This window comes from Muscardinus avellanarius (assembly GCF_963383645.1).
Source record: "Muscardinus avellanarius genome assembly, chromosome: 11".
Lineage (NCBI taxonomy): Eukaryota > Metazoa > Chordata > Mammalia > Rodentia > Gliridae > Muscardinus > Muscardinus avellanarius.
This window is the reverse complement of record NC_137797.1, coordinates 81,413,092-81,701,449: the sequence shown is the minus strand read 5'-3', so window position 1 is coordinate 81,701,449 and position 288,358 is coordinate 81,413,092. Positions and strand designations below refer to the sequence as shown.

The window sequence follows — 288,358 nt, the reverse complement described above, 5'->3', positions numbered from 1 at the left end:
ATTTAAGCTGTTATTTATTTTATTTTCAATTGACTACGGAACAAATATACATTCTTACTTTGGATTTCTAAAGGAAATATAAAAAGAGTTCTCTGAAGAGGTTTTAGGTACATTATTAAAAATTACTATAAGAATTGGGTCACACGAAAGAGCATGCAGAGGAGGGGGGCTCTCGCTGGTGTCATCGCCTCTAGTCTAGGTAAGCTGGGGCCAGCGCCGAGGACGTCTTGTTGTCAGGTGCTAAGCCGGACATAGATTTTTACTGTGTCCCCACACCCAAATATTAAAAAGCAAGTTCACAAGGTAAAAAAAATTATAAGAACAATATGAAATAAGAAACAATTGTCTGAAATACTTGCACTTTAAAAAACCACAAAGCAATGTTGCTTAATATTGGCAATATTTTTTTACTTGATTCTTTTTCATTTAGATACTTTAAATAATGGTGTGTGTGTGTGTGTGTGTGTGTGTGTGTGTGTGTGTGTGTTACTGGAGATTGAGCTCAGAGGCCTTCTACCTCTGAGCTACACCCCAAGTTATATTTAATTTCTTTTTTTTTACTTTTATTTTTTGTGATACTGAGATTCTACCTCTGAGCTACACCCTCATATCTTTGTAATTCTCCTCGTGTCTTTTATATGTGTATATATTGTCATCCCAAATTAAGGATAAGCTTTCCAGTCAAATGTGGTGCAGAGTCAGGGTCCATACTTATTTAGTTCTTTTACCTTAATCATGACCCAGACTATGCAAAGTCAGACATTGCTTTCTCAAAGATTGTTAAATTACAAATAAATTTTGTCTGGTATCAAAACAAATGTTACTTTCTAATGGAAGAGATAACCCCAATGAATAATGTCTTATTGCTCTGAAAGATATTAATCAGTGTTTGAATAATCTCTGGAATTCTGGAATTTTTTTAGCATTTTTTCTTCCACTGACTTATATATACTATTTTCTACTTTCATTCTTTGAGCTTTTACTATTCTCTGTCCTCTCGGGAAACAAATATTTTCAACATATGCTCACTGTACATTTGTATGAGAGTCTTGTTTTTAACTTTTGAATATTCGTACTTTGATTAAAAACAAAAGTCTAGTGTTAAATATAAATTACAAGAGGCTATTATTTTGGATTAAGCTCCTGTACTGGGCCCTCATAGATTAAGCTAAAAATCAAAATGGAGTCACTCACACTGGATTTCATATCACCAAACTGAAACTAAGCTGTTTATCTGACCTTTTGAGAAATAAGGATTAGAGAGATAACAGCTAAATTTCCCAAACAGGCCAGTTCCAATTGGCATGATAAGGAAGTTCCTTCTGCCTTAATCCTCATATAAAAAAGGTAGCCTGAAGTAACCTGATGTTAGCCAATCAATTATTGTTCTATCCTTTGGTCTCCCTGTCCCCATTTTACAAGAAAAGTGAATTGAAAATGACTACTCTGATTTTTGTTCTTTGTTCCTGTTAACTTCAGTCTTTTCTGCAAAATTATTCTCTTCTGCTCAGCCTATCTGAATCCATCTCCTATTTTGTGAATTTCCAGAACAGAAAAAAAAGTAATAAAGATCATTAAAATAAATTGTTGTCATTCGAACATTAGAAATAATATATATTGTTGTGAAGCCCAAACCATGCCCTAAGCAAACTTAATCTATGATATAACTCATATAATATATACAGTTACATTTAAAAAATTAGACTGCTGTAATGATGGCAATTAAAAATGTTTGGGAATTTTAGTTTTAATTTTTTTAATTTTTTTATTTTTTGCGGTACCAGGGATGGAACCCAGGGGCATTGTACCTCCGATATACACCCACTTGAAGACAGGTAGGTTTGATTAAAGGATGAGAAGCAAGTATATGGAAGGAGGTATTTATGGTTATCTGTTCTGATAGGACATTTTACTTGTGCTTTAGAGACTTGATCTCATTGGTTCTTTTCTCTTAGGTGTATTGAATACATTTAATTTATTCTTACACTTTTATTGGTGCACTGTAATTACACATCATACTGAGGTATAGAGTGATAATATAAATGCACACAGCACTTGGTGTGTTTCCCTCCGGATCCCAGCCTTTTCCCTCCCCTTCCCTGGACATATTTTTGAGATCGATATTGATAATTACATATAAGTACATAGTATTATTTAAGCTTTATTATGTTTCTATTCCCCATAGGCCCTCTCCATTACTCCACTGGAGTCTCTACTTCTTTATCTGAAATCTTTTTTGTTACCCAATTTCTCTTTGATTTCCCCATATGAGAGAAAACATATAACCATTTGCTTTCCGAGACTGGCTAATCCCAGTATAATATTCCCAAGTTTCATCTATTTTCCTGCAAATGACATAATTTTGTTCTTTATGCTGAGTAAAGTATGCTGGAGAAAAAATAGCCTTTTAAACAAATCCTGTTGAGAAAACTGGGTATCCATTTGTAGAAGCATGGAATTAAACCTCAACCACTCCCCTTGCACAAGAGTCAACTCAAGATGGGTCAAAAATCTAGAAATTAAACCAGAAACTGCAATTACTAAAAAGAGGACACAGGACCAAAGCCTTAACATAGAGACACTAGGTGAAATGTGTGCAACAAGACCCTGAAATCTCAGGAAGTTAAAATGAGAATAAATGGGTTGTCATTAAATTAAAAAGCTTCGGTGCAGCAAAGGGGTCCACCAGTGGTTTTTTGTTGTCCACACTTAACCTCAGAGTTTCTCGTGTTTCTTTTCTTGACTTGAGTGAATCTCCAGGGCCACATCTTTCAGTTACAGGCAGTGTCATAAATATTAACCAAACATTACAAGGCAGGTAGTCTTATTAACACATTTGCTTTACAAAAAAGGAAACTGTGGTATAAAAAGTTAAGCAACTCACTCACATCAACAAACTCGTAATGGAGAAGCAAACAGTGAACTCATGCTGGCAGAATCTACCCAGTCCCTTCACCTAGGACAGAGCCTACTGTCAATGCTGATTTGCAAACAGAGCTTGCTTATCCTGGGCCCCCACAAGGGAAAAATTGAGATCCACGAGCCTCAGACAAGTAGTTTACAAAGTCTAAGTAAGTTACTTAGCATTGCTTTGAATTATTTTGTTAGTTCACAATAAAAGAGAAAGGCTAAGGCATAGAGAGTGAGTTGATTTTGGTGATAATTAAGCAAAATCTGGTTGAGGGGAAATTCTCCAGATAGCAAAATTGTTAACAATGATGAGTTTGCATATTCAAACGTTGCCTCTGACATGTGCTGTAAGAAAGGTAGAGGAAAATGTTAAGCATAAAGATTAGGCTTAGGGGAAGAATAATATTGGAAAAGCACCTTTCTTTAGGTAGATGTGGGTGGATATAGGTGATGTACCTAACCCAGCACAGCTGTTATTGTTCAGAGAAATTTGGAAAACTAGGATTTAGAACACTGGATGTGTCTAAGTAAGTCATTTACATCTTTGCACAACTATATCACTATGTTAAAGTGTATGTGTTTTGATGAAGGGTATTGCTGACGATAAAGCCCTAATGTATATAAAATAGGTAGTTTCCAAATTACTTATTGCATAAAGTATTTTATTTTGTAAGTGATCAGTAGGACTTTAGTAGTATCCATGATCTGCCAAGTCTATAATTATAGGTCAGAAGAAAGAAAAGTATAGATTTCCGATTCAAGAAAACAAATTTAGCTGGATGTGGTGGTACACATCTATAATCTCAGTACCTGGGAGATTAAGACAGGAGGATCATAGGTTTGAGACTAGCCTCAGCACATTAGCAATACTCTGAGCAACCTAGTGAGACCTTGTTTCAAAAACCAAAAAATAAAAATGGGCAGGGATATAACTCAGAGGTAGAATGCTCCTGGGTTCAATCCCCAGTATCACACACAATAAATAAATACATAATAAATAAATAAATAAATAGATAAATTTCAGTTATAATTCATTTACAGTTTTTTTTTTTTTTCTGATTGATATGTTGAAGTATTCTCAGAAAAAGCATGCTAGAGTATTTAGGAGCAAATTGTTATGATATTTTCAATTTATTTCCAAAAGTTAAAATATGTGTGTGTGTAGGCCAGGCATGGTGGCGCACGCTTATAATCCCTGCGCTTGGGAGGCTGAGACAGGAGGATCGCACGGGTTCGAACCAGCCTCAGCTACTTAGTGAGGCTCTCAGCAACTTAGTGAGACCCTGTTTCCAAATAAAATATAAAAAAAGGTCTGGGAGTATAGCCCGGAGGTAGAAAGCCTCTGTGTTTCACACCCAGTACCACACACACACAAAAGTGTGTGTGTGTGTGTGTGTGTGTGTGTGTGTGTGTGTATGTGTGCGTGCTCCCTCATAAAAAAAGAGAGGAAGAGAAAGAATACACAAATATGGCAACATGTTATCAACTGTTTACTGTAGCGAAGGGTACACAAGTGTGCTTGGATATTTTAATACAAATGAAAAAAGAAAAAGTAAAATGAGTAGAAGGTTACTTGGGTTTTAGATTATACTTTATATTCAGAAATGTAGTATTGGGTGTTATTTTTACTAAAGTTTGTAAATACTGAGGATTAAACTCAGCACCTTAACACTAAGCTATATGTCCCTAGCCCTTTAAAAAAATTTTTTTTAAAAAATGTTTTGTGCTAAATTGCCAAGGCTGGCCTCTAACTTGCTATTTTCCTGCCTGAGTAGTTGGGATTTTAAGTGAGCATAACCATAATCAGAAACTGATATTTTAAATGTTTAAAAACTGTTTATTTTAAATTCTATAATTTTGTCTTGGTTTTAAACATTTTTTATTTCAAAACTAATCCTGAAGGGTCTTTATTTATTTATTTTTGGGTCTGGAGATGGAACCCAGGGGCATTCTACTTCCGAGCTACACCCCCAGGTCTATTTTTTTATTCTTTATTTTGAAATAGGGTCTCACTAAGTTGTGGAAGGCCTCACTAAGAAGCTGAGGCTGTCCGCGAACTGCGATCCTCTGGTCTCAGCCTCCCGAATGTTGGGATTACAAGCGTGCGCCACCATGCCCTGCTGTCTTCATTTTTAAGGTGGGTAAAAGAAAGGTTCAAATGGATTTGTTTGCCCTTGGTAACATGCATCTGTAAGTATTAGAGCTGTGATTTGTGTCTAAGAGTGTCAGAATCCAATCTTTGCTCTTAAGAAATTTCATTTGCAGATAGATGAGCAGATGGTCTTTTGGAGGAGAGTCGTTTATATCTATTGAAATCTATTAAAATCTCCTGAGGCAGTGTGGTGGTTCACACCTATAATCCCAGTACTTGGGAGGCTGACAAAGGAGAATTGTAGGTTTGAGGCTAGCCTCAGAAATTTAGTGAGACACTTAGCAATCTTTCATGACACTGTTTCAAACAAACAAACAAACAAACAAACAAACAAACAAACAAAGCAAGCTGGGGGTGTAGCTCAGCGGTAGAATGCCCTTGAGTTCAATTCCCAGCACCCTATACTCTTTTGCCAAATGAAAAAAAAAAAAATCTAGTTCTACTGCTTTTATCCATATAGCAAAGTTATAAAAACAAAGTTATCAACATTTGAATGCTTATCTAAAAATCTAATGTGGGTCCATCACCTTTTTTTTAATTGGCTTATCAGAAGCAAAAGTGACACAATCAACTGCTTGTTGATAGTACTATTTCAAAATACATTGGAATTTGCCTGCTTTTTCAAGTATCCTGTCTCAACCTCCCAAGTCCTGGGATTACAAGCATGGGCCACCATGCTGGGTTGAAATTTTCTACTTTGAAGTACACATATTTCTATCATTAAGTGGCACCTTTTGTTCTGGTAGGGAAAAGCATCAATAATTCACTCAGCAAATATTTATTGTGCACTTAGTAAGTTCTTATCATGTATGTGTTTTATTGAAAATTCTATTGCAATCTTAACCACATTTTTTTTTTTTTTACATACTGGAGATTGAACCCAGGGGCATTCTATCTTCAAGCTACACTCCCAGCCCTATTTTTAATTCTTTATTTTGAAACAGGGTCTCACAAAGTTGCAGAGGGCTCGCTAAGCAGTTGAGGCTGGCCACAACTGTGATCCTCCTGACTCAGCCTCCCAAGTCCTGGGATTATAAACATGGGCCACCATGCCAGGCTTCTTAACCATATTTTGCTCCTATTAAAGACAGTAACATTACATGATTTTTTTTTTCCTATCACAATTTATACTTTTTGGACACTAGCAAAAACTTTTATGGGACTATAGTTATCTGGTGGACTATTTTTAACATAACCACCTACTTAAGAACTCCAAAGTAAACATGTAAGAGTGTATGTGTACAGTTTAAGAACATTCACAATCAACACTCTTCAAAGTTATAGATAAAGCTTTCAGGATATTTTCAAATGAAGAGTGTTTTTGATCTTGGGCTGATTTCATGGGAAAGAACAGATGAGATGATCTTAGGGCTACCTCCAGCATGTGTGCTTAGACACATTTCAATGTCCTAGTTGCCTAAAGTACAGGGTATTCTTAAGTAAGGATAAAATTTTCACCTGAGAAACTAAGTTTCATTGGGATATTATGTTTTGGCAAATATTTTTGTTTTAGAAAAGTGCATATGTGGGCATCACAAAAGAATACTGATGGGGAAGCTTAAAGAGTGAAAGGATCCTTTGATGTGTGTCCAGTTAAAAATCAGGCAGTTTTCTTCTTAACATCTTGCTCTGTTATTGGGGTCATCACTAATCATTAAGAACACATACAGGGGTGGATGCATCATCAAAATGGATTGCTTCTGGTCAGATAGTGGGGACTTCCTTGGTATCTAGACTGTTAAATTTTAGGTTGTCCCTGATTCTCATTATCTCCCACCTCAGAGAGCAGTGATAAAAGCATTTGATTCTTTATGACTTCCTCTTTCAGAGTGATAAAAAACCAGCACTTGGGAGGCTGAAACAGGAAGATAGCATATTTGAAGCAGCCTCAGCAACTTAGGGAGAACCTGTTTCCAAATAAAAAATAAAATTGGTCTGGGAGTGTAGCTTGGAGGTAGAATGCCCCTGGGTTTAATTTCCAGCACCACCAGAAAGACTCGCACACAAAATCAACAAACAAACCCCAAACCTAAGCACCGTGGCTGTGGTAAAGGCATAGTTACTCCTCTTTTTACTTTAGTGTAAATTTTTTACCCATGGTCTGAACTTAGTATCACCAAATGCGAATGAGTTGAATAGGCCTGAAAGGATCATTTATCAGGGGTGGTACAATATGAGGCCCCTTCAGAGAGTTGGAGGAGAGGTTGGATAGAGAAATCAGGCCAGATGTCAGGCCTGCAATGACCAGCTCTGGGTCTCAATTCCCTAATTTTTCTTAAACAATGGATTGAATTAGAATGATCTCTTAGTTCCTGTAGATTAGTGATGTCCTATCAAATTTGTTCCCTCACATTTGAGAACTTAGTGATCCGGTGACCGAGTCTGTATGTGTTCTGTCTACATCTGCCATCTTAGAAATTTTGACTTCATCTTTCCAACTAAACAATCATAGGTATTCCCTCATACAGAAGTTACTACCCATCCTATTTATGGGTCCCTAGACCCTTTCCAGATTTGTTGTAATTTTTAAAGCTTCTTGACCAGATCTCTTCACTGCCTCAGAGACAAGGCGCACGATAGTGAAACGACAGGAATGCCCGTTTCATAACTTGCTTCCTTCCTTAAAGATGACTGGCATTTTACAGAGATTTTTGACCAAGTAACAACCTACACTGAGTTTTTGTGGGCTAAGCTAATGAGGCTCCTGTCTTTGCTGAGGGATGAGATACAGTCATTGTCTTAATAGAATCTGGAGTATTTTTTTAGCTTAGTAAGCTATGCTGCTGTTGTCCCTCCCTTACCCACCACTTTAAGGCTTGGCTCCTTGCCCAAACCATAGATACTATTCTGCTACCTCTTTGGCTCCAGAACATTCTCAAACAGAAAGCAGAGGGAAGAGAACTCCTTCCTCAAAGTAAATAATGCCTTTTCATATCACTTCCTTCCCCATGCACTGGAACGTAAGCCTCAGCAGGGTCTTGAGAGGGGCTGGGACACAATATGGATGGTGGCCCCAGTGTAAGCACTGGATCTTGCACAGATGCTAGATCAGTGAATTGTGCCTGTGGTTCTGGGATGGGATTGGGGATTTTGTGTGGGTGGCTTTGATCCAGCTACATCAGACTCACGAATCACAGATGACCCCTGTCCCTGTGACATCATGTGGATATTATAGAGTTAAAAACTGTTCACACTGGAGAGTAGCAGGGAGCACACCTGTATTTAAGGTGCCACCTGTAAAGCCAATCTTGTGCCACCCTGATGTGTTTTCTACAGTTGCCCAAGCATTCTGTGGTCATATTCTTTGTAACTCTTTCCTCTATTCCTCTTTCAACATCTTTCTGTAAGGTCAGTAGAAAAATAAGAATCAGTTTTTTTTTTTTTTTTTTTTACTTTTATTTTTTTTCTTTTTATTTATTTTTTTTTAATTTTATTTTATTGGTGCACTGTATTCATACATCATAGTGGGATACAAACTTTTGTAGACATACATGCACACATCGCCCAGTCAGCCCCCACCCAATCCCCACCCCATTCTATCCCCATCCCTCCCTCCCATGCTTGGCTTAGTGGTTGACATCTAGTATTATAGCAATTTATCCAAAATTAAAAATGATAATCTCACATAACAGTTTCATTTGTCTGATACCAAGCATTTGATGACTTAAAGATAACATTTCAATATTTCTTTTTGCTTTCTTTCTTACCAGAGAATATTTTTTTCTTTTTTTTAGGTGAAACTATCATATATTTATTTTTCAGAAAAAAATCTATCCTGATATGGAATATGGACTCTAGATACCCAAAACAATCTTGAAGCAAAAACAAAGCTAGAAGATGTATATTTTCTGATTTCAAACCATATAAAGCTACAATAATTGAAACAGTGTAGTACTGTTCTAAAGGCAGATATATAGACCATTGGAGTTAAATACAAGCCTAGAGCTAACTTCTTCCCTATATTGTCAAGTTATTTTTGACAAGGTTTCCACGAAGATTTGGTGGTGGAAATAATAATCTTTTAACTAAATATTGTTGAAAAATAATAATTACATGGAAAAGAATAAAATTGGACCCTTACCTAATCCCACATACAAGTATTAACTCAAACTAGATAAAAGACCTAAATATAAATCTTAAGACTATAAACTTTTAGGAGAAAATCTGGGTCATAAAACCTCACAACATTGAAATTGGCAGTGATTTCTTGGATATGATTTCAATGGCACAGGCAACAGAAGAATATACAAACTCCCTAAAAAATAAAAGAAAATATTGTATATCCAAAGACAATGTAAACAGAGTTAAAAGTTACTAATAGAATTGGATAAAATATTTCCAAATGCTATATCTGAAGGTATATTAATATCCCAACTAGAAATCCTAAAAATTAACAACAATAAAGGCAAACAATACAATTTAGAGATAGGTAAAAGACTAACATAAATAATGAATCTCCACAGATAACCAATCTTAGTTGTCTGTTGGATGGAAACTCTTGTTTCTCTGGTTCTGGTGAGTGTTACCTCTTTCTTCTTTGTAGTTAATCTCTTTGATTATTTTCTCTAGCGCTGGTTTTGAAGACATAAATTCCTTCAGTTTCTGTTTGTCATGGAAGCTTCTTATTTCTCCATCTAATTTGATAGAAAGTTTTGCTGGATAGGAAATTTTTGGCTGGAAGTTGTTTTCTTTCAGAGTTTGGAATATGTTACTCCAAGCCCTTCTGGCTCTCATGACTTGGTTTGGGAAGTCTGGAGTGATTCTAATTGGTTTGCCTCTGAATGTCACTTGGCCCTTTGTTTTTGTTGCCTTTAAGATTCTCTGCTTGGCTTCCACATTGGTCATTTTGACAATTATATGGCGTGGGGATCCTCTTCTCGGATCCTGTCTAAAGGGAGTTCTATAAGTTTCCTGGATCTGTGTATCAACCTCTTGCTCTATATTTGGAAAATTTTCTGCTATTACTTCCTTGAAGAGATTGTTGATCCCTTTGGTATCACTTTCTTTTCCCTCCTCTATTCCAATTATTCTTAGGTTAGCTCTCTTAAGATGGGCCCATATTTCTTCAATGTCAGATTCCTGCTGTTGGATATCTTTTTCTAGATTAGAAACTATGCATTCATTTTTGGATTGCTCATCTTCTAAGAGCGAGATTCTGTTCTCCATGTGGTCTAATCGGTTGTTTGTGCTTTGAATTGAGGCCTTTACTTCATTAATTGCATCCTTTATCTCTTTTTGGCTCTCTCTGAGTTCTTTTCGAAGCACCTCTATTATTTCTACAGTTATTTTCCTGATTTGATCTTCTAGAAATCTCTGATTTTCTGTTTTATCAGGTTCTGATGTTGTGGGGTTGTGCACATTCATTACTCCAGTGTTATTCCTCTTTCCCATGATTTAGGAAGTTTGTGCCTTCTCTGGGTTCTTCCCTTGGGTCACTATGGCTTCACTTAAGGTGCTCTGGATCTCGAGTCTGTATTATCTCAGACCCTACTACTCCTTTACTGGGTTGTATCACAGAGTCTCCGACCCAGGGAGTCGATAGAGGCTGCTTTAAACTATGGGGGGTGCCAGGTTGCACGCTCTCCTATGGTGTGATATCTCTGCCACCACCACTCCCTCACTGGGTCAAGTCCCAGGAGGCACAATACTGGGATTTCTCCTCTGTGGCCCGCAATTTGACTCACTGTTCTTGAGTACGTAGATGTAGTTGTACTGGACTCGGTGAATTCACTGCTGCTGCCGCCGCCAGTGGCAATATGGCGCCTCTGCCACGCCCTCGGCCATGAGGCTGGCGTATTTTTTCTTCTCTGGTTTTGATTTCCACTCTGAATCCCTGCAGCGTGTGCTGAGCTCAGCCACTGGGAGCTTTAAATGCTGTCTGCGCCGAAAGTTCCCGCCTGGCTGTTCCGCAGCGGCTCACCTGGCTTGCTGTAGCCGTCCGATGAGTTCGCCGCTGCCGCCGGCAGTATGGCGCTGCTGCCGCGTCCTCGGGCGCGTGTGTCTCCTCTGTGGCCCTGAGCTCTGTTCTCAGTCCGCTTTCTCTCTGGAGCCTGGTGGTTTTTTTGTTTTTCTGGTGATGGTGTTTTCTGGCTATGAAAGGCGCTCTTTTTGTGGTAATGGAGATTGGTTGTTAGCGGGACTCTTAAGCCCCGCTTTTCTCAGTCGCCATCTTCCCGGAAGTCTCCTATTTTATCAAGAATCAGTTTTTTTTTTATCTATTTTATATCCTTAAAGATAGCTCTTTTTGATTAAGCAGGACAGAGAAGAATGCTCAAGATAAAAATGCTCAAATCAGTTGGCCCATATTCAGCAAAAATAATTTGGAAAAGAGTCTACATTGCTTTGAAGCTTATTTAAAATTTAATTTAATAAACATTTATTGATCCCTGAATATATTTCAAACACTTTTCTGTTTGAACAGGTCAATATTCTTTATGGGGAATTTACCAATTAGCAAGAAATACAAATAAGCTGGGCGTGGTGGCACGTGCTTGTAATCTCAGTACTTGAGAGACAGGAGGATCACAGGTTCACAGCCAGCCTCAGCTACTTAGTGAGGCCCTCTGTAACTTAGCGATATCCTGTTTCAAAATAAAAGAATAAAAAAATAGGGCTGGGTGAGTAGCTAAGAGACAGAATGCCCTTGGGTTCAATCCTTAGTGCCACACACACAAAAAGTATAAATGGCAAGTAAGTAATGAATTATATATAAGAAAGAAATGAGCTTTAAGAATGCAAGATACAGCCGGGTGTGGTGGCGCATGCTTGTAATCCCCACGCTTGGGAGGCAGAGGCAGGTTCGAAGCCAGGTTCGAAGTGCAGGTTTGAAGCCAGCCACGCTGGCTTAAGAGACTCTGTTTCCAAACTTAAAAAAAAAAAAAAAAAAAAAAAAAAAAGGTCTGGAGTGTAGCCCAGAGGTAGATGGGTTTCCCAGTACTACCACCAAAAAAAAAAAAAAAAAAAAAAAAAAGAAGAATGCAAGATACACAGAAAACGAATTTTGAGGGTGTCTGTAACAATGGAGAACTCCTGCAGCCAGGCACTTTATGAACTTTCATGATGGTTTCATATTAGTTTAAGAGCGCTGATATAACAAAATACCACTGGCTGGGTAGCATAGACAACAGAAGTTTATTGTCTTAGAGTTCTGAGAGCTGGAAGGTTAATAAAAAGTTTTGCATATGGGATTGGTGGCGCATGCCTGTAATCCCAGTACTTGGGAGGCTGAGACAGGAGGATTATATGTTAGAGATCAGTCTCAGCAATTTAGGAAGGCCTTGTTTCAAAATAAAAAATAAAAGGGCTGGAGATATAGTTCAGTGGTAGAATACCCCTGGTTCAACCCCCAGTGTAAAAACAAAAACAAAAAAGGCGTTGCTTCATCAGTTCAAATAAAGTTATGTGCCACCATATCTGTTCATCTAGTTTATTTATTTATTTATTTATTTATTTATTTATTTATTTTAGGGTACTGAGGATTTAACTCAGGGGAAATATACCTCTGAGCTACATCCCTGGCCCTGTTTTATTTTTATTTGGAAATAGAGTTTTGTTAAGGTTTTGAAAGTCTTCCTGAGTTGTTGAGGTTGGCTTCAAACTTGAGATTCTTCTGTCTCAGACTCCCAAGTACTGAGATTACAGGCATGTGCCAACACATCTATCTACCTAGCATTTTTAGATGTGCTTTTATGTGTGTGACAATATCAAGGAAATACTAAGATTTTATAAATTCTGAAAGAGTAGCTATTATACATCCAGCAGGAATATATCAAAATTCTTTGTACATCAGGAATGGAAGCCATGCAGCTTGAAGAAACTCTCCTAGTAATTCTGAGAAGCCCTTTTACCGCCTCCATTTTTTCTTCTCCATTAAAACTGGAAATCATTGATATAAGCAAGAAGGAAAAAGTTTCAAAAATAACCCCTAGAGAATATAAATCTTTGAGATTTAGTAAATATGATGAAATTACAAAATAGAATCCTCGAGAGAATTGGAGAAACATTGGAAAAGAGTGGAATCCTACACATGGAACATACAGAATGTTTCAAGGAAGAAAGAATAGTTAATAGTAAATACTATAGATTGGTAAATTATATCAATATGATTATAATTTTCAATGCTGAGAAAATGCCAGATGTGTTATACATGCTATCTCATTTGATGTCTGAAGAACTGCATGAAGTAAAACTGAGGATTAGAGATGGTAATAAGTTGCTTTAACAAAAATTTAGGTCTGTCTGATTCTAAAGCCCAATGCTTAATAAGACTTAAAGAAGACAGGTAGCAGGGGACATCTGAAGCTTAACTGTGATAAAAACAGATTGAATCTGAGAGGTAAAATGAAGTCCAGTTTATGCTTTATTTTGTTTATAAAAATAGTACAATATTTTTTGTACCAAGTATTAAACCCAGAGGCATTCTACCTCCAAGCTATACTCCTTGTTTGTTTGTTTATTTATTTATTTATTTATTTATTTATTTATTTATTTATTTGTTACATGAATAGGGTCTCACTAAGTTGCTGAGGCTGGCCTTGAAGCTGTGATCTTCATGTGTTAGCCTCATAAGTACTGGAATTATAGTTGTGTGCCTCCATGCCCAATTAACAAAGTACAGTTTTGTACTGGGACTGCAATCATGTTTTTTTTTTTTTTTTTTTTATCCAGAGGGCACCTATTAGAATCTCAGACTGCCCATTAGCTACATGTTACTTAATGTTATGGTAAGTTTTTCTTTATTTTTTGGTCCTTTGGGTTGAGCTCAGGGCCTCAAAGATGCTAAGCACATATTCTACCACTGAGCTGTAACCCCAGCTCCTTAGAATGTGCATCCTATAGGACACTGATGAGAACAAAAAGGGGAGCCGATGTATGGAAAGTACTAAGTATTGGTTATTATTGTAAAAGTTAATATGCTTAGAGAATGGGAGAAGTGAAGAAGAAAACAATACAAGAAAGAAAATGAATTTTCTTGTGCTTTTGTCCATGCCTTTCAGCTAAAAACCACCAAGGACTGGGAATTTTGGATTTATCACTTTTGATGGCAAAGGAGAATGCAAACCATGAAACACTAAGAAATGCTTCAGTAAGAAGCTGTTCCAAAATAATGATCATAGAGCCAGGTGTGGTGGTTTATGCCTGGAATCACAGTACTTGGGAGGCCGAGACAGGAGGATTGCAGATGCAAGGTTAACATCAGCAACTTAATGAAACCCTCAGCAGTGTAATGAGACTGATCCTGTTTAAAAATAAAAAATAAAGAGGGCTGAGGGTGTAGCTGAGAGGTAAAATGCCCTGGGTACAATCTCCAGTAACACACACACACACACACACACACACACCACCACCACCACCACCACCACCACCACCACCACCAACACACACACTCATTATAGAATTTGCTTGTATTAGGTGATTTGGGGGAACATCTGAAGAATGTGGTCTTTGGTCTTTCTTTGGATTGGATATTAGTAGGCAGCAGAAGTAATTCTATATTTACTTCTAAAAAGACTTTATCTAGGGAAAAAGGAAGATTCAGGGCAATAACACACTTTGTTAAGAAGCAGCAATCATTCCCATGAACTAGAATGAGGAATATTTTGTCATTTTTGTGGGTTGAATGATATTTATGTTTTTATCTGTTTTCAAACATGATTACAGAGTGGTCTTATTTTTGTCTTGAACCATCACATTTGCAATCTTATGTTAATGTTCTATGAGATGTGAAATTCAGCAGAACACCAGGATCAGCTGTGAGTGCTGGGCCACCTCCTAACTTCACCAAGGCCTAGTTATTTTACTCTTGAATTTGGCTTTTCCCCTTAATGGAGCTCTTAATACACAGTTCTTGATTCTCACTAATAACTATTGACATAATGCAGTGCACACAAAACATTCTCCAGGATATATCATACCTTAGGTCACAAAACAAATCTTAAAACAGATTAAATACTTTTTTCCAACCACAGTGTTATGCAACTAGATGTCAATAAGAATAAGAAAACTGAAAGCTTCCCAAATATATGGAAATTAAACCACATACTTCTGAACAACCAATAGTCAAAGTAAAAATCAAAAGAAATTTAAAAAATTTGAGACAAATGAAAATTAAAATACAATATGTCATAACTAATGGGATCAGTAAAAGCAGTTCTAAAAATTCATGATAATAAAGATCTACACAAAGAAAAGAGAAATGTCTCAGGTAGACAATCTGACTTCACAACTCATGCAACTAGAACAAACCAACTATGGCAAAAGATAGTAGAGCAAAGAAAATATCAAAGATTAGAGCAGAAATAATAAATGACAGACTAGAAAAAAATAGAAAGAAAGTATTGATATCAAGAGTTTTGAATGTCTCCAAAAAGATAAAATTTCAAATCTTTAGCTGGCCACAAAACAAAACCAAATCCAAACAAACAAATGAAAAACAAAGAGAGAAGTTTCAAAAAATAAAATCAGAAATGAAAGCTGAGACATTATAAAACCACAGAAATATAAAAGCTTGTATGAGACTACTATGAATATTTATACACTAAGAAATTGGATAACCTAGTAGAAGGGATAAATAAATTCCTAGAAACAAATGACCTATCAATACTTAATCATGAGCAAATAAAAAATTTAAATAGATTAATAAAAAATAAAGTGATTTAAACGGTAATCAGATATTTCTTATTAAATAAAAGCTCAGGGCCTGATAGTTTTACTGGTGAATTCTGCTGAACATTTAAGGAGGGTTTAATACCAATCCTCAAGTTTACCCAAAAATTGAAGAGGAAGAAATTTCTAAACTTATTTCATGAGGCCAACTTTCCTGATACCAGAGTCAGACAAGGACTTTACAAAAAAAGAAAATTATTGTGCAAATCCCTGATTTATGAAAAAATCTTCAATAAGATATCATCAAACTGAATGCAACAGCATATTAAAAAGATCATATACCATGATTCACTGTAATTTATTCCTGGTATGCAAATACACAAATCAGTATATGTAATATACTACATTAACAGAATAAAGGACAAATATCACATGATCATATTAATAAATACAGAAAAGTAATTTTATTTGTTTATTTTTATTGCTAAATTGTTTATTTTCCCTTAATATTTTCCTAATTTTAAAGACAGATTAGATAGTAGCCAAGAAAGGTGGCACATATTGGTAATCCTGGTACTTAGGAGGCTGAGACAGGAGGATCACATGTTTGCGCCCAGCCTCAGCTACTTGGTGAGGCCCGCTCCAACTTTATTTTTAAAATAAAAAATAGCCGGGCATGGTGGCACACGTTTGTAATGCCCGTGCTTGGGAGGCGGAGACAGGAGGATCACGCTGGTTCGAAGCCAGCTGTGCTGGCTTAAGAGACCCTATTTCCAAATAAAAATATAAAATTGGTCTGGGAGTGTAGCCTGGAGATAGAAGTGTTTCCAGGAATCCCATAAATAAATAAATAAATAAATAAATAAATAAATAAATAAATTAATACAAAATAGGACTGGGGGGCATTACTCAGAGGTATATTGGTCCAGGGTTTAATCACCAATAACACACACACACACACACACACACACACACGACAGATTAGGTGCCCTGGCTATAGAAAAGAAAAGATTGTGAGCCCTAGAAAGGGATAAGACCTCTGGGCACCCCAAAGATAATTTCTACTCTTCAAAAAAGTCATCTTATAAAGCCAACATCTTTTTTTTAAATAAACTTTTATTGGTGCATTGTAGTCATACTTCTTAATAGGATAAAAAAGACTTGAGATATACATGCACACATCACCCAATCAGCCCTTACCCAATCCCTAACTCCTCCTCTCCCCCTCCCTCCTTCCCATGCTTGGTTTCTTAATTAACTTTGATATGTTTGTTTAAGTACATCATTTGCTTTAAAGATTTTCTCTCTTCCTCTCTCCCATCCCCTCAGATAGGTCACTTTAATTGCTCCTCTATAGGATCTCTTCTTAAAGTTATTTTGACAAGGTTTCTAAGAGCATTTGGTGAAGGAAATAATAATCTTTTCTCTAAATATTGTTGAAAAATAACAATTACATGAAAAGGCATAAAATTGGACCTTTACATAACACCATATACAAATATTAACTCAAAATAGATCGCGGTTTGTGGACAGCCTCAGCTACTTAGTGAGGCCCTACACAACTTAATGAGACCCTGACTCAAAGTAAAGAATAAAAAATAGGGCAGGGTGTGTAGCTTGGGCGTTGATTGCCCTTGGGTTCCATCCCTAGACCTGCAAAAAATAAAATAAAGGATGAAATAGGTCTGGGGAGGTAGCTTGGAGGTAGAATGCCCTTGGGTTCAATCCCAAGAACAACATATATACACACACAGACACACACACAGACACACACACATACACACACACATACACACACACACACACACACACACGCACACACACACACACACAGAATTTAAGAGTTGGGGATATAGCTTAGTGGTAAAACACTTGCCATATGTGCCCAAGACCTTGGGTTCAATCCCCAGCAGCATCTCAATAAATTTAAAATCTTAGGGACTCTGGGAAGATGGTGACCAAGAAAAGCAGTGTTTACGAGTCCTGCTAAAACTCGATCTCTCTTGCCACAAAATCAGTGCTTTTCATAGCCAGAAAACACCATCAGCAGAGAAATAAACAATGTAAACACAAGGGACAGAGAAAAAAAAGGCTGGAAAAACAACAGGAGACCAGAAATCAAGCACGCAATGTGGCAGCGGAGCGGCGCCGGCGCCATCTTCCCTCACAGCACCAGGCTCCAGAGAGGAAAGGTAAACAAGGAGTTGAAGTGAGCAGCTGCGGATCATTCGGGTGTAATTAAGCAGTTCTTTCAGTGCAACGAACGTCTAAAACTCCCAGGGGCCAAGCTCATCACGCCTTCCAGGGATTCAGAATGGAGCTCAAAACCAGAAAAGAAATACACCAGCCTCAAGCTGAGGGCATGGCAGCAGCGCCATATTGCCAGCAGTGACAGCGAGTTCACCACACCACGCCACAGCTCCAGATCTGCGCGCACAATAACCGTGAGTAAAATTGTGGTTTCTAAAGGAGAAATCTCTGTACTGCACTCCCAGGGACTTGCGCAGCTTTGATAATCTCCTTGGTTCGGATATTTTGCAGTCCAACCCAGTGAAAGAGTAACAGTGGCAGGGATACCACACCTTAGCCGCAGCTCCCTGTGAGAAAATGCCCAGCCCAGCACCCCCATGGTCTCATGCAGCCTCAATTAACTTCCTGGGTCTGAGACTTTATGATACAACCCAGTAAAGGAGTAGTGGTGGTTGAGATTACCACAGACTCAAGATACAGAGCACCCTAAGTGAAGTCGTCATGATCCAGGGAAAGCACAAACTTCTGAAATCATGGGAAAGAGAAACAACAATTGAGCAATGAATGCCCACAACCCCATATTGTCAGAACCTGATAACACAGAAATTCAGAGATCTCCAGAAGATCAAATCAGGAATATAACTGTAGAAATAATACAGGACTTTCGATAAGAATTTAGAGAGTCTAAAAGACATAAATGATGCAATCATTGAGGTAAAGGCCTCAATTCAAAGTATAAACAATTGATTAGACCACATGGAGAATAGAATCTCACTCCTAGGAGATTACTCCAAAAACAAATGCATAATTTCTAACTTAGAAAAAAAATCAGATAGCAGGAATCTGACATTGAAGAAATATGGGCCCATTTTAAGAGAGCTAACCTGGGAAAAGAAGGTGAAACCAAAAGGATCAATAATATCTTCAAAGAAATAATAGGAGAAAATTTTCCAAACATAGAGCAAGAGGTCGATAACACACAGGTCCAGGAAACTTATAGAACTCCCTTTGGACAGGAAAAGGTTCCCCATTCCACATAATTGTCAAAATGACCAATGTGGAAGCCAAGGAGAGAATCTTAAAGGAAACAAAAACAAAAGGCCAAGTGACATTCAGAGGCAAACCAATTAGAATCACTCCAGACTTCCCAAACAAAGTCATGAAAGCCAGAAGGGTTTGGAGTAACATATTCCAAACTCTGAAAGAAGACAATTTCCAGCCAAAAATTTCCTACCCACTTGGCTTAAGAGACCCTGTTTCCAGACAAAAATATAAAAATAGGTCTGGGAGTGTAGCCCGGAGTTAGAAGGGCTTCCAGGAACCCCAGTACCACCCAAAAAAAAAAAAAAAAAAAAAAAAATTCCTACCCGGCAAAACTATCTTTCAAATTAGATGGGGAAATAAGAAGTTTCCATGACAAACAGAAACTGAAGGAATTTATGTCTTCAAAACCAGCGCTAGAGAAAATACTCAAAGAGATTAACTACAAAGATGAAATAGGTAATATACACCATAACCAGAGAAACAAGATTTCCCATCCAGCAGACAACTAAGCAAAGAAGAATATATTCATGTATTTATAGGTCAAAATCTTTGGAGATTCATTATTTATTTCTGTCTTTTACCTATTTCTAAATTGTATTTCTATATTGTATTGTTTGCTTTTATTGTTGCTAATTTTTAGGATCTCTATTTGTAATATTAATATACCTTCAGATATAGCATTTGGAAATATTCTATCCCATTCTATCAGTAACTTTTAACTCTGTTTACATTGTCTTTGGATGTACAATATTTTTTATTTTTTAATGAAGTTTGTTTATTCTTTTTTGCCAGTGCCTTTGAAATCATATTCAAGAAATCACTGCCAATTTCATTGTTGTGAAGTGTTATGACCCAGGTTTTCTTCTAAAAGTTTATAGTCTTAAAATTTACATTTAGGTTTCTTATCTATTTTGAGTTAATATTTGTATATCGTGTTATGTAAGGGTCCAATTTGATTCTTTTTCATGTAATTATTACTTTTCAACAATATTTAGTGAAAAGATTATTATTTCCTTCACCAAATGTTCTTGGAAACTTTGTCAAAAATAACTTGACCATATATGGAAGAATTTATTTCTAGGATTTTTATTTTACTCCACTGGTTTATATATCTGCCTTTATAGCAGTACTACACTGTTTTGATTATTGTTGCTTTATAAGGTTTGAAATAACAAAATGTACATCTTCTAGCTTTGTTCTTATTTGCAAACCATATATATGATAAGGAATTCTAGCAACTCAATAATAAGATAGTAAAAAACCCAATATAAAAATAAGCAAAGGATCTGAATAGACATTTCTCAAAAGGAGACAAAAGAAATATTTAATGGACTTGTGAAAAATGTTCAATGTCATTCATTATTAGAGAAATGCAACTAAAACCACATCACACTTGTTACAATGGCTGTTTTATTTATTTATTTATTTATTTATTTATTTATTTATTTAATATATGTATTTTTATTGGTGCATTGTAGTCATACATCACAATGGAATACAAGACTTTTGAGGATATACAAGCACACATCATCCAATTAGCCCTTATCCAATCCCCATCCTATCCCCTCCCCCTCCCTTGATCCCATGTTGGATTGGTGATTAACTTTGATACATTTTTTTACATACATTATGAGTTTTAAAGAGATTCCATCTTCCCCCATCCCATCCCCTCTTATTGGTCACCTTAACTGCTCCTCTATAGGGCCCTTTCTTCAACTAGATCTCCTCCTATTACCTATTTCTTTCTAGTTTTTGCATATTAGGGAAAGCATCTGTTTTTTTTTTTTAAATTTTTGTGTGATATTTCTCTGTGTATGCCGCATTGCAAGTTCCGATCCCACTCTTGTCGGCCCTGGCACTGGCCTGGCCAAATGGCAGACTCTGATCCCAGCCTTGCTGGCTCCAGCACCGGCCTTTCCTCATGGCAGGCTTTGATCCTGGCCTCACTGGCCCCGGCACCGGCGTTGCCTCATGGCAGGCTCTGATCCTGGCCTCGCTGGCCTCAGCACAGGCCTTGCCTCATGGCAGGCTCCGATCCTGGCCTTGGTGGCCCCGGCACCAGCTTCACCCCTTGGCAGGCTCTGGTCCCAGCCTCGGTGGCCCCAGAAACAGCCTTGCCTCAAGGCAGGCTCCGATCCCAGCCTCAGTGGCCCCAGCATTGACCTCATCCCTCAGCAGGCTCTGATCCCGGCCTCGGAGGCCCCAGCACCAGCCTTGCCTCACGACGGGCCCCAATCCTGTCCAGGCTGGCCCCAGCACTGGCCGCACCCCTCAGCAGGCTCTGATCCTGGCCTCACTGGCCCCAGCACCGGCCTAACCCCTCAGCAGGCTCTGATCCCAGCTTCAGAGGCCCTTGCACTGGCCTTGCCTCACACAGTCTTCGTTCCCAGCCTTGCTGGCCCCAGCACTGGCTTCACCCCTCGACAGGCTTCGATCCGAGCACCTTCTTCACACAGCATGTTGTCCAAAGTTCCTGAGCGTGCACGGTGGTGTCGTTCTGCCTCAGGTTATTTCTTTAAAAGATCCAGGTGTGTTGCATCAGATCTCTGCCTCTCCTAAGTACTGGCTGCTGCCATTGCCGCTGCCTCCACCATCTCAGTTCTTTCCCAAACTCTTTCCCCACACTGCATGTTGTCCAGTATTCCTGAGCATGTGTGACGGTATTCCACCTTTGGGGCAATTTCTTCAGAAGATCAGGGTGGGTTGGATCATATCTCTGCCTCTCCCAAATACAAGGCTCCATCGCCACCACAGCCGCCACTGCCAACACCGCCTTCCTCCTAGGTCTCCGCTGAGCTCCCTCCTTACAGATGATGTCCAGGATTCTTAAACATGTAAGGAAGAAGCAGTCCCCCTGCACCAGAAAATTTTCCAAAAGTTCCAGGTCAGTTGGTATGTTTTGTCTGCATCTCCAGAATCCTGGCTGCCACCATGGCCATCTTGAACCCTCTCCAATATTTTTCTTTTCTTTTATGTTTTTCCTTTTTTCTTTTCCTTTTCCTTTTCCTTTTTTTTTTTTTTTAATAAGAGAAGACAATATGTGTGGTTTGAAGAGGTTGTGGGATCAGGCACTCGGTAGCAATGGATTTTTTTCTCCCTTCCAAGAGCAGAGTCCCACAGCCTCACCGTGCAGAGCACACCATGGCCCGGTGCAGCACAGCAGCACTGAGTTCCTCAGTACCCGCAGCTCGGCCTCCTGCTTGGTACCGGGCCTTCTGGGGAGCGGGCTGGGCTGCCTGCCCCCTGCCCAGTACCGGCCCTTCCTGGGAGTGGGCCGGGCTGCCCCTAAATCTTCCTTTTATTTAAAAATTATTATCAAAACTTTCAAACATATAATAAATCCAATATACCAATAACTCCAAATTAATAATTGTCAAACTTTTGCCTTGTGTTCTTCATCTATGCCTTTTTTCTCTTTTCTTTCCTTGTATGGGAACATTTTAAAGTAAATAATAGACAAGTTATCCCATTCCCATGTATAAATGTCTAAATTTATAGATAATTCATTACACAGTATGTTCTTTCCATTTTGAAAAGGAAAGGATGATTTTAGGAAATACTGCTTCTAAGCTGCTTAAACTCTATTCTTGGTGAAGAAGGTCAGCTTAAACAATTCTAAAAGTTGTATTATGGCTTAAAGAATTTTATTAGTCATTTTTATATTGTTTCTCATTTCTAAGTGAGTCACCAGCTTAAAAATATTCTTCCCTGACACTTATTATAGAGTAACCATTGAATCACTCCTTTTTGTATTTATGTTCAAATCACAAGCAGAAAATAAGACTTCTAGAGCTGAATATAATTTGTGAACAGCTTGCTTTTCTTCTGAATGAGAAACAGGAGAAAAGACAGTTTTAAATAGCTTTTGGCTCACCACAGGAAGTGTAGGGCATAAAGTTAATTGCATAAAATATGACACATATTTAGAAAAAGGAAGTAAACAAAAAAGAGAGCCAATGAACTATTATAGTATTTTAACTTGAAGGATCTATAGTTTTCTCCCAGAAATTTCTTTTACTTTTAAAATTTTGTTTTAATTTTAATGAATAAAATCATAAAAAGATAAAAAATCTTCCACAATTGCCCATACCTGGAGATGTATTATCAATTTCAATGTTTTAGAGTTAGATAGATACTGATAAGATATAAATAACACTGTTTTAAAACTTTAAAGTCATGTTGTACAGTATTAAATATACTATTCTAATTTATAATGTGATATTGGCTCATAATTTATAAATTTTATAAATGTTAGGACTTCTTTCTAGTTTTATCTGCTTTTGCTAACAGTATCATGTATAGTGTTTTTCAAAACTAGCTTTATGGAGATATAATTCATATGTCACACAATTCACCCATTTATTGTTCAATTTAATGGTGTTTTAGTAAGACTGAAATCACAGTCAATCTTAGAACATTTTCCTCACCTCAAAAAACCATTGTACCATTTATGTATCATCCCCTTATCCATCTGTTTTATTTTCAACTACTTTCTACTAGGTCTTTATGATCAGCTTCTTTTGTTTAGCATAACGTTTTCAAGGATCAACTATAGTGTGACCTACCTCTGAACGTCATTTCTCTTTATGGCCTAATAATATCCCACTGCATGGATATTCAGCATTTTGTTTATTCATTCATCAGTGATAATATATATACAATGTTTGATGACATATGGCTTTACCTTTATAGTTTTGCATTTCCATTACGAGTTATTACTTGATATTAAAGTTTTAAAGGTGAAATTACTCAAATAAAGAGTATGGGTTCCTTCAAGGCTTTCCAAACAAATTATTAAGTATTCTCAATTTTATAGAAATAATTAATATTGCCATTGCTGGTTCAGTTTGCATTTTTTACTTACTTAGGAGCATACACAATTTTTTATGGTTTTCAGGTAATTTGCTGTCTGTTGATCTTATATCCTACCCATAATTTCCAAAAGAATGGTAAGTAACCATAGTTGTCTGTTTCTTTAGACGGTGAAGTCTGTTCCAGTTAACAAATCATAAAATTCTGAGTTGTTTTAGAGCAGCATTCATGCTTCTTTTTCTGAGGGTTGGGTCTTCAGTATCTGTCACCACATCTAAATCAAGAGAGCCACCCACCAGCAGCTCATTTCACCAAACAAGTTTGTCGAAGTGAGTAAGATGCAAAGCTTTCCCTCCTCACTACGATCCTTGTTACAAACTTAGTTTTTAAAATAATGATCACTATTGCTTCCTAATTATAAGAACAGAAATTACTAGTACTGGTTAGTTTCTAGAGTACTATTCCCACTAAAAATATAGATAATTTGTACTGTTTTGGGAAAATTTTTAATAGCAGAAATTTATGTCAATAAAAATAAATCTATTAAGTGACTATTCATTCTAATATGCATGTTAATTGTTCTTTTTTCAGAAATAAAATTGATACTAATAAAGGGGTAAAGAATTTAAGACCGGGAGTGGTGGTGCACGCTTGTAATTCCCACGCTTGGGAGGCGGAGACAGGAGGATCGTGCAGGTTCAAAGCCAGCCGTGCTGGCTTAAGAGACCCTGTTTCCAAGTAAAAAAGTATAAAATAGGTCTGGGAGTGTAGCCCGGAGGTAGAAGGGCTTCCAGAAACCCCAGTACCACACACACACAAAAAGATATAAATTCTTGCTTGCTTGCTTTTCTTTTCTTTTTTTTCTTTTTCTTTTTCTTTTTCTTTTTTTCTTTTCTTTTTTTTTTTTTTTTTTTTTTTTTTTTTTGGTGGTAATGGGGGTGGAACCCAGAGGCTTTCTACCTCCAGGCTGTACTCCCAGACCAAGTTCTTATATTTTATTTGGAACAGGGTCTCACTAAGTTGTTGAGAGCCTCATAAGTAGCTGAGGCTGGCTTTGACCTGTGCAATCTTCCTGTCTTAGCTTCCCAAGCATGGGGATTACAAGCGTGTGCCACCACTCCCGGCTGGATTTACATCTTTCTTTAAAAAATAATTTTGTGGTACTAGAGATTGAACCTAGGGGCATTTTACTCCTAAGTTACATCTCCAGTCCTATTTTATTTTTTATTTTAGAATAGGATCTTGCTAAGCTGCTGAGAGAGAGCCTCACTAAATTGCTGAGGTTGGCTATAAACTTGAGATCCTCCTATCTCAGCCTCCCAAGTACTGGGATTATAGATGTGTGCCACCATACTTGACTAAATTTTATGTGTCAATCAAGTGACAGAGATATATACATGTTAGTTTTTTGGGGGACTATTCCGGGTTTAATAAATAACAATATCAGCAAGAATCACTTTATACATAGTTTTGGACATTGTGCCAGACATTTTACCCATGTTACTTTTTGCTGTTACTAATTTCATAAAAGGACTCTGATAAATAAATTTGAGATTTTGAAGTATATTTTGATTGGCATCATGAGATCCATCTTTGTTTAAGCACCATCAAATGACTCATGATCTCTCGGGCAAATGATAATTTCCAAGTCTATTTTAGACAATTGTGGTATAGATGAGAACAGTGCTAGTATCTATTTCCAGTCTCTTTTGCTGTGTCCTTAATCTCAGATAGGTTGTTTGTTGGTTTTGGTTTAATCTTAACCTCTACATTTTCCTTTAGCTAAAAAAGAGAATGTTCTTTTTAAATAAAACTCCAATATGAATATTGTTCTAATATTATTTCCATTCAGCACTGATTTCCAGTAACTCTCACTGCACGATCTCTTTTCTTAATTTTCTATAACTCACTGACTTCTAGGTACTTTGTCCAGCATTTTAAAGATCATGACTTTGTCAGAATGAGAGATCCCCCTTCCCGTTTTTTTTATTGCTATCCAGGTGTTGCTCATAATGGCATACTTTCCTCAAACTATTGCTTTATTTTATTTTATATTTTAATTTTGTGGTACTGGGGATGGAACCCAGAAGCCTCCTACCTCTGGGTTATACTCCTAGACCTATTTTATATTTTATTTGAAAAAAGGGTCTCACTAAGCTGCTGAGAGCCTCACTAAGTAGCTGAGGCTGGCTTTGAACCTGGGCAATCCCCCTGTCTCAGCCTCCCAAGTACTGGGATTACAAGTATGTGCCACAATGTCTGGCTTCGCTTTATTTTTCTTTCTTTTTGTGGCATTGGAGATTAAACTCAGAGACATTCTACCTCTGAGCTATACCTCCAGTACAGTTTTATATTTTATTTGGAAATGATCTCACTAAGTTGCAGAGGGCCTTGCTAAGCTTCTGAGGATAGCTTTGAACCTGGGTTCCTCCTGTCTCAGCCTCTCAAGTACTGAGCTACAAGCATAAGCTACCACACCTGGCTAAATCCTTGTTTTAAATGGGTCTTCCACTTGAAAATCCACAGGGAAGCCATGAGTCATCATGGATTCAAGTGTTGCTTCTTCTGTGTTATGTGGCAAACTGCAACATTAAATGTTCAGTCTTATCTCCTGTCCTGGAAGATGGCCAAGATGGTTCCTGCCTGATATAATCGAAACCAAAGACTGGCCAAGTTCCATCAGCAACCCCAGCAAAACTGCAACTTTTCTGGCTTTGGAGGACTATGGATTGGAGTGCGCAGAATATCCTCAACCATTCAGGTTACTCACACAGACTGCCATGCTCCTCGGTAGAAGGCCATACCATGTGGTAGTGGATATGATACACCCCTGTATAGTATCATATGTCATGAGGACCTGGGGTGCAGCACCACTGGACATTACAGAACAGGGAAAATATGGCCCCAGGAAACTCTTTAGCAATGCACAACATGGACCCCAAATAGAATCCACCCAAGCCAAAAAAGTTCAAATACAACAAAGGATTAGATAAATAATTAAGCTAAATTTACATAAACCACAGTACCTTATAAATGAATTTTACTTTCTAGATGGCCATAATATTTTTGTGTAGGTAGACTCTTTTTTTCAATTTCCTTCATGCTGCTGAAAAGTACAAAAATTGTTTGTGATCTTTTTGAATCCATTCTTCATTCCCAAATATTTGTAACTTTATATTTTAAGTTATAGTTCTATTGCACATTATTCATATAGTGTTCAGCTGAATAAAAATGGTTTGTATATTCAGTGACCTTGAACATGGAGTGCATTCCCTGGAAACTTTCAGCTTTTGAGATAGAAAATTTTAACTTTTAGTAAGGCTACAGTCCTAGAATTTGAACTACTGACTACAAAGTTAATATTTAAGCTATCTTTAATTTTACAAATGCTGATAGTATGGTGGAAAGAAGACTTAAAATATGGTTCCCTTAGGTTTTCTCCTATTGTTGAGCCCCAGTTGCTTAGGCCTGGGCAGTTTTGGGTTGGTTGTAGGTGTTCTGCCTAGATTAGAAAAGCAATTGATCTGTTTGTTTTTTCAATGTAGGCTCATTTTCAGAACCAAAATATTAAAAGCTAATGAAACTTAAATTAAAAGGAGAAGTAAGTTTCCCCTTCCTGATTCTACATAGAAGCAGACCTAATCTGTGGCAACTATGAGGATGTTTGATATTTCGACAAAGGAAGCAAATTCCTTCCAGGTGCAACTAGGAAGGTGGGGCTCTGGGGAGGGGTTTCTCTGAAGTAGCTTCAGATTCCTGAGTCGCTGTAAAGTTCAGGAGCAGAAGTGGGCAGAAATCCCAGGGTTGGACAAAGAGCAGGACCAGAAGGACAGTGGAGCCCTGTTAGCTATTTTCTGGATCTTACCTAATCCTCCTTGTTTTTCTGTGATTTGAGGGAAGTATCCAGCCCCCAAATAACAAAGATTGACTCTCCCACTATCCTGGTAGAACACTAGCTTGAGTTAGAATTCAGTTGACTTATAGAAAATAAATGTAGTGGTAATGTTTGCACAATTGAGTGTGTCACCTGAAATTTGATCCTGCTGCTAAGACTTTTGTTAGTGTAAAAAAAAAAAGAAAAGAAAAAGAAAAAACTAAAAGCCTGTTAGTGCTTTTGTAATGAGCTCATTTATTTAACAAATATTTCTTGAAGGAATTTTAAGTGCCAGGCATTAAGGATAAAATGGTGACCAAGACAGATATACCAAAGCTAGCAGCCTAGTTGCAGGATAAAAAGCAAACAGGGCACTAAATACAGTATTCTAAGAATGATGATGTTAGATAAGTGAATTAGGGGGCATACAAGAGACATTTAACTCAGAGTAAGACAAGAGAATATTTCTGTAAGAAACTGCCTAAAGAGAAGAGAGTGTACACAAAGAGCTGAAGGTTAAGACTTGCACATTAAGTTAAGGTGGGGAGTGGTGAGAAATAAGTCTAGAAAGGTCATGAAAGTCCAGGCCACTGATGCCCTTGAAAACAATGTAAAGGGACTTGGCTTTTAAGTGATTGCTCAAACTTCCATATCTAGTACAAATGTACAAATGTTCACTGGGTTTCTAAAGAGGTTATTTATTTATTTTTGTTTTTGGTGGTGATACTGAGAATTGAATAGAGGTATATTCTATCGTTGGACTACATCCCAGGACCATTTATTTGTTTGTTTCTTTGTTTGTTTATTTATTTATTTATTTAGAAAGAGGGTCTTTCTAAATTGCCAAGGGCCTTGCTTAAGTTGCCAAGGCTGGCCTGGTACCTGCAATCCTTCTGTTTCAGCCTCCCAAGTACTAAGATTACATCTTCTGTTGCATTTGGCAAACATATTGACTAAAGCAATTTTAAAGAACATTTAAAGCTATTTAAAGAACTTTTTCTGGTTCGTAGCTCTGTTTCTTTCAGAGCTGTGCTATGAGGTAAGCAGTGAGAGTATTTTTTTTTTTTTTTTTTTTTTTTGGTGGTACTAGGGGTGAAACCCAGATGCTTTCTACCTCGGGCTATACTCCCAGACCCATATATATATATATATATATATATATATATATATATATATATATATATATATTTATTTATTTTGGAAACAGGGTCTCACTAAGTTGCTGAGAGCCTCACTAAGTAGCTGAGGCTGGCTTCGAACCCATGCAATCCTCCTGTCTCAGCCTCCCAAGCGCAGAGATCACAAGCGTGCGCCACCACGCCCGGCAGTGAGAGTATTTTTATGAGTTGCAAATATTTTTATCCAGAAGAGAGCAGTTCCTTACCTAACCCCACCTGGAAACCCCTCCCCACCTTGCAGGACTCACTTAGCTTTCTTTTGCTTCCTTTATTGCAGTGTCAAACATCCCCACTGCAGTAGCTCAGGTCCACTTCTGTGTGAAATAAGGAAGGGGAGACTTACTTCTACTTTCAATTTAGGTTCATATTATTCACATTTAATAATTTGGTTCCAAAAGTGAGCCTGTACTAAAAACTAACTATATCCTCTTCTTTTTTTTCTAAATTAGGTGAGAGATTTAGAACTCACCCAGAGCTACTACACACATTTAGGCAACTAGGAGCTCAAGAGGAAGAGACATTAAGTACTCTGAAAGTGAATATCTGACATGGCCATATTAAAGCAATCTTTTGCTCTATCATCAGCATTTGGAAAATTAAAGACAGCTTAAACATTGACGTTTTAGTCACTAGTTCAAATGCAAGAAGTCTTACCAGTACTAGATATTTTCATTTTCAAGGTCCATCCTCCATTCACCCAAATTTGTTATCTATGTGAACTAAGGGTCAACCCTGAACATGCGGGAGTGAGAAAGACTCTGCTATCATGGAATCTATAAAACAATGAATGAAACTCAAGAAAAATTAGTTCCTACCTGGTAGCTACTACTGTGTCTAGTAGGCAGAGTACCTTAGGGTGCACGTGCCTGATGTATCCTGGGGATCCAAGGCATGTTTAGAAGAACTCAGGGACCTGATGTTGGCTGGTGCAGGGCTGACTTCTCCAGAGGCCCTTTGCGGCTATGACTCTATGAGGATCTTCAGGCTGGTATGGCCAAAACTAAACAATTCAAATTTAGTTGTCAGGTTTTAGAATGAGTTCTCTCCTTATGGTGCCTCAAAGTCTTGAGTAAAAGAGACTCATGTCTGAGTTATAATATGCTCTTAGTCAAGACAAGTCCCAGCAATGGCTACTGTTATGACCCATTCCCCAGAACTGCTACTAGGAACAGGGAGGCTTCTCCCTGTCTCTGCAGTGATGACTTTACAAGGTCCAGTCTTTTTTAGTGAGAATTGTCTCCAAATTACAAGGTTATGGGTATATAACCTAGCTCTATCACTTACTAATGATAAAAAACCCTGAAAATATAGGATTAATAGTTGCCTCTTACAGAGGTTGAAACTAATATAAATTATAGTTATATGTTTCTTAACAACAGGGATATGTTTTGAGAAATTTGTCACTGGCCATTTTGTCCTTGTGTGAGCATCAGAATACAGAGAATAATGTGTTTTCCCAGACCTAGATGGTATAGCCTACTATACACCTAGGGGTATTGTAGAACCTCTTGCTGAGGCTACAAACCTGTATAGCACATTACTCTACTGAATACTGTAGCAATTGCAGCACAATGACAAGTATTTTTGCACATAAACATATCTAAAAATAGAAAAGGCACAGGAAATGCAGTATAAATGATGAAAAATGGTGTTTCTGTTTTGGGCACTTAACACAAATAGAGCTTGTAGGGCTGGAAGTTTCTCTGGGTGAATCAGAGACTGAATGGGGAATGAGTGTGAAGGTCAAGGCATTGTTAGTTAGGCACATTGCTGCTGTCGATTTTATAAACATTATACACTTGGGCTACAGTAAATATATATTTTTTCTTCCTTTAATAATATATTAATCTTAGCTTACTGTCACTTTTGACCTTCTAATTTTTAAATGCTTTTCAATATTTTTGACTCTTTTATAATATTACTTAAGTTAAGGCACACATTGCATTACTGTACAAAAGTATTTTCCTTGTATATCATTATTCTCTAGAATTTTTCTACTTTAAAAATTTTTTGTTCATTCTTTATTTTCAAACTATTTTGTTAAAAACTAAAAAACGGTCTGGAGGTATAGCTCAGTGGTATAGTACACACTTAGCATGTATGAGGCCCTAGGTTCAATCACTAGCACCCTAAAAACCTTATGAAATTAAGATGCAAGCTGGATGTGTTGGGACATGCCTGTAATTCCAGTACTTGAGAGACTAAGACAGGAGAATCACAAGTTTAAGGAGAAACTCAGAAACTTAGTGAGATTCTCAGCAACCTAGAAAGACCCTGTTTCAAAAAAAGACAAAACAAAATAAAAAACATAAAAGGGCTGGGGTGTAACTTGGAGGTAAAATGCCTATAGGTTTAATACCCAGTCAAACACACACACACACACACACACACACACACACACACACACACACACACATTAAGCTACAAACATACACTTTAGCCTAGATCTATACAAGTTCAGAGTCATCAGTATCTTTCACCTGCACATCTTATCTTATTCAGGGTCAGTGACACACTTGGAACTCTTGTCTCCAGTAACAACAATGCCTTCTTCTGGAACACCTCCTGACAGATCTGCCTGAGGCTTTTTTATAGTTGACTTAAAAAAAAAAACAGGAGACTATTCTAGACTAATGATGAACAGTATTATATACTAAATACATAAACAGTACCACAGTTGTATATTACCATTTTTCAATATTATGTATTATAATTATATTTGGTATACTTTTATATACCTGGCAGCACAGTAGATTTGTTTACATCAGCATCACCAGAGACATGTGAATAATATGTTCCAATGGCTAAGATGTCACCAGGTGATAGGAATTTTTCTGCCTTATTACAATCTTATAGGACTATCCATTGTATATGTGGTCTGACATTAACTAAAATGTCACTATGTAGCGCATGCCTGAATACCTGCAAAAGTTTTGCATGAAGTAGGGCTCATATGTGCTCAGTAAGTGTTGTCTTCCTTTATTTTCAATGCAGTCATCTAAACAGTGGCAAGAAATCCTTGCTGTTCTACAAAATGATTGCTGAAGTCTGGGGGGAAATCGTTTAAAGCATTCCCTAGGGTGTTTCTGTAATATCCTTGAGCTAGAAGTACAAAGAAATTTCACAGACCAGAGAAGCATGGTCTCTCTCATGGCTAATTCTACACTTGCCAGCTGTGTTTTCTCTTTCTCTTTCTTCTTCCTGCTATAGCAAACATACAGATATCCAGATCTCAGCCTTTTAAAGAATTTTTACTTCTCTTTGAGATTGTTTATAGATGACAGAGAGAGAGAGAGAGAGAGAGAGAGAGAGAGAGAGAGAGAGATGCATAGCAATAAAAAGGTTTAGCTTTCATAGCCAGCAGAATTTCTGATATCTCTTTCTACTTTGTTTCTCTTATTCTTGCCAGAGCTTGATTTACAATGATTCTCTTTGACTTGCTTCTTAAATTTTTTTCACCTTGAATCTAGAGACATCACTGTAATATTTCTAAAGGTGTTTTACACACACACACACACACACACACACACACACGCACATATATTTGGTACTGGGGTTCCTGGTAACCCTTCTACCTCTGGGGTACACTCCCAGACCTATTTTATATATTTTTTATTTGGAAACAGGGTCTCTTAAGCCAGCAAGGCAGGCTTCGAACCAGCGTGATCCTCCTGTTTCCGCCTCCCAAGTGCATGGATTACAAGCGTGCGCCACCATGCCCGGCAAGGATTAATATATTTTGATGATAAGTTTTCCCTCGATGTTTATATCATTTAATTATTTTTACATTTTTTACCATAGAGATTTGTCTTTCATGTGCAATATTTGTACTGCTCTATTGGATAAATACATCTTCCATCAATTTTTGCTGTTTATTCTTTAGAAAAATGAAGGTAATAATTTTGTGATGTATTATCCATCTTTAAGATGTTTTTACTTTTCAATTTTTAAGCAGCACAACTTCCTTTTTAAAAGGTTCTTCAGCATTATAATATTTTTTGCTATAGTAAACATAACACAGGATATTTTGATTAACTTGTCAAGGTTTCAATAACTCCTGCCACGGAGATTGCTGGAGAGCACAAATCTTTACATATCACTATTTTCTGTGAAACTGCAGTAGCCATCTTGCTATTCTTAGGTAAATCCCAAAACCCCTAAAGTGAACTACCAGTCCCTTCACAAATGTGGCCATGGCACCTGACCTGACTTTACCCTCCCACTTCTCTTGCAGTGACCCTGAATTTCAGTTATCAGATCTGCCTTCCAGATCAGATTTTTTTTGTGTGTGTGTGTGTGTGTGTGTGGGTCTGGGGATGGAACCCAGAGGCATTTGACCTCTGAGCTACACGCCCTGCCCAATTTTTTATTCTTTATTTTGAAACAGGGTCTCACTGAGTTGCGGAGGGCCTCACTAAGTAGCTGATGTTGTCCGTGAACAGCCTCCCAAATGCTGGGATTACAAGCATGCGCCAACATGCCCGGCCAGATCAAATTTTATTATGCTAGTGGCACTGTTGTTCATAGTTAGGCCCTCAGCTGTGATCTTTTGAGAGTTGCCTGTATATCTTGTGATGGACCCATATGGACTTACGAAGACCTGATCTCAGGGCCAGCTCAGCTCGACTCAGAACAGCTGCCAAGGGCCCCCTCACCTTAAGGGCTGCCAGTGGGCTTGGCAGAGGCCTCTCCTGAGATTGCCTCGCACACAGCCCGGCTTTCCTCTCTTCTCAGTTTTATTTCTCTTTCTTTCCTTCAGTCTATCTCATAGAGTAATCAATTCAACAACCGAAACAGTATATTCTTAATAAACCTCCTGCATACTAATCCCTGTCTCAAAATCTGCCTCCTGAGCAACTTGCCACAACTCTCTGGTTTGCATTTCTGATTCTAGCTTTACTAAATATTGCTGTTTTTAGGATGTCTGCCTTTCTCTTTTGCACCTTCAGGACTGTATCAGAAACATAGGTAGGAAGAGGCCCTTTTCTCATTTTACTTTCCTATTTGTTTATTTACATATGTATGTAAGTATGTATGTATGTATGTATGATATATATATTTATTAATTATGGTACTTGAGATTGAACCCAGGATCCTTCTACTACTGAGCTATTCCCACAACCCTTTTATTTTTGTTTATTTTTTGTAATTTTTTTCAATACTTGAGAATGAATCCAGGGTACTCTACTTCTGAGCTATATTGCCAGCTCTTTTTAAAAATTAAAAAAAAATTGGAACAGGGTCCTGCTAAGTTGTTGAAGATAAAAATAAATTGCAGAGTCTGGCCTGTAATCTGCGATTCTCCTGTCTGAGCTTCCCAAATCCTGTGGTTAGAGTCTTGCATAATGACATCTCACTATTACTTTCCTTTTTAGATAAAATAAATAAATAAATAAATAAAAGGTCTCATTTTATGTATTCTTATAGTAACCTGTACTTACTCTATTTTAATACTTTTTATTAGCAATATTACAAATTGTTAACTCTTGCATTCTTAGTGCCTAGTACATAAAATATTTTCAAAAACAATTATGAAGTTCATGAATTCACTCATCTTAGTAATAGGGTAGCTTTGCCAGAGGGTCCAAAATCCAATGGTCAACATATGCTCTCATGCTGTCTTTTTCTACTCAAATTAGTCTTAATAATGATTTTTGCTTGGTGATCATTACTCAAATTTGCCTGTTTCCATAGTTGAACATCCTGCAGATACATTTGCTTTTCTTATATATTAATGTATTTATTAATTAAATATAGTATTGTCAACCTGGGTACACTTGTCTCTTTTAAAAGTGATTTCAATGTATTATTTTTGATCTTATTTAATTTGGTTGATTTTCTTATTCAATTTTTCCCAAATTCTTGTGGAGGTTGGGAGCTTTCTTCTGTAGTTGTCATGTTCTAACATTAAAAGCGTGCCCTGTGCCGGGTGTGGTGGCCCACTCTTGTAATCTCAGCATTTGGGAGGCAGAGACTGGAGGATTGCGGTTCGAGAACAGCCTCAGCCACTTAACTAGGCCTTTTGCAACTCACTGAGACCCTGTTTCAAAATAAAGAATAAAAAATAGGGCTGGGGGTGTAGCTTGGAGGTCGAATGCCCTGGGCTCCATCCCCAGTGCTGAAAAAAAAAAAAAAGAAACAAAGAAAGAAAAAGAAACAGAAGAACAAAAAGAGCATGCACTGTGGTAGGGGGCCATCGCAACATTTTCCTCTTTTGAGTCAATGCTCCTTTTTGTTGTGCAATAAAACAAATATATTTTGCATCTGCAGGTGCAACTTAAGATTTATTTATTTATGTATTTATTTTTTGAGAAACTGGGGATTGAAAGCCTGGCTGTTTGTATATTTTAAATCAGGGTCATAAGCCAGGCATGGTGTTACACACTTATAATCTCAGAACTAGGGAGGCTTAGACAGGAGGATTGCAGGTTAGCCAGCTCTCAGCAACTTGTGAGGCCCCCTGCAACTTAGTGAGACCCTGTTTCAAAATCAAATGTAAAAATAGTACTGGGAATATAAATTGGAGGTAGAATGCCCCTGGGTTCAATTCCCAGTACCAAAAAAGAAAAATAAATCAGGATCACTGCTCATATTTGAGAAGAAACAGTCATTTGGATGAAAAGGTGACACTAAAATATTTCAAAAAGGTGAAACTACAATGTGGAAGTAATAATAAATTCAGAAAAACTCTTATTAAAAATTCTTGAAATGTGAAAAATAGCACCTCATTAATATTTAATATTCCAAGTAAAGACTAACTCTACTTGTGAAGCCCTTGACCATCCCCGTTCGCTGCTCAGTGGGTATGCTACAGCTGGGCTTCAGAGCTCACCCCTTCTCGGAAATGTTCTCACTAATAGCACCTCTGTTGCCCAACCTAAGGGCACTTTCAGTCCTTCCAGCTCCTGGCCTTGCTGGTAAACACTTCCCCTGTAAGTACTTGCCCTCATTCTTTCCCTCTCCTCCACCCTGGTATTGTACCTCCTGAGCCTCCTCTTCTTTATTTACTCCTGGGTCTCCAACTTCTTTCCTTTATATGTATAGTAATTCTGTCAATAGGACTTCCCAAGCATTGTAGAAGATAGCAATTAGTGTTATAATATTTCATATTTGTTTGAATATCTGTATCGCTAGACTGTAAGCTACTTCAGGTTAGAAATTGGGTCTTTAGGGGCCTCCAATATGCAGAGCAGAGTCTACACTGAATAGATACACAGTAGTTGTTGACCTAATACCTGAAGGCCTTGGGAGAGCTTGTTTTTATAGTCCAAATTTATCTTCTTATTAATCTAAAAAGTACTCTAAACTAAGTAATAAAAATTTAAATATTCCAGAAAGATGTATGTATTCCATGTAGGTTTAATCAAAATCATGCACTTATGATGGTAGAAAACACATCTGAGTTATCCATAAACTCTAGTACCAATGGCAAAAGATGACTGATTATACATGTATTCATTTGGAAAGTAAGCATTGTTATGTGCCTTTCATTTATAAAAACATTTGATAGGGTTACAAAACTAAGTTGTAAAGATATTTAATTAGATTTAGTACTTTTAATATTGCATTCTAATTGTAAAATACAGTGAGATTCAAAGTGAAACATTCACATATGCACACAGCACTTGGCGTATTTCCCTCTGCATCCCCCTCATTCATGTGTTAATGAGACTGGTACTAATACCTTTATACATGGACATAACATTATTTGAACTGTGTCATTTCTCAAGCCTCCTTTTACCCCTCCTACCTCCCTCTCAATCCCTTTCCACTATTCTACTGACTTTTAAACGCCAATATTTTTCATAAAAGAAACTTCATGTTTCTTATATTCCTATAAAGGAATATAATGAATATTTTCATCATATTCTTTTTTGTGCTGGGAATTGGACCCAGGGATATTCTATCTCTGAGCTACAACACTATCCCTATTTTATTTTATTTTTTTTATTTAAAAAATTTCTCACTAGGTTGATGAGGGTCTCATTTAGTTGCTGAGGCTGGCCTTAAACCTGTGGTCCTCTTGTCTCAACCTCCCAAATACCGGGATTACAGGTGCATGATACTAAGCCTGACTTTATTCTTATTCTTAAATTTTTTTTTTACCAGAAGAGATTAAATACCATGACTAAGAATTTTATTTTATTTAATCTAAGAAATATCTTTTGATCATCTATACTATGTCCACTAACATAAAAAAATGACCTATTTGCCGGGCGTGGTGGCGCACGCTTGTAATCCCCGCGCTTGGGAGGCGGAGACAGGAGGATCACGCTGGTTCGGAGCCAGCCGTGCTGGCTTAAGAGACCCTGTTTCCAAATAAAATAGGTCTGGGAGTGTAGCCCGTGGGAGTGTATCCCTGAGGTAGAAGGGCTTCCAGGAACCCCAGTACCACCACCAAAAAAAAAAAAAAAAAAAAAAAAGACCTATTTTGGGTGAAATAAACATTGAATTGATTTTAGTTTGTTTTTCTATGACACTCTTAACATTCATAAACACTTAAACATTTTAAAACTAATATTGACATGCAGTTTCTTTTTTTCTTTCTTTTTTTTGCCATATTGGGGATGGAACCCAGGAGCATTCTACCTCTGAACTATACCCCCAGTCCCATTTTTTAATTTTGAAACAGGGTCTCACTGAGTTGCAAAGGGTCTCACTAAGTAGCTGAGGCTGTCTGTGATCCTCCTGACTCAGGCTCCCAAATGCTGGGATTACAGGCATGCACTACCATGCCAAGCTGACAAAGAATTTGGAGTCTTCTTTCCCAAGGAAACCATGCGTGAAGACAGCAGGTACTCTGCTGCTCGGGTCTCAGCATAACTCATATTTGACTTTAATAAGAAATTATTTCAGCTGACATGAGGAGAATAACATACCTCAAGTGCAGCTACAATTTTTGCCTCTAGTTCCTAGTTCAGAAACCAGAACAGAGTTGCTTTGAGTATATAAAAGGCATAGGTGATAAAACGTAAGTGTAAGTTTGGTGATTAGATGGCTTCTCCCTGGTTTAATAAATCTCACCTAAGAACAGCAAAATGATGGGAAAAGATGGAGCATTGAGGACGTGGGGTTCATGGCCCAGTTCTGCCTCTTGGTTCTGACTCCAGGGAGGTCATGTTCCTCTGATCTTCCACTTCCATTCATTTATTTATTCATCCAAGGAAATATTTATGGAATGGCTACTCTGTGCCAGGGACCATTTTGGAGAATGGGTATGGAATAAAATCCAAAGTGTCTTCATGGAGATTATAGTCATCAGTGAAGAATTTTTAAGAATACAGGTCTAGTGCTTGGGTGGTGGTTGTTATTATTATTATTAATTTATTTTTGTGGTACTGGGGATTGAACCCAGGGACATTCTACCCCTGAGCCACAACTCTGGCCCTATTTTTTAATTTTTAATTTTGAAATAGGTTCTTGGTAAGTTGCTAAGGGTCTTACTAAGTAGCTGAGGCTGGTGTTGAACCTGTGATCCTCCTGTTATAACCTTCCAAATATTGGAATTACAAATGGGAACCACAATGTCCTGCTAGACCTTTGAACTATATCCCATCTCCATTGGATCTGTGGAATTCAATTTAGATTTTTCTGAGCTATATAAAGTGTTTTACCTTATATTTATTAGTGTGGTATGTAGTTAAAGTCATACTCTTTGAATAAGTTGTCTATTATTAAAAAGTAAAATATCAATTTTATAATTTTCTTTACATTATTTGTGTGGTGCTGGAGATTCAGCCCAGAGCATTTCACATGCTGGGTAAATGCTCTACCACTGAACTACACCCCCAGCCCTACCTTATTTTTTTAGTATGATATAACTCATGTTTGTTATGGAAAACTTAAAAATATAGAAAAGTATAAATACCATGAAATTACATCTAATTTTAGTACCCTGGGTACTAAATAATAATAAGACCTTATTTCAAAATAAAAAATTGAAAGGACTCAGAATGTAGCTCAATAGTAGAAAACACTTGATTATTTTTTATTATGAGATAAATTGGAAATACAGCATATAGACAATAGAGAGTATAGATTATATATATAATCTATATATATATTATATATTATATATATTATGTATATATATATAAAATGAATGAATATATATATCATGAGTGACCAATGATAAACTTTAGAAAAAATGTTACAGATAAAATTGTAGCCTCCGGTATATTCTTCCTAGATGATTTCTATTTTCATCTCATCATGGGTAACTACAAACTAGAATTGGGTTATGCTAGAATTCATGAATAACTTTTATAGTTTTACCATACCTATATGTATTCCTAAAGTATATGCAACCTTGCGTATATTATAGCATTGGAGTATTGATATTATACTGTCTATAACTCATTATAACTTTTTTTGTGTGGTACTGAGATTGAACCCAAAGTCATTCTACTCTGAGCTACACCTCTAGCACCATTTTTATTTTTTATTTCAACACAGGGTCTTGTTAAGTTCCTGAGGATATTCCTGTGTTGCTGAGTCTTGCTTTGAACTTGCTATCCTCCTTTCTTAGCTTTCCAAGTACTAGGATTATAGGTGTGCACCACCATATATGGCTTCATTATAACTTTTTAAAAGCCTAGTTTTATATATTTTTACTATTGAGTTGTATTGGTGCATAGAGCTCTAGTTCAATAATTTTGATATGTTTCTTTTATGAGTATGCAATATAAGTGTTGAAAGATATTCAAATTGTTTGTATTTTTATTATACGAAAAAATACTGCATTAACTAAACATTATTTTACAAGTCTTCTTTTGCAATGATTCTCTAAAGAATCTTCTTACAGCAAAATTACCAGGTCATATAATTGCTGTATCTTCAGCTTTACTAGATATTGCCATATCACTCTCCAGAGTGCTTTATTCTGATTTCTACTCCCACCAGTACTGTAGAAGTAGTATTCTAGTTGCTTCATACTTCAGCCAATAATTAGTATCATCAAATTTTAACTTTGGGGTTAATTTGAGGGACATGAAATAGATCTTACATTGACTTTCTATTTCTTTGATTAAAAGAGGAGTTGAGACTCTTTTGATAGGCTTAATAGGTTTATTGGTATTTCTCCTTCTATAAATTGTCTTTTATATCTTTTCCTCATATGGAAACTATGTTCTTTTCCTATGATTTATGATAGCTCTTTTTTTTTTTTTTGCAGTACTGAGGATGGAACCCAGGGGCATTCTACCTCTGAGCTATATCCCAGCCCTATTATTTATTATTTATTTTGAAACAGGGTCTCAATGAGTTACAGAGTCTCACTAAGTAGCTGAGGTTGTTCTCAAACCATGATCCTCCTATCTCAGCCTTACAAATGCTGGGATTACAAGCATGTGCCACCACGCTGAGCATGATGGCTCTTTTTACAAATTCTCCTTATTAATATTTTTTTCATTTTGGTAGTGACACTGAGAATCGAACCCAAGAGCATTCTATTTTTGACCCACTTCCTCAGCCCTATTTTTTTTTTTTTAATTTTGAAATAGTGTCTTGCTAAGTTACCACCCACTGGCCTCAAACCTGTGATCCTCTCATCTTAGCTCCTAAGTATAGGAATTTCAGTCATGTACCAATGTGCCTGGCTCCTTTTTAATAATCTCTTATTGGTTATGTGCATTGCAAAATATTCTTCCAATTTGTGGTCATCTTTTAATTTTGTTGATAAATTATTTTGTATACTTAATTTTAGCTTTTAAAGTCTCTGAATATGACAATCATTTTCCTTAAGAACTATGATTTTTATGTCTTGTCTTTCCTTAACTTGAGGTAAAAAAAGCTTCATTTGTCATATGAAATGTTTAATCCATGTGGAATTTATTTTTAAACATGGTGTATGGTAGAGTATGATGTGATGCTTTTTCTACAACTAGTGGTCTCAGATTCATTCATCAGATTGTCTTTTATCTTCCCACTGAGACACAATGCAACACCTCTCATATATCATTCCTATACATATAAGAATACATTTCTGGGATCTCTAGTCTTTCATTGGTTATTTTGTTATGTCAATAACATGCTGCATAATTTCTATAGTTTCATAATAAAACAATGCCTCATATGTTGTACAAGTTGTGTCCTGTTGAAGGACACCAGGATGAAGAAATGGGTGGAGTCTGAAAGCCAAACCCTGACATGAGGCTATGTCTGCCTGGAAGGAAGGGCACACTTTTCTGATTCATAGGAAGCCACTGTCAACTGGATGAACTAACTTCCACAGCTGTATCCCCTCTCCTCCCCAGTGGCAGTTTTTCTTTTTGGGGGAATTGATACATACACAATAGTACAGGCCCTGAGTCAAGGTCTATTGAGCAATTCTCTCACCTTGTCTTTCTTCAAAAGTGCTTGGGCTGTTCTAGGCCCTTTGGTACATGCTAATATTGCTGAGAATTTTATTAGTGTAAATTTCTTTTATTATTTGTGGAGCACTGGCATCTTTGAAAATTTTTCTACTAATTATTATGGCTTATTTATTTATTTATTTTTGGTGGTACTGGGGTTCCTGGAAACCCTTCTACCTCCGGGCTACACTCCCAGACCTACCAGACCTATTTTATATTTTATTTGGAAACAGGGTCTCTTAAGCCAGTGAGACTGGCTTCGAACCTGTGCGATCCTCCTGTCTCCGCCTCCCAAGCGTGGGGATTACAAGCATGTGCCACCACTCCCGGCTGGCATATTAATTTATTTATGCCTTTTTAATGACTTTTAACATAGTTTGGTAATTTCTTGATGTGGGTTTTGAAAATATTTTGTTATATTTAGACTCAAGTTTTCTCATCCTTTTTGTTATTGCACATGCGTACACAGACTTATACAAATGTACATAATTACATTCATACACAAATTATACTTTATAACTGTCTCACTTACTGTTTGTTCTAAGAGGTTTTGATTAAAACCGTAATTCATTTTTCTCATGGCATATCTGTAGAGTGTCCCTCATCCCACCTTAGGAATTTTCAGGAATATTTAAATTAAGGCTAATTTTTTTTTTGTCATTTGTATTCTGACTCTCAATATCTAGTTTGCCATTTGCTTATTGTTTTGATTGATTTATTTTTCCTTCATTTTATGAAATTACATATGTCAATCTTCTGTGGTTCCTTTCTTTTTTATGTTTCCTCATACCAAGATTAACTAATTATTAATCTATGTTTTCTTCTTAAAGTTATTTGCATTTAACTTTTCAATCCATCTGGTATTTGCTTTGGTGTTTGCTGTAATTAGTAATGTCAGTTTTACTTTTTTCTTCCCAGGAAGTTAGCCAAATGTTTTTTCTTCCCAGGAAGTTACCCAAATGTTCCAATTATTCACCACTGCATATGGTCTTGATCTTGTATTTGTGCCTATAGCCTCTCATTCTTGTTGACTATGTGAAAAGTTACAAACCTTGGGATTTTAGTCAATCAATCCAACAGTTTTGAAAGCTCAGAGAGGATACTTTGCCTTACCTTTGCAGGGATTCATGAGAGAATGTTGCCAACAGGGAATTCATATCTCCACATTGCCTACTCTCAGTCTCATCATATAGACAATAAATATAGAGTAGGCACTAGATGCATATAATGGTTTGGATTTAGGATGGCTCTCTAGTGCTCATGGAAACAATGTAGCAATGTTAGAAGCAGGGCTGGTTGGTAAGGCGGTTCCTGGGGGTGTGTAGCCTTGGGTATTTTATCAGGTTCTCTCCTCCCCTTGCTTTCTCTCTTGCTTCTGGTCTCCATGATGTGAGGTGAAGCTTTGATGCTTCCTTTTTCTGCTTTCATCTGTCACACCCTGAGATTTGTGGTCTTTTGCTTCATATGGCTTGAACTCAAATCCTCGAGGAAACTGTGAGCAAAAAAAAAAAAAAAAAAAATCTTCCTTTCTTTGAGTGGCATGGTCAGTCATTTAGCATATATCAGTAAGAATGCTGTTTGAAACAGAAATTATTACCAGAGAAGTGGGGTTGGTGCTATCTCTAAGTCTGATTATATGTTTTGTGAGTCTTTGGAACTGTTTTGTTAGAGGAAATTGGAAGGCCCAGAAAGGCTGATGGTAGAGACTGTGTTGAGGACATTTTGAAAGGCAAAGAGGACTCTCTAGGAAAATGGAGTAGAGGCCACACATTCTACATCCTGGAAAATAATTTATTAGTATTTTACCTGTGCCCTGAAACTTTGTTTGAAGCTGAATTTAAAGATGATGGACTGGTTAAACAGCAGAGGGAATCTCAAAACAGCAACATATCCAAACTGCATTATGGATATTGATGTCTATGTTCAGTGAAGTGAATACTGAATTGTGGGAGTGGAAAGCAAAGCACAAAGACTTTATAGATGTGCAGTTTGGTCAGAATGACATATGCAAAGCTGGGGCTCAGAAAGATAGTGCTGTAAAAGAAAGTGAGTGGCTGGAGTTGGCCCAATGACTTATTAGACATGAAGAACACTATGTGGCAAGCAGTTCAGGGTCAAGTGCTGAACCAAGGGATAGAGCCCAGCTGCAGGGACTGATGAGGGTGTGATTCCTTTCTTGCTGGTGGTCAGTCTCTGTGCTCACATGCTAGCTTTGCTGGAAAAAAAGGGATCATGCTCCCCGAAATTTCAAAGAAAAACCTGGGAAGCCAAGAAAGGGAGGCAGAGTAGGCCATTTGGGCCTGCAAGTAGGCCCAAATGGGGCAATTTGTGAAGCTGTGAGGGTAAAGTCAAGGTTATAAGACCCCCCCATTCTTCAGTAATTTCAAAATGCCAGAAGCATGGAATGACTGCAAGGAAAGGCTGTAAGCTGCCAGCCCTGGGGCAGGCGAGTATACTGCCTTTTGCAACCAACCAGGCTACGGGGGCGGGGCTGCCAAGGCCCTGGAGATGGCTCTCATCTCCATGTCTCCATGCCAGAAATGGAGCTGCAGGATCAAATATTTGCCCTGCCAGATTTCGAGACTGTTTTGGTCCTCCTTTTTGGAATGCAAATGTTTACTCTGTGGCTTGGTACATTGGATGTATATAATTTGCCTTTTGATTTCTTTTACAGGGGCTCACAGCCAAGAGTTCACCTTAAGTCTCAGAGGAGACTTTGGACGTTAGGACTTTTTTTTTTGTCGCTATACTGGGGAAGAAATGCAGGGGCATTCTACCTGTACACTACACCCTCAGCCCTATTTTATTTATTCTTTATTTTGAAACAGGGTCTCACAGAGTTGCAAAGGGCCTCACTAAGTAGCTGAGGCTGTCTGCAAGTGGTGAGCCTCTGTCTCAGCCTCCTGAATGCTGGGATTACCAGTATGCAAGACCATGCACGACTCAGATGTTAGGACTTTTAAGTGAGGCTGGAGCTATTGACTGTGAGACTTCTTGGGGATGCACTAATTGCACTTTACATTGTGAAGTGACCCTGAGGTTTAGGTGCCAGAGGCAGAGTGTGCTGGCTTGGATTTAGAATATTCCTGTCACGGAAACAAGGTAGCAATGGTGGTAGTGGAGCTTGGTTGCTGAGGAGGGGTTCCTGGGGGTGTGTGGACTTGGGCATTACAGCAGGTTCTCTCCTTCTCTGCCTTCTTTTGCTTCCAGCCTCCATGATGTGAGTGGAAGCCTTGAGGGCTCCTGTTCTCGACTTCCTGCTGCCATGCCTGAGGTTTGTGGTCTCTTACTATTACCGTTTTGAGCAAAGATGTTACGAGTTTTGGAAACTGACCCCAGGGACTCCTGTTAGGCTCCCGGACACAATTTCCCTCAAAACACACAAAAATAAAATAAGCACGGGTTCTTGCCCTGAGCTTAGTATAGATATGCAAAAGCCCAGACTCTTGCTGGAGATTTAAAGAAGTTTATTAAAAAGATAGAAATACAGAAGACAGTTACAGCCTCATGTTACCCCAGGGTAACATGAAGGGGTGTTTCAAACAAAATCACCGAAATACAAAGTACGGAACAGACTTTATACATAATATCCTCCATCTTGTTTCACATAATTCTGACATAGTAAAACTCCCTGTAAAGCTCCTCCCCTTACTTTCCCACCAAGGTGTCTCCTTTCACGAAGGTCACCCCCGCTCCTCCCATCCTAGCTAGATTATTCAATTATGTAAACCTGTCTGTAGAATGAGGATAAGGAAGTCCTAGTTCCCCTCTTCTATAGGCTTGCTAATTATCTTTAACTAGGTTAATTTACATTGGAATATTTGCCTGCTTCTTGGCAGAAACCAAGTCCTTTCACAGATCTGCCCCTCACCCAATTTTTGAAATATATTTATTAATAATCAGAGCTTTCTCAAATCTTCCTAGGCCATTCTCAGTACTGGTACACTTACCTCACATGGACTGAACAGAAAATGCCAAAGGAATCTGTAAGCAAATAAATCTTCCTCCGCTATGATGCATGGTCAGTCGTGTAGAACACCGCAGTGAGAATACTGAGTCAATGGGTGAATGAACTGAGGACATTAGGAGACACTGTTTTAGTTAGATTTATTTTTCTTTGGAAGAGAGATTTCAATTTCTTTCAAGGTGGTGACCTAGTAGACTGGGAAGGTAGTAACTGACAGAGGAATGGGAAGGCAGGTGCCACAGGGAGAATTTAGAAATGGTTGAGATAGGCTCATGCATTGTGCAGTGGTGCAGCCAGCTTACTCTGGCTGCTGCCTGTTGGGCGCAGAGCTTGCCTGCCGGCCTGCAGCCTAAGTGCAGCCCCTGTGCCTGGCCGGGTCAGCTGGGGTCAACCAGATACTGCACATTAGACCTGCTCTGCCATTGGTGTAAATTCGTGTAAATTCACAAATAGTGGGAATCAGGAATTTTGCACAGAAAGCTTTGGGAGATGTTGTTTACTGAAGTTAAGACAAAATTGAAAAAGCAAGATGAGTTTGGTGCTTTGGAAAGTGTGAAAGCTGCCAGTAAAGTCTATTCTCTCTAGGGAGAAGTAACTGAAATTAATGAAGTACTTGCAGAGAATCCAGGGCTGGTCAACACATCTTGCTATGCAGGTGCTTGGCTTATACAGATGATGCTGAGTGACCCTTCAGGACTAGATGCACTCATGGTGAAGAATCCTAGGAGAAATAGGTAAGTGCTATGAGGAGTGAAAGTGGCCCCCAAATAAACCAGTGTGAACTGAAAGAAAAAAAGAAAAGAAAGGGTCGACATACAGGTTTAGTAGCCAGAAGCTGAAGAACATCCAGAAACCACTTAGAAAATGATATTCTGTAGGTTTGATACAGATCATAAAGTTGAAAAGGTTTTATTTTATTTTAGAGGTTCTGGGAATTGAAGCTAGGGGGCATTCTACCTCTGAACTCTATTCCCAGTTCTGTTTTATCTTTTATTTTGAAACAGGGTTTCACTAAGCTACTTCATGTTGATCTCATACCTGTGATCCTCCTGCCTCAGCCTCCCAGACAGATTTTTACATTATGGAAAGTTACAGACAGAAAGAATAGTACAATAAAGCACAAGAATTCATTATTAGCTTCAACAATTGCCAGCTCACAAGTTGTCATTTCCATCTCTAATTCCACTTATTTCACCCTTTGCCCCATGTGGGATTACTTTGAAGCACTTTTTAATTATTCTCTCATTTCAACTATAAATATTTTAGTGTGTATCATAAAAGATATAAAAACCCTTTGCAACAGCAAGCATAGTCAGAGTATCTAGGCTGAGTTTGAATTTATATTGCTGACAAAGCTCATTCTGAGTAAAGGGAATGCGAAGAATCCTCAGCGTGGTGTAAGGAGCTCTGCCTGGGTTAGGTCCTGGCTCTCATCTTCCCACCTGTGCGACTGCAGCCAAGCTTATCAACACCAAATCTGTTTCCCCAGTAATAAAAGAAATATTCACAGTAGCAGTCTTATCCACTTCAGAATAGTTATCGGGAGAGGTTAAGGGATGTGCTGGTGCGGTGGGGACATCTAAAAGCAGAAGGTCTTACTTCCAGGGGAATCCTCTCCTCTGTAAATGACCTTGAGGGCAGATCATCTGAAGGTTGGAGATCATCTTTGGTTAAGTGTTGCCCACAGAGTTCTTCCTGGGGTTTCTTGAGCACAATACTTATGCCCTGGCCCCAGCAGTGCTGGGGATGAACCCAGGGCCTCCCACATAAAGGGCGAGCGCTGTGCGGCTGAGCTGAGCTACACCCCTGCTGCCCGCCCTTTGTTTTCTTAGCGTTAGCCATCTAGACAACCGTGCTGACAAATAGTTCCGAGTGCCAAGACAGCCGCGCTGAGGACGGCTTTCCCATCCTGTCTTTCTCTTGGTTCTCAGCGCCCAGAACTTGCTACTTTCCCGTGTGGTGTGTTCCACTTCCCAGTATCCTGCCTAGCACACACTCAAGATTTTTCAAAAGTGAATTTTGTGCCCTTCTGGCACCCAGAGCTTCAGATAACTAATATGGAGAAAAGCATTTTATTTATTCCAGGACACACGCCACACAATTGCAGAGAAGAATGAACTGGGCTAATTCTGGTCGCCAAAGTCCCATTCTTTGGAGGAAATTACTCATCTCCCCATAGGGCGCCTGCGAAGAGAGTGTTTTCTTAAAAGGGGCCTGCTGGGCGGTGTCCTCCATTCCCAACGCCCTGATTTCTATTCTTAGATCTGGAGATAGGCGGCTTTCGCTTTTCCTCGGGTGGATTGGCCCTCGGGTGGGGCTGGGCGGACGGGACAGCGCCCTCGCAGCGGCGGCCGGGGCCGGGCGGGCGGGTCCTGGCCGCGGGCCCTCGGGCCTGGCCGCGGCGGGCGGAGCCGCAGCCTTCGGTAAACAGCGGTGGGAGCCGGCAGGCAGCTCGGCTCCCCGGGGCGGCGGGCGCCGCGCGGCCAGTGGGTGTGGGGCAGCGGCCACCATGGCCAGTGGCAGCCGGCAGGGCTGGGAGGACGAGGAAACTCTGAAGAAGTTGATAGTCAGGCTGAACAATGTCCAGGAAGGAAAACAGATAGAAACGCTGGTCCAAATCCTCGAAGATATGCTGGTGTTCACGTACTGCGAGAACGGTAATCATTTGCAAGGAAAATGCCTTTTTTTTTTTTTTTTTTGCGAGTTTGGGGATGGGACCCAGGGGCATTCGACCTCCGAGCTACAACCCCTGCCCTGTTTTTTATTCTTTATTTTGAATCCGGGCCTCACTGAGTAGCTGAGGCTGTCCTTTGATTCCTTCCTCTTCCCATCTTTGCAAACTTTCTCCCTTGCCCTGTGGAGCTGCTCTAAGCCGAATTCTTTAAGAAGCCCAAGAGTCCGGACTCCTTTCACAGGGCAGAAAGGCGCTGAGCATTCCCGAAGGATCTTGCACCAGTCTCTGGCGTTTCTCCCCTCTTCAGACTTTTTATTAAAGAGATGCTGAGGATCCTGACTTTGAATCTTCTCCCCACCCACTTCTTTTCCAGCCTCCAAGTTATTTGAAGGCAAAAATTTCCACGTGCCTCTGTTGATCGTCTTGGACTCCTACATTAGGGTCGCCAGTGTCCAGCAGGTAAAAGCTGTTCTCACTTCGCCCTTTCCCCCTTCTAGTTGGGAGATTTTTTTTTTCTTTCTTGTCAGTGTTATGTACCTGGGGTTCTTGGTCATTTCTGAGATTTGGCCTGATAATCCGCTGACAGCGACTTTAAGATGGGAACGGTGTCAAATCATTAGCCAGCGTTAACAGAACACAAGGGTCCATTCCGTGTTCCCTGTCTTTCAGAGGTAACTTTATAAAACAGAATGACAGACTGTGGATGGTGAGAGGAACAGCATAAAAATAGGCTGGGGATTAATTGTGTTATTGGCAAGATGAGTTCATTAGTGTTTGATCCAACTATTCTAAGAACATTCCCTGTGTTCAGCATGTCCTAGATATGACACCATTGTGAATAACTTAGAAAAGGGGGATGGTTAGCAGTAATAAGATGCAATTAAGTAACTGGCAAGCTCTCCTAGATTTCAGCTCACTTTTTTCTTTAATTTGAAGGCAGACTTCTAGCCTTCAGTTGTAGTACACACTAAGGAAAGCTGTGTCCTAAGAGTCCCCTGCATTGAAGTTCACACTCTGCAACCTCTGTTATGTAAAATGAATGTAAAAGTGTGACTTTTTAATGTGCATGATGTACATTCACTGACATATCAAAGTCACTAAGCCAAAGATGAGAAAGAGGGAGGGGAGGGATTGGGGCAGAAATTGGGGAAGGGCTAAATGAGTGAGTGGGCATGTGTGGAGTACAAGGGTACCATCTGTGCTCCACTAAGATGTATGATTCTAATGCACTAATAAATAATTAAAGTTAAAAAATTTGTATAATAGAGAATTGGGAAATATGTTAAATACCTTGGCTATATTAAAAAAAAAAAGCAGCCCTAAAATGGTAATTACGGATGATTTACAGTCAAGACAAAACTATTGCCTAAGGTGATAACTTCCTTTGAAGCATTTTGAGATTTGGGGAACTGAAATCAGTTTTGTCATCTGCATACTAAGTCATGCAGGGAGAGACTTGAGTTTTGAACTCCATGGAGGTGTGGTCAGGAAGCCTGTGTTTTTAAATGTTCACTTGAGAGGTTAAACAAATGTAAGAATTATCTCGTGCTTTAAATTGGTGTCTATGTTTCTATTTTTGTGCTGTCTCTGTATGTTGCTCTGTCTAGGCAAATTATGTATTTAGCTTCTTTGATTAAAACATTTATATCTGGAATAAATATTTGCATTTATTTTTCCATAACTGTGAAATATTTTCCATCTATTGGTTTTCTTCTTTCTTTCTTTCTTTCTTTCTTTCTTTCTTTCTTTATTTATTTATTTATTTTTATTTTTATTTATTGGTGGTACTGGGGGTCCTGGAAGCCCTTCTACCTCCGGGCTACACTCCCAGACCTATTTTTACATTTTACATTTTTTTTTAATTTGGAAACAGGGTCTCCTAAGCCAGCGGGTGCAGCTGGCTTCGAACCTGCGCGATCCTCCTGTCTCTGCCTCCCAAGCGCGCGCCACCACGCCCAGCCTGACTATTGGTTTTCAGGTTGCAGTCAGACAAAACCAAGAAAAGTTGGAGACATGATGAAGACATTGTTCTTTTAGTACTTAAAGTCCATATTCTGTCCGTGAGATATGAGTCCCTTTTGGGCACTGGCCTATCATGCTTGCAGCTCTTCACCGGTATCACTCTTACCTGCCTCTGCTGTGTGCTCAGAATGCCCAATTCTAGCTGCCTTCTCTCGTTTCCGGCCTTTGTACTTGGTAGAGTCACACTGCTTGGTACCACGTAGGACCCCATGTAAGCTTTGGCCTTCAGAGTCCAGAGCAGATAGGTTAGACTTGAGAACATACTACACCCCTTTTTCTTTTGTGCTTGAGTTTCCTGCTAGGGAATTAACCCAGGGCCTTCCACATGCTAAGCAGGCATTTTCTCTTTGAGCTATACTCCCAGCCCCCCTAATTCTTAATATTAGAAACTGCCAATTCTAGGTATAGTTGTCTGGAGAAGTTATAAATGTTAACAAAAATCCTTGTCTAGAAAGGACCAGAAGCCAAAGATAGGGGAAATATGGTTATCTTTTGATTTGTAATTGAACGGAATAGAATTATTACTTTCAGTCTCATATGTGTGTTTGTTTGCAAAGGGCATTGTGTATTGCATTATTTGATTCTCACGGGAGCCTCCCTTCCCTCTCAGAAATTGTACTGGCTATTTTACCCCCATAGTGGCTCTGTGAGAGTAAATAGTCCCTTAGAGATCACAGAGCTTGTGACAGAGCCAGGACTCAAGTCTTCTCACAATTTCAGGATCTTTCCATCAAACAGTTCCTTAGCTGCTGAATTCACAAGCTTTTTGCATAAGCAAGAAGCTAGTACCATGGTTCAGTACAAAAACTGTGGCCATTCATTTAAATTACTATTGGTTATATTCAAGAGATGTAGAAAGGGGTCGCCACTGATATTTTAATACTTCATTTGAAAGTGTTTTTTTGATTTATTTAATCGTTGTAATATTCGTGTAATTGGTATAGGTAGCCTTTAATGCTTTTTATTTTAAAATCCCTGGATGTGCCAAATTAATGTTCTATTCATTAATATTTTGATGAAAATAAGGAGTTAAGGTAAATTACTTTTCAGAAATGAATATTAAAGTTCTTTCCAAAAATCATTTAGCATAATATTTTAGACTCTGAATTTTTATTTTTTATTATTTATTTATTTATTTATTTATTTATTTTTTTGGTGGTACTGGGGTTCCTGGAAGCCCTTCTACCTCCGGGCTACACTCCCAGACCTATTTTATATTTCTGAAACAGGGTCTCTTAAGCCAGCGTGGCTGGCTTCGAACCAGCGCGATCCTCCTGTCTCCGCCTCCCAGGCGCGGGGATTACAAGCGTGCGCCACCACGCCCGGCTTGAATTTTTATTTTTAAGGTTTTTATATATTTTATTTATGTTTCTATGTAATTGACCCTCTTTAGAGAATTGGTGGTTAAACTAACTGCTGTATACTTTTTTCTTTTTGCCAGTCATTTTCTCTCTGCTTCTCTGTTTTACTTTTTTTTAATCCACAAGTTTCAATCTTTGAAAGAGGAGAGCAAAATAAATGAAAATGACTAAAATTTTCTTAAACCCCTTGACTCTTTCCTATTGTGCAATAATTAAATGCTTGAGTTTCTCGAGTGAGTCTGATAAAGTAAAACTACCAATTTAATTGTGTTGTACGTTTTACAGGTTGGGAACCTTCTCCCTTTGAAAGATAAGCTTTTAATTGAATAGATTAATGGATCAATTGTTACCTCTGCTTTGCTGCCATAGATTCTATTTAATCATAGAAGCTCTTCTTAGTGACTGCAAACTCAGTTGCTTGAATCTTTTTGCAAAATGATTAATGATGCTGCAGCTTTACCAATCCCTAAAAAACAGGTTTTCTCCTTGAGTCAGACACACAGGTACAGACCTGAATATAGCAACCTGTGTGATTCCCCTCCCCCCCCCACTGGAAGCTCTCCAGAACTTTATATAATATACATATATGTATTTTTCTTAAATATTGGGGAAAAGTCTCTGTGTTTTATGAGAACTTAAAAATAGCCAGTTTCTATGACAGCTGGATTGTCAATGTCTGTTCAGCTTAGGTGGAGGAGGATGTCCTACTTAAATATAGGTAAAAATAGCTGCTGGGAATTTCGCTGCCTTTTAAAGCAATTCAAAATGACATAAAAAGGAGTATGGCAAAGTAAAGCAATTCGTGCTTAATCTGGAAAATAGTACTTTAAAGAGATTTTGCATTAAATAATAGTGTAAGATAGTATTATAAAGAGATCTTGCAGATTTTTATCTCTGTGTTTACTCTTATAAGCACATAATAAATTTGTGTCACTATCCCTTATGGAAGGCATGTGAATTTCGAACTTTGTCATTCAGTTGTTTGTATCACTGAGCTCCACTCATGCAACCAGGTCAGTCTCCTCCCCTGTTACAGTCTTCTTAACATTAAATGTTAACATTAAATGTATTAAATACCCACTCTCCTTGTGGCTTGTCAGTTCCTGAAGATTCTTCTGAAATCGGCCTCAAGTCCTACCTTTTCATATTACATACCTCTTTGAATAGTTTTAGTGTGTACTGAGTTACTTTCAGGACTCATATTATATTGGTATTTATCATGCATCTTACTTAGGAATGTTTTCATTGATTTTAGATACTACATTTATATGTCTATTTTGGTTTTTTTTTGGTTTCTTTCCTGCCCATAACAAGTATAGTTCTCATAGTATGTGTATATATATATGTTTGTCATAACATAATTGAAAGAATTGAAGTTATTTTAGCCGGATGTGGTGGCACATTGCTTGTAACTCCATTATTTCAGAGACTGAGACAGGAGTATCAAAGGATCATGGCCAGCCTCAGCTACGTAGTGAGGTTCTTTGTAACTTAGTGAGACCCTGCTTCAAAATAAAGGCTAAAATTAGGACTGTGGGTGTAGCTCAGAGAAAGAATGCCCCGGGGTTCAATTCCCAGTTCCACCACACACACACAAAAGAATTGAAGCTATTTTATTTATTTATTTATTTATTTATTTATTTATTTTTGGTGCTACTGGGGTGGAACTCAGGGCCCTTCTACCTCCGGGCTATACTCCCAGACCTATTTTATATTTTATTTGGAAACAAGGTCTCGTTAAGTTGCTGAGAGCCTCACTAAGTAGCTGAGGCTGTCTTTGAACCTGCGCGATCCTCCTGTCTCAGCCTCCCAAGTACGGGGATTACAAGCTTGCGCCACCACACCCAGCTCAAAGCTATTTTAAACTTCTAGAGGAACATACAGTAAGAAGAGCACATCTTTAATCCAAGTACGTGGGAAGCTGAAATACTGAAAAAGGAGATTGCAGGTTTGAGAATAGCCTCAACAATATAGTGAGACCCTTTCAACCAACCTAGTGAGATCCTGTTTCAAAATAAAAAATGAAAAGGGCTGGGGTGTATGTAGCTCAGAGGCAGAATTTCCCTGGTTTCAATCCACCACACACACACAAACACACAAATAATAATCTTTTGTTTGGATTAGAACCTCATTTTACCCTCCCCCCAAAGGTAAAGAAAAACTTACTCAAGTTGTTATTACATGTAATTGGACTGACGAAAGATGTATTGGAAGTGTGTCAGTAAGTTCATATTTTTGTAGTCAAGTATCCTTGGGACATTTGTGATCTCTAGACCTCATCAGTTCAGAGTTGAACATTTTAGAAAAACACAAGGGGACAACTGAGGAATTTTACTTCCTCTCTCTGTTTGAGTGACCTTTCTTATCTTCCTGTAATGGATATAAATTAAATCATAGGCCATGTCCTTTCTTTTGGCACTCCTATTCTATCCCCATTACTTGAGGAACAGTCCTTTTTGATAATTTATACTTTTACCATTAAGATCTCCAATTTTACTTAATTGTCCATTCCAAGTCACATTTCCCCCAATAATTAAAAACCCCAATATTTGGAAGAGATTCCATCCAGTAGATATGTGCTAAAAAAGTTATACGTTGGGCATGATGGCACATGCCTATAATCCCAGCACTTGAGAAGCTGAGACAGGAGGATCATAGGTTCAAGGCAGCCTCAGCCAGTTACTGAGACACTTAGCAACTTAGGGAGACTCTTTCAAAGTAAAAAAAAATTAAGAAGTGGGCTGGGGATGTATCTTGGGAGTAGAATGCCCTTGAGTTCCATCTAAGTTTCTCCCCTACATCCCCCAAAATGCAACGATGTGATAACAGTCATTCTTGCATTTAATAATCTTAGTATGTACTTCAAAACTAATTTTTGCAGTTTATTTTGTTTTTTTTTTTTTGGTAGACAATAGGCATTTTCTTATTTTCTTCATCATTCAGAAATGCTTTTTTCTGCCATCCTCATATGACTTTTGTAGTAATAGGTTGTGTTTGTTTTGGAGTATTTTAAGGAATTAAGTAATTATTTAAAAATGATATCACTTCTACTAAGAATAAAGAGATTCATGTTTGATTGAGTATATTCCATTAGCATCTTTAAAACAATGTGAATATTTGCCTTTCTTGCTTTTAGGTGGGTTGGTCACTTCTATGCAAATTAATAGAAGTCTGTCCAGATACAATGCAAAGCTTAATGGGACCCCAGGATATTGGAAATGACTGGGAAGTCCTTGGTGTTCATCAGTAAGTAAGATAGATGTACATATGTGTATATGTGAAAAGAACCCACCTGCATCGAATATTTATCTATACCTATGATAGCCTTTTTCTTAAAATTTTATATTTGCAGCTTAAGTCCATTTTGGTAAAATTCTTCAAAATATAAAGATCGTTTTTCTCAAATCAATGATTTACATGGATAGAAACCTTCAAACTCAGAAGTTTGAATTAGAAAGCGAATTCAAACCACATTGGCAGTAACATGTCAAGTGATATTACCTTAATAGTATCCTACAAAAATATAATGTATGAATTGTAGATCTTTGATGGGTACTTAAAAATTCAAACCAAGAAGAATTTTTATTTTTAATAATGGAACTGATACAAAGTATTAGTTCTTTAAAAATATGGGAACTAAAAATTTAGTTCTCTAAGTAGTAATTTGAAAGTTTATGGTTTATTGTCTTTAAGTGGTATATTTATATATTTATTCATGCACAAATATTTAGTGAGTTTAGGCTATGACTTTCAAAATGATAAACAAGGGAAAAATAGTTTTCAACACATCTGCAGCTAAATCTTGGTTAGCTATTTTACCAGCCATGTTTCTGTAGTTTTCAGCATAATGACTTTTTAAATGACATCATGTCCTAGGCTATGATTAATTGAAAAAGAATTTTCTGAAGAAAATTTTGCTCTAGGAAAATTATTTAATAACTTAGTTTCTTGAAATTTAAAAAGTATCATCTACATGAACTTTGAGTTTTCTCTACACATAAAACTACTTTTTTTTTTTTTTACAACAGAGAAGGCAATCAATAATAGATTTGCTTCCAATGGTCTATTTCTTAAGAAAAATATAATTTAAACACAACTAAATTTGACACCTTTGTATTAATCAGTACCCATATTAGACAAATTAGGACTATATGTTTGTTCATAGATGACTATATCATATATATAAGTACTAAGATGTGGGTATAACCATTCTTGCATTTAATAGTTTTGGAATACCCTCTAAAATTACATATAAGCAATTAGTACTTACACATTGTTCCATTTTTTACCTATATACTTCTGTTTTTCAATTTCTACCACATCAAGGGTGTGTTTTGAAAAAAGCATGTTTACAATTAATCTATGTTGTCATCTTCAAATTCTCTTCTAAATTCCTGTGAATTAGTTCTATAGCATTTAATGAAGAATTACCCCAAATATACTGTAATTAGTAATTATGTCTTCAAGTGTCCCTTGGTTATTTCCAAGAATTATTTCCAATATCCCAAAGTTTGCCCAATCTTTAACCTCAGGGGATGTTGAAAAACTCATCTAGTTTGTATTCCAGTACAGACAGTCTGTTCAAGTTAAACTACATAGGTGTAGGAAATATTATTTATTTATTCACTCACTCATGTGTTCATTCATTTGTCCACTCACCTTCTGTTCATCAAGTATTTATTAAGCTCCTACTGTATGTCAGAAGTAATGCAATTGGGAACAAGATAGATGCATTCCTCTCTATGGTAGAGCCATATTAGGTCCTTCCTGCAAAAAATATTGTAAAGCATATTTTCCTATACTCAAGGACTTTTTAAAACCAAAGACCTACAGCTATTACTTTTGTAGCATTACAGAAAGAATAGTGGAAATGGAAGAGGAAGAGATGGGGTGGTGCAGCAGAAGAGTTGACAGAGAATGGAAGGAAAGGATCTCTCAGCTCCCCAGAATGCCAACTGGAGATCCTGGACATAGTGTGACAGAGTTCTTGAATTTAGACGAAGCTCTGGATGCCACTAGTTTGGGCTTCACCCAACAATGTCAAGCCAAATAAAACTGGGTAGGAATAGACTAAAAATTATTCTTAAGCCGGGCATGGTGGCACACGCTTGTAATCCCAGTACTTGGGAGGGTGAGGCAGGAGGATCACAGGATCACAGCCAGCCTCAGCAACTTAGTGAGATTCTTTGCAACTTAGTGAGACCCTGTTTCAAAATAAAAAGTAAAATTCAGTTGGAGTATAATCAGAGGCACAACACACCTGGATTCAATCCCCCGTATCACTGAAAAAAATGTAGGTGAGTAAATTAAAAAGTCATGTATTAATAAACAAACCTCTGACTATAACATTTCATTCTTATCTGATTTGTCTTTAACTCTAGACTGATTCTCAAAATGCTAACAGTGCATAATGCCAGTGTGAACCTGTCAATAGTTGGGCTGAAAGCCTTAGATCTTCTCCTAACTTCAGGTAAGGTACTTATATACTCTTAATATAGACTCAATTAAATATTTGGAGCAATTTATTAAATGTGTTTACTATTTTTTAGGATTGGCACATAATATAATGGAAATATCAGTGCTTTCAAAAATTCTTGTGTGTTTTGTTCTCTTTCTTCATCTCTTTTCTTTACATATTTGTCTTTCAAAAATCTCATTCAGAGCCTTGATTTTAAACATTACCTTATATATTATTCGCAAGTCTTTATTCCTAGCCCTGGTTTTGCTTTCCTAATCTGCTCCCAAACTTCACATTTCTACTAGCTTGTCTTTGCCAGTGTTAGATCTTTCTCCATTTATCTTTTTTATGTTGCTATTGTGGTACAAGGGTTGAAACCAAGATCTGACACATACACTCTACCACTGAGCAATGTTGCCAGCCCTTTAATTAATTTATTTTGAGACAGGGTCTCACTAAGTTGCCCAGTCGGGCCTTCAATTTGTGATCCTCTGCCTCAGCCTTCCAGATAGCTGGAATTATAGGCGTCACTGTGTTACTGTGTCAAGTTCTCTCTCTCTCTCTCTCTCTCTCTCTCTCTCTCTCTCTCTCTCTCTCTCTCTCTCTCTCTTTCTCTCTTGTGTGTGTGTGTGTGTTTCTATAATATATGTTCTAGAGTATGATATAATAGCAATGTTTAAAATATATGTAGCATTACATCTTCAGTACTTGCTAGATGTCAGGTGTCACATTTTTCAAATTTAATCTTCACCCTCCCATAGGTATTTTATCTTAGTTTTCTAGGTGAAAAACTCTCAAACCCTGAGAGGTTGTCTTATCCACTAAGAAGTAGAACCAGGATCTTATTTTACCTGTCAAGATCTTTGCCTTGGGAAACTTCTCCATGGAGGATAATGGCACTAGACAAAGAGTTTTTTTTTCTTTTAACAATTTTTTTATTGAACATAAATAGTATACATTTAAACTATATTTGGTGCCATCTCCCCCCCGCCCCCATTTTCCCTTCCCCCCTCCCACCAATGGTTGTCCAGCTTAACCATGTCTTATTCATAATTTTACACATGTTCAGGTGTAGACCCTCATTAATCAAGATCAGCCTTCCTTCTCTCCTATCTTTCCATTCAAACTTAGCTAGTATTTCCCCTCTAATATCTGGAGTCCCACTGGTATCCTTTGTGTTTCCTAGTTTGGGCATATTAGAGGAAACATATATATCTTCTCCTTCTGTGCTTGGCTGATCTCACTTAACATAATGTTCTCCAGGGCTTTCCATCTTCTTGCAAATGATATAATTTTGTTCTTCTTTATGGCTGAATAGAATTCCATTGTGTGTATTTCCCACAGTTTTGCTATACATTCATCTGTTGATGGTGATCTGGGTTGGTTCCATATTTTGGCTATTACAAATTGTGCTGCTATGAACATAGGTATGCATATGTTGCTATATTTCTCTGAATTCAACCCCTTTGGAAAGATACCCAGGAGTGGTATAGCTGGATCATATGGTGGATCTATTCCCACCTTTCTTAGGAATCTCTACACAGATCTCCATAGTGGTTGAACTAGTTTGCATTCCCACCAACAGTGTAAAAGAGTTCCTCTTTCCCCACATCCTCGCCAGCATTTGTTGTTGTTTGATTTATTTATGCTTGCCACTCTGACTGGGGTTAGATGGAATCTCAGTGTAGTTTTGATTTGCATCTCCCTGATGGCCAGTGATGAAGAACATCTTTTCATGTATCTATTGGCCCTTTGTATCTCTTCTTTTGTGAAGTGTCTTTTTAGTTCATTTGCCCATTTCTTGATTGAGTTGTTTGTTTTGCTAGTGTAGAGTCTTTTGAGCTCTTTAAGACAAAGAGTTTTGACATGGTGCAGTTGTTGTGGTCAGTGATAGGCAAGGCACTTGTGGTCATCTAGAGTGGGGAAGAAAGACTGCTAATAGAATACCTAATTTTGATGGACAGAAGGCAGTTTTGCTCAGTGTAGGGAAAGGTAGTTTAGCTCAATAGAACTCTGAGTATAAAGTAGTAGAAGCCTGAGAGGACAGCAAGGGAGGCTGGACATGTGGGTGGGGAAACCCAAATTCCCTCATCAGCCCTGCCAATGAAGAACTTGTAAGAGAGAAAAGAAGGGAGAAAGAGGGTGAAGACCAGAATAAGAAGGTAGAGAGACACAGAGAAAACCAGAATATCCTCATCTTTTCACGACAGCCTTCTATTAAAATATTTAATGGAATGTAATAACTAGTTTTAACCATGATTTATTTTAAATCCTCATCCTTGGTGGATGAGGAGATTGTGGAGATTGATGGAAAGGGGAAGGTTTGTGAATCTGAAAAAATCCCAACATTGGAATATAGAGAAGTCAGTGACATGCAGCGAGGTAGGGGGTTTGACAGGTGTTCAGGTGTTCTGAAAGATTACTTAATTTAATTTCTTTTTGGCACTTACTATTTTTGGGCACTTAATATTATCCTGGGTACTGGAGAATTCTAAGACGGTACATAATTTCTATGCTATGGAAGTTCAGAGTCCAGCACTGATTACGAATATAACACTTTCATTGGTGGAAGTATTGTGTCTGCATTTTTCTTCCCTTTTTTTGTGGTACTGGAAAATTGAACCCAGAGTTATTCTACCTTAGAGTTATACCCCCAGTTTGATTTTATTTCTTTTTTTTTTGTGGTACTGGGGTTCCTGGAAGCCCTTCTACCTCCGGGCTAAACTCCCAGACCTATTTTTACATTTTTATTTGGAAACAGGGTCTCCTAAGCCAGCCCGCGCGGCTGGCTTCGAACCTGTGCGATCCTCCTGTCTCTGCCTCCCAAGCGCGGGGATTACAAGCGTGCGCCACCACGCCCGGCAGGTTTTATTTCTTATTTTGAAAGCAGATTTTGCTAGGTTGATGAGCATCTCACTACTTGCTAAGGCTGTCCTGGAGCCTGCAATCCTCATGTCTCTGCCTCCCAAGTGCTGATTAGAGGTAAGCACCACCACGGCAACTTGCATTTTTCAATATCATAGCTAATAGCTATATGTGACTAGCAAACATTTGAAATATGAGGAACTGAATCTTAATTCTATATAATTTTTATTCACTTAAATTTATGTTTAAGTAGACATATGTGATTAATGGCTACTGAATTGAACAGCATAGACAGATAAAATAATTTAGAGTAATAATTGAAATTTAATTGAGAAAAGTGCTATGAACAGAGATATGAAGGAAACCAGGACAAAGCAGAGAGGAGCTAAACTCTGTAGTAGGAGTTACGAGCATGGATGTGACCTGCCTAAATTTTTACCCAGTTTCGCCTTTTAACTGTTGGACCTTGGTAGGTAACCTTCCTGTATATCAGTTTTCTGATCTCTGAAGTGGGGATTTCACCTGGTTCATGGGGTTCCAGTGGTTATTAAATGTGCTACAGTGAAACACTTCAACCAGTGACTGAAACATTTGTGCTTATAAGAGTTTTTACTACTACTACTCTTATCTCAGAGTATTATTTTTATTTACAGGTGTTATCTATTGAATCATGGCAGCAAGAGTATGTTTACTACAGAAAAGAGTAGGAGTGTCCCATGCAGCTATTGCAAGTGTAAAGGGATATTTTAAACACGTGAGAGATGAGCAACAAGTTTAGAATATTGGAGTTGAGACACGATGTGGAAGGACATGGTGCAGATGGGCTCCATGCAGTCAGTTTTGTGAAGGATTTTGTTTATCATACTATGTGGTAAAAGATGGCCACAGAAGACTTCATCAAGGGACTTACAGGGTCACAGATGTGTTTTAGATATATAATGCTGGGAGGAGCATGATGATGCACGTGTATAATCTCAGTACTTGGGAGGCTGAGACAGGACGATTACAGGTTTGCTTTCAGCCTCAACAACTTAGGCCCTCTGCAACTTAGTGAGACCCTGTTTCCAAATAAAAAATAAAATACTGCTGGAGGTGTAGCTCAGAGGAATGCCCCTGGGTTCCATCCTTAGTATCATCAAACACACACACACACACACACACACACACACACACACACACACACACACACACTCCCAGGAGCATATGCCCTTAGAGATTGGGGCCAAGTAGAGAAAATCAGCAAATGTTGATGCTTTCTAGGTGAGATATGATGAGGTCCTGAACATAACAGGAATAGACAGGCCTCTTTAAAAAATGTATAAGGCTTTTAGGAGATAATACTTGAAACGATTCATGATAGTTGGCTCATTGATTAGAGAGAGAATGAGAAGAAAGAATGGAGATGGAGGATGGAAGATGACTTGGTAGTTTCTCCCTTGGTAACTACTGGGTGATGGTATCACTGATGAAGATAGTGAATAGGAGTAGGCTATGTTTTGGGTTCACATGGACTATCCAGAAGATGTTGTTTAAGAGGCAGTTAGAGCTGAGGGTATAGCAGTGCAAGCCTGTCATTCCAGAGATTTGAGAGGCTGAAGCAGGAGGTTCCTTCGTTCAAGGTCAGCCTGGGCAACTTAGTAAGACCCGATCTTAAGATAAAAGTTAAAAAAGGCTGTGAGTAGCCTGGGTGGTGGCACAGTCCTGTAATCCCAGTACATGGAAAACTGAAACAGAAGGATTACTGGTTCAAGGCCAGTTCAGCAACCTAGCAAGACATGTTTCAAAATAGAAAACAAAAGGGGCTGGCGTCTAGCATGGAGGTAGAAGGCCTGCCTCTGGGTTCAATTCTCAGTAAACCACCCCCCCAAAAGGGAAGCAGATAGAAATATTCTTCAGGGGTTTCAGTAAGAAGTCTGTTTAATATGTATTTATACATAAAATTAACATTCTTTTTTTTATTTTACTGGCGCACTGTAGTCTCACATCATAATGTGAATCATGTTGACAATGGCATATATTCACACAATACTTGGTGCCCTCCCATATCCCCCATCCACACTTCTCCTTTTTCCTCCCTCCCAATACTGAGTGTCCAGGTTAACAATGTTATATTCATATATTCACATGTATACACATATTCGAATGTGGCTTTTCCATTGATTAACTTCAGCTTTCCTCCTCCCCTACCTACCTCCTCCTTTCTGGCTTTGCTGAGGTTTCCCCTTCATTATCTGGAATTCTTTTGGTATCCCTAATACTCCCTAGCTTTTTGAAACAGGGTCTCACTGAGTTGCAAAGGGCCTCACTAAGTAGCTGAGTCTGTCCCCGAACCGCAGTCCTCCTGTCTCAGCCTCCCGAATGCTGAGATTACAAGCATGAACCACCATGCCCGGCTTAGCTTGAGTATATTAGAGAAAACATGACTCTTCTCTTTTTGTTCTTGGCTAATCTCACTTAACATAATATTCTCCATGTCTTTTCATCTTCTTGTGAATGACATGATTTTGTTTTCTTAACATTATGATTGTCTTGCAAATGACATGATTTTGCTCTTCTTAACTGAACTGGGGACTTATCTCATTTACAACGGCCCTACCTACCAAGGTATGTCTAACATTTGGGACAATAAATAGCCTATCCAAAGTAAACCATTCATAGTCCTCATACAAAATTAACACAACTATTAAAGCAGCTGTTTACTTAGGACATATTCTTTTATTCAAAATAGGTAAAATCACTTTGCTGATACTGGATGAAGAAAGTGATATTTTCTTGTTAATATTTGATGCCATGCACACATTTTCAGCCAGTGATGAAGTCCAGAAACTTGGATGCAAAGCTTTACATGTGCTGTTTGAAAGAGGTATTTAAAAATGCCAAATTATTTATTGTGAAACATGCATAAGAAAAAGGGCTTATAATGGTAAAAGTAGGATATAATTATTATAAGAAAAAGGTATATGAAATCATGCTATTTATTAGGGTGATTCAGAAATATCACTTGTTTCTATGGAGTGAGTTTCAGTCATTGACTTTGAGTCATGCAATTATATAAACTTTCTTCCCTGGCTTAGGAAGGCATAATCTTCACTTTGAAAACTGGTTTGTGTGGGTGGTAACAAAGAAAAAAATAAGACTGTGAAGCCAAGGATAGGTTAAATTTGAGCTATGTTGAGTCATCACCTGAGTGAGCTCTTAGAAACTGATAATTGGTGGTACAGGCCTGTAGCCCCAGTACTTAGAAGGCTGAGACAAGAAGATGGAAGGTTCACAGCCAGCCTCAGCAACTGAGTGAGGCCTTCTGCAACTTACCTTGTTTCAAAATAAAAAATAAGCCGGTTGTGGTGGCGCACACTTGTAATCTCAGCATTTGAGAGGCAGAGACAGGAGGATCGCGGTTCGCGGACAGCCTCAGCTACTACTTAGTGAGGCTCTTTGCAACTCAGTGAGTCCCTGTTTCAAAATAAAAAATAAAATATAGGGCTGGGGGTGTAGCTCAGAGGTAGAATGCCCCTGGGTTCCATCCCCAGTACTGCAAAAATAAAATAAAATAAAAAATAATACTGAGGGTATAGCTTATGAGTAGAACAAACAAAAACCAAGAGGTTCACAATGTGTCTCTTAGGATACAGACTAATTAGTATTTCATAACAGCACACTGAGAATGATAACAGAGGTCTTCACATAGTTTCAGAGTTGGTTGGAACCTTTGTTCACTCCTTGGTGAGGAAGTGGGTCAAGGCAGTGAGCACCTTGCCTGAGAGCAGCCACACAACTAGGTACAGTGCAATTCAGTTATTATTGTCTTCTGAGAGTCCCTTTTGGATCATTATGAGAATTAACTGTGTTAAGGGTTTGGATAAGAGTGATTTATGAAGGATCTCTTGTCATTATCAGCTTGCAACTCTCTATTTACGGCAGCTACAGAAACAGGATAGAGTACTTGATACTGCTGAATTCCCTGTCTTATTCTGTAAGTTACTTTCAGTAGCTTATGGGTAATTATAATGTAATAAAGAAAAAAGATAAGGAAATAGATAAAGCGAAAATGATAAGGAAATAGATAAAGTGAAAAAGGGTAAGTTTATGATTTACTTCAGGTCTGGTGTATTTGTAAAGAGGCTGGCCAGAAATTAGTCTCTTTGCTTCTTATCGGGCAATGAAAAAACGATAGATGTTGATTACAATTTTGTTGAGATTAAAGTTAATTCATTACTCAGGAGAAGCAATCTGTCTCATGGGAGACCTGTGAGAATCCTTTCTTGGGTTTCCCTGGATGGGAGGATAAAGTCTACAAATATTACAAGGATACAAAGTGTATTTCAGTGAAAGTGACTCTGTCAAGGATCAGAACAGCATGAGCCTGGGACTCAGCTCTTCTATGAACCTGCTTAGTGGAGGAGTTCACTGTGAGTGAGGAATAAGACTTCTGTCTTCTAAGCTATCTTCTGTAAATGTTATATCTTGCAACTAAGCTTTTGATAAGAATCGGCTGGATAAAGCTTGAGGTCCTGTTGTCTTGCACAGCCTGTATTCTTCACTGTTGCAGATTAGGAACACATTTTTATTCATGGATTAAGGGCATCTTCACTCTCACCAGTGTTGTGAGGCCCATCCAGAGAACATGGAAAGGGAGCAGGGGATGTTAAAAAAATAATAAAGAATCTTACTCAATAGAAGATATTGCCAAGAGTATTATGATTAAAAATGTAGAGAAGAAAAATTTATAATTTTGCATAGAGTATTAATTTCCCCAAAGTCAATTTAGCTAATAAAATTAATTAAAAACAGTTAATTTTCAAAAATTGAAAACATGCTATAAAGACTACTCTGAAATGATACCTCATAATTATGAAAAAAATCTAACCAACTTCACATTGTTATGTGGACACAGCATAAAGTTGAAAAAAATGATACTGATTAGAAAGAATGTTAAAGTTTCTAATATTTTTGTTGGTATTATTCTCAAGTTAAAACAAACCAAATTTTTATACAGAGTTCTGAGGTTCTGACTTAATAAAAATTTTCCAAATAAAACTCATTGACTTGATCAAGTGACTGTAGCTATGAAAATTAGAGATGACAATTTTTTGATCTCTGATGGAAAACCATTAAGACAGAACATTTTGAAGTTTAATTACTTGTCATTTGCTAAAGTTTGTATCGTTTAAATTGACTGCATTGCAGCTAGTTGAGCTGCCTTTGAGCAGTTTACCATTAACCTATCACTTTTAAGTATTATAAAATATTCATTCCCAGTAGGCCATCTTTATTAGCAGTGGTTGATACCAATAAGTCTCCCAAGTAAAATTATAAGTATTTTTAGTTTTCTGGGAGCAGTTTGTTGTCTAGCACTAATGTATTTCAAAACCTGATGTAACTAAAATAGGTCAAAACAAAATTGTTAGAATGCCAATAATTATTTTTCTATTACACAATTATTTTAAAATAATTAATATTTTAAATATTAAAATCTGTTCTTATAGGACACATTTTTACTTATGTAAAATGTACATTATGTCTCATAACTATCATGAATATATTTTTGAGTAATTGTCTTTTTTTTTAAGTTTATTTGTTATTTTTGTCCTTCATTTTTAGTTTCTGAGGAACATTTGACAGAATTTGTTGAAAACAAAGACTATATGATATTGTTGAGCGCATTAAAAAATTTTAAGGATGAAGAGGAAATTGTGCTTCATGTACTGCACTGCTTACATTCCCTAGCAATTCCATGTAAGTAGGCGATATTCATGCTTTAATTTTTGCATGTGAAAATTACAATATATCATTTCTGAATGTTTTGAAAATATTTTTGTGAGAGACTTGTGGATGCTAAATTTATTCATTTACTTATTCATTTAATTCATTTATGTGAGAGACTTGTAGATGCTAAACTTATTCACTTACTCATTTAATTCATTTGTTGAATTTATTTTGCTAAATTTATTCGTTTACTTAATTTACATTTATTGAGGCCATACTGTAGCTAGCTCTGGGCTTGGTCCTGCAGAAAGAAAGAGTGGAAAACACAAACATATTCCTTGTCTTTTTAGCGTCCATGGTACAATAGGGGATTCAGGTAAGAGAATGATGAGACTTTGTATACAGGGAGGTGTGAGGTGAGGTGGGGATGTAGGCCAAGTGTTTAGGCAGTGGGAATTGTGCATGTACAGGTGTGGGAACAAGAGGGAGGAAGGACAGGGCATTCAAGAATATAATAGTAGCTCAATGAACTGTGGGCTCGTGAGTGTGCTTGCGCGCATGTGAGAGGAAAAGGAAGCGCATTCTCACTGGTCTGCTGGAGTCTGCTGGCAGCAGAGGAAGGACTTGTAAGTCAGTGAATGAGGCTGCAGGGACTTGTAAGTCAGTGAATGAGGCTGCAGGGATGGAGTGAAGTTAAGAAGCGCCAAAAAGCTACAAGGAGCTTGAACTTCATGAAGATTATTGGTTAGCATTTTAATGGTGTTCTTAAATCTAGCCACTTCTTTCATACAAAAAGTATGTTTAAGAAGACATTACTTTTCTGTGTATGCTACCAATGATTGATAATGCTCTAAAATGTGTTCAGATTCTTTTTTGTTTTTACGTGTACAGTAACATTTCAGATTTTTTTTCCTGTGATAGTTTGTATAGGATGTACTTCTGTATTTATATTGTAATATTTTTACACATGTGAAGTTTTAACGATTAAACAAGTTAAATAATGTGAAGAATATAGAATAGTACTTGCCTTGTAATATATATTCTAAAAACATTAATAGCATTATAATGCAGTATTTATTTTACGTGTATGTCATATAATTATAGATAATAGTATTACATGGCTTCAGATATGGAATCAGTATGGTGGCGTGGGACTTCGCTGCTGCAGGGTCAAAACCCAGAGCCCTTGTGAAAGAATGCCATTTCTTTGTGATGTTTATAAAATCACAATGAGTTTTATAACCACAGGAAATTAAACACTTGAAAATGGATGAGGCTGGATAATAACAACAGAGAATTGCCCTGCTTTTACGTTTATCCCAGTTATCACTGCCAGCAAACGCAATATATTCTCATTGTCCCTTCCCTGGGCTATATTTATTTTATATTTTGGGCTGGCTGCTTTTGGAGTTCATTGTTTTCCACCCACATCTGACATAACTCCCATGAAAATGTGCTGATTCATAATGCAAAGGTCAAAGAAAGCAGATAAAAATGAAGAAATCAAGAGTTTTAAACATTCATTTTAAAAGAAAGACTTTTTTCTTTCAATCTTAAATCTTGTCTTTTTCTTGAGAGACAGAGTGGATAATTGTTTTAAAAGGCCATTTCTTTTTGGTATTTTTTAAAATTCTTTTTTATTAAAAAATTTATATTTTAAAATACAATTTAGACATTAAAATATTTTGGGGAAAATGGTTGGCTAGTTTTAGCAGTACCAGAAAAAAATGTTTTGAATACAGTTTTATTTCTTTTTTAAAGAATAGTTAATATTTAATTCACAGTTATAGATGTTTGCCCATGTAGGTTTATAACTAAATCTTTTTACTGATTAAATGTCTTCCCCAGTGGATTCTTTATTCCCTTTCTGTCCCTTAGTCATCTGTATTAATGTCAATCCTCTTTTCTCCCCCAGCCCTGCCTCTCCTGTCTACAGTGGAGGCTTCAGGAAGCTTGGTTTTACTGCTCTTACAGACTATTGTTATGGAATGGAGAAAATAGATATGTAGCTGCTATTAGAAATTCTACTATGTCACATAATCTTAACTTTCTTTGTATGGTGTGAGGAAAATAAACAAAGCAAAAGTTATTATTCAATGGCCTTATTAGGAAATAAACCTTCAAAATAATGTTTGAAAACATATGGCCATATTCAGACTAATATAAAAACCTGACCCCACATTGTATATTTTAAAAATATTTTAGACAAGATAAAGCACTTTCCCTTTAATACCAAAATGAGTCATATTCCATTGTATTAACAATAAATAGCATAATGGGTTTTTGTTTGTTTGTTTTTTTGTTTTTTGGTGGTACTGGGGTTCCTGGAAGCCCTTCTACCTTCAGGATATACTCGCAGACGTATTTTATATATATTTTAAATTTGGAAACAGGGTCTCTTAAACCAGTGCGGCTGGCTTTGAACCTGCGGGATCTTCCTGTCTCCACCTCCCAAGCTCAGGGATTACAAGCGTGCGCCACCACGCCCGGCTAGCATAATGTTTTTATAGCTATTTGACAGAATAGGATATTTATTGGAAATGTAGGCCAGGCTTGGTGGCGCAAGCTTGTAATCCCAGCGCTTGGGAGGCTGAGACATGAGGATTGCACAGGTTCGAAGCCAGCCTCAGCTACTTAGTGAGGCTCTCAGCAACTTAGTGAGACCCTGCTCCAAATAAAATATAAAATAGGTCTGGGAGTATAGCCCGGAGGTAAAAAGCCCCTGGGTTCCGCACCCAGTACACACACACACACACACACACACACACACACACACACAAAAAAAAAAAAATTGTAAATGTAGCCATTATTCTGACATATATTTTAATCTTTATATGATGCATATTTGAAACTAGAAAATTATTACCTTACTGTTAATTATGATATCTTTAAATCTAGGCAATAACGTTGAAGTCCTCATGAGTGGCAATGTCAGGTGTTACAATATTGTGGTAGAAGCCATGAAAGCATTCCCTATCAATGAAAAAATTCAAGAAGTGAGCTGCTGCTTGCTCCATAGGCTTACATTAGGTGAGTTATGATTCCTAATTTATTATCAGAATTCATATGATATGAGTACATACAGCATATATGTATTGAATGTGGATGAGTAAGTAGTATATTGATGAGAATTGATGGAATTATTATAAAGTAGCAAATTGTTACACAATGCTGAAATGGGATTTTTAAAATAGTGGCAAAAATAGATATGCAAAATGTAAAAGGAGTCTTAATCTTTTATTTTGGAGAAGTAATTCTATAGGATTGTTTTATTATTAAGACTGTATTTAAAATAAAATTATGTAACAGTGGATACTTACAAAATAGTAAGAATAATTTATGTAAAAATTGTGAAACATAATATTCTTTGGTTCAATCCATTTTCTTGGAACTGACATAATTTTATTGTTCCTTATGGCTGAGAAAAATTCCTCTCTGTGTGTGTGTGTGTGTGTGTGTGTGTGTGTGTGTGTGTGTGTGTATGTGTGTTTGTATCACATATATATTTATATACATATCACATTTTTATTATCCATTTATCTGTTGCTTGACATATAGGCTCATTCCATAATTTGGATATTGTGAATTGTGTTGCCATAAACACTCTAGTGTTCTGACTTTAATTCTTTTGGTAGGATACCAAGGAGTAATATAGCTGGATCATATGGTGGTTCCATTTCTAGTCTTTTGAGGAACCTCCATATGATCTCCAGAGTAGTTGTACTAATTTGCAGTCCCACCAACTAGAGGTTACACTAAGGGAAACTATCAACCACAGAAAGTCAGGGATTGAATGTTTTCTTTCACATGGGGAAGCCAGAGAGAAAATAGGAAACAAAAGGAACTTTAGATAGTTGAGAAAAGTGCCCAGTAGAATAGAGGAAAGGAGGAGGGGAGGAAGATGTGGAAGTGAAAGGGAAGAACTGATGAAAGGAATAGTTTAGATTATGCTGTGGCCATGTATGAAGTGACCACTACCAATCTAGCTGTTATGTGTGGAGAGGGCTGGGTAGCAGGGTGGCCTCTGAAGGGGAATCATGCCAAGACATGTGTTCATATTTATTTGTATGACTTTGAACCTCACTAGGTTATATAATTACAATGCTCCAATAAAAGTATAAAAAATAAAGCCAAAAGTAAAGAACCCAGTGCTCGATTTAAGTATTATTACATTACCATGTCTGAAAAGCTCCTTCTTGTTTTGTTTTCTTTATAAAGGTTAACACTCTCCTGAAGTTTATATTTATCAATTTTTTGCTTTCTAAATTTGGTTTTACTACATTTACATGTTTTCCTGAGAAAAATTGTGTTTTTGATGTTCTTGTGTATATAATCATGTATATTGTCTTCTGCAACTTTAAAAACTATATATGATGTTCATAACAATCACAGGCATTTTTCATGTAAATGTATATAATATTCTAATATGTACCTATATCATTCTATATGTTACTATATCTATTTTTCTACCCATGGATATTTGGATTCTTTCTTGTTTTAAACTTGCTTACTAATCTGTGCTATTATGAAAATATAAGGGTCAAACATTTTTTCAAATATTTCTTTGCTGTTTGTGCTTCCTGCATTGTGAAGTGCTTGATCTCTCTTTTATCTATTTTTCTGTAACATGGTCTTTTAAAAATGAATTCTTAGATCCTGGATAATATTTTGGTGGCTAGTTATATTGAAAGTATCTTTTCTTAAGTATTGCCTGTCTTTTCATCATCTTTGTAGTAGCTTTTGTAGCATAGTTAAATTTAATTTTTTGTGTATTTCATTTAAAAAATACTTTCTTTCTCTAAAGTAATAAATACATCCTTTTTTTTCCCTAAACCTTTTTTCATTAAAGTATTAAAATGATGTAATTGTTTTTTGTAAAGTTGGAATTCTGTTCTTCATTTTCTGTTTTTTTAATTTAATTTATTTATTTTTAATTTTATTTATATGTGGAACATATTGAAAATGATATAAATTTAGACTGGGTTTGGTGCCCTCCCCCTCCCAACAATAAATGTCTAGGTTAACCATGCTATATTCATACTTTTACACATATTCAGATGTAGCTCTTCCATTAATCAACCCCAGCCTTCTTCCTCTCCTATCCTTCCATTCTAGCTTTGCTGAGGTTTCCCCTCATTATCTGGAGTCCATCTGGTATCTCCAATGCTCACTAGTTTGGTCATATTAGAGAAAACATATGTCTCTTCTCTTTCTGTGCTTGGCTGATCTCACTTAACATAATGTTCTTCAGATCTTTCCATCTTCTTGCGAATGGCATGATTTTGTTCTTCTTTATAGCTTAATAGAATTCCATTGTGTGTATTTTCCATAATTTTGCAATCCATTCATCTGTTGATGGAGACCTGGGTTGGTTCCATATTTTGGCTATTACGAACTGTGCTGCTATGAACATGAGTATGCATGTGTTACTGCAGTTCTCTGATTTCAGCCCTTTGGAAAAATACCCAGGAGTGGTAGAACTGGATCGTATGGTGGATCTGTTCCCAGTTTTCTAAGAAATCTCCACACTGATCTCCATAGCACCTGAACTAGCATAGGAATCAACTCGAGATGGATCAAAGACTTAGACCAGAGACTGTGAAGTTATTAGAGGAGGGCATAGGCTCAACACTCCAACATATAGGCACAGGCAGTAACTTTTTCAACAAGACTTCCAAAACACAGGAAATTAAAGCAAGAATTAACAAGTGGGATGACATCAAACTAAAAGTTTTTTTCTCGTCAGAGGAAATCCCCAAGAATATAAAGAGAGAAAGCCTAAAAAATTGGAGGAGATCTTTACCAGCCACCACTCAGTTAGAGGAATATCCAGAATATACAAAGAGCTCAAAAGACTCTACACTAGCAAAACAAATAACCCAATCAAGAAATGGGCAACTGAACTGAATAGACACTTTACAAAAGAAGAGATACAAATGGTCAACTGATACATGAAAAGATGTTCTAAATCATTAGCCATCAGGGAGATGCATATCAAAACTACATTGAGATTGTCTAACCCCAATTAGAGTGGCAAAGATAAAGAAATAAAATAACAACAAATGCTGGCGAGGATGTGGGGAAAGAGGAACTCTTTTACACTGTTGGTGGGAGTGCAAACTAGTTAAGCTGCTATGGAGATCAGTGTGGAGATTCCTTAGAAAACTGGGAATCGATCCACCATTTAATCCAGCTCAATTTTTGTTTTAATATGGAGAGTTAGTCTCCAACACAGCATGTGTTCTATGTGGTTCATTCTACAGATAGGCTATTTTTATGTCTTTCTGTTCTTACTGTTCTTTTGTTTTGGTTGAAGTTATTTGTCTGAGTCAAAATCATACTGTTAAATCATTATAAGCCATTAAGTTCCGATCTATAAAAGTTAATAGGTCATATTAACAGGCATTCTTCTTTCTAGGGCACATCATGGGGATTTTTTTCTTGGGCCTTTACTATTTTGTATAAATTCTAGAAATAACTTGTTTAGTTCAAAGTTCTAATGGGTGTTTGACTAAAGTTGCTCAAAATACATGGATCGATTTAAGAACTGATGTCCTCACATTAGAATTTCTTCTGTACAGGCAGGTGTTGCATTCAGATCCCTGTGAGTTATTTTTAGTGACATTGATTTCTTTTTGTTGTTACTGTAATGATATCTCTTTTAAAATTATAGTTCGAACTGTCTAGGTGAAGGAATTTAAGTGATTTTTTGGTATATTGATCTTTCCTGATAGCGTATTTGTGATGTTCTTAGGTTGTCTGTGTGCTGGTTTCATAGTCTGGGATAAAGACACAGCCGAATTCTTCTTTCCTGCTCACTAAGTCCTTACTTCCTTTCCTGCCTGCTCACATGACTCAGGTTACCATCACAGTGCTGGAGAGCAGCAGTGATTGTAGATCTCCTTGTCTTGTCTTTATTTTAGAAAGAAAGCTTCTACTATTCTCTCACGTAGAATAATGCCCATTATAAGGTTTATTTTCTATTTTTATTTTTTGGTGCTGGGGCTTGAACCCAGGGTCATTCTGTATATAAGCTACACCCAGACCTTATTTTTAAATTTATTTTTCATTTTCATTAAATTTTTTTTTTGTCTTGGGGATTAGACCAAGGCATTCTACTTCTAAGCTCCCCACTCCCTTTTAAATTTTTTGTTTTGAAGCAAGGTCTCACTAGGTTGCCGAGAGTCTTGCTATGGGCTGAGGCTATCCTTGAACCTCTGAGCCTCCTGTCTTACCCTGCCAAGTACTGGGATTACAGGTATGTGCAACCATGATTGGCTATTTTTTGTATTTTGAATCAGGATAAAGATCTCACTAAGGTGCTGAAATTGGCCTCAAACCAGTGATCCTCCTGTTTCAGCCTCCCAAGTACTGGGAATATAGGTATGTGCCACCTCACTTGGCTAAAATTTATTTTAAAAAATTTTCTTAAACCTTGTTGCCGGGCGTGGTGGCTCATGCTTGTAATCCCCGTACTTGGGACGCTGAGACAGGAGGATCACACAGGTTCAAAGCCAGCCTCAGCTACTTAGTGAGGCTCTCATCAACTTAGTGAGACCCTGTTTCCAAATAAAATATGAAATAGGTCTGGGAGTATAGCTTGGAGGTAGAAAGCCCTTGGGTTCCACCCTCAGTACCAAAAAACAAACAAACAAAAAAATTACACCTTGTCTTGTTTGTTTTGTAACAGATATATTTAATCAAGTTAAGAAATTTCCTTCTGAGTTTGGGGGTATAGTTCAGTGTTAGTGTGTTTAGCATCCAAGAGGCTCTAGGGTCACTCCCTAGTCCCCAAAACTTTAAATAAACTAAATAAATAAACTAAAATAAAAATAATTAAATAAATAGGTGTATTTTCTTCTGTTCCTTCTTTCTCTTTATTTAAATATGTGTGTTTTTAAAATCACAGATGAGCATTGAATTTTATCAAAAACCTAAACAATATATTAAGATAATTTTTTTCTCTTTTTATTTTCACGATATAGAACAAAACTTCTAATATGAAGCTACCTTGTACTCCTGTGATAAATTGTACCTGGTTCTTTATTAAAATAAATTTCTAAATAAATTTTTTAAACAAATTTCTAAAAGTCTCTGTATTTTCAGATCTGCCTGGTAACTTGACTGCCTTGTTTGCTTTTTTCCTCTCTTGCCCTCTTTCTTCTTTTAAAAAATCTTTTATTTCTTTAATCACCAATACACAGTTATTTTGCTTTCCATGTCTGATAACTCCAATATGTGATGTTCTTGACAGTTTGAGCCCACTGCTTCTGTCTTGTAGACTGGTTTCCTTGTATTCTTGTGAGTTTCTCTGTGGTTGAGCTTCATATCTGACTGTCTTGAAGACCTTAATTGCAGATGCTGCTCCAGAGATGTTTGCCTGGATCCAAAGCATAGGACTGATGGGGGAGATATTATGATCTTGGGAAGATCCAGGCTTAATGTCGGAGACTCTGGCGGAGCTGACCTTTCCTGGTCAGAGTAGGAGGCTAGTATGTTGACTGTAGTGCCACAACTCATGGTTTTCCACAGGCTGCTCTGGTTTGTTCACTGCTTTCAGCTCACAGTTCCTGTTTCAACTGTTAAACTCCTCTCTCTGCTTCCCCCCCACCCCATATACCTTGGAGATTTCTTTCATATTTTTGTAAGAAGAATAATGCACTAAAAAGTAAATGGTTGGCCAGGCATGATGGCACACATCTGTAATCTCAATACTTGGGAGACTGAGAGGTTCAAGGCTAGCCTCAGCAATTTAAAGAGGCTCTCAGTAACCTAGTGAGACCGTGGTTCAGAGAAAAAAGTAAAATAGATTTGGGGGTGGAGCTTTCTGGGTTTAATCCCCAGAAGCATACACACTACATATATAAATAGAAAGGTGTGGCAATGTAGCTCAGAGATAAAGAGCCTCTGGGTCAATCCCCAGTGCCCTTCTTCTGCAAAAAAAGAAAGAAAAGAAAAACTCTGTCGTTGTGAATAATAAAGTAAGATAGGTAAGATTATTAACTGTTGGAAAGTGGTTTTGCTGACCTCTTCTTAAAAGGTCACCAGTAATATTTTATGCAAAATTAGGTATATTATAATAGGCATTTGGCTTTTTATCATTAGAACTTTGGGGAAAGGTCATTTATCTGAAAACACCAATTTTCATGATTTTATTATAACAACTTTTGTTTTCACTTCTGGAGTCAAAGTTATGGATAATTTAGAAATTGGGCTTGACATTAGGAAAGTTTCTCCTAGATAGATTTGGTTAAAATGAATTTTTATCTGGGTGTGGTGGCACATGTTTATAATCCCAGTACTTACGAGGCAGACAGGAGGATTGTAGGTTTGAAGATAGCCTCAGCAAGTAGTAAAGTTCTTATTAACCTAGCAAGTCCCTGTTTTAAAATAAAAATAAAATAAGGCTGAGAGTATAGATTGGAGGTAGAATGACACTGGGTTAAATCCCCAGTATCACACACACAGTTGAATTCTGTTTTATATATATGCAATGCTTTAGTTTTATATTTTCTTGGTAAGCATTTATTTAATATTATTATATGAAAAAACTACAAGATATTACAGTATCTTAATATTTGATCAATTCATTTATAGTTTCCAAAGTAGTCATATGTATATGTTGACTGTAGTGTCAAAACTCATGCATTGCATACAGTTAACATATATAATGCACATGTACATACATATGTGTATATATTCACATATATATGTATATAGTCATATATGTATATATGTGTATATATATATATTTTGTTTTGTTTTGTTTTTTGGTGGTACTGGGGGTGGAACCCAGGGGCTTTTCTACCTCCAGGCCATACTCCCAGACCTATTTTATATTTTATTTGGAAACAGGGTCTCACTAAGTTGCTGAGAGCCTCACTCAGTAGCTGAGGCTGCTTTGAACCTGTGCGATCCTCCTGTCTCAGCCTCCCAAGTGCTGGGATTACAAGCGTGCACCACTACGCCTGACAAAGGATATATTTATTATATACATATTATATAATAAAATAATTTTTAGATCAATGTAACAGTACTGGGGAATTGGATATCGCTCTTATGTCTACATTTACAGATGAGGACATGCACTTCAGGGAGTCTTTTTGTCTTATTCAAAACCACGTAGCTAGCAAAGAGTAAAATTAGGCTGAGACTCAGATTTTGTATCTCCTTCTGTGGTTACCAGAGGCTGGTGGTAGGAGGCAGGGAGGGATGGGGAAGGTTGATAAATGATATTAAGTTATGGTTAGATAGGAGTAAGTTCCTGTGTGATATCAGTAGGATGACTATATGTAGTGAGAATGTACGTACATTTCAAAGAGCTATAAAATGATAAATGCTTGAGGAGATAGACATGTTTACCATGATTTAAACATTATATAATGCTACATGTATTGAAACATCACCTGCTTATTTTGAAACACACACTTTATTTTGAAATAGGATCTTCTTAAGTTGCTGAGGGTCTTGCAACATGTACTATTACATGTGCAAATTGAAACTTGACTGTGGAAAGTTATAAAACATAAAAGAGATAGTTGGACATTAATGTACTGCTCTGTTAGATTTAAGAACTTTTGAACTAGCTTAAAAAGTTCTCAGATATCAGCCAGTCTTTACAACTGAAAATAATGATATATGTAATATATATGTAAAATCTTGCCTGCTAAGATAATAAACTAGTGACTGGCTGCTATGTCTACATGTGTGCCACCATGCCCAAACTATAACTTGTTTTGTAAAAGACTGTCAAATGGATCTTCAGATAAGGGCGCTTTTTCCTCTCATTATCCCTTTAGAGATTGTTTCATTTAGCAGCTAAAGGCTGTTATTCCTGTTATTGTTTCAAAAGAAGCTGAAAGTTTTAACTTCTCCTTCATAATTAAAATAAAAACTTAAAAGTCAGTAAATATTTAACATTGTGTCAAATTATGTAACCTCATTATGGATTTAATGCATTTAAGGGTCTAACACAATTCTTCATGTATTTTCAAGTAGATTTTTCTGACTATAAGTAGGGCCAGTCTTACTGGCTTGTGCCCAAAGCCACATGGTTGGTCAATGGTGGCATAGCTGCTGGCAGCGACATGTGGATAACCGTAGGGAGGGTGTCGAAGGACACAACCTGAGTTTAAAAACTTAGTGAAAAATGGAGAAGAATCTTTTCCAAATGATAAGATTCTTGATCAGTAAGGGCTGGGGAATATGTGCTTGCTGAGTAAATGTGGAAAAGGTGAGAACATAGAACAGCGTCATAAAGAAGAGGGAGGATTGAGCTGCCTTTTGATTTTGAGACCACAGACTAACACTTAGTAGGATCATTTCCAATTCTGGCTAGTGTTTCAGAGATCACTGACTTAATTACAGTGAGAAATAAATAGGAGTTTTGTTCTTACCTTTAAAAGGAAGGAGTCCTGGTAAGTGCAAAGAAGCTAAATGGAAGGAAGCATAAATTCTTTCTTCTTGAGGATTTAGATTTTTGGATGTTATGCTAAAATTCTAAGAAGAATGGTTTGAGACTTCTTCCTTGTAGTGAGTAATAGGTGGCAAAGTAAATTATGCTTTTATTTTAAGATTATCATAGACAAGATCAAGTAATGATAAATGTGCCAAGGAGTTTTCTGAGCAGTAATTTTTCAAGTGAAGGTATGTCTTTTAAAAATGAGAAAAATGGTTTTGTATAATTTACAGACATCTTGTTGTTTTTATATGATAAGAGAACAAAGAGCCAAAGGACAAAAAGTTAATATATCAATAACTGGTGTCATTATTTTTGCTCAGCTACTGCCATTGTCCAAGAAAGATAAATGACAGCACGAAGAATATTTTCAGCGCTTTACTTAATCATATTAAGCCATTTTAATGAAAGTAAATGTTTATTTTAATGTCATTAAGGCATGTGTCACTACTTAAATTTATTGGTTTACAAATTTATGTAATAAAAGGCAACACAAGTTCTGTGGATGAGATGTTAGTTCACTTGTTAGCTCAGATGTTCTTAGCTCAAATGATTCTCTTGACTTTTAGATAATTTTTAAAATTTAATCTAAATTTCATTTAAATTTTAGGTAATTTTTTTAATATCCTGGTGTTGAACGAGGTACATGAGTTTGTGGTAAAAGCCGTGCAGCAGTATCCAAACAATGCAGTATTACAAATTTCAGCACTCAGCTGTTTGGCACTCCTCAGTAAGTAACTTCACCAAAAAGGAAGTTTTTGTTTTGTTGTTGTTGCCGTTCTGAGTATTGAATCCAGGGCCTCCTGCGTGGTAGGCAAGTGTTTTACCACTAAGCTATATCCCATGCCCTAAAAAAGAAAGTTATGTGGGTGCATATGAGGTTAACCTTAAAATGAGAGGATCACATGTGCAGAGAAGAAAACCTGAAATGCCCTTTCTGTCCTAATAATACTTTTTCAAGAGAGGTTGCTTTCAAGAGAACTAACAACTCAGCATCCAGTTTATACAGGCTTTTGTTTTACATCCTTGGTTTAGCCTTGTCATACACAGCTAATCTTTTCAAGTAATCCTCCTCTAGTCTATTCGATATTTTTGGTATCTACTTCTTCATTTTATCACTTACATATATGAGCTAGCAGTAATAAAAGGTATGTAATATATTCAAAATTGTTTTAAAATCAACTAAAGTTGCTACTAAAGAACACCTCATTTGTTGGTAACTTTTTTTCATAGAACTGGGGATTGAACCCAGGGGTGTCAACCCATCTCCAACTCACACACCCAGCCCTATTTTATTTTGAAACAGAGTCTTACTAAGTTGCTAAGGGTCTTCTTAGGTGGCTGAGGCTGGTCTCAAACCTGCGATCTTCCTGTCTTAGCCTCCCAAGCACTAGGATTATAGGCATGCCTGGCTCCATAGATAATATTTTAAAATATGAATGTAGAATTGATCATTTGAACTGTTATCAAATTATGTGCATATAAAATATATGCATTATTTTTAATTTTTTTCAAGCTGAGACCATATTTTTAAATCAAGACTTGGAGGAAAAGAATGAGAATCAGGAGAATCAGGAGGATGAGGAAGAAGATAAATTATTTTGGCTGGAAGCCTGTTACAAAGCTTTAACATGGCATAGGAAGAACAAATATGTACAGGTTAGACTTCTATAACTATCACAGCTACTCAAAATTGTGTTTTTTAGTAATTTATTTTGACAAGTTTCTTTTTTCCCTCCCAATCCAGGAGGCCGCATGCTGGGCGCTAAATAATCTCCTTATGTACCAAAACAGTTTACATGAGAAGATTGGAGATGAAGATGGCCAGTCAGTAGTAGATACGAATTTATACTGTAGAACGTGTTAGACATATACATCTGAAATTTAAGCTTTAAGATATGTGTGTGTGAATTTTTGTCATCCATTTATTTATTTTTATACATCATTATGTAGTATATATGCACACAGCACTTGGTGAGCTTCCCCCAGTCTCTCTCCCCAGTCCCTCCCCATACCCATACAGAATATTGGGATTGCTATTGAAAATTTCACAATGTACATAGCATCAGTGAAAGTGCTTCCTTCGCTAATTCCCCCCCTCCCCACCTTTCTGTAGACCCCCTTTATTGCTGCACCGGGGCTTCTCTTCCCTCTGGTGTCCCTGTTACTTCCTAGTTTCCACATGTGAGGGAAAACACATGACCTTTCACTTTCTGTGACTGGCTAATCTCACTTAACATAATATCCTCTGGGTCCATCCATAAATTTTAGTTTCATTTTATCAATACATATAAAATACCTTAACCCTAACTTTCATTGTTAGAAATATTTTTGGTTCAGACATGCATGTCTTGAGAATTGCTGTATACTGGCAGTGGCTGTAAGGTATTTAGATCTCATTGACTTCAATAGTTAGAAAAGGTGTTGTGTTTGAGAATTACTACTGAGTGATTTGAAATCAAGAGTCCTTCAGTAATTTGTGAATCGTGGACAGAGAATCCTTTGGGTTTCTGTCTAGTCAGGTAAAAATGCTATAGTGATTCATCTCAGGTATCGAAGTCACAAACCATGCGTGGTTTTTTTCTAGTGTGGTGATTAACCAGCAGGTTGTCAATACTCAGAATCAGATTGAGTTAGAAACATCCTATGGTCAGTTCCCACTTGGTGTGCTGGCCTGTTTTCTTTTGGGAGCTGTTAGTTCTTGAGGGGGCTTTCAGCTGGAGGCCATGCAAGCCTCAGAAGACCTGACTGTCTTTGTGATGGAGAGAGGAGCTAGGAGCTCCACCACATCTACCCACTCATTTCTCACCCATGTGTTCTGTGGCAACTGCATTCGCCTGTGCTCTTTGCTCTGGGTTTCCTCTAGTTTTAAAGTATGAATGACTTTGGAAACTTCAATAGTAATGCTGTTCTGCATTCCTCATTCTGACAATCTTTTTGCATACTGAGCCACTGCCAATAAGAAGGGAATTAATGACACAGATGCTATTTGATGGAACTTTTCCAGTTTGAAAAGAAACAGTAATTCTTTTGAAAACTATATATTAAACTAGAATCCAAATAATCCTGTTTTGGGTAGTCTTGGTTAAAGCAGATTCATGTTATCTTTATAAATTCGAGTTCATAGCACCTATTCATTAATGTCATAGGAGAACTTGAAAATAAACATATTATTTTAAGAAATATATTTATATTCTGTGCCTCTAAAATCCATTCTTCTTCTTTACAATTTTTAAATTCCTTGTTTCCAGTATCATTGTACATTTTTCCTTCTCGTACCCCCTTTATGTATCTGCTGCCTTTTTTTCTATTGCTTATCAGCTTTGGAAGAAACAATGAAACATTAATTTATTAGTAGTTAATAGATTTGAATCTAAATTTTCAACATAAAATTACATGACTATAATTCATTTTTGGATGTAAAGTGGCATGAAATATTGCTTCATGCCATTATTTATTGCTAGAGTTATTAGACATGTTGAGAATTTGAGAATTATTAATAAGGTTCCCACTGATGTCGGGTTTGACCTTTTGCAAGGCTCCCAGCTCATCGGGAAGTGATGCTGTCGATGCTGATGCACTCTTCCTCAAAAGAAGTTGTCCAGGCCTCTGCAAATGCACTATCGACTCTCTTAGAACAAAATGGTAAGGGGTGTAGCCTACTGTTTAATAAAGGAAAGCACACCTTGTGGTGCATTTTTTAAATAAAAACCATATATTGTGCAAATTTAATTATGTAAATATATATAGTTGATGTTTGGACATGTTGATTTATAGGTAAAGGATACAAAATAAAATAAATATTTTAATGTACATTTTTGGACTTCCACTCACACACATCTATTTCATATTTTTTGCAGCAATTGGATCATATTATAATTTATTTTGTACTGGTGATTGAACCTAGAGGCATTCTCATTAAGTTGCTGAGGCTGTTCTTAAACCTGTGATCCTCCTGTCTCAGTCTTTCTAGTACTTGGAGTATAGGCATGTGTCACAATGCTGGCTATTATTATACTTTTATAACCACTTTTTATATTTTTCTTTTTCATGTTGATATTTTATAGTCTCACATTATCACTTTTTTATGTGTGGTACTGGGGATGGAACTCATAGGTGCTCTACTTCTATGCTATACCTGTAGTGCTATTTTGTTTTTTATTCTGAAATAGAATTTCACTAAATTATTGTGCTCTGGCCTAAAACATGTTGTCTTCCTATCTCAGCCTCCTGAGTACTGGGATTACAGGTGTGTGCCAGTACACCTGGCATATATTATCACTTGTAAAAGATATGTTGTTTTCAATGTATGCCTATAACCTCTTTTATGAACCAGTCTTTTGTTGTTGGACTTGTGTCCAATGGTATGTTTTGAACCTATAGCACACTAAATGCTTGCTTTTTTCATCCCATTTTTTATACATGGTTCCTATTATTTTCTTAAGAAAAGCTTATAGAAATGTAACTGGGTAGAGAGGTATTCACCATTTTAAAATGGTAAAATTGTCCAATATGAAATTTTTATGCTACAGTTTTTTTTTTAAAAATGGTCCTTCACATGTAATTCTTGCAAGTGTATGATATTTCTGCATGGTTAAGGAGAGAAAAATGAGCCAGGTGTCATGGTGCATGCCTGTAATCCCAGTGATTTGGGAGGCAGAGGTAGGAGGATCTCAACTTCAAGGCCAGCCTGGACAACTTATCTGAGACTCTTTCTCAAATAAAAACATAGAAGAAAAGGCTGGGGGTGTAAGTCAGTGGGGAAGTGCACCTGGGTTCAATCCTCAGTACAAATCAAAAAGGAGGAAAATGGCTCATGTACCTTTTGAATGACTCTTCAGGTTCGGGATCATGGTGCATGCTGCTCAGAATCCTGCCTTTGTAAACAGGGAGAATTGCCAGAAAATCTTGGGAGAAAACTCGTAAAGGCTTGGGACTTGGCAGTTCTTTCAGGATATTTTTAGAGGGAGAAAAATAGAGCAAAATACTGAAAGATTAATTTGAGTCGGAGAGCAGGGGAAGTACTAGCTTTTATTGGAACCTGGGAAGAGTGAAAGAAATAAAGAAATCACCTCATGTATATTTCTTTATATTATTAGTTGGGTCAAATCAAGAAAAGAAATCACCTCTCTTTCCTTTTCCTCCTTTCTTACCTCATCTGTCTGATGGTGCTTTAATAAAAGGCTTATTGTAGCTAGGACTCTCAGAGACAGACATGGCTTGCTCTCTGGGTAATGAATCAGAGTAAGAGGGGTAGGAAAGGAAATTGCTATTCTTGAATCTTCCACACTCTACCATGCAGTAAAAGAAGCCTGGGAGGGGTTTTACTCCAGAAAATGAAAACTGCAGTTTGCCGCTTCTGTGTACAGCTTCTTAGAGAGAAGACCAGTCTTTATAAATATGAACAGTGGTATATGGGTGCCATAATTCTTAAACATTGGAAAGTCTCCTTTTTATGTAAACAAAATAGCCACAATTTTGTGAGATTTGGACTGTTTCTTGTTATGGTGTATTGCTCGGTATCTCCACTCTCTCTGCTTCCTTCCTTTGTTCCTGTCTGCCTACCCGGTACCCTGTGCTTGGATACCTTTGTATTGCCCTCAGCCGTCTGCAGTAGGCCACTATTAAGAACGTGAGCAGCTCCTCCTCCAGTTTTCTCAGGCAACTTCTTGATGTGTGCATGTATGCCTCTACCATCTTGTACTCCATTAAGATGTATGACTATAGTGGACCCATAAAATAAAAAGGCCCTTGGGAATGTTGGTGTGCAAGGCTGGTTATGGGTTTTTAGACTAAAAACTAGCTTAGCAACCAAAAGAACTAGGTTTTTGAAACCAGGGAGAGAGTAACATGATAGCTCAAATATCTTGTGTGACATTTTCTGTAATTGATTAAATTAGCAATTATTGTACCTCTACCATGTATTAGATACCTTCTTGGCACTTGGGACATACATATTAAATAGACATCCTATGTTCATGGAGTTTGAACTTTAGTGGGGAAGACAGAGAATAAGGTTAACTAAAATATATGAGCCGGGCATGGTAGAGCATATGTGTAATCCCAGTGTTCATTAGGCTGAAACTGGAGAATCACAGGTTTGAGACCAGCCTCAGCAACTTAGTGAGACTTTCAACAAACTAGCAAAACCTTTTTTCAAAACAAATAATAAAAAGGGTTGGGGGTATAGTCAGAAATAAAACGCACCTGGGTGGTTCAGTTCCTAGTAACACGTGCACGCGTGCGTGCACGCGCGCGCGCGCACACACACACACACACACGACAGAAAAGAAAAGGGAGTAAGGAGGGAGGATTTGATAATGTTAGGAATGAGAGGAGATGGTATGAATGGGCAGCCAATAAAGTGACTTGAATTAAGTCCTGTGGGAAGTTTCATATTCTTTTTTACTTTTCCTTTTAAAGCAGATAATTTTCTGCTAAATGGAATGGATGCAATCTAACAGTATTATGTAGGTGTCTGGTAAAGGAGATAATGTGTACAATGCCCTACAAACTCTTAAATGATGTCATGATGACATTGCTTCTCTCATGCCTAGCTTTAGCAGCTCTGAGTCACAGTTTGTACTGTTTAGGATTGTGGTTCTTAATGTGTGGTCTTTGGACCAGCCCCATTGCCTGGGAACTTGCCACTTCAGAATGTTAAATTACTGTCTTTAATGTTGGAATTGATATTTATATGGCGGCTTTGAGACAGTTGATGCTTACATGATAACTTCAAGTCAATGGACTTGTATTTAATGAATGAAGTTGATTACAAAAGAGGGAATTATGTAATACTGCTGGAAGGTACTTATTTTTTTTACACATAATGTAAAATCAGTTGTTAAGCATATCTGCGTTTATTAAATTTCGGTATTATTTTGTGAAAATAAATTTACCTATTTATTTATTATCGCAGTACTTGGAATGGAACGCAGGGGTGTTCTACCTCTGAGCTACACCCCCAGCCCTATTTTTTATTCTTTGTTTTTTTTTTGTTTTGGTGGTACTGGGGTTCCTGGAAGCCCTTCTACCTCCGGGCTACACTCCCAGACCTATTTTTGCATTTTTATTTGGAAACAGGGTCTCCTAAGCCAGCGTGCGGGGCTAGCTTCGAACCTGCGCGATCCTCCTGTCTCTGCTTCCCAAGCGCGGGGATTACAAGCGTGCGCCACCACGCCCGGCGTTATTCTTTGTTTTGAAACAGGGTTTATTTGAGTTGCAGAGGGCCTCACTAAGTAGCTGAGGCTGGCTGCAGACTGCGATCCTCCTGTCTCAGCCTTCCGCAAATGCTGGGATTATGCTTTATATCAGTGCTTTCTATTTCTTTGTTTATGATGGCTTACTTATTTTTACAAAAGCACTCCTTTTACACAGACTGGGATATAGTGATTACACTGAAATCAGTGTACACTGTGAAAGAATTTTAATTTTAATTTTTGTAGTATGAGAATAGAACCCAGGGGCATTCTACCTCTGAGCTACATCCCAGAGCCCTATTTTTTTTTTTTAATTCCTTATTTTGGAACAGGGTCTCAGTGAGTTGCAAAAGGCCTCACTAAATAGTAGTTGAGGCTGCCCATGAACTGCGATTCTCCTGTCTCAGCCTCCCAAATGCTGTGATTACAAGCGTGTGCCACTACACCTGGAAGAAATTTAAAAATTTTAACAAATTTATTAAATATGTAAAAAGTAAGAATGCTATATGTTTTAAAGAACTAGACAATAATTTTAAAATTGTGAATAAGCTATCAGTTATATATGTTCTTATATATGCCTTCCTAGGAGTTTAAACTATCTTAATATTCTGCATCTATGTGTAAAATTATGAAAGTGTACTTTCATTTCTACCAGTAACCTTAAAATATCTTGCAGTTAATTTCAGAAAAATTCTGTTGTCAAAAGGAATATACCTGAACGTTTTGGAGTTAATGCAGAAGCACCTGCATTCTCCGGAAGTGGCTGAAAGTGGCTGCAGAATGCTAAATCACCTTTTTGAAGGAAGGTAATAGAGATTCATGAACTTGTGTGGAATATATAGCATTTAACCAGATAAACTATTATTATTTTAAGCATCTAAGAATGAAAAGTATGAGTCATTCTAAAACTGTAATTGTTTGTAGTACAATCACATATCACTGATATTATAGACTTACTTTATCTGAACTTTGAGAAGAATGCAGATATTGTAGTTTGTAGAGCTTTGCTGAAGGATTATTATTATTATTATTATTATTATTATTAATTTTTCGGGTCTGGGGATGGAACCAGGGGCATTTGACCTCTGAGCTACACCCCCTGCCCTATTTTTTATTTTTTATTTTGAAACAGGGTCTCACTAAGTTGCGGAGTGCCTCACCAAGTAGCTAAGGCTCTCTGAACTGCCATCCTCAGGTCTCAGCCTCCCGAATGCTGGGATTACAAGCGTGCACCACCACGCCTGGCTGAAGGATTATTTTTGTGATTCACGCTGGGTGTTGACTGTGCTTTTTAAAAAAATAACTATGTAGCATAATTTACATATATATTCAAATTATTATGTAATTTTGAAATATATAAGAGAAAAGGTGGGATGGAGCTCCTAATTTATTGCTTTACCATAACTAATATGTTACTTATGATTATTCCTTCATTTGAATAAGCTTTATCTTGTGTTTCTGCTCTCATTGCTTAGCTATGGGCGCTTTTAGCCATATCTAGATCAAATCCAGCAGTGTTAAGACCATATGCCTGCTTAGTGATACAAGAGAGAGCAAATCTTTTTGAGGCGGATGATGGTAGGGAAAGAACTTTTGGCTTAAAAACCTTGTTTAAAAGACTGAAACTGGCCGGGCATGGTGGCGCACACTTGTAATCCCCGCGCTTGGGAGGTGGAGACAGGAGGATCGCGCAGGTTCAAAGCCAGCCGCGAGCACTGGCTTAAGAGACGCTGTTTCCAAAAATAAAAAGTATAAAAAATAGGTTTGGGAGTGTAGCCCAGAAGTAGAAGGGCTTCCAGGAATCCCAGTACTACAAAAAAACCAAACCAAAACAAAACAAAAAAAACAACCAAACAAACAAACAAAAACTGAAACTGAATTACTTATACAGTATACTTACTTCAGGATATGCTCAGTGCCTTTTTCATTTTATTAAGACCCCAAATGCCAGAGAGCTGTGCTTGGTGTAACACTCCTGTAATTCCAATACTTGGGAGGCCGAATCAGGAAGATCACAGGTTTGAAGCCAACTGCAGCAACTTAATGAGGCTCTCAGCAACTTAATTAAAATAAAATAAAAAAAAGGATTGGGGGTGTATCTTCGGGATAAAATGCCCCTAGACCAATTACCTAGTACCACACACATACACATACACATACATAAAAATGAATAAATAAATTTAAAAACAAATATTCCTTTGAACACTTAATTGAAATTTTATCTTAAATGTTGATCATGCTGGAAATGTGTGAACCTTCATAAACAGGGCAAAAAACTACAAAAGAGGAAATATAATTATGTTTTAGTATTATATGGGTTCTGGGGAAGCCAATTAATGTTTCTGGCTGTTTTCTCATATGTAAAATGTATACCATTCCAATCCTGGTAATTCAAAGCTAACCATATTCATTAGCAATCAGGGAGATGTGAATAAAAACTGCACTGAGACTCCATATAATCCCAATCAGAATGGCAAGCATAAAGAAGTCAAATAACAATAAATGTTGACAAGGATGTGGAGTCATATGACCTCTTCTGCAGTGTTAGTGGGAGTGAAAGCTAGTTTAACCTCTATGGAGATGAGTGTGGAGATGCCTTAGAGAACTAGTAATGGATGCACCATGCAATCTGGCTATACTACCACTGGGTATCTTTCAAAGGGGTTGAAATCAGAGAACTACAGTAATTTATGCATACCCATGTTCATAGCAGCACAATTCAGAACAGCCAAACTATGGAACCAACCTAGGTGTCTATCAACAGATGAATGGATTACAAAATTATGGGAAATACACACAATGGAATTCTACTCAGCAATAAAGAAGAACAAAATTATGTCATTCATAGGAAGATGGAAAGATCTGGAAAACATTATGTTAAGTGAGATTAGCCAAGCACAGAAAGAGAAGAGACATGTTTTCTCTAATATGTTCAAGCTAGGGAGTATTTGGGATATCAGAGAGATTCCAGATAATGAAGAAGACCCTCAGTGGAGCCACTTGGTATTGGGAGGGAGGAAAATGGGGTTGCTGTGTAAGGGGGTACCAAGTACTGTGTGAATGTGTGCCATTGTTAACATGATCTACACTATGATGTGAGAGTATAATGCACCAATAATAAAAAGATGAAAAGCTAATTATATCAATGTGCCATCCCCAAAGCACTATTTACGTGGTGAGACTGAAATGTAAATCAATAATTATATTACAATGTGATACTGCAAAAGCAGGGATGTGTAAAATACACAGTAGTAAAAGCAGAGAAAATCCAGCTGATATTACCAAAAATGGGAACCTCCAGAGGGATGTTTGCAAACTGGGATGTTAAGGTGAAAAAGAAGGAATATATCTCAGTGACCATGGAGTCATGCAAAGTGAGGACTCAGTTCTGATGTTCACCAGCTTCAGTTAACATGGTGTGAGCCAAGCAAAGATGGCTTTATTAAAGTTTATGGTACCTACTGAAATCTGGTCAAGTGACATTTGCTCATCTATTGAAAAAGTAGTGTAAAAACTTTGAAAAAAGCAAAACTTCAATACAAAATAATACTAATTTAGGATACCATCCAAGAAGCCCAATGATGTCAATATGGAAGAAGCAGCTTGATATGAGGTAGCTTGGTATGCCTAGAGGCTGGACAAGTTTGGATATTGGCTTGGTTCTGTCATATTCTAGTTATAAGGCCTTAATCTTAAATCTCTAACCACCAAACTTTTTATCTTGAAAATAGGAACAATAACATCTACTTTTCAGGGGTATTGGCAATGACCCATATGTGTATCAGAAAAAAAGTGCTAGTTTTACGAAACTAAATAAAATAATTCCTTTGTTACCATGAATTCTGCTTCTTTAGGTCAAAATTTAATTAAACAACAACTAAAATTATGTATGGCCATATCACATAGTTTTCTTGTGTAAAATTTATTGATTTTGTTTTCCAGTATTTATTTCAATTTGGTGTTTGTACAGTTGAATTAGACCTTTAAATAAACATGTCAATTTTGTTTCTCCAGTAACACTTCCATGGATACAATGGCAGCAGTGGTCCCCAAAATAATAACAGTTATGAAAAGTCATGAGACATCATTATCTGTGCAGTTGGAAGCCCTTCGAGCTATTTTACATTTTATGGTGCCAGGTAAGTTACAAAACTGTGTGAAGAGATAGCAATTTTTAAATGAAGTTTGGACTTTTTATGAAATACCAACTTTCTGTGCAAAAGTTTGAGGACCAGTTTCCACCAACCAATGTAAATCCTCCTGCTAAAATAAAAGTAAAAATAGAGGATAAAGCCAGGAGTGTTGGTGCACACTTGTAATCCCCGCGCTTGGGAGGTGGAGACAGGAGGATCGCTAAGTTTCGAAGCCAGCTGTGCTGGCTTAAGAGACCCTGTTTCCAAATAAAAATATAAAATAGGCCTGGGAGTGTAGCCCGGAGGTAGAAGGGCTTCCAGGAACCCCAGTACCACCAAAAAAAAAAAAAAAAAAAGAGGATAAATGTGATGTAAAAGAGCCCTTTAACTTGTTAAAAATTTCATCAGAATAGTCCATAATTTATTTACATAACTAACCACAATGTAAGATGTGGAAATTTTTATCCTTGAGGAGGGTGTTCATCTCTGATATTTCTATTTTGTTTCTGCTGCCATCATTCAGGTACACATTGAAGCTATTTTTGTTTCTTTGCCTGAGCTATAAAAGTAGCTAACTTTCATACCTCCTCTCTTGCATTATTTCAATCCTTTTTTTTTTTTTTTTGGTGGTCTGGGGTTCCTGGAAACCCTTCTACCTCTGGGCTACACTCCTAGACCTATTTTTATATTTTTATTTGGAAACAGGGTCTCTTAAGCCAGTGAGGCTGGTTGAACCTGTGCGATCCTCCTGTCTCTGCCTCCCAAGCACAGGGATTACAAGTGTGCGCCACCACGCCCTGCTCAATACTCTTTTTTTTTTTTTTCTTACTATGTGGTTAAGTTAGTTTTCCTCCAATATAAACACACAGCTCAACTCTCTAACCTCACTGGCTTCCACCACCTACATCCTCTCCTTTACCTCCTACTTACATCTATCGTTACCTTATTTGTCCACCAAAGCCCATTTAAAACACCTGATTTTGCATTCTTTAGACACACACTTATTAATTGCCTCTTATGTTCTGAATACTCTGATACTGTTTTGCCTTTAGAAATGAATGAAAGAAAGCACTGTTGTACTATTATAGGAGCTTAGAAGTAGATGAGTGTGTAAGCAGTTAATTATGAGACTGTGAGAATTACTATGGTAGCTGAATGTACAAAGGGCCATGAGGATAAAGATGGAAGTAAAAATAACTTGTTTAGTGGGGCAGGTCAGTCAGTTGAGATTGAGGGGTGAGTGGAGCTGGCCTGGTAGGAAAGATGAGAGGATTTCTCAAAGCAGAAGGGGTATGTGAAGGGAGCAGGAGAACATTGATTGGGCAAGAGTCCATGATGTACTTTAAGAAACATATCAATGCACTAAGCTAAACATGAGGAGTGAGGGGGAGGGAATGGGTGGGAATTGGGTAAGGGCTAAATGGGTGATGAGTGCATGTATGTCTCCACCATCTTGCAATAAAAAAAGAATAAAAAATAGGGCTGGGGGTATAGCTCAGAGATAGAATGCCCCTGGGATCCATCCCCAGTACTACAAATAAATAAGTAAATGAATTAATTAATTTTAAAAAAGAGTGTGGAAGGACAGATGGAGGCCTGGAATGGTGACTGTGGAATGAAGTGATGAGAGTTTGCACTTTTTATGGAAATCAGTTCAAATTAAAGGTGCTCAAAAACTGAAGTTTTGTGAACAAGTGTGTAATTTATAGCCATAGCATCCAAGGATTCCCAAAGTGGGTGGAAGGAATGCTAGAATGAAATATACAATGCAAGGTATGTCATTCCATCTTTTATTAATTCACTTATAAAAGGTAAATTTCCAGGGGGACACTGAGTAAGTTTTTTGAAAACCTCTAAAAGGCTGATTGGCAGAGAAAGAGACCACAGATGTAAGGAGATTGGATTGGAAGTCATTGTTAGTCAAGAGAGACACAATAAAGGGAATAGTAGAAAATAAAAAGATGGATTTGAGATTTAGTTGACATACTTTGTGACTGCTAAATATGAGGCTGGTATTTTTATTTGTTCTGTAATTCCAAAAAGCCTAGGATTTTTTATCAGTATAAAATAAAATCTTTCTAAACCTACCATTTTTTTCTAGTTATGGGGATAACTTATGTTTTTGAGGATAAGCACATACTTCAGAAGAATAAATCTTTTCAAGGACAAAACCTTGTTTTGTTAACTTTTTTAAAAAATTTCCTGGTATTTGAACAAAAACAGCTCTTCAGTTTATATATTTTAAATTGAATCATAGTGTCCCATTCATAAATGATAGTTTATGTGTGTTCATGAAATGATACTCTTCTAGTTCAAAAGCAAGTTTTGAGTATATTTTTAATTTAATTGATCAAAACTCACCCTGATTCTACATTGTTAGTCAATAATTATGTAGAATATTATAAGTTTTCTTGAAGACAGTTACTATATGGTTGTACTAAAAGTATTAAAATATATGTTAATAGACCCATTTGATAAACATTCCATAAGTACCTATCTCTATTAAATAAAGGAGTAGCCATCTACTCCGTGCTACCATATCATAATGCCACGCCACACCATAGTATAGTAGACATAATGTAGCACACTACTGAAGTGTGCTGTGCTGTGCTTTATCATTCTTCATATCAACAAGGAACTACAGTTTTAATACTCTAGTAGTGTTGAGATTGATGATAATTTTGGTTTGAACATGTAAAGTTGAGGTCCTTGATAAGAAGAACACAGGTATGAGGCCAGCCTTAGAAACTTGAATCTCTGTCTGAAAAATAAAAAATTAAAAATAAGACTTAGTGTGTAACTCAGAGGTAGAATAACCCTGGGTTCAATCTTCAGTTATACACACGCATGTGCACATGTGCACACATACACAAACACACACACAAACACACCTACCTGGATACAGATATACTTATTTATTATGATAAATACCATATGCAGATTTTCTTAGTAGCAGAGTTGTGTGTTACTGCACGTTTGCATAATTTCATCTCCAGTTCAGAACAAAATATTGTCATCTAGTGTTATGTTGCTTTAAGTTTTGGTCAATCTAGTACCATTCACTTTCTTTTTCTTTTTATAATAACTTATTAAAAAGATCAAGATGGTCGACTTAATAGAATGATAATAAAACACATTTTTTGTTTTTTTGTGTGTGTATTTGGGCTACTTTCTTTTTTTCTTTATTATTATTATTAATTAATTTTTTTTTGGTGGGATTGGGGTTCCTGGAAGCCCTTCTACCTCTGGGATAAACTCCCAGACCTATTTTATACTTCTTTTTTATTTGGAAACAGGGTCTCTTAAGCCAGCGCGGCTGGCTTCGAACCTGCTAGATCTTCCTGTCTCCGCCTCCCAAGCGCAGAGATGACAAGCGTGCGCCACCATGCCCAGCTTTTATTATTATTTTTTATTATTTAATTTTTATTTTTATGTGAATACTTGAAAATGGCATACATTCAGACTGTGCTTGGTGCCCTCTCCCACCCGCTGCTTCCCCTCCCCCACCCAACAATGAGAGTTCAGGTTAACCATGCTACATTCAAACTTTTACACATATTCAAATGTAGCTCCTCCATTAATCAACCTCAGTCTTATTTGTTTCTTACCCTTCCATTTCAGCCTTGTTGAGGTTTCCCCTCCATTATCTGGAGTCCCTCTAGTATTCCTAATACTCCCTAGTTTGAGCATATTAGAGAAAACATATGTCCCTTCTCTTTCTGTGCTTGGATGATCTCACTTAACATAATGGTCTCCAGATCCTTCCATCTTCTTGCGAATAGCATAATCTTGTTCTTCTTTATAGCTGAGTAGAAGTCCATTGTGTGTATTTCCCATAATGTTGCAATCCATTCATCTGTTGATGGAGACCTAGGTTGGTTCCATATTTTGGCTATTACAAATTGTGCTGCTATGAACATGGGTATGCATATGTTACTGAAGATCTCTCATTTCAACCCCTTTGGAAAGATACCCAGGAGTGGTAGAGCCAGATCATATAGTAGATCTATTCTCAGTTTTCTAAGGAATCTTCATAGCGGCTGAACTAGTTTGCACTCCCACCAACAGTGTAGAGTTCCCCTTTCCCCACATCCTTGCTAGCATTTGTTATACGATTTCTTTATGCTTGCCATTCTCCTATCAAAATACCAATGGCATTCTTCATAGACATAGAAAAATCAGTTATGAATTTTATATGGAGAAAGAAAAGACCCAGAATACCAAAGCAATTCTCAACAATAAGAACCATGCAGGAGGCATCATAATCCCTGACTTCAAATTTTACTATAGAACAACAGTAGTAAAATCAGCATGGTATTGGCACAACAGGCACCCACACCAATAGAACAGATTAGAAGATACAGAAACAAACCCACACACCTATAGTCAGTTGATCTTTGACAAAGGGGCCAAACTCATACCCTGGAGAAAAGACAGCCTTTTCAACAATTGATGCTGGGAGAACTGGCTATCCATTTGTAGAAAGATGGAACTAAATCCTTACCTCTCACCATGCACAGGAATCAACTCGAGATGGATCAAAGACTTAGAAATTAGACCAGAGACTGTGAAGTTATTAGAGGAAGGCATAGGCTCAACACTCTAACATATGGGCACAGGCAGTACTTTCTCAACAAGACCTCCAAAGCGTAGGAAATTAAAGCAAGAATTAACAAGTGGGTTGGCATAAAAAAGTTTTTGCTCATCAAACGAAACCATCAAGAACTTAAAGAGAAACCCTACAGAATGGGAGAAGATCTTTACCAGCCACCACTCTGATAGGGGGCTAATATCCAGAATAAAACACATTTTAATAATATATCATTTTACTTGTTCTTTCTTGATTTGGTTCTAAAGTAAATAATACAAAATTTATCAAGAAATAAGAGGCCAATTGAAAAATGAGAACTATATTTGTTATGACAAATTTCTGGCTTATGACAATAAAGAATTTTGCTCTGCCTAATCAGCATAGTGTGGCAAATTCCCAACAGATGGAAGTAGAGTGTGTTATTACAACAGAAAAAAATGAAGTGCATATTATTCTGCTTTACCACCTAAAAGAGGAATGAGTTTAAAAATAGTAGAAATTTTAAAAACTTGTTGATTTAATGATAATCTGGGCCTCTAAATAAGGACCTTTTTATTTTTCTTGGTAAATATCTTTTGAAAAAAATCCTTGCTGGTTTAGTTTACTGTCTTCACTAGTTGTTCTTGGTTATACTTTATATCACTGCAATTTGTTGTCTTGACTAGATTTGCACTATACTGCCAGTTAATCTACAAATTCTTACATTCTGACACAAATTAACTATGTAATGATTCAATTTCTATTAATAATCTGGCAAATACAAATATGCATATCATTCTTTTATAGTCAATAATTATACATAAAATAGTTTTAAAATATTAGTATAATAAAGGTGTCTATGTTCATTCTTTTTTCTTATAGGTCCTTTATTATTTAATATTTAACCAATTTTAACTTATATCTAGGCATAGAATAAAGTCAGAATCTGAGCCTTTCTTTATCAAAGAATAAGCTTTGACTTTCTAAGTTAAAAAAAAGAAAAATGAGAACTATAAAATGTATTAGTAAAATCAGTAAGGGGTACAGAGGTTGTTTAATCTAGAAAAGAGATAACACAGAGAATATGAAAACTATATTAAAACCTATTATCTTAAAACTAGTGACAATAATCACACCTAACAATATGGAGGACTTAAAAAATAGTAGGCATTATTTGAAATGCCTTATGCATATTAAAACCCACAAAACGTATTATTCTCTTCCTCCTCATTCTTTTTTCCTTCCTTCTCCTTTTCCTTTTGCTTTTCTTCCTCCCCTCATCCTGCTCCCCCTTCTCTGCGTTATGCAGGTGATAAAACTGAGGTATAGAGATACAGGTTACGGGAGCATCATATATAATGGAGTCAGATTTCAACCTATGCACCCTGACTGCATTACGCATAAGTACCTATGAGTGCAGTTCCTTCTGAACAACTGTTCAAACACTGTGCCTGGAACCCTTGAGATCTGGAGGTGATGAGTTTATGGATCCTGCTCTCAAAAGATTTTGCAGTTCATACAACTTGAAGGACCATGATTTGGGAAGGAAATTATATTCATTCTAGGTAGCAGGACCTCAAGTGATATAATGAAGACCAAAGAAGAAAGTTATAGGAAGGTTCAAGGAAGATGTTTATGAGAAACATATGTGGCAAGAAGTGTTTGCTGTTCAGCAGGCCTGCTTTTAGAAGTCACACCCTTTTGTAGTGCAATGGGCAGCCTCAGAAGTTAATGTGATATTAATCACTGGAAATAAGAGCCTTGCTCCTTATCATATAGTTATAGTAAATTTCAGACACTGAATTAATTTTGAGTAAATAATGAAAGTTCCAGGAAGGTGGGAACCTAGGCTACTTTATCATTGTGGTGTTCCCCGCATGAAGCAAAATCCCTAACCTATAGTTGACATTCAGATATTTATTAAGAAAAAGCTATGTGCAGCCCATTTATAATTTGTGTGTGTGTGTGTGTGTGTGTGTGTGTGTGTGTGTGTGTGTGTGTGTTACTAGAGATTAAACCTGGGGCATTCTATCTTCGAGATACACTCTCAGCCCTATTTTATTTCGAAACAGGTCTCACTAAGTTGTTGAGGGTCTCACTAAGTTGCTGAGGCTGTCCTTCAACCTGAGATCCTTCTGTTCCAGCCTCTCAGGTACTGAGATTACAAGCATGCAACCCCATGCCTGGAAGATTAGTTTTATTTATTAATAATTATTTTTATAGTTTTAAATTTGGGAAAGATATCACATTATAATTTTAATGATATGTTATATAATGATTTTATGACTCCCAGTTTTTTTTCCAACAGTTTTGGTATAGTTCAGCTACAATGTAGTTTAATATGGAGTATTTTTCTTTAAATAACAATATTATTATACTGCCTTTAGAATTCTTCTAATTAAATGGCATGGTCTCTACTATCATAGTACTGAAACTCAGATCTTCTTTTCTACACTGTTATTTTGGCTGTTTTTATAAGCTATATTTTACATCTCACATATTTATGTTTAGATACAACATAAATATATGTTGTATCTAAATTACACTTTGCTTTTACACAGCCTATTCCTGCAAAAAAGAAATTGTTAACTACAGAGAATTCTTCCACTATAAGTAACTTCTTGTTATTTTAAATTCAATAACTATTCACATACATTGTATTTATTTTGTGTTCAATGATGAACTATTTTTTAGATTCCCTAAAACTAGATGTTGTTTTTCTGATTAGAAACCACTCGTTGAAAAACATAGCTTATGCATTATAAGTTATGATAATTTTTTTTTTTTTTTTGGTGGTACTGGGGTTCCTGGAAGCCCTTCTACCTCCGGGCTACGCTCCCAGACCTATTTTATATTTTTGAAACAGGGTCTCTTACGCCAGCGCGGCTGGCTTCGAACCTGCGCGATCCTCCTGTCTCTGCCTCCCAAGCGCGGGGATTACAAGCGTGCGCCACCATGCCCGGCCTAATGATAATTTTTAATAAATGGCAATTGTTTGAATGCTTGTGAGAAAAGTGTGGATGTGTGTAATGTATATGAGTTTACTTAATTACTTATTTATTTTTGTATTTAGGCATGCTAGAAGAATCCAGGAATGACTCGCAAAGAAAGCTAAACATAATTAAAAAACACTGTCTCAAGAATGATATTCACAAGCTGGTCCTAGCAGCTTTGAACAGGGTATGTTGAATATAAGTTTTCTGTCTTTATGCTGTTAAATAAAATACTAAATTTGCAAAAGAAAGGGACTTTTTTAGTGTAAGTTGTCTACCCTCTGTGCTAGTAGAAGGTCCTGTGGTTAGTACATAAGATGACACTATACATCGCCTTGTCGAGGCGAGAAGATGTACAGGCTAAGACTGGCTAAGCTAAGTGTACTATTGACTATTGCCTTAAACAAACTTCTTTGGATAGTTACTAACATAAATTCACTCAAGTTTGCTCAATCAGAAAAACAGAGAGCTAGGTATGCAAATGAATTTTGTGAGTGATGTCAAGAATCATGGTTGCTATTTTTGCTTTTATCGTTAGCTGCTGGCCTTTCCTTTATGTTCCCTTAATAAAATCTTCAGCCCACAAAATATACCAGGAAGAACATTAAAAGCTTTTTTGATTCCCTGTGCTTGTTTTCATTACTCTCTCCAGGCATAATCTCTGAAATGGTGTGGTATGCATTGTCTATTACAATTTCTAAAGCATTTGAACATCTCTGTATATTTGTGATATACATTTTAATGCATCAATAAATAAAATATAGAAAAAGTAGAAGAGAGGAATCACATTTGTATTATGCAACAAAAAGACAGTGATGGAATTAAAATAGTTTGGAAGTTTAACATAACATGAATTAGTTCTTTATGGAGATATGAACAAAAATTTAAATAATAACTAGATTTAATGTTTTTATGAAAGAATATAGTATTCAAAGTAATTCTTGGAAATGATTTCTTATGGTTTGGTGAACTTTGATAAATGACATGAACTAATTAGAATAGCCTCCAGAGAGATTGCCTTTAAAAATTCAATTTAAACTTAACTTTATAATGTATTTGTCTATAATATGTGAGTCATTTGTATGCAGACCTTTACATTATTCTCAAATATAGAAGGAAGACATGGTAAAATGGATATAAATTTAACTCTAGAAATATTTATTGAAAATAAGTAAATGAAGGGAATTGGTTAGACCCTAAGAAGACAAAACACCGTGTTTTGTGCTCTGTTGTCATGGATCTTGTAATCTGGAAGAATAACAACCATGCATAAAACCGGTAGTTCTAAAATAGCAATTATGAGCTCTGTTAGCTTTGTTACCATATTTTAGGGACATCAAGGAGGAAGCAGTTACTGTTCTTCATGGCAAGTGTCTGTGAGAAGTAAGAGGTACCAGAAAAGCCTTATGAATAACTCTGACTAGCCACACATCAGTGTGATACAGCAGAAGGAGTCAAGGCCAAAGAGCCCTGTGCCAAAGTGCTGTGATACTTGTTTCTGCCATATCCCAGGAGAAGTGGCTGACAATGATTTTTTTCCTTATGTCAACACCTGAAAATTGACATATAGCATCTCACCGAACAGGAACTGTCATTTTGGTTTGAGAGTTAAGGTCATGGGAAACAGAAGTGATGATGTTCTGTTTTAAGAAGATACCCAATGTAATTTCCCAATCCTTCACTGTGGGGAAAACATGACTCTGAATAATCATTTAGAAATTATTTCTGTAGCTTTGAATTTCTGTGATTGTATGTCTCATTCTGAATAAGGTTTACAAAGCACCAGAAGTTTTAGGTATCAATATTGTAGACATAATGAAACCAGTAAGTCTAAACTTGGAGGAAAGAATTCTGAAAAAAGATAAAACTTGAGACTCAACAAAGCAGAGACTAAGCAACCAAAGTATTTACTAAGGTGAAGCAATACTTGGGCATATAAAATAATTATTAAAATTGAAACTGAAATTATAAATCTCTCTTTAGAACATTGGTATTTTATTCATGCCTGATGTTTCTGGCTTTCCACATATGAAAATTTTCAATCACTGTTCAGTGGAGATCGATTTACACATGTTATTTCTGGGAACAAAGTAGAAAATCAACTCTCAACATTTTGGCTTTGTCTGTGTTTTGTATGCAGTAACACCCCTCTTCTCTTAGGTCAGAGAACCCAGTAAATGAAAATCAATCTGCTGATGAAATGATTACAAATCAAGAGTTTGTGGACTTCACACAAACCTTGATGCAAGCTATTTCTCAGATTAAATATCTAAAACATTTATTTAAGTTGTAACTGATAGGCAGTCAAGGAAAAATAAATATATATTAGTTTATCCTATATATGAATAGATAAAATACTTATAAATGATGTGTGGCCCCTGTATCATTCTCTGAAATACTATAAGGTTAAGTTAAAAAAAAATTCAACATCATATGACTGACTGGTATCCAGAAAAAAGTGCTAAAATAATGAAACAGAAAAAATGTACCTAAGATGCATTTCAAGAAAATGTTCCAGAAAAAAATTGAATGTATAGTGAGAAAGAAGACATTACGTTCAAAGACTAGCATTGAGACCTATCTTAATAAAGTTGCTAGCATATAAGATAAAAATTTCTTTGGACAGCCAGGAAATATGATCAATTTTCATAATTATTACTTAAATGTATGAAAAAATATCCTGGTACAGTGGCACTTGCTTGTAATCCCAGCACTTGAGAGGTTGAGACAGGAGGACTGTAGGTTTGAAGCTAGCCTGGGCCACTTAACAAGACCCTTAGCAACTTAGCAAGACCCTGTTTCAATAAAAAAGGGTAGGGTAGTTTAGAAGCAGAACCCCCCTGGTTTTAATCCCCAGTAACCAAAAATACAAATAGTTTTTTAAGGTAAGAAGAACATGAAGCCTGTCTCATACCTCCACTAAAATATTCAATACTAAAACAAAATGAAATATTTATAAAGGCTTCACGAAGAAAACAAAACCCCAATATTTTATAACCAACCAAACTACTTTCTCAAGAGTTTGAATATAAACCAATAACAATAAGGAAAAATATTCTAAACATTAAAATAATCAGGAAGTGCAACTTATTAGGAATGTTTTAAAGTGCATCCAATAAAAAGCCTCTAACAAAAAGGCTTGAGGTAAACACTGAGTCCATGTAACTGAAGGAGTAAGAAAAAGGAGAATTTAGGAAGTTCAGATGGAAAACTGAATGTAAATACTATATAGTCTGTCACTGCAGAATTAATTTATTTCAAAGAAGTTAGTGGCAAAACAAGTAGAAATAAGTCAAAGTGTGAATACTCTGGCTTTTCTCAGCTGTTAGAGCCAAAGGTCATAAAATAGTTTTAAATCTAACATTTTTCTGAGCCCCTACTATGCACTAGGCATTGTGCTATTTTACATGCAGCAGTTTATAAAATTATAATAATAACCCAAATAAATAACTATTTATTATTATTATTTTTTTTTTGCAGTATTGGAGACTGAATTCAGGGGCATTCTGGGCTACAGCCTTTTTGAAACAGGATCTCACTGAGTTGCATAGGGCCTCACTAAGTAGCTTAAGGCTGTCTGTGAACCTGGATCCTCTTTTCTCAGCCTCTCGAATGCTGGGACTATTTCTATTTTATACATAATTAAACCAAGATATAATGAAAGAAGACATATTACAGGTTATGTTCAAGGTTGTAGTCTATAATAGATGGAAAACCCAGATCCAAATCCAGATATCCTGATTACAGAATCCATACATTAACTATTTGTGCCAGGTGAGGGGTATATGCTTATAATCTAGTGCTGGGGTGCTGTTCTTTTTCAGAATTAAAAAATAAATAATAATAATAATAAATAAAAAATAAAATAAAAGCTAGCTGTGCAGCTTGAAGGTTGAATTCCCTGGGTTCCATCTCCAGCACCACATATAGAAAATGTTATAAAGCTAAAGCCAAGAGCAAACAGTGTTAATTCACAAACTCAAATGAAAGAGAGGATAGAGGAAACAAGAAAATTAAAAAATACTAATTTCATTAAAAAGTGGGCATAGTGTGCCAAAATACTTAAAATGAAATGATAGTACTCATAGAAACTTTGAGATTTCTCCATAGCAGCATATTGAAAATCTCACTTCACTGCTCTAATCTCGATGTAGAATTAGATAATTTGCTATCAGTATAATTGATTTATTTTGTCTCTATGGATGGTCATTGTTATTATTAGGACAATGTAAATTTTATTTACACTATCCTAATAATACTAGAACAATAAAACTAATATATACTTATATATATATATATATATATATATATATATATATATATATATATTCCTATCAAGAGCAAAGATGGGATTTATGAGAGAAAAAGGAGAAAGGAATACAAAATATAATTGTTCAAGGAATAATTAGTTGTCTCTCCTTGGCCAATTTGCCTACTTGGCAATGGCAAGAGGCCACTGTGGGCATTTTCCCCTTGAAGTGGTTGGTTGACTCATTAGAGAAAACATTGATGTTACTTACGGATTGTCTGGGACATAGGTGAAGGATTCTCCTCTTCATGTCTGTAGGTACCTCCATTCCACCGCCAAAGGTTTCACTTGAGAAACACTTGCTATGTAGAAACCAGTAAATTAGCAATCCCTTTTTGAACAGACGAACGAAGAGTAGAACAAATCACTAATTTTAAGATAGCGCATTCTACAAGTGGAGTGAAGTCCATTACAGGCTTGCACTATTCTTACATATATGATGTATAAATACATATTGATTAAAAAAAATTCACTAAGCTGTCAAAAATCTAACGCCTCTTTTAGTTATCATATAGTTCAAGTACTGTCATATGTGATCATATGACACTCTGAATTCTCTTTTTTGTATAGACAAGTAACAGATTTGCTGTTTTAAGTCATTAGTAAACAGTTCAACTGAATCCAAAATTAAAGATTAAGGGGGCCCACTACCGCAAAGATCAATAACTGAATAGAAATTGGTTAGAAGTGAAGACACTGAAGAAAAACATAGGTGCTTTATAAAATTCAGTTTGAGATAATTTTAACACATATGAAAAATAACCCTAGCATGCATTTTGAGTTTAGAATCAGAACTCCCTACATAATTTGTAGGACTTGGTACAAAATGAAAATACAGGACACCTTATTTCAAAGTTATTGAAAAATTCAAGTTATTGACAGCTGATCATCAAACCAAGGGTGGAACGTACTTTAGCCTGCAGCCATTGCTGACCACACAGATGTAGGCCCATGAAACCTGCCTTGCCTGTCAAACAAGAATGATGGTACTATGAATCAAACAGAAATTTGAGAATAACAATATGACATTTTTTGAGAAGTTGGTAACATTTTGACTTTGAACATGTGATTTTAAGATGCTGGTATTAAGCAAAGAGAGGTGTGGGGTCAGGGCTTAAGATCGATTTTACACTGTGCTCTGGATTATCTGCTTAAAGGCCCGTGTTTCTCAGTTCTTTTCATTAATACGTAAAGGTAATAGTGTGACTACACCATAGGTTTCTGTGACAATTAAGAAAGTGAATATATATGAAGTACTTCAAAAGGGGCCTAGCATATAGCAAGTGTTCTTTAGTTTTTGGCATTGTTATGTGGTTATGGCTATTATGGGGTTGGGATGAAGCTGGATCCATGTATGAAATCTCACTCATGAATAGAAGAGTTTTAAGAACAAACTGCACAAAGTTTGGAGCTGGAAAAAGAGACTGTAAAGGAGATGGGCAAATGAATGGTTTTAAAGTCTGAGAATAATTAGGGGAGAATACTCTGTCATAGAAATCAAGGGATGGGAAAGCAGCAATTAAGTTGTTAGTGGGCTTTTTTTGTTGAATGGTTTTAATTCAGGGTAGTTAAGATAGAAGTCTGATTATATGAAATTGAGGGGTAGGAAGAATGTGGAGGCAGTGGGTGTAGACCATTCTATTAGTACATTTAGAAACGAAGGAAAAGCATTAGATTGATGGAAGGGAGATATGATCAAGGGAAATTTTTTCTCCCAGTAACTCCCAGGTATTTCATTTCCAAAGGTAATTTTTTGCACAAGGCCTGACTTGTGGTCATCACTCAGTGTGGATTGCATGAACAGAATCTTCTTATTTTGTTATCAAAACAAACCTGAATTATTAGGATTGTTTTAGAGACCAGGATGTTGAGACAGACACCAGACCATCCCTCCAGTCACATTCCTTCCTTCCTTCCTCAGATTCACAGAATTTAAGCCCATATTTGCTACTCATGGGAAGATGGGAAGATAAAAATAGTACCAAGTTGGGTGTGTTGACGCACACTTGTAATCCCAGCATTTGGGAGGCTGAGGCAGGAGGATCACAGTTCGTGGACAGCCTCAGCTGTCCCTGTTTCAAAATAAAGAATAAAAAACAGGCTAGGGGTATAGCTTGGAGGTAGAATGTCTCTGGCTTTAATCCCCAGTACCCCCCCACCCCACACACACACACCAAGGGAGGCAAGAGTGTCCTGTTAAAATTATAGAGGAAATGGAACAGTAAGGGTGGAGAACAGAGACACAGAATGGGAGACTGATGCTTTTTCCCACGCCCTGTAAAGACGCTGAAGAGAGATGATGGAGAAGCACTGAGGGACGAGACTGTGAAGGATGGAAACATGTCCCTCTAGAGTACAGAGTGAGAAAGGACAGAGGCAGAAGGTATAGGCTGAAGTGGCTACATCAGCTTGAGATCTGGCTTGTGGCTATCTCAGCTCTACCCTTGCCAGTGGTGGAGGGAATAAGGTCTTGGGGATGGATCTGGTATTTGTAGAACTTCATATACATTGAAAGCTAAAATCCTGACAAAGATAGATTGCAATTTTTAAAAAATAAAACTTATAAGGTGGGCAATAACATTGTAGTAGAGGTTTGGAGAGTGTTTTTATGTGGCAAAAGTAGAGATTACCAGTGTAAGGATAAGATAGATGTCACAGTTGTCCAGTTGTCCAAAGAGAAGAGACATGACTGCCCTCAATAATATAATAGACAGAAATTAAGAATACTAATTTGCATGTGGATTACTTGATTCATGTTTTATTAGTCTATAATCAGTTTTGAAACAACTATTAAGATCATTTTTAACAGCAAATATTCTTAAAACCCTTTTGATTTTAGTTCATCGGAAATCCTGGGATTCAGAAATGTGGGTTAAAAGTGATTTCTTCTGTTGCACAATTTCCTGATGCACTAGAAATGTTATCTCTGGAAGGTGCTGTGGACTCGGTGCTTCACACACTACAGATGTGTCCAGATGACCCAGGTTAGTACAGACTGAACTCAGGAATTGAAGGATTTTTATAGGCCATTACATGTTAGTTGGATCCATAGTTATTTTTTCCTACAGCTTTTGAAATTTAAAACAATTCTATTTTTCAATTTTTCTAGAAATTCAGTGCCTGGGATTAAGTCTTATAGGATGCTTGATTACAAAGAAGAATTTAAGCACAGTAACGGGGCACCTGCTGGCAAAAATTCTGGTTTCCAGTTTACAACGATTCAAAGATGTCATTGAAGTACAGATTAAAGTATGTGCATTGTCTGAAAGGAAATTTGAGGACTTGTACAAATTTTACTTTCAGAACAGTTTGTGTAATTGCATTGATAAGGTATTCTAGTTAATTAAAATATCATTTATAAATAGTTTAATTATGGAAGGTGAAGAAAATGGCAATGGTTCTCTAAAGATCTAGTGTGGTGTGATTAAATCTCTAAAATCAGAATGTGTGTTTACTACTTCCCTTTCCCATAAAAATGTGCTAAAGAAATTTCAGTTGGCTGAAGTCTGGGGGGAGGGGGTGGGATTTACTTAGATTTTAGATATATACAAGTTTTCTTTATTCCAAAGCTTTTCAACCTTTGTGTTTTTATTGGAGGCTGCTTATCTCTAGTAATTTTGCCTCTTGGTTATTTTTCTTATAGCCAAAGTATATTGCAAAACATTTCTTATGAAGCAAAATTTAAAGCATGACACATAATAACTCTCATGATAAAGAACCAAAGATAATCTATGCTTAATTCAGGGGAGGCTAAGAAGTAAAGCATCATCTGGGATGGTGGCATACACCTGTAGTCCCAGCTACTTCAGAGGTTGAGGCAGGAAGATTTCTTGATCCCAGGAGTTCAGTGGCGGCCTAGGCAGTATAACAAGACCTTGCCATACTAAGGTGATCTTAAAAAAAGGAGAAAGAGATTACTTGTTTCAGTTTTTTGGTTGTTTGTTTGGTACTGGGGATTAATCCAGGCATACTACCTCTGAGCTACATTCCCAGCACTTTTAATTATTTTAAAACAGGGTTTGCTAAGTTATTGAGGGTTGTACTAAGTTGCTGAGGCTGGCCCAAAACCTGCAGTCCTCCTGTCTCAGCCCCTCAAGTACTAGGACTACAGATGTGTGCCACCATACCTGGCTTGTTTTTGTTTTTTGAGATGTTACTAAAACAAATTGTTTTTGCCTAGGTCATGGTATTTTAGTAATAATAGTTTTTCATCTTTAATAGACCACACTAAATAGTATATTTTCTTCAATATTCAACCAGAAATAAAAATCTCTAGGCTCTAAACCATGCACAGACAGTACTAGTAAATGATATGTCTAAATTGTTTTAAAAAGTATAAGGTGTTGACTAGGAAATTTCTTAGATTACAAACAATAATGCATTGTTTAAATTTTTTTTTAAATAAAGTACCTTGTGCTGAGATGATTAAACCACAGCAGAATAGATTAAAAGCAATCCAACAGGGAAGTTGAGACAGGAGGATTGCAAATTCGAGGACAGAAAATGACTTTGTATAGAAATGGAACTCACAGGGTCTCTGAATTAATTCATCTATACATATATTTTAGTATCCTTATAGTAGCTAGTAGTGATTATTATTATTATTTTTTTTTTGGTGGTACTGGGGTTCCTGGAAGCCCTTCTACCTCGGGGCTACACTCCCAGACCTATTTTTACATTTTCATTTTGGAAACAGGGTCTCCTAAGCCAGCGCACGGCTGGCTTCGAACCTGCGCGATCCTCCTGTCTCTGCCTCCCAAGCGCGGGGATTACAAGCGTGCGCCACCACGCCCGGCGCTAGTAGTGATTATAAACGCACAAGCAGAAGGCTAAGCATGACCTGCTAGCACATTTTCTTTGGCCAATACAGTTTTCAAGTTTTTAAGGAGCCTTCTGCACATTTGATTCACCAGCCTTTCTGTAGGATTTGAGTTTTCAAAAGCCTCTACTCTAGAGGTGAGTAGAGCAAATGTCCATAAATTAAGACTACTTACAAATGTTAATAAGTATTTGTACACACTCGGCATCTTAACCCCTCAGAATAATAATTTTAACAGTTAGACAATTTTGTTAATATGCTACAGTCGAGGTAATAATATATTTAAAAAGTTGAGTTTGCCTTTGATGAATTTACCTCTGCCAAATAACACTAAATCCTAATGTCTTCTCTTTTCTTGATATATCACATGGACATAGAGGAAAATATAAGTTGCTCTTTACAAATTACTTGCTACATGAATGTACAACTCATGGTGGGTATTGTGGCACAGACCTGTCATCCCAGCTCCTCGGGAGACAGAGGCAGGAGGATCACAAGTTCGAGGCCAGACTGGGCAACATAGCAAGATGCTGTATAAATAAACAAATAAATAAGTAAATAAAAGTTAAAAGGGGGTTCAGGGATGTAGCTCAGTGGTAGAGCCTTTGCCTAGCATGTATAAGATCCTGGGTTCAATCTTTAGTACAGGGAGGAAGGAAGGAAAGAAAGAAGGGAGGAAGAAAGAAAGTGAAGGAACACTTCAGCGTGTCTTCAAAACTCCTCTCAAATACACTCAATGTGAATGAAATTGAGCATTATAAATTTACCTCTGAGATAAAAATTTCAGGAGATACCACAAAAATATTGAGAGAACACCGAGCTCTCAGATTTTCAGTCATCATAAAACAAAAGTCACTCAATTGGCCTGTGGTGATCTGTGGCCCTGATGATCAATTTTTTTAAAAAAATCTTGATTAAAATCTGGCTTTCATCATGCATAAACGGCTTCAGACAGGGATCCTTAAAAGCAAAATGTTAGGGTGAGTAAGAGGAACTCTTTTACACTGTTGGTGGGAGTGCAAACTAGTTCAGTCACTATGGAGATCTGTGTGGAGATTCCTAAGAAAGGTGGGAATAGATCCACCATATGATCCAGCTATACCACTCCTGGGTATCTTTCCAAAGGGGTTGAATTCAGAGAAATACAGCAACATATGCATACCTATGTTCATAGCAGCACAATTTGTAATAGCCAAAATATGGAACCAACCCAGATCACCATCAACAGATGAATGGATAGCAAAACTGTGGGAAATACACACAATGGAATTCTATTCAGCCATAAAGAAGAACAAAATTATATCATTTGCAAGAAGATGGAAAGCCCTGGAGAGCATCATGTTAAGTGAGATCAGCCAAGCACAGAAGGAGAAGATACACATGTTTCCTCTAATATGCCCAAACTAGAAAACACAAAGGATACCAGTGGGACTCCAGATATTAGAGGGGAAATACTAGCTAAGTTTTAATGGAAAGATAGGAGAGGAGAAAGGCAGATCTTGATTAATGAGGGTCTACACCTGAACATGGGTAAAATTATAAATAAGACATGGTTAACCTGGACAACCATTGGTGGGAGGGGGGAAGAGAAAACGGGGGCGGGGGGTGGGGGAGAGGGCACCAAATATAGTGTAAATGTATACTATTTATGTTCAATAAAAAATTGTTAAAAAAATGCTTGACAAAATATAATGGCAAAAGTCTTTGGGAAGAGGAAAGTTACTATCCAAAACATGAAACTATTAAAAACCTTTGATTACACTTTGGAAGACAAGACACAGAAGAAACAGTGCCTTAACTATAGTTTCCTTATTCTTATTTCTAGAAACATCCAAGAACACTTATCCAACAACAGTCTTTTTCATGAAACTTCTACCACAAAAGAGACTGAATAAGCATAAATGCCAGGAGACAAAGTTGTAGAACCTCCAAATTTTCTATCCTTAACTACATTACTGACACAGCAGCAGATCAGAATAGAATTGGCTTAGTTACATATCAGTACATTTACCTGAAAATCTCTTTAGTTTGAATAAGTTGGACAATGAAGAAGGCAACTTTGGTCATTTCAGATCTTTTAAGTGTCACTCCTTATAATGCAAATTCTCATGTGAAAATTATAAAAGTGGAACTTCTTTTTGGCAATTTTAAAATATCTTGGAGGTGGTCAGATTATATTGTAAATATATGTAAATACTGTTACCTTTTTACTACAATAAATTTGCATTAATATTAGATATTTGAAAAAAAATAAATAAAATCTGGCTTTCATCATGCATAAACGGCTTCAGACAGGGATCCTTAAAAGCAAAATGTTAGGGTGAGTAAGTCTTTGGCCTGTTTTGCTTGAGGATGGTTCATTCTCTGCATCCCTGGTGTGTTCTTGGTACTGAGAGAGCAAGGAGAATTTGCAGGATTGTTTTAAGTACAAACCCAACCATTATATCTATTTAACTAAATGAACACATTAGGGGTTAAATATCATATGCAAGCTCTCTATCTTATTCATTTGTTTCTTTTGCCCATAAGTTGCTTATGTAGTTAAAATTTTGGGCCTTCCTTTCAGGGATTTCAGACAATTCTGGCCATACTTGATCTGTCAGTGTCTTTTTCCAAGCTGCTGCTGCATCATTCATTCGATGCAGTGATATTCCACCAGATGTCCTCAAGCGTCATGGAGCCAAAAGATCCGCAGGTACGCTGCTTTTCACATGTAGGCTCAATGTGAATTCAGCTGGTGTTAACCTTCATTTTCATTCTTTTTAGTTTTTAAACCTCTGTTGCAAATGCTTTGCAAAACTAGCTGTGGATGCTGAGTTAAAAAGTGAGCTGCTAGAGAGAGCATGTGATTGGAATAATAGTATCATGGTGGAATGCTTGCTTCTGTTGGGAGCTGATGCCAATCAAGGAAAGGAGGCAACTTCCTTAATTTGTCAGGTATGTTCAAGACCTCACCTTTGTCTTTACTTTGTTATTTCACTCTGCTGTAGTGTAGCTCTTCCGTATAGTCCCTTCTTCATAAAAACAAAACAAAGTAAATAGATTTATTAAGATATAACCCTCTAATACTGAAATAAATAATAAATAAATAAATAAATAAATAAAAAGATATAGCCTGATCAAGCTGAGAACAGTGGTGCACATCTATAATCCTAGTACTTGGGAGGACGAGACAGAAGTATCACAGGTTTGAGGCCAGCCTCAGCAACTTAGTGAGAATCTAACAACTTTGTAAGACCCTGTTTCAAAAAAAAAAAAAAAAGGAAATAGGGCTATGGGGTGTAGCTCAGAGGTAAAATGCACTTGGGTTTAATTTCCAGTATTAAAAATAAATAAATAGAGGACTTCCAGGAAGATGGTGACGGAGAAAAAGCAGGACTTATGAGCCCCGATAACAACCAATCTCTATTACCACAAAATCAGCGCCTTTCATAGCCAGAAAACACCATCAGCAGAGAAACAAAGAATGTAAATACAAGGGACAGAGAAAAAGAGGACTGGAAAAATGAGACACCAGAAAGAAACCAGACCACAGTGCTGCTGCTGGAGCCTCGGTGTGGGCACCATCTTCCCTCACAGCACCAGGCCCCAGAGAGGAGGGGAACTCAGAACGGAGCTTAGAGCCAGAGAGGAGATATGCCAGCCTCACGGGCGAGGATGCGGCAGTAGCACCTTACTGCCAACGGCAGCAGCAAGCTCACTGGACGGCACCAGACCAATGCACTCAACAGCCCACCAGGCTCCAGAGAGGAGCGGTGGACAGAGAGCCAAGGTGAACGGCTGCGGATCAGCTGGGTGGAATCCGGCAGATTTCTCGGCACAGGGAGCGTCTAAAGCTCCCAGGGGCTGGCCTCAGCCCACCCAGCAGGGACTCAGAGCAGAGCTCAAAAACAGAGAAGAAATACGCCAGCCTCACATCCGAGGGTGTGACAGTGGTGCCATATTGCCACCGGCGGCAGCAGCAGTGAATTCACTGAGTCCACTACAGCTCCATCAGCGCACTCAAAAACAGTGAGTCAAATTGCGGCCCTTAGAGGAGAAAGCCCAGTACTGCACTCCCAGGGACTTGACCCAGTGGGGGAGTGGCGGTGGCAGAGATATCATACCATAGTCACAACTCCCAGCAGGAGAATGCCCAACCTGGCACCCCCCATGGTCTAAAGTAGCCTCGATTGACTCCCTGGATCTGAGACTTTGTGATACAACCCAGTAAAGGAGTAGTGGGATCTGAGATACCACAGACTCGAGATCCAGAGCACCTTAAGTAAAGTCGTAGTGACCCAGGGAAGAACCGAGAGAAAGCACAAACTTCCGAAATCATGGGAAAGAGTAATAACAATGGAGCAATGAATGCCCACAACCCCACAACATCAGAACCTGATAAAACAGAAATTCAGAGATTTCTAGAAGATCAAATCAGGAAAATAACTGTAGAAATAATAGAGGTGTTTCAAAAAGAATTCAGAGCCAAAAAGAGATAAAGGATGTAATCAATGAAGTAAAGGCCTCAATTCAAAGTATAAACAATCGATTAGACCAAATGGAGAATAGAATCTCACTCCTAGAAGATGATCACTCCAAAAATAAATGCATAGTTTCTAATTTAGAAAAAAAAATCCGACAGCAGGAATCTGACATTGAAGAAATATGGGCCCATTTTAAGAGAGCTAACCTAAGAATAATTGGAATAGAGGCGGGAAAAGAAGGTGAAACCAAAGGGATCAACAATCTCTTCAAGGAAGTAATAGCAGAAAATTTTCCAAACATAGAGCAAGAGGTCGATACGCAGGTCCAGGAAACTTATAGAACTCCCTTTAGACAGGATCGGAGAAGAGGATCCCCATGCCACGTAATTGTCAAAATGACCAATGTGGAAGCCAAGCAGAGAATCTTAAAGGCAACAAAAACAAAGGGCCAAGTGACATTCAGAGGCAAACCATTAGAATTACTCCAGACTTCCCAAACCAAGTCATGAGAGCCAGAAGGGCTTGGAGTAACATATTCCAAACTCTGAAAGAAAACAACTTGCAGCCAAAAATTTCCTACCCAGCAAAACTTTCTATCAAATTACATGGGGAAATAAGAAGCTTCCATGACAAACAGAAACTGAAAGAATTTATGTCTTCAAAACCAGCGCTAGAGAAAATACTCAAAAGAGATTAACTACAAAGAAGAAATAGGTAACACACACCAGAACCAGAGAAACAAGATTTTCCATCCAATAGACAACTAAGATTGGTTATCTTTGGAGATTCATTATGTTAGTACAAACATGTGGTACATACACTCAATGGAATTTTACTCCGTCATAAAGAAGAACAGTTATGTCATTTGTAGGACAATGGATGGAACTAGGGAATGTTTTGGTAAGTGAGATTAGCCATTTTCAGAAAGTCAAGGGCTGTATATTTTCTCACATATGTGAAAGCTAGAAAGGAATTCCAGTTAAATGAGGAAAGAACCCAGTAGAATAATGGAAGAGGGTCGGGGAAAGGAGAAAGGAAGGAGAAAAAGAAGGATTGAGAAAGTAAACAGATCAAATAATGTTATGTTCATATACGATGCTATCACTAGACTCACGTTAGCATGTATGGGGAGGAAGGAGGTAGATAAGAGGTGGAATTTGCAGAGAAATACAAGAGATGCTGTATGCATATATGACTATGTCATTTTGAATATCACTATAATATATAATAACACTATACCAATAATCTAAAAAAGCAAACAAAACAAAGCAAAAAATTTGCACATCACAACCATTCACTTATTTAAAGTAAGCACAGTGGGAGGTGGGCATGGTGGTTTATGCCTATAATCCCCAGTACTTGGGAGGCTGAGACAGGAGGATCACAGGTTGGTAGCCAGCCTCAGCAATTTAATGAGACCCTCTTTCAAAATAAGAAAATCAAATAAAACTCAGGTTATAGCTCAGAGGTAGAAGTCCCTGGATTCAGTCCACAGTACCACAAAATCAATCAACCAAACAAAAACAATAAAGTATACAGTGGGGCTTGGCTAGAAGTGGTGGCATGTGCCTGTAATATACCAGGTACGTGGGAGGCAGCTGCAGGAGGATCTCTTAAGCCCGGGAGTTAGAAGCCAGCCTGGGTAATGAAGAGAGACGTTTTCTTAAATAAAATTAAAGTATACAATCCAGTGTTTTTTAGTTTGTTCACAGAGTTGTGTGACCATGACAGCAATCATTTTTAGAGCATTTCCAGCACCCAGATATGAAACTCTATTGTCCTTACTTGTCATTCCCCATTTTTCTTCTTCCACCACCAACTGTCTTCTCCCATCCACCCACTTGCCTCAGACAAGAACTTATCTCCTTTCTGTATATAGTTGCCTATTCTGGACATTTACTCAGCCCTATTTTATATTCTTATTTAGAAATAGGGTCTTGCTAAGTTGCTTACAGCTTCATTATGTTGCTGAGGCTGGCCTCGGACCTTTTATTCTCATGTCTCAGTCTCCCATGTACTGGGATTACAAGAGGGTACTACCATGCTTAGCTACTGAGTACGGTTCTATTGTATTAATATTTTTCACTCATTTTGTCTGTGACTTTAGCTTATTTGCCTAGAATGTTCTCTTTTGAAGGCCACTACATGTGGCTTTTAGCTTGTGAACCACACATCTTTAGGGTATCATTCAAATAGACATTCCTTGCCACTCGCCACCCCAGAAGTTGTGTTGCATTATATTTTTTCTTTCCTTTTCTCTCTTTTTTCCTGAACCATGCAAACACATATCTGATTTTTCATTTTCTTCAAATTCTACTACAAATTCTTTTTCCTAAATAAAGCTTTCTCCAAATTAAGAGTCCATAAATCCATATAAGTCTTTATGTAAGTCATCTTCTGAAAGTTCTTGACACTTTGTATACAACTCATGTGTATTTTGTGAGTTATGTGAAAATAGAAATTCACAGTGCTCATCTTTGTATCATCCAGGACATCTAATTCATTGTTTTACATATGTATGTAGTCAATAAATACTTATGAAATGCGTTATTTTATTTCAGATTTTTCTTAATTGGATAAATTTTAGAGTTTATAATAGAAGTCAGATAGCACTATGTGAAGTCTAGAAATTTAATAATATTTATAACAGAGCAATTATGTAGTGATTTAATATATTTTATTGAGTAATCAGCAAGCTAAAATGTTTTCTATGTTTTCAAATAACTTATTTTTAAGGCTTACTTTATTTAATTTTGCATTTGCCTATGGATTCAAATCAGTTTGTCAACTGTAAAATTTAGTTAGTACTAATTAATAGTCAACATAAAAACAGAACTTGTAACTTTTCCATGTACCATTATGTTTCAACACTAGTATCAAATAATCAAATTATTCAAATTTACTCAAATTTATTTTAAGCAGGCAGGATTGTAAATTGTTACTTCTGTTATTAAAATTAATTCAGTTATGTTTTAAAATAATTTAATATACTTTCTTTTGCAGTACTGGGAATGGAGCCCAGGGACTTTCTGCCTCCTAGCTATGCCCCAGCATATTTTAAATTTTTTTTTTTTTTGAAACAGAATCTCACAGAGTTGCAAAGGGCCCACTAAGTAGCTGAGGCTGTCCGCGAACTCCGATCCTCCTGTCTCAGCCTTCCAAATGCCGGGATTACAATCATGTGCCACCATGCCCGGCTTAAATAATTTAATATATTTTTGATGATCATCTTTTGTGTGCAGACTGTCATGTTAAAGAACTAAAAAGAAGCTTCCCAAGTTGTGATTAGGGAAACAGTATAAAAGCTGCACTACATTCCTCAGAGGAAATACTTTCTACTCTTCTCTCAGTTTATCCAAAGTTTTCTATATGAAATACTTTATTTATTTATTTTATTTTTTATTGGTTCCTTATAGTCATACATTCTACTGGAGTTCAAGATGGTAGAGCCATCCATGCACACATGACTCATTTAGTCCTTCTCCAATTCCTACCCCATTCCTTCCCCCTTTCTCATTCTCATGTTTGGCTAAGACTTTATTTTATTCTTTTAGACTTCATGCACTTATTTTTTCCTCCTTGTCCCCCTTCTTCTCCTCATCCTCTTCTTCTTCTTTGTGGTACTGGGGATTGAACCCAGAGGCATTCTCCCTCTGAGCTACACTCCCAGCCCTTTTTATTTTTATTTTTTTTTGTTTTGAGACAAGGTCTCACTAGGTTTCTGAGGGTCTTGCCACATTGCAGAGGTTGTCCCCACACCTGTGATATTTCTGTCTCAGTCTTCCAAATACTGGGATTACAAGGATGCACCACCACATCTGGCTTATCTTCCCTTTGTAAAACAAAATCAGAATTCTGGGGCTGTCACTCTGTGGTAAATGCTTACCTAGCATGCATGAGGCCCTAGGTTCCATCCTTGGCACTACGAAACAAACAAAACTTTACATCCATGGATTATGTATTCATTTAAAAAAATTTATCCTAGTTGTCAGAGTCTATGTCTAGAAAATAATAAATATTGGTTAAATATCATGGCCAGATTTATATACTGTTCTTTAGTTTATGCCAATACAGAATAAGGTAATCACAAGCATTTATTCATTTACCAAGAGTTCGAAAAATGAAGGACTATTCAGAGCAAAGATGGAGTTAATCATACTAGACTTTCTGAGAAGTTAAGGCTGTACTCTATATGGCTGGGAGATAAGAACATGGAGGATTAATAATGGGATAAACTGTTTGAGTTGCTGAGGCAGGAAGATTGCAAGTTCCAGCCCCAGCAACTTAGAAAAAAATAAATAAAAGGGCATGGTATGTAGCTCAATGGTAAACCTTCCCTGGGCTCAATCCCCAGAATCAACGGGGGAAAAAAAAAAAAGACAAGAAAAAGGGCACAAAAATACATGGGTAGAGACGTGAAATGCCACTCACCAAATTGTGTAGGGAGAACAAATTGAATAAGGACTCTTTCCCCTCACTCTTATGTGGCAGTATTAAGGCATATATTTGATTTGTTACTCTTCTTTCCTTATTTCAAGGATAAGGTTTTTTTTTTCTTTTTTTTTTTTTCGGTACTGAGGATAGAACATTCTACCTCCAAGTCACACTCCCAGCCCCCCCCCTTTTTTTTCCTTCAGTACTAGGGATGGAACCCAGGGGGCATTCTACCTCTGAGCGACACCCCCAGCCCTATTTTTTTTATTCTTTACTATGAAACAAGATCTCACTGAGTTGTAAGGTCTCACTAAGTAGCTCAAGCTGGCTTCAAACCTGTGCAATCCTCCTGTCTAACCTCCCAAATTCTGGGATTACAAGCATGGGCCACCATGCCGGGGTCTCACTGAGTTTCAAAGGGCCTCACTAATTTGCTGAGGCTGTCCGCGAACTGCAAATTTCCTGTCTCAGCCTCCCAAATGCTGGGATTACAAGCAAGCGCCACCATTCCCGGCCAAGGATAAGTTTTGCTTTACTTATTTTTGTTTTAACCTGAAGTTGAGGTGCAGAGAACAAACCACACCAAAATTATGTTTTACCTGACTCCCAGAAGGGAAGAAATGTAAGTTTTCATTTGATTGCTTTCCTCCCCTTTCTTAATAGGTATGTGAGAAAGAAAGCAGTCCTAAGTTGGTAGAGCTGTTACTGAATAGTGGATCCCGTGAGCAAGATGTGCGGAAAGCGCTGACAATAAGTATTCGTAAAGGCGACAGCCAAATCATCAGCCTGCTCCTCAGAAGGCTCGCCCTTGACCTTGCCAATAACAGCATTTGCCTTGGAGGGTTCTGTATAGGAAAAATTGAACCTTCTTGGCTTGGTCCTTTATTTCCAGATAAGACACCTAATTTAAGGAAACAAACGAGTGAGTATCAACAAGAATATTTTGTACTCTTCTTTCTTTTAGTAGTTTTTGTTTGTTTGTTTATAGTGCTTTAGTGATTTTAGATCCAACCCAGCATCTTACATATGCTAGGCGAGTGCTCTACATTGAGCTGTACACCTTTAACGCCTATATTTATGTTCGTTACGAGATAGTAAATAAGTGTTATAAAATAGGACAAAACAGACCGGTGTAGTGGCGCATGCCAGTAATCCCAGTTCAAGGCTGAGCAGGAGGATCACAGGTTCGAGGCCAGTTTCTTCATCTAAGTGAGACCCTATCTCAAATTAACAAATATGAAGGGCTAGGGTGTATCTCCGTGGTACGTACGGATACATACTTTTCTGACCCATAGCTGTTATGTTTTCTGAAACATATCATTCGGAGTCCATGATAACGACATTCACAGTGCTCACAGGAAGCTGGTACAAGGATGCACAGTAAACATTATTTAGAATAGCAAAAGGTTAGACATAAACCCTAAGTATTTCCCAAGAGAAACGACTCAGATAAGTCACGTTATTTTCATGCATTGGGATGCTTTGCATTTATTAGCAAAAGACACGTAGAAAACCTACATGTCTGGTAGAAAATGCATTATTGTGTGGGGAAGAAAAGGTCACAGAAGAGTATATTAGCATATTAATGTTACTAAAAATTCAGTGGAGAATCATAATCAGTAGTCATAAATATGTGAACATGAAAACACTAAGTCAGGAAAAAGGTTCCGTGGCTGTCCCTGGGAATTTGAGAAATTAATGACACACAATTAGATACCATGTTTTATCACTTTGGTCTCATGCCAACAACCTGCTTACTTCCTGATAGAGAAAACCTGTGGTCCTGGTTCGAGACTTACTATTTACTGTATTCCTCTTGTTCTGTATGAAGCTTTTACTGTTGCAATTTGATTGGTCAGGGCGTATAGCTACAAGTTTATTAGTAGCTGATTTAAGTAAGAAACATTTTAGATTAGTAGCTTTGAAACATTTTTCAGGTACTACTTAACTGAGTCACATATAGTACATATAACATGAGCTATGAACACTAATATTTGAAGAAATCTTTCAGGCTCTATGTAGAACAATGAGGACTCTGCCAACTTAATTATTTCTAGTAGAGTATAATGGAAAATGTAATGAAATTTTGAGGAGAATGTTAACTTTAAAATGCCCCTGGGTTCCATCCCCAGACCTGCACCCCCCAAAAAAATTTCCTGATAGAGTAAAGCACTCAGCAATGTTTTACAAATAACTTTTATCATTTATTTAGCATCTTCTGTGTTCTAGGCATTGTGCTAAATGTGCAATAACTATTCCAGTGAATATTTTCTATAACCCCATTGCTGAAAATGTTGGCATGTTCACATTCTAGATGAGGACATTGATACCCAGGGGACTTATATAACGTGCAAGTGGAATTATACTGTGATTTGATCACAGATCTGTCTGGCTTCAGAGCCCGTGCCCTTTCCTGGATCAAGTTGGTTTCAAAGCGATTCAATTTTCTTATACCAAAATTTCAGTAAAATGCTGATTTTTTAAAATTTAATTTTCCAACTGGTAATTATTCATTATTACTATGTATCATCAATTGACTTAGGAAAGAAGAATAAAAACATCTTAGAAGCATGAGAACATAAAGAAAGTAAGATAGATGTTTGTCTAATTATTGATTTCTAAGTTGCTGGTGTACTTTATTTCTAGATATAGGATCTACGCTAGCAAGAATGGTGCTCAGACATCAGACAAAGAGTGCTGTAGAAGGAGCAGCCACAGGCAGTGATGGGAACTTGTCTGAAGATGTACTTGATAAATTTGATGAGTGGACCTTCATTCCTGATTCTTCTATGGACAGTGTGTTTGGTCAAAGTGATGATCTAGATAGTGAAGGTATTTCTTATAAAACATAGTTCTCTGCATGGTTTACAAACACATTGGTTGAACAGTTTGAACTAAGACTAAAACCTGATTTAATTCATTTGGAATAACTTGAGTAAAAATGTGTTCTGTAGTAGAAACAGTCATGCTTGCTAATTCCAGTCGATGTGATAACATAGTAAGATGTGTCTCTGCTCTTCCAAGGGTCATGTAGACTGACGAGTTAGCAGCAGCCATTATAGTAAAAAAGATGGCTTGTACTGGAGCTATGTTCCAGATTTTGTCATTGATTAGATTTTTTTGTGGCGCTGGCTTAAGAGACCCTGTTTCCAAAAAAATTATATATATATATATATATATATATATATATATATATATATATATTATAGGTCTGGGAGTATAGTAGTCTGGAGGTAGAAGGGCTTCCAGGAACCCCAGTACCACCAAAAAAAAAAAAAAAAATTAAAGAAAGGTATGTAATGTGTCTGAATCATGCTTGATAAATAGAAAGCATTGATTTTTAAAAAAGGCTGTTTTTTAAACTTTTATTATAATTAAGGCCAACCTGGGCATTGTGGTACATGCATGTAATCCCAGTACTTGGGAGGCTGGATAGTAGGGTCACAGGTTCAAGTGAGCCTCAGCAACTTTGCAAGATGCTGTTTCAAAAAAACAAAAACAAACAAACAAACAAAAAAACATAAAAGGGGTAGTGGTGTAGCCTGGAGGCAAAATGTTCCTGGATTCAATCCCCAGTACCACAAACACAAAAATCTAATAATTTTTTTAAACCATATCTTAATGACTTAGTTGGCATTACTTTTAAAAATTGGTGTATCAAGATATATAATGATAGTAGTTATTACTGACATATTCAACACAATGCATTTTGATAAAAATGATGAAGATAATTTTTATTAACATGGTATAATTAAATACTTTAGGTGATATAATAAAGGCATTTAAGAAAGCAGTAAAGTTTTTCAAAATATTAAGCTTCATGTCCAAGTATTTTTATAAATCATTTTTATGGAGATATTACTTATATAAAATAAAAATATATTCTTATAAGAATATATTTTCATGGGCTTTGAAAATAATACCCAAATGTAGTTACCACTACTGTGAGGTTGTGCAACATTTTGGTCATCAAAAGTTATTTTATGTATTTTCACAGAAAATGCCTTTCTGCTCTTGGCCTCTGGCAAAACTTATCTAATTCTGTCACTATAGGTTAAGTTAGCATTCTCTCCAGTTTCATATCAAAGAATCAAATATAAGTATTCTTTTGTCTCTGGCCATTTTACAGAATAGCAAAAGTTACTTCTTTGTTTCAAATTTGTATGTCTTTTTAAAAAAATTATTTCCTTTGTCTTATTGCAGTAGCTAGGACATTCACTACTAGGCACCATTCTTTGTTTTCCAAATATAGAAGGAAGCAGTCTCTCATTAAGCAGTCTCTCATCATGCATGATGAAAGACTTTTCATTAGATACTTTTCATTAGACCAAATTAATGTGTGTTGAGCCTTTTTTCACTAATGGCTGATGGGTATAGGAAAATTCTTTTGGGATTCCTTTGAAATGGTCATACTTCCTGACTTTATTTTCTTAAGGTGTTAAATTATATTGATTGGTTTTTCTTTTCTTTTGTGGTACTAAAGATTAAACCCAGGGGCATTCTACCTTTGAGCTACGCCCCAGCCCTATTTTTTTTTTTAAATTTTAAAACATGGTCTCATAAGTTGTGAAGGGCTGACAAGTAGCTGAGGCTGGCGGTAATTTGCTATCCTCCTGTCTCAGCCTCCCAAGTACTTTTACTCCAAGTATGCACCACCAGTTGATTGATTTTTCTAATTTCAAACCAAATTTGCATTACCAAGGTAATTCCCAGGGTAAATCCTCCTTGGTTATGGCAAATTATCATTTTATGTAGTGTTAGATTTTTTTTCTAAAATTTTGTCAAGGAATTTGCGTCTATGAGGGATATTGATCAATAGCTTTATGCTTTTTTGTATTTATAAAAATAATGCTTATCTCTTGAAAGGAATCGAGAAGTGTTCCCAACTCTACCCTTTTCTGAGAGAGTTTGTGTAGACATGTGTTATTTTCTTCTTTAAAGTCTGGTAAAATTTACCAGTAAAGTCTTCTAGGTGGAAAATTTTAGCAGAGTAAATTCTAAAATATAAATATAATAACTTAAAAAGATTTGTGGGTATTTTGATTTTCTTTTACTTCTTCAGTTGCTTTACAATTTCAGTCTTTAAAGGAGAATGTTCGCGCCGGGCGTGGTGGCGCACACTTGTAATCCCCGCGCTTGGGAGGCGGAGACAGGAGGATCGCGCAGGTTTGAAGCCAGCCGCGCTGGCATAAGAGACCCTGTTTCCAAAAATAAAATAGGTCTGGGAGTGTAGCCCGGAGGTAGAAGGGCTTCCAGGAACACCAGTACCACCAAAAACTAATAATAATAATAATAATAATAATAATAATAATAATAAAGAAGAATGTTCATTTTATGCATTGTTACCAAGTTTATTTGTTTAATGTCATTTATAATAATTCTCTAATATTACTAATATTTTTTGTATCTGTAGTAATTTTTGAGCTTTTATCTTGACATTGGTAACTTGTGCCTATCTCTTCTCCAGTTTTGCTCAAGGTTTAAAGAAGCACTCTTTCTTTCTTTCTTTCTTTCTTTCTTTCTTTCTTTCTCTCTCTCTCTCTCTCTCTCTCTCTCTCTCTCTCTCTCTCTCTCTCTCTCTCTTTCTTTCTTTCTTTCTTTCTTTCTTTCTTGTGGTACTGGGGATGTAACCCTTCTACCTCCGGGCTACATTCCTAGACCTATATTATATTTTATTTGGAAACAGGGTCTCTTAAACCAGTGAAGCTGGCTTGGAACCTGAGTGATCCTCCTGTCTCCGCCTCCCAACCGCAGGGATTACAAGTGTGAGCCACCACTCCCTGCTTGCGCTTTTCTTTTCTTTTTCTTTTTCTTTCTTTCTTTTTTTTTTTTTTTTTTTTTTGAGGTATTGTGAATGGAAGCCAGGGGCATTCTACCTCCAAGTTACACCCCCAGCCCTATTTTTTAGTCTTTTTTTTTTTTTTTTTTTTTGAAAGAGGGTCTTGCCGAGTTGCGAAGGGCCTTGCAAAGTAGCTGAGGCTGTCCGTGAACCACAATCCTCTGGTCTCAGAGGATTAAAATGTCTGATTAAAAGCATGGGCCACCACACCGGGTTTAAGAAGACTGCTTTTGCTTCTTTGATTTTTGTCTATTATTTGTACTTTTCTTTTTCATTGGTTTTTGCTTTCAACTTTATTTTCCTCTCCTTACTTATTTTTATTTTTTCTATAGATTCTTAGTGGAAACTTAGAATATTTATTTTACTTCATCCTCACATTTTTATGTTTTGTTTTCACTCTTTTTTCAAATTTACTTTGTGACTTCTTTGATTCCTGTGCTACTTAGAAGAGTATCATCTATTTTCTAAATATTTGGAAATTTGTTGGATAGTTTCTGTTATTATTTTCAATTTAACTTTTGATAGTCAGATACCCTACTGTGATGATTTCTATATTTTTAATTTTTTTTCTTTGGTGGTACTGGGGTTCCTGGAAGCCCTTCTTCATCCGGGCTACACTTCCAGACCTATTTTATATATTTTTTATTTGGAAACTGTCTCTTAAACCAGCGTGGCTTGCTTCAAACCTGCGCAATCCTCCTGTCTCCACCTCCCAAGCACGGGGATTACAAGTGTGCGCCACCACGCCCGGCTATTTTTACGTTTACTGAAACATACTTTGTGGATTGTTGGATGATCTGTCCTGGTGATATTCCAGGTACAACTGAAATACAAGTTTATTTAGCTGTTGGAAGGACAAATAAATTAGGTCAGAATGTTTGGTAGCATTTTCCAGGTCTTTTATATTGTTATGGTTTGCATTTGAACTCTTCCTCCAAACCTTAGACACTGTAGCAACATTCAGAAGTGAAATAATTGAATCATGAGGGCTCTAACCCCACCAGTGATTTAGCTCTAGAACACTCGCAACCTCAGACTCCATGTTGTTCATCACAGAAACCTATGATGTTCGCTGTGGGCTTATTGTAGATTGCCTTTATGATGTTAAGATATGTTCCTTCTATTCCGATTCTCTGCAGTGCTTTTATCAAATGCTTTTCAGTGTCTATTGGAATGATCATGTGATTTTTGTCTTTGGTTCTGTTTATATGATGAATTACATGGATTGATTTTTGTATGTTGAACCAGCCTTGCATGCGTGGGTTGAACCCTACCTGGTCATGATGTATGATTTTATGTGTTTTTGAAAGCGTATTGCTAGCATTTTGTTTAGCAGTTTTATATCTGAATTCATCAAAGATATAGGCCTGTAGTTTTCCGTCCTTGAACTGTCTTTATTTGTATTTGGTATTATTGTGATGTTGGCTTCATAGAATGTATTTGAGAGAGTTCCATTTTTTTCTATTTCATAAAATAGATTGAGGAGTATTGGCATTACCTCTTCTATAAAGGTTTTATATAATTCACTTGGGAAACCATCTGGTCATGGGCTTTTCTTTGATGATAGGCTCTTTATTGCTGTTTCAATCTCTTTGATTGTTATTGGTTTAAGTGTTCTATATCTTCTTGGCTCAGTTTAGGAAGTTTTTATTTATCTAGAAAGTTTAGAAAGTTGTCAATTTTCTCCAGATATTTTATTTTTTTGGAGTATAGTTTTTCAAAGTAGTTTCTGATAATCCTCTGGATTTCTTTCTTTTTTTTTTTTGGTGGTGGTACTGGGGTTCCTGAAATCCTTCTACCTCTGGGCTATACTCCCAGACCTATATTTTTATGTTTTTATTTGGAAACAGGGTCTCTTAAACCAGTGCAGATGACTTTGAACCTACACGATCTTACAGTCTCCACCTCCCAAGCACAAGGATTACAAGCATGTGCCACCACCCCCCAGCATCCTCTGGATTTCTACACTGTCAATAGTAATATCTCTTGGTACGATCTCTAATCTCTAATATATACTACGTTAACAAACTCATATACTATTCTACCCTATCTGAGACCTTACCCTTTTCCTCTATTTATCCCTTTACTTCCCTCCTTACTCAACCTTCACTGTTGAACAAAACTTGCCCTTGAATTTAGCAGCTGACACCCAAAGACTGAGAGAAGTCTACCAAAAGCAACAGGTACAAACTTACGAAATCATAGAAAAGAGGAGCAACAACAGAGCAATGAGCTCTCACAACCCCAAAATAACAGAACCTGATAACACAGAAATCCAGATATTTCCAGAAGATCAAATCAGGAATGTGACTGTAGAAATAATTCAGGATTTTAGAAAAGAATTTAGAGAGAGTCTGAAAGAAATGAAGGATGCAATCAGTGAAGTAAAGGCATCAATTCAAACTATAAACAATCAAATAGACTACATGGAGAATAGACTCTCGCTCCTAGAAGATGATTACTCCAAAAATGAATGTATAGTTTATAACATAGAAAAAACAATTCGTCAACAGGAATTGGACATTGAAGAAATATGTGCTATTTTAAGAGAGCTAACCTAAGAATTATTGGCATAGAGGAGGAAAAAGAAGGTGAAACCAAAAGGATAAACAATCTCTTCAAAGAAGTAATAGCAGAAAATTTTCCAAACATTGAGCAAGAGGTCGATACACAGGTTCAGGAAACGTATAGAACTCCCTTTAGTCAAGGTCCAAGAAAAGGTTCCCCACATCACATAATAGTCAACATGACCAATGCAGAAGCAAAGGAGCAAATCTTAAAGGCAACAAACACAAAAGGCCAGGTGACATTCAGAGGCAAACCAATTAGAATCACTCCAGACATCACAAACCAAGTCATAAAAGCCAGAAGGGCTTGGAGTAACACATTCCAAACTCTGAAAGAAAACAACTTTCAGCCCAAAATTTCCTACCCAGCAAAACTATCTTTCAAATTAGATGGGGAAATAAGAAGCTTCCATGACAAACAGAAAGTGAAGGAATTTATGTCTTTACAACCAGTACTAGAGAAAATACTCAAAGAGATTAGCTACAAAGAAGAAATAAGTAATTCACACCAGAACCAGAGAAACAAGAACTTCCATCCAGCAGACAAAGCAAAAAAAGAACAAACAGTATTTCAAACTGAAATAAAACCTTAACATGTTAGGAATTAGAAATCATCTCTCAATAATCACACTGAATGTAGATGGCCTCAACTCCCCAATAAAAAGACAGAAATTGGCACAATGGATTAAAAACAGAACCATCTATCTGCTGCTTGCAAGAAACACACCTTACAAGTAAAGAAAGAAGCAAACTTAAGGTAAAGGCCTGGAGCAAGATAGTCCAAGCCAACAGAACTTGAAGACAAGCAGGAGTAACAACTATGATATCAGACAAGTTAGACTTTAAGCCCAACCTTATTAGAAGAGACAAAGAAGGTCATTTTTTTTTTTTTTTTACTGGTAAAAGGAACAATCCAATAAGAGGAAATAACAATAATCAACATCTATGCCCCAAATATAGGTGCAACTACTTTCATTAAACAAACTCTCTGCTACGTTAAACCACACATAAATCCCAATATAATAATACTGGGAAACTTCAACACCCCTATCACACCATTATACTGATCTTCTAGACAAAAGGTCTGTAAAGGTGCCTCAGAACTAAAGAATACCATTAATCAAATGGATCTGTTGGATATATATAGAATATTTTACCCAACTACAGTGGAGTACACATTTTTATCAGCTGCTCACAGAACCTTCTCCAAAATCAATCACATCCTGGGCCATAAAGTGAGCACTGGCAAGTTAAAAAAAATGTGCCATACTTCCCTGTGTCTTTTCAGACCATAATGGAATGAAACTAGAAATCAACTATAAAAAGACCCAAAGAAACCACATGAACATTTGTAGGCTGAACACCAGGTCATAGAAGATGTAAGAGGTGAAATCAAGAAATTTCTAGAAATAAACAAAAATAAAGATACAACATATCAAAACTTTTGGGACACTGTGAATGCAGTATTAAGAGGAAAATTTAAAGCACTGAGTGCTCACATAAGAAAAACAGAAAATCATCAAATAAATAACCTAATAACACACTTCAAAACCCTTGAAAAACAGGAACATTCTAACCCCAAAGCCAGTAGAAGACAGGAAATTATTAAAATCAGAGCAGAAATTAATGAAGTAGAGAATAAAAAAATACAGAAAATCAACAAAATCAAAAGCTGGTTTCTCAGAAAAATTAACAAGATAGACAAATCACTAGCCAACCTAAATAAAAAAAAGAGAGAATCAACCAAAATTATGAAGATAAGAGATGAAAAAGGAGATATTACTACTGACAGTCAAGTATTGTTAAATAAAAGAAAGCATTAGAAAGTTTAACATAAAAATTATTATAAAATGCTCTATGTTGCTTATGTAAATAATATGCCAATAGGATTTCCACAGACTTATAAAGTGAGGCAATTATAAGATTATAAGGTATGTAAATAACCAAATTATAAATTCTATTTTATTAAAATTCTTAGCATAGCAGAGTGTTGTGTGGTATACACCTGTAATCCTCATATTGGAAGGCTCAGACAGGATTGCAGGTTCATTGACAGCCTCAGCAATGTAGTGATACTCAGTAACCTAGTGAGACCTTATATAAAAAAATAAAAAGATGGCTGGGGGTTGTAGCTCAAAGGTAGTTTGCACCTGGGTTCAATCTCCAGTTACAGGACATAAAATTCTTACCCCCCAAAATGATACCACAGGATGAATTATTATTATTATTATTATTATTATTATTATTAATATTTTGGTGGTACTTGGGTTCCTGGAAGCCCTTCTACCTTTGGGCTACACTCCCAGACCTATTTTATACTTTTTTATTTTTAGAAACAGGGTCTCTTAAGCCAGCGCAGCTGGCTTCGAACATGCGCGATCCTCCTGTCTCCACCTCCCAAGCGTGGGGATTACAAGCGTGTGCCACTATTGAATCAGACAAGTGATATTTGTATCAAGATTTATACCAAATATAAAATTATTTTTGAACATGTAAATTTTATAATTTATTTTGGACTCCTAATGTTAATTGTCTTTCCAAGCTATGGTGGCAAAATTTAAAGTTGTAAATAATTTTTGCAAATGGCTTCACGTTATTTATCTTTACTAGTATGATTTTTACTGACATTAATTTTCTTAAAATCTCATAACTTTAAAATAGTTTTAATCTATTATTTCAGAAAATAATTATTGCTAACTAGACTGAAGGTGTAACTCAGTGAAGCCCTGGGTTCAATACCCAGTAGGAAAAACAGTCGATTAAATTCATTGTGTCTATTTTAATGTTATTCTTTAGAGGAAACCAAGAAATAAGAAATACGAGAAGAGGAATTATAAACAAGTTTTAAATAATTTAATGTGTAGTTTCAGTATTTAAAGGCAATCTTGAAAAATTAATAAGAAAATTCAGAGAAATGGAAAAGAATAGTTTTGATCAGATGAGTGTACAAACATCCTTTGCTTCCTGTATACACATACTATGTTGTTGTTGTTGTTATTGTTGTTATTGTACTGAGAATTGAAACCAGAGGCATTCTACCTCCAAGTTCTACCCCCAGCTCAATTTTACTTCTTATATGAAGATAGGGTCTTGCTAAGTTGCCAAGACTGGCTTCGAATCCTCCTATCTTAGCCTCCCAAGTACTGGGATTACAGGTATGTGCCACTATGCCTGGCTATACTATAGTATTATAACCATTAATTTCCTTGTGTTTTTTCCATGGGACTCTAAGCTCCTTTGAGAAATGAATTTATTTTTTCCTGCTTATCATTATGCAGAACTTGCTCAATTCTATGACAGCCATTCAAAAAGTATTTATGAAAGAAGAAAAATGTGGTTGAATTTTAAAAATAAAAAGCCAACCTCATCAATTTTATTTTAAGAATTTGCAGTACTGGGGATTGAACTCAGCAGGGGCGTTCTACCTCTGAACTACTCCCCCAGTCCAATATTTTATTATTTGTCTTTGAAGCAGGATCTCACTAGTTGTGGAGGGCCTCACTATGTATCTGAAGCTGGCTTCAAACCTGTGATCCTCCTGTCTCAGCTCTCAAATTCTGGGATTAAAAGTGTGCTTTACTATGCCTGGCAGAGAATAGATTATGAAATTTTTATTAATGAAATTATATTTCATTTTGATCATGTCAGCTTTTCTTACTCTCATGTTATTTTATAATTTCAAAATAGGCAGTGAAGGTTCATTCCTTGTGAAAAAGAAATCCAATTCAGTCAGTGCAGGAGAATTTTACCGAGATCCAGCATTGCAACGTTGCTCACCGAATTTGCAAAGGCATTCCAACTCATTGGTAAGTTAAATTGTGATTATGTTGTATGTTGGGTGCTGACATTCTCTTGCTAACTAAAATTTGTGGCAAAGCTACACGTAATTGAAGTGGTATTTCCTAATATGGAAAAATATATATGAAAAAAACAGAAAAATTATCTTCAAATTACACTTGTAGTGTTTTTTTTCTTTTTCTTTTTTAGTACTCTGGATGGAACCCAGAAGCATTCTACCTCTGAGCTACACCCCCAATTCTATTTTTTAGTCTTTTTATTATTTTTCTTGAAACAGTGTCTCACTGAGTTGCAAAGGGCCTTTGTAAGTAACTGAGGTTGTCTGCAAACCACAATCTTCCGGTCTCTGCCTCCAGAATGCCGGGATTACAAGCGTGTGCCACCATGCCCAGCACATTTATAGATTTTTGAGAATGTAAAATATAAATTTGTTTGGGTTATATATTTACTGATTGACCTCAAGGTAATTTTATCCTTCTTTGGTTTTGTTTGTGGTGCTGGGGATTGAACTCAGGGCCTCATTCACTCTAGGCTTACTCTACCACCAAGCTACATTCTTTGTTTTCAAAGCTCTCTATTGAGAGGGAGCCAAGTTTTTGCCTGATGGTATAGTTTGGTCACTTGAACACTTTAGATAGAAATATTATAGTGATGGAACCATATAGGAGTCTGAAGGACACTGAGCAAGATCGAGTACCATATATGCTGTTCATCAAAACATATATATTTGCACATAGAGAATCATTAAATTTTTTAGAGACTATATGTCTCTCATCTGTTTTAGCAACTATGGTAAGACTATGGCATATGTGCATAAAAAATTTGATAATCCTAGTTTTGAAAATTGGGATGTACTATATTTTTAGATTTACTGTGAAAAATCTGGGGTAACTTTATGCTCTAATCTTGATCATAATTCAATATCAAAAACATGACAAGTTTTTATTTTCTAATTTCTAGATCTTAAGATGAGCAAAACAAATGGCTATAGCTGAATAGGTTAAATTAGGCAACAGTGTTTATATATGTCAGTTCTAATTTTGTAGGTAGTTTAGTTAGAACAAGTAATTTGGATGTTGAAAGAAATTTGTGTGTGTGTATATATATATATATATATATATATGAATGTGCATATATTATATATTTGTGTATTATACATATTTTACATATATATGTATGTATGTATTTCTGATTCAACCTCTCTACCTTTCATTTTCCTTATATGTAAAACAAAGGAGAAAGAGTAGATGCTTTCTAAGGTCATTTTGGTACTAAAATGTTTTATTTTATCTTCATGATTGGTTTCTTAGTTTGTATGTGCCTGTTTTCCTTATCATTATAATGATATCTATTTCATTAGGATTACATGGTTGTTTCCAACTAGAAAGTTTTTCATCTCAAAAAAAGAAAAATATGACAATTTTATTACAAACATCATTATTTGTTTAATAGGGCCCTATTTTTGATCATGAAGATTTACTGAGGAGAAAAAGAAAAATATTGTCTTCAGATGATTCACTTAGTAAGTATTTGGAAGTAATTATAAATAAATAGATATTTTGGATAGAATACAGTGATTTAAAAATTCCCTGTGGCAGGGCGTGGTGGCGCAAGTTTGTAATCCCAGCATTCCGGAGGCTGAGACCGGAGGATTGCAGTTCACGGACAGCCTCAGCTACTTAGTGAGGCCCTCCACAACTCAGTGAGAGCCAGTTTCAAAGATAAAGAATAAAAAATAGGGCAGGGGGTGTAGCTCGGAGGTCAAATGCCCCTGGGCTCCATCCGCAGACCCGCAAAAAAAAAAAAAAAAAAAAAAATTCCCTGTGATTATTCAAATTTTCTTGGTTCCAATTTTATCTTACATAACCTTCATATGTATTTGTAACCTTCATATGTATTCATAATCTTATATGTATTTACCAGTGACTTCACAGGTTGGAAATGAAGTACAGTTATAAGTTAAAAAACTTACTTTTTTCATACCATTGGGCACTCACCTTTTCATGAGTTTCTGAAATCTAAAGAACCCCTTACTTGTCGCTCTTCACCTCCTCTAGTTCTTTTGTGGTACTGGGGACTTTCCAACCCAAGAACATTCTACCTCTGTGCTATATCCTAGCCCTATTTTTTGTTTTGAAACAGGGTCTCACTAAGTTGCTGAGGCTGGCTGTGAACCTGTATTTCTTCTGTCTCAGCTTCCCAAGTACTGGTTACAGGCATGTGCCACCACACCTGGCCAGTTCTTTCCTTTTTTATTTTCTTAATATACAAGATTAAATATTTTTATTTTCTGTACACTGCCACTGGAATGAATGCTCCATAGTTTGGTTTTCTCCTGAAAATTCAGCACCTTGAAGAGAGTCTGATACTAGTAGGTGCTCGGTTTACTTTTACCAAGTGAGTTTAAATTGTTTTCTGACATTCCATTGTTTTCTTGTTTATGACAAAAGGGTCATCAAAACTTCAATCCCACATGAGGCATTCAGACAGCATTTCTTCCTTGGCTTCTGAGAAAGAATATATCACATCATTAGACCTTTCAGCAAATGAACTCAGAGACGTTGATGCCCTGAGCCAGAAATGCTGTATAAGTGGCCATTTAGAGCATCTCAGAAGGCTGGAGCTTCACCAGAATGCACTTGCAAGCTTCCCCCAGCAGTTGTGCGAGGTCAGTGCCATTCATTCTTAGAGCTCACAGGACACCACCAGAGGTGTGACATTGATAGTGAATGGGCGTGGTGAAATATTTCAGAAGCAACTCTACTTTTGTGTCACTGGACCTAATTCCCACATTTGTCTAGTTTTCAGAGTTCTATTAGTGTCTGGTATTGAGAAATCTTGGAGGTCAGGCAATGGGAAAGGAGACCTGATGAAAAAGGAATTCTAGGTTCTGTCCTAATGATACAGAATATCTGTTAAAATCAATCCAAGGCTACATGGTGATTAAATTCTCCATTACTTAATTCTAGGATGACAACTCACACTATTTAGATTACATTAAACTAAGAATTAGACCTGGTTTGGTAGTACTGACTTGAACTTAGCTACTGATGGTGTAACCAGTAAGAATTTGTCATTTTGCCTAAGCTAAGGCATCTTTTGTAAATATGGGGGTTCCACTAAATGATTATAATGGCAGGTTATTTTCAGCTTTGAAATGATAAGCAACCTAAAAATTGATTTTATGAGCCGGGTGTGGTGGTGCACACTGTAATTATAGTACCTGGGAAGCTGAGACAGGATCAGCCAACCGTAGCAACTTAGGCCCACCAAAACGTAGTAAGACCTTGTTTCAAAATAAAAAAAATAAAAATAGGCCTGAGAATTTAGCTCAGAGGTGGAATCTTTCTGGGTTCAATTCCCAGTACCATAAAAAACATTGATTTTTGTGTGTATGAGCAAAGTTTCTGCTTTACTTGAATTAAAGTGTAACATGGTATATAGAAAAGATAGTCCTCTTAATAAGACCGTGTCTAGCATTTTTTATGTACTATTGGTCAGAATAGTTTTTCTTTTTTTTTTTTGTGGTACTGGGGATTGATCATAGGGGCATTCTACCTCCGAACTATATCCCTAGCCCTATATTTTATTTATTTATTTATTTATTTATTTATTTATTTATTTATTTATTTTTGCGGGTCTGAGGATGGAGCCCAGGGATATTCGACCTCCGAGCTACACCCTCTGACCTATTTTTTATTCTTTATTTTGAAAAAGGGTCTCACTGAGTTGCGGAGGGCCTCACTAAGTAGCCAAGGCTGTCCGCGAACTGAGATCCTCTGATCTCAGCTTCCCAAATGCTGGGATTATAAGTGTGCACTACCACGCCCGGCTTATTCTTTATTTTGAAACAGAGTCTCACTAAGTTGTGGAGGGCCTCAGTATGTAGCTGAGGCTGTTTATGAACCTGTGATCCTTCTGTCTCAGTCTCCCAAGTACTGGGATTATAAGCATGTGCCACCATGCCTGGCTCAGAATGGTTTTTAAAGCTAAAGAATAAACCATGACTAAAATGATCTTAATATAAATGCTTAATTTATCAAACTAAATTCTTGGACAGAGTTGTGAAGCATGGTAAAGAATTATATCAGCTTTTTTATCAAAAGAAAAAATAGTCTTATTGCACATGATTTTCTTCTTTTCCAAATGTATAATATTTGTCTTTTTTTTTTTTTTTTTTTGGTGGTACTGGGGTTCCTGGAAACTCTTCTACCTCTGGGCTACACTTCCAGACCTATTTTTATACTTTTTTGTTTGGAAACAGGTCTCTTAAACCAGCGTGGCTGGCTTCGAACCTGCGCGATCCTCCTGTCTCTGCCTCCCAAGCCCGGGGATTACAAGCGTGCGCCACCAAGCCCGGCAAGATTTGTCATAATTTTGAGATGCTTTTAAAACAAACTTGAGCTAGGCATGGTGGCACACTCTTGTAATCCCAGTACTTGGAAGTCTGAGACAGAGCCCTTGGGTTAAATCCCCAGGACCACACACACACACACACACACACACACACACACACACACACACACAAAACAAAAAAACAAGAAATGACTTTTAAGTATACTCAAATGGTACCTTTCCTCTATAGTTTATATATAGAGAGAGAAAGAAAAGAAGAGTTACCTTCCCACTCCAGTAAATAAAGTTTTTTGGCTTCAGAGCACTAAGTCCTCAAATTGCCCCATCTCAATTTCAAGGCCACTCTCTCCCTCTACTTCTAGGCTTTCCTCCTTCCCTCAGTGAGTTTACATTTTTATAGCACCTGATGTTTGATGTTTTCCCCCAATTCTCATTCACTCAAATTTTTATTAATGGCTATTTCTCTCACTGTGATACGAATCCTTGAGGACAGAGATTATTTAAGGGTTGTTCCTGTTTATCCCTAGTGTCTAGTAAGGGTTGACATCTGGTAAAGGTGTAATAGATCTTTATTGAATTACTTTGTGGAAAAATTAATGACTGACACTGGGTTAGCCTCCAATAACATTTGTTACGTGAATGAAAGAATAGAATTTAGCCTCGCTGAAACAAAAATAATTTGATGAGAGCATGAGAAAATGAAATACATTTAGGGCATTAAATTCACTGAACCAGCTCAAAACTTTCTCTAATAGAAATTTCAAAATGACATCATCAGTTGGCACTTTTTCATTACAGCCTGAAGGGTCTTAGCTGTGTCTTTTTAAAAGAAAAATTTCCTAATGAATCTTGGGCATAAATAACTAAAAATCTTCCCTCCTGAATAAACACAGGTGAGAATTTTAAAGCAAATAAGAGGCAAAAGTCATTACTAAGCCTCTATAATTACATCAATCTCTTTAGAATTCCTGGTTAGACCAATAAATTGATAATAGAAAGAGGAGTACATAAATGTGCTTTTCTGTATCTTAGCCTTCTGACAGTAAACTATAATAAAGATTTTTAAAATTGGCAATATGTAAGGTTTTCTGTTATCATTGTAAAACTAGAAATTGCTTGAAAATAGAAATGAGAGAGCTGAAAAAATGTTTCATAAGTAATAGGAGGTCCTAAAATTAAACATGTATATGTGACTACTTTTATGGTTAAATTTTATTTGTGCTAAAATGTGTAACAATTTTTAAAAGATAGATTTTTGTGTGTGTGGTACTGGGGTGGAACCCAGTGGCTTTTCTACCTTCAGGCTATACTCCCAGACATATTTTATACTTTATTTGGAAACAGTGTCTCACTAAGTAGCTGAGGCTGGCTTCGTTAGAACCTGTGCAATCCTCCTGTCTCAGCCTCCTAAACACTGGGATTATAAGCGTGTGCCACCACACCCAGCTAAAAGATAGATTTTTAAAAAATATATTTTCTGAATTATATTTCTCATTTATTAAACATATTTGACTATTTATTTATAAAATAATGTTGAGGCCTTTTTTGTGTCCATTTTGCTCTTTACAGAAGTAATTTATTAAAAAACTGAATTAGCTCTCAATCTCATTTTTATGAACCTACTTTTGACACCCTAGCTGTTGCATTTTTCTTATTTTACCCATTCTGTAAGAGGTTATTGGGCCAGTTGAGTATACTAACATTTTGTTGTGGATTGTGATATTGATTAAAAAAATAAAATTCTTGATGGCTGTAGCTAACTTCTAGTTTGTTTGGTGGTTCATTTTAGAATTTTAAAATATTGTCTTTTCAGACTCTGAAGTGCTTGACACATTTGGATTTGCACAGTAATAAATTCACATCATTTCCCTCTTACTTGTTGAAAATGAATTGTATTACCAACCTTGATATCTCTCGAAATGACATCGGACCCTCAGTATTTTTAGATCCTTCTGCAAAGTGTCCAACCCTGAAACAGTTTAACCTGTCATATAACCAGCTTTCTTCTCTTCCTGAGAACATCGCTGATGTGGTGGATAAACTGGAACAGCTCCTTTTAGAAGGGTAAGAAGGCAGTTCATTAAAGGCACCAGGGTTGTCTTACATTGAGTTTTCTAGATTTCACAATATATGCTGCCATTTCTACACTTGATATTAGCCAAAAGGCCGAGAAGCCATATGCTGCCATTTCTATAATAACAAGTTTTAAGCAAAATATAATAAAAGACTGAGGCAATTAGTATTGCTACTTTTATCAATTGACTTTAATTTTTATATCTAACTTAAAATTAATAAACCTGCTTGGATGCTACTCTTTGAGGGCCAGTTTTTTTTTTCTTTGAAGTTTATGAGTTTATGGAATTTAATCCTTGCTTTTGTCATTTATGACTAGAAATAAAATATCAGGGATACATTCCCCCTTGAATCTGAAGGAACTGAAGATTTTAAACCTTAGTAAAAACCAAATCTCATACCTACCAGAGAATTTTCTTGAAGCTTCTCTGAGAGTGGAGAGTTTCAGTGCCAGAATGAATTTTCTTGGTAAGTGTTCCCTATGAGCTTCCTTTTCCCAGGTCTTCTTATAGGGTGAGCCCTATGTGAACATCTTAGGTCAGAAATTAAATGTGGTATTTCAGTTTAAATTATGCTGGAGTCTCACAAGTAAAGTTGGCAGGTAAATGATAAAAAGAAATGAGGTATCAACCCATGAAAAGGAATGAAAGAATTTAAATTTTTTAGGTGAGTCAGCTGTGGTGGCGCACGCTTGTAATCCCAGTGCTTGGGAGGCTGAGTCAGGAGGATCGCACAGGTTCAAAGCCAGCCTCAGCTACTTAGTGAGGCTCTCAGCAACTTAGTGAGACTCTGTTTCCAAATAAAACATAAAATAGGTCTGGGAGTATAGCCCGGAGGTAGAAAGCCTCTAGGTTCTAACCCAGTACCACACACACACACACCAAAAAAAAAAAAAAAGAAAAGAATTTTTAGGTGAAAGGAGCCAGTTTAAAAAGACCACACACGCCGGGCGTGGTGGCGCATGCTTGTAATCCCCGCGCTTGGGAGGCAGAGACAGGAGGATCGCGCAGGTTCGAAGCCAGCCGCATGCGCTGGCTTAGGAGACCCTGTTTCCAAATATAAAAAAATGTAAAAAGAGGTCTGGGAGTGTAGCCCGGAAGTAGAAGGGCTTCCAGGAACCCCAGTACCACCAAAAAATAAAAAATAAAAAATAAAAAAATAAAAAGACCACACACATACTGTTTCATCTTATTTATAAGATATTCTGGAAGAGGCTAAAGTGTGGGGGGAGTAAAAACTTAAAATATGGGGGCAGGAAAAAAAAAACAATGGTTTCTTGGGTCTAGGGAGGAGGGAGAGATGAACATGTGGAGCACAGAAGATTGTTAGGGTAGTGAAGTTACTCTGTACGACGATCATGGTGGATGCATGATCAAAATCTAAAAAATGTACTAGGTGAAGAATCAGCCATAAGGAAGCTATGGGCTTTGGGTGATAATGATGTATCAGTACTGGCTCCTCAGTTGTAACAAATGTGCCAGATTAATGCAAGTTTAGGGAAAATGTGTGTGGAGAGGTGGTGATGAGAGGAACTCTGAGCTTTCCACTCAGTTTTTCTCTAAAACTAAAGTTGCTCTAAAAGTCTCCTAAAAAGTCTATCATTTTAAACAATTATCACCTTGCTACTGTCTTAGACTAAGGTGACAGTTACTTATCTCACATATAATAATTATACTGTGATTCCTTTCAGTCTATTAAACTAAAAATGCATGTGAGCTGGGTAAATCATTCTTCCACTGGAATCTTGAATGTCATATTGAAAATTCTTCGGCAATTTTTTAAATTATAAGCACAGCTACTTTAATTGTTGTTCAAAATAATATTGAATATGCTTCACATTAGTGAAAATATAATTTTCTCTTTGCAAAATATTACAGTAATATACAATATAACATAATATGATCATTATTTCTATTAAAAGTCATAGTATACCCTAAGCTCTAAGCATTTCAGATAATACAGAGAATTATGTTCATTTGTAGCCTGTCTAAACATCCTAATATTATGGGACAAAATACATTTATGGTGATAAATGGGGACTCTCTATATTTTTACCTTAGTAAAGATGATATGCACCTTGCTACCTTTGTGTTCTACATCTTACTTGGTAAAATAAAATTCTTAATACTGTTTTATAGCAGAAAATTTGACTGCTTGTTTCAAGATATTCTAATTTGCTGGAGCTTTCAGAAACTTACAAAAGCCACGTTAATTGCATAGAATTTCCCTCTTTTTCAAAACTTCCCTCTTATTCTCACCCTCTCCTGAATTATCAACCAACATGTTCTTACTGTGAGTCTGAAATTGGGGATAGAATGACTCATTCACTAGTGAACAAAGCAAACCCTGTCTCTGTCCTTAGGAAACTTATAATTAAATTCAGAAGACAGCATTAAATAAAGGTAATTGTATATTATGTTAAATATTATGGAAAAGTTTCAGGATGTCATGAGGATACCTCAAGGGCATCTGATTTTGACTAGAGTCAGAAAGGCATTCCTGTGCCTGTAATATTTAAGTTGTGTCTGGATAAAAGGTCATCTGAAAGAACTCTGAGGCTTGGTTAAGGTCAATATGTTCTCTTGGCTGAATCTCACAAAAAATTCCGTAGAGCAGAAAAAATATGACCTCTGCCCACTAAGTGAGGATATGGAAGCACTGAACACTTTTTTGTGATATGTTTGGGATGTGCAATTAATTAGCTAGTTATAAAACCTTGGCTAGTCCTCAGTTTAAAAATCTACTTTTGCAGTGGTGTTAATCAGCTTTCCCTTTCTATCATAAAAAACCTGAGATAATCAACTTATAAAGAATGAAGATTTCTTTTGGCTCACTGTTTCAGAGATTCCAGCCTGTGCGCAGTTGTCCCTGTTGCTTTTGGCCTGGGGAAAGTGGCATATCAAAGTGGAGACACAGGGTGGGGATGGCTTCTTACCTCATGGTGGCCAGGAAATGAAAAAGAGAGGCATGAAGGGGCCAGGATCCCAACATGCCCTTCGAGAACGTGCTCTCAATGACCTAATTTCCTTTTGCAAGACCCCAAAGACTAAAAATTCCACCTAACAGTAGTGCCGTAGGTTGAGCACTGCACCTTCAATGCCTAGGCGTTAGAGGGACATTTAAGATCCACACTATAACAGAACCACCCAACTTCATGGTTTGAAAAGTGATCTTACACTTGAGAAGATAGTCAATAGAGGGCATCTGAGGGGACCACTATGAGAAATAATCCCATGTGAAACAAAATTTCAATTTTTTGATTTTATGTTTTCTATGTAGCTCTGAGCCACTAAACTTGAAGCACCATTTCTACACATTTATTTTATCATAGCTGCATTTTGGAAACAGTTCAGGTAGAATACATACCTGTCTGCTTCTCAGGAGATAGCTTCTAGATGTGTCCTAGAACATTTGACCTTTGGAAATTTTCAGGATAAAATATTACCCATATTTTAACCTTAAAACTGCTAAGAATTTCTGAAGCTGTTTTTACAGAACCATAGATTTGTAGAGCTGAAACATCTGGATTTGAGATTCTGAAGGATATGATTCATCCACTCTGGGCTGTACTGTTTTGCAGATGATTATATAGACTGTCTGATTTGCTTAGTTTCCCAAATTGTGTTCCACAGAATTTTATTCTAGGCAATACATCATACTGTATTTCCCTCTTTCAACTTCATAAAATATGACATAATATTGAGACCTCTGAGATCCTTCTTTTTATTTACATGTTTCTGAATCTTTTAAGATAATAGGATTAAAGAATGTTTTTGTTTAGTAGCATCCTTTATTGTTCCATAGGACATATGAGATGGTATCGGTATCATAAATAATTTTTTCTTATACTATACTGTGTATTAGTATTCAAATATATTTTGTTATGGTTGTTTATGAGGAATTTGAATTAGTCTATACTACATGTCATATAATAATATCACATAATTTGAAATAAGTATTCTAATAATTTTGTCTTTACAAATGTTTATGTTTATACAGTTGTTTAAAAGCATTTCTATTAAAATTGATAAGTATGGTATATTGCTTTATTGTTTAGTAAGTATTATGAGTGTTACCTTATTTTATATAGAAGATTATTATACTGTCAGTATAAAGATTGAAATTACATTAAACAACCTGTCAGTGGTAGTTGTTCTTATTGAATTTAATAGAAATTTAGCTAAAATTATTAAAATATTTGTTATCTCATTTTTATCTTTTTAATTTTTCTTTTAGCTGCAATGCCTTTCTTGCCCTCTTCTATAACAAGCCTAAAATTATCACAAAACAAATTTACATGTATTCCAGATGCAATTTTAAACCTGCCACAGTAAGTTCATTGTCATTCTAATTTTAAAATCAAACGAGCTAGAGCAGAACCTTTAGAAACATGGTTTGGTGTAGGCATATGAATGTAAATAGTTTCTCAACCTACTTAGCTGAATGTTTTTATGTCTATGAGTATTTGAATAATACTAGACAATTTATGGTATTATCATATAGAAAATTTTAAGATTTAATTAATTGCCACATTATTATAATCAAATGAGATCGCTCTGGCTTTCACTTTCACTTTAAAAGTGCAATTGCTCTCAGAGGTTGAAATGATGCCAAACTACTGTTAGCTTTAAAATTATACTTAAGTTATGTTTGAATGACATTTTTAGGAAAGATTAGGATATTTTATATAATCTAGCTTTGGGAAGGTTTTCGGTTAATGTCATTGGAAATGAAAGCTTCTTGTTAACTACAAATTCAGGAATTAATTAAATTTCAAGTGTATTGTCATTTTTAATGTCATTCTAATTACGTCATACATTATAAACTAAATTTATAAGGATATGTGTGCAAATACATATACATATAGGCCCATGATACTTTATTATTAGTCTAACCATAGAAGGTGTCAAACAGATATAAAATATTAACTTGAATCAAGTTCTGGAATCTGTCAGGGAATAGTATAAAAACGCCTATCCCACATGAGTGTATAAGTGTGGGAAGATAAAGGCAGAGACTGCAGTGTATTTGATTATGCAAAAGTTGCCTGAACTTTTAGAACTATATAGACTGTTCTAACTGCCTTTTAGTGAGCCATGTCTTCCTCATAATCCTAGAAGATTACTGAGTTTATTATCATTATTTTGTAATCTTATTAGAGAGAAGAGGTATCTTCCCCAAATTCAGGTTCTTAAACTCATAACTCTGACTCTCAATTCTAACATATGAGCACCTTTTGAATATAGGTGGTCTTATATTTTAAATATAAGGTATTCTTGAAAATGTGTTTGAAAGCCAAATACTTATGAGAGTTGACTAGGAGATAGCGTGCTGTAAGAAGGCGGTTGTCCCAGACTAATACTCTCATCCAGTTCCTAATTACACTACACGTCAGATAGCATCTTTTGCCATGCTGGTAGTATTTGTGTGCATTTATTCTTTTTCACAGATGACTCTGTAATTGTCCAGCTTAAGTCCTGGCTGAGGTTAAAGACACAATACTTTGAGAAAACCTAATAAATCTCAGTTTTGTTTGAATTGTGTTACTTGTTACACATAGAAGTACTATGGCAAATACAGTCACATTCCTTTTCTTAGTTTTCTTGCATTTTTATATGATAACTAGAGCAAAATCTAGTAACAGTGTAAAATAAGAGCACAGTGCATACTAAACTTTTGTCTAGCAGGAGAACCTGGAATTAATTCAAATAGGCTGGGAAGGGATCGGTATATAGTTGTAAAATTTTGCGTAACTTTTGCATAGTCAGATATACCACAATTTCTTACTGTATTTATTCTTTCTACATCTCATGTGTGTGAGAAAGGTGTTTTTCTTCTATTTCCTGAAAACCTGATGTAGCACTGGTGCGTGGAAACGTTCAGTTTGTACTAAGGGACCATTGCATGCCAAGCACCATACCAGCGCTAAGATAATTATCACACTGAGACAACCTGGTCAAAGACTGTGCCCACATGTAGTGGTAATTAGCTCCAGACCCTCTCAGTAGAAGGCCCTCAGTAATGAGGGAAATCATTTTATTTAAATGTGTGGCATTTTTTGTAAGTCTTAGTATAGAAGGCAGGATTTTTAATGGCCAGTTTTATATTTGTTAATTATAATTTCTTATGCACCATAAACACTTGTAAAATATGGAATCTTTTCTCATTCAGAGACTGATATTTTAATGTACCTGAATAGGGAAATAAGACTTTTATCTTTTTTATTTAAAAAAAAATCTTTAAGGAATACATACAAATTGTATATACTTATGGGCTACCATGTGATGATTTAAACATGTGTTCATTGTACAATGTTGAAATCAGGATAAATGTATCTCTTCAAAAATTATTTCTTTATGGTTAAGGCATGCAAAATCCTTTCTTCTAGCTTTTATGAAAAAATATAAAGTACACCATTATTTAGAGTCATCCTATTATGTAAGATAATCAATTTTGTTTTTAATGGTTCTTATTTATTTAAAAATCTTCTAAGTGAAACATGTCTTTTTTGTTACCCATGTATACCTACAGTACATAAAAATTCACAGGCATACTTTGGTGTAAATAATGTTTTAAAGTTACAATTTGTTCTCACCTTGGTGAAAATTACTTGTAATTTTTTTCCTTTTTTTGTAATAATCACTAATTTTTCATCTTGACTTTGAATTGTCTTAGCTTGCGGTCCTTAGATATGAGCAGAAATGGCATTGAATGTCTGCCAGGTCCTGCACACTGGAAATCTTTGAATTTAAGGGAACTGTTGTTTAGCTATAATCAGATAAGTATCTTGGACTTGCGTGAAAAAGCACACATGTGGTCCAGAGTGGAGAAACTACATCTTTCTCATAATAAACTGAAACAGGTAAGAGGCCATCTTTAATGGTTTAAACTTACTGTCTATTTAAAAGTGGGCTTCATAATTTGCATTATTACAAATTATTTTAAAATCTGTTATTTGATATTTCTACCATTAAAAGTAAGATGCAATCCTACTTAATGGTAAAAGGGTTTAGTAGCATAACTTGATTTAAAAAAATTAAGGTATGCTTTTGATGCACACAAATTGACTTTTTTTGCTTTATTTTTAAGAATTACATGAATATTAACATTAAATGATGAATGTGTATGATTTAAGTGTGTCATTGTGTCACTATATCTTTAATCTGTTACCAGAGACAGGAAATTCTCAAGTGTCCACTGGGCTATATAATCCTGTGTTTTTATTTTGACTTTCTTTTATACATTTTTTTTTTTTTTTGGGTGTGTGTGTGTGAGGTACTGGGGATGAAACCCGGGGGCACTGTACCTTCAAGCTACACCCCCAGCCCTATTTTTTAGTCCTTTTAATTTGAAACAGGGTCTCACTGAGTTGCAGAGGGCCTCACTAAGTAGCTGAGGCTGTCCGCGAACCGTGATCCTCCAGTCTCAGCCTGAGGATCAGTCCCACCATGCTTGGCTTTCTTTTCTACATTCTTACATTTCTGTATTTGTGCATTCTTCCACTGTGATAAGTTTCATACCCCCCAAAAAAATTCAGCCTCCTTTGTTTTCATATCTTACCTTTGTTATAAATTTGAAATTGATTATCTGCACGTCTCAGAAAATATTTTTATCAAATTCAAGTCTATTTTAATAAAAGCAAATAAAAAGTCTGATACTATACTATGAATCTTATGAGTACCAGATTTTTTTTTGCCAGAAAATGAATGTTTTCTATTACAGATGTAATGTTAGGTTTATTAGAAATGTGGAATAGAAAAAAACAACAATATTCCAATTAGGCTTCTCTCCAAAGCATCAGTATTTAGTTGGATCTTAATAGGTTGCATGTATGTCTGTAGTGACCATGGCCCCATAGTTTACTAAAGAGCATAGGTTGCATGGGGAAACCAAAGGAAAGCACAGACCATCTATCAGTGAAGAACTTCACAGGAGATGGAATGTGTCACCAGGGGTCATTGGGTCTTAAAAGTTATAATTAAGTTGCATAGATTGGGGTAAGTTCTTTATATGTTTTTCTTTGTTTTTACACATGTCTATTGCACATTTTCGACAAGCCTTTGGAAAGTCTTCAAGCTCTGTGGAAAGTCTGTGCAAGTTGTGATTGGATTTATGAGCTTTTCTTATTTCTTGTCCTCTCATTTCTTGGCAGCAGGCACCTCTTCCTTTCCATCAACAGGTTTTGCTCTTTTATTTTTTTCATTAAGATTCCACCTGAGATTGGCTGTCTTCAAAATCTGACATCTCTTGATGTCAGTTACAACTTGGAACTGAGATCCTTTCCCAATGAAATGGGGAAATTAAGCAAAATATGGGATCTTCCTTTGGATGAATTGCGTCTTAATTTTGATTTTAAACATGTAGGATGTAAAGCTAAAGACATCATAAGGTCAGATCATTTTATTTCTATTTGTTTTTAGATTTTCTCAGTGTGTCTTTTGATAAATATATACAGATATATTACACTTAGGGAAAATGGAGTACTGTTTAACATTAATATTCTATGTGTTATTTGCCTTTTATATAGTGAGTGAGTTTATGCGGTGCCACTGCAGAGGTTTTTCATTCCTTATAGTCAAGCTACTGTTGAGAGAATGGTTTTTCCTCCTGATTTTCAGTAGAAATGAACTCTAGAAGGAAAATAGGTCTTTCCATGTATTTGGTCTTTTGTTAGCAATTACTGAACCTAAGGCAATATGACAGAGACAAACTTCTCACACTAAGTACTTTTTAAAGCATAGAGTTAACATATATTGGTTACAACTTAAAACATTTTAGTTACTGACACAATGTGATTTTGAGTTTGCCTATGAGGGTGGATAACTTACCTTTAAAATTTTTGAAACCTCCAAAACTAGATAACATTGTTTCTGGTCATTACTACTTAAAAACTTAAAATATCTTCTGTCTTTGATAATAGATTTTATACCACCTGTTGTTCTCTTTTTAGCATGCGAGACTTATCATTAACTACTTGTGAAATCTTTTCCTCTTTCCCCACAAATTTCATTCCTCAGCTCAGTGAATGCCTCTCACTCTGCCCTTGACTACAATATCCACCAAGGCCGTGACTAAGGCTATGTTTATTCACTACTTGATTCTTGTTACCTAACGTACAGCCTGGTGTAATAGAAATAGTTGATGAATTATTGTTGCCTTACACTTACTCAATTCTCTACTGCTTCAACGCAGTTAAATTTACATCTAATTTTTTGTCTGTTTAAAATCAGGATTTGATTTTCTTGAGCTTGACTTATGTGGGAGGAAAGGCACTTGCCACCTTCTGCACTAAGCATTCTATGTAACTGTCTGCTTCAACTTTCCCTACTGGAAATGATCACATAAGAACAGGTTCAATTCTTACTGAACATTTAGGAGTACTAGTTTTCAGTGTATTAAATGTGTTTAACCTTTTTAGAAAAGGGAGATTACCTTAAGAGGTTATAAATTTTAGGCACCATTTGATATTTAAGGAGTGGCTTTTTCTCTAGGAATGGTAAATTCTTACTAAATAAGTAAGTGAAAGTTATATTGCCTTTGATCATATCACAGGAATGTTGGTCATATTCCTTAGTTATTGGTATGGCTCAGTCATTAGTCCCTAAAACTCACTTAGGATTTAGTTTGCTTCCCTAATTTTAAACTGTGGCAACATTTAGCATAGTTTCAAATGTATTTTTTATCATTTTTATAACATCTTACATTTATTATTTTAAAGGTGACTTTGTCTAGCTACCTACAGTACTTCTAATTAGGTTCAGTTATTTTTACATTATTAGAAATTACAACATGATGCCGGGCGTGGTGGCACATGCTTGTAATCCCTGCGCTTGGGAGGCTGAGACAGGGGGATCGCACAGGTTCGAAGCCAGCCTCAGCTACTTAGTGAGGCTCTCAGCAATTTAGTGAGACCCTGTTTCCAAATAAAAATATAAAATAGGTCTGGGAGTATAGCCCAGAGGTAGAAAGCCTGTGGGTTCCGCCCTCAGTACCACACACACAAAAAAAGAAATCACAACATGTTATAAGTATATATATATAGATAATATACCAAAATATCTGAATATTTCTATATCACCTATGCATGAATATGGTTATGCACACATAAAATATAACCAGTATGACCTAATTATCAAACTTTAAACAGTATACATTTATCCTCTACCTTAGTTCTATGTCATATGGGCATTGTAAATTTTTTTACTTTATGAGTTTTAGGATTTTAGTTATACTATTTAAGAAAATCCAGATACATATACACATTATGCACATATATATTCACCATATATATGCATAGACACAAAGATAAATATGTATAGGTGTATTCTTATTAATATTACAAGCAATTTGGAATTTTGGTTATTTTTGGTAATAGTGTAGCATGTCTTTATATTTGATAGTGCTACCCAACATTATCAACTACTCTGAAATTACTAACAAAATTAGGAGTACATAAAAAAACATGTACATTTTTGGTTACATGAGCTATGCAGTTTTTGCATACTGATATGCAAAATAATTCAGTGTATAAGAACCTAAACCTCAGGTGTACTGTTGAACAGTTTATTATTTGATTTTTATCTTTCAAATGCCAGGTTTCTTCAACAGCGCTTGAAAAAGGCAGTGCCCTATAATCGAATGAAACTTATGATTGTGGGAAATACTGGGAGTGGTAAAACCACCTTACTGCAGCAATTGATGAAAACCAAGAAATCAGATGTTGGACTGCAGGGTGCCACGGTTGGCATCGACGTGAAAGACTGGCCCATTCAAATAAGAGACAGGAAGAAGAAAGAGCTTGTTCTAAATGTGTGGGATTTTGCAGGTATTGTTTCTCTAGGTAGTTCTTCACTTTTACCTTGGATTTACAGGAAGAATTTAAAGACTGAGTTTTCTGTTCAGTAAATAATATGGAATTATTTCAAAGACATTTCTTAAGTTTTTATTCTTTTTAAACGTTTTTAACTGGGCATCATGGTGCACTGGTATTCCCAATACTTGGAAGGCTGAACAGGAAGATTGCAGGTTGGTGGCCAGCCTCAGCAGCTTAGTGAGGCCCTCTGAAACTAAGTGAGACACTGTTTCAAAAATAAAAACTAGCCACAATTACCTCCTGTCTCGATGTTGGGGTTTGAATCCAGCATCTCCAACATGAGAAGCATGCGCTCTATCACCGCCACACTCCCACCTCCCAGTCCTTCTGTTTTAAAAGTAGGTGTTGCCTATTTTATATCATGTCACCCTGTTTATATCCTGTATGGCACAATGCACCCTGTGATGACTTTATGTATGGGTTCACCATGTATTGTCTGTCTTTCTAGATTGTAAGCTCCATGAGGGCAGGGGTGGAATCTTATTTTACTTTTATCCTAGAGTCTAACATGGTGTATGGTACATAGTTGATGCTCAATAAATATTTGTGAATGAAGAAAAAACTAAAAACTAAAATGGGGGTGGGGGTGTAGCCTAAAGGTAAAATGTCTCTGGGTTCAATATCCAGTAGCACACACACACACACACACACACACACACACACACACACACTTGTTGCTGCATTGTAATTATATACCATAATGAGGTTTTACAGGACACAGGCACACATGCACATGGCATTGGGTGTGTTTCCTTCCAAATTGCACCCTGCCCTCCACTCCTTTTCTCTACATGTTAGTGAAATTGCTAGTGAGACTTTTGTATATGAACAAAGAATTATTTCAGCTGTTTCTTTTCTCACCTTACCTTCCTCCCCGAATCTCCTTCACTATTCTACTGGTCTTTCTCCTCAATTATCATTTCTTTCTCTTAATTTTACCCTTGCTACTAGAACTGAGAAGTAAAAGAAATTTTGGGAAAAATCCTAGATGGCCCCCTAAACATCATTTATTGATTGTTTTTCTCTTTTAAATAAAATCTTACCCCTCCTCGATTTTAAAAAGTGATTATTGCCTATTAACTGGAAGATTAAAACAAACAACAAAACTTTCTTATGTTTACTTAGGTCGTGAGGAATTCTACAGTACGCATCCCCATTTCATGACTCAGCGAGCACTGTACCTTGCTGTCTACAATCTCAGCAAAGGGCAGGCTGAGGTAGACGCCATGAAGCCCTGGCTCTTCAATATAAAGGTGATTTGTTCTAAAACTTAAACATAAAATGTATCCTAGCGTTTTTTTTAATTCTGTGTGTGTGTGTGTGTGTGTGTGTGTGTGTGTGTGTAAGGTAATTTGTTTGGGATAAACCATTGCAATGAGTCTCTTCAAATAGTTTTTTTTAAAAATTTGGTAATTGCAAATATACACCATATTGGGGTATAGAAAGAAAAAAACACATACACATCACTCATGGGGCATTCATGGAGGAGTTCCACCCCTCCTCTTCCCTCTCCCTTTTTCCTCACCATACATGTGATTGCGATCAGGATTGTTAATTTTGTATACATGTGTAGCATTTTAAAAAGACTTTTATTGATGAATTATAGTCTTATATCATAATGCAGTTCATACTTGACATACATGCAACACAGCAACTGGTGGGCTTCCACTGGCCCCTCCCACTGCCCCTTACCCATACACAGCACTGAGCTGGGCACTGGCATTCTCACATATGTACACAGTGTCAGGAAGTGTTTTCTTTATTAATTTTCCTCTCCCTGTGCCCCACCTTCACCTAAAGCCCCTCCCTCTCTCTCCACTGAGGTTTTACCTCCAATATCTGAAGTCCCTCTAGTATACTGATTACTCTCTACCTTCCACAGATAAGACAAAATATACGACCCTTTACTTTCTGTGACTGGCTAATCTCACTTTTAACATAATGTTCTTTAGGTCCATCTGTTTTTCTGCAAATGACATAATGGTCTTTATTGCTGAGTAGAATTCCATTGTGTGTATATCCTGTAATTTTTTAATCCATTCATCTGTGAACGGATACCTAGGTTGGTTCCATAGTTTGTCTACTGTTAATTGTGCTTCTATGAGCATGGATTTGCATGTATTACTGTGGCTCTCTGATTTTTGTTCCTTTGGAAGGATATGCAGGAGTGGTATAGCTGTATCACATAGCTATGTGGGTGGATCTATTCCCAGTTTTCTGAGGAATGTTCACACTGATCTCCATAGTGGCTGAACTAACTTGTCATACCACTAACAGTGTACAAGAGTTTCTATTTCCTACATCCTCGCTAGCATTTATTGTTGTTTTATTCTTGATCAGTGCCATTCTGACTGGTGTTAGATGGATTCTCAGTGTAGTTTTGATTTGCATCTCCCTGATTGCTAATGATGTTAAACTTTTTTTTTTCATGTATCTATTGGCCATTTGTGTTTCATCTTTTGTGAAATGTCTATTTAGTTCAAGCACCCATTTCTGATTTGGTTGTTTTTTAGTATTCATTCTTTTAAATTATTTGTATATTCTAGAGATTAGTCCTCTATCAGAGGAATAGCTGGCAAAGATATTCCATTCTGTAGGCTTTCTCTTTAGACTATTGATAGTTTCCTTTAATGAAGATTTTTTTTTTAGTTTAATGACATCCCATTTATTAACTCTAATTTTAATTTCCAAGCTTGGGATGTTATTGAGGAAGTTTCTACTTGTGCTTATATGTTAGACTGTTGATATAAGTTGAATGCTTTTTGAATGATTTTATTTAGAAGCAAATTTAGTAAATTACTCATTTTAAGAATGAAGATAAAAAGAAAAGAAAAAGTATACTACTACTGTTATATCAGCCACCCTAAAAGTGGTAAGACTTGGATTAAGACGGGACATAAAAATTACTTTTCTTAAAAATATGCTTTTTTAAGGTTTAAGGGATTGCTTTAGTATATATATATATATATACTAAATATAATATATATACTAAATATAATATATATACTAAATATAATATATATATTTGCTGCTATAACAGATTACCTGAAACTAGGTAATTCATAAAGAACAGAGGTTTATTTTTTATAGTTCTGGTGGCTGGGAAGTCCAAGGTCCAAGATCACGGAGTTGGTATCTAATGAGGGCCTTCTTACTATGTCATTCCATGGCAGAAGGTAAATGGGCAAGAGAGCACAGGTGCAGTACAGGAGGACGAAGAGGGAACAAATATCCTTCTATCAGGAAACCATTCCTGCGATGATAGTGTTAAGCTGTTCATGGGGACAGAGCTGATCCTCTTGTAAAGGTCACTTCCAACACAACTGCAGTAGGGTTCACATTTTCAGCACTTTGGGGGACACATGCAAACCATAGCAGGAAGAGACCATTGTTATTTTCTTCTGAAGTCTTTTAAATTTTTATTTCCACTCATATGAATTAAAAAACAACAACAGATTTCAACAGAAACATAAGCAGGGACAATTTTAAAGCAAAGCTGGATTATGGTGTGTCCTTTCCTCAGGCCCGTGCTTCTTCTTCTCCGGTGATTCTTGTTGGCACGCATTTGGATGTTTCTGATGAAAAGCAGCGCAAAGCTTGCATAAGTAAAATCACCAAGGAGCTCTTGAATAAGCGAGGTTTCCCTGCAATTCGAGATTACCACTTCGTGAATGCCACAGAAGAATCTGATGCTTTGGCAAAGCTTCGGAAAACCATCATCAATGAGAGTCTAAATTTCAAGGTGATGTGGCTCAGGCTTACTGCAGTCTGGTAGAGAAATATAGTTTATTAATGCTCGTGTTACACAACTGCTTAGATATGTCAGAAGTCTTGAAAAAAGAGCTAGTAATCTTTTTTTTTTTTTTTTTTTTTTGGTGGTACTGGGGTTTCTGGAAACCCTTCTACCCCCGGGCTACACTCCCAGACCTATTTTTATACTTTTTTATTTGGAAACAGGGTCTCTTAAGCCGGCGTGGCTGGCTTCGAACCTGTCTCCGCCTCCTAAGGCGGGGATTACAGGTGTGCGCCACCACGCCCAGTGCTATTAATCTTAAAATTGCAGGATTTTCATAGCTCTTAAAATTATTAAAGTACTTTTAATTTTAAAATGATTTATTCATGCCATATAGCATTTATCATTCATAGAAATGAGAATAAAAAACTAGCTAGGATCCTGAGAGAAACTGGGACAATGTTTCTTGGACACTGAGAAAATATTTCTGAGACAATGCTTCTGATGCCCATTTTCTTCCAACTTCTGTAATGAAGATTTAATCAAAAGGGATAAAAGCTAATGTTAGATCTTTGGATCATCTATCTTCTCTTATTCTTTGACTCTTGTTTCTCCCTCTGCCCCCTTCTTTTGGAGTTCCCATTTTTTTCCTGGAACTAGAGATTGAACTCAGTAGCATTCAACCTCTGAGATATACCCCAAATCATTTGTATCTTTTATTTTGAAATGGGATCTCGATAGGTTGCTGAGACTCTACTTGCTAAGGCTGTCTTGGAAACAGCAATCCCCTTGTCTCGGTGCCCCAAATATTGGGATTACATGGAATTCCCATTTTATGCATATCTTAATATTCTGAATGACTTCTCCATGTCTCTTGTCCCTGCAATCCCCATTTCCCCAGTCAGTATGTGAGACAGCTCTTTCATTTAGGGGTGAAGACCACTATTTGGCTTTCAGCAATATCTAAGCAATTACTTAGCACATACAAAGATTTTTCTTTTTAGTACTTTTTAAACTCTTTAAGTTCTCTTCTGGTAAGCTAAGTATTCAAAAAATATGAATAAATTGGTCATCTGGTAGAACACACTTTATAAATATTTGCAGGAGGAAAAAAACACAATCTTTTTGGGCTCTAATGAGAACATAGTGTAAACTGATGAAAAACAGTCTGTATAGTTCCATATGACAACGTAATGGTGAACTTCATTGAATCCCCATTGGTCTAACATTAATGATAAAGACCATGGCTTGTAACTGGACTCCTTTTGGGTTCGGAGAGTCCCAGTATAATTATTAATCACACTGGCCCACTATATTTTCAAAGCATTCAAGTTCAGATGATAAGTTGTGTGGTCAACTCTGCTTGTAACTTCATGTTGGCCAGTTACCTTAGTTCTATCTCATTTCCACAGAATGTGCTCCTATTCAAAATCTAATAAGCCATTTATAAATGTGTGGGGCTGAGTCGGGCGTGGTGGTGCATGCTTGTTAATCCCATTTCTTAGGAGGCTGAGACATGGGGATTGTGGTTCGAGGACAGCCTCAGCTACTTAGTGAGGCCCTTTAAAACTCAGTGAGACCTTGTTTCAAAATAAAGAATAGGAAATAGGCTTGGGGTTTCTAGCTCAAAGGTAGAATGCCCTGGGTTCCATCCCCAGTAACACACACATACACACACACACACACACACACACACACACACACACGAAAAAACTTTGAAAACAATTCTATACATACCAGTGTGGTAGTGGCACACAGCTATAATCCTAGTACTTGGAAACCCTTCTACCTCCGGGCTACACTCCCAGACCTATTTTTTATATTTTTATTTGGAAACAGGGTCTCTTAAGCCAGCGAGGCTGGCTTCGAACCTGCGTGATCCTCCTGTCTCCGCCTCCCAAGCGCGGGATTACAAACGTGCGCCATCATGCCTGGCTGCAAGATCCTATCTTAAAATAAAAAATGAAAAGGGCTGGGTGAGGGTACAGCTTGGAGGTAGAATGGCCCTGGGTTCAAACCCAAGTAACAAACTAAATCAAACAAAACAAAAAACCTAACTACAGAGAAGAAAAACATTTTGAGGAATGTAATTATCATGAAAAGAAAGGCATATTTTTTAATGGATGCACCATTTGAACACATTGGTTCAAACACCCCCTGGATTGCTTTGTAGATTTAGAGTAGCAATTTTTTCAGATGGCCCAGGACTGACAAGCCTGCTAGAGGAATATTGCTCCTCCCCTAGGTGCTTCACCTTGTCTCCAAATAGCTTCTTTTAATCTTTTAGATTTCTTCTTACTTCCTTACCCCATTTGTTTTTCATCTTTTCCTTTTATCTTGGCTCTTTTCTGATCTTTTCTTATCCTTATAAATATGTGTCTATGCAGACTCTTCAGAATAAAACCTACAAACATTTTTGGCTCAGCCTGGCAGTGATCTGCTAGTCAAACTAAAAGGAGAGTCAGGACAAAACTAAGGTCAATGCCAAAATAACTCTTTCAGTCCTGCCCAGCCCATTATCAGAGCAGGCATCCTTTTCTGTCCCTATGACCTACTCTGAAAAAAATTTATTCCTTTTCTACTTCATTTTCTTTCAGTGAACTTTACTTGACTTCTGTGTATTTGTTTTCTTCCTTGATTTTAAACATAAATATCAAATAGAAGTCCTATTTCATCTCAGTTTATAAATAATAAAGAGGAGGAATAATGAAAGATTGAGGTTAGTAGAATTATACTAACTTTTCTGGGTAAAGAATACAGGAAAACTTTTTTTGAGTGATCATGGTCACAGTTGCTGAATATAGGGCTTCTTAACATTCTAGTTACAAGTAGGGAAATAGCAATTTAAATCTTTCTGTGGCTAAATAGGATCCAGTTTCTTTTTGTAATAAGTTTGTTTAAAACTTTAAAATTAGAAATCCTGGAGAGTATTTTCAGGCAAATAGCTTTTAAAATTACATACAGCCAGGCAGGGTGGCGCACGATTGTAATCCCAGCATTTGGGAGGCTGAGACCAGAGGATTGCAGTTCGCGGACAGCCTCGGCTACTTAGTGAGGCCCTCTGCAACTCAATGAGACCCTGTTTCAAAATAAAGAATAAATTCCGCAGTGGGTGTAGCTCAGAGGTCAAGTGGCTCTGGGTTCCATCCCCAGACCCGCAAAAAAAAAAAAAAAAAAAAAAAAAAAAATTAAGAGTAAAAAAACATGGCCGGAGGTGGTGTAGCTTGGAGGTAGAATGCCCCTGAGTTCCAACCCCAGTACCACAAAAAAATTACATACACACATACTGCAACACACACACACACACACACACACACACACACATACACACACACACACACACACACACAGACACACACACGGGCATCCAGAAATGGGGAAAGTTTGCCACCTGCTGGTTCTTAAAGGCATTTTCATTGCTATTATTAAGAAAGCTGCAGTTCTATTTAAAATTAGCTTTTCAAAAAAAATTAAAAGATTTGGAAAATAAGTTTATTATAGAAACATAAGAAATGATTAAGATCATTTTTACAACATTATTTACATGCTCCTCAGTTAGTAGGAAGTAAGTTAATTCTCAGTGATCAAATTTCATGTCAGGATCATTGCTGCTTAGATGATTCTAATTTTCCAAGGTTCCATAGGAAATTATAATGTGGGTAAGAAGATTTCATGTCTCCAAGCTTAACCTTTGATATTTACAATTGACCAACATAACATTTTCTAAAGCCCAAGCACAGCATTTAATGTTTTACTTCTGGATGTGAGTTTTTTCATCCAATAAAACATGTCCAAAAGTTCTTGTAATATTTACTCATGCTAATATGTCTACTGAACATGAACTTAATGTTTTATTAAACAAAAAATCCTGTTATGGTTAGTTTTTTGTCTTGTTTTTTTTTTTGCCAGGAAGTTTCTAGATAACTAGATCAATATTTCCATGCAATTTTTATCTGATTGTTCTTTCTAAATTGACTTCTGTACCCATAATTTTCTTGTTTCAATTTCATTTAGATAGCTTCACATCATCATATTTTAATTTTGTTAAAATACACTTCTGAATAATACACCCAGATTTATAAAAACTATTAGCACTAAATTTATCTACCACTTGGCAAATACATAATTAAAATGGGGTTTTACAGCTTGTCATTTTTAATTTCACAGATCCGAGATCAGCCTGTTGTTGGGCAGCTAATTCCAGACTGCTATGTACAACTTGAGAAAATCATTTTATCAGAGCGTAAAAATGTGCCAATTGAATTTCCTGTAATTGACCGGAAACGATTATTACAACTAGTGAAAGAAAAGCAGCTGCAGTTAGATGAAAATGAGCTTCCTCATGCTGTTCATTTCCTAAATGAATCAGGTTTGTGTTTTGTCTCCCTTTTTTTCAAAGCTTAGTCACAGTAACTTGCAAAAATGTTTCTGAGTCTTGTGTAGACTTTATATTCAAAATTTAAAAGAATGTCTATAAAATTCTTAAACATGTCACTAATTTTTTAGAATATTACTCTGTGCATGAATATTGAATCATGCATCAAGTCATAAGAAAACAAATTTAGAAATCCTGGACTCCTGCGCTAAAACATGTGGGTTCTAGATTCTGCTGCTTAGGGTATTAAATCCTGAGCATAGCCAGGTCCTCTCATAGTATCAAATAAATTGAGTACATGGGAAAGTTACCTCTTAACACTGTAAAGGGGAATTATTACTGTGAAGGTTTAACTGGGCCACTCAGAGTGAACGGCGGTTTGAGGCGATGTCGCTCCTGAGTGGCAAATCTTGCTTTTTCTTCACATATCGACCTTGTCACATGTTGATCTCGTAGTGAAAACGCCCCAAGTGACTCTGTTTCCTTAATCAGTATGACCTTGCCAAAAATGTGTGAGCTGATTTGTACTTCTAGTGTCAGTGACTGGGAAACTTGTTTTTGGTCCCTGTATCTGTTGGATGAAAAATATATTAAGGTGGATTATAATCTCTCCTCTTTTCCCATTAGTCTTCAGTCAGATAGGATGGGATAGGCTGTTTTATATTTTTGTATTGACTAGAATATGTGTCTTTGTAGTGTACATTAGAAAGCTAAAAAATGATTAATTTCTCTTTATTTGGAAAATTCTGCTCTTTAATGCATGCCAGTAACTCAAATATGATTACATATTATCAAATCATATAGTTCAAAGATACGAATAATATCAGGACTTTAGAGCTTGGGAAAAGGGACCACAGGTCTGGTTCCCAGTTCTGCCACTAACTGAGCTAAAGGTTCCTTAGATGCAACACGAGGTAGTTGGGCTAAATTCTCTAAATCTCCTCAATATTTGCATCCTCTACAATTTTCACCATTGGATGAATTTTTCCTACAGGAGTCCTGCTTCATTTTCAAGACCCAGCACTACAGTTAAGTGACTTGTATTTTGTGGAACCCAAGTGGCTTTGTAAAGTCATGGCCCAGGTTGGTGTCTTACATTTTGGGGACATAAGGGCTGGAATTGAAGAGTAGAATAGGTAGCATCAACAGATGAATGGGTTACAAAATTATGGGATATACACATAATGGGATTCTATTCTACCATATAAAAGAGCACAATTATGTTGTTTGCAGGAATATGGATGGAACTAGAGAATATTATGCTAAGTGAGATGTCAGTCATAAAAATGAAAGGGCAGATGTTTTACCTCATATCTGAAAGCTAGGGAGAAATTGGGATATAAAAGGAACCTCAGACAAAGCAGAACCCCTAGGGACAGCAGCACCTGGGTGGGGGGGAGAGGGAATGGGTTGGGGATCTGGTAAGGGCTAACTGGGTGATGTGTGCATGTATGTCTCCACAAGTCTTTTATCCCATTAAGATGTATGACTACAATGCACCAATAAAAAAAATTTAAAAAGCTGGGCCTGGTGGCGCACTATTGTAATCCCCACGCTTGGGAGGCAGAGACAGGAGGATCGTGCAGGTTCAAAGTCAGCTGCGCTGTCTTAAGAGACTCTGTCCCCCCCAAATATATATATAGATATATATAGGTATATCTATATATATCTATATCTATATATATCTGGGAGTGTAGCCCGGAGGTAGAAGGGCTTCCAGGAACCCCAGTAACACACACACACACACACACACACACACAAAATAAAATTAAATAAAAAGAATAGAGAAGAAAGAGGGTATCAGGAGAGAAGAAAATAAAGTAGTAAACTTAAAGATGTTTATAAAAATAAAGAGTAGAGTGGAAAAAATAAAAAAATAGTGCTTTCATTTTTGTTGTTTATAAAATATTCTAAAATATTATGTTTACCCAAGAGTTGATAAAAATAGCATTTAGAAATTTCCAGGAGCAAGAGGCTTTCTGGGATTTTCTTTCCTGTCTTCTAATTTCTAGTATTATTAAATTATACCTAATTTTTAAATTTTGTCATATATTTGTAAAAAAGCAGAATCAATTTTGTTAAATATTGGGTAGGCAAAATGAACAGAAATCATAGTCTCTATATTCAGAATACAGGGTTCTAAATTTATCCCTTAGAGCTTCCTCATTAATTGTACTTCTAAAAATTTCTATAATCTATTTTATATTTTGTTCGCTGAATCTGATATGACCCATATTATAAATTAAAATTCCTTATTACTGAAAAAATATAGCACACAGAGCACTGAGCATCTTAGTGTTTGTGTTCTATCAAGGTAGAAACTATTGTAAATACAGAAAACTACGGAATATTTTACATAGGAGACTGCTTAAAGACCTTTACTTTCATGTCTTTATTTCCAAGTCACAGGCAGATATCTTTGTTACTCTGCTGTTTTTCTAGATCCTGTTGATATCTTTGGTTTGGCTATTGACTTCGTCAACTGAATAAAGGTTTTGTGAAAAATCCTTGGGCAAATGCATGTGAAAAAATTGGATTGATGGGCCTGTGAAACCTCTTTCTAAATAAAATGGGTGGATTTTTAACTCTTACCTGAAAGGTCTGAGATCTCTTATGCTTTTGAAAAATTTGAGTGGCAGTGATTATGGCTGTCTTTTCTCCATTTGTATTTTGTATTCAAAATGATTTCTTCTTCCACTGATAATACATTACCAATGAATTTATATTAATTAGTTATAGTAATCCTTCTCTATAAGTCTATTGTTAAATCACATGGAGAGCACACTAACTCAGGGTTTCTCAACCTCAGCACTACTGACATAATTATTGAACATATAAGGATGATAGCTGCATTTTGGCCTGTCATTTCTAGGTTCTAGTTATATTCTCCCAGATATGATAAGTAAAACTGTCTGGTCTTTGTCAAGTAGTGCCATAGGGTACAAAATTACCCCATCTTAATCTTGAGATGAGTTGGACATAGGGAGGATGTCTTCAGCATGTTCACTGCTGGCAGTTACTTTGTTCATGAGAATAACTCACAGTTTTGAATGGGCTCCCAGGACCCTAAAATGATCTTATATTTTTATGTTAGAAATATCTTTTCCAATTAAATCATAATGCTGATTATATTTCCTCAAGTAATTTTGAATACTAGCTTCTAAATTTCATCTAGAGATATTCTGAAGATAGAATTCAGTTGAGGCTAAATTCTATGTGGAACTTGAAGGCATATTTGAAACAATGTAATTGGCATCTAGTTATCATGTTTTGGTGTATTAGATTTCTAAATTAGATTTTATTTCTTCACATTTGCCATGCAAATTGTGATTTTACTCATGTATTAAAAGGTAATGAGGCCAGTAAGATAATGTGGTCAAGGTTAGGTACTCTAGGGTCAGTTTGACCTGTACTTAAATCTCTTCTAAATATTCACTTTCCAACATTTCTTAACTTTTTAAGCCTTTGATTCTTCATTTGCGAAATAAGAATAATGACAGTAGTTTCTTCTGTATTGCCTCCTAGTTTAGTGTAGGTGAATGTTACATATTAGCTAATTTAATATTAGAACCGTTTGGTAATTTAAGGCATGTTATTTAGGAAATGAAAGAAAAAATCTTTAAAGCTGTAAAGATGTATTCATAGAGTTTGGGACAGTGTGTTAGGCATAGAGTCAAATAAAAGATATGCATAGGTAGATGTATCCTGCTCAGCAAAGGGAGATTTTGTTGTTATAGGTAGCATAGCAGAGCTATCAGAAACTTCATACAGGCAAGAAAAAGCTTGTTATCCCACAAGTGATGTGTTTCCATGTGACTTTAAATATTTGAAGTTATACATTTGTTGATAATGTTGAAATGAGCATATCTTCTACAGTACAATAAGGAAGATGCTTACATCAGAATTATTGTCTTAGAAACAAAAGCAGACCTCCATTATGACTGCAACAAAATTCCTTAAGTTGAAACTCCATTATAGTCCTCTTCTTATTAGCATAATTATGGTATCAGCATGCTAAGTTAAGTGATGATTAAATAAAGAATTTGAGCAAGTCAAAGTTATTTTGAAGGACAGATTTAAAATGTCAGTAAAATGATAATCTAGTTTTCTTATTAGCTTAAAATAAATACCATCATTTTTATTTATGTTGATAAATTGAAACATAATGTCATTTTCACTTAGATTTAAAGTGAAGGAATGTTATAAATAACCAAGTGGAAGCAAGAGCAACTTATCTGACATCCATCAGCAAAAATAAACAGCAGTGTTTACCTTCATGAATCATCAAGGCAAGGGCAAGGGCAATTTCATAGTGTAGAAGCTCTAATGAGCCCACCTACTCTCTATGTGCCCTGAGCTGTTAGGACACTATACTTATTAATGTTTCTATCAAGGAAGGGAGATGTTTGTAAAACTCATTTGACTCTAAGATAAAATAGATATGAAGCTGGGCATGGTGGCACACACTTGTAATCCCAGCATTTGGGAGGCTGAGACAGGAGGATCGCAGTTCTCAGACAGCCTCAGCTACTACTTAGTGAGGTCCTTTGCAATTCAGTGAGACTCTGTCTCAAAATAAAGAATAAAAAATAAGGCTAGGGGTGTAGCTCAGAGGTAGAATGCCCCTGAGTTCCATTCCCAATACCGCAAAAAAAAAAAAAAATAGATATGAAAGAGTCCTATTGAATTAATCAAGCTTGCATGGCAACTTAGTCTTGATAAAAATACATGGGAGAAATACAGAAGAAGTTGGAAATTTCCTTCCTTGAATAAAGGCTTAAGTTAGCCACACAGATTAGATTGAAGGAACATGAAAAGTCCAAGAAGGCTACACTCACGGTTTGCATTGTATTTGCTCCTTCTGATGGCTAGGTTGGCTTCATTATGGCACAGTGATCACAAGGTAACTGGACATCTTACATGGAGGAAGGCTTTCAAGAGAAATGAGCATTCCAGCACACACTTGTAATCCCTGTGCTTGGGAGGCTGAGACAGGAGGATCGCACAGATTAAAAGCCAGCCTCACCTACTTAGTGAGGCTCTCAGCAACTTAGTGAGACCCTGCTCCAAATAAAATATAAAATAGGTCTGGGAGTGTAGCATGGAGGTAGAAAGCCTCTGGGTTGCACCCTCAGTAACACCACCAAAACAAAAAACAAAAACAACAAGCAGAAATTGCTAGTCCTTTTAAAGAGTAGGCTCAGTACTGACAAATTATCAATTCTGCTAAATCCTAGTGACCAGTGCAAACACAAGCCCAAATTCAAGGAAAGGGGAAATGGACTCCATTGCTTCATAGATAACACAGCACATATATATATATATAGGGAGAGGACAAATTCAGAAACTAGTACAAATAGTGATAACATGCTACATATCTCTAGAAACATCAAAGGTAAAGTCTTTTGAAAATGAATTTGTCAATAAAAACTTCTAGCTTTTACATAAAAATGAATTTGTCTGAATAAATTAAGTAGATAATAATGGCTACCATATGAGAAGTTATTTTGTGTTTTTCAAAGATGACCTCATTTGATTCTCACTTCAACTCTTTAAGTGGTATTATGTTTGCTCCTCGGTAGAAGAAACTGATGGGCAGAGAGGCTGAAGAGTTTACGCAAAGGTACACGTTCAGGAAGAGGTAAAGTTAAGATTTCAAAACAACTAGTGTGATTCTAGTGCCTCTAAATCTAACACTATGCGAAAATGCTCTAAATCACATTTTCTCAAAATTTACTTCTTCAACAATACTTATTTAACATACACCAAGGTATAAATATTATTCTGGTGCTGCAGATATAGCATAAACAAAGTTGTACATTCATAGGGATGAAATTTGAATGAAGAAAATAGATAATAAATAAACATATGATATGTCAGATGGTACAGAGTACCACAAGGAAACTGTAGTGTCTGAAGATAATCAATTGCCAGTGTGGGTCTTTGTGCTGAAAGAACACTGAAAAAGTGAACAATATTCATCACCAGCTAAAATGTAAGGGTAGACTCATACTGCCATGGAGTACTCAAAGTCCTAAACTACAGGTTTTTAAATTATTTAATGGTCCATTGACCTCATCATTAGATATAAATGTGTTCAATCAATTATGCATTCATTGATTCAATAAAAGTTATCTATAAAAATAGAAATATCAAAATGGGCAAAACACTTCCTTGGGCCTTTGGATTTTACAACCTAGTATTTTACTCAACTGTATGATAAGAAAAGCAGTGTCTGTACCTATTCAGAGATCCTTCAAATATTATAGACCTACTAAAGAAAATTAAGCACAAACTTCTTTTAAAAATTAATGAGGCCGGGCATGGTAGCACATGCTTGTAATCCCAGCATTTGGGAGGCAGAGAATGGAGGATCGCGGTTCACAGACAGCCTCAGCTACTTAGCAAGGCCCTTTGCACCTCAGTGAGAACCTGTTTCAAAAAATAAAAGGGCTAAAAAGTAGGACTGGGAGTGTAGCTTGTAGGTGCAATGCCTCTGGGTTCCATTCCCAGTACTGAAAAAAAAAATGGGGTTAGCCGGGTGTGGTTGCTCATGCTTGTAATCCCAGTACTTGGGATCCTGAGAGAGGAGGATTGCAGGTTTGCAGACAGCCTCAGCTACTTAGTGAGGCCTCTGCAACTTAGTGAGACCCTGTTTGAAAATAAAGAATAGAGCCGGGCTTGGTGGCGCACGCTTGAAATCCCCCCCACTTGAGAGGCGGAGACAGGAGGATCGCGCTGGTTCGAAGCCAGCCGCACTGGCTTAAGAGACCCTGTTTCCAAATAAAAATATGAAAATGGGTCTGGGAGTGTAGCCCGGAGGTAGAAGGGCTTCCAGGAACCCCAGTATTACCAAAAAAAGAGAGAAAAGAATAGAAAATAGGGCTGGGGGTGTAGATTGGAGGTAGAACACCCCTATGTTCCTATGTTCCTTCTAGTACCTGCAATAAATAATAATTAAATAATAAACAAATGAGGCTAAGTAAATTGGACATGTATCCAATTTATATAAATTTTATTAATAAATTTATAAAGATATATAGTTATAAGTGATATATTAAAGATTCTATATGCCAAACATTGTCACATGCACTGCACACATTACATGTGTTATTTTATTCTTATGGCAATGTAAGAGAAAGCTACTTTTATTTTCTCATTTTACAGAGAAGGAAACTGTGCCTTAAAGAAATCTTAAAGAAATCAAGCACCTTTCCCAAGGCCACACAGCTAGTAGTAAAGCCTGGATTTTTTTTTTTTTTTTTTGTGTGTGTGTGTGTGTGTGTGTGTGTGTGTGTGTGTGGTACTAGGGATGGAATCCAGGGACTTTTCTACCTCCAGACTATACTCCAAGACCTATTTTATACTTTATTTGGGAAACAGGGTCTCACTAAGTTGCTGAGAACCTTTGAACTTGTGTGATCCTCCTGTCTCAGCCTCCCAAGAGCTGAGATTACAAGCATGTGCCACCATGCCCAGCTCTTAGAGCCTGGATTTGACTTTGCATTCTTCTGAACAAATTTCTTTACTGCTATGACAGTGACTGAAGCTCAGAGTATAATCTCTGTGCTGAAATTATCTGGGTTGCTTGTTTATAAAAAAGCAGATGCTCAAGCCTCATCTCAGACTTACCCGATTTTGCAAACAGAATTCAGCTAAGTGTAGTAGTTGCCTTGAAAATCATTAACCTGCACCAGGCCGCCTCTCTTTTCATTGATGGAAGTACATTCCTATGATATAAATGCCAACTAGCATTATATAAATGCCAGTACTATATTCCTGTTCTATTAACAGACTTTATTTCCCTAGTAGTATATTAGAAATGAGATCATACACTATCATACAACATTGGATCCATCTGTTAATTGGAGCTTGAAGTTCAGTGGTTTTAGAGAATCCTAACAAATTCTGACCTGAATTCATTCCTTTAACTTAATAAATATTTTCTTGAGAGTGGCTGTCCCAGGGGATATTTATTTATTTATTTATTTATTATTTTTTATTTATTATTTTTATTTTTGGTATTACTGGGGTTCCTGGAAGCCCTTCTACCTCCAGGCTACACTCCCAGACCTATTTTTTTTTTTTATACTTTTTGTTTGGAAACAGGGTCTCTTAAGCCAGCAAGCACAGCTGGCTTCGAACCTGCGCGATCCTCCTGTCTCCGCCTCCCAAGTGCGTGGGTTGCAAGTGTGTGCCACCACGCCGGGCCCAGGGGATTTTTAGACTGTATGACTGCTAGAGAAATTAGATTCTGTGTGTACTGAACAAATTGTTTTGATTACTCTCTCTAAGCAAAGAGACATGAAATGCATTAAATACAACGCTTTTCAGAAATTGAATCCTTGTGATTATATAATCATAATGACCATGAGTTCAAATCTTTCAGATTTTAACAGTAAAAGTGGAAGGCTGTCTGAACCATCCTAAGGGAATTATTTCACGTAGAGATGTGGAAAAATTTCTCTCAAAGAAAAAGAGATTTCCAAAGAATTACATGACACAGTATTTTAAACTCCTAGAAAAATTCCAAATCGCCTTGCCAATTGGAGAGGAATATTTGCTGGTTCCAAGCAGGTAAAAAAATTCCAAAACTTAATTTCTCCATGGAAATTCACCATTTATTATATTTTCTTAATTTTCAAAGTAACTTTGGTCTACAATAGATGTACTAAGTATTTTTTTGCTTCCTTTATAAACTTTTTGTTAAAGCATAGCATGGATTTTTAATGAAAGACTTGCATTTGGCAAAAAGATATAGTGACTTGTTTCATGTATATAATTGCTATTTGGCTTACATGGCAATGCAAGTTTTATTATGTTAGTGAAATTCCAGAGAGATACTGAGATTTTAACAATTTTAAAGAAATGTATGGAGGCCTAAATTCTAGCCCTGAGTTGTAGTATTTGTTTTCTTATTGTTTTGTAAGCAAGTAGAGAATGTTGTAACATAATATGAGGTTGAAAGAGCAAATTTTATTGGTTGAAGGATGATGGTTCTAAAAATAGAAATGCATTTTTCTAGGACATGTATTTTTTCAAGTTTTATGTAGTTTTAATGTCTATGCATAACTAATTATAATAATTTATTAGTACATGTAGGATTACTGAAACAATTTCCTGCATCTATTACATCAGAGTGTGAATTTGAATTGATTCCATGACCATTGAATTCCTGATGTAGCATGTTACAAAGGAGTAATATGAATTAAGTTTTCTTGTTTAAAATGGTTGCTGTCATGATTTCAAGCGGTAAAGCACTTTGGTCAACCCGTTTGGGTGTTTTCTGAAGTTCTATAACGGTAGTATCATTTTTTTTTTTTTAGTTTGTCTGACCACAGGCCTGTGATAGAGCTTCCTCATTGTGAAAACTCTGAAATCATCATCCGACTATATGAAATGCCATATTTTCCAATGGGATTTTGGTCAAGATTAATAAATAGATTACTTGAAATTTCACCTTACATGCTTTCAGGAAGAGGTATGTATTAAAATGAAGATTTAATAGAGACATTGGAAAAAAATAATATGTCAATATCCCAGATTTTGGAAAGCAATCGAATTCAGATAATAAAATTATAAGAACTTAGAGTGGTCAATATAAAGACACATGAACACATATAAATTCATTCAGTTTGTCTGCAAGAAATTCCTCAGGTCCTTCCTCAGGCCCATTTTCTCTCATTTTATACACATTCTCAACAACTATGAGCATCTTGCAGTAATTTTAAGAAGTAGAAGATTTCTAGGAGCTATTGGTTTGCACATACTGTACACACACGTGCACACACACATACACACACATAAATGAACAACAAAACAGAAATGACCACTGCATAGTGAAGGAATTTTACTAAACAAGTATAACAGATACTTGTCACTAAGGTAGAAACTATAATATTTCCATTATCCTGCACGATCCTTGAGGGGATTTATAGAAAAGAACAAAAATAGGCATTTAGGTTGTTAGCTTTTTGTTCTAGAATAAAAAGGCCTCTTAATACTTCAAAGAGAAAATACAATTTTTATTGCCATTGTTTAAAAGACAGCTTTACATGGGCATTACTGATTTCTGAAATAAACCTTACATTGCTTGGAATTAATGAACATATAAGTAATTACAATGGATTTAAAAGTTTAGAAATATTCTCCAATGTAGCATGACAATCAACTTAAAAATTATGAGAAGCCAGGCATGGTGGCGCACACTTGTAATTCCAGCGTGTGGGAGGCTGAGACAGGAGGATCGGACAGGTTTGAAGCCAGCCTCAACTACTTAGTGAGGCTCTCAGAAACTGGTGGGTTCCACCACCAGTACCATACACACACACACACCAAAAAAATTATGAGAACTTTTTATGATTCTTTTTAATATATTAATCACATTAAATTGCTTAATCATATAAACCTGAAATGTATCTTAGGTATCTACAGGACATTTAACTTATTTTGTTGCAAAATTAAGGATAAAATATTTAATGCAATAGTTAATAAATATGAATGAAGACTCATTAACAACTCAGTACCTTCTTACAAAATAAATATACCTATTAATAATACTTGGGTTATGTAAAGAATTTTTTTCTCTTTCATTTATGAAATAGTTAATAGTTATTGGATTCAATTTCAACTTCTTTCAGAACGAGCACTTCGTCCAAACAGAATGTACTGGCGACAAGGCATCTACTTGAATTGGTCTCCTGAAGCTTATTGTCTGGTGGGATCTGAAGTCTTAGACAGTTGCTCAGAGAGTTTCTTAAAAATCACTGTGCCTTCTTGCAGAAAAGGTAAGAAAATAAAGTTGAAATTCTGAATTGTGCCACTAGAAAAATCTAAACTTAAGAAAAATAAAATCTTTCCAGGGTCCAAGTACCTGTAGTGCCAGATACTTGCAAGACTAAGTAAGGTAGGAGGATCACCAAACCTAGCCTGGGCAATGTAGCAAGACCCTGTCCACAATAAGACAGCAATAACAACTGTCCAGGCTGCCTTATCCTTTATTATTGTGTAAGATTGATGCACTCTATTTTGAACTATATAGGCTGTATTCTCTTGGGCCAAGTTGTGGACCACATCGATTCTCTCATGGAAGAATGGTTTCCCGGGTTACTAGAGATTGATATTTGTGGTGAAGGAGAAACTCTGTTGAAAAAATGGGCATTATATAGTTTTAATGATGGTGAAGAACATCAAAAAATCTTACTTGATGACTTGATGAAGAAAGCAGAAGAAGGTATGCTCTGCTACAGCTTTTTAACTTTTTAAGTGACCCTTCATGATTTGTGAAGTGATTTTTATATGTAAAGATACTTTTATGCAGAGGAATAAGTTAAAAGGTACTATAGTCAATTATACTGACAGCTTAGAAACATGTATTATAGTGGTTAACAAGATCTTGTGTTCTGTATTCTGAAAATGTTGGCTTGAGAGTTTGAATAATGGTTTTTTGAGTATCATAGCCTCATCTTTGAAATGGGTATGCTAACCAAACCTAACTCATGGGACTGTTAAGAGGAGTAAAATTCAACAATATATGGGGATAACACATTTCTGCCATATGGCAACTGATTCACAAATGTCATAAGAGTAGAGAGTAAATACTTCCTAGTTAGAAGTCAGATAGCGCCGGGCGTGGTGGCGCACGCTTGTAATCCCCGCGCTTGGGAGGCAGAAACAGGAGGATCGTGCAGGTTCGAAGCCAGCCCCGCACGCTGGCTTAGGAGACCCTGTTTCCAAATAAAAATGTAAAAATAGGTCTGGGAGTGTAGCCCGGAGGTACAAGGGCTTCCAGGAACCCCAGTACCACCAAAAAAAAAAAAAAAAAAAAAAAAAAAAAAAAAAAAAAAAAAAAAAGGAAGTCAGATAGGCTAAGGCAGTTTCGAATTCTGCAATCTAATGAACTAACCTCATAATGAATTTTTAAAATTCTAACAAGTTCTATGTTAAATAAACTTAAAAATTTCCAGAAAAATGTAGGATTGGTAAGGAAATCTAAGGAAGTGATTAGAAGTGATAAAAAAAATGTGTGATTTTTTGCAAGTAAAAACAAAAATTTCTGTATATACACCATTTTTTTTTCATTTAATCTTTTGCAAACTTTCCAGGAGACCTTCTTGTAAATCCAGATCGACCAAGACTTACCATTCCAATATCTCAGATTGCTCCTGACTTGATTTTGGCTGACCTGCCTAGAAATATTATGTTAAATAATGATGAATTGGAATTTGAGCAATCTCCAGAGTTTCTCTTAGGTAAATATCTTTTTTTATTTTGAGAATAAACATAGGATGCAATTTCCTCCTTATAATTTAGACAGTTATTCAAATCCTATAATTATACCTTCATAGATTTTTATACATGTGATGTTTTTCATTTGGAATGATAAAAAGAAATATCACATTTTGACTTTGCCCATGCTAGTGTAGACTAGGATCAAGATGAAGGTGGGAATATCATAGTGACACACATATTTGTAGAATATGTCCTTGTACTTGCCATAATTGCTAAGGATGGGGGAAGCAGATAAGGAGATTTTCATTTGAGTAAAGTAGTCATTTCTCATTTCAGAACAATAAAGGAAGAATACTCTTTGTAATTATAGCAGCAGTTTTATTACTCATATGACAATGTTGAATTCTTAAAAATGTTCATAAAAATTTGGAATTAAAAAAGCAGAAGCAGCCAGCGTGGTGGCACACACTTGTAATCCCAGCATTTGGGAGGCTGGGACAGGAGGATAGAGGATTGTGGACAGCCTCAACTACTTAGTGAGGCCTTTTGCAACTCAGACCCTTTTTCAAAATAAAGAATGGAAAAAAGGGCTCGGGGTGGGGGGTATAGCTTGGAGGTAGAATGCCCCTGGGTTCCATCCCCAGTATTGGAAAAAAAAAAATCAGAATCATTGTTTACATACTGAATATACTGACATTCTGGTTTGTTTGTTTTTGGTATGTTGAATAATTCACATTGATTGGCTGATACCATGAATCCAATCAGTAATTTTCAACAGGGTAGATGGAAATCGCTAAAGTCATGTAATATCTTTATATATGTGTTCATTAAAAGAAGATGAAATCATAGTAATCATTAAACAGCATTCTCCCTTCCCTTCCCTTCCCTTCCCTTCCCTTCCCTTCCCTTCCCTTCCCCTCTCTCTCTCTCTCTCTCTCTCTCTCTCTCTCGTACTAGGGGTGGAACCAGGAGCATTCTAACTCTGAGCTACATCCCCAACCTGATTCTCATTTGTTCTTCTATTTTGAAACAGGTCTCTCTAGGTTGTTGTAGAGAGCCTCCCTAAGGTGCTAAGCCTGGCTGCAAACCTACGATTCTCCTGTCTCAGCCTTCCAAGTACTGGAATAACAAGTGTGCACTACCTTGCCTAGCTCAGTGTTCTCATTTCTATCCTATCATTATACATGGGTTTTGAGGCCTAAAATATATTTTTAAAACATGATCCATAAAACTAAGAGATTGAATACCTTTTTTTTCTTTTAATGGTTCTTGAGATTAAACACAGAAACATTTTATCTCTGAGCTGTACCCTTGGCCCTTTTTTTAACTTTATATTTTGAAATAGGGTCACATTAGGTTGGTGAGTCATTGCTAGGTTGGTGAGGCCGGCTTCAACCCATGTGATCCTCCTGTCTCAGCCTCCCAAGTACTAGGATTACAGGTGTGTGCCAACAGTCCTGATTAATACATTTATACTTAGAAACTACTTTTTGAAAGAAATGGTTGGCTTATAATATGTCATACCATGTTATTTTGTAGAATGCCTTTGTGTTTTTTTTCTCTTCTTTAGAATAAAAGCTAAGGTCCTTACAGTGCTGGTGAGGCCTTGATCTGAATTTCAGCTTTCTGCTTTCCTCTTTAAATTATATACGTATATTTTGAAGTACTGTGTGAATATATGTCATTGTCAACATTATCCACATTATGATGTGAGACTCTAGTGCACCAATAAAAAAAGACTAAATTAAAAAACCTTACCTTTAATTGACAAGTAAAAATTTTATGCACATGACGTTTTGTTATATTTAAATATGGTGGGGTGACTAAATCAAGCTATTTAAGATATGTACTGCCTTATACAATTATTCCTTTTATGGTTTCAATACTTAAAACCTACTCTTTCAGCTTTTGGCTCTTTGAGTATAAAATGCTTCACTGTGAAATGTAGAATGGTATACTCAAGTTCTAAACATTCCTGGGAGTCCTGGGAAGACCAAAAAGCATTGAGTTGACTTAATGTAAAGTATTTAAAAACAACTCTAACTTTATGTAGCAGTTGCTTTTGCATGTGTATACATTTATTTTTAATTGAATTACTATAGAGAGAATGTATAAAATCTGTTAGACACAGTATTAGCAAAATATTTTCAAAATGTAGGACATAATATATAAACCTAAATAAACTCCCTTAAATCTTTATTGTTCATACTGACTGGGAAGTTTATAAATGCATCTGAATGCCTTGGAACTCTGGAAGAGTTAACATGAAATGCTAAATTGTCAGTGCCAAACTAACCAACGCCAAACTTGAAGCACCTATTTTTTTAGGGGTTTATGTGATCATTCTTCCTTATCTAGCCCTATACCCAAAATCCATACATCTCATTTTGGATTTTTGCTTGTTTTGTTGTTATTGTTGTTTAGTACTGGGGGATTGAACCCAGAAATGTTCTACGTATGAGCTATACTCCTAGCCATATTTTATTTTATTCTTTTATTTTTTGAAATACGTTCTCACTAAGTTGCCAAGGGCCTTGATAATTTGCTGAGGTTAGCCCTTGTCTCTGTCCACCTTCTTACTGCCATGACCCAATAAGACTGACCAAACACAATTTATATGAAGGATATTTATTTTCTCAGAGTTCTTGGAAATTTCAGAGGTTTAGTTCATATCATGCTAGGTGTGCAGGGAATGGGAATGGCAGCAGGAAGCAGAGAGAAAGCAATGAGTCTGCGCTCACATCTGGAAGCAAGAGAGAGAACAAGGGGAGGAAGGACTTTATTTAATTCCCAAGGTCACACTCCCAAGGACCTCTCTCGTAGCCAAGCTCTACCTCCAACACAATGATCTCTTTTCCCAGAGGGGTAGAGAGACCGTCTAAATTCAAACCATTACGGTCTTGAACCTGAGATCCTCCTGTCTCAGCCTTCCAAGTCCTGGGAATACGGGCATTCATGTTTCTTTACAGAAAGTAGATCAGATCAAGGCCTTTGCACCTTCATCATTTTGGGCTGGATAGTTTTTTGTTATGGAGGTCTGTTTTGTGTCTTGCAGGATGTTTAATAGCATCCCTGTCCTCTATCTCTAGATGTCTGTATTATCTGCTTCCCGGCCTCCCCAGGTGTGATAATTACAATGTCTCTGGCATTGCCAAAGGTAGGGGACAGGGTTTAGCACCATTGATGTAAACAATATGTTCTTCTAAGAACCTGTCACAATCAGATTCTCAGTATATTAATGGTAGGAGGATCTAGGGAAGGTCCTTCACCCTCACAGTTGTTTGTGGAGCAGGAGTGAATTTCAGTCTTCTGTTAACTCTTTTCTTCCCAGATAGTGCTATTATACAGTGACTAATAGGCACATATTAAAGAGATGAATAGAGTTATTTTGTTAATATATTTTAAAGTGTACTCTGTAGAGTTTATCTGTCTGAGAAGTTACAGAGTATATTCCCTCTGTGAAGGATAATTTTTTTGGAGACTCACAATATACAGGTACTTCAAGAGTGTGACTGAATGGGGTTAGAAAGGTTTCTTGGCTTTGGGTTTTCTTACCTACCTAGCTATGTTCAATATACAAATAGCAATCCTTAACCTTATTTTTGTTATTGGTCACATGAAGAATGTGACAGTCCATATTATATATTTATGGTAGTGATCCTCAAATAGGGAAAGGCTATACAAAATTAGAAATGTCTACTTTTACATGAAATTTTTACATATCTCCCTATCTTTTCTCTCTCCATTAAATCTTTTCTTTGTTGAAAGCTGTACAGACTGAGGGAAACAAAAATAGAATGCATCTTTTATTTATTAAAGTTTTTCTCTCTTTCTTTCTCCCCCACCTGCCCTCCCTCCTACCCACTTGTTTTCTTTATCTTTTTCCTCTCCTGTTTACCCAATCTTCTTTTTCTCATACTTAACTGTCTTTATAACCTTAATTTCTCTCTATAAAAGTACCCAAAAATATTAATGAATGCTTCTAGAAGTCCAATATTTATTTGGTACTAGAGGCATGGAGTAGGAGGATACCAATACTAATAAGATGTATATAGCAATTTTAACATGTTTACAATCTATTAGAAATACAAGATATGCTAATCATGTGTGGTGACACGTCTGTAATCCCAGTACTTGGGAGGTTGAGATGGAAGGATCCCAGTTTCAAGGGCAGCTTCAGCAACTTAGAGAGAACCTCAGTAACTTATCAGGACCCTGTTTCAGAATAAAAAATAAAACAGGGTTAGGGGTATAGCTCAAAGGTAGAATGCCCCTAAGCTCAATCTCCAGTCCCTTCTACCCCCATTGTAAAAAGAAAAAAAATACAAGATATACCCACATGAGTCATTTATTTTTACTAAACATTGCTTCTGAGCATAAAATAATACATGATTAAATATGCTTATTACAGAGATTAAAATATACACAAGTAAGTAGGTTTCTATAGATGCATAATTTTACCACTTATTTCTAACAAGTTTTAACATTGTCAGATTTCCTTTTGTTACTTCACTTATATCCATCAAATGACTACGTTTCAAGGCAATTTATGAGAACCGTAAATATTATATGAATAGAATTCACTATACATCAGGGAAAAATAATTGTCCGTGGGGCTGATCATGGTCTTTTCTTCAAAGGCATTGTTTTCTCAGTAGGTTTTAGGTCTTACAGCTTGATAAACTTCCCAGAGGTATAGATGACAAGGTGGTAGAGCTTGTCAAAATATGATGGGGCAGGGATGTGGATGGAAGGTACAAAGCATGCTCGGCGTGTTTTTGTTATTCCAGTTTGTCCAGAGCATCTGTTCTCAGCCCTTGTTGCTCATTACTGTGGTTATCAGGGGATTAAAGCAAAAAGAATCCTAATGACCAGTACCTGCTAGGAGTAATTGGATCAGAATCATTAAGCCCAGACATTAGTATTTTTTTAAAAGCTCCTCAGATGCACTGTTTTGCCAGCACTAGCTTTTTAGTACTTTTTTTCCTTAAAAAAGTACTGGACTTGAGCCTTGAGAATAGACATAAAATGAGAAGAAAACTAGAAAGGGAATTTGGGGATGAATTTGAATTTGATTTAGTAGGAGATACAGAATAATTTGGGTTTGAGCAGGAGAATGATACAATTAAACTGAAATTTAGGGGAATTAATTGTGCAGGAGAGATAGAATGAGCTGGTGATAATGCACTCAGTCCATCTAGGCAGAGGCACTGAGGCACAATCGCGTGAGTGTGGTGGGAGAGGTGGCCAGGGCCTCATGCTTGTAGGTGAGGTGACAGAGTGGCCCACCGGCCCAGACCTCACCTCACTCTTTTGTCTTCACTCTACAATGACCTTGAAGGAGTTTTGTTCTGTTTTTACCAGATATATGGAAGGTGGAATAAAAACTATTTTGAATATGATGAACGTGGTTTTAATAAACTGTAATTGAGATTTGGAAGAGCATACCAGTGGAAATCTCCAACACAAAGTTGGGCATATAGGAAAGCATTTAGAGGGTTTCTGATGACTGTCAGTTAAAATGTGAAAATTCTCTACATTTCAGGATGGATGAAGATATAGATGTAGATAGAATTACTGTACGAACATGTGCAGAGGGAAGGTTGGGGACGGATTCCTTAGTTGCATCTTAGTTTGTAAAGTAGAAGAAGGAAGGGGAAACATTCAAGGAGGCAGATTTATCAGGGCGTGGGGGCACATGCCTATAACCCCAGTACTTGAGAAGCTGAGACAAGAGGATCACAGGTATGAGCCAGCCTTAGCAAATTAACAAGATCTTGTTTCAAAAGAAAAAATACAATAGGGCCGAGGGTGTAGGTTGGAAGTAGAATGTCCTGGTCAATACTCCAGTACCCCCCAAATAATTGATTCCGTGAAACCAGTAGGTCAGATTTTTTTCAGATATGCAACAGATACAGTTCCAACACATGTACTTCAGCTTTTCTGCTTAGAGAGATGAGTTGAAATGCTTTGCATTTTCTTTCAAAGGTGATGGTAGCTTTGGATCTGTCTATCGAGCCGCCTATGAGGGAAAGGAAGTGGCTGTGAAGCTTTTTAATAAGCACACATCTCTGAGGCTGCTGAGACAAGTAAGAAAGCTATTACATTATTATTTTAAACCAGACATTATTAATTTTCTGCAACTTTTATTTGGCACGCAACTGTGAAAAGACCAAAGTGATGACCATATTTTTCTTAAAAGTTTGAGTTTGTCTTTGTCTTTTCTTTGTAGAATAAAAGCTTCACGTTTTCTTGTTAAAACACACACACAAACACACTAATGGCAATGTTTTGAAAGTACCTGCAATTGCAATACTTGAGTCTGATGTATTTTTTTTTGGAAAGACTCACACTCTCTTTTTTTGGGGGGGTGGTACTGGGGATGGAACCCTTCTACCTCCGGGCTACACTCCCAGACCTATTTTATATTTTTATTTAGAAACAGGGTCTCTTAAGCCAGCGAGGCTGGCTTCAAACCTGTGTGATCCTCCTGTCTCTGCCTCCCAAGTGCGGGGATTATAAGCGTGCACCACCACTCCTGGCTTACACTCTCTTTTTAATGTTAGAACCTCAGTACGCAAAGTGTGCAATATAATCTGGGTTTGGTGGTGCGTGCTTTAATCCCAGGATTTAGGAGACTGAGACAGGAGGACTGTAGGTTCATGGCCAACCTTATCAACTTAGATCCTCTGCAGCTTAGTGGGACCATGCGTCAAAATAAAAAATAAAATAGGGTTGGGGTTTAGCTCAGAGGTAGAAAACCTCTGGTTAAATCCCTAGCAACACACACACACACACACACACACACACACACACACGCATGCACACGCACACAAATTAAAATTTATTATATTAGTTTTACTAATTCAGTAACAATTATAAGTTGAAATAATTTATAAAACATTTTGAGTACACCAATTCTAGGCAGAATGAACTAACTCCTTGTCATGTGAGAAAAATATTATTATTTTTCTTTTTTTCTTTTGCCTTCTCCTTAAACCTCTTCTTGAATTCTATAATCTATCCTTTTATTTTTATATGAATAAAGTTGATATTTACAATATGTTCTATGATAGCATTTAAATTGTTTACTTTTTGTCTATAATTTGGTTCTAAATATAAAACTAGTAAATGACCTTGATAGTTACTTTTTTAATTTGTATAAAACATTTCTACTCTTAGGTAAGAAAATACCTAAGAATATAATGTCTTTTTTCTACTAGATTAGAAATATTCCAAGTATCAAAAAAGTCAAATGGGTTATTTGTTTTTCAGTTTTTATCATCAACTGATAAAAATAAGATCTTATTTTAATTTTGGGTGACATTTATGTCCTGATATTTTTTCAATGTAGCGTTTAGCATTTTCTGGCCTTTAGGGCTATCTTTTTTTTTTTTAACATATGGAGAGAAAAGGTATACCCTTCCATCATTCCTTTAAGAATGTCTAAGTTCTTAATCATGTGTTTTATATAGTGAACTCTATTTCTTTCTTCTCTTCTTCCTCTTCTTCCTCCTTTGTGGTTCTGGGGATTGAATCCAGGGACAGTCTACCTTAGAGTTATACATCCATCCCTATTTTATTTTTTATTTTGAAGCAGAGTCTCATTAAGTTACTGAGTGTCTTGCTAAATTGCTGAGGTTGAGCCGGGCATGGTGGCTCATGCTTGTAATCCCAGCGCTTGGGAGGCTGAGACAGGAGGATTGCATAGGTTCGAACCCAGGCTCAGCTACTTAGTGAGACTTTCAGCAACTTAGTGAGACCCTGTTTCCAAATAAAATATAAAGTAGGTCTGGGAGTATCAGCCAGAAGTAGAAAGCCCCTGGGTTCCACCCCCAGTACCACCAAAAAAAAAAAAAAAAAAAAAAAAAAAAAATTGCTGCGGTTGACCTCAAACCTTGGATTCAGTAAACCAAGTATTGGGATTACAGGCCTGTACCATCATGCCTGACTATAGCTACTATTTTTGTCTTGAGAAAATCACCCATTTATCCCACAACCTCTATTCTTAGTAGGGAGGATGGCTTTCCAGTCTGCTTGCACAATTATTAGTCTGTCCCTCCTTTTCCTCATTGTTCTTGAGAGTCTCAGTATTTCTTGGATTCTATGGCTTCCTCTTGGTAGGATAGTCTTGCCTTTTTTTGGAAACTCTCTTCAAATCAGATTTTTCAAAGAGGATGCTTTGGAGGTAAATGATATTAGTTCTTTCATGTGAAAACTGTCTTAATTTTGCTCTTACACTTGATGGATATGCTGTAACTCTTAAATTTTAAATACTGAGGTTTGAAATAAGTTTTCTTCAAAATTTGAAAAAAAAATATTGATTTTTTCAATACTTTCTGCTGCTGATTGGTCTAATATTTAGAAAAGAATATTTTTTTTCCTACATAGGTTACCTTAAATTTATTTTTATTTTTTACATTTTATTGGTGCATTGTCAGACATCTTAATGGAATACAAGATGGTAGAGGCATGCATGCAAACATCACTCATTTATCCTCCCCCAATTCCCACCCAGTTCCCTCCTCCCTCATTCCTTCTCATGTTTAGCTTAGTGATTGACTTTGATATGTTTGTGAGTGTTTATTATGTACATTAAGGAAGTTCCTTCTTCCCTCCTTATCCTTCTCTGTTATGTCGCTTTATTTGCTCATCTGTAGTTTCTCCTTCTTCGTCTAGAGTTTCTCCTATGACCCTTTTCCCCCCACTAGGTTCCCCATATTAGGGAGAGCATCTGATTTTTTGCTTTTTGTGACTACCTCACTTAGCATAATGTTCTCCAGTCCTATCGATTTCCCCACAGACGACATAATTTTGTTCTTCTTAATGGCTGAGTAAAATTTCATTGTGTACATATCCCATAGTTTTGTAATCCATTCATTTGTTGATGGACATCTTGGCTGGTTTTATAGTTGGGCAGTTGTGAATTTATGGCTATGAACATAGATACACATGGATTAGTTTGGTAATTTGGTTTCCATTCTTTTGTGTAGATACCCAGAAGCAGTATTGCTGAATCATACATTCCTCTTCTGAGGATTCTCCATACTGTCTTCCAAAGTGGTTGCACTAATTTGCAATCCCACTGACAATGTGTTTGAATGATTGCCATTCTAATTGGAGTTAGGTAAAATTTCAGGGTAGTTTTGATTTGGATCTTTCTTATTGCTAAGTATGTTGAATATTTTTTGTACATTTATTAGCCATTTTAATTTCTTCTTTTATGAAGTGTCTATTTAATTCACTTGTCCATTTTTGATTGGGTTATTGGTTTTCTTAGTGTTGAGTTTTTTGAGTTCTCTGTATATTCTAAATATTAGTCCAATGGAGCAGAACAGAAGACTCAGAAACAAATTAGCACATTTATAGCCAACTGAATTTTGACAAAGAGGACAAAAACATACACTGGAAAAAAATAACCTCTTCAACAAATGGTCTTAGCAAAACTGGTTAACCATATGCAGAAAAAAAAGGAATAAACCCCACTTTCTCACGCTGCACAAGAGTCATTTCAAGATGGATCAAAGACTTAGAAATCAGACCAGAGACCTTGCAGCTCCTTGAAGAGGGCATAGGTCCAACACTTCAACACATAGGGACAGGTAAAAACTTTCTCAACAAGACCCCAAAGTTACAAGAAATTAAACAGAGGATTAACATGTGGCACTGTATTAAACTGAAGAGCTTATATACAGCAAAGGAAACTATCAAGAACCTCAGCAAAGAACTGACAGAATGGGAAACAATTTTTACCTTAAATTTAAAACCTGAAAATTGTATCTTTTGGATTTCCATTATACTTGATAGTTTAAAACTTAACAAATATGTGCTTGTCTTTTTTTTTTGTGTGTGTGTGTGGTACTGGGGGTGGAACCCAGAGGCTTTTCTACCTCCGGGCTATACTCCCAGACCTGTTTTATATTTTATTTGGAAACACGGTCTCACTAAGTTGCTGAGAGCCTCACTGAGTAGCTGAGGCTGGCTTCGAACCTGTGCATTCCTCCTGTCTCAGCCTGGGATTACAAGTGTGTGCCGCCACGCCCGGCTCTGTTTGTCATTTTTTATTCCATCTGTCTCTTCATTTGGTGGCAAATTTTTCTCTATGAATTCTCTTCCACTTTTTATTATTTTTTCCCAATATTTGAATCATTGGCTAATTTTTATCCAGTAGTTGCTATGTACCAGGCCAGAGAGTGAGCAGATAATGGCAGACACATAGTAGTTAAGTTAAATTAGTCAAATACCTGCTTTTCCAGAGCCCTTATCTACTTCCTTATGATCCATTATATCTGATCTTTCTTCTTGGTATGTATGTATACATATACACATCATCTAATATATAATAATATAATAATATATAATTATATATAATGATGTATATTAGATGATTAACTGCCTGGTTCTCTAATTTCCTTTTAAAAGGTTTTTCTATCATTTGAGAGTAGTTGTCCATCTCTCACAAATTTTTACTTTACTTATCAGAATTGCCTCATCTATTATTTAACTCTATTGAATTTTCTTAGATACCATATTGTTAACTTCCAGAAATTTACCCCTACTTCAGTTGCTCCTTTATAGACATTATTTTAGATGAGATAGCCTCAAAGATTTGTGTTAATATGAACTTGGTTTTATTTTTCCAATTATTTGCATTATTGCTGTTTTCTCCAAGATCACTTGTCCTGAGTTTATTTTTATCTTTCGTGTTGATAGTTTTCCAAATTGAGTATCTTTGGGTGGTTCTTTATATCTATGAACAGAGAACTATAATGGTTATTAAAGGACTGTGTAGGTATGATAGGTAACCAAAAAAGGTATTCTTAGCATTTTTTACCTCTCTGTGAACTAGAATATCATCCATGAACTCTTAATGGATGAGCATTGTCGTGGATACTTGGTAGTTTAGGTTACAGAGTCAGGGATACTTAGGCCAGATGAGACCATAATAGCTGTAAAAGTCAGGGCAACTTTTCTTTGGTGCTGTGCTTCAGAGAGTTTCCTTTTTGCTCGGTGCCTTTTTGCTGTTGAAGAGTTCTAGATATGTAATGCTCTTTCTTGCCTCTATTTCTAGCTTAAAAACTTACTGTAATGGGTTTCATCAGATAAATGATCTTTACTTTTCCAAAAAAATTTTCAAGAAATTACAAAAAATCAGATAAATCACCTTTATTTTCCAAAAAGTATTAATTTTTTTAAATTATAAAAAAATTACTTTCAAAAATTATAGGGTTGGTGATAGTTACTATACAGTTGATTTAATCTAGTAGTTCTGGCCAGTTTTCTTCAATCTCAATGTATTGGTTTTATTCTCTCAGGAATACATTTTTTGTATTGTTAACTGGTTCCAGGCTTCACAATTATATGTAACAAACACAGAAGAAAAGAGGGTCCCTCTTTTGAAGTCTTGTGTTTCAGAGGAACCCAAAGCCCTATATGGTAGCCCATTAAGTAAAACAGAACAACTTCCCTCTGTCTCAAAGAAACTCTTTGAAGAAGAGAAATTCTTTGAAGAAACTCGCTATATTTTTGAATCTTTTCATCCTCACCATCTCTTTGATTTATTAAAAATATTTTGTTGTAACTGGATGTAAGTAACCACTGCATACTTTCAAAATATATAGTTGTAATATTTCAGTTATTCTAAATAATTAAAACAATTTCTATGTAAACTGTGCTGGGAAATTTTTTCTCAAAAAGACTCTGTTGAGTTTCTTTCCTTTTCTGAACGAGTGCATATGTTCAGGGCAGTGTTGTGTGCTGACTGACAGCTCTGTGTTACTGAACCAATCACTATGTTAGTAAGGATTGTATTACTTAGACTGTTCCCACCTCTTTTTCTGAGGCTCCTACTGGGGACCTCCCCCAGAAGTCCCTGAGCCAGGTGTAGGGGTGAAGGATGAATAGCTCCAGCAAACATCAAAGTCTTCTTAGGAAGAAAGAAGAATACATAACTAACAGTGGCCACTCTAGTATTCCTTGTTTTGCATAATAATATAATTTATTTCCCAATTTTTCTGAGTCTCTGCTGACTATAGGAATGAGGCAAGTAGAACTTATTGCTAATTTGGCCTCTTTTACCAGCACTCAGCTATATTTTTGAATGTATTCATCTTCACCTTCTCTTTGATATATTAAAAACATTTTGTTGTGACTGGATATGTTGCATTTTGAAGGTCACGCTACCTTAATCATGAGTTGGGAAAGACTTGTTACTCTCTCTTGCTTCTCTTTGCAATCAGTGACTTGCCTTTTTCCTATAGAAAATGTGGAGTAGAGCCTGGCATGGTGGCCCATTCCTGTAACACCAGTACTAAGGCTAAGACAGAAGTATCACAGATTTGAGGCCACTGTGAGATAACTTAGTTAGAACCTGTTTCAAAACAAAATATAGAAAGGACAGACAGAGAGTGTAGTTCAGTTGAAGAATGTCTCTGAGTTAAATCCCCACTACAAGTAAAATAAAATAAAGAAAGTAAGTAAGTTGTGGATTAAGTTCCTGACTATTCCTATAAAAATAAACAGATCTAACTTGACTTGTTCTCATCAGTTTTAACTGAACTAATCAGACATGGGGAAAAGCTGATTTTTATCTACTAAGCAAATATGACTGTAGTCTGAAACTTTATTCTTGGGAAAAAAAACCTCTCAGGATATTCAGCCCTTCTTTAGCTGGCAACATTCTCCATGTTTCAGTTTCCTGATAAACCCAGTTGGCACTGATTCTCTGCATCTTTGAAGTTGGTGATTAAAAAGCAGAGCTTCTGCCGTGATCACAGTTTAAAGATGAATCAATTTAACATCAAACAAGCTGCAAATTTCAACTAAAATACACTTTCACAATGAAGCAGAATATGCAAAATCAAGTGCACATAGAATTCAAATGCAACTCCACCATAAAAAATAACTATAGTTTCGCATAATGTGGTCTAGAAGAATGATACATTTCTAGAAAAATGATGAATATCAAGTAATTTGTAGTTTCAGAGTGGGAATATGGAGGACACAGTGAGTATGGAATTCAAACATCATGATGTGATTGAGGAAACTATAACATCTCAGGTGATGTGGGCTTGAGAAAGGGTTCCATCAAATGGAGACCTCTGTGTAAGCTGCCGTGGTGCCTGTGCTTCTTGCTGCAAAAGGAAATTGCTTTAGTAAGTGTGACCAAGGCAGGACACTTGGGGAAGTCATGGTATTTGAGCCAAGATCTGAATGGCAAGAAGACATCAGCCATGTGAAGGGCAAGGGATATCCAGACAGACAGTTGGCGGAGGCAAACCCTGATAGATTCTGGGCTTGAATAAATGCTAATGTGACTGAAGGCTGATGAATGAAGAGGAGGGAGAAAGGAGGTAGGATCTGGCAAGAGACCTGGGGCCAGAGAAGGTCATGGAATTACATGGGATTTTAACCTATGAATGCTAACTGGTAATTAGAGAGTCTCAGCAGGGCAGGATCCTATCTATTTCTATAAAGTGCAATCCTAGTAAATCTTTGTAGTCATTACACAAGAGATTATAGGCAGGCTTTACCCCATAAGCCATTCGTAGTCCATTAGCAGCTGCTGCTGCGAATCCTGGGTTGAGATGGATTCTGTGGCCAACTAGAATTTACTGGATAAAATTGACATGCCTTGTGAGGATGACCACATGTGTACATTGTTCCTTCATGTAATGTTCTGGTGAAAGCAGAGCCAAAAAGAAAAAAATGAAACTTAAAAATTTAATGTATGCCAGTACACTTAAAATCCCAGCATTCGGGAAGCAGAGACCAGAGGATAACGGTTCGCGGACAGCTTAGTGAGGTCCCTTGCAACTCAGTGAGACTCTGTTTCAAAAATGAAGAATAAAAAATTATGGCTGAGGGTGTCACTCAGAGGTAGAATTCCCCTGGGTTCCATCCCCAGTACTGCAAATAAATAAATAAATAAATAATTTAATGTAAATTATAGTTGTAAAACTAGATTTTTTTGTTTTTATTTTTGGTTGTACTGGGGTTCCTGAAAGCCCTTCTACCTATGGGCTACACTCCCAGACCCATTTTATACTTTTTTATTTCTGGAAACAGGGTCTCTTAAACCACAATGGCTGGCTTTGAACCTGCACGATCCTCCTGTCTCTTTCTCCCAAGCACAGGGATTACAAGCGTGCACCACCACACTTGGCTAAAACTAGCTGTTTTTGAAGCTGGGCATGGTGGCGCACGCTTGTAATCCCCACGCTTGGGAGGTGGAGACAGGAGGATCGTGCAGGTTTGAAGGCAGCCTCAGCCACTGAGTGAGGCCTTCAGCAACTTAGTGAGACCCTGTTTCCAAATAAAATATAAAATAGGTCTGGGAGTATAGCCCAGAGGTAGGAAGCCTCTGGGTACCACCCCCAGTACCACACACACACACACAAATATGTATATGTATATATATATATATATATATATATATATATATATATATATATATAACTGTTTTTATAAAAAATATTGAATATATACTTTTTAAAAAACACAAAGAAATGCAAAGTTTGCCATAATCCATTCACCCAGAAGAAAACATGATCATAGGGCCAATGCATTTCAGGAAGGAAGGAGATGTTTGGTGAGAGCAGATGCTTTGTTACTGTTATGTGATTTTGGATTTTTGTAGGAGCTGGTGGTGCTCTGCCATCTCCACCACCCCAGTTTAATATCTCTGCTGGCAGCTGGGATTCGTCCTCGAATGCTGGTGATGGAGTTAGCCTCCAAGGGCTCTTTGGATCGCCTGCTTCAGCAGGACACAGGCAGTCTTACCAGAACCCTCCAGCACCGGATTGCTCTACATGTGGCTGATGGCTTGAGGTAACTGGATCATGTTATTTTTTATTCAATACATGATATGTGTGACCCCAAACTCACTCCAAGGCTCTGGAAACAGCACTTCCCCATAACACTATTTCCCACTAACATTTTGCAAACAATTTTAGTCAAATAGCCATTTCCTGGGTAAGATTTTGTAATTTCATAAAATAAAAATTTGAAGACCATGCAGAATCTCCTGGCTGGTGGTAATGGAACTCCTGCTCGAGGGCTCATTATCTTAACACTGATTTGATCTGCCACCCCTAAAAAAAAAAAAATCATATTATGCTTCCAGGTATCAAAAAGAGTGTCAGTTAGGCAATTTTAGTAAGGAACCATTCAGCCATACTTCTGAAGAGGACCAGAGTGATTTGCATTGGGTTCCACTGCATGGCTGTCTCATGTGTCTCAGAGGCACATCCAACCCTGCACCCTGCAGCTAGGTGCTAGATAGAGGCAGAGTGGCCATGTCTTTGGAGAAAAAGAACTGGGATAAATCGCTTCTCCACACACATAGTGACTGTGATTTTATATTTCTGATTATTACCCATTCTTTATGGTCTGTAGACCAAGGCTAATTCTCAATATATAAAGTTATAAGAATTTTGGTAACAATTGAAGACTTCCAAAATTAAATTCCTGATATTCCTCTCCTGTTTCTTCCCATTTCCTGTCACCTGTGGTTTCACCTGGGAGTCATCCTTTATTCCTTCTTCCTCTCTCGTTGCACACCTAATCCTTTTGTAGATCTTTTCAGATCTACTAAAATATATCTTCATACAGCTCCTACTCAGATTCTCTTACTCCCACATGTGTCTGAGCAGTTATTTCTCATTGTCTGACTGGTCCTTCTGTTTTCATCTTTGTTTCGTTAAGTAGCCTGTTCTTCATACAACAGAGTGATTTTTTTGACATAAAAATTGGATTAGGTTTGCTTCTGTTCCTAACACTCTCCTATCTAACTTACGGGTCCCTGTGCCCAGCCATTTGTCTCCCCGAAGCTTCTCAAATACGCTAGATGCTTTATTTCTGATATTTTCTTAACTAGAAGTATCTGATTTCCAGATGTCCTTTTGTTTCACTTCTCATTTATTTCAGGTTTCTTCTCAGAGAGAATCTCCCCAGTGCCCCTGTGTCTCTCTGGCATTGTGTTAATAAAACTTTTGCATCTCTGTGACCACACCATATGACAAGAACATCTTAGAGAAGGAAAGGTTTATTTGGCTCATGGTTTCAGAGGTTCAGTCCATAGTTGGCCAGCTCCAAGGCAGAAACATGGTAGAGTGATATATCAGAAGAAGGCTGCATCTCCCATGACAACTAGAAAGTGTGCATGCACATACACATGCATGCACGCACACACCCCCAAAGACACACACGAGAGAGAGAGAGAGAGAAACCGAACATGCAAGGGACATGCTAAACTCTTCCTGGTGACCACTTCCTCAATCTTTGTTCTACTTCCCATTAGTCTAGTCAGCTATCAATAGAACAAGCAACCAAATAGATTAACATATTGATGAGATCAGAGTCCAGATTATCTAGCCATTGCCTAAAAGTCCTCTGAACCTTGCTCAACTGGAGATTGTGCTTTTAACACAGAGCTTTTAACACAGGTCCAAATCCTGACAGGCATCTATACCTCTTATTGCTGCTGTGTATTACCCATGGTTTCATTTTTAAAATATGTTTTGCCAGGAGAATCTAAGTGATAGGGCAGATATTCATCTTGCTCACCCTTCTATCTATGACACCCAGAACAGTGTCCTCAGAAAATGTGTGTTTTTAGTGTGGAATAAGGAAGAGAAACATTACCTGGCATGTAGTACCTATACATGGAGGAAAATCTCTTCTTTCTCTTCTGAAGACTGAATAGGACTTTGGCCCAGAATCTAGAAATAAAAATGGACAGTAAGGAAAACAAATATCCTCTTCTCCAAATAAAGCCAAATTCAGAGAACATATCTATGAATAGTTTAGAGAGAATATAATACATGCATTAAATGAGTAGACTTCTCTTTTTGTAAGAGTTCAGAAACTATGAAATCCACACAGACTTTTTAATATACCAGATGCAGGGATTTGGATTCGGGTTGACGTATCTGCTTTTGGACACCAGGGGGAACCTTGTGTTAAATCAATCTAGGGAAAATGCAGTTTAGGCTCCTTTATTCTGAAAGCATCGCAGTCATTCTGCTTAATTTAACTAGCTCCAGGTCCTTGCTTACCCTTATTTTGTTCTTTTGCATAACCCCCATAGAGATCGTTTATAAAGTAAAGACTTGCTGTTTTTTTCTTATTCAACACTGTCGAATAACCTCATCTCTAAAACAACTGAGGCTAGCTCTCTGCACCCTTACTTTACATGACAAGTCCAACAGTTTCTGATGAGGTCAATGAAATCTCAGCATATTTTTCTGTACTTTGTCTCATTTATTCTTAGCATGATGCCAGGGTAGCATCTTTGATTTTGTGTCACAGGAGACATGTAGATTTCAGTAGCTTTCAATCTTCTACCAGCACTAAGTATGCTTTAAAAACTCAGCATTAAGGTTTATTATCCCATGCATATTTTAACATAGAGCTGTAACTATCTCACGCTCCTTTGAGGCCCCTGGATGACACAGCTGCTTCTAGCAGCGTGTGAGAACTGCCTTCACATTACATAGCCTCTCCTCAGCGGTGTCACTGCCAGCTGTTAGCTCATATCTCCAAATCAGCTATTAGCTTATATCTATAACTTAGTCCATTCCTTTCTGCTCTTTATCATAATTATAAACTCCCTAAGAGACTACAGTCACCTGAATTTTCCAAAATATCCTGAATTTCATTATTTTCAAGTTTGAGTTTCCTGTCCTTGTTATTTCCCCCTCCATGAATCCGTGCTTTCTTTCGTACTCACCACTTGCCAGGACAGGATCCTTGTAGTCACATCCAGACCAATGTGGTCTTCAACCCTAGAACAACTATTTATTACTTACTGAGTCCAATTCATTAGTTCACTGGGTCCTTGAAGCTCTTTGTATGTGTATGTGGGGGCAGAGGAGTATTGGGGTTGGACCATGGGGCATTGAACATCTGACCTATACCCCTAGCCCTATTTTATTTTTTATTTTGAAGCAGGGTCTCACTAAGTTCTTTAGGGCCTTGCTAAGTTGCTGAGGCTGGCCTCAAACCTGAAATCCTCCAGCCTCCCAAATACAGGGATTACAGGTGTGTGCCACTTTCCCCCTGCTTTGAAGCTATTTTACATAATCTTTTTCAACAATTAATTGATTTTATGCCACTACTGCTGCCTTAGTTCAGTATCTCCAGGGAATGATTAGAATATTTCTCCTATAACAATATGTAATTCTGCTAGAAGGCCCTGGCTTCCCCATTTTTTCTGCCAGGTATATTCAGACTGTGGCATAGCATTAAAAACTCTCCACATATGCCTCTTGCCTTCCTCTTCAGCCTGTCACCACTCTGCTACCCATCCTCTGCAATACGAATGTGCAGAAGGGGTGAATTCACACTGACATTCATATCTCTGTCATTCTTCTCTTTCCACAAAGCTCTTTTCCCTCAGTGATGCGCTCACACCCCACCTCTACTGTGCTGCTCCATTCCACAGAGGGAGCCTCTCTCTGGGGTCTCTTGTGACTGCTCCATGTAGGATTTGTGTTAGGTGCTGAGCAGAGAAAGGGAGAGCTTTGTCATGTGCTGAATCCTCAGCCTGCAGGGGAGGGGCAGCTCTGCTCTCTTTACCTCTCTGCTTTTCTGCCTCCTTCCCCCACTGGTATTTGGTTCTTAGACATTTCTGTAATCCTCATTAACCACCTGTCTCTCCTAGATGGTAGTAGTCTTAAAAGCAGAAATACAAAAGTGGCTTTGTATCCCCTAATGACCGGCCGTCATAGATCCCTAAGAGATATTTGGTTAAGGACTGAATGCATTCTATTTTTAGAATAATTCTATTCCGATGAGATAAAGTTGACTTTAAGTTAGGAAGAGAAGGATTTCTTAGCGATTTTCATGCTATTCATACACTTGTGATTAAAAATGACTGAATATAGTTTATTTTAATAAAATATTTGACAATTTTCATTGTCACACAAGGTATAAATTATGGTTGAATTATTGTCAGGAGTGCAGGATCTGTATTTATTACTATTTCAAAAGCTATTATGCCATTTTATTAGGAGCCATTAAAATTGTGTCTTTTAAGATTAAATTCTGTAATTGAAGATTGTAACTAACCCAGATTATTATTTTTTTTAGCTGTTGGGAAGTATCTGAAAGCATCTGTTCTGTATTTCTCTATATATTGAAAGCGGCAAGCACTTCTATGAAGGATTCGGTGTTGTAGAACTTGGCTTTAAGATTCTTCTTCTTTTTTTTTAATCTCCTAGCTTTTTTCTTCAGTGGGGAAGGAATAGCTAATGCCCTTTCAGTAAGCCCTTTGTAAATTCTTCTTTTAAGCCCATTACTTATTGTTAAGGTCAACTTAATTAGCATGTTTCTCTTATTTATCAGCCAAAAAAAATGTATGTGGGAATGAATAGGTCTAATGTCAAATGTCCTAACTACATCCTGGAAAAGAGAGAATCTGCTGCCTTAATTGGTGCAGTTAAATGATACAGCCTCTCAAGTCTATGCCGTCATGCAACAGAAAGTTTAGGGTGTTGGTCTCTCTTAATCCCTACAGCACTAAGACTGGTACTGAGTAATGGAGTAAATATTTATTCACATAATCTGAACTAGAACTGAAAACCACAGGTAAACAGAGGATTTAAATGCACCTCCATTTAGCCTTGTGAAAAATTGCCCTGTCAAAGCAGGCTGCAAATGCCTGTGAGATCAACAGGGCAGGGAAGACAGAGTTTGGGATGTTGTAGAAGACTCAGGAATGGTGGTGACAGACACATTAGTTGTTGGGCACCGTAAAGTCTTTGATCATGTTTCTAGAGTGGGTAAGACTTGGTTGTGATGAAAACTTTGTTATATATGAAGTGATTTTTATTATTTGCTTGAAATGACCAATTCTAGTTGCTTATGGTGGCATGGGCCAATCTCCGATTAAAAGGACTTTAACATTCCTCAACATCATTTTCGCCCAAGACAAAATTTTTTTTCATTCTCAGTCCAAATATTCTTGGTTAACCTTAATTCATAACATAATTGAGTTTATATAAAATTGTATCATTAAACAGATGAAGAGGTTAGCAGCTAGAAAAAGTTTTATGATTTTGTTATTAAAAAGTAGAAAATATTCTCTAACACAGGTGAAAATATTTTAGCCAAAAAATAAAGAATAGTGCTAAAGACAATATAAAAACCTGATTATAGTTTCCAGAAAAATAAATGAGAATTACAACGAAATCCTACTAACATTTGTGTGTGTGTGTGTGTGTGTGTGTGTGTGTGTGTGTACACTGAATATTGAACCCAGGAGTACTCTGTTGCTGAACTAAACTTTAAGTTTTATTTTATTTTTTAACTTTGAAACAGGGACTCACTAACTTGTTGAGTCTGGCCACCAGCCTGCAATCCTGCTGTTTTAGCCTCCCAAATATTGGGATTACAGGAATGCACTACAACACTCAAATTAACCTATTTGTATTTTTTAAATAGTTAAAATAGTAATTTGATCATTGAGAAAAAATTAGAATTCCCTTTTCATAATTGTTAAGATAAAAGAAAAAAGTCTCCAAAAGTTATTTTGCCTGAGATGGTTGCGTCAAAGTTTTAACCACCCAGTAGGATTTATTTTATTTATTTATTTTTAATTTTTTTATTGGTGCATTGTAGTCATACATCTTAGTGGGATAAAAGGCTTGTGTAGACACACATGCACACATCACCCAATTAACCCCTACCCAATCCCCGCCCCATACCCTTCCCATCTCTCCTTCTCATGCTTGGCTTAGTGATTGACTTTTGATATGTTTGTTTAAATACGCCATGTGATTTAGAGAGTTTCCCTCTTCCCCCTCCCATTCCCTCAGTTAGATCGAAATATTTGCTCCTCTATAGGATCTCCTTCTTCATCTAGAGTTTCCCCCTTTGCCCATTTATCCCTAGATTTTGCATATTAGGGAAAGCATCTGATTTCTTCTTTTTTTGTTACTGACTAATCTCACTTAGCATAATGTCCTCCAGTTCCATCCATTTCTCTGTAAATGATGTAATTGTATTTTTCTTGATGGCTGAGTAAGTTCCATTGTGTACATATCCCACAGTTTTGTAATCCATTCATCTGTTAATGGACATCTTGGCTGGTTACATAGTTTGGCAATAGTGAATTGTACAGCTATGAACATAGATACACATGCCTTAGTTTGGTAGTTTGGTTTCCTTTCTTTTGGGTAGATACCCAGAAATGGTATTGCTGGATTGAATGGTAGATTTGTTCCCATTCTTCTGTGAATCCTCCATACTGTTTTCCAAAGTGGTCGCACTAATCTGCAATCCCACCAACAATGTTTTAGAGTTCCCACTTCTCCACATCCTCGCCAACATCTGTTGTTTGTGTTTTGAATGACTGCCATTCTAGTTGAAGTTTGGTAGTTTGGTTTCCTTTCATTTGGGTAAATACTCAGAAGTGGTATTGCTGGATCAAATGGTAGATTTGTTCCCATTCTTCTGAGGATTCTCCATACTGTTTTCCAAGTGGTTGCACTAATTTCCAATCCTACCAACAATGTTATAGAGTTACCACTTCTCCACATCCTTGCCAGCATTTTTTGTTGTTTGTTTTTTGAACGAGTGCCATACTAGTTGGAGTTAGGTGAAATCTCAAGGTAGTTTTGATTTCCATGTCTCTGATTGCCAATGATGTTGAGCATTTTTTCATGCATTTATTGGCCATTTGAATTTCTTCTTTCATTAAGTGTCTATTTAATTCACTTGCACATTTTTTGATTGGGTTATTTGTTTTCTTAGTGCTGAGTTTCTTGCATTCTCTGTGTAGTCTAGATATTAGTCCTCTATCTGAGGAGTAGGTAGCAAAAATTTTCTCCTATTCTGTTGGCTCTTGATTGAGGTTCTTGACGATTTCCTTTGTTGTACAGAAGCTTTTCAGTTTCATGCCATCCCATGTATTGATTTGCCTTTTAGTTTCATGTTCCTTTGGGTCTTGTTGAGAAAGTTTTTATCTGTGCTTATGTATTGCAGTGTTAGAACTATTCCCTCTTCAAGAAGCCGCAAGGTCTCTGGTCTAATTTCCGAGTATTTGATGCATCTTGAATTGACTTTTGTGCAGGGTGAGAAAGTGGAATTTATTTTCATTTTTTTGCATATGGTTAATTAGTTTTGCCTGCACCATTTGTTGAAGAGGCTATCTTTTTTCCAGTGTACGTGTTTTGCCCCTTTGTCAAAAATCAATTGGCTGTAAGTATGTGGATTTGTTTCTGAGTCTTCTATTCTGCTCCGTTGGTCTATGCATCTGTTTTTGTGCCAGTACCATAGTGTTTTTATTACTATGGCTTTGTAGTATAGTTTAAATTCAGGTATTTAATGCCTCCTGCAGGGTTTTTGTTGCTGGAACTACTTTAGGTATTCCGAGGTTTTTGTTGTTCCAACTGAATTTAAGAACTGTTTTTCTATGTCTGTAAGGAATGCTCTTGGATTTAATGGGTATTGCATTGAATCTGTAGATCACTTTTGGAAATATAGCCATTTTGAAGATATTTATTCTGCCTATGCATGAACATGGAAGATCTTTCAATCTTTTAAGGTCTTCTTCAATTTCTTTTTTTAATGTTTTATAATTTTCTTTGTAGAGGTCTTTTACCTTCTTGATTAAGTTTATTCCTAAGTATTTTATTTTTTTGTGGGAAATACTGAGTGGAAGTGTTTTCTGAATTTTTTTTCAGTGGACTTATGGTTGGTATACAGAAAAGCTTCTGAATTTTTATTTTTTATTTTTTGGTGGTATTGTGTTCCTGGATGCCCTTCTACCTCCGGGCTACACTCCCAGACCTATTTTATACTTCTTTTTTTTTTTTGGTAACAGGGTCTCTTAAGCCAGCGCGGCTGGCTTCAAACCTGTGCGATCCTCCTGTCTCTGCCTCCCAAGCGCGGGGATTACAAGCGTGTGCCACCACGCCAGGCAAGCTTCTGGTTTTTTAAGGTTGATTTTGTATCCAGACACCATGCTGAATTTGTTGATAAGTTCTATAATCCTTTAGGTTGATTTTTTTGGGTCTTCTAAGTATAGTATCATGCCATCTACAAGTAGTGAAAATTTGAGTTCTTCTTTTCCTATTTGTACTCCTTTGGTTTCCTTCTCTTGCCTTACTACTCTGGCTAGAGTCTCAAGTACCATATTGAAGAAAAGTAGTGATAATGGATATCCTTGTCTCTTTCTTGTTTTTAGGGGGGATTCTTGAAGTTTTTCCCCATTTAATACGATGTTGTCTGTGGGCCTATAGTAGATTGCCTTTATGATATTGAGGTATGTTCCTTCTATTCCAATTCTCTACAGTGCTTTTATCATAAATGGATGTTGGATTTTTTCAAATGCTTTTTCAGCATCTATTGAAATGATCATGTGATATTTGTCTTTGGTTTTGTTTGTATGATGAATTACATGGATTGATTTTCATATGTTGAACCAGCCTTAAATCCCTTGGATGAATCCTACTTGGTCATGGAGTATGATTTTTCTGATGTTGTTTTTAATGTGTGTTGCTAGTATTTTGTTTAGCAGTTTTGCATCCAAGTTCATCAAAGATATAGGCCTGAAGTTTTCCTTCCTTGAACTGTCTTTATTTGGTTTTATTACTAATGTGATGTTGGCTTCAGAGAATGAATTTGAGAGAGTTCCATTTCTTTCTATTCCATGAAATGCATTGAGGAGTATCAGGATTATCTCTTCCATAAAGGTTTTATAAAATTCACTTGGGAAACCGTCTGGTCCTGGGTTTTTCTTTAATGGTAAGCTCATTATTGCTGTTTCAATATTTTTTATTGCTATTGATTGGTTTACATTTTCTGTATCTTCTTGACTCAGTTTAGGAAGGTTGTATTTATCTAGAAAGTTGTGAGTTTTCTCCAGATTTTACATTTTGTTGGAGTATAGTTTTTCAAAGTAGTTTCTGATAAGTCTGGATTTCTACACTGTCAGTAGTGATAACTCCTTTTTCATCTCTTTTCTTCATAATTTGGATTGATTTTCTCTTTTTCTTTGGTTTATCTGTCTTGTTAATTTTTTCAAGAAACCAGATTTTGGTTTTGTTGATTTTCTGTATTTTTTTAATTCTCTACTTTGGTGATTTCTCCTCTGATTTGATTAATTTTTTAAAAAACATATCTTCCCTTGAAATTTTATTCTGCAATATCTCATAACTTTCAGGGTCAAAGTTAACACAGAATTGTTGGTGTTTTGCCTAGTGGACATACTTATTTAAGGAAATTATGACAAAATTATTATACTGCAATTACACTTTAATAAGATTTTCTTTTCATTTTCTGTAGATATCTCCACTCAGCGATGATAATATACCGTGACTTAAAGCCCCACAATGTGCTGCTATTCACCCTATATCCCAATGCGGCCATCATTGCAAAGATCGCTGACTATGGGATTGCTCAGTATTGCTGCCGGATGGGGATAAAAACATCAGAGGGCACACCAGGTAGGAGACAGAGTTTGCTAGATAATTTTCAATAATTCTCTTTGCAATTTACATGACCAGTGTTCCCAGAGGGAATTCAGGAGAGTCAAAAAACACAGTAGTCCACCACAATGAGAGTAGATATTTGTTGGAATAATGGTGGCCATTACATTGTATGTTTTAGGCCAAAAAATGATAACAATAAACTGCTGTAGTTTTCCAGGGCAAAAAAAAACTAAGAAAAAAGAGAATATTTGATGTTGAGTTATATTTTTAAAAATTAGATACTATAGAGAAAAAAGTAGCACTAAAGCTTGAATCTAGGTACAGTGACACTTAACTAAAAATGAGCAAACCAAATTTAGGTGCAGAAACTTTTTTTATAACTGTGAAACTCAAAGAACTCGAAAACCCCCCAAATTTGTTATAGTTAAACTGAACTTGATGTTTACAGTATTTCTTACAGTTAGTGTTAATATGCATGTGTTTCTCTGAAGAACTAGAAACAAGTTTGAGTACAAAGGGCTGGCCTTAACCCCAATGAGGGTTGATATAATGTGAATTATTTGCATTATTACTCGACTTCTTAAATATAAAAGTAGTACATATTCCTAAGCATTTGTGGCTCTAAGAGTTTTGCATAGAGGCTTTGACCTGAGTTTTCTTTCTGGCTGCACTCTTCTAGATAGATGCACGCTTTCTTCTTATAGGTTGATACAAGAGTCTAGGGCTTTAGATGTTGTACTTTAGTTTTCTTTCTTTGTAATGTATGAGTTGTAAATACTTTAGTGCTTAAAACTATCTTGTTGTCCAGGATAGTGAGATGAATCTTAGTCGTCGTCGTCGTCGTCGTCGTCGTCGTCGTCGTCCTCCTCCTCCTCCTCCTCTTCCTCCTCCTCCTCCTCTTTCTTCTTCTTCTTCTTCTTCTTCTTCTTCTTCTTCTTCTTCTTCTTCTTCTTCTTCTTCTTCTTCTTCTTCTTCTTCTTCTTCTTCTTCTTCTTCTTCTTCTTCTTCTTTTTTGGTGGTACTGGGGTTCCTGGAAACCCTTCTACCTCCGGGCTACACTCCCAGACCTATTTTATATTTTTATTTGAAAACAGAGTCTCTGCCGGGCGTGGTGGTGCACGTAATCCCCGCGCTTGGGAGGCGGAGACAGGAGGATTGCACAGGTTCGAAGCCAGCTGCGCTGGTGTAAGAGACCTTGTTTCAAAAATATAAAATAGGTCTGGGAGTGTAGCCCGGAGGTAGTAGGGCTTCCAGAAACCCCAGTACCACCAAAAAAAAAAAAAGAAAGAAAGAAGAAAGAAAGAAAGAAAGAAAGAAGAAAGAAAGAAAGAAAGAAAGAAAGAAAGAAAGAAAGAAAGCAGAGTCTCTTAAGCCAGCACAGCTGGCTTCGAACCAGCATGATCCTCCTGTTTCTGCCTCCCAAGAGCAGGGATTACAAGCATGCGCCACCACACCCGGCGAATCTTGGTTATTATATAAAGTAAAATATGGCCATGCTACATGCCATCATATCTATGGTCTCCAGAACTCTCTGGCTTTGTTTTTGTTTTTGTTTTTGTCTTGAATTTGAAAGTTGTTTTCTGGTATCATTCCTCATCCATTTTTTCCTTTTTTTAAGATCTTGCCTATTCCTGTTGTTCTACTATTGTTGACTAATTTTATTACCAGTGACAATATTTCCTGTGCCATCCTATACTTTAGCATTTTCCTGGTCTTTTGTTCAGTGTGTGCTTCCCAGTTCTCTGTCCACCTTATGGAATCCTCTCTCCCTTTCTTTATATAATATTTAAATATCTTTAATAAAGATCTATTGTTTATATTCTAAACAAAGCATATTAATAATGTATAGTGATAAAAATTGCTGAATAAGAACTAGAATCATGATAAAGAGTATTTGCCAATGATTTTTATATATACAACTTTGATAAATAAACCAAGATTATCCTCTGAATACATAGGAAAATTGAATGTAAATTCATCATATGGTGAATTGTTCTTTTATGTGTGGGTCTGGAGATGGAACCCAGGGGCATTTGACCTCTGAGCTACACCCCTTTCCCTAATTTTTATTCTTTATTTTGAGAAAGGGTATCACTAAGTTGCGGATGGCCTCACTAAGTAGCTGAGTCTGTCCAAGAACCACGATCCTTCAGTCTCAGCCTCCCGAATGCTGAGATTACAAGCGTGCGCCACCATGCCTGGCTGGTGAATTGTTTATATTTAGGTTAGAATATCTTTTCAGCATCTTAAGAAATGTGTATGTATATTTTCCTAAAAAAAATTTCAACAAGAAATAAACTTGAGATTCCTCTTTTTTTATACATTATTTATTTTTATTGCATTGTCATACATCTTAGTGGGGTACAAAATGGTAGAGACATATATGTACATATTATTCATTTAGCCCTTTCCTACTTCCCACTCCATTTCCTCCCTCCTCCCCTTTTCTCATATTTGGATATGTTTCTAAGTGTACATTATGTACATTAAGGATGTTCCATTTCCCCTCCCCCACCACCCTCACTTAGGTCACCTTATTTGCTCATTGAAGGTTTCTCCTTTGTTGTCTAGAGTTCCTCCTATGACATATTTTCTTCCTAGATTCTGCATAATAGGGAAAGCATCCAATTTTTTACTTTTTGTGACTGACTAATCTCACTTGGCATAATGTTCTCCATTTCTATCCATTTTCTTGCAAATGACATCATTTTGTTCTTTTTTTATGGCTGAATAAAATTCCATTGTATACATATCCCACAGTTCCTACTTCTCCATACCTTCATGAGCATTTTTTGTTGTTTGTATTTTTTTTTTTTTTTGGTGGTACTGAGGTTCCTGGAAGCCCTTCTACCTCTGGGCTACACCTCCAGACCTATTTTATACTTTTTAAAAATTTGGAAATAGGGTTTCTTAAGCCAGCGCGGCTGGCTTCAAACCTGTGCGATCTTCCTGTCTCCGCCTCCCAAGCACGGGGATTAGAAGCGTGCGCCACCATGCCCGGCTGTTGTTGTTTGTAATTTTAATGATTGCCATTATAATTGTACTTAGGTGAAATATCAAAGTAGTTTTGATTTGTGTCTTTCTGATTGCTAATCATTTTGAATATTTTTTCATATATTTATTGGCCATTTGAATTTATTCTTTTGTGAAGTGTCAATTTAGTTCACTTTACCATTTTTATTGGCTTTCTTTCTTTCTTTCTCTCTCTCTCTCTCTCTTAGTTACACACACACACACACACACACACACACACACACACACACACAGTTTCTTCTTTTTTTTTCAAGGCCAGTTTTTATAAGGCACAAACTAGTAGAATTTGAAGGCTTCTTGAAAGAAGAGATATTTAAACAGAGGAGGAATTAACTAGGATTAGTATGATTTAGAGGTAGTAAGGAAGATTACAGATTAAGGAATGAAAATGTCTAGGTTATTTGCTTTCTTAACAAGCTAGCCTCCTCTCCTTCAGATTGTCTTGATAAAAGTCCCAGAAGTTCTTGACAAACTCAGGGCCTTTGCATTCGTTGATTCCTCTTTGCAAAATGCCCTTTTTCTCCAGACCTATGCAGAGCAGGCTTCTTGTTTAAGGCTCAGCTGTAATGTCACCTACTCAGAGATATCTTCCCTGACACCCAATGTGGAGTAGCAACCTTCCCAGTCAAGATGCCAACCCTGTCCTGTTTCTTTGCTCACAGCTCTTACCAGTGTCTGAAATCATCTTGTTTGTATTTTGCCTCCCAGTTTATGTCAGCCTTCCCTACCTCAAAACCTGCATCCCAGGAAAGCAGGCAACTTATCCATGGTATTAGCTTCAGTGGCCCAGGGCCCACCACCAAATGTGCATGATTGACTGAACGACCGGTGTAATTGGAGTGAGCATTCAGTGAGAAGCAATCCTGTCTTCCACGAAAATTTGCAGCAGGGTTCTCATGCACAGACCCTATGCCCACCCTTCCATGGGTTTCCCTGCCCAATGGGAAGCTCCTGAGACCTGCTGAATAAGACCCAGGATCATAAGAGTTTTCTCAGGTTTGGGCTGAGATCCCCTGGGAAGGCAAAGGAGGCCAAAGGTATCTGGTTAAAGCAGAAAAGTGGAGGCCTAGAACTCCCCCTTCCGTATACTCTAGGAAGAAACCACCTTGCTTTCCTTTGTGTGTCTGAGATGGCTCATTTCATTTATTCAGTGTCAGGAGTACCTGCCACAGCCCTTTAACCCCTGCACAGAGACACAGAAGTGACAGGAAAAGGTAACAACTCCAAGTACCCTCTGACCCGGGTGTTCTGCGTGCCACCGAGAATCCTAGGGAGTGCCAGTGGCCTGCTGTGTTTGCACTGAGAACAGTAGGCTGAGGCTGCATCCGGGTGCTTCTTGGTGTGCACCTGTGCACTGATGTTTAGAAGGCAGGAGCCAGACCTCCAAGATCCTTGGCTCTGGGATTCTCGGTATTTGACTGTCCTCCTGGCCTCAGCTTTCCCATCCACACAGCCAGGGATGTGGGCAGGGAGATTTCAAAACTTTCATCCTTTCATTTTTGTTGGTTGGTTGATATTTTGCATGTGAACCTAGTCACTCTGTGTGCTTCTGGAAGGTTTCATCCACTGGGGATTGAATTATTTGTTTTCATAGTGGTGAGTTTCTTAAGTTTTCTGTATATTCTAGATATTAGTCCTCGATCAGAGGAGTGGTTGGCAAAAATTTTCTTCCATTCTGTCAGCTCTCTGTTGAGGTTCTTGATCATTTCCTTTGCTGTACAGAAGCTCTTTAGTTTAATGTAATCCCACACATTAATCCTCCTAATTTCTTGTGCCTTTGGGGTCTTGTTGAGAAAGATTTTTACCTGTGCCTATGTGTTGAAGTGTTGAACCTATGCCCAGCTGCAAGGTTTCTGGTCTGATTTCCAATTCTTTGATCCATCTTTGATTGACTCTTGTACAGAGTGAGAAAGTGGGGTTTTTCTTTTCTTTTTTTTTTTTTGCATATGATTGATCAGTTTTTCCAACATCAGTTTTGAAGAGGCTATCTTTTTTGGCCCCTTTGTCAAAAATCAATTGGATGTGTGTGAATTTGTTTCTGAGTCTTCTATTCTGTACTGTTGATCTATATATCTGTTTTTGTGTCAATACCATGCTGCTTTTATTACTATGGTTTTGTTGTAGTATAGTTTGAAGTCAGGTATTGTGATGCCTTCTGCATGGTTCTTGTTGCTGAGAACTACTTTGGTTATTTTTATTTTATTGTTCCAAATGAATTTAAGGACTGATTTTTCTGTCTGTGAGGAATGATCTTGGTAACTTAATGAATATTATGTTGAATTTATAGATTGCTTTTGGAAGAATGGCCATTTTTAATATATATATATATTATATATTATAATATAATATATATATTATATATATAATATATATATATATATACTGGGGTTCCTGGAAACCCTTCTACCTCCGGGCTACACTCCCAGACCTATTTTTATACTTTTTTATTTGGAAACAGGGTCTCTTAAGCCAGCATGGCTGGCTTCGAACCTGCGTGATCCACCTGTCTCCGCCATCCAAGCGCGGGGACTATAAGCGTGCGCCACCATGCCCGGCTCATGGATTGTTTTTTAAAAAAGATATACTACGCCGGGCGTGGTGGCGCACGCTTGTAATCCCCGCGCTTGGGAGGCGGAGACAGGAGGATCGCGCAGGTTCGAGGCCAGCCGCGCTGGCGTAAGAGACCCTGTTTCAAAAATATAAAATAGGTCTGGGAGTGTAGCCCGGAGGTAGAAGGGCTTCCAGGAACCCCAGTACCACCAAAAAAAAAAAAAAAAAAAAAAAAAAAAAAAAGATATACTAGCCTTGCATCCCTGGGGTAATCCCTACTTGGTCATGGTGTATGATTTTCTTTTTTTCTTATCTTCTTTTTTTTTAAATTAGTGCATTGTAGTCATACATCAAATTTTTAAATAAATTTTTATTGCTGCATTGTAGTCATACTTAATAGGATAAAAAAGACTTGAGATATACATGCACACATCACCCAATCAGCCCTTACCCAATCCTTAACCCCTCCCGGCCCCTCCCTCCTTCCCATGCTTGGTTTCTTAATTAACTTTGATATGTTTAAGTACATCATTTGCTTTAAAGAATTTCTCTCTTCCCTCCTCCCATTTCCTCAGATAGGTCACTTTAATTGCTCCTCTATAGGATCTCTTCTTCATCTAGAGTTCCTCCTTTGACCCATTTCTCCCTAGTTTTTGCACATTAGGGAAAGCATCTGATTTCTTATTATTTGTGAATTTTCACTGCAAATGTCATAATTTTGTTCTCCTTTGTGGCTGGATAAATTCCATTGTGTATACATCCTAGAGTTTTGTAATGCACTCTTCTGTTGAAGGACATCTTGGTTGGTTCCACAGTTTGGCAATGGTGAATTGTGCATCTATGAACATGGTTGCTCATGCATTAGTTTGGTAGTTTGGTTTTCATTCTTTTTGGTAGATACTCAGAGGTGGTATTGCTGGGTCATATGGTAAGTTTGTTTTCCTTCTTCTGAGGATCTTCCATACTGTTTTCCAGAGCGATTGCATTAATTATTGTGTGTGTGTTCAATTCCAACTTACTTTTTTTTTTACTTTATTTTATTATTTATTTATTTATTTTCAGAAAAAATCTATCCTAACATGAAATATGAACTCTAAACACCCAAAACAATCTTGAAAAGGAACACAGCTAGAAGATGTATAATTTCTGATTTCAAACCTTATAAAGCAACAATAATTGGAACAGTGTAGTACTGCTATAAAGGCAGATATATAAATCAGTAGAGTAAAATAAAAAGCCTAGAAATAAATTCTTCCATATATGGTCAAATTATTTTTGACAAGGTTTCCAAGAACATTTGGTGAAGGAAATAATAATGTTTTCTCTAAATATTGTTGAAAAATAACAATTACATGAAAAGGCATAAAATTGGACCCTTACCTAACACCATATACCAATATTAACTCAAAATAGATAAAATACCTAAATGTAAATCTTAACACTATAAACTTTTAGAAAAAACCTGGGTCATAAAACTTCACAACATTGAAATTGGCAGTGATTTCTTAGATATGATTCCAAAGGCACAGGCAACAAAAGAATAAACAAACTTCCTAAAAAATAAAAAAATATTGTACATCCAAAGACAATGCAAACAGAATTAAAAGTTACTGATAGAATGGCATAAAATATTTCCAAATGCTATATCTGAAGGAGTATTAATATTCCAAATAGAAATCCTAAAAATTAGCAACAATAAAAGCAAACAATACAATTAGAAATAGGTAAAAGACTAAAATAGGTACTGAATCTCCAAAGATTTTATATGACCAATAAACACATGAATGTCACTCATCATTATCATAATATAACTAATCTTTAAGGAAATACAAATAAAAACTATAGTGAAATACGACTTCACATTTGTTAGGATGACTACTTAACAGGAATTACCTTGCTCCAGCCCTTTACCTTGGATTTGTTACTCTCTTTACTTGTAAAGTATGTTTCTTGTAAGCAAAAGATGGATGGATTCTGGTTTTTAATCAATTTTGTCACTTTATGTCTTCTTATTGGGAAATTGAGGCTGTTTACATTCAGTATGATTATTGAGAGGTAACTTTTAATTCCTAACATGTTAAGATTTCATTTCTGTTTGAAATACTGTTTATTCTTCTTTGCTTAGTTGTCTGCTGAATGGAAAATCTTGTTTCTCTGGTTCAGGTGTGTATTACCTATTTCTACTTTGTAGTTAATCTCTTTGAGTATTTTCTCTAGTGCTAGTTTTGAAGACATAAATTCCTTCAGTTTCTGTTTGTCATGGAAGCCGCAATGCGGGCTGCTTTCTTTTCTGGTCTCTGATTGTTCTTCTAGACTTCTATTTCTCTGTCCTTTATGTTTACATTTTTTATTTCTCTGCTGTTAGTGTTTTCTGGCTATGAAAAGCCCTGATTTTGTGGCAATACAGATCAAGTGTTAGCAGGACTCGTAAACTCTACTTTTCTTGGTTGCCATTTTTCCGGAAGTCTTGTAATCATACATCTTAATGGAATACATGATGTTAGAGGCATATATGCACACATAACTTTAGCTCTATCTTGATGTGTTTTTTATTTTGAGGTATAATGGCAGAACAGTTTAAATATGACCATGGAACTTAACAGAATAATTTATACTTTGTGCCTGGGGTAGCAGCATCTTACGGTGTGACATTCCTATACACATATAAGCATTTTATCCAAGTACAAATGTTAAAAAGAGAGTGGTATAAGTAATTTACAATGCAAAGGTATATAAACACTATAATGTTATTTTTCTTCTTGAATAATTTTTGCTGCATATCAAATTCAGTTACATGTTAGTATAGCACTGATCTATAAATATGAGTTTTGGTAGCTCCCAATGAGAGAGAACTAATGTGTAAGCCTGAATATTTTGAATAACTTTTTAAATATCTGCCATGGATGGTAAAGACAAAGAAAATCTAGCATTCAAAGAACCTATAAACTTAATTCTCAAATATCTCCTATCATTTTATTTCTTTTTTGTGTGATATTAGAGATTGAACACAGATGCATTATACCTCTGAGCTACACACCTAGCCCTATTTTATTCTTTATTTTGAAACAGGGTCTCACTAATTTGCAGAGGGCCTCACTAAGTAGCTGAGGCTGTCTGAAAACTGTGATCCTCCTGTTTCAGCCTTCCAAGTACTGGGATTACAAGCGTATACCACCACGGCCGACTGCTTTCTTATTTTTGAATGGACAAAGATAAAGAAAATGTTGAAATGAAGCTATGTTTGTTATAGTATTATGGTTTAAACCAATTATCAAAAGAAAAATCCACCAGGTAATTGCATATTTATTTTATATCAAGATGAAATCCTGATATATACATCTCAACTTTATAATTCAAGAATGTAGTTAAATATTTCTGAGTTACTTGAATTACCATGATAATAAGGAACCTTATATTTTCTTAAGATGGACATGCTTAATATTTTCTAACATTACATGTAAGCATAACCCCCCCCCCCCAAATGAGTATTCTCTAAAAGTTAAATGGTTGAGAGCTGGTAGCAAAAACCATCATTTAACATATTCACCCAGAGTAGAAAGAACGTAAAAGTAACTAGTGTGTGTGTGTGTGTGTGTGTGTGTGTGTGTGTGTGTGTGTGTGTATGTGTTTGGTGGTGGTACTGAGGTTCCTGGAAGCTCATCTACCTCTGGGCTACACTCCCAGACACCTATTTTTATATTTTTATTTGGAAACAGGGTCTCTTAAGCCAGCGCGGCTGGCTTCGAACCTGCGTGATCCTCCTGTCTCCGCCTCCCAAGCGCAGGGATTATAAGTGTGTGCCACCACACCTGGTGATAGTAACTACTGTTTAAATATCTAATCAAGTAAAAAATTAACATGACCCAGTGAACTGAAATTAGAATACTGCCATTTCAGTATGAATATTTCTGACATTTTTTCATATTTTGAAAATGGGCTGTAATGTAGTTTATGTTTTGGTGTAAATTACCTTCTAATTCTAATACCTGATTACATATTTAATGTAAAACTTTGGTAGTCACTCACACATTATTTACATCCTCTAGAAAATAAATCATGATTGTTTGAATTTATCATAGTTAACTGTCATAAAACATTGCTAGATATGAAAAGCACAAAAATGGAATGGAACAAAGAATAGAGCTACCAAAAGAACTAGTTGAACATGATAACATGGGATAACAGATTCAAAAAATAATCAATATCTTTTTTTCTTATATGAAAGAAAAACCTCTGATTTTGTTCACATTAGTATCACACTCAAGATGATGGCAACCCTGTGTTCTGGTATTTGAGAGTCTTTAATATAAAGTACTGGGCAAGCACTTTAGTAAACATACAAATGATAGTGGTTAGAAAATTGGAAAATTACTGGTTACAAATTAGTAACAAGTAGATTAGATTTGATCAATAACCAGATTTGTATTTTTAGCCAGATTCATAGCATATTTGTAGTTTTACAAAACTAACAGAATAATGAAGAAAACAAACACAAAAAAACAACTGCCTCACTTTTAAAACTACACCTAAATTTGCTTTTATGAGGATTACTTTATGCAGAGTTTCTGCTGGATGAAGTATCTAAATATTACAGTATTTTTCCTCATATCTTTTTATTGGTGCACTATAGTCATACATCTCAATGGAGTGCAAGATGGTGGGGGCATACATGCAGATATCACCCAATTAGCCCTAACCCAATTCCCTTTTCATCCCTTCCCCTCCCTCCTTCTCATATTTGGCATAGTGATTGGCTTTAATATGTTTGTTAATGTACATCATGAACATTAGAGAATTTCCTTCTACTCCCCCATCACTTCAGGTCACCTTATTTGTTCATCTATAGTAACACTTCTTTGTCTAGAGTTTCTCCTATGATTCATTTTCTCCCTAGCATTTGCATATTAGGGAGAGCATCAAATTTCTTATTTTTTTCTCATCGACTAATCTCATTTAACATAATATTCTCCAGTTCCATCTATTTCCTTGTCTTTTTTCCAGTGTATGTGTTTTGCCCCTTTGTCAAAAATCAATTGGCTGTAAGTATGTGGATTTGTTTCTGAGTCTTCTATTCTGCTCCGTTGGTCTATGCATCTGTTTTTGTGCCAGTACCATGGTGTTTATATTACTATGGCTTTGTAGTATAGTTTAAATTCAGGTATTTAATGCCTCCTGCATGGTTTTTGTTGCTGGAACTATATTAGGTATTCCGAGGTTTTTGTTGTTCCAATTGAATTTAAGGACTGATTTTCTATGTCTGTAAGGAATGCTCTTGAATTTAATGGGTATTGCATTGAATCTGTAGATCACTTTTGGAAATATAGCCATTTTGAAGATATTTATTCTGCCTATGCATGAACATGGAAGATCTTTCCATCTTATAAGGTCTTCTTTAATTTCTTTTTTTAATGTTTTATAATTTTCTTTGTAGCGGCCTTTTACCTCCTTGGTTAAGTTTATTCCTAAGTATTTTATTTTTTTGTAGGATATCCTAAGTAGAAGTGTTTTCTGGATTTCTTTCTCAGTGGATTTATGGTTGGTATATAGAAAAAGCTTTCAGTGTTTTAAGACTGATTTTGTATCCAGACACCATGCTGAATTTGTTGATAAGTTCTATAATCCTTTAGATTGAGTTTGTTGGGTATTCATAATATAGTAACATGTCATCTGCAAATAGTGAAAGTTTGAGTTCTTCTTTTCCTATTTGTACTCCTTTGATTTCCTTCTCTTGCCTTACTGCTCTGGCTAGAGTCTCAAGTACCATATTGAAGAGAAGTGGTGATAATGGATATCTTTATCTCTTTCTTGTTTTTAGGGGGGATTCTTGAAGTTTTTCTCCATTTAATATGATGTTGTCTGTGGGTTTATTGTCGATTGCTTTTATGATGTTGACTATGTTTCTTCTATTCCAATTCTCTGCAGTGCTTTTATCATAAAGGGATGTTGGATTTTATCAAATGCTTTTTCAGCATCTATTGAAATGATCATGTGATATTTGTCTTTGGTTTTGTTTGTATGATGAATTACATGGATTGATTTTCATATGTTGAACCAGCCTTGAATCCCTTGGATGAATCCTACTTGGTCATGGAGTATGATTTTTCTGATATTGTTTTTAATGTGTGTTGCTAGTATTTTGTTTAGCAGTTTTGCATCCAAGTTCATCAAAGATATAGGCCTGAAGTTTTCCTTCCTTGAACTGTCTTTATTTGGTTTTATTACTAATGTGATGTTGGCTTCAGAGAATGAATTTGAGAGAGTTCCACTTCTTTCTATTTCATGAAATACATTGAGGAGTATCAGGATTATCTCTTCCATAAAGGTTTTATAAAATTCACTTGGGAAACCATCTGGTCCTGAACTTTTCTTTAATGGTAGGATCTTTATTGCTGTTTTAATCCCTTTGATTGCTGTTGGTTGTTTTAAGTTTTTTTTTATTATATATTTTAGACTCAGTTTAGGAGGGTTGTAATTATCTAGAAAGTTGTCAGTTTTCTCCAGATTTTACATTTTGTTGGAGTATAGTTTTTCCAAGTAGTTTCTTATAATCCTGTGGATTTCTATACTATCAGTGGTAATATCTCCTTTTTCATCTTTTATCTTCATAATTTGGATTGATTTTCTCTCTTTTTTTTGGCTAAATTGGCTAGTGGCTCATCTAGTTAATTTTTTCAAGAAACCAGGTTTTGGTTTTGTTGATTATATATATATTTTTTAAATTTTCTACTTTGTTGATTTCTGCTATGATTTTGATAGTTTCCTGACTTCTACTGGCTTTGGGGTTAGACTATTCCTGTTTTTCAAGGACTTTGAGGTGTGTCATTAGGTTATTTATTTGGTGATTTTCTGTTCTTATCTGGGCACTCAGTGCTATAAATTTTTCTCTTAATACTGGCTCCAAAGTGTCCCAGAGGTTTTGATATCTTGTATCTCTATTTTTGTTTGTTTCTAGAAATTTCTTGATCTTACCCTTACTTCTTATTATAACCCATTCTTCATTTAGCAGTCTTCATGTTTGTGATTTCTCTGGGTCTTCTTATTGTTGAGTTCTAGTTTTATTCTATTATGATTTGAAAAGACACAGGAAGGTATATCACATTTTGTTATTTTTCTAGTGCTCACTCTGTGGCCCATGATGTAATCTATTTTGGATAAGGTTCCATGAGCAGCTGAGAAAAATGTGAAATCTGCTCTAGTTGGGTGGAATATTCTATATGAGTCTAATAGGTCCATTTGGTTGATGGAGTTCTTTAGGTTTGAAGCATTTTTACTGACAATTTGTCTAGAAGATTGTTCTAATGGTGAAAGAGGGGTATTAGAATCTCACAGTATTATTGTATTGGGACTTATATGTGACTTAATGTCACAGAGAGTTTGTTTTATGAAAGTAGCTGCACATATGTTTGGGGCACAAATATTGACTATTGTTATTTCCTCTTGCTGCATTGTTGTTCATTTTACTAGTAAAAAAAAATGCCTACTTTGTCTCTTCTTTTTTTGTGTGTGTGGTACTGGGGTTACTGGAAACCCTTCTACCTCTGGGCTGTACTCCCAGGCCTATTTTTTATATTTTTATTTGGAAACAGGGTCTCTTAAGCCAGTGAGGCTGGCTTCTAACCTGCACGATCCTCCTGTCTCTGCCTCCCAAGTGTGGGGATTATAAGTGTGTACCACCATGCCTGGCCTACTTTGTCTCTTAATAAGCTTGGGCTTGAAGTCTAACTTTTCTAAGATCTTTGTTGCTACTCCTGTTTGTCTTTGAGTTCCATTGACATAGATTACCTTGCACCTGCCCTTTACTTTACGTTTCTTGTTATCTTCCTTGTAAAGTATGTTTCTTACAGTCATCAGATAGATGGATTCTGGTTTTTAATCCATTTTACCACCTTATGTCTTTTTATTGGGGAGTTGAGGCCATTTATGTTCAGTGTGATTATTGAGAGATGTTTTTTTAATTCCTAACATATTGAGATTTAACTTCTGTTTGAGGTTGTGTTTGTTCTTCTTTGTTTAGTTGTGTGCTGGGTGGAAATTTTTGTTTCCCTGGTTCTGGAATGTATTACTTATTTCTTCTTTGAAGTTAATCTCCTTGAGTATTTTCTCTAGTGTTGGTTTGGAAGACATAAATTCCTTCAGCTTCTGTTCGTTGTGGAAGATTTTTATTTCCTCATCTAATTTGAGAGATAGTTTTGCTGGGTAGGAAATTTTTGGCTGCAAGTTGTTTTTTTTCAGAGTTTGAAATATGATACTCCAGACCCTTTTGGGTTTCCTCACTTGGTTTGGGAAATCTGGAGTGATTGCAGTGTCACTTGGTCTTTTGTTTTTGTTGCTCTTAAGATTCTCTCCTTGGGTTCTTCATTGGTCATTTTGACTATTATGTGGTGTGGAGAACCTTTTCTTTGATCATGTCTACAGGAGCTTCTATAAGTTTCCTGTACCTGTGGATTGACCTCTTGTTTTTTGTTTGGAAATTTTTCTTATATTACTTCTTTGTAAAGATTGTTGATCCCTTTAGTTTCACCTTCTATTCCCTCCTCTATGCCAATTATTCTTAGGCTAGCTCTTTTAAAATGGGCCCATATTTTTTCAATGTTTGGTTCATGTGGTTGAATTGTTTTTTCTAACTTATATGCTATGTGTTCATTTTTTGGAGTGATCATATTCTAGGAGTGAGATCCTATAGTCCTTGTGGTCTAATCAGTTGTTTATAGTTTGAATTGGTTCCTTCACTTCAATGATTACATCATTTATTTCTTTCAGACTCTCTCAATTCTTTTCAAAAGTCCTGTATTATTTCTACAGTTACATTCCTCATTTGCCCTTTTGGAGATCTCTGCAATTTGTGTTGTCAGGTTCTTTTATTGTGGGAATGTGGGAGCTCTTTGCTTTCTTGTTATTCCTCTTTCCCATGATTTCAGGAGCTTATATCTGTTGCTTCTGGTGGATTTTCCTCAGTCTCTAGGTGTCAGCTGGTATATCTAAGGGAAAGTTTTGTTGTTTTCAACAGTAAAGGTTGAGTAAGAAGGGAAGTGAAGTCATAAATGCAAGAATAGGTTAAGAATAGGTTAATAGGATCAAATAGAATGAAGTATGAGTTTGGTAAGGTTGTATATAGTAGAGATAAGAGATGGTGAATATTTAGTAGTATTCTAGTAATCAATGTAGAGTTTTTAGTATAGTGGTATGAAGTGGGTTTAATACAAAAAAAAGAAGAGAGATTGGTGGGCAGGTTTCCTTTCTGTTCTCTGATTGGTCTTCTAGCCTTTTTCTTCCTGTCACCTTTGTTCTTTTTAAAGTTGTGGTGTTTTCTGGCTTTTGTAAGAATGCTCTTTTTAAGGCAATGGGGATCGAGTGTCAGCAGGACTGGAATGTGCTGCTTTCCTCCTCCATCGCCATCTGCCCAGAAGTCCTAAAGATTATAATTAGATTCCAAGAGAGATCTTATTTGTCCTGTCCAATAGTGGTATATAGACAGAAAGCTGTGGCATCTGGCTTTACAACCAATTCAATCTTGACTCCACATACACCAAATAACCTGGTTACAGAATACAGTACTGGACTACAATTGACTGATAAGATGCTACTGACAGGAAGGAATGGAAACCAGAAGAGGAATACCACAGGAATCAACAATACTTAACTCTTAGAGTAATTTTAATTAATTTTCACTCTCCCACTGTGCTGGATATTTACATTTTTTCCTGTATTATTCCATCATAGGGAGGAAAGGAAAGCCAATAACTTGGTCTAAATGACATTGCTTATTACCTCTTAGTACTAAGGGAATGTGCATATATTCCCATAAGTTAAGCAGCTCAACAGAGGATTAAGATACAAAGGAGTTTTTGTTTGTGCTACCCTAACATCATCAACTATAAAAAATTAAATACTTCCCTCACATCAAACTTAAATTAGCAAACATGTTTTTCTTAAAACAACTTTCATACATACAAATAAAAACACAGAGAACTAAAAGTCCTTAAAGCGACTTTGCTAATGCAAATTACAAGGGAAACATGGATGAATTCAATGGAAATAAATGATTAAATAGCTAGGTTATAATAAACTAAAGCTATCCACAAGTCACCTTTACCAAAAAAATGCATCTCCAAAGAAAAGCTTCTGTCTGTGCTGGAATAACCTCACAGAAGCATTAAGACAATATAAAATGAAGGAGTAAATATTTCATATTTTATATAATTTAGTAATGTTTCTTTAAGCCTCACTATTCACTATAAATTTATCTATAAATGTTCAAAAACAAAAGAAACTACAGAAACATGTTAAGAACTCTTCAGTATTCTACATACTAGTTTAGAGTCTTGAGGGTTAAGTTTTCTTTTCAATAATGCATGGCACTTTTGGGAGGTTTCACTTAGGGGAAAATTAGTGCTTCGTTGGTTTATTATATTTTACTTAGAACTAGTATAGACAAAGACAAAAAGGGCTAGAAAAAAACAAACACAATTTTTTACTTAAAAAAGCATAATGGAAAGTTACATGAAATCCAACACTGTCCCTGTTTTTGAGCATATACCATAAAGCAAAGCATATTTCTTTGATCATTAAATATTTTTTCTGAGCTGGGCATCGTGGTACACAATTGTAATCCCTGCTCTTGGGAGGCTGAGACAGGAGGATCGCTCAGGTTCAAAGCCAGCCTTAGCTACTTAGTGAGACCCCGTTTCCAAATAAAATATAAAAATAGGTCTGGGAATATTGCCCAGAGGTAGAAAGCCTCTGGGTTCTGCCCCCAGTACCACAAAAAATATATTTTTTTCTATAGAATAAACAAAATAGGAAGATAATAAGAAAGGAAGCATTAACTGAATTATTAAAGTATGGATAGTTTTTGGTTAATGTCATGATTTAAAGATTTTTAATATGGGATAAAGAAGTTAAAAATAAAATAGTAATTAATTTACTTAAGTTATTGGATTATAATAAAAATATAGCAGATTCCTGCATTTTAATGTTTCTGTAAGAGGCACCATCATACAATTGAAATGTAAAGTTATTTTAAAAATGGAATATATAAAAATAAATTTTTAGCAAACCTTAGGAAATAATTTTGTTATAAATTACCTAAAATTTATAAACACATACCTCCTAACTTGCATTTTGTTTAAAGGTAATAATTTTTTTTTCTTTTGATACTGGGAATGGAACCTAGGAGCATTCTACCTTTGAGCTATACCCCCAGCCCTAAGTTTTTGTTGTTGTTGTTGTTGTTGTTTTTAGTCTTTTTTTTTTTTTTTGTGGAACTGGGTTCCCTGGAAACCCTTCTACCTCTGGGCTACACTCCCAGACCTATTTTATACTTTTTTTTATTATTTGGAAACAGGGTTTCTTAAGCCAGCAAGGCTGGCTTCGAACCCGCGCGATTCTCCTGTCTCCACCTCCCAAGTGCAGGGATTACAAGCGTGGGCCACTGTGCTGGATTAGTCTTTTTATTTTTTAATTAATTAATTATTATATTTATTTATTTATTTATTTATTTATTTATTTATTTATTTATTTTTTGCGGGTCTGGGGATGGAACCCAGCATCATTCAACATCCAAGCTACACCCCCTGCCCTATATTTTAATTTTTTAAATTTTTTAAATTTTTTAATATTTTTGGTGGTACTGGGGTTCCTGGAAATCCTTCTACCTCCGGGATATACTCTCAGACCTATTTGGAAACAGGGTCTCTTAAGCCAAGGAGTCTGACTTCGAACCCGCGCGATCCTCCTGTCTCTGCCTCCCAAGCATGGGAATTACATGAGTGCACCACCACGCCCGGCTTATTTTTTTATTATTTATTTTGAAACCGGGTCTCACTGAGTTGCAGAGGGCCTCACTAAGTAGCTGAGGCTGTTCGCGAACCGTGATCCTCTGGTCTCAGCCTCCTGAATGCTGGGGTTAGAAGCATGCACCACTATGCCCTGCCTAAAGGTAATAATTTTACATCATACAAATAAATTTCAAGTATAAAAAGCACATTATTTGCAGTAACAACTCTTTACAAGTCCAAATTTCTTGGTTTATAATAAACTGTAAAGTGTTTTTTGTTTTTAAAAAAAAAAAGAGTAAAACCATCAGTGCCATATATTGCAGTAGTCCAACATCTTCTTAAAACATGTTCAACATTGTGGAGAAACATGTCTGGAAGCAACATATAATTGAAAAAGAAACTACTTCTGTTTTTACCATTTTATGTTATTATTATCTCTAGTATTTTCTCCTTTTCAAACAAAACTCCATACCCTCTGTAATGCTCCTCTTGATCAGTCATTCTGTTCAGTGGCCACTTGCGTGTTTCCAAAATCATCTTCCTCTTCATGTGTTCTCTTCAAGCTGCCTGTGGTACCAGGTTGAATAGATAAAGACCTTTCCATCTGGAGCAGTGACATCATTTATATTGTTAATTTGCCAGGTAGATGGTTTCATATTCCTGAAGTTGATGGACAAATCCAACATTTAGATTAATACAAAATCTTTTCTCTTGGACATAAGCAAATGAAACTCTACTTCATTCCAAATGTTTTCAACAATAATGTATACAATAATAAAGACAGCACTTCTGGAGATCCTTTTATTACCATGAACAAGAACTTGTCTTCCAGATTGTTAGCTCTTATCCATAAATTCTTTATTCATAGGCAAAAAAGTATTATATTTTCAACTGGATTATCTGCAATATACAAGATTAAATACCTAAATAATTATTGAACATTTGATTTAATAAAGTTTGCTTCAATATTTTGTCATATACAAGTTATATGGGTTATTCAGTGTTTCTGGAGTACAGGTAGCTTGCTTTTCATAGCAGAAGAATATGAGCCTAAGAATAAGCTAGATAAATTTTCCTGCCTCTCTTGCCTCATAGGGTAGTTCCACACCTCAGCATATTCCTTGCACTCCAGCTTCACCCCATGAGTCTCTTGATTGCCTTGTGAGTCCCTGCAGTTGTGCTGGGTGCTCTCCCACTGATCCATGCAGTTAACTTAAAGTTGAACACTACTCTGGGTCTCTGGAGGGTGAGGTTGGGTCCACACCAATGCTGCAGGTTTTGTCTGGGCAACTGAGCTGTCAGATCTCTGTCGAACCTGGAGTGAGGTGCTGCCCACTTAAAATGCTCAGGATCTGCAGCCACTTAATTCTTTTCAAGTCATTGGCTTCTTTTGGGGGGGTGGTCTCTGGAGGCCTTGGTGTCGGCAGTCCCAGCTCGGCGTGTACAGGGCAAGATGTCACAGCTGGCTGCCTCCTCTCTCCCTTTCTCAGCTCTCCTCCTCTCCTACAGACAGGTTCACCTGAATTGCAAGTGTTGTTTGGTAAGAAGGAGTCCCAGGGCCAGTGATCAATAAAGACTTTTTGTCTTTCAGATTTTTGTTTGAGTAGAGAATAGAGAATTGAGAAGTTAACAACCACTTTGTGGAGGACAGCCCTGTCTTTGGGGAAGCTGTATATAGTTAGTTATTTGTAAATACAGTGACAGGTAGCTTGATGTCAACTTGATGATTGCAGCTCCTCAATTAAAACACCATGCTCATGATGGAAAAAAACACACTAGAGGATATCACAAAGTTCTAGTTCATTCTCTTAACTCCTATACTATGTATTTAGGTAAGCAAATGGCTCCAGACTCCCCAGATTGCAATGCCTGACTTTATTTTCGCTCCAAATATGTATTCTCTCTCTCATTTTTGCATAGCTATATTTTGGAAGTAAAGTGTGCATTTTCATAAATGCTTCAGGGGATATAGCTTGACTCAGAGTATTTCTGGGTTTATTGATAATAATAAAAATAATTACAATTTCTTGAGCACTTGCTGTGTGCCAGGCCTCTTGCCAGGTACATAAGAAATGCAATCTCTTATCTTTATGCCAGATCTGAAGTTTTGCTATTATTTTTTAATTTGTGAAATGTGTACATGGAGGCTTAATAAAATTATGTCACAGTGAGTGGCCAAGAATGATAATATAATTGAGGACTAAATCCAGAAATAGTTGCCTTTAAATCCTATAATCTCTCTCTCTCTCTCTTAAACACAACTCTGACAAATACCTAAAGAGACTTAAATACTCAATCTTCATTATTAAAAATAAAAATATTATAGGGCTGAGGGTGTAACTCAGAGGTAGAATGCACCTAGGTTCACTCTTCAGTTATTCCACCCCCCCAGAAAAAAGCAAAATGGAACAACATATCCAGATCCACGAATAACAAATATTATCACCTAACTATAAGTTAGAAAAACAGTCTTTGATAATGGAATCCCACAGACCTTGTATATTACCATATATGTAAAGTGGACACAGATTATAGTCTTCTCTTAAAAGGCCTCTCAGATGCCACAAAGGTGGGCTGGACCACTCATCTGGGGCTTGCAGTTCCTTCTGCCGACCCAGTTTCTGTATTTGTAAGGTGGAAATTCTGGTGTTGAAGCTTTTCCACTTAATGGGGCAGTGGATATCTCTGGTCACTATTGGTGTGGCTCTGGACTTGAATTCTCCACCCCCTCTATGGTCTGGGTCAGCTAGTAGACACCTCAGTTCATCTGGGTTTATACTCATAACCTTGCATTTTGGTATTTGACTCCCTTCTTATTTTTAGTTTTTTTTTTTATTGGTGCATTGTAATTGTACATCTTAATGGAGTACAAGATGGTAGAGGCATACATACACACATCACCCAGTTAACCCTTACCCAATTCTCACCTCACTTCCTCCCCCTCCCTCCTTCTCATGTTTGGCTTAGTGATTGACTTTGATGTTTGTTAATGTACATCCTGTATATTACAGAATTTTCCTCTTCCACACTCCTATCCCCTTCATTAAGGTCTGACTCCCTTCTTTAGATAAAAGTCTGCCTGATATTCTACAACCATCTGATTCTTTATGCCAAGCCTGATATTTGTTCCGGATATCTTGTAACCTTTAGTATTGACTTTCGGTAACATAAATATGGAGAAAGATCATGACAGATAAACAAACCCAAGGTTTGATTTGTTCTCTTCTGCTCACTCTTCCCCTAGAGTGTGTGGGTAGGGGGGAACTTAATACATTTTTTATTGATATATCTCCAAATTTCTCTTTATCATTATTCTTTATTGTTAGAGCACTTCTAGTTACTGTGCCCTTAAACTCTTATTAAAAATTTAAATGACATTACCTAAGCAATTCTTTCTGGAAAGAAAATGACATATGATCTCTTTTTATGTCTTTTCTTTTTAAAGGATTTTTTATTGTTAATGTCATATATCTTTTTGGGGAGGAGTATTGAGGAAGGAATCCAAAGGCATTCTACCTCCAACTACTCCCCCAGCCCTTCTTATTTTTTTTTTTTTTAAATTTTGAAACAAGGTCAGCCTCCCAAGTACTGGGATTATAGATGCATGCCACCAGACCCAGCAATGTTCTATCTTTTTACATACAAGCTTCTAAAGAAGCAAAAGTCTATGTGTTCATTATACTCTTCTGTGTGCATTTTCTACTAGCCCTTACTGCAGTGCCTTCACCCTGGGTGTGGGTGAATTAGTTGTCTCAGAGAGGACAGCACTAGGAACAAACCCTTTTAGTAGATGATCAATATGCCTGTCTTATGGTCAGCCCATTGCTTTTAATCCTTATGACCCTCTAACACAGTTTCTCTTCTTAATATACAGATTAGGAACCTAAAGCCTAAGAAATGTAAGAATGCTATAGGGCAGTATAAATTGCAAAATTTAGAGGTCAGCCAGGAAGCCCCAAAACAGAGCCCCTACCCCAGCACCATCAGAGCCAAGGGATCCAAAGGCAAAACAATTTGGTTACAGACAATGATCACATTGAAGTGTGATGTCTGTCTACATTTTGAAAGGTAAATATGGGATGGGTGATTTCAGCTTGAAATAACTTGGAGAGTTTCAACTTTAACTCAGTGAAAAGAATTTCCTGTTGAGAGTGACAGTTGATTGTGGGTGCTGGAAAGTGGCAGTGTTGACTGAGATGAATGATGACTGATGGCTTCAGCTGTGTCCACTTTTATATAAATACAATAGTCTGAGTAAATATGCTATTATTCTCTGGTTATGCATTATCATCTGAGAGAGGTTGCAAAACATGTCCTACTCAAACTCTACCAAAGTTAAAACAGATATAAAATGTACATATTTTTGGATACCATGTATGCATATACATATATATATATATATATATATATATATACATAAAAACAATAAATTTCTAATTTTTTGACTTATGGGTGTTTTTCTGATTACATTTGTTGAAATGCAGACTTCCCTGAAAAATAATTTGTAAATACAGAATTTATGAGTCCTATTTTAAAAAATTACTTTAACATTGAGATTGTCATAATTCTGCGGGAGAAATTATACCTATTTTTATTCATTTATGCATGAATTTGGCAATAATTTATTGAACAATAACCAAGTACCAAACTGGCTCTAATACTTAATAGCTGTGAGATGCTCATCAGTAAACTATTAATGCAATCAAGGACACTAGAAATTCTTTGGATGGATTCAAATGCATTTAAAATAGTATTACAATTTAGGTATTTCCTGAATGTATAAATAATACTTTTACCATAATGGGATCACATCAGTGAAGACATGTATTTTGAAAGGAGGAAGATGAGATTAAAAGCATTTGCATACTGAATATTCCATTTTATATATTCATGATTATACTTTTAATGTCTTCTGAATCTTTGGGAAAGAATTTCAAACTCTTGAGCGCTCTGATCCATAAATTGATACCTGGAAAACAAAAAGTATATCAAAAGGATATGTGCATTGGAGGAGAATTTAGAAATAAGACTAAGTGCCTTCATCAAATTTCTTTCTTCTCTATGATACTGTAGTTGCAAATCTATAAAGGAAAGAAAGGTGCTGAGCATTTTAATAGTTCTTGAACATGGTATAAGAGATCCACAATTAATGTGCTGAATGAATAATAAATAAATTGCTTAAAATTTTAATTCAGATTAAAAAACCTCTTAAATTTTAAGAAGGTAAGCATTAAGGATTGCTAATGAATCATTTAGCGTGTGGGTACTAAAAATAGTTCATTATTTTTAAGTACTCTTGGCTTTACTGTTGATTATATTTGTGGCCTTAGAAAAACAACGTAACATGTCTGAAAGGCACACATCATTTGTAAAACAAAAAGCTTCATTTGTCTACCAGAAGTGACCTTGCACATCAAATCAAATGTTCAAGAAGGTATCTGTAAAATGCTATAGTGATGTGAATTAAGAGCTATTATAATTTGTTATATTATGTCACAGATATACTTTTCAGGGATATGTTTTGGAACCCATAATTTTCATAATTCATTAGCTTAAGACATGCAATTAGTACTTGTGTTTTTTTAGGAAAATTTCCTAATTCTAAGGAAATAGGTAATATATTTAAAGCTGAAATATTATGTCTATAATATATCTTAATATTACATGTAAGTAACTATAATTATTAAATTAATATGTTGCATAGTATATTGACATAATTATATCTATGATATATATTAAAAAAAGAAATGTTAATAATTAGTAGAATGGGAGCTACATCTCAAATTTGCTATCTTTATCTTTTTGACTCTCATGTCCTGCTATGCTTCCTCTTGCTGGTAGGCTGTCTGTCAGAACTGTTTTCAAATTCAGTCATTTATTCCTTGAAGGCTGTGAACACACATTTTGTTATATATTTCTGGCTGCATATTTAACTTACTATAAGAATTATATATGCTCATTGTAAAAAATCTGGAAGTATAAAAAATGAAAAGAGAATATGCACAATTTCAGCACATAGAAATAATCATTACATTTGGATGCATTTCCTTCTGTACATTCCCATCAACTTTTATTTTGAAAATATGTAAGCCTACTGAAAAGCTGAATGAAAAGTACAATTTAAACCCATCTTGCCGGGCGTGGTGGCGCACGCTTGTAATCCCAGCATTCGGGAGGCTGAGACCTGGAGGATCGCAGTTCGCGGACAGCCTCAGTTACGTAGTGAGGCCCTCTGCAACTCAGTGAGACCCGGTTTCAAAATAAAGAATAAAAAGTAGGGCAGGGGGTGTAGCTCGGAGGTCAAATGCCCCTGGGTTCCATCCCCAGACCCGCAAAAAGAAAAAAAATAAACCCATCTAGGCCAGCCTTGGTGATGAACGCCTATAATCCCAAGACTTAGAAGGCTAAGACAGGAAGATGATAGGTTCAAGGCCAACCTCATAAACTTGGTGAGACACTCAACAACTTAGTGAGAATCTGTTTCAAAATAAAAAATGAAAATTGGGTTCTACCTTATACATAAATTTGTTGATTATAAAAAATTTTCCCACTTGTTATCTCTTTCCCTCTTTTTATATAAGTCTTTGAAATTAAGTTGCACATATCATGCTATGTTTGTACTAAACATATTTTCATGTATTTTCTTAGAATAAGTATGTTCACTTACATAATCACAATATCATTATCACAATTAAGAAAATTAATTCAGTTGTTTTTTTCCACAAATTTGTTAACTTTCTGCGTGCTCATAACTATATCCTATATAGTCTTGTCATTTGCATTATACCATGTCATCTTAAACACATTTTTACTTTACCACACAGTATCTATTATTTAGACATTTTCCTTTTATGATTAGATCTCTTTAGATTGTCAATATTTTTACTGCTATAAGTAATGGTGAAATTATTTATTTTTTTACCTGAAGAATTTAAAAGTCATTTATCTTTCTTTTGAAATGAAGGTTTATTTCCCTTTCAAAGAATTTCAGGCATAAGCCTGAGAGACAGGGCATTTATTTGTTTTAGCCATGGTTTTTGTTTTTATTTTTCATTGGGGAGAACAGAGTCCTAAGTTCAGGAACGAATAAGGGCTTTGGAATTTCAGTCAGTTTAAAGTCTAGAAAGCTTCCCCTCCCCTCTTTTTCTTTTTGAATCACTGACCTGGTACTAGTTATGTTTAGGAACAAGAAAAATGATAGTGTTTTTTTCCTTGTGAAGCTTCATTTCTTTAATTATGAGTCTCTTCTTAAAAATTTATTCTTGACTGTGTATCATTATCCTTCAATGTAATCTAACTGAAGATTGAAGATGTTATAATAGGATTATAAGATCTTATAATAAAGGTTGAAGGATCTTATTATTTATCTTCCAGGGTTTCGTGCACCTGAAGTTGCTAGAGGAAATGTCATTTATAATCAACAGGCTGACATTTATTCATTTGGGTTGCTGCTTTATGATATTTTGACAACTGGAAGTAGAATAGTAGAGGGTTTGAAGTTTCCAAATGAGTTTGATGAATTAGCAATACAAGGAAAATTACCTGGTAAGTACTATTTGTATCTATTATAATGAATTTTCCTAAATGTCAGCAACTTCAATCCCAAGGAGTTGTAGACAATTCAGTGGTTAAGTGAAGTAAAAAGCTAAGTGTAAAATCAAAGAGGTTTTGGATAGATGATGAGGTTTGAAAGGACTGTCGACTACCAAAGGAATGTGTGTGAAGACTGTGGCATGTTAATACCCCAGGGTATCATTTTGCCATTAGGAATTACAAACATGAAGTCCTTCTAATGCTAAGACATTATACAATATTCTTAAGATGTGCTTCCAACTAAAACCATAGCCTTTAGGTCATAATCCATGTGTTTATATAATTTAAATTTTAAGTATGCTGTTTAATTAAACTTGTTTTTAAAAATAAACAAGTAAATCATTAAGCCCTTATTATTCCTCTTTCTCACTAATTGTATGTGTGTTAAGAACACTTAAAATGAGATATGCCTTCTTAATAAATTTTTTTATTAATGGAACCCAGGGCCATTCTACCTCTGAGCTACACCCCTTGCCCTATTTTTTATTTTGTATTTATTTTATTTTATTTTATTTTTTTGGTGGTACTGGGGTTCCTAGAAGCCCTTCTACCTCTAGGTTACACTCCCAGACCTATTTTTATACTTTTTATTTGGAAACAGGGTCTCTTAAGCCAGAGTGGCTGGCTTCAAAGCTGCTTGATCTTCCTGTCTCTGCCTCCCAAGCGTGGGATTACAGGCGTGCGCCACCATGCCCAGTTTATTCTTTATTTTTGAAACAAGGTCTCACTAAGTTGCGGAGGGCCTCATTAAGTAGCTGAGGCTGTCTGTGAACCACAATCCTCCAATCTCAGCCTCCCAAATGCTGGGATTACAAGCATGTGCTACCATGCCCAGTTAGTCTATTTTATTTTATTTTATTTATTATTAATATTTTGTGGGTGTGAGGATGGAACCCAGGGGTATTCGACCTCTGAGCTGCACCCTCAGCCCTATTTTTATTCTTTATTTTGAAACCAGTCTCACTGAGTTGCAAAGGAACTCACTAAGTAGCTGAGGCTGTCCATGAACTGTAATCCTCAGGTCTAAGCCTTTGGAATGCTGGGTTTACAAGCGAGTGCCACCACACCTGGTCTATCAGACTTCATTTTGAATGGTTGTCTCATTTTTTCAAGAAATTTTAGGACCTTGTCATTCATTCCTTGATCATTAGTTTAGTTCTCACTACAAAATATCCTTTAAATTTATTGAGCCCAGTCATATAAAAGAACAAAATTATGTAATTTGCAGGAAAATGTATGGAACTGAAAAACATAATGTTAAATGATTTAAGATACTCAAAAGTCAAGGGTTAGCCAGGTGTGGTGGTACCACCTATAATCCCAGTACTTGGGAGCTGAGAAAGGAGGATCACAGGTTAACAGCCAGCCTCAGCAATTTAGCAAGGCCCTCAGCAATTCAGCAATAATTCGTTTCAAAATAAAAATTAAAATAGGGCTGAAGCTGGAACTCAGAGGTAGAATGTGCCTGGATTATTCAGTCCCTAGTAACACACACACACACACACACACACACACACACACACACACTCTCTCTCTCTCTCTCTCTCTCTCTCTCTCTCTCTCTCTCTCTTGAGGGTCATATGTTTTTTTCTAATATGCAGAAGTTAGAAAGAAAAAAGAAAAAAAAGGGAAAAAAAGGACTTCATGAAAATAGAAGACCAGAGCAGTAGAAGGGGACAGGGGAGGGAGGAGGGGAGGGGAGGGGGAGGGGAAGGAGAGAAACAGACCAATTATGCTATGTGCTTTTGTGACTGTATCACTATAAATCACAATATAGTGTATAATTATGATGCATTAGTAAAAATAATTTATTGAGCTCTTTCTCATCCATTCTGCTTTTTTTTTTCTTATTTAAGAAATACTTTTGAATGTATACTGTGGCCCAGACACAGTCAGTACAGCATTAACTAGTACTTTAGAAGGACCAGTAAAGACCCTGGCAAAAGAAAATCTATTATTTTAATAAACATTAGATACTATCTAGGTCTTCTCTCTTATTTTCCTAGTTAGCTTTCCAGGGAAAACATTCATGACTCTATTCTGTACAGACCCACTATACTGGCATTCCTCTTATAAAAAAATTTGTGCACAAACTGACTATAGTAAAATGAAAATTAAATGCTTGATTACTTTAAATATTAAACTAAAAGCCTCGTTATTGTATGAGTAGAGTATTTTCAGTCTATTTTGAGTGAAAATTTCTTATTTTCTTGTTGGTATTTGTCTTTTTTTATGTCATTAAAGAGGACATTTTTTTCCTGATGTCTCTAGTGGAGACTGGGTTAATTAAATTACCTTTAATTTTGTGATAAGTAAATTTATAAGAAATATGGAATTATGGAAATCAGTGTTTTCTTTTTCAATGTCTAGACTTCTTATTACATTAAAAAAATAACTTTTGATATGGTTAGTGTACTAGCATAGTATTTTTTCATGTTTTAGATCCAGTTAAAGAATATGGTTGTTCTCCGTGGCCTACAGTTGAAAAGTTAATTAAAAAGTGCTTGAAAGAAAATCCTCAAGAAAGACCTACTTCTTCCCAGGTATTCTTACAGTCAAAATTTGTTAATATTTTGAGTAGAACATCTATACATTTATATGTATACATTTGTATCTCTGAATTTTTACATACTTATATATGTAAAATATTCAAATAAAAACATAAATAAACATATACTTACACACATAGAGTTAAAAATATTTACAGATAAAACTCTTATAATTTCCACCATCCTGACAATATAAAAACTATTGACAATAAACTAGCAACTGCTCTTATGTTTTTCCTGATTGCTCTTCTATGTGAAGTGCCTTCTGTGAAATACTTATTATTTTGTCCATTTTACTATTGGTTTATTTGCTTACAAGTCAGACAAGAAAAAAATTCTTTAAATATAGTATACTAATCAGCCGGGTGTGGTGGTGCACGCTTGTAATCCCCGCACTTGGGAGGCTGAGAGAGGAGGATTGCGCAGGTTCGAAGCCAGCCGCGCGCTGGCTTAGGAGACCCTGTTTCCAAATAAAAATATAAAATAGGTCTGGGAGTGTAGCCCGGAGGTAGAAGGGCTTCCAGGAACCCCAGTGCCACAAAAAAATATAGTATACTAATCCTTTTTTGTTATATTTGTTGAAAAAATTTTGGGGGGTTTTGTGCATTTTGCCTTTTTTTCTTTTTTTTTTTTTTGTGTGTGTGATACTGGGAATTGAACACAGGGGCATTCTACCTCTTAGCTACATAGCCAACCCTTTTTAAATTTTTATTCTAAAACAGGGTCTCTCTAAGTTACTGACTAGCTTTGAATCTGCAATCCTGTCTCAGCCTCCCACATACTGGGGTTATAGGCATGTGCCACCACACCTATCTTGGTTTGCCTTTTTCAGTGTCCGTTAATGCACTCTTTTAATGAACAGAATTTCTTAATTTAATATGGATAAATTAAAAAATCTTTATGGTTATTACTTTCCTGGTATTTTTTCAGGTCCCTAGAATCACAAAAATATTTTCTACAATTTCTCCAAAAATGAAAATAGTTTGCTTCTGAAGTTTATGTCATTAATTTGTATAGAATTAATACTTTTATCTTACTGCAGTTTCCTACTTCCAAATGGGAAACCAATTTTTCCAGCTTCATTTTATTAAATAATTTCTCCTCTTTACTCCCAGTGATCTTACATATTCATTTTGTAATATATTGAAACATAGACATATCTACACATACATTTCCTTCACCACTGGCCAATTTATCTATTTTTTCTATAGCTTTGTGTTGTATCTGTGCTGCTTCTGTAGATAAATTATGAAGAATGATATCTTTATGATATTGTCTTCCTATATTTTTTTGTCTTTTTTTTTTTTTTTTTTTTTTTGGACTGGGGATTGAACCCAGGGTGGTGAACTTGCCAGGCAAGCACTTTGGCACTGAGCTACATCCCAACCTACTTTGAAATCTGGGTTATCTCTCCATTTCCTTAGGTTTTCTCAAAGTTGTAATTCTACATGAAGGTCCTCCAGGTCTTATGTTGGGTCTTCTTGGTTTGAATTGCTTTAACTCAATTCCTTGTTTGAGTTCTTTTGTTTTGTTTTGTTTTTATGTTTTTTTGTATTTTGTGGTACTGGGGATGGAACCCAGGTACATTCTACCTCCAAACTACACCCCCAGCCTATTTTTTATTCTTTATTTTGAAACAGGATCTTACTAAATTGTGGAGGGCCTCACTTATAGCTGAGGCTGGCCTAGAACCCAGATCCTCCTGTCTTAGCCTACCAAATACTGGGATTATAAGCATGTGCCTCCACGTGCAACTTGAGTTATTTTTTATTTGCTTGTTTGTCTTTTAGCCACTCGTGTGATATGAATCTTATCTACAGAAGTTCTTGAGAGTGAGCTTGTTGGATAGCAATTTCTCAGGGTCCTTTCCCCCATCCCACATTTCTCTCCATAGAGCCAGAACAGCTTTTCTTATAGGCCAGGGATTGTGAGCAGCTTTCTTTCTGATTCTAGTTTTCACTGAATATGCAGGCCTTTCAGGTCAGCTTTATGGATACAGGACCTTTTTAGGAATGTCTGCCTAGTCAGGCCATGGTTTTAATTTCTCTCTATGGGCCACAGCAGGCATCCAAAAATACACATCAATTTGTCTCAGTAGACAAATGCTTTCAGTGGAAATCTGGCTTTAATATCCAATTAACTTCTGGTGTTTTCTCATTATGATCTTGGTCTTTATATTGTTATAATTGTTTTAAATACATTTTGAAATATAGCATCTTAAATTCTTTTTAGCCGGAGGTTTTTCCAGAGTAACTTCTACCATATTATCCAAAAAAGAGCTCTTGCTGTGTTTTAAACTGATAGTATTTATTCTTATGTCATAGATTGAAATCAGGTTATCTTTATGTTGTGATCTCCTGAATTTATATCCTTAATTTATTGAGAAATTTTCTAATAAATACCTGAGTCAAATACACAGACTTTACTCAATGTTGCATTACTGTCTCAGCTATTTGGTTTAGATATCTTTCAGTCTTGTTTGTCACCAATGTTAGTAACATGGACTTTTCATATTTTTTAATCACAATAAAATTTTTTGAAACTTAATTATTATTTTTCTTTACCTCCTTCCATTTTTATTTATGCTTTTCTTGTGCTTCATAGAATACATAATAACTTTGTGTTTTTAATGTTTATGGAAGTATTGAAATGCTTAGTTATACCTTAAAATACAGTATGTAATAGGCCAGAAGAATAAATTGTTCCCCTTAATTAGGGGAGGCACTGAGAAAGTCAGGAGCTTTCTCAGGTCTCAAGAGTGACAGGCAGGTGGCTGTGTCCCACCTCTCATCCCGGTGTCCTGGATCCCGCTGCTGTTTTGCACTGGTTCACACCATCCCTCCCATTACCTAGTGCTTGGAGTAAAAACACAAAGACAGAATCTAGAGATGGTCTCAAAATCTTGTTACCAAAGATCGATATGTTCATTTCTGTCCACTGGGAGAAGCTTGACTCTGATGTAGCTCAAGTGTTCTCTGCCTTGAAGTGATTCTGCAACATAGAATACAGTTAAGAACCACTGTGGTTAAAATTCTGTTCAGACAACACTTTTGAGCTCTTTTTTTTTCCAAATTAAATAATTACCACATAAGCACAGTTTAAAACTATGTGTTTGTCTTTCATATCATTTTAAGTGGAGTTTGGATTATTAATCATAATTAATCTTGATATAGGTAGATCGCAGTTTAACAAACTTAGGTTTTGTTGTATAGAGCTATGCCATTTAGTTTTATATTTGATCTTTCAAGAATAAATTTAAAAACTTGACAGATGTCATTTTGTTATTTTTAACTTTCTTAGGTCTTTGACATTTTGAATTCAGCTGACTTAATATGTCTCATGAGACATATTTTAATACCTAAAAACATTACTGTTGAATGTATGGTTGCTGCAAATCCTAATAGCAAGAATGCACGTGTGTGGCTGGGCTGTGGGCACACCGACAAAGGTCAGCTCTTGTTTCTCGACTTAAAAACTGAAGGATATACTTCTGAGGTAAATCTGATCACTCTTCAAATTAGAAATTGTTTAGAACACATACTTTAAGTAAAGGAACCATCAGATAGATGAACAGAAACTCCAAGAGATTTATAGTGGGGATTAGGGAAGGGAAGAGGGGGGATGAAGTCATCAAAAATGTAATAGTTTAAATAATGTTATGAATATATACAAAGCCACCGATTTAATCTCAAAAGACATGCACAGGGAGGGTAAGGGATTGGGGAGGGACTTGATGGGGAGGGCACCAAGAGCTGTGTGCATATATATTTTTTGGAAACTCTATGCCAATATGTTGTAAAATTATAATGTGCCAAATTTGCCAGGCGTGGTGGCGCACGCTTGTAATCCTCACACTTGGGAGGCGGTGACAGGAGGATCGCGCAGGTTCAAAGCCAGCTGTGCTGGCTTAAGAGACCCTGTTTCCAAATAAAAAGTATAAAATAGGTCTGGGAGTGTAGCCCTAGCCTGGAGGTAGAAGGGCTTCCAGGAACCTCAGTACCACACACACACACACAAAAATAATGATGTGCAAAATTAAAAAATAATTTAAAGCAGACACCAGTTTTCAAGTACTTTAGAAGACAGATTAGGAGTAAATACAGGAGTATTAGAAAATTAACTTCCATTAGTATTCATATGAAATGAGTCTATATTTCATTTTACAGCCATGGTATATATGTACCTTAGACCAGGAAATCCAGAAACAGCTCCAGAGAGGTTTTCTTGTGCAAGTGACTCAATGTGAGAGAAATCTAGAAGGGAGTAGAGAAAGGCAGAAGGTATTCATAGAGGAAGAAGCTCAGCCATACTGATTTGTGAGGAAGTCCAGGCTCAGCCTCAATTTCCCACGAGGAGTTCTGGAGAGGCATTCTAAGTGATACATTTCAGGATGTTCCTACTCCAGAAAGTAGGCCAATGTCTCATTGTCGTGTGTCAATCAGCCATTGGCTACCATCTGCAGAGATGGGGTGGTGTAATTTAAGGATTTCTGGGCCCACCAGTTCCCATTAACTGCAGGAATTCTTTGGTGACGATTGCTGATCTAAACTCATCGTTGCCAATAGCAGAGCAGCAAGGGGATGGCTGCAACTGAGAGATAAAGGAGATCTGAATCTGGGAGGTGGCCCCTATGAGATTTATCAACAAATTGTATCTGCAACTAGATAAATTTCTAGGCTTGAAAATAACCTAATATCCCTGGGTAAGGATAATATGCAAATTCACAAAGCATTCCATATTAAAAATGGCAACCAAATAGTTTCATGGTTGCCTTGAAATCCGTGTTGTGCTGAAAATTATGCTTGAGGTTGAATAATCTGTTCATAGGGTTTTACTGGAATGAGAACTGACACAAAAAATAATTTAAATTTTAGCCTCCAGTGCATTCTAATTAGGCAAAAGTTGCTTGCAAGCCCTGTGTGATGGCACATGCCTATAATCACAGTACTTGGGAAGCTGAGACAAGAGGATTGCAGGTTCAAAGCCAGCCTCAGCAACTTAATGAGGCTGTCAGCAATTCAGCAATACCATTTCAAAAAAATAAATAAAATAGGTCTCAAGGATGTATCTAAGAGGTAGAATGCCCTTGGGTTCAGTCTAGCAACACACACATGCACACACACACAGACACACACAGACACACACACACACACACACACACACACACACACAGAATTGTCAGTTAACTCATTTATTGTTGAAAATTAAATAAAATTGGCATTGTTTTGAAAAGTAAATAAAAGTAACAAATTAAGTATGTTGAAATGGAATGTTTTTATTCTCTGTAGTTCTTATAACTTAAATCTAGGTTCTTGAGACTGTATTTTCCTTTCTTAACAGGAAGTTACTGAAAGAATATTTTGTTTAGCCTTAGTGCATCTTCCTGCTGACAAGGAAAGTTGGATTGTGGCTGGGACACAGTCTGGTACCCTCCTGGTCATCAATACTGAAAATGGGACAAGGAGACATACCCTTGAAAGGATGACTGATTCTGTCACTTGTTTGTATTGCAATTCCTTTCCCAGGCAAAGGTATATCTGTGAATTTAATTGGAGAAAATTACATACTTTTTAGATGACTTAATCATGTTCAAAATTGTTACTGCATCAGCAGATTTCTCACTTTTACCTTGTTTTTATTGGTTCACATATATTAAAAGGAATTGGAAACCAGGTTATGTGGTGCATGCCTATAATCCCAGAACTTGGGAGGTAAGACAGAAGGATTGCAAGTTCAAGACAACCTTCACCAATGTAGTAAGACTCTCATCAACCTAGTGAGACCCTGTTTCAAAACAAAAAAATAAAATAGGATTGGGGGTATAGCTTGGCGATAGAATGCCCCTAGATTAAACTTCCAGTACAACAGAAAACACACAAACAAACAAAGGAAATTGCAAGAGGCCAAAATGATACTTGCCTTTTAAAAAAATATATTTTATTTAATTTGTACTTTTATTGATACATTATAGTCTCACATCATAATGTAAATAATATTGACAATGACATACATGTGTACAGCACTTGGTGCCCCCCACATCAAATCCCTCCCTGCCAATACGGAGCACCCAGATTGGCATTGATATATAGTCATATAATGTCACATAGACATTATAACATACCATATAATGTACCATAGACACACATAATCTATGGTAGTATTTCCATTAATGAACCTTGGTCTTCCTCCTCCCCTAGACTTGTATCTCCTTCCTGGCTCCACTGAAGTTTCTCATCTATTATCTGGAGTCCCTCTTGTATCCCGATTGTTCCCTATCCTGCACATATTTAAGAAAAAATGTGACCCTTCACTCTCTGTGATTGGCGAATCTTACTTAATATAACATTCTCCAGATGTTTCCATTTTCTTGCAAATGACATATTTTTTTTATTGTTGAGTAGAATTCCACTGTGTGATTTCCCATAGTTTTGTAATTCATTTATCCTTTGATGGATACCTAGGTTGGTTCCATAATCTGTCTATTGTGAATTGTGCTGCTATAAACATGGGTTTATTACTGCAGTTCACTGGTTTCAACCCCTTTGGAAAGATACTCAGTAGTGTTATGGCCAGATCCTATGGTGGATCCATTCCCACTTTTCTTAGGGATTTCCACACTGATCTCCATAGCTGTTGAACTAGTTTGTAGTCCCTCCAACACTGTAGAAGAGTTTCTATTTCCCCATATCCTTGCCAACATTTATTGTTATTTGACTTCTTTAAAATTGCCATTCTGATTGGGGTTAGATGGAATCTCTATGTGATTTTGATTTGTATCTCCCTGATTGCCAATGATGTTGAACATTTTTATGTAACCTCAAAACCAATAAAATACCTAAAAATAAACCTAACCAAAAAAGGTAAAATACCTCTATAGTGAAAATTATAGAACACTAAAAAAAGAAATTAAAGAAGACCTTGGAAGATAGAAAGATCTCCCTTGCTTTTAGATAGGCAGAATAAATATCAAAATGTCCATTCTACCAAAAGTGATCTACAGAATCAATGCAGTCCCTAACAAAATACCAATGTTATTCTTCATAGATGTAGAAAAATCAGTCATAAACTTCATATGGAGAAACAAAAGACCCAGAATAGCCCAATCATTTCTCAGCAACAAGAACCATGCAGGAGGCATCACAATTCCTGACTTCAAGTTATATTACAGAGCTATAGGAATTTTAAACAACATGGTATTAGCACAAAAATAGGCACAGAGACCAATGGAACAGAAGATACAGAAACTACTTCATGCACTTATAATCAATTGACTTTTGACAAAGAGGCCAAATACATATGCTGGAGAAAAGACAGCCTTTATGATAAATGTTGCTGGAAAAACTGGCTATCCATTTGTGGAAAAATGGAACTAAATCCTTAACTTCCACCCTGCACAGAAATCAACTTGATGGATCCAATATCTCGAAGTTAGACCAGGGTCTATGCAGCTGTTAGAAGAGAGCATAGGCTCAACACTCCAACATATAGGCACAGGTAGGAACTTCCTCAACAAGATCCCCAAAGCTCAGGAAATTAAAACAAGATTTAATAAGTGGGATGGCATCAAACTTAAAAGTTTCTCTTCATCAAAGGAAATCATCAAGAGTTTAAAGAGAAAGCCTATAGAATGGGAGATCTACCAGCTATCTCTATGACAGAGGTCTAAGATCTAAAATATACAAAGAACTTAAAAACTTTACACTAGAAAAACAACTCAATCAAGAAATAGACATTTCACAAAAGAAGAGATACAAATGCCCAATAGATACATGATACTTGCTTTTATCTTTTTTTTTTGTATGCAGATTTAGCTGAGACAGTCATAAAATAAGTCAAGCATTTCTTTAGGCTGTAGCTCTTTCTCTACCATTTACCTTGGTGGGGCCTCTTTGGAGATGAATTTCCTTCATTCTTTTTTTGAATACATACATACATATATACATATATACATACATATCACCAGCCTATATCAGCAGCCTATTTTGTGATAAGTTTACATATATCAATTACCTTACCACCTAAAGGGAAAAGAATGTAATAAATGGTTAATAGATAATATAACCATATCATATACAAATATCTTTTCTCAAAGGAATTTTATCTAAATGGCAGAATTTCAGGCATGAGTCAGGTTGGTTACTGTAATATATAGGGCAGGATAATTTCCAGGAGCCATTAAAACTATACCCTTATGTGCTTCCCTGATTTGAGTCAGTACTGGAGAAAAAAGTATCAGAAAGAAATAAAGCCCAAGCTTTTGGTATCTGAAATATAAAACCCATAGGCAATTTGGAGTTGAAATTATTTGGACATTGTTAAGGAAAAATTTGTTGGATATTAAAATAGGCAAGGTAGATTTTATTCTATGAAATTGCAACAGGAGAAAGAAATGGACCCCAACTCCACTAAAACCTAAGTGGGGAGAATTTTAAGTACAGGGCTTGAAAAAGTATTGGAGGCTATTGGAGGCCATGGCCATGGGAGGGTGTCAGTATGATTAGGCCATCTGCCTTTGCGAATTGTGCTTATTGAAGGTAGGCTCTTGTCCTCTCACAGACTGGGACATAGGGAATGCCATCCCTCTTTATAATTACATTCCAAAGGGATGGCTTCTAGGTCCTGTGTTGTGATTTTCCTGTGTTGTGAAACTGGCAAGAAGCTGGGGAAAGATTTATATCTCAAAGAAGCAGAGAAAGATTTTGTATATCCAAATGTTTTTAAGGAAAGGGAGGTCAGGGTCCATAGTAGGAAAAGAATCTGTCTGAAGTTTAGTTAAAAATCAGCTAGGTGGCACATGCTGTACTTGGGAGACTGAGACAGAAGTATTACAGGTTTGAGGCCAGCCTCATCGATTTAGGGAGACCCTGTTTCAAGATAAAAATAAAATAAAATAAAAAAATAGGGTTGGGGTGTAGCTTGTAGGTAGAATGACTCTAAGTTCAATCCCTTTTACCACAAAGTAAATGAATGAATGAATGAAGGAAGGAAGGAATGAATGATAAATAAATAAATTCAAGTCACTCTAAGAAGAACTACAATTTTTTTAGTTAATATAAATGTTTTTCATAACAATTTTGAAATTTGTCCTTTTAGCAAGCAAAACAATTTTCTTTTGGTGGGAACTGCTAATGGCAATTTGGCGATTTTTGAAGATAAGTCTGTTAAGGTAAATATTAAAAGTGTTCTGCATCAAATTAATTTAAATATTTTGTACTAGATGTCTTACCTACCTCTTCTTATGAGGTTCTTGAGAACAAGAATCATAAACTCTGCTTTCCATCTTCTCATTGCTTCATAAAGTCTTGTATGCAGTGGATCCCCACACACTTAATAATTGACTTAATATTTTTATGAGTAAAATAAGGATAACATGATAAATAAGATGTGATGTTAGCAATGGCAGTAATTGAGTTCGCATAAGTGAAGTAGATGATTCCTTATAAATGTGTTGTAGAAAAAAAAACAAAGAATACTTAACTTTTAAATCTGGCTTGTGGCTAGGACATAGTACAGTAGAGCAAGCACTTAGCGTCTATGAAGCCCTGGGTTCAATCCCAGCAAAATACAAGCATGCACACACATGCACACACACATGCACACACACACACACATGCACACACACACAGAAACCCCCCCACACACACATGCACACACACAGATACACACAGAAACACACACAGAAACACACACACACACACACACACACACACACACACACACACACACACCCCGTCTGGCTTTCATTTACTTTTGATTTAGTATTGAAGAAATCATCTCCTTTGATGCTCTTCAGATTATTGTTTAATCATTAAAATATTTATTCCTTCATCCCTCTATTTATCCATGATTCCATCTCTTTATTCAACTTTCTACCTATTCATACTCCCTGATACCAAAACTCTGTCATCTAGAGAGACACAGAAGTAGAATATAATCCCTAGCTTCTTTCTTGTGTAACTTTTGCATAAAATGGAGATACTGTATAGATGATATTTTGAATACCATTTTAACTAAATCCTGTGTTTATGGACATTTGAAAAGCATATCTGAATTTTTATTTTAAAGCCTTTAATCACTTAAAATAGAAAGTAATTTCAGAAAGCAAAAATTTGGTAGTGTTTTACTCCATGGATACTCAATTCACTGGGTGTGTTTTCTTTTTTGGGCAAAGTGTAAAGGAGCTGCTCCCTTGAAGATACTTAATATAGGAAATGACAGCACTCCACTGATGTGCTTGAGTGAATCCATGAATTCAGCCGAAAAGAACATCATGTGGGGAGGATGTGGTACAAAAGTCTTCTCATTTTCTACTGATTTCACTGTTCAGAAACTCATTGAGACAAGGACAAATCAACTGTAAGTTATTTTCTTTGCATAAAATGGATTTACTATTTATTTTTGTGTTCTTCATAATTATATTGATAATATTGATAACCCATAATTAAGATATTTTAAAATACACAATTTATTTTTATTAAAAAATGAATAATTTCATATATAACATTTAGAAAATCCCAGAAAGTAAAGGGCCATTAAAAACAATCAAGTACCCCAATCACTTTTGTAATAAAGGAAATGTTCATTGTAATCCTACTAGTATTTACCAATCTGAAATTTTAACCATTTTATTTTCTTCATTTTGGATATCAACATATGGAACTAGAAGGCAATCAACTCAGTATTTTGCTAAACCCATGATTTTTGTATATGTGGTTTTAGATAATTTCATTAAGCTATTGATTATAAAAAATTTAGGCTACAGGATTAAAGTAAATTTTGGATTTGATAATTATCAAAATTATAGCCAATTTAGTGATACTAGTGTTAAGCAAGAATAAAATAAAAATATGAACATCATTCTTGTTCCAGTATTTAAATTGATTTTAATCAAATTGGGGTGTTTCTTTTTTTAAGTATGTGTGTATTGTAATTTTACACCATAGTAAGGTTCAAAGTGATAAAAACATGTGCACAGAGCACTTGGTGTGTTCCCCTCTGGATTCTCTTCCTCCTGGCTCTCCCTCTCATACCTATTAGTGAGAATAGTAGTGATATCTTCATATGTGGGCATAACAGTATCATTATTTGAACTATTTCCTTCATCAATTCTCCTTTCTCTTCCTCTCATCTCTAATCCCCTTCCACTATTCTGCCGTTTTTTTCTTCACTTATCTATTTTGCTTTCTGTTTTTGTGGTACTAGAGATTGAACCCAGGGGCCTTCTACCTCTGAGCTATACCTTTAGCCCTATTGTATTTTTTTTTATTATTTTGAAATAGAGCCTGGCTAAATTGCTAAGGCTGGTCATGAACCTGTGATCCTGCACCACTTCCAGCTTCTTCATTTGTCCCAAGTCCCTTTGATTTCCTATATTTTCTCTCTGGTTCTTTTTTTTTTTTTTTTTTTTTTTGGTGGTACTGGGGTTCCTGGAAGCCCTTCTTCCTCCGGGCTACACTCCCAGACCTATTTTATATTTTTGAAACAGGGTCTCTTACGCCAGCACGGCTGCGCGATCCTCTTGTCTCCGCCTCCCAAGCGCGGGGATTACAAGCGTGCGCCACCACGCCCGGCTCTCTGGTTCTTTTTAATTTTGCTTCTTGGTGATAAGCAGTGTATGATAATAGTTAAGAACATAAGGTATAGTTCAAATATCAGCTTTGCAAGAATCTTTCAAATCTTTAGTCTTTTTTTTATTTGAAGATTGCAATATTACTCTCTTATAGCTGTGTTTGGAATATCAAATAAGGAAATTAATATAAGGAGCTTAAAATACTGCCTAATGCCTGTAAAACTCTTAATAAATGTTAATTATTATTGTGATTGTTTTTAGTTTTGGGCCACAGATCCCTATTTCAGGAACCTTCTTAGTTTCAAACATCTCTCTGGCTGCCCAAGACAGACTTGGGAGCCATACTGGTCACCTTTGCCCTGTGCTGCTTTGTCCACTGGAGTCTCCTAACCAACTCTCAAATCCTTCTCATTATTTCCTCTGCTATCATCTTGCATCTATGACATGGCAACAGTAGCATATTTCTTTCTACTTCTATTTTAAAATTCTTCCTTGGCGTCCCTTTGTCCTTTACATGAACCCACATTTTTTATGTTAGCCTGCCAGACCCTTCAGGATTCTCCGGTCTCAGACTCACAAGTACTGGGATTATAGCCATGAGCCACCATGCCCTGCTGAGTTTAAATCTTATATGGTATTTTAAGGGGTTAATTTATATCCATGATCCCAAACAATGAACTATGAAATAAAACAATTATAGATCTTGTAAATAAAGGTTTTCAGACCTATATAGTTGAGTTAAAAGTATTCATGTTTTTCCGTTTTCTGCTTCTTTGTGTTATCCGAACTGAAATGGTCTCAGTTCTTAGAGATCACCTGCTTCCTTTCACCCCTACCCTGTGAGTATGGTTTTGTCTCTGACTTTGGGTTATCACTGTGTCCCTGCCCATTTCAATCCAAGATCTGCTTCCTCTGAGTGACTGTTCCTGACCCCACCATGGCAGGTCAAGCACCTTTGCCATTGTGACTCCTTGGCTCTATTGATGCCTTGCATAACAGCTGTCATGTTTTCATACTTGTTTCTTAAACCTTTGTAATCTCACTAAAACTACTGGTTCTCAACATCAGCTGTGTATTAGAAAACAGTAGGTAGGCTGAAAATAATCACACACCTGGCATCATCTCAGACCAATTAAATCAGACCATGCATGCCTGGACTGGGGCCCAGGCTTCAGCTTTGTTCTGTTTCTACTTTACAATGAAAATGAATAAGGAGCAAGCATAGTCATAATTAAGGCACTGTGATATAAATTCTTGTGGATGAGATTTTAATATTTTGTCTTGTTCACAGATTTGTTTATTAGCATATAGTAAATATTTGGATGCCCTCATTCTCTATAAGTTCTACCTTTATCCCAACTCTTCAGGCCTGAAAATCTTTAGAAAGAAAGGTTTGTAATTATTTTATTTCATAGAGCATTTTAGGGGATCATGGGTATCAATTAACCCATTAAAATTCCATATAATATTTATTTTTTAGCATTTAAAATTTTTTTTATTGAACATAAATGGTATACATTTAAATTATAATTGGTGCCTTCTCCTCCCACCCCTGTTTTCCTTTCCCCTCTACCACCAATGATTGTCCAGGGTAACCATACATATTCATAATTTCACACATATTCGGATGTAGACCCTCATTAATCAAGTTTGGCATTTCTCTTCTCCTATCTTTCCATTCAAGCTTTGCTTGTATTTCCCCTCCATTATCAGGAGTCCTACTGGTATCCTCTATGTTTCCTAGTTTGGGCATATTAGAGAAAACATATGTACCTTTTCCTTCTGTGCTTTGCTGATCTCACTTAACATAATGCTCTCCAGGACTTTACATATTCTTGCAAATGATATGATTTTGTTCTTCTTATGGCTGAATAGAATTCCATTGTGTGAATTAACCAAAGTTTTGCAATCCATTCATCTGTTGATGGAGCCCTGGGTTGGTTCCATATTTTGGCTATTACGAATTGTGCTGCTATGAACATAGGTATGCATATGTTGCTATAGTTCTCTGAATTCAACCCTTTTGGAAAAATTCCAGGAGTGGTAGAGCTGGATCTTATGGTGGATCTATTCCCAGCATTTTTAGGAATCTCCGCACAGATCTCCATAGTGGCTGAACTAGTTTGCATTCCCACCAACAGTGTAAAAGGGTTCCTCTTTCCCCACATCCTTGCCAGCATTTGTTATTTGATTTTTTTATGCTTGCCACTCTGACTGGGGTTAGATGGAATCTCAGTGTAGTTTTGATTTGCATTTCCCTGATGGCCAGTGATGTAGAACATCTTTTCATGTATCTATTGGCCCTTTGTATCTCTTCCTTTGTGAAGTGTCTATTTAGTTCATTTGCCCATTTCTTGATTGGGTTGTTTGTTTTACTAGTGTAGAGTCTTTTGAACTCTTTGTGCTTTCTGGATATTAGCCCCCTATCAGAGTGGTGGCTGGTAAAAATCTTTTCCCATTCTGTAGGCTTCCTCTTTAAGTTATTTATGGTTTTCTTTGATGAGAAGAAACTTTTTAGTTTGATGCTATCCCACTTGTTAATTTTTGCTTTAATTTCCTGAGCTTTGGAGGTTTTGTTGAGAAAGTTACTGCCTGTGTCAATATGTTGTATTGTTGAACCTATGCTCTCCTCTACTAACTTCACAGTCTCAGGTCTAATTTCTAAGTCTTTGATCCATCTTGAGTTGATTGCTGTGCATGGTGAGATATAGGGGTTTAGATCTATCTTTCTATAAATGGATAGCCAATTTTCCCAGCACCATTTGTTGAAAAGGCTGTCTTTTCTCCAGCATATGAGTTTGGCCCCTTTGTCAAAGATTAATTGACTGTAGGCATGTGGATTTGTTTCTGTATCTTCTATTCTGTTCCACTCATCAGTATACCTGATATTGTGCCAGTACCATGCTGTTTTTTACTACTACTGATCTATAGTATAATTTGAAGTCTGGGATTGTAATGCCTCCTGCATGATTCTTATTGCTGAGAAGAGCTTTGGCTATTCTGGGTCTTTTCTTTTTCCATATAAAGTTCATGATTGCTTTTTCTATGTCTGTGAAGAATGTTGCTGGTATTTTAATGGGAATTGCATTGAATCTATAAATCATTTTTGGCAGAATGGCCATTTTGATGATATTTATTCTGCCTATCCATGAGGATGGGAGATCTTTCCATCTTCCAAGGTCTTCTTCAATTTCTTTCTTTAATGTTTTATAGTTTTTGTTGTAGAGGTCTTTTACATCTTGGGTTAGGTTTATTCCTAGGTATTTTATTGGTTTTGAGGTTATAGTGAATGGAATTGTTGTCTTTGTTTCTTTCATTGTGGATTCATTGTTGGCGTAAAGAAAAGGCACTGATTTCTTTAGGTTGATTTTGTATCCTGTGACTTTGCTGAATTTGTAAATCAGCTCCAGAAGTCTTTTGGTTGAATTCTTTGGGTCTTCCAGATAAAGGATCATGTCATCTGTAATTAAGGATAATTTTAATTCCTCTCTTCCTATGTGAATTCTTTTGATTTCCTTCTCTTGTCTTATTGCTGCAGCAAGAGTCTTAAGACTATATTGAAAAGGAATGGTGATAGTGGGCATCCTTGTCTTGTTCCTGATTTTAGAAGAAATTCTTGCAGTTTTTCCCCGTTCAATATAATGTTGGCTTTGGGTTTACAGTATATTGCCTTAATGATGTTGAAGTACATTCCTTCTATCGCAATTTTCTGCATTTTTTTTTAACATAAATGGGTGTTGGATTTTGTCAAATGCTTTTTCAGCATCTATTGCTATGATGATGTGGTTTTTGTTCTTGGTTCTATTTATGTGGTGAATAACATGTATTGATTTGCATATGTTGAACCAGCCTTGTTTTTCTGGGATGAAACCAACTTGGTCATGATGTATTATTCTCTTGATATAGTTTTGAATGCGTATGGCTAGTATTTTGTTTAGAATTTTTGCATCTATGTTCATTAAGGATATTGGTCTATAGTTTTCCTTTCTTGAGGTATCTTTATTTGGTTTGGGGATTAATGTGATACTGGCCTCATAGGAGGAGTCTGGGAGAGTTCCATCTCTTTCAATTTCCCAGAACAAGTTATGAAGTATTGGTATTAGTTGTTCACTGAAGGTTTTGTAGAAATCAGCTGGAAACCCATCTGGGCCTGGGCTTTTCTTTGGTGGAAGAATTTTTATTGCCGTTCCATTTCTTTGGTTGCTATTGGTTGGTTTAGGCTTGCTATGTCCTCTTGGCTGAGTGTAGGAAGGTTAACTGTGCATAGAAATCTATCAATTTCTTCCATGTTTTCAAGTCTATTGGAGTATAAATTTTTAAAGTAGTTTCTGATAATCTTTTGAATTTCTTCACTATCTGTGGTGATATCTCCTTTTTCATTTCTAATTTTGATAATTTGAGTTGGTTCTCTTTTTATTTTGGTTAGGTTGGCCAGGGGTTTATCAATTCTATTAATCTTTTCAAAGAACCAACTTTTTGTTTTATTGATTCTTTGAATTGTTTTTTTTTGTTGTTGTTGTTCTCTATTTCATTTATTTCTGCTCTAATATTAATGATTTCTTGCCTTCTACTGACCTTGGGAATAGATTGTTGCACACTTTCTAGGTCTTTAAGTTATGTCATTAGGTTCTTTACTTGGTGATTCTCTGTCCTTCTTATGTGGGCACTCAATGCAATAAACTCTCCTCTTAATACTACCTTCATAGTGTCCCATAGATTTTGGTAGGTTGTGTCTCGGTTTTCATTTGTTTCCATTAATTTCTTTATTTCTTTCCTAATTTCTGCTATTAACCATTCATCATTCAATGGTGTATCATTTAATCTCCATGTATTTGAATAATTTCTTTTGAGTTTCCTGTTGTTGATTTCTACTTTTATTCCATTATGGTCTGAAAAGATGCAAGGAAGTATATTACATCTTTTGAATTTGCTGGCATTTTCTTTGTGTCCCAGGATGTGATCTATTTTGAGAAGGTTCCATCGGCTGCTAAGAAGAATGTATATTCTTCTCAGAAGAATATACAGAATATATATTCTGTAGTTCCTGGCTGAAATATTCTGTAGATGTCTATTAGGTCCATTTGGTTTATGGTTTTCTTTAGTTCTAAAGAGTCTTTACTCATCTTTTGCCTTGAAGTTTGACCCAGTGGTGTGCAACGCATATTAAAGTCTCCTAGAATTATTGTATTTGGATCTATTTGGGATCTGATGTCCAGAAGGGTTTGTTTTACAAATGTGGTTGCACCCGCATTTGGGGCATAAATGTTTACTATCATTATATCTTCTTGGTGTATTGTTCCTTTTAATAAAAGGAGGTGTCCTGATTTGTCTCTTCTGATGTGTTTTAAAGTCTGTTTTGTTGGATATCAGGGTTGCTACCCCTGCTCTTTTTTGGTCTCCAATAGCATGGTATATCTTTTTCCATCCTTTCACTTTCAGTATGTGAATGTCTTTGGCTGTAAAGTGAGTTTCTTGTAGACAGCATATATTTGGATTATGTTTCTTAATCCCATTGCCAGTCTATGTCATTTGATTGGTGAGTTAAATCCTTTGATATTAAGATATATTATTGAAATATGATTTTTGTTTTCTGCCATTTTGTGTTCTGTCTACTATTGGGTGGTTTGGTCTTTCTTCGTTACTTATTAACTTATTAACTTCCTCTCTCCTCTGGTTCTGAAGTCTGCTTCTTTTTTCTTCTTTATGGTTTATTTCTTTAAGAATTTTTTTCTAGTGTTTTTTTAAAGAATTTTTTAAGATTCTGTTTATCCTGAAATACTTTTGTTTCCCCGTTGATTTTTAATAGTAGTTTTGCTGGATAACGTAGTTTTGGTTGGATGTTATTTTCTTCCAGGGTCTGAACCACGTCATACCAGTCTCTCCTAGCATTCATGACCTGGGTTGTATAATCTGGGGTGATTATTATTGTTTTGCCTCTATATGTCACCCGTCCTTTTGTTCTCACTGCTTTTTAGATTCCTTCCTTGGCCTCTATGTTGTTCTTTTTGGTTATTATGTGGCATGGGGAGGTCCTTCTTTGGTCCTGTCTCAATGGTGTTCTGTATGGCTCCTGGACATGAAGATCCAAGTCTCTTTACATGTTTGGAAAATTCTCTGAAATTATTTCTCTGAAGTGATTATGGATGTCCTTGGTCTGTACCTCTATCTCTTCTTCAATGCCTATTATCCATAAGTTAGGATGCTTCATATTATCCCATATTTGCTGGATGTTTAGGTTTTGTTGCTGTAAAGATTTCTGTTTATCGCTGACTGTGTTTTTGGTTTTGGATGTACTGTCTTCTAACAGTTATATTCTGTTTTCCATTTCATCTAATCTTCCAGAATTTCTTTCTATTGCTGTCTTCATTTCACTTATTGACTCTTTCGTTTCATTCCAGACCTCTTTCTAATTCTTTCTTAGTGTTTCTAACTCATCTTTCATCTCCTCTAGACTTGTTTTAAATCCTTTCATCATATTGTAAATCAAGATTCGGAACTCCCCTTCTTGCATTTTTTGTAGGTCAGTATTCATGACTTCTGTCGTTTCTCCACTATTCCTGGTTCTCATATTTTCAAAGTTCTCAGGCTGTTCTTCTGTTGTCTTCCCACTGATTATGGGTATTGTGTATAGACCAGTCTTAGTAGTAGGGATTTAGCAAAGTCAACATGTAAGCAGTACTTTTTCAAGTGGTGAGGATTGGGTGATGGTGGAGTAGCTAGGGTGATGGGTGAGGAGTCGGGTAAGGTAGAGAATATAATTAGGTTGTGGAGGAATTTAAGTATAATGGGGTTGAATCAGGTTGAGAATGGGAGAAGGTTAGATAGTAGGACTCTTGTATTTATCAGAATATTTAAGTATGGAGATGTGAGAAACTGTGTGTTAAAGGAAGAGCTACAGTTGGGTGGCAAGGGGAAAGATTTGAAGGAAGCTAGTTGATAGTCTGAATTGTAGACTTTTGTAGAGGGAGTGGTGGGAAGGCTCACATAGAGATGGATAAAGTAACAAAATAAGTTAGAAAGACTATTATACATTAAATATAAACAGCTGCATCGACAACACAATAATGGACTACCAGAAGAGAACAAGAAGGGTTAAAAGAGTAAACTGGATAAACATAAGGCAAAATAAAACAACCTAACAACCATGTGATATGAAGTGAAAGATCCATACAAGAAACCCAAATAAAAGTAAAAAAAGAAAAAAGGAAAAAAAAAGAAAAAAGGAATAACCCCCTCAAAAAACTGAAAAACTGAAAAAAGAAGACCCAGAAACCAAAAAAAGAGAAAAAAATAAAAAAACTATAATAAAACAAAAATTGGCAACAAAAAAGAAGAAAATAAAACATAAAATAAAAATTAAAAAATTAAAAAAATAAAAAAGAGTGAGAAGAAAACAGTCCTACTATTTTACTAACATATGGTGTGGATCTGTGCAGGTGTCATGCCTTAAGCACACTTGCTGTGTCAGTGGGGTTGAAGTTGTTCCCCTGTGCAGACCCACTGGCTCCTGTGGTTCTTCTGCGTGGGAGCTGTTACCTGGCAGCCCAATCAGAAGCTCTGATGGGCTGGCAGTTCTTCCATATCTGGCTCTCCGGGGGGATGGCAGGTCCATGTCGGGGACACTGCAGGTCTCCAGGTGTTTCTGTGGGTGCCTCTTCTGTTGCGCCAACAGTGCCACTCAGGGGTCAGCTAATCTCAAAGTTTGGGATGTTAAAGCTCTATGATCACTTTCAGACTCTTAGACAGTCCACAGTGCTGACAGTGTTGCCTTTCCCCAAAATCGTTTTTGGGTTGCTGGCTCGATATGGCACCTTTTGTGGGTGTTGCAGACACTCTCGCAGGTCAAAATTACTGGATTTTTTTCTGTAGTAGTCCCAGAGTCTGTTTTGCGAGGTAAATTGGGCTGGGCCCTGCCTTCTCGTGGCTGTGCCTCAGATCGTTAGGATGGGACTGTGCGGGTTTGGGCTTGGGCTGGGTCTGTACTTGGGCCTGAGGCTGCAGCAGCTGAGAAGGTGCTCAGGCCGGGGCTGGCCGGAGCTGGGCTGGAGCCTGAGGTGGTAGCAGCCCAGGGGGCGCTGGGGGGAGCGGAGCCCGAGCCTCCAAGCCTCGGCCAGGGCAGCTTACCAGCGGCTGGCGGTCTGGCGTGGTGGTGACTCGGCTTGCTGACACCAAGTCCCCAGACTATGCTTTGGGTAGGCAGCCTGCACTGGCTCCGGTGGCCCCGCTGTGGCTGCAGCAGATCCGAAACTCGACCTTTTTTTCCCCCCGCAGTTCAGGGTTCCTGGATTTCTTCTGCCAAGGTTCCTGGATCAGTTTTGGTTTCTGAGATATATATATTTTGTTGGTTAAGACACTGCTTTCATGGTAGTTGAACTTTATTTATTTCAATTACTGAGAAGCGCTGTGTCTCTCAGTCGCCATTTTGAATCTCCCTGCCATCAGCATTTAAAACAAAAATCAAACAAAAAACCCAAAAACAACACAAGAGGACGAATGTCTGGCCCATGAATTCTTAGAACTTGTTTCTTGTCTGTTTCTTTTCTTTCTCTTTGACTCTTTCCCCTCCTAAGTGATGCACACAGATTCTTCTCTCAGGATTGGCTAAGAGAGGCTGAAAACCCTGACTGGGCTGGGAGGGATGGGGAGGGAGCCTCCATATAATATTTAAAGTAAGCCAAGTGTGGTGACACACATCTGTAATACCTGTACTTTGAAATCTGAGACAGGAGGATCACAGATTTGAGGCCAGGCTTATAAACTTAACAAGACCCTTCAAAAATTAGACCTTGTTTCAAGATAAAAAATAAACTAGGTCTGGTTGTGTAGCTCAGAGATAGAATATCCCTGGGTTCAATCCCCTATGCCCCCACACACAAATATTCAAATAAGCAGGGCATGGTGGTGCATGCTTGTAACCCCAGCATTTGGGAGGATGAGACAGGAGGATCGCTGTTCATGGACAGCCTCAGCTACTTAATGAGGCCCTTTGCAACTCAGTAAGACCCTGTTTCAAAATAAAATTTAAAAATAGGGCTGAGGTTATAGCTTGGAAGTAAAATGCTCCTGGGTTAGATCCCCTTACTGCAAAATTTAAAAAATTAAAGTATAGATGCTTTATTAGTGGCTATCCAAAAATACCCGGCTGTCAAAGATGATCATCTCTAAAAAGGGATTATTAGCCAGTATTATAAGCACTTGGAAACATTTGCTTCCTCCTAAAAAGTCTCTTCTATTGCTGGGTCTCTTCCCAATACACAGACATCGTGTCAGAGCTGCCTCATCTTACCCTCCTTTGCCCTCCTATTGCTGTTCATGGTGACTGATTGAAAGGCATACTGGGTAGCAGGAGACATCTGCCTCTGGAGCCAGGAGACTCCACAGGACTCATTTTGAGTCCCGAGTCAAGTCTGCAACATGCAAGTCATGTGAGCAAATTATTTAATATTTGTAAGCCTTTTTCTATAATTATAGAAATTGAGATTGTGTTTATTAAGGATCAAACAAGACAACATACAAAATTTTATAAATTCTAAACCCCAAAGAGGTGGGTGGTGGTGTATTCCTGTAATCACAATACTTGTGAGGCAGAGACATGAGGATCACAGGTTTAAGACCAGCCCCAGAAACTTAGTGAGACTCTGTTAAAAAAAATGGTGTTGGATAGCTCAGAGATAGAAAACTGGGTTCAATACTCAGTAGCAGAAAAAAAGAAAGGAAGGAATAAAGAAAGGAATAGGAAAGAAAGAAAGACAACCACCACCAAGTATAAAACCCTGCATAAAACTTTGTGCTAACTAGAACTACCTTCTCCTAAATACAGCAAACACTCCAGAAAAAAAAAAAATTACTCAAAATGTAGTGACTGTCTGTCAACACATATTTTATATTTTCATCTCTCTTGAAAGAATATAAACAATACTAATGATTGTTAAATCCTTGAGGTAATTTCATATCACCCCGTGATTGATTTAACTGCAATCTTAACTATGTTTCTTTGTTCTTGTCATTTATTCTTATTCATCCTGTTGATTCATTATCCACCCACTGTCCATCCATTTATCAAACTGCCTGGTATATCAGGGCACTTACCTATGCTAACTCTTTACTGGATTGAAGATACTTAGAAAAGAAATGATACTTCTCCTTGAAAAATTGTACTTATATTCTAGTATGAGGAAAACACTAATAAATAAAAACTTTCGTTTGTTTCTTAGTTTGAGACAAGATCTTGCTAAACTGTCCAGGCTGGGCTTAAACTCCTGATCTTCCTTTCTCAGCTTCCCAATTTGATGGGATTACAGGCATGTACCACCATGCCCAAATGAAATGTTATGTTTAATAAAGACTATAAAATTACAGCAGCGCCGGTGAGGGAAAAGGAGTGGTCACTCTATTTTGACAGGTCAGGGAAGAATTCCAGGGGAGGTGATATTAAAGGTAAGCTTCAAGGGCTAACGAGGAGCTTGCCACACAGCTGGGCCAGTCTGCAAAATATGTTCAGTGTTATATGTCTTGGGTTGAAGGAGAGTTATTTAAAAGTCTTTTTAAAACATTTTCTTCATTTTCAAAGAGGAAGATGGCAAACAATTTACGTCCTTTGTAAGTATGGGTGAGGTGGAGCTTTATTCTCATAACTTGATTAACTTAAGTTGATGCAAGGGTATCTCTTGCTTTTACACTTAAAGATACTGCCACTAACACTTATTTCAATATTTGTGTTTTATAATTCTAGATGTAAATGGATAACACATTTCTAAACATTTCCTGGGCATGGTAATGCATGCCTGTAATCCCAGTACTTGAAAGGCTAAGACTGAAGGATTGTGGGTTCAAGGCCAGCCTCAGTAACTTAGCAAAACTTTCAGTGACTTAGTGAAACCCTGTTTCAAAATAAAAATAATAAACAATGAAAAATAATAAATAAATAAACAAAAAAATATACATAGGGCCAGAGTGTAGCTCAGAAGGAGAATGTCCCTGAACTCAACTTCAGTACAAAAAGAAATTCCAAACATTCACAATAACAAGGATTTTATTGCAACATCCAAATATTAAAAATATGAAGGTATATAGAAAGTTATATAGTCAATTCAGAATGGTTACAAAGAATATGAAATAATTGTAATAGTCTATTTTTCAAAATAGTGTTAATTTTGAATGCATTAAGAGCAAATATAAGATTGTATTATGTCTTGATTTTTTTTTCTCCCGTAGGTTTTCTTATGCAGCTTTCAGTGATTCCAACATCATAGCAGTGGCAGTAGACACAGCTCTCTACATTGCTAAGAAAAATAGTCCTGTTGTGGAAGTGTGGGATAAGAAAACTGAAAAACTCTGTGAACGAATTGACTGTGTACAATTTTTAAAGTAAGCGAATCAGTTATTTTATGCTTGCAAAAACTCTTCTCCTTCTCCTTCTCCTTCTCCTTCTTCTTCTTCTTCTTTTTTTTTTTTTTGTAGTACCGGGGATGGAACCCAGGGGCATTCTACTTCTGATCTACACCCCCCAGCCCTATTTTTTGTTCTTTATTTTGAAACAGGGTCTCACTGAGTTACAAAGGGCCTCACTAAGTAGCTGAGACTAGCCTCAAATCTATGTTCCTCCCATCTCAGCCTCCCGAATGCTGAAAAATATGCTTTTTGTTTTTTGGTGCATTATAGTCTTACATCAGAATATAAATGATGAGAAAAGAACTATTCTTATTCTTCCTTTTTGCATCAACATATAAAAATTTTAAAAAATAAACACAAAATTGCTAATGCTTGCTAGTACCATCATTTGTATTCCAAAATTTTTATTTTTGAAAGCTACAAAATAGGAACATGATATATATTGTTTCTTGATGATTTTATAATAAACTATTCTTTTTTTAATGTTTTTATTGGTGCATAGTGGGATAAAAAAAAAAACTTTTGTAGACATATATGCACACATCACCCAATTAACCCCTACCTAAAATCCCCACCCCGTTCCCTCCCCATCACTCCTTCCCACGCTTGGCTTAGTGGTTGACATCTAGTATTAGAGCAATTTATCCAAAATTAACAATGATAATCTCACAGAACAGTTTCATTTGTCTCTTACCAAGCTTTTGATGACTTAAAGATAGCATTTCAATATTTCTTTTTGCTTTCTTTCTTACCAGAGAATATTTTTTAGGTGAAAATATCATACATTTATTTATTTATTTATTTATTTATTTATTTTAATTTATTTTTTGGTGGTACTGGGGTTCCTGGAAGCCCTTCTACCTCCGGGCTACACTCCTAGACCCATTTTTTTTTACATTTTTATTTGGAAACAGGGTCTCCTAAGCCAGCGCGTGTGGTTGGCTTCGAACCTGCATGATCCTCCTGTCTCTGCCTCCCAAGTGCGGGGATTACAAGTGTGCGCCACCACGCCCGGCTATTTATTTATTTTTCAGAAAAAAATCTATCCTAATGTGAAATATGGACTCTAGATACCCAAAACGATCTCGAAAAAGAACAAAGCTAGAAGATGTATATTTTCTGATTTCAAACTATATAAAGCTACAATAATTGAAACAGTGTAGTACTGTTATAAAGGCAGATATATAAACCACTGGAGTTAAATGAAAGCCTAGAGAAACATTCTTCCATATATTGTCAAGTTATTTTTAAAAAGGTTTCCATGAACATTTGGTGGAGGAAATAATAATCTTTTAACTAAATATTGTTGAAAAATCATAATTACATGAAAAAGAATAAAATTGGACCCTTACTTAACACCATATACAAATATTAACTCAAAATAGATAAAATACCTAAATATAAATCCTAAGACTATAAACTTTTAGAAGAAAATCTGGGTCATAAAATGTCACAGCATTGAAATTGGTGGTGATTTCTTGGATATGATTTCAATGGCACAGGCAACAGAAGGGTAAACAATCTCCCTAAAAAAATAAAAAATATATATTGTATATCCAAAGACAATGTAAACAGAGTTAAAAGTTACTGATAGAATGGGATAAAATATTTCCAAATGCTATATCTGGAGGTATATTAATATTCCAACTAGAAATCCTAAAAATTAGCAAAAATAAAGGCAAACAATACAATTTAGAGATATGTAAAAGACTAACATAAATAATGAATCTCCACAGATAACCAATCTTAGTTGTCTGTTGGATGGAAAATCTTGTTTCTCTGGTTCTGGTGTGTGTTACCTAATTCTTCTTTGTAGTTAATCTCTTTGAGTATTTTCTCTAGCGCTGGTTTTGAAGACATAAATTCCTTCAGATTCTGTTTGTCATGGAAGCTTCTTATTTCCCCATCTAATTTGATAGAAAGTTTTGCTGGGTAGGAAATTTTTGGCTGGAAGTTGTTTTCTTTCAGAGTTTGGAATATGTTACTCCAAGCCCTTCTGGCTCTCATGACTTGGTTTGGGAAGTCTGGAGTGATTCTAATTGGTTAGCCTCTGAATGTCACTTGGCCTTTTGTTTTTGTTGCCTTTAAGATTCTCTGCTTGGCTTCCACATTGGTCATTTTGAAAATTATGTGGCATGGAGATCCTCTTCTCCGATCCTGTCTAAAGGGAGTTCTATAAGTTTCCTGGACCTGTGTATAGACCACTTGCTCTATGTTTGGAAAACTTTCTGCTATTACTTCCTTGAAGAGATTGTTGATCCCTTTGGTTTCACCTTCTTTTCCCTCCTCTATTCCAATTATTCTTAGGTTAGCTCTCTTAAAATGGGTCCATATTTCTTCAATGTCAGATTCCTGCTGTCGGATTTTTTTTTCTAGATTAGAAACTGTGCGTTCATTTTTGGAGTGATCATCTTCTAAGAGCGAGATTCTCTTCTTGATGTGGTCTAATCGGTTGTTTGTACTTTGAACTGAGGACTTTATTTCATTAATTGCATCCTTTATCTCTTTTTGGCTCTTTTTGAAACACCTCTATTATTTCTACAGTTATATTCCTGATTTGATTTTCTAGAAATCTCTGAATTTCTGTTTTATCAGGTTCTGATGTTGTGGGGTTGTGGACATTCATTGCTCCATTGTTATTCCTCTTTCCCATGATTTCAGAAGTTTGTGCCTTCTCTGGGTTCTTCCCTTGGGTTGCTAAGACTTCACTTAAGGTGCTCTGGATCTCGAGTCTGTGGTATCTCAATCACCACTACTCCTTTACTAGGTTGTATCGCAGAGTCTCAGACCCAGGGAGTCAATTGAGGCTGCTTTAGACTATGGGGGGTGCCCAGTTGGGTATTCTCCTATGGTGTGATATCCCTGCCACCGCCACTCCCCCACTGGGTCAAGTCCCTGGGGGTACAGTACTGGGATTTCTCCTCTGGGGCCACAATTTGACTCACTGTTGTTGAGTGTGCAGATGGAGCTGTATTGGATTCGGTGAATTCGCTGCTCTGCTGCCGGTGGCAATATGGTGCTGCTGCCACTTCCTCGGCTGTGAGGCTGGTGTATTTCTTTTCTGTTTTTGAGCTCCGCTCTGAGTCCCTGAAGGGTGTGCTGAGCCTGGCCTCTGGGAGCTTTAGATGCTCACTGCGCCGAGAAATCTGCCGAATTCTTGCTGGCTGATCTGCAGCGGCTCACCTCGGTTCGCTGTCCGCCGCTCCTCTCTGGAGCCTGGTGGGCTGTTGAGTGCGTTGTTCTGGAGCCATCCAGTGAGCTTGCTGCTGCCACCAGCAGTAAGGCGCTGCTGTCGTGTCCTCGGCCGTGAGGCCGGCATATCTCCTCTGTGGCTCTGAGCTCCGTTATGAGTTCCCCTCCTCTCTGGGGCCTGGTGCTGCAAGGGAAGATGGCCGCAGCACTGCGGTCTGGTTTCTTTCTGGTGTCTCGTTTTTCCAGCCCTCTTTTTCTCTGTCCCTTGTAATTACATTTTTTGTTTCTCTGCTGATGGTGTTTTCTGACTATGAAAGGCGCTGATTTTGTAGTAATAGAGATTGGTTGTTAGCCGGGCTCGTAAGCCCCGCTTTTCTCCATCGCCATCTTCCCAGAAGTCAAAACTATTCTTTAATGAAAGAAATAGTCATTATTAAAAGCAACCGTACTAGATTGCTACGGATTATTCAGCTAGTGGTGAATTTTTCAATTATTACTAATTGAAATTAAACTCTTGGCCCATGGATATTGTACCCTCAAGGGAAAAAAATGATAGGACAGTATAAAAACATGGGACAAAACCTAATGAAGCGATCAATGCACTTCCTAAGGAGGAAGGACCAAGAACCAGTGGGAGAGGTAATGAGGTCCGATAGATCCATACATGAAGAACATTCCTGTGTGCCAGTGTTGAGAAAGGCGGCCATTGCCACACCTGTCTCCTACTCAATACTTTTAATTTTCTGTAATTTCTCCATACTTTTAATTTGCTATCCTCTGGAAAATATTTTATACTATACATTATACCCATAAAATCAGACTACAACATTTACTTTCTTGGAAACATCTTCACAGATTTTCCTTTGGATTTTGAGGAAACAAATTCAGCAGTGCTAGATAGATCTTGGTCAAGAGTTCCTTAGTTCTTGAAGTTGAAATTTTTAATTTTTCTTTTTATTAACTTTGAGACTTCATAGGAAGCTTTTGGAGCTACTTCTATGTTGAGTAAATTTATCGTGTTTTTACTGGATAAAATAGTTTAGTTATTTGTCAAAGTAGCATCCATCTTATTCATTTCAGAATTTGTTAAATTTGAGGGACAATCTTTTTATATCTTTGATAACTCAAGCTTCAAGTAGTGTACTTTCTGGTATTCTATATTCAGAAAAATTAGTTTTGTAGAGAGAGAGAGCGAGAGCGAGAGAGAGAGAGAAAGAGAGAGAGAGAGAGGTGTGGGGTGTGGGATGTGTGTGTGTGTGTGTGTGTGTTTGTGTGTGTGTGTGTGTGTGTGTTACTAGGAATTGAATCTAGGGTTAGTCCCTGCATCTATTCCTGAGCCACATGCCCAGCCTTATTTTATTTATTTTGAAACAGAGTCTCACTAAATTGTTTATGGTCTCACTAAGTTGCTAGGCTAGCTGTGAACCTGCAACCATCCTTCCATATACTGATGTTGCACTACCATGCCTGGCTAATTTTGTACAATTTTCATGATGTAATTATCAGCCCTTCATATTCTTGATTTTTGCATCCAAAGATTCAGACAGGCTAGGATCAGAAATGTACTTAGGCCTGTGTAGAATAGTTGAAGTGAATTGGTGAAGGGAATTAGGGGGAGGGAAAAGGAGGGCTGAGTAAAGAAACAGTTTAAATATTATTATGGCAATATATGAAGACATTACTACCAATTTCACTAGCTAGGGGTGAGATGCAGAAGTAAATACACCATGCATGTATGTTTGAATCACATTGAACTTCACTATGACTGATAATTTCAAGTACAGATAAAAGTATTAAAATGTAAAAATGAGCTGAACATGGTGGTGGTGCATGCCTCTAAACCCAGCATTCCGGAGGCGGAGCCTGGCATATCTCAGTTTGCAGACAGCCTTAGTTACTTAGTGAGACCCTTTACAACTCAGTGAGACCCTGTTTCAAAAAATAAAAAAGAATAAAAAATAGAACCAGGGTTGTAGCTGGAATGTAGAATGCCCCTGGGTTCCATCCCAAGGACTGAAAAAAAAAAAAAAAAAAAAAAAAACGTAAAATGTAGGTAGGCCTATGTTGATGTTTGGCTCTATATTGAATATGTGCAGATATTTTTTTCTTGCTATGTTTATTATTTTTTTTTTTTAGGTACTGGGGATGAAACCCAGGGGCATTCTACCTCTGAACTACACCCCCAACCCTAGTTTTTAGTCTTTTTTATTTTTGAAACAGGGTCTCATTCAATTGCAAAGGGCTTCGCTAAGTAGCTGAGGCTGTCTGCGAACCAGGATCCTCCAGTTTCAGCCTTCCGAATGCTGGGATTACAAGCATGTGCCAAACATGCCCAACTTTATTGTTATTATTCCCTAAACAACACAGTACAACTATTTGTGCAGAATTTACATTGTCATAAGTAATTTAGAGACAACTTAAAGTATAAAGGAGGATGTGTATACATGATATGCCAACACCATGTCATTTTATATAAGGAACTTGAGCATCCTTGACTTGGTGAATGGGGTTGGGGAAGTCTTCAGAACCAACCTCCCTTGGATGCCAAGGGAAGACTATATTGGTATGTGTTCATAATTTAAAATGTGAATACAGGCATATATGTATAGACACATCTATTTAACATTGAGAAAATTAGTAATGCATACTTCTTTTTGCTTCTAGGGAGGTAATGGTAAAAATGAACAAGGAATCAAAACACCAAATGTCTTATTCTGGAAGAGTGAAAGCTCTGTGCCTGCAGAAGAACACTGCCCTCTGGATAGGAACTGGAGGAGGCCATATTTTACTGCTTGATCTTTCAACTCGTCGAATTATACGAATCATTAACAACTTGTGTGATTCTGTTAGAGTCATCGTGGCAGTACAGTTAGGCAAGTTTCTTTCCTTTTGATTTTTTCATATCCTCTAAGACTATAAAATATGCCTTTACTTTAAAATTTTAGTTTTCATGGTCCAATGTTATCTGGAATGTGTTGGGAGTTCACATAGTTAAATATGGGACTAAGATAATATTATATAGGGCCATTTATAAACTGAGTCAATAGATGCTCTCAGTCCCGTGAGAGAGGGAGATGAGCACAGATGAGCACTCAATTTGGGTCTTACTTGCTTTTTTCTTTATACCTAAGGCAAAAAATAAGAAATAAAGTGTTGATCATATTTTTTCATGTAATAAATTAAAGCAAATGTCAATTTTGGTCATAGTCTAAGCTTTCTACCCTTGTTTTGGCTAAGTGTGGTGACACATGCTTGTAACCCAGTACTTAGGAGGTTGAGGCAGTTGGATTGCATGTTTGTGGTCAGCCTTAGCACACTTAGTAAGGTCCTGTTTCAAAATAAAGAATAAAATAGGCTAGGGGTATACCTCAGTGGTAGAATGCGCCTGGGTTCAATCCCAAGTATCACACAAGTTAATTCTATTTGGCTTTTTATTCTAGAAACAATTTATACTTTTATAGAAATATATGCTTAACTCCCGGATCTACAAATATTGACAAATCATGATAAATTTTGTTCAAGCTCTTAATGTTTAGTCTTGCTTTTCCTTTAAATGTAAAGAAATCATGAAGAAACACAAAATGAATTTCCCCTTAAAAGTTTTCAGTGTCTCTCTTTAGTTAATAATTTGATTTAGAAAACAACAATCATATCATGTATACAAAGTTATCACAAAAATAACACTGAAGAGTTTAATTTTACAAAAAAGAGTTTATGTAATTTTAACAAATAAACAATAACATATTTTACCATCGTAAAGAAAATAGATTTTTTTGTAAGAATATACATAGGAGGAACACGAGTTTCTTCTGCACCCTCACCCATTTGTCAGCATTACACAGAAGTAGTTAAATACTGAAATGGTGCTTCTAACTTCAGGAGTATTTAGATGGTGATTGGGATCTATCAGGATGTATCCATGCTGGCAGAGTGGTAAGCCCCTGTGGATCATGACCCTACTCTTACTCTATCATCATAGTTCTATTCTCTCATATAATTTGTAGGTACTCTGGTATCCAAATAGTTGTTCATAACAGATTATAGTGATATTTCAATGGGTTATGCTCAGATAATATACCTTCTTGCTTACTTAGCTGTACTCCTTTTGAAATGGTAGCTTATGTGTTAAAACTCAGAACAGCCAACACTGATAGCCATGAATTTTGTTCCTATTAAATCCAGTGTCTTCACTAGAACATAACTTGTGTGTGGGTTGGTCCTGATGTATTTGTTTACAGCCTTATTTCTAGGACTGAGCCCTAGGGCTCAGTAAGTACAATACTTTTGATGAGTATGATATTGTGACAATGTCACTACATCCATCCAACTCTCCATCCAAATACTTGATACATTACAGTATTCAGTGTGTGTGTGTGTGTGTGTGTGTGTGTGTGTGTGTGTGTGTTACTGGGGGTTGAACCCAGGAGCATTTTACCTCCAAGCTTTATTTTTTTATTCATTTGGAAACAGGGTATTGCTGAATTGCTGAGAGTTTTACTAAATTGTTGAGGCTAGCTTTGAACCTGTAATCCTCCTTTCTCAGTGTCTCAAGTACTGGGATTACAGTCTAATGCACTTTCATACATCATCTCATTTAACAGTATCACTTTTGAGCCACGCATGGTGGCACATGCCTATTATCCCAGTATTTGAAAGGCTGAGATAGAAAGAACACAGGTTTGAGGTCAGCGTCTGCAACTTAGATCCTCTTTCAAAAAAGAAAATAAAATAGGGCTAGTGGTATAGTTCAAAGGTAGAATGCCCCTAGGTTGAATCTCCAGTACCACAAAAAATATCACTTTGGGTGTAGCAATGATACTAAACCTGTTTTATAAGAGGATGAAGATTTCTCAGAACCACATATGTAAGAATTGTAGCAGGAGAAGATCATAGGGTTTTTCTTCTTTGTTTTTGGAGATTTTATTTTTAATTAAAAATACTGGTTTTCTTGGAGAGTTTTAATTCAATATAATTGAAATGTTTCATAAAAAGTAAATTTGTAAATTTAGTTTCAAAGAATTTGTGCTTTAAAATACAGACAACCATACTTTTTTTCAATTCAGATAATATATTGTTTTTTAAAAAAAACCCTAATTTTTGTTTTGGTAAAGGAAGCCTTAAAAATGTCATGCTGATTTTGGGGTACAAACAGAAGAATGCCGAAGGATCACACCAGAAAGGTAACATTTAAAGGATACTATATTCCAAAAAGTGCAATAACATGATGATAAATTATAGTGGATATAACACATAATACTTTCAGCATTTTAATTTTTAGTTTTTTACTACAAATTAGGGTACATAATTTAAACATCAATTTTTCAAAATTTAATTTCATTGCTTTGAACATTACATATTTATTTTTCAGATGAGATAGAGGTATCAGTCATTTTAAAACAGGAATTAGCTCAAATTAGAACTAAATGTAATTTTTTCTTAGAACTTACCTCTATCTATTTGAGGCTTAATGTTGAATACTGTTTGAAAAAAAACTCATTGTTTTATGATAGGTCATACAATATTTATAGTCTTCCCGAAATTCAAGTTTCTGTAATGTATTAACATTTTTCAAATTTTTTATAAATGGCAATAATTTGCTATATTATTTATTGCTGCATTTATATATGTGTACATTATTTCAAGTCAACTAAATACAAATTAACAAAAAATAAAAATGTTTTATAGTGGGTTTTTGAAATATTTTCTTTTTTTTTTTTCTTATAGAGATACAATCATGCTTGTCTGTTTGGGACATCAATCTTCCACATGAAGTGAAAAATTTAGAAAAACATATTGAAATGAGAAAAGAATTAGCTGAAAAAATGAAAAGAACATCTGTTGAATAAGACATGTCAATAATCTTTATCTTTGGATGCAAAAATTATTTTCTCCTCTTGTAAATATTTCTTTAAAATGTTTATATTGAAAGGATTCTTCTACTATTTGAAACATTTCATGTGTATATGAAGGAATGTTTATATGTTTTATTTTAATGTAAAAATATTTACCAATGAAAATATGTTCTAATGAACTATTTAAAACACAGTGTTATAGTTCCTAAATACTCCATTTAATTTGGTGGATTAAAAGACATCTATAAAATACTTAACCATAGTACTTCTATCAAAATTTTCAAAGTCATCATTTTTGTTTTACTAGCCATACTAAAGATAAATTTTATTTTAAATTCTATGCTTAAAATAAGACTATGGCTTGCTTATTTTCTATGCAATGTAGAATTGAGATATTTGAGTAGTGTCCCATGTAATACATTCTTTCTTAGATTGCTTTTAAATGCATTATCACATATATATGCTTGTAAGTAATCAAATAACTTTTCACTAATAAAGTCCTTCATTGGGATATGAATTCTCTTTGTTGCTGATGCAAACAGTATATTTCACATGATTTCATCTAAAACAAAACTCTATTAAAACAGCTGAAGTGAAAACATGAAATATTGTCAAAGTCCTCCTCACATCCAGTAAAGACACATTAACTTTCTCTTTTCTGTTTTTCAACTCTTCTTTGAGTATGGATTCCATGAAATTTGCATAATTGGTGTAAATTTTGTTTTCAATCTTTTAAGTGATGGGTTTGTGGCTTCATTTTTATCTTAGTAGTAATCCAACTCACTGGTTGCTTGTTTCTTAGTTTGCTTTGCTCTAATGCTTCTCCTTACGTTTTCCTGAAGTTTATGACCCTACATATACAACATCGTTTAAATAGAAACTCTATTTTCAGGAAATTTTCATCAAGAGCATGGGGACAAATATGTAACTTACTCTTCAGTTTTCTGAAGAAGAGGGAACTTCAACTATTATGGGTAAAAGTAGCTGCTAACCTAGTTTTCTAAATTAGACCTAAATTGTTTAGATGTCTTATAGTAGGAGCATCAGTGCCAGTACTTACATAATAATTTGGGTATCATTCTCTTTTAGGAAAAACACTTTTGATAAATCCACTGGCCTTTGCCAATATTTATCATTCCAAACACTTCCACATGATAGGATACTAATCCTATTTAATATTCTCAGAACTGATCAGAATTTTATTATGTAAAGAATTTAAATGTCTTTCCATTAAGAGTCATCAAACTATTAACCTTGAAAGTTTTTCCACCTTAACAGAGACCTTTCGTTTGTTATGTAATGAACAAAAAATTCATTCATGATGGGGCTTTAAATCTTGTGATATTCCTCTTATTTAGTGTTTATATGCATTTTTTACCAAAGACAGTTACAGAAAAACATGTAAACGAATGCTGTTTAAATGGAATAATAAACATTTGTAAAGCATGTTTATAAATTTCAAAATCTTGTGATAGTGTTTTACTTTTCATTCTTGGTCTATTATTCATTTCATATGAACTTTTGTATTAAACTGTTTATGGAACATTCAATTATGCTAAGGTGCCAGCCAACGTTTTTCATGAGAATCTGTGGGATATTTTAAATTAAAAATTTCTTTTTTATATTTTGCTTTATTTTTATGTGGCTCATTTTGAAAATGGCATACATTCACACAGTACTTGGTGCCCTCTTCCCCCACCACTTCCCCTTTCCCCCTCTCCCATCAATGAGTGTACAGGTTGACCATGCTACATTCACATTTATACACATATTCTAATGTAGCTCCTTCATTAATTAACCCCAGCCTTCTTCCTTTCCTACCTAAATTTTCTATTATATAAATAGTTAATGGGATGCCAGGATAAAATGTAATGGGCATATTTTATACATATAGATATAGTCTGTTTTCAGGTTCTCATAGAAAGTAGAATTATTTTTCTTTTTATTTTTTTAATCCAGGGGCATTCCACCTCTAAGCCACACCCCTAGTCCTTGCTAAATTGCTGAGGCTTGTATAGAACCTTCCATCCTTCTGTTTTAGCTTCCCAGTTACTGGAATTATATCTGTGCTTCACCTTGCTTGACTAGAATTGTTCTTTTTTTTTTTTTTTTTTTTTTTTTTGCGGGTCTGCGGATGGAACCCAGGGGCATTCAACCTCTGAGATACACTCCTTGCCCTATTTATAAAATTTGTTATTATGAAACTGGGTCTCACTGAGTTGCAGAGGGCCTCACTAAGTACCTGAGGCTGTCCACAAACCGCAATTCTCTGGTCTCAGCCTCCCAAATGCTGGGATTACAAGTGTGTGCCACCATGCCCATCTAGAATTGTGTATTCTTAAATACTAAAACAAAAATAAGACTTTAGAATAACTCATGTAGACAAAATACAATCATTTTGTGTATTTCCTAATTAGATCACTAAAATAAGCTACTAATTATCAAAACATGAATAATTTATCTTAACATAAATATTTTATCCTAACAAAAACTAAATATTGACTTCAGGGAAGATGGCAACTGAGAAAAGCAGTGTTTATGAGTCCCACTAACAATCGATCTCTATTGCCACAAAATCAGTGCTTTTCATAGCCAGAAAACACCATCAGCAGAGAAATAAAAACTGTAAATACAAGGTACAGAGAAAAAGAAGACTTGAAGAACAACCAGAGAACAGAAAAGAAACCAGCCCGCATTTTGGTGGCAGAGCCACGCTGGCACCATATTGCCTTGCAGCACCAGGCTCCAGAGAAGAAAGGGACTCAGAACAGAGCTCAAAATCAGAAAAGATATACGCCAGCCTCATGGCCGAGGGTGCAGCAGCAGTGCCATATTGCCAGCAGTGGCAGCGAGTTCACTGGGCCCATGACAGCTCCAGGTCAGTGCACTCAACAACCCAGCAGGCTCCAGAGAATAAAGGTAAACAAGAAGCTGAAGTAAGCAGCGGATCATTTGGGTGTAATTCAGCAATTTTTTCAGTGCAAAGAATGTCTAAAACTTCCAGTGGCCAAGCTCATCATGCCCTCCAGGGACTCAGAACAGAGTTCAAAACCAGAAAAGAAATTTGTCAGCCTCACACCTGCTGAGGGTGTGGCAGCAGTGCCATATTGCCAGAGGTGGTGGCAAGTTCGCTGCACCCACCACAGCTCCAGATCAGCACACTCAATAACCGTAAGTGAAATTGCAGGCCCTACAGGAGAAATCCCAGCACTGCATGCCCAGGGACTTGTGCAGCTTTGATAATTTCCCTGGGTCTGAGATTTTGCTGTCCAACCCAGTGAAGGAGTAGCAGTGGGAGAGATACCACACCCTAGTCACAGCTCCCTGTGGGAAAACACCCAGCCTGTTACCCCCATGGTCTTGCACAGCCTTGATTAACTTGCTGGGTCTGAGATTTTGCGATACATCCAGTAAGAAGTAGTGGTAACTCAGATTACCACAGATTTGAGATCCAGAGCACCCTAAGTGAAGTTATAGTGACCATGGAAGAACCCAGAGAAGGCACAAACTTCTGAAATCATGGGAAAGAAGAATAATAATGGAGCGATGAACACCCACAATCCCACAACATCAGAACCTGATAACACAGAAATGCAGAGATCTCCAGAAGATCAAATCAGGAATATAACTGTACAAATAATAAAGGACCTTCAAAAAGAATTTAGAGAAAGTTTAAAAGGAATAAAGAATGCAATCATTGAAGGAAATGCTTCAATTCAAAGTATAAACAATCAATTAGACCACATGGAGAATAGAATCTCGCTCCTAGAAGATGATCACTCCCAAAACAAACCCATAGTATATAATGTAGATAAAAAATTCTGACAGCAGAAATTTGACATTGAAGTAATAAGGGGCCATTTTAAGAGAGCTAACCTAAGAATAATTGGAATAGAGGAGGGAAAAGGTGAAACCAAAGGGATCAACAATCTCTTCAAGGAAGTAATAGCAGAAAATTTCCAAACATAGAGCAAGAGGTTGATACACAGATCCAGGAAACTTACAGAACTCCATTTAGACAGGATCAGAGAAGAGGTTCCCCATGCCCCATAATTGTCAAGGAGAGAATCTTAAAGGCAACAAAAACAAAAGGCCAAGTGACATTCAGAGGCAAACCAATAAGAATCACTCAAGACTTCCCAAACCAAGTCATGAGAGCCAGAAGGGCTTGGAATAACATATTCCAAACTCTGAAAGAAAACAACTTCCAGCCAAAAATTTCCTACTCAGCAAAACTATCTATCAAATTAGATGGGGAAATAAGAAGCTTCCATTACAAACAGAAATTGAAGGAATTTATGTCTTCAAAACCAGCGCTACAGAAAATACTCAAGGAGATTAACTACAAAGAAGAAATAGGTAATACGCACCAGAACCAAAGAAACAAGATTTTCCATCTAGCAGACAACTAAGCAAAGAAGAATAAACAGTATCTCAAACAGAAATAAAATCTTAACATGTTAGGAATTAAAAATTGTCTCGCCCAGAACTGGGGCCTCCCATGAGTCAAGGCCGCTGCTTGAGCCAGTGAGGTCTGGATCAGTCCACTGAGTAGCCAGGCCACTACTGGGGCTGTCAAGAGTGGGATCTGTACTTTCAATGCAGCATGCATAGAGAAATATCGCAGAAAATATAAATCAGATGCTTCCCCTAATCAGAAATAACCAGGAGGAAAGGGGCAACAGGAAGAGGTTGAGCTATAGAAAGGGCCCTATAGTGAAGCAACTAATGTGACCAATCAGAGGTATGTAATAGTGGAGGACAGATCTTCTTTTTTTTTTTTTTTTTTGGTGGTACTGGGGTTCCTGGAAGCCCTTCTGCCTCCGGGCTACACTCCCAGACCTTTTTTTAATTATTTGGAAACAGGGTGGTCTCTTAAGCCAGTGAGGCTGACTACGAACCTGCGCGATGCTCCTGTCTCTGCCTCCCAAGCGCGGGGATTACAAGCATGCACCACCACGCCTGGCAGGATGGAGCCTCTTTCAAACGCAGGAGGTACATAAATGTATCAAAGTTAATCACCAAAGAAGCATGGGATGGAGGAAGGGGGAGGGAATGGGATGGGGGCTGGATGAGGGCTAATTGGATGATATGTGCTTGTATATCCTCTCAAGTCTTGTACTCTAATGTGATTGATATATGACTACAATGCACTAATTTAAAAAATTAATTAATTAATTTAAAAAATTGTCTCGCAATAATCACACTGAATGTAAATGGCATCAACTCCCCAGTAAAAAGACATAAAGTGGCAAAATGGATTAAAAACCAGAATCCATCCATCTTCTGCTTACAAGAACCACACCTTACAAGTAAAGATAGGAACAAACTCAAGATAAAGGGCTGGAGCAAGGTAATCCATGCTTACGGAACTCAAAGTCAAGCAGGAGTTGCAACTAGTTAGACTTCAAACCCAAACTTATTAAAAGAGACAAAGAAGGTCATATTTTATTGGTAAAAGGAATAATCCAGCAATAGGAAATAATAGTAAACATATATGCCCCAAACATAGGTGCAGCTACTTTCATAAACCAAAATTTTGTAACATGAAGTCACATATAAATCCCAATACAATAATACTGGGAGACTTCAACACACCTCTCAAAACATTAGACTGATCTTCCAGACAAAAGGTCAGTAAAGATGCCTCAGAACTATAGAACACCATTAATCAAATGGACCTGTTGGACACATATAGAATATTTCACCCAACTACAGCGGAGTTCACATTTTTCTCAGCTGCTCATGGAACCTTCTCCAAAATAGATCACATCCTGGGACACAAAATGAGCACTAGTAAATTCAAAAAATGTTACATACTTCCCTATATCATTTCAGATCATAATGGAATGAAACTAGAAATCAATTATAAGAAGACCAAGAAAAACAACATAAACATGTGGAGACTGAACACCACACTTCTGAATGAAGAATGGGTCATAGAAGATGTAAGAGGTGAAATCAAGAAATTTCTAGAAACAAATGAAAATAAAGATACAACATATCAAAACCTCTGGGACACTTTGAAGGCTGTATTAAGAGGAAAACTTATAGAACTGAGTGCTCACATAAGAAAAACAGAAAATCTTCAAATAAATAACCTAACAACACACCTGAAAGCCTTTGAAAAGCAGGAACAATTGAACCCCAAAGCCAGTAGAAGACAGGAAATTATTAAAATTAGAGCAGAAATTAACAAAATAAAGAATAAAAAACAATATAGAAAATCAACAAAACCAAAAGCTGGTTTCATGAAAAAATTAACGAGATAGATAAACCACTAGCCAACCTGACAAAAAAAAGAGAGAATCAATGCAAATTATGAAGATAAGAGATGAAAAAGGAGACATTACTACTGACAGTGTAGAAATTCAGAAGATTATCAAAAACTACTTTGAAAAACTATACTCCAACAAAATGGAAAATCTGGAAGAAATTGACAACTTTCTAGATAAATAAAACCTTCCTAAATTGAGTCAAGAAGATAAAGAACACTTAAACCAACCAATAACAATCAAAGAGATTGAAATAGCAATAAAGATCTTAACATCCAAGAAAATCCCAGGACCAGTTGGTTTTCCAAGTGAATTCTATAAAACCTTTATAAAAGAGCTAACCCCAATGCTCCTCAAACTATTTCATGAAATAGAAAAAAGTGAGACTCTCCCAAATACATTCTATGAAGCCAACATCACACTAATACCCAAACTGACCGTTCAAGGAAGGAAAACTACAGGTCTGTATCTCTGATGAACTTGGACGCAAAACTATTAAACAAAATACTAGCAACACACATTCAAACCACATAAATAAAATCATACACCATGACCAGGTAGGCTTCATCCCAGGGATGCAAGGCTCGTTCAACATATGAAAATCAGTCCATGTAATTCATCATATAAACAGAATCAAAGACAAAAATCATATGATAATTTCAAGAGTCGCTGAAAAAGCATTTGATAAAATCCAACATCCATTTATGATAAAAAAAAACATTGTAGAGAATTGGAATAGAAGGAACATATCTCAACATTATAAAGGCAATCTACAATAATCCCACCTCCAACATCATATTAAATTGGGAAAAACTTCAAGAATTCCCCCTAAAAACAGGAACGAGACAAGGTTGTCAATTATCACCACTTATCTTCAATATATTAGTAGAGACTCTAGCCAGAGAAATAAGGCAAGAAAATAAAATAAAAGGAGTACAAATAGGAAAAGAACTCAAACTTTCACTAATTGCAGATGATATTATACTATATTTAGAAAACCCAACAAACTCAACCAAAAGGATTATAGAACTGATCAACAAATTCAGCATGGTGTCTGTATACAAAATTAATCTTAAAAAATCAGAAGCTTTCCTGTACACCAACCATAAATCCACTGAAAAAGGAATTCAGAAATCACTTCTACTCAGGATCTCCCACATAAAAATAAAATACTTGGGAATAAACTTAACCAAGGAGGTAAAAGATCTCTACAAAGAAAATTATAAAACATTGAGAAAAGAAATTGAAGAAGATATTAGAAGATGGAAATATCTTCCATGTTCATGGATTGGCATAATAAATATCATTAAAATGGCTATATTTCCAAAAGTGTTCTACAGATTCAATGCAATGTCCATTAATCTACCAAGATCATTCCTCTCAGACATAGAAAATCAGTCCTTAAATTTATTTGGAATAACAAAAAGCCCAGAATAGCCAAAGTAGTTCTCAGCAACAAAAACCATGCAGGAGGAATCACAATACCTGACTTTAAACTCTACTACAAAGCCATTTTAATAAAAACAGCATGGTACTGGCACAAAAACAGATACATAGACTAATGGAGCAGAATAGAAGACCCAGAAACAAATCCACACACTTTCAGCCAATTGATTTTTGACAAAGGGCCAAAAACATACACTGGAAAAAATATAGCCTGTTCAACAAATGGTGTTGGCAAAACTGGTTAACCATATTCAGAAAACTGGAAATTAATCCCACTTTCTCACTCTGCACAAGAGTCAACTCAAGATGGATCAAAGACTTGGAAATCAAACCAGAAACCTTGAAGCTCCTTGAAGAGGGCATAGGTCCAACACTGCAACACATAGGCACAGATAAACACTTTCTCAACAAGACCCCAAAGGTTCAACAAATTAAAGAGCAAATCAATATGTGGGATTGCATGAAACTGAAGAGCTTCTGTTCAGCAAAGGAAATTGCCAAGAACCTCGACCAGAGAGCCAAAAGAATGGGAGAAGATTTTTGCCACCTACTTCTCCGATAGAGGACTAATTATCTAGAATATACAGAGAACTCAAGAAACTCAACACTAAAAAACCAAATCATCCAGTAACAAAATGGGCAAGCGAACTACATAGATACTTCATGAAAGAAGAAATTCAAATAGCCAATAAATGCATAGAGAAATGCTCAACATCATTGGCAATCAGAGAGATGCAAATCAAAACTACCATGAGATTTCCCCTAACCCCAACTAGAATGACAATCATTCAAAACACAAACAATAACAAATGCTGGCAAGGATATGGAGAAGTGGGAACTCTAAAACATTGTTGGTGGGATTGCAAATTAGTGCAACCACTTTGGAAAACAGTGTGGGAAATCCTCAGAAGAATGGGGAAAATCTACCATTTGATCCAGCAATAACACTTCTGGGTATCTACCCAAAAGAAAGAAAACCAAACTACCAAACTAATGCATGTGTATCTATGTTCATAGCTGCAAAATTCAGCATAGCCAAACTATGGAACCAGCCAAGATGTCCATCAACAGATGAATGAATTACAAAACTGTGGGATATGTACACAATGGAATATTACTCAGCCATAAAAAACACAATTACATCATCTTCAGGGAAATGGATAGAACTGGAGGATTAGTCAGTCACATAAAAGAAGAAATCAGATGCTTTTCCTAATATGTTAAAGCTAAGGAGAAATGGGTCATAGGAGGAACTCTAGATGGAAAAGGGAAACCTATAGAGGAGCAAACAAGACAACCTAAATGAGGGGATCGGAGGGGGGGGAAGAAGGAAATTATCCAAAGCACACAATGTACTTAAACATATCGAAGTCAACCACTAAGCCAAGCAAGGGAAGGAGGGATGGGGAAGGAATGGGGTGGGAATTAGCAGCTAAATGGGCAATGTGTACATGTATGTCCACTCAAGTTTTTTACCCCATTATGATGTATGAATACAATGCACCAATAAAAAATTTTAAAAAATTTCTAGAGACAAATAAAAATAGAGACACAATATCAACATATCAAAACCCCTGGGACACCTAGAAGGCAGTATTAAGAGGAAAATTTAAGCAAAAATTTAAGCCAGGCATGGTGGCACATGCTTGTAATCCCAGCATTTTGGAGGCTAAGACAGGAAGATCTGGGTTTGTGGCCATACTCAGCTACTACTTAGTGAGGCCCTTTGCAACTCAGTGAGACGCTGTTTCAAAATAAAGAATAAAAAATAGGGCTGGCGTAACTTGAAGGTAGAATGCCCCTGGGTTCCATCTTTGGTACTGCAGAGAGAGAGAGAGAGACAGAGAGAGAGAGAGAGAGAGAGAGAGAGAGAGAGAGAGAGAGAGAGAGAGAGAGAGAGAGAGAGAAATTATAGCACTGAGTGCCCACAGAAGAACTTATATTTGGAGCAACAACAATAAAAAAAGAATAGCCAAAGTAGCTCTCAGCAACAAGAACCATGCAAGAGACATCACAATTGACTTCAAACTATCCTGCAAAGCCACAGTAATAAAAAAAAAAGCATGGTACTGGCAGAAATACAGATGCATAGACCAATGGAACAGAATAGAAGACTCAAACAAATGCACAAACTTACGGCCAATTGATTTTAAACAAAGGTGCAAAAAACATACACTGGAAAAAAGCGAACCTCTTCAACAAATGGTCTTAGCAAAACTGGTTAATCATATGCAGAAAAATGGCAATAAACCCCACTTTCTCACCCTGTACAAGAATCAATTCAAGATGGATCAAAGACTTGGAAATCAAACCAGAGACCTTACAGCTCCTTGAAGAGGGCATAGATCCAACACTTTAACACATAGCACAGGTAAAAACTTTCTCAACAAGACCCCAAAGGCACAAGAAATTAAGAGGAGGATCTATATTTTGGATTGCATGAAATGAAGAGCTTCTGTACAGCAAACTATCAAGAACCTCAACAGTGTACTGTCAACTATACCTCCAATTTAGGACTAATATCTAGAATATACAGAGAACTCAAGAAACTTACCACTAAGAAAACAAATAACCCAATCAAAAAGTTGGCAACTGTACTAAATAAACACTTCACAAAAGAAGAAATACAATGGCCAATAAATGCAAGAAAAAATGCTCAACATCATCAGCAGTCAGAGACATGCAAATCAAAATTACCCTGAGATTTCACCTAGTTCCAGTTAGAATGGCAATCATTCAAAACACAACAACAAATGTTGGAGAGGATGTGGGGAAGTGGGAACTCTTAACACATTGTTGGTGCAATTGCAAATTAGTGTAACCATTCTAGAAAACTGTATGAAAGATCCTCAGAAGAATGGGAAAAAATCTACCATATGATCCACTAATACCACTTCTGGGTATCTTCTCAAAATAATGGAAACCAAACTAATAAACTAATGCATGCATATCTATTTTTATAGCTGCACAATTCACAATTTCCAAACCATGGAACCAACCAAGATGTCCATCAACAGATGAATGGATTACAAAACTATGAGATATGTTCATAATGGAATTTTACTCAGCCATAAAAAGAACAAAATTATGTCATTTACAGGGAAATGGGTAGAACTAAAGAATATTATGCTAACAGAGATTAATCAGTCACAAAATATAAAATTTTTGGATGCTCTTCCTAAAATGTGGAACCTAGGGGAAAAAGTGTAATAGGAGGAAATCTAGATAAAGAAGGAGAAACCATAGATGAGCAAATAAGGCAACCTTACTGAGGGTGATGGGTGAGAGGAAGAGGGAAATTTCCTAATGTACATGATATACATTCACAAACATTAAAGTCAATCATTAAGCCAAACATGAGAAGAAAGGAGGGGGGAGGAAATTGGATGGGAACTGAGGAAGGGCTAAATTAGTTATGTGTTTTCCTCTACCATCTTGTACCTCATTAAGATGTATGACTACATGCCCCAATAAAAATAAATTAAAAAATATTAACAAACAGCAGTTATACAATTTTAATAAGAAAAAGAACAAAACAGAATTATAAAAAATAAAACAAAATTGTTGTGTATTATTTGTATAAAGAAGATAGTCATAATGCAATTAAGGAGCATATAAAATAAATCTGGTGTTTAGATGTCATTATCTTAGCAAACTTATTTTATACAAAGTAATCTTTGTATTTTAGAATTTCTGTACATTTTCATAATACAAATATCTAAAACACTGTTGTCAATAGATAGCTGTAAGCACAAAAATTATCTTAATAATAGGTAAAGTTTTGATCTCTAGTTTTGTTTTTGTAAAATTTTACCAAAGGCAGCTCAATATCTTAAGAAAACCAAATTATTTTATTTTTTATTTTATTTATTTATTTATTTTGTGAATCTGGGGATGGAACCCAGGGGCATTTGACCTCCGAGCTACACCCCCTGCCCTATTTTTTATTCTTTATTTTGAAACTGGGTCTCACTGAGTTGCAAAGGGCCTCAGTATATAGCTGAGGCTGTCTGCGAACTGCGATCCTCTGGTCTCAGCCTCCCGAATGCTGGGATTACAAGCGTGCGCCACCATGCCTGGCTTCCAAATTATTTTAAACATAGAATCAATACATTTAATGTGACTGTGTAAAACCCTTTAAACAGTTCATTTTAATCTTAACCAATCAGCTTTATTACATGTAACATTTTTATAAGTTTTTTCTTTACAAATTATTTGAAATTTTTTCAAACCCTTTGCAACTTGCTTAGCCCTCTAATTTTTGTTTTTATTTTTCTTTTCCTCTATGGGATAACTCAGTCATTTAAAACAAAATTTTTGCCATACATAATTTTTTCCACCTAAAAGTATTTTCCTCTTTATTTTTGACTTTCTTTATTATAATATTTCTTCATGCTGTTATACTCAAAGTCCGGGACCCCAGGGTGACAAAGACCACCACCACACACAATAATGCAAAAACAGGAAGGGGGTTATTGGAGAACTAGCTCGAGCTAGGGTCTGAGTCTCATCCAACGCATTGGAATCTTGACAAAGACCCCCAAGCCTGTGTCCAGAGGCTGGTTTTATATAGTTTGGTTGCAGGGGTCATGGATTTCGAAGGAATTATCTTATCCTAAAGGAATTTTCCACAGAGGTTATCTTGAGTAACAGAATGGCCCTTAATGATCCCTGATTGGTTTATGGCACCTAGGGTAGTTAGGAATTTTCTACCCCATCCCCAGGTTTCGAAACTGACCAATTCTCCAACTGTGGAGCCTGTCATGGCCTCTGCTAGGAATCTACAGCAGTTTATACTGGAAACTGAGTTCAGCTGCACAGCAAAATGGAGCCAGCCCACAAAATGGCATTAGTCAGGCTAGCTAGCATTTTACCCTAAAAGCAAGCATTGTACAAAAGCAAAAGACTACATTTATTTCTTGATCTTCTACAATGCCCACAAATATCTCCTTTTATTCATTGGGTTTTCTTCTGTTCTTTTGGATTCTGGTGGTATGACAATTATTTGTTAATGTGGCAAGAAGATCCATACTGATTTACCTTTTTGGCATAACTTTGGATTTTTCCTTAATACAAACTTTAGATCCCCTACATTTTTCTTATAAAATAAATCTAGCTGCAAGTTAGTATCACAGTATACATTTTTTTTGTGAATGTCCTCTCCGTCTTTCATCTATAATATCAAACCCAGGAACAGAAAAGACTGGGAATTTAATGGTGTGTTGGCAGTCTTGGAAGGTGGCTCATTTTCTATCTGAGAGACATAGGAAAAATAAAAGTGTCCTTTTAGTTCACTCACTATGTGACTTGTCCTAGAGTATACTGTAAGCTACATGGAGTCCATTAATTCATGGCCATAAATAGGGTGTATCTACTGGGTTTAGACATGCTTACCAGTGTGATGAAATGCTGATACCTAGTTATGACTGGCAGATACATATGTGATGTATCTGTAGTGGGGTGTCAGTGAGCCATAAGACGAGACCCTGATGACCGGGCCTGATTGTACCAGAGTAAATGCAGCCTATCAATGACTTCCCCTTGTTGCCAAATGGAAGTGTACATAGTCTATCTGTGCTTGATTTTCTTAGGACAATGGTTAGTAAGGAAATGAAACAGGATGTCCAGCGTCTGCAGCTCTATCAGCTAAAGATTCTTAAGAACTATTTAATTAATCTGGATCATTTTTTAAAATTTTAGGGTGCTCAGGCAAAAGAATACATAGTTTTTTCTATCAAAGAAATCTATACAAAACTACATATTGGCCGGGCGTGGTGGCGCACGCTTGTAATCCCCGCGCTTGGGAGGCGGAGACAGGAGGATCGCGCAGGTTCGAAGCCAGCCGTGCTGGCATAAGAGACCCTGTTTCAAAAATATAAAATAGGTCTGGGAGTGTAGCCCGGAGGAAGAAGGGCTTCCAGGAACCCCAGTACCACCAAAAAAAAAAAAAAAAAACAAAAAAAACAAACCTACATATTGATCTGATTTCCAGCAACCTTTGTTGTCTTTCAGTAAAGACCAAAACAAAGCTATTTTGCAATATTGTTTTTATATATACCAACAATTTAGAAGCCCAACTAATAGAATCAAATGTTATTTTAGACCCTAAGAAGCCAAGAACTTTTTAAAGCATTAATTACATTTTGTATTTATCTCTTTCAATAATTAAATTATAGATTATCCCTAAAAATTAAGATGTCAGATAAACATCATTAGTGTTTTAAAACATTTTTCCTGCCAAAGAAAAAACTTTAAAAGCAAAAACATTGTATTTGGAAACATTCTCCAGAGGTAAAAATAATCTTAACTATTTACCTAGGGAAAAAGGCATGGTTAGTAATTTTAGAACATTTTATTTTACTCTCATGAACAAATCTTAAATTTACTCAGTTGTTAGATTTATTTAAGTCATGTGAACTGAGAGGCATTTGATTTTATCTTTTTTTAAAAATTTTATGAGTGCCCACTTTATTAATATGTTTATTTGTGGTACCATGTAGTCAGATTCATTATACACAGAATACAGCAAATAACTAAGACTCAAGAGACTTGACTCTTGAATAGCTGCTAAGTAAAGATAGCAGGAGAAAAAAATAAGATAAAGACTCTAGCTAGGCAAAATAAAAATAAATCAGACAACAAAAATAAAGCAAAACAAAAAATATATGCACACAAATCCATGGGAGAATTTGTAAAAAATCATAAGCTCAAAATACTGAAATGAACACATTTTCTGTAATAAAAAAAAACTATAGTTGCTGTAAATTTGTGTTGATGCTTGCACAAGATGACTTTATTTTCTTCTTAGAGTCCTAGAATTAGCTTTTAGTGTGTAAAATAACAAATCATATTAGAAAATAGAATTATCTTACAGAATTTTATTAAAAAATCGCTTAAATTTAAGCATCTATCCACCCAGTCTTTTATAAGCTTGATCAGCAGGCTCAGAGGCCTAGGTGTAGATCACCCAAGGGAGGGAGTACTTGCCTTTCCAGAGGCAGCAGCAGACACCTCCCTTCTCATGCATACTAAATGTGGGATGTGGAGAACTCTTTGTTCTCATTCCTGCCCCAGCCTGTGGAGTGAGGGCTTAAACCTACCCTCCTAGCCAATGGAAACTCTTCCAAAATTTTAGAGTCCTGGTGAACCAGGTGTACCAGTATTGGGAATGGCCTAGGAAGGTTTGAGAAAGCTCTGATTATTAATAAATATATTTCAAAAATCATTTTGTAAACAGGGCAGACCTGGGGAAGGACTTTGTTTCTTGGTTTTAGCCAGGAAGCAAGCAGCTATTGAAACTTAAATTAACTTAGTTAAAAGTAATTAACAAGTCATTAGGAGAGAAGAGCTAGGACTTCCTCATTCTAAAAACAGGTTTACATAATAATAATCTTGTTAGAATGGTAGAAGGAAGGGTATTGACCTTCCAGAAAGGAGAAACTTGTGTGTAGACCAGGAGTTAGGCAGGAAAAGTAAGGGGAGGGACTTGATAGGGACTTTTATTATGTCAGAGTTACATGGAACAAGATGGAGGATGTCATGTATGCAAAAGGTCTGTTCCGTGTTTTGTATTCGGTGAATTCATTCTAATCACCACCTCCCCCATGCCACTCCTGAATGGCATGGGGCTGTAACTGCTTTCTGTATTTCTATCTTTTTTAATAAACTCATTTAAATCTTCAGCAAGAGTCCTGACCAGTGTACATCTGTCCTGAGTTGGGACAAGAACCTGCGGTTTGAGGGAAATGTGTCAGGGAGCCTAACAGAGATCCCCGGGGACAGTTTCCCAAACCATAACAATCCAAAGTGTAACATCTTTAACTGTAACACCAGGCAGCTCAGTTCCGACTAGTTCTATATGTTCTCTGAGCCTAAGCTGCAGTGTCTGTTTATATGTAAATTTAATCATTAGAAATAGCTTCTGACTGAGGCTGCATCTGCAAGCTGACCACAAAGAAAATTCCTTGCTTTTCTTGTGAAGACTAAGGACTTCAGGGTCAAATTACTATGTGACTCTGTGTGCGTGTGTGTGTGTGTGTGTGTGTGTGAGCGTGCGCGCCTCAGTTGTAGGTTTCACACATAAGGAATTAGAGTTGGACATCACAGTAGCAGCAGTGATGGTGGTGGTGGTGGTGGTGGTGGTGGTGGTGGTGTTTGCTGCGGAAGCTGCAGTAGTGGCTCAAGGCACAACCCCCATCATGGTGGCTGGAGACCCAGAGGATCTCTTGGGCAGGCCACCAGCCTTGCTTTCACCAGCTGGTTTCATTAGGATGCAGCTCCCCAGTTCACTCCTGCATGGGTCTGTGTTTCAACCAGCGTACCTGTCCCAGACTCCCTGGCTGTCCCTGCAGGGCTGGCCTAGTTTTCCACGACCGTGGCTGTAGGCCCAAGTTGAGGCAGTGGGAAGGCCATTCCAGAAAGGCGGCAGCCTGCTCCCCAACCAGGAGACTGGGTTTGTGCTTGGGCAGCCCCTGCACCCTGTGCAGCCAGCATCTGAGACCTGGTGGCTACAGCAGCTGGGTACAGCTCAGTTTTGTTTTTTTTCCCTCTGACAATGTTATGTGTGCAGACAATTGATAAAAGCAGAGTTTATAAAGTAGAGCAGAGTGAAAGGCTTACAAAGAAGATGCAATGAGAATGGAAAGACAGCAAAGAATGGTAAGAAATAGAAGAGGAAAACTGAAAAGAAGGAATTAACTCAACTGGAGAGACAATTTTGCAGTGATCCCTACAACATGCCTTATGATTGAGCACAGGACACTATTTCACCGATTAAAACGCAGAGAGAAGATAGATATGAAGCTTTTGTCAGGAATGTGGCTTACTATAGACCTATTTGTCAAAAGAAGGACAATGTTCAAATACTCCTAAAATGGAAAATTGATATGACAGCTAAAGTATCAAGAACACTATATCATCATGCTCAGAAGGTTAACAAACTCTCTTGTTTTCTCTTTTATAACATTACTACTGAAAAATCCAATGTCTGTTTTCTCTAAATATTAAGTAATACTCTAAAAAAATTCTGAGAAGTTAAAGTGGAGGTGTTACATTTCTGTAGAAAATTACATTGTCTATATGTAATGTTAAATATTATGTTTCAAATAATTTTATCAATTTGAATATTATTTCTTAAAATTTAACTGTATTTTATTTCCCCTGGAATAAAACTTGCCATGCAATAAAAATGTTCTAATTTTTAGACATTCAACAGTTAGTCTATAATATGTAAGAAAATTCTTTTTTTTTTTTGGAAGGGGAGTAAAAGGTTTATTGGAAGCAGCAGGGAATGGGGCAAGGGTGGCTGAACACCCCCAAAGGGGCTGGAACTCTGGGTCCAGCAGCTGCCTTCAGGACAATACTTGAGAGTAGCCCAAGCCAATTGCCTTCAGGTGCAGGCTGCTTTCTTCCGGAGTCCACGCGATCTGCCAGAAGGGAATAGAGAAAAGTGGCCGAACACCCAATAGGGGCTGTCGGAACTCCGGGGTCCAGTAGCTGCCTTTAGGGTCACTACCCGAGTGTCGCCCAAGCCAAGTGCCCATCAGTTGCAAACTACTTTCTCCCAGAGTCCACGCAATCTGCCAGAAAAGAGGTACAGGTCACCCCTAGGGGCCTGGTCAGCCATGATGTCCAGCAGAGGCCTTCAGGTCACTACTTGTGAGTCACCCAAGCCACGTGCCCTCAGATGCACTCTGCCTTCTCTCAGGGCCAACACGACCTGCGAGAGAGAGAACAGCTCCCCAAAAGGGGAGGGGTCCTGAGTGGGAAGTCCCTGCTTTTGCCATCTGACTGGCCAATGCCTGACCACTTGCAAGTCCGTTTGTGGTTAGGGTGACTTTGAGATTCCAAGGAGAATTTGCATAGGACATTTGCAAGTTCTTTGAAGGGTCTCCTTTCAGGAATGCCAGACTTGCTCAGTGGGTTTGTTGATTAGGAAATTCAGGATGGCTTTGTGAAGCTCTGGCCTTCTTATCTCCTGAGCCTTTGGAATTTCAGGCATTTGTCGCCCCTCAGGAAACTCAGGATATTAGCTTTTTTCTACCAAGGCCTTTTCCCTATCTGCCTATTTCCTTTCTATCTCCTCAATCCCCCCTTCCGAATAGGAAACCCTAACTGCCATTAGGGAAACGGGGCGATGACCGCTCTTAGCGACTTCCTGCTGTAAGGGGGCGTCGTGGGGCAGCGGCAGTTAGGACCCCATCGGAGGTGGGCAATCTAGATGGCCATGGTAGACTGGGGCTTGGAAATTCATGTGAGACTCCATTTGAAGGACCATTTGTAGCTGGAATCTTTCTAAAGGAGAAGAGATGGACTTGGTTAGCATGTTAAGAAGACATGGACCAAAGATGAGAATGACAAGTAACATGATTAAAGGGCCCAGAAAGGGCAGCAGCCACGAGGTAACGGATGGAAACATATTTTGGATCTGTTTCCATATTTGAGTGACAGAGATTTTGCAGCTCGTTTTTGTAGCCACTGAGGTTGTCTTAGAATGTCCTCAGTTCTAGTTTCTACTGTTCCTGAGGAGTTTACATGTATGTAGCACAAACTCCTCCTTGGTCAACTAGCTAATAATTGAGGGCTAGTCTGATTTAAAACCATGCATGCCAATGAATCTAAGGATTTTGCATCTCCCTAAAATTTATTCCAGTGTTATTGGCCACTCAAGTCATTGAGGTAGTTAAATTAGCCACTGAGGCTGCGTTTAGGGCAATTCCTGCTCCTAAACCAGCAACAATTTTTAATTTTGCCAAAGAAGTAATATTAAAGACAATGGATATCATATCTGTCCACATACCTTAAAAACTATATCATAGTGTATTCTGTTGCTGAACTCTTCTTTTGGGAATATACAAACAGTAGGTTTATTAGAAACCTCCATCCTGTTAATAATCCATCTTTATCACATATGCAAACAAACATTTTACAGACATTTTTTTGTTACCTATCATACCCTTCTGCAACTTACTTTAGCCTTTTTGTCTTATTTTGGTCCTTTCTTTCCCATATGGGACAATCTTAGGATAAATTTACAATCAAACAAATATTCCATCAATATTTTATAACTAGCTTGAACCCTCTGACTTTTATCTGGTCCTTTCTTTTCCTTTGGGACAACCAGGATAAACCTTACAATATGCTTTCTTAGTCTCACAAACTTTTCTTTCTCTGTATTCATCAACATATAAAGAAATACATCTATAGATTGTCTACATCTGTCCTTTTGTTGTTATCTATAAATAAACCCCAAAAGAGCATACCATTTAATGTTGTTTATATATCAGCAATTAAAAATCATTTAAAAGACTTAGGAGTCACTTTAAACCTTATGTATTTAAGAACACTTTAAAGCATTGTATTCCCCATGAAAACTTATTATTATTCCTGATGTAGGGGGGGGAGATACTGGTGACTGAGTGCTGGGTCTGTTGTTCTAGATCCCCCTTGGTCTCTGGGTAAGACAGAATTTGCAAGACATTACAAATTTCTTTGGCCTTGGGGTGCTGTAAACCCCAGATACAAAACAAAAGAGACAAAGCAAGCAGAGGACTAAGCCTTGTATTAAAAAAAAAAAAATATTTTGCCGGTCACCTCAAGAGCTACCCAGGCTTTCTCCAAGCTGGTCAGAGGGCTGATCAGAGGGGCCTTGCCAAGCCTTGGGCATCCTTAGTTCTCAGCTTTGAGGGTAGCCACATTCCGGAAGCAGACTGACCTCACTTTCCTTCGAAGGTGAGGGTAGCATGCTTTTTAGAGGTGGCATTGCCCAGATGCAGACAGACTCTTTGGGCAGCCTTCAACATGACACCCAGGCACCTTTGCCATACCGGCAGGTATAAGGCCTTTAGCTCCTTCCCTCTCTGTATGGGAAGCCATTGGTATCTTGAGGGGGCAAAGACTTATTACCCAAATGCAGGGCTATTAAATGGGCTTGTCCCTTTGTCTGCATTTGTCTCCTTATTTCTGTTGTTGAGACATTCCAAAGGTCAAACTTAAAAGCTGATTAATGGGACCATTCATTCCAGAGACAAGATATGCATCTCATTTTTTAGATCAAACATAATAGCCAGGTCTATATATCTATAAAGGTTTTCTGCACATTGACCCATTTTTACTCTGGTCTTGCTCTGGTAGTCCATTGACCCAATTTTATACTGGACTACACTGGTAACTATAAGTCTATGTGAGCTAACAGTATTGACAAAAACCAGCTGGCTCTATCTTTTAGATGACAACATTAACATTTTATAATTTTAGAGAATAACCTTAACAATTAAAATAAATGTGTTACCTGACCGACCATCAGCTGTATTTTTTTAAATAAGACATTACTCAATCAGGACAAACAGATGTAAACCAGGTCTTAAGGCTAAAATCTCTGAATTAAAGACAAAAATCTTATTGGTCAGCTCACATACAAATATAAATTTATACCTTTAACTTTTGATTTCTGAAATCTTTTAGCACATTTAGATGACTCTAGATACACATATTTAGTTTTTAGATATAGATACATTTATGGTCACAGGTATAGACACAATCTGTTTACTTACATCTGCCCACTAATTTATCCTTTTTAATAACCAGACAGTAGATTAAACCATCATTTTAACAAAACAAATCTTTAGAATGACATTATAATTTAAACATTTATTACCAGGAAGACAATATGATGGTAGTTGTCTTAGCCTGAAGAAACCAAAGTATGTTAATCTTTTAGTGACAATTTTGAAATTAACAAACTTAAACTGTTAGCAATTTAAGCCACATGAACTGAACTAAGGTGTTTTCTTAGTTTTGTTTTACTCACTTAACAAACATTTAACAAAGTTTTTCTTTAAGAACAAAAGCTGCTGGAGACTGAGCCTCCAGAATTGAACCAGTATCAAGAATAAGCCTTCGGATGTAGGCCAAACAATAAAATCTTTTTCTTTGCCTCTGAGCCATCAGGCTAGAGTTATAATTTTGCTTTAAACATTGACCTTGGTCAGACAAATCCAACCCTTAGTCTAGCTAACATCAAGTGTTAAAACACAAACCCCTGCACTTAGAAAATCTGTCATATAAATTGTTATAACAGTTTAGGCTAAAGATAAAAACAAGCTGTATGAGTCCAATATTAATTACCAATTACACAAAGGAATTTTAGTTTAAAGCCTAGATATCTTGTAGGACTATATCTCTGTATTTGAAGTTTCCATTTAAGTCAAACATAAACAACTTTTAATAGATTTAAACCTTTAACAATTTTGAGCAGCATCTAAAATTGTCCTTCTCTCACTAGTTGTCAGAGTTTGATCCATTATTAATTTCACATCCCTCCAGGAAAGATCAAAAGTCTGAGTAAGTTCCTGAAACTTCCCAATATATTTAGCTGGACCATCAGAAAATTCTCCTAGATCTGCCTTAATCTGTCTCATATCTTGAAGGGAAAAAGGGGACCTGTACCCAAATAGTTCCTCCAAGTTTATCTCCAACAGGTACAGCTTGGAGGGTGTAAAGGATGTCTGCGCGTGCCCTGAGCATCCAATACGATGGGGTACAGGCCTTCTCTGATCTAGAGACCCCGAGTAAGGTGCTGAAGGAACATTGGGTATATCTTTTCCTCCAGAGTTTCTGGGGGTGCTACTGGCATTTGAGTTGTTCCAACCAATGTATTTACATGCTGTTAATCTTTCCTTAAAGCTAGGGATAGTTGTACATGAGGCAGTTCAGCCCATTTAGCCTTTCGCCTGCAAAAGGCATCTAAGATGGTATCACAATTTGTATTTTCCTCGAGGGGAGGGCAGCTTCTACCATCTCCCACCTGATAGAGGCCAGGCATGACTGGAGAAGAAGGCCAAACGCTTCTTCCTCAAATGTCTGGGGATAAGGATCCCCAGTTGTTCCGTACGCAATCTACTGGGGGTGCTGGTGAGCTTTGGAGATGGGCGATTTCCCATAGGAAAGACAGGGGAAAAAAATAATGGCGTCCCATAGTTTCTCCCACTATCGCAACCTTCCCAGAGCGTCCTCTGGGCTCGCATATCGTTTCATGCATGGCCATAAATGATGATGCTTTAGCCTACCGGGTTCTATCCATGCTCTACCGGCATGGCTGGAACTGGCATCCGTCGCCACCATTAGATGCTCAGGTCTAATGGCCGGATGTCAGCAAGCTGTGCCCAGCACCCTGACAACTGTCAGCACATGCCACTGTGCATGTACCCCTAGTGCCTGTCTGTGGACCCTAAATGCCCAAGAGAAGTTTAGCTGAATAAGCCTGGTTCCGCCCTAGGTGAATAAACCCAGAACCTTTGTTAGATGAGGAGAGGGTTCTGGAGGGAATCCTGGCGAGAGTCTGCTACATTTTGCGTCCCCAGCTTCAAATTTTGTTCCTTCTAAAGTAAGCCTGATGTTAAAGCACATTTTAAGTTCCCGATCTTTCCCTTTTTCTATTTCTCTGGAGAGGGATTTCTGATATTATCTGTGAACTACATTTCATTCCAAAAGTACAAGGCATTTCCACTAGGATCTATTAAAGGCACAACTAGTTAAACTCCGCTCAGATCGAATATCACTGAAATTTTGAGCAGCTACAGAAAACATCCTATAGAAAAACACTAGGAAACCGGGAGATTCACGCAATTACTCACCCTTCCGTAGATGATACCTCATAGATGATATCTCGGTGGAAAATGATATCTCAGTGGGACCTCCAAAATGAAACGGGGGTTTCTTGCGAGAAAACCCCTGCGAGTTCTTGTCTACGGAGAGCGAAGAATGACACCCGCAGACCTCAGGAAGGGGAGTAAAAGGTTTATTGGAAGCAGCAGGGAATGGGGCAAGGGTGGCTGAACACCCCCAAAGGGGCTGGAACTCTGGGGTCCAGCAGCTGCCGTCAGGACAATACTTGAGAGTAGCCCAAGCCAATTGCCTTCAGGTGCAGGCTGCTTTCTTCCGGAGTCCACGCGATCTGCCAGGAGGGAATAGAGAAAAGTGGCCGAACACCCCATAGGGGCTGTCGGAACTCCGGGGTCCAGTAGCTGCCTTCAGGGTCACTACCCGAGTGTCGCCCGAGCCAAGTGCCCATCACTTGCAAACTACTTTCTCCCAGAGTCCACGCGATCTGCCAGAAAAGAGGTACAGGTCACCCCTAGGGGCCTGGTCAGCCATGATGTCCAGCAGAGGCCTTCAGGTCACTACTCGAGAGTTGCCCGAGCCACGTGCCCTCAGATGCACTCTGCCTTCTTTCAGGGCCAACACGACCTGCGAGAGAGAGAACAGCTCCCCAAAAGGGGAGGGGGTCCCGAGCGGGAAGTCCCCCATAAGAAAATTCTTTCTTCACAACCCAAACATGTACTGTTTAACATTTTCTGTATTTCCTTCTGGTACAAATGTTATTATAAAAACAAACTTTCCTTTCCATACTAATGCTATTGTTCTTTCAACTGTTGACCTTTTCTCTGACAGTGTACAGATACTTAAGCCACATCCGTTTAAATCAAGAAAGAGACATCTGACTATTGTTCTTTTTGATGGATGTACTTTTAAGCTGTGGAGAGTATCATGCAGTATGGTTTCATGTTTTATCCAATTGGCATATTACTATTATCTGTTTAATATCCTTGTAGAGCTAGCTACCTAATGAGAAATTCCAGAACAAAATATCTACCTCCTAAAAAATTTCTTTAAAAAAATCCTATTTAATATTTGATGAACTAATAATACTAATTTATATGTTTATCTAAGTTTTTTAAATCATATGAAGTATTTGCCAAATTCATATATGTTAATTCATATATTATTACAATATTTTTATTATAATATATTGTAAGTATTGTTAATTCATATATGTATTACAATATTTTTCTTATAATAATAATCACAGATACTTTTAAATCTGAGACAGTAAGAATGCTTTCTGAGAAGATAATTGAGCTTGTTGGCTCTTTATGAAAATAAGAGAAACTGCTCTTTACAAAAATAAGAAAAATTCATAGAAAGACAACAAATATAGTTTTTAGCATTTTATTCCAATATTGAGTTTGAGTTCCACTGTAAACCAGATTTAATCTATGGTTTTTAACATTATAGTGGAAAAGTTCTAGGAAACATTAAAGTTTTGTTACTGTTTTTCATTACCAGACAAATTTCAACTGGTGAAATAAAACAAAGACTGTTAATGCTGCAAGCAAATTTTACCTTTATAATAACTTATTGAGGATAAGTCTGGGTCAAGAGTTTCAAATGATAAGAAGCTTTTCTTTTCCATCAGGCTTCTCACAGTTTTTGTACAGTGTGTATACATCAATGCATATTTGGCTATACTGAATTACATCTCTTAATGTAAATAGTTGCAGAAATAAAATGTATTTATGATTATTATTGTTGCAATTATTAATTAATGTGATTCATTTTAGAGACCAACAGAAGTTATTGACTAAAGTATTTACTCAATATTTTTTAATCACTTGATATGTGTCAACTTCTCTTCTAGGCACTGAGATTCAGCTGGGAATGAAACACACAAAAGTCTCTGTCCTAACTGAACTTACATTCCAGTACTGAAGATAGAAAAGAGTAAAATGCATTTACTTAAAATGTATATATCATGAGGTTGTGAATGCTAGAGAGAAAAAATAAAACAGAAAATGGGCATCTAGTGAGGTTTGTCCTTTAAAGTCCAGTATTCAGGAAAGGTCCCACTGTGGAATCACTAGTTGAGCAAAGACATAAATGAGGTGAGGGACTGACTTCAAGGGGAATTAGCAATTACATGACTACTATGTTTGTTTTTTACACTCTTCAAAACCTTGCCCCATGAGAAAAACTCTGATATTTACACTGATGTGAAATAGAAATTAAATGGCCTTCAATAAATGTGTTATATAAACTTATGAATGCATTTAGAATATTTAAATCTGTTAGATTTTGTTCCCTTTCAAAATAACTTAAGAACTGACTGAGTGAGCTGAGTAGATTTTGTGGGGCAGGGGCACATGGACAAAAGCATTCAGTTCATATTGGTGAAGCCCTCGGAGAAGGATGGCATCTTTAGATTAGTTGAGAACAGGGTTCATACAAGGCAAGAAGTTTGTCGATAGCTTTTCACCTTTTCAGGGACTTTTCTGTTTGTCTAGGGTGAGTATATTGTTTATCTCCCCTTTAGTTACTGAAATATTTTCTTGGGAGCAGATGAGAGGCAGATGCCCTCATCAAAGCTGTGGATTTGGCCTTCCATTATTCAGATCCATCTGGCTGGACAAGAGATACCTTTAATTCTGTCCACCCTGCTCTGCACAGGCCAGATCTCTTCTTCTTACATACTGTCTTGAACTTTCTATAGAGATGTAACTCAAGCATTTTCCATGTAATTTTATTTTTGTCCTATAACATTTTTCTGATATTCTCATTTTTATATATTTTCTATTTATTTGTATGTTTTATTATGAAGTTCATGGTAAAATAAAAAACCATGTCATTTGAATATTGTGCATCCTTGTGAATAATAAAGCTTTTTCTATAACCATGGTACACTTACCTATCTGATAGTTGCATATTTCACTAAGAAAAATAACATATTGATAAGCAAAGAATCCTTTGTTTCTAGGTAGATTAATGTTTAAAATACATTTTGTTGTTAAAGGAAAATCAGTATTTCATCACATTGTTTGAGTTTCTCCAGGAATTAAGTCTTTTGCAATGATTAACAGGGAACATTGACATATTTAGTTTTTAATCCCAAGGCTTTTAGTTCCTGGACTTACTGTTTATATAGCGTGGCAAAAAAGTATAGTCTGGGTTTGTTATTTGCTGAATTTGGTCCAAGATACAAGATGTCACAGAAATAAGACACCAGAGTGACTTGAAGCGGATTTCATCTTTGGCATGATGATATTTCCCTTTGGTCTGTCATCACTAGTGTAACCACACCTAGCACATGAGGACAGAGAGTGCACAGAGGGATTATAAAAACTCAAGCTAGAGGTGCCCTGGTGGGCCTGATGCTCCAAGATGACTAGTCTCTTCTTCTAGGTCCCAAATCACCATCATGAAGTTGACCTTTTTGCACTTGGTTGTGATGCTCTGCATCTTCTGCATAGGTAAGGGGCTAATTTAAAGAATATTTTCAACTCAGTGGACCCATATATACTTGCTTTAATGCTTAGGATTCTCTACTCCATATACTTTTTCTCCCTGGGAAATTGTTTTGATAACTAGGAGTAGGATAAAAACAAGAAAACTGCATTTTTAGGATAAAAACAAGAAACCTGGATTTTTATTTTTAGGGTGTTATTTCAGCAGTAACAAGCCTGTCTTAAAGGTGTTTGCATATGATACATAGACTGCCATTGCTTATTACTCATTTTCATCACAGTTTAGACTTTTATGACTTTAACACATTTCCTCATTATGATTAAAAACCCACACTTGATAATTATAGTTTTCACCAAACATCAAAGTATCACCAATTAAATGGCTGGTCAATTACCAAGACAAGATTTCAAAGGGAAAATATTTTGTAAATCAACAAACTTCCTAGATATTTAATGAGATCAATTAGTTGCTTTGTAATACTAACTGAAAGATATTAATTCTTATAAAATTAAAAATTGAGCAAAATAAATAAATCTTTGGAAACAAACATTTTTCTTTTAGTTCTGTTTCTAAAGAGGGTAAAAAATAGTGTTAACAAACATAGGAATAAATATCTACAAAAGGAAGGAGATGTGTTCTATATATCAATGTAATCCATTTTTAAATTTGGGGATAGGCCACAAGCATGAAGTTTAAGTGAAGCCAGAATATAGAGAACAAAGCCAATAATATATACTATTATTGGTTGTGATTAAGATAAAATATTTCTAACTAAATGAGAAATTGATGAAGCACTATAAAATGATTACTTCCAGTAATGGTGAATTTTATAAGCTTATGTAACATTGTGCTATACTTTTGGCTTCTGTTTTGCATAAAATATATATTCTTTGCTTCTACAGTGCATAATTACTGTGTTCCTTTATTAAGTATCAAAACATAGAACATATTATTTTCAAGCATTTATTAAATATACTCTTTCAACAAAATATACTTAAAAGTATTTTTAAAGTATATTAAATTCATGGTAGAATTGACTATTATTTCTAAAGAAAATTCCATGATATCCATGGCAGTCCTGGGAAATTGTAATGAGTATTTCAATAGGCTTTACATAGGCTGATGATTATAGCAATCAAAATTCAAGGACTTTTTGTATATTTATTTATGATTCTATGGTCAAGATTAATGAAAATACATTTAAAGTTTCTTTCTGCAGAAATTCCAGGTACCCTAGTTGGGTGAATTTTGTTGCTTTTAGTCAATGAGTTGATGTTTTAAACACAGCCTTCTTTTTTAGTAAGTTATGGAATAGAAAAATTTTAGTTCTTGGAAATTGGTGAGGCAGATATTCAGGAAGCATATTAATAATAAAAAACTGCATTGTTTAACAAACCTGAAATGTACAGAAAAAAATTAAAAAATATTTCAGACTAAGTGGAAAATCTTGTTATAAGAAAAATAGATCTTCCAACACAAACATACCCACAAAATGCATACATATACACATATACATTTTTATTTTTTCTCAGGCTACTCGATTTTCTTATTAATATTCAATCCATATAGTTGACAGGTAAAATTTATGTCAGAAAATATAGTTTAGATCAATATTTTTAATTATGGTAAAAAGATAGAAAATGCTACTTAGTACTAATTGGTGAGTTTAATTTAAATGGTCATGTATATTTCCAAAACTGAGTTGTCATTGAAATATTTGTTTTTCAGGATATTGGTAGTTAAATCTAGATCATATAGATGGCTTTTTTTAAAATAAGAAAGCTTCAAGCTAGACTTGGTGGTGCAGTATCTATAATCCTAGTACTTGGAAGTTGAGACACTTATTGCTCTTTTTTATTTTTATAGTTGGGGAAGCCCTATTTTTCAACCCAATATCAGGTCAGTATCTTTCAGAAATTAATCTTTACTTTGAATCTCATGGTCTATTCTGAAACTACTTTTACTACCAGAAAATGAATGCATTTTATAATCACTTGATTTTATGACTGAACTATCACATTTCCTCATTTATCTAATATACTGCAAACACTTCAAGAACAGAACGTTAACCATACTGTTTACTCTGCATTCATAATGCCAGACTAGTGATGCCACAAAACACTCTCCATACATATTTGTTTTAAATTACTAACACAATTTTTGGTCATAGAAACACAACTTATTTTGCATACAAAAATTTTCTGCATGAAAGTAACCAAATGCTCTGCAAAGTAAGCTTTCTGAACTAAACCATAGAAGGTAAACTTTCTGAATTTACCCAAGAAGACTTGTGAACATGTCTTAGTTCCTTTTGCAGACACCAAAATGAATGCTGTTAATTATATGATCAACATACAATCATATATATGACAATATATAATAATATATCCATCATGTTAATATATTTGTTAATATATAATCATGTATTATATATAATAACATATTAATCATATAATTAACAATAATTGCCCTTCAATCATTGACTTGAACAAAAAGGTCTGTCCCTTCTCCTGAGATGGTTTTCGAGTTTCTGTGTTGACATTTGAATGACCTTTTTCTCTCTTACCCTGCACATCTGTTTCCACATTCTGATAGGATCTTTGTATCTGCTTTTAGCTCCTTGTTCCAATACTATTGCTTTCAGTTCACTAGGATGAGAACACCATTGACCCAAGTTCATTAGCCCTGTATCTCTGGCACAGTGTGCATTCTGATTGAGGTCTGGAGGGATTTTCTTGGTTAGTGAATGGAAAAATTCATGCCTGGGTTTTGTGACATCTCTATTTGCCTCAAGAAGATCTGGGGATGACTTCTTCACTGCAATCTACATTACAGATAGTTAGAATTTTCAAGTACTTTGGCAACATAGATGATGTTGTCATACAATTTTTCTTTAGAAACATTAAGTGACTCTAAACACATTTAAAAATAATTTAGATTTTGGCCAAATATGTCGCATGTATTTGTATGTTCAAATTAATACAATTTGGTCTGACAACAATGCCTCAATTTCCATCTGCATCTCAGATTTGTTGTAAGTCCTGGATTTTCCAAGATAGTTCCAATTTCCAAAGGCTTATCTTAGTATCAGATCATAGGGCTTTTTATTTGAATAATGTGGTCAATTTGAATTTAAGAAATTTGTGAAAGTATAGAGCAGAGAGAAGCATCAGAAACAGTCTCAAACTAAACATGTTATCTAGAATCTTTTTGAGGTTTCTTGAACATGTAATCAATATGTGACATGAAAAATCCTACTGACATTATAAACATTTTATTTTGCATCATTAGGAAAGTTCTTTTGAAGATAAATGTTTTGAGAAATTTGATAATATTTTTGTTTCTTATTTCTAATTCAAGCATGATTATTTGTAAATTATGCCTTTTGTTGCAAGGCACATTTTCTTGTCAATTTTAATTAAGCTATAACTTACAATAGATTGACAATCCTAAAAATTCACATAAATTTATTTAAACGTGGAATATATTTACTTTGATTCACAATGAGATGTAAATTGCTTATAAGTTTTGTATATATGAATTTTGGTATCCAGTTATAAAGTAGAAATTGTAACCCTTCGTTACATTAAGAAAATTCATTTATCTAGTATTTTTGTCATAGAAATTTCTCTAAAATTTTGTATTCTAAAAATAAAATAATAATTAATTTTTGAAGCATCTTTCTAGTCATCCAAGAATTGCTACATGGTATTCTTTTGCCCTTTAATTTATGCTTCTAGACCGAGTCAGATTGGGTGGAGGACTGGCCTAAATTTTGTTCTTTCTCTGTCTTCCTGGAGAGGTACAAATACACTAAGGTCAGATGCTAATTAGTACATTCATACTTGACTATATATTTCAGTGAGTATATCCCCATTGGAATACCTTATAATGACAGGAAATGGATCTAATCAATATTCATTTTCTGTTGGAAAATCTATTTGTTAGAGACACAACTCACGAAAGCAATTCTAGCTTTCAATCTTCAGGTGATAAAACAGTGAAAAGCAGATCAGGTAAGTATTTTTTTTTACTTTCTTATATTGGTTATCCTAAGAAGCAATAGGGTGACTATGTTGATTCTTGAAGAGACAGCATATCTGTTTTAGAAGAATTCTTAAGACTTTAAAAACCTAATATCCCTTTCTATTTCACGCAAACATATGTTTGTGAGTTTTCATATAATCTTGGCCAGGCATTTTCACATTTGATCAGTATTTTCAAAGGCAGTTAAGTTAAAATGGTAAAATTCTGTGCCTACTACATTTTCTACAACTTTTAAACCTGTAAGAAAAATGTGCATGTAGATTTAAGATTTTTCTTTTCTTTAGTCTTATTGGCAGAACATGTTTTCATTTTGTTTTCCAAGAAAAGTTCATAAGAGGTCCATTTTACTTAAAATTGATGCTAGCCCCAATCATTTTACTAAAGTCCTTTGGGTGATTAAATATTACCATAATACATTTTATTGTTGTTGTTGTTGTTATTTATCTGCCAATAAAACTAAAAAGTAAGCCTCAGGAAATCAACAAGATTACTTTCAAGGAATTTTTCTTAAACCAAACTTTAAGATTTTGTTAATATCCATATAGATTCTGTTTCATTCAAAATGGCAATCAAAATAGTCCAAGATAGTTTTTATGTATTTTTTCTTATATGTAATTTTAGTTTCCTGCCTCTTTCCTCAACCTAAATGCAATAAATTATAGTTGGAAAATGTTTTCTTTGAGGTAAAATATAAAGTGAAATTAAGCACCAGACCAATTACCTCATGAAAATGGGAAAATTATTTCCAAAGAACTATGGACAGGATTATTCAGTCCTATCACAATGACAGCAGAGCTTCTCAATCTCCAAGTGGACAAAGTCTGGTTTTTGTTGACTAAATGAGAGCATATGAGTTTTCAGTGTGCTTCTAAAAGCCTCATTCAGAAATTACAAGGGAACCCTGAGAATTCTATTACATTCTAAAATTGTGAGAAACTGACTTTATTTCTATATCTCTTGGGGAATTTTCCATTTCTGGCTACTAGTTAGGAGGAACTGAGGGCTACATGTCTAGAGGTACACAAAGCAAATCAAAGTGCCAAGCACAAAAGCCCTAGCCAACCACTCAACCAGCCAACATCAAATTAAATAAACTCTGAGGCTGTTATCCCCCACAATTTTCTATTTACTGATTCACATAAATCACTTTTATCGATATCGGAGAGCGGGACAAATTTGTTCCCATTGATTTTAAAATCCTCTTTCAGCCCCTCCTCATGTTCACCTCTCTGACCCAGCACTTTCCCTTCATGGGGTGAAGCTGAAGAGCACAGTTGAACCCGTTTCCCTTTCTGTTCCACTTTGTGATGTGAAGGAAGAAGGAAGCAGATAGGAAAGCTTCTGCCCTATGAGAAGAGTTTCTAATACACAACAGTTATTAAGTCTTCACAGCTTTCTCTCCTCTTTCTGGAGGTCTTAGAACCATGACCAAAAGTTATGGATATAGCAATTAAATCAACCCATGTGTGTATTGTCCCAAGTGCTGCCAGAATAACAAGACTTACACAAAACCGGGCTTTTGAGTGTCACCCTTAGAGCCTCTGCAGAGTCCTTGTGGCAGTTCTGTTTTCAAATAAACCATTCTTTTATTCCTTTTAGGTGGTGGTATCTTTGGTAGTTCATCTGCTGGTGACTCTGACAGGAAGAAGAAATCTCTTAGTGACTCATTTCTTAGCTTTGAAAATGGATTTTCTGGAGAGGCTAAATCCAGGTCCAGAGAACGTCGGGATACTGAGAATTCAAAGTTAGAGACTACTCCAGCAGGTACTTGACTAGGAAGCAGGTTGTTTTTCTGTTTTGTTTTTCCAGTTGGAAGAATCTGACAATCTTTGTTTATTTGTAGCACTTGGTCTTTTTAAAAATAATTTTCTTAGCACACTGTAATTATATACCACACATGCACACAGCACACAGCACTGGTGTTTCCTTCCAGGTCCCACTCAGATCCCCTGCTTCCTCCCCTATGTGTCAGTGAAGTTGGCAGTGATACCTCATGTGGGAACAAAGCAATATCTGAACTGCTTCCTTCCTCAAGCCTCATTTTTTACCTCCCATCTCTGGCCCCAGCTCCCTTTGACTGTTCTACTAGACTCTCCTCACTTGAGAGAAGTTCCTTTTGTTTCCCATTTTCATTTTGGCTTCCACACCTGATAGTAAACATATAACCCTTGACTTTCTGAGACTGGCTGATCTCACTCAGCATAATATTCTCCAGTTCCATCCATTCTCCTGGAAAAATTGTGTTTTTCTTTATGGCTAATAGAATTCCACTGTGCATATCTTTATCCATTCATTTGTTGATAGACAAATGAATGTATAGTTCCATAATTTGGCTATAGTGAATTGTGCTGCTACAAACATGGGTATGCATGTAGCACTTAAGGGGAAACTCTAAAGTTACTAATTTTAGTGTCAGTGAAGCTCATGAATTCTGTTTTTAGAGAGTTTTGGTAAAGATATCGATATCAAAATTTTTCTTCAGTAGCTGGGGGATGTGGCTCAGTGGTAAAGTGCTTGCCTAACATGCATGAGGCCCTGAGTTCAATTTCTAGCATCACAAACAAACAAAAAATTATTTAAAAATATTTCTCAAGTTATCTTTCTACAGTTATTAAAATGATCAATCATTTAATATCATTTTAACTATATAAATTAATATCTTAATAAGCTTCCTGGGTACAGATGCAGTATGGATCTCTCACATTTGAGTATCCAACAAAAATTAATTTTCTACATCAGAATTCTCTTTTTAAGTTGCATTTTTAGTTTTTCGAATACTGTTATAAAGCAGAATTTCTACAAAGTTCTTGGCCTACAATGTTTGTTTTTTTTGGAAGAAAGTTATTTTTTTTTAGGTGAAACTGTCTTTTTCAACACATCTCTCTCTATTTAGACTACTTAGTCTTTTACTTTTCTTACCTAGTGTTTTTCTTTTGCAGTTTGTTTTTGGACAAAAATTATACTGAAGGAAGTCCAATGAGGAAAACCATTTTAATCTTTTTATTAAAACTTATTGTGCTAGTCCATGTGGTCATAATGATTAGGGGAAAAACAGTTTTTAAGATAGGGGTATGGTTGAAATATCTTTAGGAAGGGCACAAAAGTTTCCTATATCTCCAATCATCTGTTTTGTAATTGACAAGGTCAGTATGACTAATTACTTAGATCAACTATTTTTGCTCTTATTTATTTAATAAACTTATTGTTTGTGTGATACTGAGAATTGAACCCAGGGGCATTCTTTCTCTGAGTCACATCCCCAGCCCTTTAAAAAAATTTGTTTGTTTCAGACACCAGATCACCCTAGGTTGGTGGGAATTTTGTTAGTTCTTGAGGCTTTTCTTGAACCTGCTTGATCCTATCTTAAATCCTCTTGTTTCAGCCTGCCAAATTATGGGATTACAGACATGCATTACCATCCTTGGCCTGCTCTTATTTTATTGCACTGGATGTTAATGTTTGTTTATCTTCAATAGAACACATTTATCTTAAATAATTCCACTGTTCTTCACTTTATTTATGGGGACCTCTCAAACTTCATGGTGTATTGGTTTCACGTATAACTTTGATTACAATTACAATATGTAGAGTTATATGTTGAGAGATACATAAAGAAGAGGGAAAGAAATACATAAAAGCTATTGTATAGTTTAGTTAATGAATTAATATTAATAAACTGATATATGATTTTCTTGCTTGAATGAATGCAACTCTAATAATGCTTGTGTTTTTGTATGGTAGGTGTAACCATTTCAATAGGTGGTACTGTCAACAGTGTCCCTGGTGGTACAGACTTTGGTATCACTACTTCAAACTGAAATGAAATTGGTAGGGGTCCATCTGGCCAAAATGGATTGGCTGTGAATGTGATAAATGGATTAGCTGTCTCTGGTTCTGCTGCAAAGGTAGCAGGTATTCTAAATTGCTTCTTAGTTTCTGCATTGAATAAGAAAATACACGTATTAGCAAAGCAGGTATTGGTGGTGTTGGTGTTAACTACTGCAGATTTGATGTTAGAGGAATTCACGGGAAAGAATTGTCAACTATATGTTTGGTTCTTAAAGGATCTATGTTTTCATAGAAATCATATATCTATGTTATAGTGTTATAGCAGAAGTCAGCAATATAAATACTTTAGTGAAGAGGCAAGAAGGTTTAAGGGTGTGTGTGTGTGTGTGGGTGTGTGTTACTGGGGATTGAATCTAAAGAGGTTCTTCCTCTGAGCTATAAGCCCAGCCTTATTTTTTTAATTTTTATTTTGAAATAGGGTCTCATACGCTGGCCTCAAACTTAAGATCCTTCTGTTTCAGCATCCCAAATACTGCGATTCTAGGTATATTCCACCATTCTTAGCTATATTTAAGACATGTATTGAAGGAGGTTGGACCTAGGAGAAAGACTCCCAGTTTCTATCTCCAATTTTTCCCACTAACTTGCTCTGGGCCTTAGGAAAGCCATTTAAATTCTGTTGTTCTCAAGTTTAGTCACCTGGAACAGAAAATTTTTCAGCTCTAGTTTTCTTGAATTAAAAAAGAATGCCAGAGAAAATAAATTTATGCGGAGATGAATAAATAGCTTTTTTATTTTCAGAAATTAAAGGAAATGAAGGCCCATAAAGTACTGTCACTCTAGGTACTTTTGAGGCAGAGTAACTTACCTTAAGAGATGTAGTTATCAGTAGAAACAGAAAAATACTTTTGTTCTTGCAAGAAGTTTGTTGGTGGTAAATCCATGAGTTCTGGTCTATATCCTATTTAATAGAAAATACAAAGAACTTTTATTTTTTTGTTCATGGCCACTGAAAATTTTTGATTTATCATTAGATAAAAAGCATTTTGACTCTTAATTTTGTCCCTGGAGGTAATAAGAAAGATGAATTTTGAATTGGTTTTGATAATTCTGACCTATGTGGCATTGATGTTAGTGGTCTTGAACAAAAAGGCATTAGTGAAAATCAAATATTAAACAATGAAAAATTAAATTATAATGATCTAGAAACTTTTGAGGTTTTGTGCATTAAAAGTAAAAAAAAATTACAAGATGTATATAAATGTTCCCTATTGACAGTGTTGTTTTATTTCAGCAGTGAGCACTAGCTCAAGAAATGGGGCTAGATTTAATAAAAGTGACTCCAGAGATTTGGAATTTGGTCTGGGACATCTGTTGTAAAGGGATAGAAAATTAGCAGTACTGGATCTGCTGGAGGTGAAACTTTCGATTATAAATAAGATGCCTGTGGTTCAAGTATTCCAATTAATACCCATTCTTGAAAATTTAGAATTAATTAGGTTAATTAGTTGGTTGAAAATTCTTCTCTCACAATACCATTTAAAAATTAAAGATGAATTAATTAAGATTAATTTGAATAACATTTTGGCTTTGTAATTATTTGGAACCAAGTCTTTTGGTTTAGGGCTCAGAGCACTTGGTTTTGGAGTATCTGGTTTGATTCATTTGGTTATACTGGTATGACTAGCTAAACAGTTGATGAAATCAAATGGGCAGTTTTGGAGAATGTATTTCCAGTAATGTAGCTTTGGTGTCTAATATTTGTGTACAATATTTCTAAAGCAAAATGTTTTACTATGTGACGATTACTTTGTATTCTGCAGGTAATACCAATTTAAGAAAAGAGAATAAATTTGTTCGTGGTAACTCTGAAAATCTGGTATCTGGTTCATTAGCTTCTGTTGAACAGGGATTTGGAATCGATAAAATCGGTTGGAAAGGATTGAATGGCAGTGCATCTGCTGGGGCCCAAGTCAGTAGTTCAGGTATTCCACCCAGTCTCTGTTACAGAAATATCCAAGTGAGTTTCAAGTCTTTGTTGTTGTAATTGAATTTTGATTTTTCCTTTAGTAGGAAGTCATGGGTCTATTGGTTTTAAACTTGGAGGAAAGAAGGATGGAGCTAATGTTGATCTTGGATTTTCTCTTTCAAGTCAATTTGGTGACAATGACCTTAGAAAACTTGAGAGAAAAGGTACTAGAGAATCCAGTTCCAAAGAATTAGGTGTTATACTAATTTCTATGCATAAAAATGTTTTAATTATACACATATTAAAATATGTTCTAATGACAATTATTTTGCCTTCTGTAGGTGTTACAAGTGCAAACATTGGGGATAATATTTTTGGTGATATATTAGGAATACTAGGCCTTGATTCTGAGAAATTTAATCAAAAGGGATTTGGAAGCAATGAATTTGATTGGAATGTTAAGAGCAGAATTGGATCTCATGCCAGTGGCCCAGGTAGTCTAAATTTGGAGAGTGCTTCCATGAAATCTAAGTTGACGCCAACCTTTAATCGTTATTTTATTAATATTTTATTTCTCTGCCAGTGAAAAAGTCTTGGTTACTTGATTTTGGAACTGGAGAAAGGAAGGGTAGAGATGTTGGTCTTGGAGATTCTGATTCAAACCCATTTCCCAACAATGGCCTTAGTGAAAATGGAATCAAAGGTACTAGAGAATGTAGTTCTCATGGTGTGTTTGCTGATAGTTAATTTCCATGCATAAAAATTTCCCAATCATAAAGTTTATTAAGTACATTCTGGTGACAAAGTTAATATTCTGGTAGGAATATCAGTGTAAGAAATGTAAAAAACATACTGATAATTTGGTATTTTGTATTGGGGTCTTTGGCAAAAGGAATTTGAAGGCAGGGGATTGATGGAATGGGAAGCATCATGTCTGCTGGGACTGAATTCATGAGTCTTAGGTCCAATGATCAAAACTCAGGTATTATACTAATAAAATCTCTTTCAGAGAAATTGACAGATTTAAAACTTTCATAACTTTTTAAAAGTAACATTTTATTTTTTCCATTAGACAGCGGGAACTTCTTTTCTGGCCTTAGAGATGGATAGTAAGAGGGTGGATTTTGTTGGAGTGATTCTGATTCATATTAACTTGGTGAAAATAGTCATAGTGGTATAGATGTTGATGGAACTGGAGTAGGTGGTTCTGAAGTTTCTAGATGCTTAGTATCTCCAGTGTTGTAGGTACTTAGAATTATTTTCTTTGTACAGAACAATTCTGAATCATGGTATGCATTGAAAGTAATTATCTGGACCATATTTTGTATTCAGCAGGTGGCTCAAGTAAAAAGCATGGGCTTGGATATTCATTTGGTTTCTCTGAAGATTCAGGAGTCAATCTGGGGTCATCAGATCAACAGGGATTTGGAGTCAGTGGACTTGGTAGGAATGGAAAGAGTGGCAGTGGATTTCCTGGGGATGGATACTTGGCTCTTGATATCAGTGGCTCAGGTATCTTAACCTGGACTCTTATTCCCAGAAATCCCTACTAGTTTATACCTCCCGTATTTCTTTTAATCACATTTTGATTTTCCATTAGGAAGCAACACTTTGTCTTCTGGTGCTGGAAGTGGTGGAGGAATAAAAGGTGCTGCTGTATTTGATGCTTCTGGACTGGATATGTTTGGTAAAACTGGCATTAGTAGTAAAGGTACCTGTGATACTGAAAAGGATGTTACTGGATCTAGGTGTATGGCTTAGGCATTGGGATTTGTTTCTGATGATTCGAAATCAGGATTCTAAAAGATATTTGAAGATAACAACAAGAATTATAAACATTATTGATAATATTTAAGGCAAGCCAGAATCCTGAAATGTTCAAATATATCTAGATATGATCAGTCAAAAGCCATCTAACATTTGTCAGTGTGGAATGTGGAACTGGTTTTATAGTTCTGAACATATGGATGTGGAGTTTCTCCTGTTGCCCTCCTGCTGAAGTGGTTTGGAGTCAGCTAAAGAAGTGGGTCAAATAGCAGCTAATGTGATGGACTCAGACTTTATAGACTGGATAGAGACTTGATAGCTTAAGTTTTATTTGTAGGTTCATGCCTGAAAAAAGTAAACAAGTTCAATACTTTTTGAAAAATCTCATTAAATTTAGTATTTACTTTGAATGGAAACATAGGATTAAGGTCTTTTGTTTGTGGTACAAATTGTTGAAATATACTTTGTTACTGACAGGAGACTCCTTTGCTGTTAGCAGTATTGTGATGTCTTGGTAGCCACTAGAGGAAATGACCACAAAACTGTGGGGATCATTCCTAATGGAATGTGTGTAATGACAAATATTCAGAATTTATCATTAGACTAAATTTTAGGATTAATCTGTTTTTGAAAGTAAAATCTAGTTATCAAATGATATGGAACAATGTAGTAATGGTTGGCCTAACTCAGGATTGATTATTAATGAACGTGTGTGTGTGTGTGTGTGTGTGTGTGTGTGTGTGTGTGTGTGTGTTTAAAAAGGCTTGAAGCAGGGTGTGATGGCACACACTTGTTATCCCAGCATACAGGAGGCTGAGACTAGAGGATCGCAGTTCACAAACAGCCTTAGCTACTTAGTGAGGCTCTTTGCAACTCAGTGAGACTCTGTTTCAAAATAAAAAATAAAAAACATAGGGCTGGAAGTATAGCTCAGAGGTAGAATGTCCCTGGGTTTCATCATCAGTATGTGCAAAAAATAAAATAAAATAATAAATAAATAAATGAATAAATAAGTAGGCTTGGTTATATAGAAATAATTATTTTATTTTCTGATAGTTCTTAAGCTTTGGACCTCAATTTTGAGTGCAACCCTTCAGTAGGACTAAGAACATTGAAACCCTTTGTTCTTTATAGTTCCTGATTTTGTTTGATTGTGATAGGTACGGGTGATTCAAAAAACACTGAACATTTGGATTCCAGACTTGATGCCACTAGTTCAGGTATTAAACATTAGATATTATTTCTAAGAAATGTATTCAGAATTAATTAGCTTTTATTTTTCTATTGTGGAGTGGTTTGAGAGCTTTCTACCATTTGGATGTTAAAATCTGACTGCTTTGATTGTTTACATCAGGTAGATTTTGAGTAGGTGGTATTCTTTCTGGTTATCTTTTTTAAAGCAGTAGGTCTAATGGCTTTGCAATTGGAGGTCTTGATTTCTTGACATTAGTGAAGGTTTCAGTTCATTTAGATTAGTGATTTTAATATTTCCAGCTTGTATGAATTAGAATCCTTTGTTCAATTGACACCTTGAAATAGCATCTCGATACCCCAAAAGTAAAACAATTAAAAATGGAGCCAAGTTTGGTTGAAACTGGGATAGAGTTCCTGGAGTCTTGTCTATACAACCCTTTTCTCTTTCTCTGGACAAGTTTTAAGGCAACTGATTTATAAAAAAATAATTTGGTGTCACTCAATTAAGTGATAAGGCATTTAATTTTGTTACTCCAGCAGGTGACTGAGTTGATAATATATTTTTCTCTTATATAGCTTTACATGGTCTAAGTCTGCTAGAATTAGCATTGTTAACTTGGATCTATGATTTATCTACCAGATTAAAAAATCCTATATTGCCAAGTAAAATTACATATAGAAAGCAGCCTAATAGTTCTGTATTAAAATAGGTGTCACAAGCTCATCTGAATATAGCACATCTGGACCACTCAGCACTCCAGGTAATTTGATTTATGACTTTGCTTGTTCAAAGAAATAAATACAAACACACATGTAATTGTGAAATATTCTGTTGTTAACTCAATAGGACTTGATATTATTGTGTTACTGAGTTTCTGAATGCTTCTTTTCTTTGAATATAAAGCTTAGGTGAGCAATGAGGTATTTGAAACAATTTCATGAATAAAAAAGAATAAGGGGTTCCTAGAAGCCTTTCTACCTCCGGGCTATTATCCCAGACCCATTTTTATACTTTTTTTATTTGGAAACTGCCAGCGCAGTGCGATCCACCTGTCTCTGCCTCCCAAGTGCAGGGATTACAAGCGTGCGCCACCACACCCGGCTATATATGTTTTGAAATGTACTTACAAATAAACTTTGAGTAAGAGCAAAGATAATTTGTGGCAAAAAGGGCCATAAAAATAGACAATATAAAGGATTGAGAAAAATGTTTTAAAATTGTATTGAAATTTCTTCTTTTGTTATTGCTGTCTTCCTTTTAGGACATCTTAAAATTTTATATAAATTTACTTAATTACATAAAATGTTAATTAGAAATAAGTGGTTATTGGAAACTTAAGTTATAAGGTATATATATAAAATAATTTTTTCTCATATGTATAATTTAATTATCAATATTAGATAACAGACTGAGTAAATGTACATTGAGTTTTTGTGTGTCATGGCTTCTAATAAAAATAGACTTACAGTATTTTATTTTTAAACTTGAAAAATAGTTCTGTAAGAGCTACCACATATATTAGTAATTATACATGATCCCAAATGAATAACCTCTACGTAATTTTAACATAATATGGCTCATTGTCCCCATCAAAATTAGTCACTGTAGAAATAATCATGTATGTAACTTTGACAAATTTCAGTTCTCAAAGTCAAATTATATATCTGAAAGAAGATAATTAATCAATGGCTTTATATACCAACTTCTAAGTTGCCATGCAGAAGTTCTAATATCCTGTACATTTAAAATCAATATGTATGTCTTAAATTTTAAATGGTTTATGCATTGTGTTGAATAGAGAAAGGATCCCATATTCCAGAAGCAACTCCGAAATACTCAGAAACAAATGCAATTTTTGGTAAGTAAACATGACCCTGATTTTCATCCATATATTTATACTCAAGTCAGTACATAAATGAGGTCACAAAGTAACCCTAACATCAAAATAGTTTTTAAAACTATTACCTATCTGCTTGACCATTGCATGTTTGAATAACATCACATTTGTGCTATTTAAATAAACAGAAACAACAAACATATATGTAATATATACATACACAAAATGCCTTGAATATATAAACAGAAATAATATATTCTTTATACTCATTCAAGTATAAATGGCACCACATTCACACAATATTGGAAATACGATTTGTACAAAAAGTAAAACAAGGAGCAGACAAATTACTATTTCTTTCCTGTGTTTGAAACTCTTTCTATTTTCCATTGGGACACAAGGCATTTTTATTTCTGCTTTGTTTTAGCCACAATAGCAAAATTCTTCAAGAAGATGCTTCACTCCTTTCATGCACGTTTGCAGTAGTGAGGAAAGAAAGCAGCAAATGCTGAATGTGAAAAAAGATCCTTTCATCATTTTTTAAATTGGTGCAGA

At 36.4% G+C, this 288,358-nt stretch overlaps 1 protein-coding gene and 1 pseudogene across 2 annotated transcripts; one reads left to right on the top strand and one right to left on the bottom strand.

Annotated features, from left to right (window-relative positions):
• Window positions 1-47,654: 47,654 nt before the first annotated feature.
• Window positions 47,655-247,394, top strand: LRRK2 (leucine rich repeat kinase 2; the record flags this gene model as incomplete). The annotated part of the gene is made up of 51 exons (XM_080706299.1): window positions 47,655-47,802; window positions 48,193-48,278; window positions 54,339-54,448; window positions 56,584-56,672; window positions 62,254-62,388; window positions 65,127-65,261; window positions 68,130-68,261; window positions 77,300-77,419; window positions 78,206-78,348; window positions 78,437-78,516; window positions 80,228-80,334; window positions 84,565-84,694; window positions 87,903-88,027; window positions 95,665-95,771; window positions 102,733-102,877; window positions 103,003-103,142; window positions 107,279-107,407; window positions 107,479-107,649; window positions 114,276-114,534; window positions 116,259-116,444; window positions 125,706-125,824; window positions 127,269-127,338; window positions 128,267-128,484; window positions 131,986-132,236; window positions 132,565-132,713; window positions 136,482-136,575; window positions 138,921-139,107; window positions 140,453-140,634; window positions 142,841-143,070; window positions 144,244-144,371; window positions 146,642-146,860; window positions 151,019-151,220; window positions 152,221-152,309; window positions 159,616-159,803; window positions 160,553-160,707; window positions 161,867-162,013; window positions 162,268-162,459; window positions 163,331-163,477; window positions 169,446-169,546; window positions 178,096-178,286; window positions 187,749-187,909; window positions 212,629-212,799; window positions 215,290-215,390; window positions 218,697-218,891; window positions 220,737-220,927; window positions 224,490-224,562; window positions 225,568-225,752; window positions 238,180-238,332; window positions 244,213-244,425; window positions 246,664-246,728; window positions 247,273-247,394. The coding sequence occupies 51 exons, from the start codon at window positions 47,655-47,657 to the stop codon at window positions 247,392-247,394; spliced, it is 7,566 nt and encodes a 2,521-aa protein (XP_080562425.1).
• On the bottom strand, window positions 205,748-206,458 carry LOC308270306 (serine/threonine/tyrosine-interacting protein-like; annotated as a pseudogene). The gene has a single exon. The product of its transcript is annotated as a serine/threonine/tyrosine-interacting protein-like (transcript).
• Window positions 247,395-288,358: the final 40,964 nt, after the last annotated feature.